Source organism: Arctopsyche grandis, chromosome 6 (genome assembly GCF_051622035.1).
Source record: "Arctopsyche grandis isolate Sample6627 chromosome 6, ASM5162203v2, whole genome shotgun sequence".
Taxonomy (NCBI): Eukaryota; Metazoa; Arthropoda; class Insecta; order Trichoptera; family Hydropsychidae; genus Arctopsyche; species Arctopsyche grandis.
Genome location: NC_135360.1, coordinates 30956220 through 31171467, shown reverse-complemented (window position 1 = coordinate 31171467; position 215248 = coordinate 30956220). Strand labels below are relative to the sequence as shown.

The 215248-nt window shown below is 32.3% G+C and overlaps 2 protein-coding genes across 2 annotated transcripts; one reads left to right on the top strand and one right to left on the bottom strand.

Annotated features, from left to right (window-relative positions):
• Positions 1–46400: 46400 nt before the first annotated feature.
• Positions 46401–205404, bottom strand: eag (potassium voltage-gated channel protein ether a go-go). The gene is made up of 11 exons (XM_077431973.1): positions 205264–205404; positions 88865–88985; positions 76975–77087; positions 71163–71174; positions 63441–63572; positions 63250–63371; positions 60399–60794; positions 55714–56137; positions 52624–52823; positions 49661–49913; positions 46401–47647 (listed from the first exon to the last, which is right to left on the bottom strand). The coding sequence occupies exons 1-11, from the start codon at positions 205340–205342 to the stop codon at positions 46401–46403; spliced, it is 3099 nt and encodes a 1032-aa protein (XP_077288099.1). The 5' UTR covers positions 205343–205404.
• On the top strand, positions 189731–197791 carry LOC143913367 (uncharacterized). Its single transcript, XM_077433102.1, has 3 exons — positions 189731–190080; positions 195794–195917; positions 197053–197791. The coding sequence occupies exons 1-3, from the start codon at positions 189987–189989 to the stop codon at positions 197165–197167; spliced, it is 333 nt and encodes a 110-aa protein (XP_077289228.1). The 5' UTR covers positions 189731–189986; the 3' UTR covers positions 197168–197791.
• Positions 205405–215248: the final 9844 nt, after the last annotated feature.

The window sequence follows — 215248 nt, the reverse complement described above, 5'->3', positions numbered from 1 at the left end:
ATTTTCGCCGGGTTTCTTTCGCTGTAATTTGTTTTTGCGAACATAACACTCGCGAAATTTGTTCATTCAAAAATTCGAATTAAAACTTCTGCGCAGAAGACGCGAGTAAAATTGAAAGCTTTAAACGTCGAGTTGAAACTAAGTTTCAAACAATCAATTGTACGGTAAGTTGGAGTACTTGATTTTCATCGACTTTCGTAAAGCTATATACTAACAAAGCCAGTGATCTCATTTCACTGACCCAATATCACTATCAATGATATAGCATAAAAATTGAGTATATGAAATCAAATACAGCTTTGTTTGCGAACACATTAATCGATATTATGTACCTAGTATCCACATTCCCTTGCCAGCGAATCTATGTACATCAAAAATTCCAATGTTGACATTTGATGCACAATTGCATTCCACTGCAACGTTCGATTTGTCCCCAAAATTGAACAGTTTATATACATCTGTTTGTGTCAATGTTTCAATACTGAAAATTTAAAAAAAGATCACATATTAGAACTTTAAAGCATACACGTTAAATAAACATGTTTTAATGTATGTATATAAAATCAGATCAATGTTTCGATATGTATATTTCAATCGCATAAAGGTAGGCATTATATAAGAGATTTGTTTGGCCCGTCTCTATTAGGGTATATTGCTACGATATTTGATGGTTCTCGCAACTTTATATTTGATAATTATTTGTTCCTGATTTTTGATCCAGATCTGCCATGATTTTTTGTCTTTGAAAGACAACGGTGACACTCATTGAATCACCTGAAAAATTGTATTATGTTATGGACAAAAAGCTGTGTCTATTGGAAAATCAACTTTTATTCTGTGAGCAACTTTATGATTTACTTAAATTGCCTATTTATCTACAGACAAAACTTTACATCAATCAATACCTTTCAGCATTCATACGTCATTCAACAAATTTTAGTTGGTTGAATTTTATCCAGCGTTCCAAACGGTTTATTTCTATGAAAGACGTATTGACGGAAAAGTTGATAGTCTCTGAGAGGGTATCCACCTCGACTTAAGGGCGAGAGACAAAACTACCCCGACATAATCGCGCGCCGACAAAACCGCCCCACCAAAAATCTCGATAGCACCGCGCCAGATTATATGAAAAAATTTCAATGAAGATTTATTTTAAAATTAATAATATACTAGCTGAACCCGGCATGCGTTGCAATCCTAGAATAAGGCATGCAATTCCCTTTCCAGTTTCAAGTGATGGTTTGAACTCAACAACGTCCCTTCAACGCCGTGTCGTCATAAACCAACTGGTAACGTGGTTACCAACGAACACATTTCCTTAACTACACAATGGCGCTTCAAAATTTCGCGTCGGTGAAATCATAATTACGAATATTATTATTAAGAGGTTTTTTCCCATTTTTTTTCACATTCATCTTCCCAGACATGCATACAACAAATCCTGAAACTTTCATCGTAATCGGTTAAGCGGTTTAGGAGCCTATACGAGTCATACAGACAGACAGACGAACAGACAAACAGACAAACAGACATTCAATTTTATATATGTATATATACATACATATAGATTTTATTTTTCCTAATAAAATTTTATGACTAATGAATTATTAGTAATGACTAAACTTTCCGCTGTCACTGTTAAAAGTTGGTTTATGTAAGCAAATTTATACCTAGAAAGATCGCATGGTCTTTTATCGCAAAAAATAACATATTTCACAAACCTTTATTATTTTTGCCGAGATTCGTGGAAGTGTTCAAAATCTTTATCGGAAGGGATAGTATTTAATAGTCTTTCTTCGAAGGAATATAATATAATAGAATAGAAAATATGTATTTAGATATTTTATTTTATTTTATTTCATAGAACATGAACACTCATTTACAGGACATGAACTCGCCTTTACAGTTCGCTCCACAGCGACGAGTGCACTTACACAGATACAATAAAACCGATATACATAAGCATTTTATTCAATGTGAATTCATACAAACATCTACAGTAACATATGAAGAAATTTTTGCAGCATTATATAATCAAATTGGCGAACCTCAAAACGCTGAATAACTTGAGATTAGCAAGAAAGATAGGAAAGGAAAATGAAAATCAGAGAAATTGGCGAACTCTGATAAAAAACGTTCGACCTGGAGTCAAAACCCAAGGTCTGGCCAGCAGTGGAACTCTAGCGGGACTCGAACCCGTGACCACTCAGCTCGAAGGCATAATATGCTAACCACTACTCCACGCCACTGGTATGAATGTATGTATGAGTGTACAAGACGACGCGATGCGTTGCTAAATTTTGAAAACAGGAAATCCCACATCATTAATGGATTATTCTTCAGTTGTGTTTATTATAACGTTTTCATTATTTTCATACCTAAACGTTTAAATACTACAAATAAAGTCGAAATTGATATTTTAATTTTTATTATTTATTCCGGTGTGGTTTTGACACCTCGCGGTAATGTCGGGGCGGTTACGTCGGGGCGCTTTTGAACCGAGCGCTTTTGACTTAATACTCTTTGAGAGATCATTAAAAAGGACATATTAGTAGAGGTTAATTTGCGAAAATTGTTACATATGTGAATGATCATCTTAAGATCAACAATTTCATCTAAGCAATGTATCGTATAATACATATTTTAAGGGTCTACCTCACGGGCCGGAATGTGAAATGCCGGAAAACGCAAATATCGGAAGGCAAAGATCGAAAATCGAAAGATCTTAACTCGAAAGATCAAAAAAAAAGAGTGCATGTTAAACGGTTCATACTCACGTACATACTCACTTAATTTACGCGAGCAGGATACAACAGGAACAAGAGGAACAGGTTTTTCCTCCCGTATTAATGTGCGCGCGCAGAATACGGGAGGAAAAGCCTGTTCCTCTTGTTCCTGTTGTATCCTGCTCGCGCAAATTAAGTGAGTATGTACCGTTTACCATGCACCCTTATTTTTTAATCTTTCGACTTAAGATCTTTCGATTTTCGATCTTTGCCTTCCAATATTTGCGTTTTCCGGCATTTCACATTCCGGCCCGTCACGGAGACCGATATTTTAAGTGCATTGAGTTTCATTCGGGTAAGAAACGTTTTTTCACATGCAATTGGATTCAATTTTCAGATATTAAAATCGGTATACATATACGCATATGAATAGATAAAGTGATTCACACCGATACGTGGTACTAATACTCTTTTTGTGCGGCGATAAGTGGGTTCGGTAAATTAAAATCTATACGTCAGGAAATCACTCTTGAGGTGGTTCGTATTCAATCAATTTAAATCGGTGATGAGTCGCCAGGTGAGATTGATCGATTCGAAACCAATTAATGGGGTTTATTTCTGAGCAAATTTCGCATGTGTATATTATATTCCTACATGCTATGAGTAATTTTGTATTTTGTACGCGACGAATAGATTATGATCAAGTGAAATGTGTTTTAGAGTGTGTGCAATCTTTTCATCGTGGTTGTAATAAATTGTATAGTATTAATATGTAATTTGACGTAGTCATCATCAATACCGATTTAGAATGATGTTTCAATGTATTAACTTTTAGTATAATATTTCGAATATACGTAAGTATCAACAATAAATCGAACCTACATATTGTACACGGTGATACCAATTTTGTATGGAAAAATCTCAAGCAAGTCGAATATAACAAATTCTGGTCGATTTGATTTACATATTACGTAATATTCATATAATTTATTCTAAACCTAATTCATAGCTCATAGTTAGAAAAGTCTAAGGTCCCAAAATAGATATTACTATATACGATATTACTAACTAACCAGGAATTTATATGACAGAATCATTAATAGCCATACTAATACACCTGTGAAGAATCTAGGTAATTACTATAGATGTATATAGCCTAAATAACAAAATAGGTACAAACATAAATAACCAGAAATTATTTTTTCTTTAGATCATCCACTTATTATTTTAATTACAGCAATTTAATGACAACTCTTATACATATACACTTATACACACAAATACGATTTTATTTTTATACAATTCCATGGAGACATCTATGGATACATTTGTAATACATAAATTACATACATTTTTACAAATTTTGTAGGTGGGTTATATATTTAAAAAAAATCAACAAATCCGAGATTTGATTTACTTCGTACGAACGAAAGCTCTAAATTTAACTTAATAATTAACGTGCCAAATTTGAAGCCATCTCGGAAAATATTGAATTTTAATTCTTTGTGTTGTTTTCATTTTGTAATTTGTATGAACAAATGTGTATGTATGTTATATGTACATATACATATGTATGTACGTATGTGAATACAAATAAGAGTAAAGATATTGAAATGGCAATGGACGGGCCACGTGGCTAAAAGTATTGAGGAAAGGTGGACAAAAGAAGTGCTAGAATGATACCCGAGAGAAAGCGAAAGGGTAAAACGAAGACCACAGGAAAGAAAGCTAGATGACATTGGGAAAATGTGTGGGTGAGATGGATGAGAGTTGCGCAAAACAGAGACGAGTAGAATTGTGTTGGAGAGGACTTCATCCAGTAGTGGATGGTGAATGGCTGTAGATGATGATGATGATGATGATATCAAGAAGCTAAGCCATAATGCGCCTTTCTGGTCAATTACAAACATCGATAAACAATTATATTTATACAGTATCGTATGGACATCTGCATGAAAAACTGCAAATTTGCGAGAAATATATACATTTTACAGAGTGGGTAGCATATGTATATAATAATCAACAAATTCGAGAAGCTAGAAACTAAAAATTCGGATGTGAACGACTTGGAAACACATATATCCAAGGTCTGGCCAACAACATCGGACTAGGGATTGAACCCATGACCCCTCAGTTGAAGACATTACACGCTAACCACTGAGCAATGTTTCTGGTTAACTCATTATTAAAATAAGATAATGTTTAAAATAGATAATGATAACTGGATCGGTGGCTATTAGAATACACCTGAGGTATATTTTTAGCATAATGTATGAACAATAAAGAGGATTTAGAAATTAAAATCCAAAAATCCTAGTATATATTATATTTTTATTAATAATTTTCCACCGTTTCTTTAAAAAATAAATTTTTATTGCGGTACGACTACTGTTTATTGTGTACACACTTGATTCCGGTCAATTTTACAAATATTTACAGTAAGTTTTTCACGATTCGAGGAAGGGTTGCTTTTCCGGTATCGGATTCCGGTCTTTGTTGTATCCTGGCGGTCCTTTGTGTGAACAACACACCACTTTATTAGATAATACGAGGCGGCGCAGAAATAAATCAGACGAGACTGGTAGGTATCCCTTTTTCCTCTTACCCTTCTTTCCCCTTTTTTCCCCACACCCCCATCCTCAACCCCATCCCGGATGATTTGTTCATTTTCGTCATTACACGCTCAACGTCCGTTATCCGCAAAGCAAATGTATATTATATTATTATACACATATGTATGTATTACATGTACATGTGTATTATACATATAACGACACGTATAATATATTGTATGTACATATGTATATAATACTTGTGTACTATCGCTAGTGCAATACATCATCCCCGTGTGCCGGTTGCGCAACTATGGCGTATTAATTGCGATACTATTTTATATATACGTTCGTTGTATATAAACGTACATATATACATACATATATATATCATATATATCGTTAAGTAAATAATGACCGAATTAATGTTTAAAACTTTGCCGTTCTTTGTTTTCTTTCCATCTGAGGATCGCTCTGCAAAAAGTGTGTGCTATTCTGTTGATATACGATTGGACGTAACTCTTGAAGGTTTTTTTCTACGTTCATATTATACGTATAAAATTGATCTCTGAGGAAATTCAATTCAGTATGAGAATGATTTTTCCTTTGGAAAATTCTCTTTGTATTTTGTGAAGAATTCGATATAAAGGCATGGCGATTGGCGTAACATACGGTGTTGGTGTGTTAAATTATGTATGTGTTTTCAAAAGTTTTTTATTAGCTTCACTCTGTTAGTTCAATGACATATCTGCCCGTCAAAAAATTAGGATCTGATTTTGAACCACTTTCACTGTTTAGGTCGCTTTGATATGTTACTAACATTTAGGTAAACTAATGTCTCCGACATGAAGCTAAAGGGGTTTAATCATTAACGTACTCATTAAAAATTATATCAGATTGAAGAGATGACAGCTAGCCATCCATATACGTTTTTCTACCACCCCTTTACAACTCACAGGCTAAACAGCTAAGTAGCTAATTTGTTCACTCTCATATTTTGATTTAATCTCAGACTATTTCATTATATGAAACTACATAGTGTTGTGCCCGTTGATATTTCAACTGATGGTTTTAGAAAGGAATTGATCAAGGCTATTGTCGCAACAGTTTCAGCATGCCCAGCCCTTATGGTCAATTTATCTAGTATCGTTGTGTTCAAAATGAGTATTGGAATCAATAGTCATATGTTTTTCCTATTGATTGTGATATTTCATTGCATTAAAATACAATTAATTAATTATCTAACGAATTTTAAGTCAAAAATATATGTATATTTTTTCCACATTTTTTTTCATGCTATTATTTTCAAAGCCTTTCTAACGCAATTACCACTCGAGTTAGTACGTTTAGATAAAATAAAAAATATTGAGATAGAAAACATTGAGATAGATAAAAAATATTGAGATAGAAAAACAACTGGCCAAATAAACGCATAATATCATGAAAAAAATATATTTTTGACTTTTAAAATTCGCTAGATAATTAATTACAAGTATTTTAAAGTAATGAAATATCACAATCAATAGGAAAAACATCTTACTATTGATTACAATACTCATTTTGAACACAGCAATACTAGGTTTTTGAATTAGAGACCGCAAAAGCCAAAAAACTGTGAAAATTTAAATTTTTTTTAAACGCTCTTATCTCGTAAACGAGAGCGAACCAACAAAAATCATTATCATATTCGAATTTAGTGTTCAAAGTGGTCAAACTTAGTAAAGATTCTCTTAGTAAAAACTCAAATACGTGATTTTTTGTTGCTCAGTGTAATTAAGCAGAAATGTTAAGTAAAATTCGTTATTCAATGAAATTTTGAACATTTTTTCTTACCCTTCTTTTTATTGAAACTGTAACTCTACCCGTCGATATACCGACAAATAACCTTTTTCACTTTATTATTAATGTAACTTGTTGTCTTTCTTCTTCCTTTATACCTTTACACATCACTCATCTCTCTTTGATCTATACTTCTCATCTTTTCATTTTTGCTATGCCTTCTCCTTTTACCCCTATGTACATATGTATACATACATATTATATAATATAGGTATATATAAAACTATTCAGTAGAGAAAACGAAATCGCCACCTAGTTTATAAAGCTTCTTCTTTTAAAGTTGAAAAAACAATCATTTTATCGTTTTCACCTTTCATTGCAAATTTTTTTATTTCCACTGAACTCTCCTAGCTTTTATCTATTAAATTCTATTCGTTTTCTTGCCTGTTCTTTTACATAAATATCATCCGGTTAACTCCTTTGACGGATTAGTATCATTTTACACAAGTAATATGATTTTATTTGTAAACTTTACCTTTTTAACAAAACTTTTGAAATATTAATATAACAAAATAGCAAACAACTTCAACTCTGAATTTAATATAAAAAAACCATACATTTAACAGCCCTAAATGTATTATTATTTTCGATACTATCAAATCCGTTTATCTTTAACTAGGGTTACCGTGTCTTGATCGCAAAAAAGAGGGCATCCAATATGTACAATACTGGGGTAGGTTTTTTGGTACATTTTTTACAAACTTTATTTCAGGGACGACTGGCTAATGGCTGCCATCAATTATATATATTTATTTAACGACAGTTCGTTTTGTCCTTAAAAAATGTTCAATGAACAATTTTTCTTTTTTTCATACGCGTCATTTATATTACGAATAATAAAAATAATAATTGCATATGAGGTGTTCATACTAAAACTGGTGGTCATAAGTTTAAAACAAGTTGATTATTTTGATTTATTGCATGCATCACGAAAAACAATGTCAGAAATTTTTATCAGGAGATTCAGACAAATTGGCTATAATTATCAGATATGCTCTTATAGGAAACCATCGACTTGGATTCTGAAATATCCAAATCTGATCAGCAGCACTACATAAATACTCGGAATAAACTATTTTCAATCAAAGTTAACGCAGCGTATGAACGCGGAAACCTCTCGGTAGTTAGCATTGATGTAACGACCGAGAGGTTACATGTACGAGCAGGGTGCAAGATGAATTAAGCCCACATTATCATAAGAGCCATATCGAGCAAAGCTCGGTCTTTTCGATACTATAGTCGAACTGATCTAGCCGAGACTTGCGTAAACTGTACATGCTATCGCATTCACCCCCCACTCGACCCGCGATGACCAATCACATTTCGTTTCAGTTTCGCATTGAATTTTGGTCAAGAAATACAACATTATTCGTGCGTATAGCGGTCGGTGGAATTTTACTTTTATTTTTTTTGTTTTGATTGTTATATATAAAATAAGTATTTCATGTTTTGAAGTATTAACACAAATAAATTTGTGCATGCATTGCAATGCCAGAATAAGACATGCAATTCCCGTTTCTGATCCCGTTTCAAGTGACGGTTGGAGCTCTACTAATGTCTCTTCAACCCCGTGTCGTCATAAACCAATCGGTAACGTGGTTACCAACGAACACACTTCCTTGCCTACACATTAGCGTTTCAAACTTTCGCGTCGGTAAAATTGTAATTACGAATATTATTATTAAGAGGCTATTTCCCGTTTTTTATTCACATTAAGCTTCCCGGACATACAGCCAGCAGCGTGGTCTAGTGGTGAATGTTGAATTATTTCGTACTTGATGTTACGAGTTCGATTCCCCGCTAAGTCTCGCTGTTGGCCAGACCTTGATTTGTCTAGGTCGATCGTTTCTTATCAGAATTTGCCAATTTTTCTGATTTTCATTGAAACGATTCCTGTAAAATTGGCGTTTCCTTCCCAATTTTCTGTTGCGAACCTTTAGTTATTGTTATATCGTAGGTTTCGCCATATTGCTCACCATAGATGTCTCTGTGGTTGTTTATCGAATATAAAATTCGTATTGTTACATGAAAGTTATTTATCGTATTAATACGATGTTTGTAATATATGTATACTGACCATAGATGTCAGATATTATTTAGATTTACATGTATGTATCTATGTAATAATTATGTGGACCAGGAAGGCGCATTTGGGGTTTACCTGTTAAGCCTTCCTGGTATATTTGTAAAATAAAAATAAATTTGTCAATTCAACAAATCCTGATAGTTCCACCGTTGTATGTAGTTACTAGTGGTTTTACCCGGCTCGATTTTTGTAATATAAACCGACTAATCTAATAGGATACATTTTATTTAATTTATTTGAATAGTTTTATTTTATATAAATTTATTTGAATACTCAATTGTTTTTTTTTATTAAATTGACTGCCACGAACAAACAAACATATATACTGTCTCTTTCGAAATTATATGTATACCAGAATCCAGCGCCTGCGCCCCCAGATGCTTCGTCCTCGGCGGCTGTGCCCCCTAGGGTTTCGCCCCCGGAGACTTCGAATCCTTTGAATCGAAAAAATTCGAATCAGCGCCTATGAATCGAAAAAAATATAAATCGAACGTGTCGTCTATGACCCAATGAACGAAGGTTACATATTTGAAGCAAATTACTCTCTGATGATTGAGAAAGTGCAAAAAGCATTTCTTCGTTTCCTATATAGGAAAGAATATGGGTATTACCCATATCTCTACCCCACTCCTTTCCTTTTGGGCATGCTTGGGTATAATTCCCTTGAACTTCGGAGAAACTTCTCATTAATTCGTTTCGTTCTCCTGCTCTTACGTGGTAATACGTCATGCCCGTTGTTGCTGGAGCAGTTGGGACTTTATGTCCCTAATCACTATGTGCGTGGTAGACATCATCATTTGCTGGCTGTACCTCCTGCCCGCACAGTCCTTTTTCGAATGGCTCCTATTCCAAGAGCTATCCGACTTCTTAATGAAATCGTTGCTGCCGAGACTGAATGTGATATTTTCCACCTTAGTGAGCGTAAATTGTCGGAAATTACTCTAACCCATTTATCTGGTAGTCTGCGCTCATCATTGTTTTCATGATTGATTGGGATTTATGAGTGAAATTTCGATTAACTCTCTTCCATTTGGGCCTTACAGGGATGTTTTGTATTTGTAGTTGTTTCTTACATATTTATTGAAACTGGCTGTAGGTGCAAGGCATTCCTTATGCTATATTTTATTTGATATTTTTACTTTATCTGTTATTATTAAATGCTATTTTTTATGTTTATGTATGGATGTATTTATGTTTATGTTTAATTGTTATTTTGTTTTTTTTATTTTTTGTGTTATATTTTTTGACCATTGTGGCGCTTTAGGAATTCCTGTTATGCCACAATGGTCTGTTTAAAATAAATAAATATTTACATACATATATACAAAGTCTTTCGAAATTATATATTAGATAAGCAATAACTACATACATATGTACATAGGACACTTATTTATATTTAAAAAAACTCGTCTATACGGAAATTTAATGCTTCATAAATAGGACACGGAAAAGAGAACACGTGATAACTCCATCGGTAACCTTTTTCAAAGTCATTTTTAAATGTAATAAAAATACTACTAGTATCAACTTTTGAAATATTTAGATGCGCTCGGATTACGCGGAAGCGAGATCGATTGGCAGCACTGCGTTAAATTCGAATTTATCGAACAGAATAACCTCAATATGGTGTCTCTCTCTCCCTCTCGCTCACTCTCTCCCCTACGTCCGTGTGGTAGTTGTGAAATAAACGAGAACACATAAAGAGGAGCCGCCGTGGATCCCATAAATCAACCCCGTTTAGTGGGGAATGGGAGCGGGCTCGGCCCCCATGGTGGCTTTCCGGAGGGGCGGAGGCTCCGAAGGGGGCCCCAAAGGCTCCGAGAAGGGGGCTCCGGCCACCCCCCCCCCCCTCGCCTCTCTGCCTTGTCTTTTTGCCGTGAGTCCCTTTGTGCGAGAAATCTGAGTTTCTCCAGCACTCAAATGAGATTGATCGCTGCGAATCGCCATCGTCATTACAACAATAATGTATCATGTTAAATGGGATGCTGGATAACGCCCGTTAAACGCCGAATTTACCGTTATCCGGCCGCCCGGATAACGCCGACGATTGTTTTCAATATATAAAATAATAAAAAATATTAATGTCTCCCCGTAGATGCCGCTAATGTGCGTAGATAACGTTTGCATCGGAACGGCTTGTGAAAATGACCCATTTTCCTCCACATTCTTTCATTTTGTGTTGTTAAATATGATTTTAAGGGTCATAATCAGGACAAGCCAATAACAATATTTATATATGTATATATTATCTTAACCTAGTTTACTATCAAACTTGTATAACAATATCTAGCATTCATAGGTATTCCGAATTCAATTACATTAGGAATTTTTATATTCAAATTCTTTTTATTATTACTCAACTATATTCACAATACATCTTATATCTATTTTAATAGCTACTGATCTACTGATCATTTTCTATTTTACAATTTTAATTTAATTTTGTTAGTAATCATAGTATTATATTATGCTACTGTGCATACAGCATAATAGGATAAAGAGCTCAAAAATTTATTTACAATTCTTATAAATGCTCATAATACATCTAATACACAATATTAATTAAAGACTCTCTAAAGTCGACGATCTAATATTCTGAATTTGATTTGTTAAGATTGTACTGAAACACTTCAATTTCTAATTCTAATTTAATTATTTAATAATAGGTTTCAATAAAAAAATACGTCTTAACCCTTAATGGACGCGATCATCTGTATTTATTTTTATTTTAATTAAATTTATAAATTTATTTTTACCTACCTCGGTGTTATAAAAGACACCTATTGCCAATTGTGTACATATTTTATTCAATCAATCAGAAACATTTGTTTAAGAGATTGCTCCAATGCGACGAGTTGCTATACAGATTAAAAAATATTTATTTATTAAACATGACATCTATGGTCCAACGATTAACAGCCACAGAGGCATACATACATATGTGCCCATGATTGTAAGACAGGTTAAGTCAGGAAAAAAATCGATTTTATTGTTTAATATCGACTTTATTGTATATAACCAGTAGCGTGGTCTAGTAGTGAATGTTGAATTATCTCGTACTTGATGTTACGAGTTCGATTCCCGCTAAGTCTCGCTATTGGCCAGACCTTGATTTGTCAAGGGCGATCGTTTTTTATCAGAATTTGCCAATTTTTCTGATTTTCATTGAAACGATTCCTGTAAAATTGGCGTTTCCTTCCCAGTTTTCTGTTGCGAACTTTTAGTTATTGTTATATCTTAGGTTTCGCCATATTGCTCACCATGGATGTCTCTGTGATTGTTTATCGAATATAAAATTCGTATTGTTACATGAAAGTTATTCATCGTTATTTATCGTATTAATACGATATTTGTAATATCTGATGATAGATGTCAGATATTGTTTAGATTTACATGTATGTATGTAATAATTATGTGGACCAGGAAGGCGCATTTGGGGTTTACCTTTTAAGCCTTCCTGGTATATTTGTATATACATATGTATGAAAATAAATAAATAAATAATATTTTAATTGACTAAAAAAATTTTTTCTTGACTTAGATCACTTAGGCACACATATGAACAAATCTTTGCAAGATTTTCTAATCGCTGAAAATCTAGATGCTGAATAACCAGATAAATTGGCAAACTTTGATAGGAAACGATCGGCCTTGGAGTCACATATCCAAGGTCTGGCCAGCAGCATACGGGATAGAATCCGTGACCACACAATTGAAAGCATTACATGATAACCATTGATATATGCACTCTATATTAATTTATAATATATGTACTATATATGTATATTTATTTATAATATTTTTTTTAATTTTAAATTAAACTCAAATAATGGTGACAAATATAGGTATGTGGCCAATTTATTAGGAACCATTTCAAAAGTTAAATTAGATAAATCGGCAAACTACCCGACCGACCTGGATATATCCAACAGTCTGGCCAGCAGCACTATGTAGACCAGACATTTGTTGACATTATACGCTAACCACTGATCTATGTAGCTGGATATAATATTTTCCGAAGTACTTTCAAACAAAATAACGACTTTCAAACATCTCCAGATCATTAAGTATCTCATTTTTATGGTATTAAAGATTATATAATGATTTTAATTAATTTGAAAAAACTTTTGTACATATTTTGACTTAAATACATCTGATTAATTGAATATTTAAATTCATTTAAATAAATGTTAAGCATTCAGTATAGTAGTAAAGCTTTTAAGTAAAGGAAAATAATAATATTTAAGGTAATATATAAAATACGTATGTTGTTGATATTATAATTTATTTATGGAATAAGTCTATATTTTATATTAATGGAAATTTATATGTTATAGACCAGTGCTTCTCAATTACTTTCATGTCACGGCCCCCTAAATCTGAAAGAATTAATTCCCGGCCCCTAAAAAATTTTTTTTAGAGTTAAAAGGTGTATTTGGCATTCCCTAAATATGTTATGTGGAAAAATATTCATAAATTAATATTTGTACTTTCTACTGAATATTTTCGCGGCCCTGGGAGAGATCCTACGTTAAAAGTAATTGTCATCGTCATGTTATGGACAGCAATGCTCACAGTAATATTATTTAAGACTTCACATTGAATTATCTTGTAATAATATTATATAGTTAAATAAGAAATAATTAAAAAAAAAATACAGTTTTTTTGGTATGTGTAAAACTATATAAAAAATGGTAATTGGATTATTAGTCACGTTGCGATCGCCCAAAAGACAATTTTTGCCATGAAAATCGCGAATACGGTATATTTAGCATTCGAATTCGCGTTAGTATGATAGTTATCGTTAATATGATGAACTTTTTGGCTGCCAGATGTTCCGTTATAGAGATTTTAGTGACTTTTGGGCGAGCGCTTTGTGAACAATAATCACCGAACCATAAAAAAATACACTTGCTACATATCACACTGTGTGTCTGCACCTTAATTGTCATAGCTCATGAAAATTGAACCAATTTAATTTAAATTACAAAAGATTACAAATTTATTTAAATTAGATTAAATTAAATTACAAACAAAGACAATTATTTTTTTTTTATATAAATATCATATATATTATATAAAGACGGTGATATGTGTGTGTGTGTGTGTGTGTGTCCTAACTCTCGCCGAACATAATGAACGAATCGATAAAAATCGATTTATTCATTTTTCGACGAGACGACTTTGTCGCGACTCGAACCGATCACCCCAAATAGTCTGAATATGGGTCTAAATTGAGCTAATGGTCTCGGACATCACGCTAAATCCAATTTTTCATTTAGCCTTTTTTTTTAAACATTAATTGAAATATTCTTTCTCGCCATATAAAAATACGTAATTTTAATAATTTCATTTAGCGAGGTTTTGAACCATTTTTTATGTATTTATTTTCAATTAAATTATAATTATAATTTAAATTATTTATATTTTGACGATATTCGAGAAAAAAATTGATTTCATTCACCGCGGGCGCCGGGAATCGAACCTCGGACCCTCCGATCCAAACGCAATGTCCCTCGCGTCGCACGCCATATTCTCGCCCAGAATACGTGTTGTAAATACACATCATATGTACATATATGCACGTAATTTGAGGTCAATGACCGTTTGTGTGTATTCGGAAAATATTACATTTTGTTAACGTTAACTTTAAGAATTTAAAATTATAACAAATAAAGAATTGAAAACTATCTATGAGAGTCTACGAAAATAACGGTTCCGGTTCCGGATTTTTTTTTTTAGTTTTATACGGGTATATAATAATTTTATACCCATGCGATGATATTTCATCGGGCTATTCACTAGTGTATATATAAATCTCTACAGAATAACGCCTCAAATACTAACCCTTCCAAGCTCCACATAATACAAAATAAATCTAAAATAAAAATAAAAATAATTTATAATACACCCATATATGTATGTACATATGTATACTAACTTGAAAAAAATGCATGCCATAAATAATATTCTGTTTGTTACAACAAACTAACCAGTAGATTCTATGATAGAATCACTAATAACCATACTAACACACTTGTGAAGAGTCTCGGTGATTACAACAAAATGTGTATACCCTTCAGGTATATACACAGATTACCTAAATACAATCTGCTTTAGGTCATCGACTTTAGAGAGTCTTTAATTAATATTATGTATTAGATAGATTTTTTATCTCTTTTTCCTATTATGCTGTGGATTAACATTAGAATAATATAATACTAAGATTACTAACAAAATTAAATTAAAATTGTAAAATAGAAAATGATCAGTAGATCAGTAACTATTAAAATATATATAAGATGTGATGTGAACATAATTTAGTAATAATAAAAAGCATTTAAAAATAATAAAAAAATCTCTACAAAACTACAAAGTGTTCAATATACATATGTGTGTATGTAGTATCATAATAATTTGTTGAATTCAAACATATATAAAGACCCAACTGTGACTTGCGGGACTAACCGGCCTAGATGTGCAACATCTAAATACCATTGTTAGGCAAAATAGAGTGAGGGGGATACACGTGGCGCGTTTACACTTATCGCAATTAATTTATCATACCTAATTGTTGTAAGGTCCATTCCGCCGAAGGGGTGAGTCGTTTCTGAACCCGAAAACTTTGTTACACACACACACACACACACATACATACATAATTTAATACGAGTATATACCTACACGTGTGGTTAGAGCATTAGATCCTGGGCGAATGTGTATTTCGTATAACTGTTAAGTGCCTGGACTAATTGAATAAAAGCTACAGATACTCGGACGCCGTGTGTGGCATTGCACAGCTTCTGGTCGAGGACCCTCGAGGGACTCCAGATCTGCATCCCTTCCTCCCTATTGAGAAACTATCCCGGGCCGTGACTAATTCGGGTGGAAACTTTTAATTTTAAACCTGCCACATTCCAACCATATTTGTAAGATTCAAAGCGAGATGCATGATTGATGATTGACGAGTAATGTAGAGTATTATTTATTTATTTATATATAATTTTAACTATTAGCTAATTTACAAAAAAAAAAAAATACATTTCAATAACTTATATCTAAAATTCTATATTTAACTTATATGTACTGTCCCTCGCAGAGGTGTCTCTTTGCTCCTCGCAAGAATGCATCCATGGTCTTAGAAGACCTGATGCACTCAGGGAGGGCGTTATACATTAGTACACCCCTGTGAAAGACACCCCCAGCTGTCTTTCTTTTTCTTACTCTACCTACAACTAAATTATTCTTATTTCTAGTGTAATGATTATGAATATCTCTATTTATTATTCTATAATCATGATCTAACTTATAAACAAACGATAATGTGCTTAGCTTCAAACTATTATTAATACACAACCATCCCATTTGAAAAAAAAAATTAAAAAAAAAATCAAAAAAAAAAATCAAAAAAAAAATAATAAAAAAATAAAAAAAATAATCAAAAAAAAATCAAAAAAATCAATTTTTTTTCCTTCTAGGGCTTCACCCTCAGCGCCCTCCTAAGCCTTTGCCTTCTAGGGCTTCGCCCCTCCACGCCCCCATGAGCAATTGCCGTTTAGGGCTTCGCCCCCCTTAGCTGATGCCTTTTAGGGCTTCGCCCCTCCGCGCCCCCGTGATTAAATGCCATCTAGGGCTTCGCCCCCATGATCAGTTGCCTTTTAGGGCTTCGCCCCTCCGCGTCCCTATGATTAATTGCCGTCTAGGGCTACGCCCCCCTTAGTTAATGCCTTTTAGGGCTTCGCCCCTCCACGCTCCCATGATAAATTGCCGTCTAGGGCTTCGCCCCCCTTAGTTAATGCCTTTTACGGCTTCACCCCTCCGCGCCCCCATGATTAAATGCCGTCTAGGGCTTCGCCCCCATGATCAGTTGCCGTTTAGGGCTTCGCCCCATAAGGCTGTGCCTCATGGGGCTGCGCCCCCCTGCGCCCCCTTCGGGGCCCCATGCGGCTGAGCTCCATGAGGCGGCGCCCCATAAGGCTGCGCCCCATAAGGCTGCGCCCCATAAGGCTGCGCCCCATAAGACTGCGCCCCATAAGGCTGCGCCCGATAAGGCTGCGCCCCATAAAGCTGCGCCCCCCTGCGCCCCCTTCGGGGCCCCATAAGGCTGCGGCCCCTTCGGGGCCCCACGGGGCTGCGCCCCTTATGGTGCCCCTGGCGGGGCCCCATGAAACTACTCGCCTTGCGCCCCCGCGGGGGTGAATCCATTGAATCGAAAAAAACAAATCGGCGCCTATGGATCGAAAAAAAAAAATCGAATCGCGTGTTCGATGATGTCACCGATCTACGGACGACGACGAAGGAAACATACATACATACAAAGTCTCTTTCCAAATTATAGATTAGATTCAGCATGTACCATAAAATTCAGTCTTGAATCTATGTAAATACCCAAATATTTAATATTATCGACAATCTCTATTACTTTGTCATCCATTTTTACTTCACTTACGCTAGTTTTATTATTTATCCATATCATTCTTGTTTTATTAATATTAATTTTTAATTTATTATTATTATTATTTAATTTATTATGATATATTCAACTTAGAGTTAGACTATAGAAATACTCCGGTCTACATAGGGTAAGGTTGACCTCATAGAAAATTTTGTGAATAAGCTAATTTTTTTCAACATTCACCCACCCAAGCAACGACATGCCCTTTTAGTATTCAACTTATATTAATTAACTAGTGCTGTGCCCGTTGATTTCAGCTGGTGGTTTCGGAAAGGAATTGATACACGAGTTATAAATAAAGTTATATCTATATACATATACATATATAAAATGAAATGTCTGTCTGTTTGTCTGCTGCCTGTCTCGTATAGGCTCCTATACCACTCAACCAATTACGATGGAACTTTCAGAGTTTGTTGTATGCATGTCCGGGAAGCTTACTGTGAAAAAAAAACTGGAAAAAACCACCTAATAATAATATTCGTAATTACGATTTTACCGACGTGAAAGTTTGAAGCGCCATTGTGTAGTCAAGGAAATGTGTTCGTTGGTAACCACGTAACCAATTGGTTTATGACGACACAGCTTTGAAGAGACGTTAGTTGATCTCCAACCATCACTTGAAACGGGAACGGGAACGGGAAAGAGAATTTCATGCGTTATTGTGGCATTGCAACGCATGCCGGGTTCAGCTAGTCGTATATATAATATCGCTATTCTGTGTGTCTGTTTGAGTTATCGCTCGGCATACTATAATAGTCGTTTCGATTCGACATAAATATGCATATACGTCACAGCTAAATCACTGTTAAAACGTATGTATACATATATAATATACAACAATAGAAAAATATGTAATAATAACAAAAGAAAAACCTATATGTATACTGTTCGATGCCAATGTTTTCTCTAGGCAAATAGGCGGCGATAAATATCTGAGAATTTACCGCTATCTATTGAAGATTTATTTATTTTTCTATCGGTGTTTTATATTGTTTATAGTAGGTAGTTTTGCCATTTTTTTCATATTAAACAATTAAATAGAAATGTCAAATTAAATATATTTAAATGGTATTTGAAAGAAAACTCTTTACCGACTACACATTTCTTTTATTTTTTTTTATTTAATAACTTAATATGCCAACACCCGAGCGATGACATGTCATCGGGTACAACACTAGTCATATATGTATATAAATGCATATAATGCCTTAGAGGTTAACCCCAATGCGTCTTCCTGGCCAATTACAAACAATGCAGCATTTTTATTACATTAGTCGCTGAATTACGAGACAGTGAAAAAATCGAAATTAACGAGACGATTTATGTGCGATTATTGTACATAAATCATAATATAGTGATTTTGAATAGATTTTTAGCCAATTTAATAGAGCAACCGTTTCAAAAATAAAATCAGAAAAATTGGCAAACTCTGATAGAAAACGATTGACTTGCAATCATACATATCCAAGTCTGACCAGCAGCATTACAGATGGAATAAATTCTTTTCAATCGAGGTCAACCCGGCGACCTCTCGGCGCTAGGAAAAAGCCCAACCACCGAACCATGTTGCTGGCTGTACGAATATAATTAAAGGTAATTTATAGGCACGCGCACGTATTAATAATAAAATTTTGGCATTACATGTTCGCCGATCCAATCCGTTAACGCATTCGAAATGATGAATGAGTGTTTGTGTGTGTCTTCGTGGATGTGTGTATGTGTGTACGCTCCCGCGTAGCGCATCTGACGCTGACGTCTGATGCGCTACGCGGTTCAATATCAGGAGCACATTTAAGAGACTCCACACCTCCCCCCACTTCCCCACGTCTCCTCGACACATCCACATCCCTAAAGCGGATGCTTTAAGTGCACCCATTGGTCGGAATGTATCATCGTTGCTCTAATTGGTCAAACCACTTCACGTTGATTGGTTGTGCGCCTCGTTCGCGTGTATTTTTTTATTAAATATCTCTAGGTACAACATACATACATATGTATGTATACTTCTGGCATTCTAAATTTTGTTTTATTTAATCTCTATACTTGTTGACGTATCCGCCACATACATACATACATACATACCCACATACATACATATATACATCGCATCCGTTTTTATATCTAATATATTTATTATTATATATATATATATATATATATATATATATATATATATATATATATATATATATATATATATATATATATATATATATATATATATATATATATATTATAAATTCTCATGTTTCGTGGTGGCGTTGCACAAACAGGCGCAGGTGCATTATCGCTAGCTTATTCACAAGCGGTGCACGTGCACTGCCACATAATATATACTACCACGACCAACCATCCCACCCCATCCCGTCCCACCCCTACGTATTCAACCCTTATCTTCGTCCCACTTCCTCTCACACCTCCCACTCTATCTGTGTCCCTTTCCAACGATCATATATTCCGTTTGGTGTACGTAGAACGCGTTTCCCCGTGTCGGACGCAGCTATCACCAACCACTTAATTAAAATGCCGCGTTAATTTCGTGATAAATACGATATGGTTGGGTTTTTTCACGCAAAATATACGATCGAAAGCTTTTGCGTTTTGAGGTGTATGAAAAACAAAATAGGTTGATTTTTAAGCGTTGATTGGTATGTGTGAATTTGACTCAGGTGCGCGGTACGGCAAAGTAATGGATGATTGTTAATATTAAAACAAGATTTTTATTAGTGTTAAATAAAAATAAAATAATCATAGTACAAAAATTTAAAATTAATTAAGAATTTCTTTATATGACCAAATGTAAAAGCTTGGGTTGTACATATTATACAATTACCTTTAAATCATGTCCGTGCAACCCGAACTTGAGTGTAGCTAATAAAAAGCTTCATACAACTCTTATTATATTTCTTTTAACCAGCAGAATAGACTAGTGCTTTACATATAATGCTTTGCTCAAAGTGGTCACGGGTTCAATTCCCACTGGTTTCGGCTGGCCAGACCTTGGATTTGTGACTCCAAGTCGATCGTTTCCAATAAATTGGCAACCTCGCAAAATTCTCGCAAAGTCTCGAGTTTTCATCAACCTCGAACTTCGCTGAATTGTATAAAATGCTGTGGATGTTACATATGCAAAATGTATGTAAGTGTTTTTCTTTACTGTGTTACATGTGTGTGTGTGTTTTGCGCTGAATTTAAACATACGTATACTCTGTTTAAAGAAATTTAAAAAACTAGTTTTTCCACCAAATACTTATATTTCACAGTTTAATTGTGCCATTATAAAAATTAGTGATTTAATTAATCAGTGGGACTCGATCCCGTGACCACTTAGTTCGAAAGTATTATATTCTAAGCACTAGTACATGCTGCTGCTTTTAATATATGTAAATAGTATTATAAACTAACGTCAAAATTTTAATATCACTCTTATTATTGCCGCACTCAACATTCTTCGACTCAAAATGAAATATTTCAATTAAAATTTATTTAATTTATTATCAACATTATATTTGACATTAAAATCACTATTTTAATTACTTTTCAATTTGTATTCAAACTATAATTATTTTAATACGAAAATAGCTGATTATAATTAAAGCTGAATTTCCATACGTCATACTGTTATGACGCCTTCATCGCATTAAATAACTACAAAAAGTGTATTTTTAAACATTATGCACGTATAAATATTAATCACAGTCATATAAGAAATAAAAAATAATTATTTCTATTCAAATAAACGTAGTTTTAATTAAAAAAAAAAACAAATTAAATACAATTTCAATACGTCAAAAAACGCCCACTTATACGCCGCGCCCTCGCAAATGAAACATCATGAATTACCAAATCAATTATACCATTCCACAACCAAACATCATCATAAAATTAGATGTGACAAAAACTAAAACGCACCGCTTCGACCATTCGGGGTCAAAATTAGGTTACAGGAAGGGGTTGCTAAACGCCCATCATCCCTCTTCCGACATACGCCATACATTTTATAGGCACGGTACGTGTACGCATCGGGTTTATATTTTTATTAGGCGAACGATCGATAAGCCCGTGTATATTATATTACCTAATGTCCACACAATCACGATATTAGGGGTCGAACCCGCATCCTCGGCACAACCCCATCGAAAACCCACCCCCCGGGCACCTACCGTATGTCTGCTCTTCTGACCGTGTTATTGAATATGTGCTTTGACCGCGAAACACACTGTATTTTACACATTCGATCGATAATTTATTTACGTGCCTCGGTGTGGTGATTACGAAAGCGTTTTTATGACGCAAAAATATCGAGTGGGGCACTTTTGTGATGACGAGGAAATCGGAAAAAGTTTTTCCGAACCACCCCCCCCCCCTCAATTCCCACCCCCCTCGCTCCCAACCTTCACGGAAGAAAATATTCGGAAAGTTTGTGCAAAAATAATAATAGTAATTCGTTGACACCCATATTAGCGTGCGGGTACGTTTCGAAAACAAAGGAAAATTTTATTCGTAGTACGATATTTATGTGCTAATGCGATTGTCCATTTGAAACTACATACATATGAGTGTATGATATTTTTTCTGGTGCTTTTTTTCTTTCGTTTATTGAATAGAAATTTATTTTTAGTACCACTTATATGGATATATAAAATGTATGAATATTTCATATGAAAATGTGTGTTTTATTATAGATTTTTCAATTAATTTATCAATTTGGAAGGTATAAAGCTTTGTTTATCGTGTAAGTAATACAGTATTTTGTACAACGATTGACCATAGATGTCGAATAAAATATAATAAATGGGTATCTACAGCCACTCACCATCCACTGCTGGATTTAGGCCTCTCCAACACGCTTCCACTCGTCTCTGTTTTGCGCAACTCTCATCCATCTCACCCAGCACATTTTCATAATTTTGTCTACCTATCTTTCCTGCGGTCTTCCTTTTCCCCTTTTGTATTCTCTCGGGTAACATTCTAGCTCTTCTTTTGTCCACCTTTCGTCCATTCTTCTAGCTACGTGACTCACCCATTGCCAATTCAATATCTTTATTCTTTCCACTATGTTTGTTCACTACCCTTGTCATAATCGGACTTTGTGAAGCATCTTGGCGTTCAATGTCCAAGTTTCACATCCATACGTCATCGCTGGCAAAACGCATTGATCGAAGATCTTTTTCTTCAGGCAGAGTGACATTTTTAATTTAAAACAAGATTCATTGGTCCAAATGCCTCCATCCTAATTTCATACGTCTCTTTATTTCTTCTCAAATGGGTGTATACCTGTATAATAAATAGTGGTGAGTGCACGCGTACCAATGAAAGTGCGCATGCGCATATGAATATTTTCGGAAACGTCTAATTGTGACAATATTGACTCGTCGATTCGCCGCAAGCAATATTGAGCCGTATCCTCGCGCTCTGCAATATATATGTAAGCCGATTTTGCTTTGCACTCGGCCAAAACAAGTCTGAATGTGCCGAAACGTGTGCTGCCGTATAGTTTGAATAGAAGTAGTTTTTCCGTGTACTGCTGTTGTCTTGCAGTGCTGGAAAGTATAAATAGATCTTTAATGGATTTTGTAAAAGGTGTGTCCGTTATTTTTATAATATATAGCCCAAGTGAAAAAAGTCTGTCTGTAAAAAGTCTTCTAAGCTACAGCTTGCTTTTTGTCTGACCCACAAACTAATCTCAAATCACAAGAATGTCTCTATAAAAATCATAAATGCTAAACATAAACTCCAGTAAATTAAAGTATTATTATTTGGCCTTCGTAATAAAATTTTTACATTCATACTAGTAAATTTCATATTTTGTTTCGTTCAAGAAAATGAATAAAGAAAGTTCTATTTCTCCTTTCAATCAATAACTGATATAATTATGTATAATAATATAAAAAAAATCTGCTTTAAAGCAAAAAATATATATAATAAAATAATCTGTGTATATAATTAAAAAAAAAATGCTTGGTCCATGAACGGTGCAAAACCTATTGCCTTTTTTTGGAAAGAAACAAAGAATTAATTCAAATTTTGATAGAATATAACTATAGTATCGTCATCGTATGTACATACATATGTATGCAAAATTTCAAGTTAGTTAGACTCATCACGAATCGAAAATTGGTTACAATATTCGAACGACATTAACAGAAATTTCAAGTAAAAAAAGTGCTTAGTACAGATAGTGTGTAATGCTTTCGATTGTGTGGTCACGGGTTCTATCCCTGGTTTTGTTGTTGGCCAGACCTCGTATATGTGACTCCAAGGTCGATCGTTTCCTTTCAGAGTTTGCCTGAATTTATCTGATTTCATTGGAAACTGTTCCAACAAACTGGCAACCCTGTCCTCTTTCTCGTAAAATTTAAGCATCTCATAATTCGTTGACATTTAAAAATGCTGCAAAAATTTGTCCATAGCTATCTGTATGATAATTTTAATGTTTATATTGTCCTCGAATAATGTTTACATATGTATAATGTTGACAATAGATGTCGTGTTAGTAAAAATGGGAAAAATAAATAAATAAATATTTGTGGACATATATTGTAGATAGGATTTAACTATATAACTATTAAAAAATAATCAATTATATGTATTACGCTGTATATATACTGCTATATGCTATGTACCTCACTTATCAATGTAGTTGACTAACCAGTAGGGATAAAACACGCCATTGATTTGTGGCACACCTAATTTAATAAGTAGCACCATTGATTTAATAATAATAATAATAATAATAATAATAATAATAGCTTTTATTCCAGACGATGAGGAGAATAGTGCAATCCCCAACGCCCATATAAATAATATATAGATAATAAAAAAAAAGTATTGAAAAATAGTAAACAAAAAATAAATACATAAGTAAATATATAAATATAACTGATAATAAATAATAATAATAATAAATAATAATAATAATTATAATAAATAAATAATAATAAATAAGTCTAATAATAATAAATAATAATAATTTTATGTCTATTCAAGGCGGTCGGTGTAGCAGTTCCATCCATCGAACATACAATGAAGAATGCAAATGAGAAGATGCAGCAGCAAGAAGACAATTAGGCGATAAAAATATACGAAGACGTAGAGAGGCCGCTCTCATCCTGAGAATGGCTTCAAAATGAGGCACATGCCCTTCTACAAACATTTGCGACGCGCTACAGCTCCTAGGTAACCCGAAAAGAGCACGGTAACAGTTGTTGTATTGTACCTTTATCTTCCTCATCGTCTCCCGCTTGTATCTGGTCCATAATTCACCAGTATAGAGGCTAGTACAAAAGGACATAAATAATTGTCTCTTAACCTCTACACTGGAGTGGAAAAATCGTCTTGCTAGCATATTTGCCCTTACACAAATGGCTCTTCTTTGTCTTTCGATGTCACGGTCATCAGATAGATCCTCCGTCAGCAAGTGTCCCAGATACTTGACTTCTCTAACAGTTTCAAGATTACGCCCATCTAAAATAATGTTGGGGACGAAATGAGGACTTGTGGCACACCTAATTTAATTAGTAACACCATTGATTAATAGCACACCTTAAACACCGACTAACCGAAATTGTACGACACGTGTCTTCAACACTTCTTTGTTTTAAAGAAGAGTATATAAACTCATTACTGCTAGAATTTAAGTTTGCCATCGCCATCGACTCCGAGAGTGACAGTCGTCACCATCAAGACTCCGAGAGTGGTAGTCGATACCATCGAGACTCCGAGAGTAGCAGTCAACACATCAGCAGCAGAACAAAGTTACAAAATAGTGAAGCAAAGTTAAAGTGAAACAGTTCTACGTATCTCATTTAAATTCTCCGTTCCACAATTAAACTCTACCAATAAGATAAAAGTAACGCTTTAATAATAATAAAGAAATCTTGGTTAGTTAACCAAGTAGTTTTAAAAAAGAAAAATAATTTAATCTTTCATTGGAACATGACATAGTATATTACAGTTCATGGACTCACAGTTTGGTACAAATCGACTCAATTAGTCAGTCGAAAGTATATATGTACATTTAAACTCAAAGGTCAAATTATGAAAAATTCGAATACAGGCTATAATATAACACTTTTAAATGAGTGTTATGAACAAGGTGAGTCAATTGACATTCATTTGAAAGATGCACCCCACATGCAGCGTTCATTTTTGTTAATAATAATAAATATAACTTGATTAGTTAACCAAGGAAAATTATTTAATCTTTCATTGGAATGTGACAGTAGGTATAAATTCACATTGCACAAAGTACCGATGTAAGTCGATGACCGTTCCAATAACGCAACCGCCACACTTCTGAGATAATTTCGCCTGGATAATGTGCATACGGTCGATTGTTCTCCAACAAAGAACATCTCAAAACGATGACTAATATACATATTGTAATTGATGTTGATAACCGTGTCAAGGAACAGCCGGCTCTCACATAGCACGGTGTTGCAATTGCAGCTTATCCACCCATCGGGAAGTTGTGAATCATCGACGAACATTATTATTCGAGTTTGAGTTTTTGCAGGAAGACGAATCGAAGCTTCCGATTAAAATGTAAAACTATCCATCCGATGGGGGATAAAAAGATGAGGACTTGGGAACGAATGAGGGGAGGAAGGAAGGAGGCAGTCGTGATAGAGGCAATCAATCGACCGATGAAGAATGGAAACCGCACAACAATGGAACGAAGGAAATCCTGTTTGCAAACGAATAAAACATTAGAAAAAGATTATTCGAAAGATTAATCGCGGTTATTGCTTTACTTTGTCGATAATGTTCGAACGGAACATTTATCATGTGAAACTTCAGCGAGTAAACATTCGGTTATATGCATTATCATGTTATATTCAGATTGTGTCGTTCTGTGTGGTCTTTGGATGAATGTGAAAAAATATTCAAAAGCGTATATAATATGAGTTGAATTTTTTTTTTTAGATATTACATATATTAACATATATGTATATAATCAGCAGCATGACTCGGTGGTTGGGCTTTTGCCTAGCACCTACATTCTGACCAATGGGTGAAATTTAAGCATACGCTTTGGGGATGTGGCGTGACGACCGATAGTGTCAAGGAGATGTGGGAAAGTGGGGGGAGATGTGGAGTCTCTGAAATGTGCTCCTGATATTGAGCCTGACTTGGAACGGGTGGCGTCAGTGTCAGATGCGCTGCGCGGGAGCGAACACACATACACACATCCTCGAAAACATACATAGACACTCGGGCGAGCGTGTAATGCGCGCCCTCAATATTTTACTATTAAACGTGTGCGTGCCTATAAATTACCATAAATTATATCCATACAGCCAGCAGCATGGCTCGGTGGTTGGGCTTTTGCCTAGCACCGAGAGGTGCTGGGTTCGATCCCGTGAGTTAACTTCGATTGAAAAGAATTTATTCTGACTTTATATCTGTAAGGCTGCTGGTCAGAATTGGATATTTGTGTCTCCAGGTCGATGGCTTCCTATCAGAGCTTGCCAATTTTTCTGATTTCATTTTTGAAGTGGTTCCTCGATTTAATTGCCTAAAAACTTTCCCACCTACTATGTCCCCACTATTTGAGTATGATTAATGTTCAATCAAATTTATGTACAAGTTAAAATTCATAGATTCGAGATTTCAGTGTCTTGTAATTCAGTGACTTGTGTAATAAAAATGCTGCATTGTTTGTAATTTGCCAGGAAGGTGCATTGGGGTTTACCTGCTAGGGCTTCCTGGTTTATATGTATAAAATAAAAATTGTAGGTGCGTTGCAGTGGCACTCACTTTGACATTCAATTAAAAGTTTAACTCTTATCTCATACTTTTGAGTGATCAGACTTCCTTTATTTAATTGGGCTTTTCTTAACCTTAGTCTAATCAGGGTTGAAAATGGACGAGAGCGCATGGGAACGCCGCTCCCTTACGTGAAATCCAGAATCGTAGTGGTCCCTCTCGTGAAAAATCTAATATTTTCGTACCCTTTCGTAAATTTAGCCAGCAGCGTGGCTTGGTAGTTGCTTTGATATTAAGCACCGATAGGGCGCTGGGTTCAATCCTGTGAGCTGACTTCGGTTGAAATGAATTTATTCTGAGTATAATCTTGAATGCTGCTAGTCAGATTTGGATATTTTTATAAGTCAATCGTTTCCTATCAAAGTTTGCCAGTTTATCTGATTTAATTGTTGAAGCTATTCCTCCATCAAATATATGTAGATGACCGGGGTTGGCCCAAAGAGTCTTTTACGCAGCCAATTAAAAGATAACTTCTGTATATGGTCATTCGGATATTTTTTTCTATATTTCGACTGACTGTCTACACTCTACGGTAATTGGACTATTAGTCACATTGGGGTGGTCACAAAGAAAATTTTTGTCATGAAAATCGCGAATACACAATATTTGGCACTCAAGTTCTCGTTACTATGATAGTTATCGTTAGTATGATGGACTTTTCGGCTGCCAGATGTTCCGTTATAGAGATTTTAGTGACTTTGTGACGAGTAATTTGTGACCAGTAATCACCGAACCACACTCTACACAGTGTAGTTTACTCGCAAGCAAACTGAAGCTGGCGTCCACGGGACCACGGCTGTTAAGTGACTAACCCGAAATGAATTACGAACCGGTTCTGCTCACCGCGCTGTAAGCGGGATAAACAAACACTTGTTGAGTCTTGACGAGACTACCAACAATATACTAAATTTTTTTGTTTTTTTGCCGCCACTGTATCTATAGTCTGTAACGAGCCGCCACTGTATCTATAATACATATGTAGGTACACCAGCTATTTCTTCATTGTGCAATTTTTACCGATGCTTGCCCATCTTGCGAATAATATAAACAAACAGAGAAGTTTTTATCGGACATACGTCGAGCGCCAATCATCAAATACGACCGATGCTAAAATTATTTAAGATTATCTGTGGACAATCGTCACTTGACAATAATAATATTATTGTCAAGTGACGATTGTCCACAGATAATTATGATAACAGATAATAGATTGTCCACTGATATTATGACGCCTAAAGCCACTTCTATTAATATAATAACATTTCTCTGGGTAACAGTGTCTATTCAAGTCAAGATTTGTAATGTTTTTATTTGCACGTGTGTTATATTATATGTACCTTTAATTATTTACATATATTATTTTGATTTTTAAATGCTTTTTATTATTACGAAATTATGTTCACAATAAATCTTATATCTATTTTAATAGCTACTGATCTACTGATAATTTTCTATTTTAAAATTTAATTTAATTTTGTTAGTAATCATAGTATTATATTATTCTAATGTTAATGTACAGCATAATAGGAAAAAGAGCTCAAAAACCTATTCACAATTCTTATAAATGCTCATGATACATCTCATACATTCATACATACATAATACATCTAATACATAATATTAATTAAAGACTCTCTAAAGTTGATGACCTAAAGCAGATTGTATTTAGGTAATCTGTGTATATACCTGAAGGGTATACACATTTTGTTGTAATCACCGAGACTCTTCACAAGTGTGTTAGTATGGTTATTAGTGATTCTATCATAGAATCTACTGGTTAGTTAGTTAGTAATGTCTGTAACAAACGGAATATTATATAAGGTATGCAGTTTTTTCAAGTGAGTATATATGGGTGTATTATAAATTATTTTTAGGGATTTATTTTATATTACTTGGAGCTTGGAAAGGTTAGTATTCGAGGCGTTATTCCATACAGATGAAGCATAGGTTAATAATGGTATTTACATATATCAGTTGGAAAGTAAGGATACAAACCTAATTTAAATTTAATTCAACAACATGCAAGTTCAATAACGTTGATATAATGCATTGTCGACCTCTCAATGATTCAATTTGAATATGGTCGCATTCTATTCTCAATTATTGCCGAAAATTTAACGGCGAATCTTGCCCACGATCGCTTACAAGCCATCATGCTGTCTCGCTCGCGTGACAATGAAGGGAACTCAGTCGCGCGTTAGTGCGAGTGAGACGACAATATACAGTTATGTGCGTCGCTAGCTTTCGAAACTTGTCAAAGAAGTGCTTTTTACGGGCAGCGACGCGACGCGTTCGCGGCGCCACGAGACTAAATTAAATTACCCAGTATTTTATATTTTCATTTGACATACATATTATGCGGTTTAGAATTGCTGCTTTGGACTTTGCGATTACAGATTAAAATAATTGCTAGCTTGTAAGGTAATTCGTATAAAGAGTAAATACAATGAAACTCAAATGGCACTCGTGTTCGCGAACGCACGCGTCATTCTCAGTTGAAACCCAATATTAATTAAGTTACTTACAATTAACGCGATGCTCGGCGTGGCCCGGGAGGACAAAACTTGAAGTAAAAATCGAATGCGAGTTTTAAACCACATACCTTATTTATGCAATAGTATATATTGAAATAAAATATACTATTGCATAATCTACATACATATAATATTATATTTTTGTGATTCGATAACATCAAAACAATACTATGTATACCTGGATATAAATATCAAATAGCATTAAATAAAAATGTTGCAAGGTTTTTTAAATGTGACATTGGCTTTTATAAAAATCATTAAATTTTGTTCGTATTCTAGTTGCACCTTTAGACTGCAAATTTATAGTAAGAGTTAAAACCCCCGACTCGCTTAAGTATTATTAATAAAATAGATTAAAAATGAGAGTGAAAAAGGTAGCATTACCACTTTTTTAATGAGTTGCAAAGGGGTGGAAGAAAGAGGCGTATGAATAGCTAGCTGTCATCACTCCAATCTTACTTAATATTTTGATTTTATTTTTAATAAGTTCATTAATGCCGAAGACATTAACTTACTTCAATGGTAGCTAGCCTCTGTATGTCGGTAAAATATCTATGCAATCTAAAGAGTGGTTCAAAATCAGATCACAAATTGTTGACGGGCAAGATTTCATGGAATTAAAGGATTAACGGAAAAAACATCTCAATATTCCTTAAAATTTTTTTATGAATTTGTAACGTGTGGTACAAATATTTAACGCAAAAAATACATACCAATTTTAAGTAACGCTAAGAAAATTTACACTATACCGTCCGTAAAGAAGTTTTACTGAAAAAATGAAACATTTATTGTTCTATATCATTAAAAAACTTTGATTATTAAAAAGTTTTAAAGACGAACCAATAATAATAATAATTTTTATTCCAGACCATTGAGAAAATAGTGAAATTTATATGGTCCATATTAACAATATATACATATATAGATAGCTAATGGCGCTACCCGGCTTCGCTCGGTTTCACTTTTGACGATCTTTTCCGGATTATAAAAGTAATATTATAAATATAGCACAGATTATATTATAAAAGTAATTTGAAATGGAAATGCAGTCTACATAGTAGTGAAAATACCGTTGAACCATTAAAAAAATCTTTGATTTTTAACTAAATTTATTTCAATCGAAAAAAAATTATATTATTTAACAACCGACCAATCACAAGCATCTTTGACCAATTCAACCAATCAGAAACGACTTTGACGATGGCCAATCAAAAACGAATTACATATGCTGTTTCTGTTTTTTATATTAGATATATGTAGGTACAAATGATAAAATAAAATAAATATAAAAATAATAATAATATAAAATAATGTAAATAATTAATCAATAAATAGACAACAATTAAAGGTGGTAGGTGCAGCAGTTTCATCCATTGAATATATAATATTATACATACAGTGATGAATGGAAATGAATATTCGCTGTAGCGAGAATATGATTTGACGAAACCTAGGCACAATAGCGTAGAGAGGCCGCTCTCATCCTGAGAATGGCCCCAAAGTGCAACTGCAACCCATATTTAGCCAGCAGCGTGGCTCGGTGGTTGCGTTGATACTAAGCACCAAGAGGTTGCCGGGTTCGATCCCGTGAGCTGACCTCGATTGAAAAGTATGTATTCTGATTATCATCTTAAATGCTGCTGGTCAAACTTGGATATTTGCTACTCCAAGTCAATCGTTTCCTATCAAAGTTTGCCAATGTATCTAATATTATTGTTGAAGCGGCTCCTCCATCAAATTGGCAAAAACCATCCTACCACTATGTCACCACTGTGTATTTGTATATGATTTCAAGAATTTATTATCTATAACATAGACGTCTCGCTAATTTTCTTATATATAGTATTTGTATTAACCTTATATGTCTGGTCACAGTGACGCGTTAGAGTATTCTGTAATGTAACTCTGGCTGTAACTCTCTGTAATGTAAATATGTACCTTTTTACTATCCTCTTCTTACTTCACTTTCGATTTTGTCCTCTGACGAAATTTGGGTTCTTTTCCACACTCTTCCGATCTTTTTCAAACTTTGCCATTTTGCTCGGCTTGGTCATCAATATATACATATATGGTTTCGTTCGTTAATTCGTTTCGTTATCCTGCTCTTACGTGGTAATACGTCATGCCCGTTGTTGCTGGAGCAGTTTGGACTTTATGTCCCTAATCACTATGTGCGTGGTAGACATCATCATTTGCTGGCTGTACCTCCTGCCCGCACAGTCCTTTTTCGAATGGCTCCTATTCCAAGAGCTATTCGACTTCTTAATGAAATCGTTGCTGCCGAGACTGAATGCGATATTTTCCACCTTATTGAGTGTAAATTGTCGGAAATTACTCTAACCCATTTATCTGGTAGTCTGCGCTCATCATTGTTTTCATGATTGATTGTGATTTATGAGTGAAATTTTGATTTTGAAATCTTCCATTTGGGCCTTACAGGGATGTTTTGTATTTGTAGTTGTTTCTTACATATTTATTGAAACTGGCTGTAGGTGCAAAGCATTCCTTATGCTATATTTTTACTTTATCTGTTATTATTAAATGCTACTTTTTATGTTTATGTATGGATGTATTTATGTTTATGTTCAAATGTATTTTTTTTTTATGCATAATTGATGAGTATATTATTTTCGTTATGTATTAATTTATGTTTAATTGTTATTTTGTTTTTTTTGTGTTATATTTTTTGACCATTATGGCGCTTTAGGAATTCCTGTTATGCCACAATGGTCTGTTTAGAATAAAATTAAATAAAATAAATATGGAAATCTTTTCCGCCATTACGATGGTGAAAAATAATCGTAATAGACACGTTTGAAAATACTCCACAATCTTTCTCGGTGACGTCTATTGTCCACATTGCCGCATTTGTCCACACCGTTCGATCGTTTTGTTCCCTTTTCGCCACCCTCTCGCTATGTCAGATTTTAATTGTTTAAACGCTTTACTTGTTTCACTCTATATTTTATAATTCTATACTACATTTTGCAACCCCAAAATTTATCATAGAGTTTAAATCCTACAGCTGGTGCTAAAACTTTGATATCACACAATTAATCCAAAGCAACGGCATTATCAAAAATTGATGATAAATGTACTAAAATAGCCAACGTCTCTTAATTACGACTGTAAAATAGTCTCAATAGTTTCAAACGAAGCGTTAATTAAGCCAACTGCGTACAACGTGCGATTACGAACAGCTTCGTTCTGAGAAACGTTATTTCGGTGCGAATTCGGCGAATTACTTTTCAGCACTCCGAAATGGGTCAGAACATTCGTCAAAATTGTACGTTTGTTTCCTCGCATATTTCGATCCATTATTCGAGACACAGAGGGAACGGGGGTAGGGTGAGGGGAGGGGGATACTTTTGTGACGTCTTCGTAATGGGGTGAAACCTCTTCGTTGAAAACGTTTTCAGGTGAGGTTTCGGGGAGCGCCTTTTACGCCTCGTCTCGATGAATTTTCGTCGTTTTGTCACGACGGAATGAAGTTGGCGACAGTGATTTATGCAGTCGAACGCTTTTTGCTGAAAATTAATTCCGTTGGCACTCGTGCTGACACCTATCGCCAAACCGAAAAATCACATCGAGCGTCGAGTCAAATTAATCCATCGTAACAAGTGTATTAATGAGCATACCTGATTACCTTGAGTGTGTTGTATTTATTATTTTAAATAGTGTCAAATTTATCAAAATTTTTGTTTTATTTGACATTAGACGATAACATTAAGAGGGCTGGACAGCAGCGCCTTGTCCATACAAACGTACTATACTTCTCCCTTCCTCAATTATGGCACTAGAGAAATTATTTTTTAATATGCTATGGATATCCACCATTGGGGTGCATCTATCGTTTTATTTTTTTGATTAATTATTTTTTATAGGAGCTAGGAGCCGCCAAACATCTATAAAATCGCCTCTTTTTTACACCCACGAAACGAGTCCAGCGTGCTTATTTAACGGTCGATTTTAAAAAAAATACGCCGATAGATGCACAGAAAGTATTTTTCTCATACCGATGATGAAATTTTTTTAAAAATTGGTCCAGTTTTGGAGGAGAAAATAGGAGAATACAAAACCTCGATTTTGTCAATTTTAAATACGTTTTATCTGGTCGAAGCGCAACTGTTGCATTCACTCAATATATATATTGTCGCATTCACTCAATATATACATACACTCAATATATATATCGAAGAAAGGAACGGCAACAAAATTAAGGTTTCGGAGGTACAGCCCTCTTAACTGCGAGATTTTGGTGTTTTTACTAAAATTCTTAATTAAAAAAAAAACCGTAAGACTTTGGACTGAGGTATGTGTAACTCAAAATGTTTTAAATTATGTAACCTATCAACCTTTCAAGGCTATGCATCGAGCTACTAAATACCCTGTATATGTAATCATAATACAAATACTATATGTAAGACTTAGCGAGACAAATATTATATGTTATAGATAATAAATTTTTGAAATCATTTAATCATTCAAATAGTGGTGAAGAATATTGGGTAGGATGATTTTTGTCAATTTGATGAAGGAACCGCTTCAACAATTAAATCAGATAAATTGGCAAACTCTAATAGGAAACCATCGATTATAAGATAATACTCGGAATAAATTATTGTCAATCGAGGTCAGCTCACGGGATCGAACCCGGTACCCTCTTGGTGCTTAGTATCAAGGCAACCAATGAGCCACGCTGCTAGTTAAATGTATAATATATTCTCAGTACTACAATGAATAATAACACTGAGCAAAATAAAAAGGAGCAGAACTTGTTAATCTTTACTTAATTTGACCCACTGAATTTGAATATGATAATAATTTAATAAGCTTATTGTAAAAAACTAAATGTATGTAAGCTTATTGTAAATCATATTAACAATTAGATACAACATAACTTCTTATTGAATACTTATCTCGCAGATAAAACTCACTGAAGAGATATACAGTGAAATGTCAGATCTAACATATTTGGCCAAAAATCAATATATATTGTGTATTACATTACATAAAGCTAGACGCCAAATTTGAAATTCATATATACATATGAGAGTTAAAACTATAAATATTTAAATATTAGAGATAACGAGAACCTATAGAGCAAATTTTATAAAATATAGAGTGAATCATAGGCGTTTAAACAATTAAAATCTGATATGGCCATATCACGGCGAAAAGGTTGAAGATAGATTATAGTAGCTTGCCGTCACCGTCATAGACGTCACCGTACCCGAAATTGTGGATATTTGATACGCATTGTATACGATATTTTATCTCCAACGTAATGGCAGACGATACATTAACGTATATTGATGACCAAAATGAGCAATATGGCAAAGTATGAAAACGATCGGATAAGAGATAAGAGATATAAAAATTACCACTAACACGAAAACCATGTGATATGCAAACGAGGTATGTAAAAACACAAAGTTTTTTGTTCTATATTGGTTTAATTTCCATATTTTTCCTTGTGTTTCACATGCTTTGTTGCTCTCTTGCTTAACTAATGGAGATTCCTATTATTATTCAAAGAGCACGAAGCCAACGCTGAAGTCTAGTAATGACAATTGTTAACCATTATTTTTACCGCAGACTGTGGTTCACAGTCCTCGATTTTACACCACAGTCCAAGTTCGTTGCCAATAGGTACAATTTGTCATATTCTCGTCGACGTAAATCGGCTTTATAATAAAATGAAATGCATTCTCAGATGGCCCATTCATTACAATTTTCGCAATTGAAGTACATACAGTTGAAGGGGGGGGGGGGGGAGTAGAAAGAATCGTTTTCTTTTAAGATGTGAACGACTTTTGGAAGGGGGCGAAAAAGTTTGCCGACCTCTGACGTTAGTTGTAATTTGCCGTCGCACTTGAATTTACGAATCACCATTTTATTATTCAGACTTTATATATGTTTATTAAATTGCCTATTTAATGTACCTATATAAAATCAAAACAGTAATGATAATCGTCTGCATGCAACGTTTCGTGTGGTATACTTCGTATTTCTCCACCCCCACCCCCCACCCCCACTGCCCAGTGACTAAACAACAGATGATCGTCGGGCAAATAAAAATAAACTGTTCCTTCAGTGTTCAGATCAAGAGTAAAAAATCTTGTAAAAAGTGGTTATTCTACGAAACTAACAATAGCAAAACACTTTTTTCCTATCTCTATCCGATGTTAGTTAGAGTAATGACCAGCTAGTTATTTTGCACTCCAACTTTGTAGTTTGCTCTATTTCCTTGAAAATAGACCCAAAACGCCCTGTTTCCTGGAAAAAGCACGCTTCCGGTCCTACCTCTAGTTATGACTAGACTTACGGTGAAAAAACACACTGAGTGGTGCGGGACGTCTTTCATCTTTCGTTTCGTTTCGACTTTCGTTTTCACTTGTATTTATCCTTGCTTGACAATGATCGATAACGGTGTATCCCTTATTTGAAGAAATGTAGGAGACCACCCACGGCGAGGAGCCATGCACACAATGTGCCGTTCATCGCAATGTGTTTTCGCCTTTACAGATGGTTAGGGTGAAATAAGTCAGCGGTGAATGTGGCACGTGGTTTTTTGTAGATAGTTTTTAGCATATAGAAAAAATGTGACGTTCATGGCACGCGTGCATGGGATAGTCCTCTCTAATCGACACATTCGTCCTATGTCGTTGAATTGTACGGTAGTATTTATCCTTGCTTGACAGTTATCTATACCAAAACGACTCTTTGGACCATTTTCGGTAAAATTGTATCCTTGCTTGACAGTGATCGATAACGAATATGCGATACACCGCATGGCAATGATCGATAACGGTGTATCCCTTATTTGAAGAAATGTAGGAGACCACCCACGGCGAGGAGCCATGCACACAATGTGCCGTTCATCGCAGTGTGTTTTCGCCTTTACAGATGGTTACGGTTAAATCAGTCAGCGGTGAATGTGGCACGTGGTTTTTTGTAGATTGTTTTTAGCATATAGAAAAAATGTGACGTTCATGGCACGACTCTTTGGACCATTTTCGGTAAAATTGTATCCTTGCTTGATAGTGATCGATAACGGTGTATCGCATATTCGTTATCGATCACTGTCAAGCAAGGATACAATTTTACCGAAAATGGTCCAAAGGGTCGTTTTGGTACTGACCACTGTCAAGCAGTGGTGTAGCGTGAATTCCAGGCGCCCCCCCCCCCCCCCCCCATATATTTGGGTAACCGTGAAAAAGTCGAAAATATTCGTTTATCATGCATACATATGAAAAACGGTTAGTATATACATATATATATATATATATATATATATATATATATATATATATATATATATATAAGGGTGCACCGTTTACCATGCACCCTTTTCTTATTTTTCGACTTCGAAGATCTTTCGATTTTCGAACTTTGCCTTCCGATATTTGCTTTTTTGACCTTTTCACTTTCGGTCCCGTAAAATAAATTTCCAAATTAATAATTCAAACCTTTTTACGTACATATACCTATATATCGAAGTGCACAATATGTTTAAAGCAGGGGAATTTTCGCATGATCACAAAACTTCATCTATTGTTACTACGTAAATCGATAAAGTAAATATACAAGAATAAGAGAGAATTCTCAGAAAATAGTTTGAAAAATGGCACTGACGTTCAAAAAATGGAAAAAGACGGCAGTCTTCTAGCCCTATTGGCATAGATCAATTGCACAATGAGGATGAATTCAAAATATAATAATGTACGTACATATAGTACATACAATAAAACGAGATGCAAATAGGTAGAAAAATAAGAGGTTTTTACAAAAATATTACAAAGGAATTACAGAACAAATTAAAAAATCCGTAAAAAAGGCGCACCGCTTTGTGGCCCCCCCCCCGCATTGCGGGGTCTGCGCGGTAGGTATGCCACTGCTGTCAAGCAAGGATAAATACTACCATACAATGTCAACGGCATAGGTCGAATGTATCGTTTTGAAAGGACTAATCCTATTCACGCTTGCCATAAACGTCACATTTTTTCTATACGTTTAATACTATCTTATCAGCGCATGGCGTTCGCGAAAATTTCAGTTTTCATACCACCATACAGTCGCATATTCAAATTTCATTTAAAAATAAACATTGAATACATTTCAATTCATCCAAGAACATACTCCCAGATAATAGTATATGCACACAATCATAGCGGCACAGTGTACGGTCGAGGAGTACGAGCCGCAGTTTTACGTCCTCTGGCGCCGACGAATAGCGCCAATAGCTCTGTGCTATAGCACGAAACAGCCCGTCTAGCTCGTCTAGTTCTGACTGTGTTGCCGTCTCTTTCTGTCACATGGTAACAAGCGAGTGCGAGCGAGACGTGTGACGAGCAGGCAACGAACGTCCTTCGAGCCGGAGTCGTTGTCCGGGAGAGCTCAATGCGCGGCAAAATCGAGTCCGTTTACCGTTACAATTCGAACACGTGCCAAAATGTGTGTAACCCATTTGCGAAATGTCGCCAAATGTAGCGAAGTGCGTATTCAAATTGATTAGCATAAATTAAAATCGAATGTTGGACAGCAAGTCACATCCAAGTGCTTCGGGTTGCGGATTGAAGATTGTACTGCCTATTGGGGCTATTCGACTGTTCACTCTGCAATTTTTTTATTTTATTACATTTTATACCAGGAAGGCCTTACAGGTAAATCCCAATGCGCCTTCCTGTTCAATTACAAACAATGCACCATTTTTCTTACACAAGTCGCTGCATTACGAGACACTGAAAACTCGATCGACCTTGACAAATCAAGGTCTGGCCAACAACGAGACTTAGCGGGGAATCGAACTCGTAACATCAAGTACGAAATAATTCAACATTCACCACTAGACCACGCTGCTGGTTAATTATACAAGTCGCTGAATTACGAGACACTGAAAAACTTGCAAATTAACGAGACATCTATGAATGGTACATGCATTTTATTGTACTTTAATCACACTCAAATAGTGGTGACTTAGTAGGTAGGAAGGTTTCTAGCCAATTTAATCGGGAACCGTTTCAACAATGAAATCAGAGAAATTGGCAAACTCTGATTGGAAACAATCGACCTGGTGTTATAAATTTCCAGGTCTGACCAGCAGCACTACAGATATACTCGGAGAATTCTTTTCAATCGAGGTCAGCTCATGGGATCGAACCCGGCACCTCTCCGTGTTCGGCAGAAGCTTAACGATCGAGCTATACTGCTGGCATATACATTTCGATATTATTCGTTTCGAGTGTGTTAATGAACATAGTCAGATAAATGTATTCTTGTTTGAATTGAGTGTGTTGTAATCAGGGCTGAGTTGAAGATACGGGATGCCCTTATTTTTTATTTTATTTTATGTTATTTTACATAGATACATATATACAAGGAAGGCCTGACAGGTAGTCCCCAATTAGACAATTAATTACAAACATTGCAGCACATAAATCACTGTATTTCGAGAGGCTGAAGAACACGAAATTAACAACACTGAGCAACAGAAAAAATTACCAGAGCGGAGACTAACCAATCTTTACTAAGTTTGACCGACTAAATACGAATATGATAATGATTTTTGTTGGTTAGTGATCGCTTACGAGATATGAGCGTTTAAAAAAATGCGCGATTTTTACAGTTTTTTTGATTTTGGGGTCTTTAACTCAAAATCTAGTATTGCTGTGCTCAATCAAGTGTTGGAATCGATAGTCAGATGTTTTTCCTATTGATTGTGATATTTCATTGCTTTAAAGTCCTAGCTACGCCACTGATTATACAAAAATTAAATTCAGATATTTGTTACAGCAGGTAGGATGATTTTTTTTACCAATTTGAGGGACTGTTTCAAAAATGAAAATCAGATAAATTGGCAAACTCTGATAAGAAACGATTGACTTGGAGACACAAATATCCAAGTCTAACCAGCAGTATTAAAGATTAGCACAGGATCGAACCCGGTAGCCTCTCGGTGCTAAACATAAACGCAACCACCGTGCCATATTGCTGGCTAGATGGCTTATATGAAATATTATACAGTGTTGACACAATAAGTGTGCATTCATATTAATTTGTTCACTCGGACGTTACTCGTAATGTGGCAACGTCTAAGCAACGTACGAGTAGCGTCCGAGTGATTAAATAAGCGGAATTAGCCTGAGTGCACTCTTTTAGTATTAATTTTCAGCGCCTCATAAGACAAAAGCCAGCAGCATGGCTAGGTGGTTGTGTTGATAGGTTGCCGGGTTCGATCCCGTGAAGCTGACCACAGTTAAAAAAAAATATTCCGAGTATAATCTTTAATGCTGCTGGTCAGACTTGGATGTTTGTGACTCCATGTCGATCGTTTCCTATCAAAGTTTGCTAATTTATATGATATTATTGTTATAGCGGTTCTTCCACCAAATTGGCAAAAACCATCCTACGCACTATGTCACCACTATTTGAATATGATTATAAAAATGTATTATCTATAATAATAATAATAAATAAATAATTAATTAATCAATGTATGGTAGCTGTGTAGCAGTTCTGTCCATCGAATATACATACAGTGATGAACATTTGATGCAACAATAATATAATTTGACGATATAGAGACACGATAATGTAGGGAGGCCGCTATCATCCTGAGAATGCCCATCAATTCCATTTATATGTACTGTACTATACCTTCCAAAATGGTTCACTATTGTCAATTTCTATTGTTCACGATTTTTTTTGCTCTCCTGCTTTCTCAGACAATTGAGAAGTCTATTGTTATTTTATGACGGCAACTCGACCGCCGATCTCTAGTTATTAGTTTGTAATGTATGAGTTGCCCAAACTTTATTCTAATATAGGTATGAATGTGAATGTGACAAACGGTAGACGAGTATATGGCAATTTGTTTGTTGTAACTGTTGTGGGGAAACAGCCATTGCAATCGGTCCCTATCTTTCAAGATTGACACCGACTATAATAAGATTTTTTTTCGATATTGAATTCAACTTCAAGTCCAAGTTTATTTTTTCTAACTTTAATGAATTTCGTAGTAGAATTCTTATCGGAAATTTATTCGCCGAGAAATATTTGTGTGAATGCTCACAAGTTGGTAAGATTTTGTAGCATTTAATGGAATGGGAAGTCATATAGTCCCTGGCAAATTTTTTTCAATAAATGATTCATGTAATTTGATTTGTTCTTTCTAGAAAAGTCTTTGAAACAAAATGGCATATAATATGATATTTAAATGAATTTTCTCTTAGAAATGGTTATATTATATTTGTATAATATTTTCAACATTAAATAAATATTGGCAGGTGTTTGTAAAATACAAGCAGCACATCTGTGTATATTGTTTTGAACTACTTTGAATGCTAATATTTTATAGGAAATTGTAAAAAAAAATTTTGCATGTATTTTAATATTTTAAAATGTAAAATGTCAATTTTTTTCTCACCGTATTGTGTAAATTTCATTGTAAAATAATTTAAATGACATGATAAATACAGATATTCTATTGTTTTTTACAAGCCTCTTCTATGTTTCATTAATCTTCTCAACTAATATCAATTAAATTTATTTCTTAAATAACTAGATATAAATTAAACGAATAACTTTTCATTTTCAATTAATTATTACATTTTAATAATTAGTGACATCTTTTGACATATTTTAAAACTTTTAAAAAAGTTTGCATGTTTAATGAAAAATGCTTGTTCTATTCATCCATAGATGGCAATATAATAAAATTTTTAATCGACTCAAACCGCTTGTCTAAAAATTAATCAAGACAATTAATTAATTAAATATAATTTTTGTTTGCATTTGGATTCAGGATTAAAATAAAAATAATATTTCAAACATGTTTCCAGTTTCATTTATTATAAATAATATATATATATTATATGTGTGTGTATATTCAAAGAGATTTGTCATTCATTAGTTTAAAATTGAAAACAAATGGAAACTCAATAAACCATAAGATAAGTCAGCGAAGGTTAAGACATTGAAACCATTTAAACAATGTTGGAAGATATACTCATCACTTATCATTTAAGAAACGGAACTCAAAACAGACTAAAAAATCTATATAAATTTATTGCATATTCATTCATGGTCTCAACATCTTATATATTTACTTGTATATTAAAAAACGTCTCGTTTTCTTTGGTTTTTTTTTGTACACGTGTATGTATATAAAATTCAACAACGATTGTATATAAATAATAATCGAGTACAAATTAAAGTTTTAATACAATGCTTGTGAGAGGCAATAATAATATATTTACAATTCAATAATTACACAATATATAAAATCATTTTTATAATATTATTCATATTGCAATAATATAACTCGTACAAACCTCATATTGTGTGGATAGATACTCTCAAAGTGTATATTTGATAACACAACATGTTTGTTTTCGGCTGTTATGACTTACTTTAGATATGATTAATATAAAGAGATGGTGCATATGAAACTTGCTCGTATATTTAATAATAATTGTGTGGTTCTATGACAGAAAATAAACCAAAATTTAAATATATACATATATATATATATATATATATATATATATATATATATATATATATATATATATATATATATATATGTATATATATACATATTTATATATAATATAAAACAAAACAGAGTATCTCAATAAGCATTTTTTTATTTTTAATGTCGTCAACCCTGTTTTTATATTAACTTTCAAACATTTTTCACAATGTACAAAATATTTTTACAGTTTGAATATATGAGCAATAAGCAAATTCCCCAATTCATTTTATAAAGTATGCATTCAGAATCAAAAGACAGGACTTGACTTCAATTTTCATTCTACAATAAGATTCGAGTCTCATATCAAAATGGTGTTTATTAGTGATTTCTAATTGTATTTTTAATGAAATAAAACATGATAGCCGAATAAAATTGCAATATATACCTAATCCTGCCTTTTGACTTTAAATACATATATTGATTATGTATACATTTCCATGTGTTTTTTTTTTATAGTAAAAAATTGGGAAGCGCTTGTAACAAACATAAACACATTCGCACACAAACAATATTTGCATGTGGCCTGTACACGGGTATTATATACACATTATTAGCTTTTTTATAATAATAATAATAATAATTACAATATACAAAATGGTAATACTATTGTATTGCTATAAATTGAGAAACACAGCTTTTATTTTGATGTCTAATAGCGCTTCGTATAATAATAATAATTATAATTTTTTTTTTATTATTTTTGTTTAAGAGAATATAAGTTTTGGACGTTTAGATCACATAATATTATCTATTATACATATTATAATTGAATTAAAATCACGTCGAAAAGTTTTTTTTTAATTAATTTAATTAATTATTGAAACCACTACGAATGTTTAAACTAAAAGTGCACGTTGAAGGTTTTTACTTTACATATGAAAGTATTGTTTATTTTTTATAATAATATAAAAGAGCACTATGTAGATAGGTATAGTGAATGAAATTAATAATTTAAAACAAACTGTGATTGCTAGGAACAAATTTTTGGATATAAAATTAATATTTTTGATATATAAACACACAAACACACTCACACACTTGCAAGCATGCACTCAAACGCTTTGATATTTATTCCCCCTCTTTTGATAGACCTTCTGTAATTATTATCTGATATTTTTCCCCATGAATTAATCCAAAAACAATCTAATTTAAATACTGCTATTTAAAAAGTGGCAGTGAGATCAGAACTATATGTATTATAAATTGCAAAATCACACGCGCGTCGATTTGCTCAGGACGGGAAGAAGTTCGAGAGGCTTTAAATTTATTCAAAACAAATAAAAGTCACTATTTTTTATTTAAAAAAAAAAAGAAAACTGTATCCTGTTATAATAAAAATTTGATAAAATGAATAATCATATAAAATTAGTAAAGTTTTACAGCATTTTGTTTGCTCTGTTCCTTGAAATTCGGTCTAATTAAAAGGAATTAAAAAAAACTTATTTTGAAGCACTTTTGTTTGTTGGTCAAACCTTTTGAAGGTTCCTTCAATTTTAATTTAATTTAAAAAAAAAACTGTATGATAAATTAAATAACAGCACAGTGTATATAAATGTATCTAGTAGAAGGTACGATAGTATACATATATATGTATGTATTTTTTTAATATTTTATACATATATACATATATTATAAGGCGCATCTAACTTTATTAATAATTAATTAATAGATTTTTATTTTTCATCAACCCGATAAAGCTTGAAAAGTTTTTTTTACAAAATAATGTTCAACAAGCTTACAATTGTAATTGTTTTAACTAACAATATAGTCTCCTCTACTTATCTATCACCATAAAATTGCTGATGTAGGCTTCGGTTGTTATTCTACTTATGTATATATATATATATATATATATATATAACTAAAACACCATGGCAGGTAGATGGTAAATATTAGTCAACCCATTAGTCATACATATCAACAATGCAAGCTCAATTTGAATTTTTAAAGATTTTTATTTTTTTTATCATTATTAAGTTTATTTAGAACATCATAGATATTACAGAATTTTTAAGCTATACTTTTAATGAAAATCATAATAGCCATGAAAAAAGAAAACTATAGTTTTTTTTTTTTTTTTTAGAGGATTCAAATCAATAGCATTATTCCTTATTATACACAATTTATTGATTAAAACAAAAAAAAAGAAAGGTTTCAAATTTAATTTACGGATTGATATATAAAATCGGTTTCGTCGTCCTCTCGTTAACAATTTATACAACTTATATTATTAACAATAAAATATATTGTAAATTCAATTCTTCGTATCGATTTGATTTACAAAATCAATTCCTCGTTATTTTTTTCATTTATTTTAAAAATAAATTTGCAAAACTTAATATTATATCACAACATTGAAAAATGAAAATAAAAGCTTATACAAAAAATTATAATAATTAGTTAAAACTCAACGATTTGATTTCCATATATTTTTCAGTCGTTTTGGAAATATTCTTTTATATATATATATATATATTTATATATAATGCAATGATAATTTAAAAAAAAAATTAAAAAGTATTATTTTTTTACTAAATTTTGTTATTGATCAAAAATGCTTTGCGATTTTACATTTAATTCATTCATTACACATATACTTATTCTTTATCGAATTGCAAATACACAACTATTTGAAAATGGTTCCCTGATTATATCTCACTTATTATTGGGAATTCCCGCATTGTATATTATATATAATTTTATATCCGAACACTTGACCCTTTGCCCACGGCCACCTTCGCAGTCCTTTTTTTTAGCGAATTTGTAAATCGAGCTTTCAAAAACAAATACATATTTTAATATTTATTCAAGTGACCAAAAATATCAATTGATACCTGAAGCATATTTTAAAATGTAAATCGCGCCTGAAATATTTTGTTTACACACGCCGTTCGTGCTATTTGCATTGTACGCATGACGTCAATACCGGTCATTTGTGGAAAAAGGGTTTACAAATACTACGAATCAAATAAACAACCATTTTTTTGGAAGTTCTTGTAATTTGTTTTATCTGACTAAATATTTAACACGTAAATTCGGATGTGATAAGTCATCGCGTCGATCTGACAGCTAAATTCCACATGTCGGTTAAGTTTGGATGTGGTTTAAAATTAGCTCACAGTTTAAATCCGCGAACTGACATGTAGTGGAAGTAGTAAAAATCTTATAATAAAATGTGATCAATTTTCAGTGGGGACCAATTTTCATGTGACCGATCGCCTTGTGAGATATAACCCGTTCACCTATGAAAATACATTAAAATAAACAAAACTAGCTGTTTAAAATTGGGGACTAAATTGCAATCAGCAGCGAATGCTTTAGCACATTAAAATTGCTTTATTGTTTTAAAGTCGTGTCATAATTTAAAATACGCCCTTTCTTTCCCCATATATCTATGTATAATATATAAAATTATCGCTCGATGGTAAAATGCGTGTGCGCTTGTTGGTCAAACGGGGATCAGAACACAACAAAACCTTTCCCGTAGTGAGACTACTAAAGCTCCACTATTCCAGCATCTATCAAACACTTAACATACATATGTATGTAACTATAGAAAGTGTGCTACGTCCTTTGTGAATTAAACGCACCATCGCAAAGCATTTGTTGAAAAAAATTTAATGAATCATTAAATCTACACATTTTAAAGGCGGTCGTAAATTTTAATAAATTGCTCAAGAATTTTCTATGACTAAACTTTTTTCGAAATCTTAACAACAAAGTGCACCTAGCTCACCGAGCTGTAAATATATATATTTATATATGTATGTATGTAATGCATTATTACGCTGCAATTCGTTAAGATTAATTATACTTAATGTGGACCCCAGTGATGCATAAAATGTCCATACAATATCAATTACGAATTCAAGTGTGTGTGGGGCGAAAAACTGTCGCTAAAGGAATTCCCTTGGATGTGGTGGTGAAGATGGTCCTGGTGGAGTAGGAGCAGCTCCTTTCGGTCGACTTTTCGAACGACGTTTCCGAAGCATCAGAGGACCCAATCCGTTGCCTCCAGACACTGAAGGACCCACAGAACCAGCAGGACCTTCAGTGGCAGGCTGTTCGCCAGGAGAAGCTTGAGAACCGGACGAGCTTCCACCTGCCAATCTAGCTACCAACTCCCCCAACAAGTCTTCCATACGACCCATCTTCTGATTCAACCGCTGTATCTCCAACTTAACATCCACTTTAAAGTCCATCATGTTTGCCATCAGGTCTCTACAATCTGGAGGGTCGGGAGGAGCAGCGTACAGCAAAGCAGCTGTAGGATCCCTCAAACCACAATCGTACGAATCTACTTTCCTCAAACTTAACGATCTATCTATCCTGGCCCTCTCTCTGACCATGTCTTCAACTTCTACTATCTCCTCGATGGTATCCTGCCGTTTGACTTGTGGGGCTGTAGTCGTAGATAGCTTTTGAAGCTTCGGGAATACTTTGTTTCCGGAGCCATGGGGTGGTGGTGCTGTGGATGCTGAACCTGATGATGATGATGAGTGAGGTCTTTCTTTGGCCGCATCTCTTGCACTTAGACTTCTGGTGAATGATGGTGGTGGAGCAGCTGCTGGCTCAGATCCACCTGAGTCCAAACTCGAACTACCGAGAAGTCGGCCCCATTTGCTGGGTCTTTTGGCAATTGTGACAGGTGGCCCTGCTGTGGTTGAGGTTGAAACTGTTCCGTCTTCTTTTTCGGCTACTGCTGAAAGCTTGGTCGTTGACATGGGTCGAACTGTGCTCTTCTCGTCGCTCGTATCTCCTTTTTCAGCGTCGGTTCCGCTCGGTGGTGGAAGATTCGGAGGTGTGTGGATAGTTCTGTCTCTTCTGAACTTAGAAAATATCTTTCTCACTAAGTGGTCTTGAGATTGGTCCAGCTGGGGTTCGTTTTTTCTCCGCTCGGCCAGCTCTTTCTCTCTTCTCACGTCGGCTACCTTTCTAAATATTAGTCTATGCCTCAAATTATACGTTAGAATTAGATTTCTAGCGAAACTATTGGCGAAAGCTTGATAAAAGTCCAACACTTCCAACAACTTATCCCTTTTAATTGTGTGCAAATCGCAATAAGTGAGAGCTCGCACGTTGGCTGCTGATTGTCCTACCGCACTATCTTTCCAAAATGAATCGCCAAATACATCTCCTTTTCCTAGAATTTTAACAAGACATAAATTAATTAATTATTAATAGAGGTTACTGAATAAACATAAATTTAAGTCATCTTATTAAATATTAAACATTAGACTATGTAGTGCTGATAGTTTTTGATTTTCCAATAAGTATAAGGTTATTCGTCAATTTGGTCCCAAAATTGTATTAGTCTAAATATTTACTTTTTCTACGTACGTAGTAGGGATCCCAATCGAATATTCGAATATTCGAGTATTCGAATTATTCGTCTGATTTTTCGGCCATTCGTTATTCGAATATTTCATCAACTATTCGAATATTATTCGTGTATATATTTTTTTTATAAACTAAATACACAAAATCAACATGAAAAGAGTAATGAAAGAGAAGCCGACGATTATGAAGTAAATGAAATATGTAATTGGGATAATTGTGATAAAAATGAAAATAATGAAGAAGATGAAATGTCTACATGTGAAGAAACGGATTTTTATTCATTAAATACGGAAATGTTTGAACAAAATCACTTTTCGACCGATAATAATCTCTACGAAATTTTAGAAAACATCAGAAAAATAATACGAATATTTAAGAAGTCACCGGCGAAATATACATTTTTACAAGAAATCATAAAATCATCAAAAAATAAAAATAAAGATAAATAAAATAATGAATTATTATTGGCTGTAAAAAACGAGATGGAATTCAATGGCAACTATGATAAGACGATTCATTCAAATGTATACTTGGTACATATGTAATTACCTTTGTTTTAATTTTCGAATATATTCGAATATTCAAATAGCTCTTGATTTACTATTCGATATTCGAATAGTTGAAGTCAACGAATATTTGGGATCCCTAGTACGTAGTAACAATAGATGAAGTTTTGTGATCATACGAAAATTCGAACTCGATATTTTGACTGATTCGAACTCAGAATCGATCACTGATCACGTTTTCAATCTAGAAAAAAAGTGTCTGTGAATTTTTCGAACACCCTTTTTTCTATCGAACTGAAATTTACATAGTATCGGTTGCTGAAATTCTTATCGATATGATGTAATTTTTTTTCAATTTTTTAGTTGACCGGAAATGGTATTTTTTTTGTAAGTTTTTTAATTCAATTATCTTCCAAACTGCAAACCGAATCAGATATATATTTTATTACATGTAATACAAATTATAAATTGAATACCCTTATATTTTTTAAATACTTTTCCCTCAACCAGAAGTACATAGTACTTTCACTAGAGAATCGAGGGTTTTTTTTCTTTTTTTTTTTGACCCCTCAAGCATGTGTGCTCTTCACGAGAAAATTCAATTGTAATTATTGTATTAATGTGATGAAAATAAAGTGGGAATTTTTCCTCTTAGAAAAATCAAAAATGTTGTGGCCACACGATTTTTTCCACACCCCAGAACATATCAAGCCGAAAATTTATATTTGTATTCTTTATGTACTAACTTAGAGTTGATAAGGTTTTGGTCAGAATTCGTAAGCCGGAAGTAGTAATTTTTTTTAAAACAATGTTTAATTATTTTATTTTGATCTTTTAAATTATGTTTATTTTCTTGATATTTAATGTGTATAATAATTATAGTAATTTTAAGTAATAAAAAAAATTCCAACAAAATCTGACAACCGGAAGTAGAACTTTTGTCTTGTGTAAGTTTCCTTACATTTGTGCTCAATTTGTATCGAAAATCCTCTCATAGCCAGCATGTGTGAGCGTGTATTTATGTTTAATTATTGAATTTTGTTCTGTAACCTTCTTATATTACTCAAATACATTGACAAAGTAGTGGGTTGGTCACGTCCGAATTTTTTTTTATTCAACTTAAATTTTTCATGGCAAAGTACCTAAGGTCAAAATACTATCGAGTATTCGGCTAAAATATTTGGCGAGTAAACCATTAGTACTAGTTTATTCGTCGAGCATGTAGATGGCTATGACGAGCCGCGGGCATCCATCTACACATTCGCTCATCTACATAAGTGAGAACTAGGATGTGGAAATTTATACTATACCTAATATAGCGACGACTTCGTCGTCTTGTATGACTTCTAAGCTTCCTGTCACAATGAAGCACAACGAATCTATGGATTCTCCAGTATGATAGAGAAGATCTCCGGGTGCAGAGTGCGACATGGTGAAGTGCATCGCCAATGCTCGAAGACAACCATCGGATGCCAGTCGAAACGCTGGATGTTCGTTGAAAACTTTGCGATTCAAATGAACGCATATGTCGGCCTTCATGTCCTTAGGACAGTAGTTTAAAACCTATGAAATCAGTTGACATAAAAAAGTCAAAACATTTAGATACTACTTTCAAAAAAGTAGTGGGGGACGCGTGTGCATTTTCCTTGAGGTTTTTTTTTGTTTCGATCAGTTTGTTTAAAAGGATTATTAATGTTATATAATTTTTTTTAGTTTTTTTTATCATAAAAGTAGTGCAAAAAGCATTACTAACTTTAAAGTCTAAGAAATTTTTTAGAAAAAAATTATTGCCTCATGCATAAAGTAACATGCTTTTATTAGTAAAAAAATATATTATAATTTATTTGAAATTAAATAAAAATTTATATGCTTTAAAAGTTGCGATTAAATACTTTTAGAAGACATTCAATATCATGGGAGTAAAATTTTTTCGAAAAAGAATCATCTATTTCACACAAAAAACATATTTTTGATATACATATAATTGTAATATTAAATCGTAAATATTATAATAAATAATTTAGCCTCTAAAATACATATTTTGTAATTATAATATAATGTATGTATACAGGGCCGGCTCAAAGGGGCAACAGACTAGGCACGTGCTTAGGGGCACCGTAGCCAAGGGGTGCTGTGAGGCGTACTCGTTTTTTCTGTTTTTAATTATAAAATTGGGTTGCTTTGAACATATAAAACATTTTATATTAAAACTTCTTTACTAATTCTACTCGAATTAACAATACTGACTATAAAATATTATATTTTACAGAACGCAGGAGGTTGACTGTCAAATATCAACGACTCACGAATTAAAATGATCAAACAATTAACTGTCGTCGGTACAAATGGTTACTTGGTATTGTATTTTAATAAAAGTTAAACGAAATATTCAGTATGAATTCAACGAAAATATTAAAAGGAACTCAGAGTGCTGTTCTCATACCCTCATTGCTAGTTTATTATAATACACATTATACACACATACATATATTTAGGACTATGTGTAGATGTGAAAAAACACGGAAATGAACAAAGATGAAAAAATGCAGAATGAAGAATATTATTATAAAATAACTTTCTTTTTTAATATATTTTTTCAACATATAAAATTTATTCTTTAACCTTTCCTCCCCTGTGATATGTATTTACTACAACTCGACTCTAATAATGGGAATATCGATATGAAATATAATAGATACGAGGTTCAGAATTTTTGTATTCCTCAGTAATATACATAATTACGAATTACGTCAATTTATGTGTACAAAATACATATGATCGGAGCGCGCGGATGTTTTTGGCACCGTAAGGGAAAGGTTAAAAAAAATTAAGGATGGGGGCGCTGTAAACCAATCTGCCTAGGGACGCCATATACCCTCGGGCCGGACCTGTATGTATGTATGTATTTTTTTTAAATTGTATTAAACATTTTAAAATATTATAGCGTATTTTAAATTTTAATGTAAAATGGTTAAGAAATATATCGAAATAATTAAAGTATAAATTCATAAATGTATACTAATAAATTTAAAATTAACAATAAGAAATATAAGGTAATATAATATAATATTAAATTTAGTTAATGGAAAAATATTTTGGAATTATAATTCTTATATAAAATAAAAAATATATTTAAATTTATTTATTATTTTATATAAGTATAAAATAATAAATAAATTTAAATTTATAATAATTGTATAAAAATTTAATTGAGTTATAAATATTATATTATATGTATCCATAAATTCATAATAGTTAATTAATTTAAAATAACAGCTAAAACAAAATGAGCCAGAGAGTGCTAAATAATTTCGAACTGTAATAAAATTATTGTAATTTATTTTAACGTTAATAATTTCTCCATTTAGCAAGTCAAATTTAACATATAATATACCGATGAGAAATTTGATACAAAGAACGAAAACTTAACAATGGAATTGATGGAAAAAACAAAAGAAATTGACTGACAATGATATTTGTATATTTTTTTCTCACATAAATATTAAAATTTTAGCGCCAAAAAACAAATATTATTAATTTTAAAACTCTGAATTTTTTTTATCTATTATTACTCTTTAAGGCTCTAAATTTCTAAATGTATATGTACAGAAAAGAGAAAGCAAAACCTATTTATTTTATTATATTATAAGCAACTAGGATAGTCATTGTGAATATATCAGAAATATAAAATGTGAGTAAGTTTCCAAAATCTACGATCAATATTATAATTATATAATTTCAACTGAAAGCAATTTTCAATTAGTACTAATGTACATATCATATGTACATATGTATAATATATATTAATAATAAAAGGTGATGAATTTAGTAATCGCAGAATGTGAAATCAAAAATGGAATAATGTTAGTGAAAAAAAAGCTCTTTATAATATCTAAGTAAGCGATTGTGAAATAACAGTATGTAAATTCATAACTTGCTAAAAAGTGAAAAAATTCTGGTCTAAAAATACAAGAAGAAAGATCGATCTTTGCATCGAATCTAATGTTGACTAAAATTGATAGAATTTAGTTCATTAAAAATAAGTGAGAATTTAAGTATATGTAAAAAGTGCAAGAAGAGTTTAGAATGTTAGTTAGAAGACCAGAAAAAAGTTTTGAATACAATTTCAAAAAAAGGTAATACACAAATAAATAAAGACATTCTCACTTCGAGTCTTTGGAAGATCGTTTTGTTAGTTTAAAATTGAATAATAATAATAAAAAGAAAAGCACTCATCCAAAATATATCATTTTGTTTTGCTGACCTGATTTACCTTATCCGTGTCCAGGCCCTTGGTCATTGCCCACGTGGAGACCACATAGTCCATAACCCTTTCGCTGAGGGCTTTCGGTACTTCGTGCAACTTCATGAACTCTCTAACGTTATTCAGCATATCGTGGTACTTCGCAGTTGCGCTGGTCATTTGCTGAATGATTGTGGTCACGTGACCAAAGATGGTGGCGTACAGGAGAGCTAAGAAATCACTCATAAAATTTAGACAATAGCACACATCAGATGATTAAATGCTTCAATACATACATATATGCCTGTTCGTTCTGAGAACCATTTCAACAGCTAGATCCCAATCTTAAGAATTCTTCCATAATAAAAATACGAAATATTTCTATCATACAAGAAAACTTTGACGGATCTTTCTAGTCTTTCGACAGTTATTGACATTTAAAAAAAATACACATTTACAACTGTTATGATAAGACGACCCGTACAGGCGTAGAATATACATAGTGACAGAACTCCAACACTATAGTGACATACTTGTGATTGTAAAAACCACTAGACGTACACAGGTGAGACAATCAACAAAATGGCGTTGAAATAAATACTAAATAAAAATACTCGAAAGCTTTATATAATATACTAAAAAATAATAATATACGACATATTATTAAAGACGGTACAAAAAATAAACATTCAAATATATTCAATTAGTGCTACAGAAATATTATAAAACGTGGCGATAATACAGAAATGATAGTGTGAATTACTTTCTCCATATATAATATAAATGTTTATTTATAACTATTTATACGTTTTTAAACTTTAAATTCGTCATTTTACAAATCAAATTTGTCGTTTTACAAATCGAATTCGTCGTTTTACAAATCAAATTCGTCGTTTTACAAATCAAATGCGTCATTTTACAAATCAAATTTGTCGTTTTACAAATCAAATTCTTCGATTTACAAATCAAATTCGTCATTTTACAAATCAAATTCGTCATTTTGCAAATCAAATTAAGCAATTCATTTTATTATACATAGAGAACTTTATAGAAAATATTATAGAGGAACCGCCAGCAAATTCCTCGCAAAAAATAAATTTTTTCATTCATCGTATGTGAATATGGCGTTCTCTAACATTCTCTATGTATATATAATATATCCTCTATACATATGTACATATTGTATTAAATATTTTCTTTTTTTCTCTATACATACATAATATTCTCTATAAAGTTCTGTATGTATAATAAAATTAATATTAAAAAAATACATCCAATTGTTTAATTTGATTTGCAACATGACGAATTTGATTTGTAAAACGGCGAGTTTGATTTGTAGAACGACGAATTCGATTTGTAAAACGACAAATTTGATTTGTAACATGACGAATTTGATTTTTAAAATGACGAATTTGAAGTTTAAAAACTGTATAATGAAAACATTAATATATATTGAATAGAATATTTTATTAGAGACAAATTCAAATATGACCTTATTATATATGTACGTATGTACATACAATGTACTACGTATGTAAAAAAAATGATATCTAAACTATGTACATATTCTTTCATCAAATGTATAGATTTTATTCCAAATTTTCCTGCGGTTGACCGCTATAGACGTCATGCTTAAAATGACAGTAACAAAAATGGACTCAATAATGACTCACTGTGTAAAAAAATACTTCAGACGTGATTAAATATAAAAAAAAATTCTTCATGTGTCAATTGACATATTCGGTCACTTGAATGAATCCTAAAATATAAGTGACTTTTCAAAAAAAAAGCTGGTTTAAGTGCTAAAATAATAGCATTTCATATATGCTATTATTTTAGCACTTAAACTAGATTTTTTTAAATATGTCACTTGCACCAGTCTGGTTTTCAGCCCCTCATATTATACATGTATTTATAGTCAAAAACCCAATTTACAAATTTGCTAAAAAAGTACTGTGAAAGTTACCATGGGCAAAGGGGCTAAGAGTTTTTTTTTTAAATATTCTTAGCCCCATGTTTTGACTGTTCTTGTTGATCGATGAATCAATGCGAGAGAAAGAGACAGCTATATTTTCATAAGCTATTTTTTCGTCGCTTTTGGCGCGTGGCTATTGAGTCATGCAGTCACCTGTATATAGCCTTACCTATATACATATGTGCATTTGCGTGTTAATACTTGTCGCTATTTTTTAATACAAAAATAGTCAAAAACATGCTTTAGGACTAAACCTTTTTCATGTTGATGTATAAAATGATTAAGAGGGCTGGACAGCAGCGCCTTGTCCATACAAACGTACTATACTTCTCCCTACCTCAATTTAGGCACTAGAGAAATTATTTTTTAATATGCTATGGATATCCACCATTGGGGTGCATCTATCGTTTTATTTTTTTGATTAATTATTTTTTATAGGAGCTAGGAGCCGCCAAACATCTATAAAATCGCCTCTTTTTTACACCCACGAAAATAGTCTAGCGTGCTTATTTAACGGTCGATTTAAAAAAAAATACGCCGATAGATGCACAGAAAATATCTTTCTCATACCGATGATGAAATTTTTTTAAAAATTGGTCCAGTTTTGGAGAATAAAATAGTAGAATACGAAATCTAGATTTTGTCAATTTAAAACACGTTTTATCTGGTCGAAGCGCAACTGTCGCATTCACTCAATATATATATTGATATATATTGTCGCATTCACTCAATATATACATACACTCAATATATATATCGAAGAAAGGAACGGTAACAAAATTAAGGTTTCGGGTGTACAGCCCTCTTAATAAGATATATATATATTGAACCCATTTGTATTGAGAAAAGCTGTATTTTGACTGAAATATACTGGGGTCTTACTCGACCCCGGTTAGGGACACTCGTTCGATCTCGACGCTCCGTCCTTCAAAAAAGGTCAACACTCCCTCAATACGATGCAAGTTTTTCACTAGGCTTTTCTACGGCTTAATATAGGTATGTATATACATACATAGATAATAAGATATTAAATATGGAGAAAGTATACTAGAAAAAATAAAAAATAAACCAAAATATTTGTAATGCACTCTGTGACTGGCACACCTGTCACGTCTCTGACAAATAACAGAAGCACCGATCCCCACCTGCTATGATCATCATGCAGATAGTAAAGATCTTCTCGTTATCCGTCTCGGCAGCAACATTGCCGAAGCCGACTGACGTCATACATGTCATCGTGAAGTAGAGTGCTGTCACATACATAGTCTTCCTGTTAGGGCCGTTCATCAGCTCTGGAATGTTCGATTCGTTCGTCCACACGTAGGTGTACGGGTTTTGGGTAATGTTTGCCAACTTCCACAGCCAGCTGTACTGCAGGCCGTTGTCAGCATCGCTCCTGCCGATCGAGTACCAAATGCAGGCGAGCCAATGCGCCACCAGCATGTAGAAACATAATAGCAATATGAGCATGGCCGCTCCGTATTCCAGGTATCTATCGAGCTTTCTCACTACCCGACCTAATCGCAACAGTCTCACTACTTTAAGTGCACTAAATAGGCTGCCGATACCCTGAAATCAGGAACACAATCATAAGTACATTTCGGTTGATCGGTACAAATATGTATGTCTACTAGCATTCCAGGGACAATAGCCATACTACAGAACATAATATAACACGCAGGGTAATCCCCATGGATATTCCCCACGTATTACATATATAGTTCTTCATATCGTTGGCATAAAATGAAAATCCATTCCCTGAGTACTCTAGATTGCATTGTCATTATCATTATCAAAAGAAAATATATATTATATAATTAAAAGATTATATGTTATGTCATTTGTCAAGTATGTACGTACATATATACCTATATATTTGCAAAAGTTAACAGTTCGATACATTAGAAGAATTTAATAGGGGAGTTACTACCTCCAGTCGACAGCTAAGCATTTCATTGGCCGATACTGAGTTTTAGTTTGATAGGATTAACGGTATTTCCAAAATGTACAGAAACACAGATAGACAGACAGACAGATAGACAGACAGACAAACAGACAGATAGGCAGACAGACAGACATATAGAAAGACAGACAGATAGACAGACAGACAGACAGACATATAGAAAGACAGACAGATAGACAGACAGACAGACAGACAGATAGGCAGACAGACAGACAGACAGACAGACATATATACAGAAAGGCAGACATTAGTTAGATGGAGAGTCAGATAGACAGACAGATATACAGTCAGAAACACAGTCAGACCCACAGATAGACAAGCAGGCAGACATAAAATTAGGCAGACACATAGACAGACACACAGAAAGACACACAAACATAAACACAGACAGACACACACATAAAGACAGACAGACACAAAGACAGACAGACACAAAGATGGACATACAGAAAGACAGACAGACAGACATACAGAAATACAGATAGACAGATCTGCAGATATTAGTTAGACGGAGAGTCAGATAGACAGACAGACACGTAGGCAGACATACAGACACAGACAATCAGACAGACACACAGACAGACAGACCAACAGACAGACAGACCAACCAACACATCGACAGACATACATAAAACAAGTATGTACGTACATATATACCTATATATATTTGCAAAAGTTAACAGTTCGATACATTAGAAGAATTTAATAGGGGAGTTACTACCTCCAGTCGACAGCTAAGCATTTCATTGGCCGATACTGAGTTTTAGTTTGATAGGATTAACGGTATTTCCAAAATGTACAGAAACACAGATAGACAGACAGACAGATAGACAGACAGACAAACAGACAGATAGGCAGACAGACAGACATATAGAAAGACAGACAGAAAGACAGACAGACAAACAGACATACAGATAGACAGACAGATAGACAGACGGACAGAAAGACAGAGAAACTAAAAAACAGAAAGAAATACTTAAAGGCAGTTAGACAAAAATACAGACATACAGACAGTCAGACAGAGAGACAGAGAGTCGGACACACAGGCAAATAGACAGACACAAAGATAGATAAACATACAGACAGTTAATGTGTACAGATTATGTATACCTCTGTCAAAGCATTGGGGTCAAACTCGTGATCACAAAACTTCATCTATTGATAGACGTACCTAGACAAAGTAATGATATTCTGAAAGTTGAATTTATTTTTTTGATAATTAATTAAATAATTAAGGCGTGGCCCGAGCATAAGGATTGAAGTACTGCAGAACTCCAACCATACCGGTTTTTGTTTGAAATAGTTATAGTACATGCAGTTCCTGCAATGATACTTTTCACGAGCTGCCACTGTGTGTATATACAAAAAAATGCATATTGAAAAATTGTTGATATTATATATTGTATATCTGAATCAGAAATCTGTTTTTTATTATCAAAATCATTGAATATAATTCAAATAATGGATTTTCGTTGTATGCCACCAATATTAAAGTTGCCCAAAATAGCTATGGTGTATTAAAAAGATGTGGTGAAAATTGTTTTATAAGAAAATTTAGAAAAAATTTTGTACATTAAATTTAAGAATGTTTAAGTGCGTTTAATTATATGTACATATGTATATTTGATCAGTATGATATTGGAATGAATTATTTTTAAATTAAAATTTTGTCAGTGAGCGTTCATACGATAAGTGATTATGCTATTAACACATTCATATGCATTTTATTAATAATGACCATATAATACTGACCCAATTAATACATACACAAGTGCATTGAAAGCATATTATAAGAAATACTTTAATGTGACAAAATAATGTAAAATTAAGCATGAAAAATATTTATTTTGTTACATTTTGTAAATATAGCAGTAGTGGTGAACCTTTAGTACGAGAAAAGCACTTGAAAATATATTTTATTATTATTTTTAAAAAATAATAACAAAAAAAATTTTTGTAAAGCTTTTAGCAACTTTTTATTTCAATAATTGATTTTTGACCACAAAAATTGTTCACCGCTGAGGTAATGATTTTTTTATATATTATGACTCGAGGCACCTTATCAGTAAAGCCCGGATAACCAGCGTGCCGTTCATTGTTCAAATGTTGTAAATGCATTGTTAAAGGTTTGCCGAACCTTTTTTACAAAGCATTTACAACAATTGAACAATGAGCGGCGCGTTTTGGGTCCGTACTCTACTTATCAGTCATAGATGGATGCTTTTCACACAAAAAAAAAGTTCACTATTTTAAATTTCTTAGAAAAACCATGCTTTTTAGCTCCCTTGCATTGAACACTAATGAAGTGGTTGTTATTTGAAAAGCATCCACCTAATCTCTCCTTATAAGCACGTGGACCCAAATACATATATAGGTTCACCACCACTGATTATATGTATATATAGCTTATCTAACTTTTCCAAATTTCATATTTTCAGTGAATTGAAAACTATTTTCTTATTCATAATATCCTTTATCCGGTAAACATTGTGAAATCCATTGATATTAGGAATACTTAATATAATAATAAGCTAGATATTGCTAAATATTTGTATTTTCTTATATATTTATGTATTTTCAAAGACAGATAAAAAATTGTTGCAAAATTTTAACTAGGTAAATAAATGCTTCGTACAACTTAAGGATGCGGCAAGTTTCACGCTACCATTTAGTTTCGGGGCCATTTTGTTATTTTCACATCCATTTTATTTGCTAACAATACAACTAATAAAATAAAAATGAGCTTAATTGCCAATCGCCAGTTTTTGATGGAAATCTTTATTTCGAACCAGTGGCGGATTAAATAAATGGGGGGCTTCAAAGGCATTTGAAGTTTGAGGCTCCCACTCTTAGAAAGCATAAGCCAAGTTCAGATCTGAAAATGCCCACTGGAGAAAATGGCAGTCAGTAATAAAATATATAAGAGCAACGTTCAATAAAAGAATGAGATGGGCACCTCACATTGAGGTAGCAAAATGCAAGGGGATGCGGGGTATATCCTCAATAAATACCCAATATTTAATCGCCATAGTTCTTTATCAACTGAAAATAAATTAAAATTATATCACGCGCTAATATTACCATTATTAACCTATGCTCCACTTGTATGGAATAACGCCTCGAATACTAACCTTTCCGAGCTCCAAATAATACAAAACAAATAGCTAAAAAAAAATTATAACCACCCATATATACTAACTTGAAAAACTGCATGCCATAAATAATATTCCGTTAGTTACAGACATTACTAACAAATTAACCAGTATATTCTATGACATAATTACTAATAACCATACTAACACACTTGTGAAGAGTCTCGATGATTACAACAAAATGTCTATACACTTCAGGTATATACACAGATTACCTAAACACAATCTACTTTAGGTCATCGACTTTAGAGAGTCTTTAATTAATATTATGTATTAGATGTATAATGAGCATTTATAAGAATTTTAAATAGGTTTTTGAGCTCTTTTTGCTATTATGCTGTACATTAATATTAGAATAATATAATACTATGATTACTAACAAAATTAAATTAAAATTGTAAAATAGAAAATGATCAGTAGATCAGTAGCTATTAAAATAGATATAAGATGTATTGTGAACATAATTTAGTAATAAAAAAAACCATGTATATTTATCAACACCAAAATTGAAAATCAAACTGACTAAACGTCAAAATAACATCAAAAGAAACCGGTAGCGTAACTCTTGCTGCACCCTGATATTATATTTGTAATCAAAACAAATGTCGATGATTTCAACAGAAACACGACATAAAAAGTAACCATTTTCCACATCGGTCTATTGGCCCTGGAACTGGCTCACACAAACATCCACCATTAGAGCGAATATACTTACATCTTCGTCGTGATCGAAAGCGTTGAAAACGTCGTACGGCAAACACGACAGCAGGTCGATGATGAACCAGGACTTGAGGTAGTTCATTCTGATGACTTTGGGATCGCTGACGACTTCCCCTCCGGGCCCCACGAACGTCGTGTGAAAGTTTAATACGATGTCGATAAAAAAAATAACATCTACGATAGAGTCGACTACCAGAAGGGAAACGTCTTCGCTCGTTTTGTTCTTAAAAGCTACATTGTACGGTACCATTATGGCTGTGTAGAATGTCAGACACAGTATTATCCAATCCCAGATCGCCTTGAAGGCGCAATAGTGTAACAATATGTGAGGTGGGGTTTTCGGTGCCTCCTGACGATATTGGGGCATTACGTCTGAGTTCAAACTCATCATCTATCGTTTTTGTTAATAAATATTATGTCATAATTACCATATGTTAAATACGATCCAATTTTGGGGTAGGCATGTAGGAATAAAAATATGTTTAGTCCACTGATTATCTTTTTCGTTTTGAATAACATCCATTTTTAATTGCATTGTCATATAACTTTTCATTTAAATCTGGTAAAAAAATCAAACCAAGGATTTTAGTCAAAATTAAGTCAGATTAAAAAAAATAAAAGTCCTGTTTAACCACTTCATCTCCATAAGCGCGCCGGTGCGCGCTCCTTCATATTTAAGGCTATGACTCGTAATTAATTTTGGTTCCTTCACAGTGACATCTAAAAATATCTTGTGATACTAATGAAATTAAAAAAAGTCAATATTTTTTGTTACTTTGTGATATATTCAAGAGGTAGTGTCAAGGGTTGGCACTAAACACATATAATAGAATAATCGAATCGGTTTCTACAAACGCGTGGTTATTAAGTGGTTAAGCATAAAAAAAAATCATAACAATATAAATTTTATATATTTACAGTGTGATTTGTTTTTAAATAAAAGTTATATTCCATCGCTGATACATTTACACATTTACCACAACATTTATCGAGCTAACAAACATTCCCACGTATGATATTACCATTCAATTTGGTTCCAAATTAAATCATGTGCAATATCAAACGTCTAGCTGTGTATATACAACTCTCAATGACAGTAAATATCATTATAAAATAATTTAACAACACCACATCAAAGTGCACGTGTAATAGTTGTAAGCTGTGTGTCAGTATTTTCATATATCGGGTCACAACATCGATAATAATAAAATAAATATAACATTGAAAACAATATCGAGCTTAAAAGTGCAAGTTGCTCAAAATATATACATAAAATAATAATATATAATAGGAGTAGAATAAAATTAAATATAAAAAAAATGGTTCAAGTAAAATGATAAAAGGTTTCAATGTCTACAAAATTGGTTCAATACTGTGCTATAAAACGGTAAATTTGGTTCGTTTTCATTGTATTTATTTTAAGCGTCATAAGCAAATTGCACAGTTTGATTTTTTTTGCCAGAATTATATATAATAAAGGCGGTTTAAATTTGATTTCAATTTTACGAATAGTCAAATTGCAAACTAAAAACTTTTGTAATTACATGTTAGTTACATAAAAAGTCAACGATTTGCTTTTGCTTACAACGCTTTTTACATGGTTTTATTTAGTTTGACACTTTTTTTTATGTGGTGAAATTTTTGCAATCAATTTTCAACCCACTTTTTTATAATTTTTCACAAAATATGATAAAATTCTATTTACTGCACTCATATTTGTACATAGACTTTGAATTTAATTGAAGTTATGTTGAATGGAATCAGTTTTCTTTATTGTCATATTAACACTTTCCGCACTGTCATGTATAGCAAATGACCAGGACTTATATTTTATTTTATTTCTCCAAATATACTGAATGCAAGGTCTTTATATTTTATGTATTCCTCATCAAAACTTCTATGATTCGAATTATATCATTACGAAACAAACACATTGACTAATATCTACAGAAATAATTATTTTCGCGGGAAGACCCTAGTATATGTACGCGTCTCACAGATACAAGAAAGAGGGGAAATTCAGTACGCGCCGCGCTCAACGGTCAGTGTGAGAACGATATCTGCCTTGGAATGAATTTTAATGAATATTATTCGACGTTTAATACACAATTAAATGATTTTTATAGCTAATTAAAATATTGACTTCACAGATTTTGAATTATTTTAACATAAACAACACATTATTAACTGGATGCTTGGCGTCCAGCACAGTGGCTTGCGATTTGTTTTTAGAACAATAAGGAAAGTGTTCAATATTCACAGGTACGTGACAAATGGGTGATCCAAGTTGCAAGTTAGCGACTGTCATCATAGCAACAGGCCTATGAAAACTTTTTTACTGTTTCTTAGTTAAACAGAAATGAATGATGATTTTTATATAAAAAAAACGCTACAAAAATTGTATTAGACATTTGACGGGCTGAAAACCAGACTGGTGCAAGTGAAATTAAAAAAAAAAGCTGGTTTAAGTGCTAAAATAATAGCATATATGAAATCCTATTTTTTTAGCACTTAAACCAGCTTTTTTTCTAAATGTCACTTGTACCAGTCTGGTTTTCAGCCCGTCATTTCATCTATTATTTTGTCACCCAGTTGACTGTGTTCAATATTAGCGTAGTAAAAGTTGAAATAAATATGTATTGCTTTCAATAGTCGAAGTACGAAAAAGGAAACTTTATAAAACCATGTAATTTAGAAAGTGATATTTTTTTTAGAAAATTGTGCACTAGAAATGAACGAAACACACACATAAAGGAAATGTTTTGATACGTACGACACATTGTACATATATTACAATAAAAATAAATATAATAGAAAGCAGGTGCACTGACATGATTAAAACTAACATGAGCCAAGTGGCTCTGCTTGGCTGGATCTTTTAGGTTTGGAAGATGTGATGAAAACTGCGACACTAATACTGATCTACTTCTCGTGACCGATCTTGCTAATTTGGCAAATTTGGATAGTCCTGGAATTAGAATTATATTTTTATATAGTATTCCTACAGTATGCAGGTGTTTCGATTGAATTCTAATACCTCCTTTGGTGTCATCTGTCTCGATGGGTTGCTTTAAGGCCGTGATGTCCCTGAAGGTAAGTAGGAACAAAACGACCAGATCTCGTTCGTTCTTGATGGGAGCTATCTGCAGCAGCAGCCATAATGGGGTTTCTGTGCCAGCCATAACCAGTATTGTAATATTATAATAATTAAAAATAATAAAAAAAATTCGTCCATTCATCGTTACATTTATGTATACACACACACACACACATTGAATTAAATTAATATTTAACTTTTGCTCAACGAAAATATTGTTTTTTTGATATGTAATATATATGTATACTATAGGGAAGTATGTGAGTTAATTTTGTGATATTTTGGTGTTGGTACAAAACGGGTGTGTTCATATAGAATATTCAAAAAACGTAAACACGATATTTTAGAACTGTGATTGGAGTGCTTTTACAATTTGAATTGTTAATTGTGAAAATGAGTGACATTGCGTGACATTGTGACTGTGATAATGACTAGCAGTATTCAACCGTCGTTTAATATGTTACTAAAAATATAATATATAATTTAGTCCAGATATGTATGTATGTTTGAAATGTAATTTTCTAGTCAATTAAAAGTTCGCAATTTAGACTGTCGGAATGAAATATGTAAAAATGAGATATGTAAAAATATACATATAAGTGATGACAAATTGTAGTTTTATAATAAATTTAACTCAAATTTAATTTAATATTCTGCTATATTTTATGATTATTCTTCGAAATGTGTTTAGTATTTTTACTGTTTCATTAATAAATAAATGGGTTTGCACTTTTTATCAATAATTTTTTTGCCTATTTCACGTAATAATCAATTTTGCGAATTTGGTGTAACATTTTAAAATTATTTTATTTTAATTTTAAAACAATTAATAATAATAATAAACAAATAAGTCGAGATACATATATTATAAAGTATAATATATGATCATTTTAAAGATCTGAAATAATAATAATAATAAAAATAATAACTTTAATTTCAGGCGATAGGAAGAATAGCGCAATCCCCAACGCCCATATAAATAATATATAGATAATAAATACAATATTATTGAAAAATAATAAAAAAAATACATAAATAAATATATAAATAATAATAATAATAAAAATAAAAATAATTAATTCATTAATCGATTTAACGTATTAATAAAAATATCATTTATTTAATGAGACTCACCAACACATTTATAATTATTTAGATACAAAAAAACTACAACTTTTTAAAAACCGCTCAAATACATTTTTTATCTTTTTATGATTTATCTTATCAAATCAAATTCAATATAAAATTAATTTAAAATTATTTTTTTTAAACTATTGACGATTCCATAATAAAGTCAATAATAAAGGAAAAAGCTTAATGAGTCGAAAAATATCGCATTAGAAGCGTTAACCCAGATTTTTATCAAATCAGTGCACTGTCATCTTTCTCCTGTCCCATTTTATTTATATCACAAGTAATATAATAAAGTATAATAATAGGATAGTTAACGACATGGACTAATTCTATCTATAGCTTTATGTAATATACCGTTGAGGCGGCACTACTAAATCTTCTTCATCAAGCCTGCCTTTAGAATCGATAAACCTCCATAATAGCAATAATAAATGCTGTTAATAGTGCAAATATTGATAGCAAAATATTAGACATTATATACATATATAGGTCACACATACATATCTGGCTTTAAGCTGAAACTTTAGGTTGAATATAGCTAGTTTGATACCAAGATATATGTATAGTACAAACACGTAAAAGCAATTGTGTGAGTGAAATATTAAACATATAGTTTTGAGTGGTGTCGAAAATATCGAGTATAATCTATGATGATTACTCAGCAAGCTTAATATGTATTATATGTAAGCTTAAAAAGCATCGCTTTGAATTAAAATCAATATTTCTTTTACGTATTTATGAAACAGATGATTATTCACATACCTACATACGTGTTACATAGAAGTTTCAAGCGATTTAAAATTTACATTTCAATATTTTATGCATGTATTGTATTTGAAACTTCTATTGTATTTTCAAAGCAATAGAAAGCTTCTTCGCATATATAATTTATTTTTTAATATGGTTTTATTTTCTATTGATTAAAACTACATTATGACAACATTGATCTACATAACATCGAACATCGATTCCACACATTATTTTATTTAAATTTTTAATTTCACTAGAGTTTTAATTCTATTAATTCTAACATTGAATCTATTACCATTGACTATTAATATATCATATTATAGATTTTTTTTATTATCCACGGTTGGCAAAAAATGTCTTTTATTTTAAAACTTAAACGAAGAATAGGCCAGTAATGAAATTTATCAAAATATTACTATATATGTATGTATAATAAATTTAGATTTTTCATGTAACGATCGAACAGTGTTATGAATGTTTTTGTTACACATTTAGCTTTGAATTACGTTCAAGAAAATTCAATACTTCAATATTCAAAATTATATAAATCCTTACATACATATATAATTATAATATAATTGAATGAACTTTATTAAAGTTTCAATTCCGTTGCCGGATCGTTCTAAAGGTGGGCATTCACTTAAAGATTTATCTGCAAATAAGTCTCTAATAATTTATCCGACGTTAGCTGTTGTTATTTCACCTGACGATACAATCAGTGAGGTGATCCTATTTGTAATAGTTACCGACTTGAAATACAGTCTAATTTTAAATACATATGTATGTAGGTAAAATATGCATTTTTTTTATCAAAATGTTTCCAAAATTGTAACTAACCAAAGGATTTTCGTACGAGATGAAATCGAAAGATTTTCTTGCTAACTAGCTAAAATTGAATAAATAAATAAATAATATGTCTGGAATACATAACTACGACAAATTTCTTATTTGATAACTTATCTTCTTAAAAATTTATATGTGAATGTCCACTTTTATGATGTCCCGTCATAAATCGTGCCGACAAAAGCGCTCCGAAATAAGCTCGCCGACATAAGGGCGCAATATTGAATGAAGTAAACGAAGATTTATTTCCATGTATTTAATTTTATAGAGTATTTTGAAAGTAAAACATACTCATTATGTGAAAAAAAATCAGAAACAAAAGGTCGGTCGGAAAGAAAAAGCCAGCTATTTTTAATGAAAATTAAAATCGGTTTGTAAGTATTTTATTTTATTCTTTATTAATTTCACGATATATACGTACAATGGTACCTCCTCACACGAGTTTAATATACATAGGTTTTTGAGCTCTTTTTCCTATTATGCTGTACATTAACATTAGAATAATATAATACTATGATTACTAACCAAATTAAATTAAATTGTAAAATAGAAAATTATCAGTAGATCAGTAGCTATTAAAATATATATAAGATGTATTGTGAACATAATTTAGTAATAATAAAAAGCATTTGATTTACTCTAGAAGCAACGGTGCAAATTATATCCTTTGAAGGAATTTTGGCGTAAATCAGTGTCTCTGAACCTCCACTTTTCTCGTTGACGAAACGATGGTTTGATGGTTTGACATTGCGAGTGAGTGGTAATTTTAATTATTCTATACTATGTATGTATATTCAGCCTGTAGCAGGCTGTGACCCGCGGGTCATCAAGTGAATATTTTGACAATTTCAAGTGACCCACTGGAGTTATATATTAAATACCAAAAATATACAGATATTTTTTAATATTGTATTTGAGAATATACGTCAGGTCAAAATAATTTGCTATCTAAACGCAATAACTCGAGATTGTAATGAAAAAGGTTATTAAGATCCTAAACAAAATAACAACGTGGTCTGCATTACACATCTAAATATGGAGATTTGCTGTTACATGCCGAAATACGATGATTTAAATAGATTTAAAAAGTGCTTTGATGAGATACAAATATTTACTAAAGAAATCAAAAATCATGATCTCGAACTCGACGATAAATAATGGTTTTTAAGACTTTTGTTCTTAACAAAATAATAATGATTTAAACGAAATAACTACACAATTTTTAAATTGTACGGAAAATGGAAGAGTTTTTGTTTTTTTTTCTCTTATTATTCTTATATCGTATTATTCACTAAAATACATAATACCCACTGATCCGAAACATCTTCTAACTATTCATACTTTGGTTGATTTTAACCCGCATATTACGGCTTTGTTTTGCGCGCTTATTTCAGCGCACTTAAGTCGGCGCTCTTTTGTCGGGGTACCTTACTGCTTACTCTAGTCTTGCGCGCTTATATCGACGTGCTTATATCATGGTGCCCTTTTCAGAGAAATGAGCTTTCAAAGTCCATGTACATTTTTTCGCTGCGCGTGTACTTTTTCAAAAACACGTTGCACTTTCATCGAAGGCAATTTTCCGCCAGTGTCGATTCGGAAAATGAAAGAATCCAGTCCAAAAAATTTTAATACCGCAATTTTGCTTTCTGAAAACACCGCTGTGGCTCGTTTTAAGCTTTGGACACGTCCTGGGATGAATGAGTCCCCGGAGACTTATTTTTGCCCGTACGGACGCCCATTATGAGAGGAAACTGCTGCCCGGTCGACAAGGTTCCAAAATTCACCACAGTACGTTCTAATTTGTTAGAATTTATACGACAACAAAAGATAAAACTCGCAAATGAAACTGGAACTTGGACAGTTTGACTGACAACAACCGGACGATGAAAATACGTATTATTTACACGGCCGTGTATACCGCAGCGCGTGCATAATGGATATAACGAGCTGCTCTCGTAAGCCGGGCGTGCTCAAATTCAGTTCCGAGTTTGTACACATATGTATATGTTGACGATTGGATTGCGAATTGCGTTTAATTGATTAAAATGCACCCTTTTTGATGTTTATTCAATATTCCACGTGTCGCGAACGAATCGAATGCGGGTTTAAACACGTATCAATGCGGTCGTTTATATTGTTCAAGGTTGTTTCAAATTGAATGTTTTATGAAAAGGATTCGAGGAGATCCGTTTTGTATTGAATGAGCTTATAATGGAACGTGTACTGTGAACTTTAAACTGGATTAATTATCCATATTTGATTTAACTCTGTTCTAAATATACTATTTCATCTAACTAAATAAAAAATTTCTATATAATATTTATTTGTAAGCAATTTTATTGAATTGAATCCTAACCTCGCCTAATAAAAAATCTCGATCAGAGCATACATACACGAATGTATATTTATTTATTATTACATGTTCTTTAAATCAGGCCTTTTTCTACTCCAGTTTCAATACCTTTAGGGATGCTTAATGTTCGAGGAATGGCCTACGCATTAAAATTGCAAAATCTTCGGGATGTACGTTTATGTGAATTTTTCTATTGAAAGGGTCGAAATCTCAAGAGGATTTTTGGCCTATAAAAAAAGATCAAAAGCTACTACTCTCAACGTATTTCTTTGCTGAAGATCAAAAGCTACGTTATCCAATTATTTTTTTACTTTATTTAGTAATCGAGTCTACGTACATAAACTCTATGCTAAGGCATTTGTAATTTACATTCCGCATTCCGTTCGCACGCGATTTTCGAACATCACGCAACTAACCACTTAGGAATTTAATATGATTATGGACTTATCAAATCCTGTGTCTATAATTATCGTGATTTTTGTCTAGTGAATTCCAGGCATTCATTTAAATCGGGGATTCTTAACCTGTTACGTATTACGGACCCCTTCGCAAGTCTTACGATTTGAAAAAAATATTAAAAAATTGTATATAATATATATGTATATGATGTAGTAATATGTCATATCAATTTGAAGACTTATTGTTTATCTTAGATAATAATCGAGTTTTTCTTTCCATCGTAACAAATACTGAAAATATACATATATCGTTGAATACTGAACTAAAGCTTTTATAAGACTAGGATAGGGTATATCGAAATTCTCAAAGGCTTTTTCAGTTAGTTTTTCGTTCTCAGATCAGTAATTTCACTCTAGAGTAGATCAGCATAAACAGTTTATATCAGAAAATAAAGGATTTCAGAATTACGACTCAACTCATATGTGATCAAGTACATAAATCTTCTTATTCTGTTCTGTATTAGGAACTGCATTTTAGTGAAGCATTTCTTCGGGTATCAGGAAGTTATCGACCTTTGCTCTATTATTTTATTCAAGATAGGTTTTTATATCCCGAAGTATTCCTGAATGTGACTAATGATTAAGAACCCCAGATTTAATTACGTGGACACTTTGAAAATCTGAAGGTGTGAAAGTGTGCTTTAAAAATTTTAATGGGTAGCCGTTAGTTATCGCGCAACGAATCGTCAACGTTAAGCGGGACTCGCCAGCGTTGATAAATGAAGATAAAGCTCTTGTAATTTCTTGCGGCTTACGCGGAAAATCCTGAGACTTTTTCGGCAATAAGCTCCCATGTTTTCCAAGCGAACACGGACGAGCTGCAAACACAGAATCCCCCCGAGGGACTTCCAGCCAGTTTCTGGCCCCAAAATTCATTAAAGTATTTCGCCGGGGTGTGTTGTATTCGGCCTGGACCAAAAACGAGGTCTGGGATGATTTTTTCCAACCCCCTTTCCAGCTTCCTCCCCTTTTCCACCCGCGCGAGTAAATTGTTTCTGGCTAGTGTGGTCGCATCGTCGACTAAACTAGCTTTTGCTATTTAAAAGCCCTCCAGGCTGGGTTCGAAAGCTTTAACGTTTTGCTGGAATTTGTTAAAAGATTGTCTGAAATATATTATACGGTACTTTACGTTATATTTTGAGGAAGATTTATAAGTGCAAATAATTAAAATTAGCTGCAGCTAAGATGCCCGTTTAACTTTTGTAAAAGCTTCTTGTGAATAACTTCCTTCATCAATGAGAAGCAGATTGTACTTTTTAATTTAATTTTTAATATAGTATAATATATAATAATATAATATTGCATATAGTTATTTATATAATTTTTAATATTACTATATTAAAATTATATTTAATATTACTATAATTAGTAGGGTGAAATTAAAAAAACAATTACATGATTAAAAATGAACACTTTAATTGAATAAACATAAAAAATTCTAACCTAGAAAAAAAAATTGTTTGATTTCCAAAAACTATATATATCATCTGAGTGACATTGTCTATTACTTTTACTGTTCATTTTCAAACTAATAATCATGTTATCATTTTCGCCTAACCTGTATTTATTTATTTATTTTATTCTGCTTTTATTGAACCGTAATTCGTAGACATTTTGGTACTTAATGCAACCAACTGAAGAAGATATTTTTAGACATTTTGGACAATTTGTTTGTTGTAGGTATTTATCAGCGATGAGCAATATGTCTGCTAAATGATAAAGTTTTTGTTCACAAAATAATGTAAAAGATTCTAAGTAAGGAGAGATGAGTCTTTGGCTACTTAAAGAATATTTACTGGCAGATTTCAGTCAGTTGGTTTCATTAACATCAATATGTTAGTCAAAACTTTCAAAGCTTTTTTATACATTAATTTGTTTAATATATTATTTTATGTTATTGTGCATTGTTAAATTATTCTGGCGAAACTTTTAATCATGAATATATTACAATGGTAAGTAAGCGATGTATAGAAGAAAATTTTGGATGAATTACGAGTATGTTGTTTTTTTTTTTATATTGTATTTGTTGTCGATTGTATGTCGAAGTGGACCAGATGGAATTCAAAGGGTTGGTAGATTGGGATTAAAATAAAAAATAAATGGAAATCAATAGTGTACACGTACCTCTCGGTGTGCCTGCACAGTCCAAAAACAAACAATACTATTAGTCAGGTAGTTCTCAGATGAAATCCGAAAGTTCGACAACAATTGGACAGGTGACAAAACAATAATAAAACAAAATAAAATAAAAAAAACACACAAAACTGTGTATATTTTGAATACATTTAAAATAATTTCGGACCGTATATTATGTAATGTACAAAACAATTTCATTTAAAGCGAGCAAGATGCGAGTCATAAATTTTCATTCACATTTGTTCACATGTATTGGAACGCATGCAATTTTTTTATTTTATTTTTTATTTTTTGTAATCGTATATTGAGTGCTTTAGCTCGGCAAACATTAAAAATGTAAATAATAATAAAAATCTGGAAAAGGGCAGTTTTTAAAGGACAAATGCGCAATTCTTTATTCCCTTATCACGTAACGTATTGCCGGCTATGGGGGCGCGTAATCCCACTAAAAAGGCTCGGGAAACAATCCCCCATATGATCTTCCAGATAAAAAAGGGGATTTTAAGGATCGTTTCGTGTCCACGAGCGTATTCTGATACTGCGTTTCGGAGAACTTACACCTCTCTAATCCGCTTTAAAAAACCAACAAAAAAAAAAACGGCCAGAAATTGACCAATTCTAAACAACAATACCGTTTTTTTGGCACTTTCATTTTAATTTTTATGAATTATTATAACACAATCAAACTCAAAGTACAATTTGTTACAATCAATGGAATATTGTTACTTGATTATAGAATGTTTTGCCATTTTGAGAACACATGCCACAATTCCGCAAAACGCTCTATAATATACAATACAATCTATTTACTAACAGGAAGATAGTTTAAATATAATCATAATTGATTTTGGGCTTTATAATTCAATTGAAGTTATTTTATATACCGTTCATTACATTTTCATACATTGATTTTATTTGGAAATGGGTCAGATTGATTTAAAAAATGTACAAAAGAAAGCCGTTATTAATTTGGTCAGTAACTTTGCTCAATTCTTAAATAAGCTATACATATTTACAAATAATATGAATAATACAACCAGCGGTAAGCGTGTAATACTTTCAACTGCCGGGTCATAGGTTCATTCCTTATATGTGACTCCAACTCATTTATTTTCTATCAGAATTTGCCAATCTATCTGATTTCATTGTTGAAACGATTACCCCAAAATGGCAAAGTTCAAGATAATAGATAGCATCTCGAATTTATTGATCATTGTATAAATATTTGCTGTATTTCATATTTTTCCATAGATATTTCTATGATTTTGTATAAATATAGTTTTTTATTAATGTTTGTAATTGGCAAGAAAGGCGCAAATAAAATACACTATCAATCACTGATTCCTTGTTAAACAATAATAATAAGAAGATCAATTTGAGTGCCGTTGATTATTTAAACAACTAAAACTTATTAGTTACTGACCATTAATTAAATCAAATGAATAATTTTTCCATATGAAATTGTGGAGTATAGAAGATTATCGCATTATAAAAGTTTTGATTTTATTCCAAAAATAAATGATAATTATATCCAACCAAGCTTCCATCTACGAATCATCAAATATTGTACGAAAAGTTTGACGGATTTAATTGAAGCATGCAACCAATTCGACACAATAATAACAATCATGCAAAATCGAACATTGATTTATTGACACTTCATTGTGTAATTTTATTTATAGTTGTTTTTTAAATCGGACGAATTTCACACAAACACACACTCAAAAATGTGATCTGTTCAAAAACGGTGATTACATTTATATTAATTGAAAAAAATATGTTTAAACGGTACTTTGCAAACACACGTCGGCTACCGGCTGACCTGTAAATTATTTATATTATTAACAATTAAAAAACACGTCGGATTATTTATTACATATATATGTATATATATTTTGTATAATTTATGAAGACTAGGAATACAACTACTTTCAAAAATACACTACAATCTACGGAATTTTTAAGCTGGCCACATACACACACACACACTTGTTATATTACACAGCGATGCACATACGTACCTTTATGCTCTTTTACAATATTTATTTATTGTCAACAGGTAACATTGAAGAGTAAGGAGGGACGGGCGAGACAGAAAAATAGACAGAATAGACAGCAATCAATCGCCATGCGTGTTTAGCGATAGTTACATAGATAGATAGATAACAAACAAAAAATAGTGTAAAAAAAAACACAACGAAAACCAACAGTGATTACAAAATGTAATTTTTTCAAATGAAAAAATTACATCCTCACGCACACACACACACACACACAAACGATACTTTTCAAAGATATAAATATGTAAAAGTACACATCTGAAATACATATGTAAGACAAATTAGCGTGAAAATCTACTCAATACGAAAACAAAACCATTCGTGTCGGGTGTATTCGAACGATCGTAACAATTCAATGCAACGTTAAATATTCATTTAAAATTATAACATTTTCGAATGTGTTGTTATGCTCACACTGAAGGCAGGCGTTCACTTTTTTTCCGCACTTGTACGCTTCGCAAAAATGCAAATATGCGAATTATATCACAATGCCGCGTCTCTACAAGTGGCGAAATACTCGTATGTGTAGAGGGATGCAAAGAGACATTCGCGAACGTTCGCCGAATGTGTAGACGCAACGTGATGATTGCGTCGCGTACAATTGCTGCAAATTGGGCGCGTGCCTCAAAAGCGTCAAATACTATCGATATATTATAATATAATAAAATAAGCCTCATTACATATATTTTAAAAGGGTTCAAATTTTAATTTATGTACAGTTTGGATTTAATTTTTGTTTTATTTAGTAGCAAATATACTGATTCAATCGAAGCAAAGCTTTATGGTGTTGAGCTGATCAGTAATCAGTCGTACTGATAAGCTTGATTGATATGATTGCAAAATTGGAAATGAATGTGATTGTAAAATGTTTTTTTTTTTTAGAATTAATAATATATTAAAAAATTCAGTGTTTTAAATACCAAAAAATATATTAGGTGAAATATAGAAGAAAGATAAAAAGAGATTTATACATTAGTAATACATTTTTTATACATTTTTTTTATTATAGTTGAAAAGTGAGATGTGAATTTATAATTGACACAGTTTCAGCTACATTTTAAATTTCAGAACTTATTGAAATGTTTAGTGAACCTCACTCGACTTTTTTTGGAACGATTCCAATTGGCCATTTAAAGTCGGAAATGTGCTATGATTTTGATCATTTTTTTATATAATACAACATATTATAGTAGTAGTATAAATTAAAGTAAAACATAACATACTCGTTCTAGTTTTTTTAATTTATTTTTTATGGGTTGAGTCGAATTTCCTATTATTATATTACATGTATAATATCTAGTATTCTGAAAATTCTCCTCTAGCGATCTGTTGATAGAAACGTCTGAAGAAAATGTCTGTATATTATATATGTAATACAAGTGTGATTTATTTTTGTCAAAATGTGTAGAAATGTCCGTATTCCGTGTTCAAAGGCCAGAATTATTGTCACGTCCCAGTCTCTGTCAGGATGAGGATAAATTCCTCGGAGAATGTAAAATATTTTTAATACGGAAAACAATACATACACATGTTGTGTATAGCAATATGGAAATATTTGAAAACATCAAATATATGTATGTAGGTACATCATATTATATTATTTTTTTTTCGAAACTAAATTTAAAATATTTTATATATTTTATTGTTATCATTATTATAAATAATAAATAAATATCTATATGTGTGTATATACGTGCTATTTGAATTTTAGTGAAAAAAACATGAGTATTATATTCCGTTGAATTTTGAATGGCGAATTTTTAATCGACCCGGTTGTGTTAGAAGGCCACGGTAAACGCTCGAACCTTTTAGCGATCGCTTTTCCGAGGAAAATCTCTCTCGTTCCTCGTTAGTATTGATAGGGTATGTTTTTCAGTCGATTCTGTCGAAAGGTCCGTGTGTGTTGGGTCAGATAACGGTGACAGTGTTTCTTCCGAAGTGTTTCCGGTCACCATTTGCATAATTCAGTGGCGGCTCGTGACCTTTTTCCGCGATGACTGAACCTCCCTCGCCCCCTTTCAGTAGTTACGAGCCCCAGTTTGGCAACACCAGTTGTCCCCGTCGTCGTCGAATGTTTTTGTATGCGATAACAAATTCCTATCCGATATACGAGCCGTATTTTTTTCCCAACCATTACGTGTTTTTACTTTGATCGTGTAATAACAAAACGATCAGTGGAGTTCACTTAATGGACGAGCTTATCAAAAAGTACTTCGTTCTATGGAATTCAAGAGGATGGTATATAATTTATCAAAACATTTCAAATTTACATGTTAAATATTTAAATTTTATACCAATATTTGTATATAAATTTAATCAAATTGTATTTTTGTTTATAAAAAACATGTAAAGAAATGTTTCCTGTAAATATTATCATAATAAATCCGTTTCAAATGAATCATAACAAATATCTTACAACAGTAAGACTACATATGTATACCGTCGCGGTTTCGGAAACCGGAACACTTGTGATTTTACGATTTTTGGGCAATAAAAATATTGTCCCTTTAGGTGTGTGGTTTTTAATGATCGGGTCTTTTAAATATGGTTGTTTTCTACGATTTGAGTTCAGTTTAGTGTGAGTTTTCGAGGTGTACGGATCGAAATCGTCGAAAATAAAAATACCATGCGACAATACACTCAACTATCATTGGAGGAGAATATAAAAATCGCGGCTTTGGCAGACTCTGGACATTCATTGCGATCAATTTCTCAACAAATGGGACGTTTTGTATTTACTGTGTCAAGAATAATGAAAAAGAAAAAGGATTCTGGAACTTTTGCTCGTAAGAAAGGGACAGAAAAGATGCACATCCGAGAGACAAGATCGCCTGATAACTCTATTATCTTTACAGCAACGGTTCAAAACTGCTGTAGAGATAAGAAAAGAGATCTCGGATAAATTTTCAATTGAAATTAGTGATGTAACCTTAAGAAAACGACTCAGAGAAGCTGGACTGCACAATCGGAAACCTGCGAAAAAACCATTACTTACGAATTACCTTTACCTTTTTTTGTTGTTGTTTCTTTTCTTAACGATTGTCATAAAAATAAAGCACTATAATATAATCTACCATTTTAATGACTATGGGTGTTTATTTTATTTAAGATCACTGAAATTTCACGCAAAATCACATTTTTATATGGTGTTCCGGTTTCCGAAACCGCGACTGTATGTATGTAGATTTAGAAATGAAAAATGAAAATAATTTTTCACGTGTATTATTGAATTTTCCGATTTTTTTCTGTGTGTTTCTCTTTGTTTTGATGACGTATATATGTTTTTATAATATATTGCACATATCCGTGTACAAGGATAGTAGTTGTACGCGAAAAACCCAGAGATAAGATTGAAAATCAATAAGCACACATTTTCCTTTGTGATACGACCCGGAAAATCTAATAAGAACGTAACACTTTCTCGCCACGACACTACTACTGTGGCGAAAACTTAAGACTTTAGGAACGTTATTGTTTCGCACTGCCAAATCGAAAATATATATGAGCGTATAAATTCACATCTTCACTTTTCGCAAGATAGAAACCAACTGTGATTCATATCATAAATATTTATTAAGTATATTATATATAGAAAAATATAACAAACGGCATACCGTATTCGATATATGTATATAATATAATATATTGGAAGGAGAAATCGTGCTTTAGTAGTAATAGAATAAGTAAGTAGATAAAATAATAATAAAAATAGTGTGGCGAAAGTTTCGTTTAATACTTACTGTTCTTTTTGTATAGGAGGATCTCGAATTGGTCGTGGAGCTGAGCTTCCAAAACCTGGTCTATCCTTTCTATCGTCTCCTTGTCTGTCAATTCTCCGAACATGAAGGCACACCTGAAAATCAGCCATATTATTTGAAGTAGAATTCAATTAACAAATATTAACCCTTTTAATTCGTATGTCGAGCTGGGCTCGACATGACTATGCAAACTCTGTACTCGTATATCTAGCTCAACTCGACATGAACTTCAAAACCATTTTTAAAAGAAAGCATGAATGAAAAATATATTTTTTAGTATCACGAATCAACTGGTAAATCCTTGCGAATAGTTTCATCTATGTTTAAGATTTTTAAAGATCCAGTGTTTATCAAACTTGCATTTTGGTTTTCAAAAAAACAACTTCTTTTAAGTTGTCAAAAAAAAATAGATTTTCCTAGAATTGTTCTCAAACTGTCTCCTTAATGTAACTACATACACAATTTTAAGTCGGTGATTCTCAAACTTTTTTATTAAAAAATTACTGTTCTATCATAAATAATTACAAGATGGCAATTTTTTTTTACTATTAATAATACATAAATAATTACAAAATGTCAAAATGGTGATGTAGAATTTTTTTTAATTCAGTGTTTCTCAACTTTTCTTTATGTGGGTTAGTAAAGCTGATTTATCTTGCATTTTTAAAAAAGAAAACATTTTAAGAGTATTTTAAAGTAACGTAAGTAATACTTTTCATTGTAATAATTACAAAACCAAATATTTATTTTTCATTTTTGGAAAACGTAATTGTTTTTATACTATAATATGAACACACTGTTTTGACCAAATACGTTTTTCATTTGATCAAATCGAATAGTTATACAAAAAAATATATTTTTTGTTAAAATTTCAGTTAAAACTGGACTTTTTTTTTTAACAATATGTTTTCAGAGTTTTGTTATTTGATTTAAAAAATAGGAACCATATCTTATCTTCTATGATTAAAAGCATTCACTTCTTACTACTCTCCTTAAAAAGGTTCCTGATTTCAAAATAACATCGTTTTTGCAAATATTTGTGGATTTAAATTTTAGCAACTCAGTTGCATTATGAAAATCATATAGGGTTTCTCTAATTACTGATTAATAAGTGAATTTTTAATGCTTTTAAATAATTATGATGACGATATATGTATAATATATAGCCACAGCGTAGTGCACTGGTAGAGCTATTGTATATCAGTAGAGAGGTTTGGGTTGGTTCAAGTCCCGACCAAATACGCTGCTAGATCTTGTGGTTATTAAAAAAAAGATCGATCGAATTTCTGAATTTTCTAGATTAATTGTTGTGACGGATCCAACAATTCGGTATTCTGCCCTTTAGTTTCTCGCAAATTTGAGTTATTGGCATCTTGAATTTGTGGAATCTTATAAATGCTACCTACATAATGTATTTTTTGCAAATTTTCTGTGCATCAAAAATTTGTTGATAGTCCATAGATGTCTCAATTTAATATTATGTTTGAAAAATTATTTGTGCTTATGTATAAAAATAATCTAGCCATGTGTCGCCTTGGGGTAATTCTTGCCGTGACACATACATATGTATGTATAAATAAAATAAAATAAAGTAATATCTCGCAATAGCATAAATTCCTCATATATCCATTTACAAGTGCAATCACCATTATTATGCATTTTGCATATTTCTTCATAAAATCTATAGTGCTATACATTCAAGACGAGCTTCAAATATTGGAATTTACGTGTATTGACATAAAATTATCGGGGGAACTAATTTGGGTCATGCCGCTCGTATAAACTTCGGTGCAGTAAAATATTAACGTCATAACTGCCGGTGTGCATATAAGATTTTTATATTTTTTTATTATTGCACCCGCAGGAGGAGTGTGACGTTAAAATATTGAACCTGCACGGGAAATATTCAGATTTATAACGAGCCAGCGCCGGTGGAGTTAGCGGTCTTCGTTACGAACCTGGCCATAAAACGCTGAGACACGAACCAGTTTACTGTTCCAAATATGAGTCGTTAAAATCCTCCGATTCAATGATACGTACTGTGACACGGAATTTATGTATGATATAAAAACAAAAAAAAATTGTCCTGAGTGGGTCTCGAACTCATGACCCTGCTACTGATTCGAAACTCGAACGCGTTACTGTTGCGCTTATCACGGATTTGAAACTTGGATTTAAATAATTCATAAATTTTGTCGTATTAATATTATATATGTCGTGCATTTGTGACCAAAATGAGACCAAAGTGACTTAACATGTAGCCCCAAAGCACCAGAGGCCGGAAACATAAATACCAAATTAAATTGAAAATATTACAAAAATAAGTACAAAGATACAAATAATATACATAATCATAAAACAATAGCATTATATTAATAGCAGATAAAGTAAAAATATCAAATAATAAAATATAAAGTAGGGAATATCTTGCACCTATAGCCAGCACCAATATATAAAAATCAGCTGCAAATACAAAATATCCCTGCGAGGCCCAAATGGAAGAGAGAAGATTATTTATTTATTTATTTACTAGCTGAACCCGGCATGCGTTACAATGCCAGAATAACGCATACAATTCCCGTTCCCGTTCCCATTCCCGTTCCCGTTCATATTCCCGTTGCGTTCTCATTCCCGTTTCAAGTGATGGCTGGAGCTCAACTAACGTCTCTTCAACCCCGTGTCGACATAAACCAAATGGTAACGTGGTTACCGAAGGACACATTTTCTTGACTACACAATGGCGCTTCACACTTTTGCGTCGGTAAAATCGTAATTAAAAATATTATTACTAAGAGGTTTTTTCCCGTTTTTTTTTCACAGTGAGCTTCTTGGACATGCATACAACAAATCTTGAAAGTTCCATCGTAATCGGTTGAGTGGTTTAGTAGCCTATTTTTTCCTCTTAAAAAAGTCAAAAATGTTGTGACAACGATTATTTCCACGCCCTGAAAATATTTGGCTGAAAATTTATATTTATATTATTTTAGTACAAAACATAGAGTTGATAAGGTTTTGGTCGGAATTCGTAAGTCGGAAGTATAACTTTTGTCTTGTGTAAGTTTTCCTACATTTGTGTTCAATTTGTATTGAAAATGCTCATAGCCGGTATGAGTGAACTTGTATTGTACAAACATATGTTCGATTATCGAATTTTATTTTTTATCCTTCTAATATTCCTCAAATACATAGATAAAGTCGTAGGTTGGTCACATCCGAATTTTTTACATAAAGTAAATGTAATTGAAGTTTTTTTTATATTAGGTGGATTTTTTCGATGAATAATTACTAGACGGTACAAACTATTTATAAAGAACGAATCAATGAATCAAATCGATGTGTTTTACTTTATTTAATTACATTTTCGGATGTGTTTAATTTAATCTTAGACATTTATGCCAACCGAAAATTTAAATAATGTAGCCAAACTCTCACAATAAGAATGCCAATATGAGAGTATTTTTTGCGTGAAACATCGGGAGAGTTTGCAAAATGCAATTGAACGTTTTTGAAATATGAAAACATGCAATTGAACTTTTTTTATTATACATTTGATTTCCCGGTGCTAGCACCGGGATCCCGGGATCGGAAATTCCCAGGACCGCAATCCCGGTGCTGAAGTAACCTTCCGGGATTGGAAGCATTAGTTATCACAAACAAATAACATGGTATTAGACTATTATATATATATGTATACCAATTGAAAAAAAATCCAATGGGTACGTAAATCAAATAGATTAGCATAAAAATCGATTCGGCTCGAAAGCATTCCTCCAGTTCACATCCTAAGCACGTAACTCGTAATTTATACATGACGCGACCTGTGCCGTAATAAATTTAATTGTATACGAAAACGTTTGAGAAGCTCTGAAGGCGACGAAACGAGTCTCGACGAAAGTCTTCTGTAGTAACGTATGCGAAAGATGCGAGCGCCATGAATAACAATGAGCACATACTTTATGTTCAATTTTTTAGCGGTTCACCTCGAATCTCCAAGAGAGATAAATTGGTAACGCGAGCGAACACCAATTTCTTTTTTTTTGTATTTGTATTTTGGAGTTTTCTCGCTCGGAAAATATAATACGAGAAACGTTTCCGCGGATTATCGCAGCATCTCGGAGGCGATCTTTCAACTGTAATATTCCAGCGTTCGCTATTTCCGGTAGGGAAATAGTCATGCGAGAATTGGAAATGCGGTCTATGATATGGAAAATGTAAAGATACGATTTCCACGAATGCCACTTTTGTTAGGCAAACATTTTTTCTATATGTATGTACATATGTATATACAGACGAACTTGTATGCGAAAATTAAAAAAAAAACTTGTTTAAAAAACGTTTTTTTTGCATTTGCCGTTTTGACAGTGGTGTCGTAAGTGAGACAGAACCAATTCAAGTGTTATATTGAGTTAAAATAAATGTCAATTATTTATATTTCCATGTGATGTTGCCATGAGAAAGAATATACATACATTGTAGATATACATATGTATGTATAACCAGCAACATAGCTCAGTGGTTAGCGTGTAATACTATGAATTGAGGAGTCATGGGTTCAATCCCTGACCAGGTAGTGCTGACCAGAAATTGGATAAATGTATATAAGTGCGTGGTGTTGTATTATTTCGATGTCACGAGTTCAATTCCCACTATAGTCTCGTAGTTGGCCAGACTTTGGTTTATCGAGATCGATCGTTTCATTACGAAATATGTGGATGCATTTTCTATTTCACTATTTTAACAACGAAGTTTTGACAGTTCTAATCTTCGACATGTGGGATGACAAAAACGAAGTGGGACGACCTTAAAATGGCTCATAGTATGATAAAAGGGTCGTAAGATATCGCAGTTCGGAAGATACGCTTTCAGTCCAAAATCAATCCAAAAAGTTGAAATCAGAGAGTTGAAAACAAAGATAAAAGAGAAATATTAAACAAGCGGCGAAAATGCCTTGGCCAAAGAACAAATATTTTTATCTTTTATTATATAGCACATTAGTGAAGTAAAAATATTATATATACATATTAGAGATAATGAGAGCCTATAATGCAGATTTTATAAGATAAAGTCTGAAAAAGATAAAGATATAGGCGTTCAAACAATTAAAATCTGACAAAACGAGCATGGGGTGGAAAGTCAAACATATAAGCGTGGTCTAGTGGTGAATGTTGAATTATTTCGTACTTGATGTTACGAGTTCGATTCCCCGCTAAGTCTCGCTGTTGGTCAGACCTTGATTTGTCTAGGTCGATCGTTTCTTATAAGAATTTGCCAATTTTTCTAATTTTCATTGAAACGATTCCTGTAAAATTGGCGTTTCCTTCCCAACTTTCTGTTGCGAACCTTTAGTTATTGTTATATCTTAGGTTTCGCCATATTGCTCACCATAGATGTCTCTGTGGTTGTTTATCGAATATCAAATTCGTATTGTTACATGAAAGTTATTCATCGTTATTTATCGTCTTAATACGATGTTTGTAATATATGTATACTGACCATAGATGTCAGATATTGTATCTATGTAATAATTATGTGGACCAGGAAGGCGCATTTGGGGTTTACCTGTTAAGCCTTCCTGGTATATTTGTATATACATATGTATGTGAAAATATGTATGTAAAATAAAAAATAAAATAAAAATAAATAAAAATGCTGCATAGTTTGTAATAGGCCTTCCTGGTATATGAATATGTAAAAATAAAAAAAATAAAATTTTTTGTCAAGAAATACAGCATTGCTCGTGCGTATTATTTGACTTTTATTTTATTATATATTAGCGTTTCGTATTTTGAAATATAAACATTAATAAAATTTCAATATATAATGCGTAAGTTGTTGATATTATTAATTTATTTTTGGTATACGTATATATTTTATATTAAAAGAAATTTATATATTTTAGACTACATAAGTAATTGTCAACGTAATGTTATGGACAACAAAACTTACATTGAATTATATTGTAATAATATTATATAGTTAAATAAGATATAATTTTAAAAATATATATATTTTACATCCTTTTAATGTTCTCACGCTACATCGGATCGTCTATAGTTACAATTTCATCATAAAAATTACCTTGTATGATCAAATAAATAAGGTTACAGGCTATTTAACAAAGGGTTAGTTGTCGCCGTTTCCAAATTTTTTGGATTCTAAAAAGTGTTTATTATGATTATTATTCACCATCGAATTAGCGGGTGCAATTGAATTCTCTACCAAAGGCCAAACTTTGCAAAATGGCAAAGTTTTAAAGCGTTCAGAAAAATGTAAGAAGTACGTCAGACCGATAGGCGTCGTGAAACTAAGTAAAATGTTGTAAAAATATACATATGTAAAAAAGAAAAGCTCGTTTAATATGGTAATACAAATTGTTTTATATGTAAAAGCATATTATCTAATGTATCATTTCGAAAGAGACTTTGTATATATAATATGTATATATATATATATGTATGTATGTAACTGTCGTTGGGTACTTTGTAAACAGGCATGTTTCTATGACGATATATTTTCTTTTCGATTAAAATAAATTCGCCTGTTTAAGCGGTTTATATTACAAAAACCGAGTGAAGCCGGGTAAAGCCACTAGCTATTGATAATGATGACGTCATAACACTGTATTGGCGTGCGGTCCACACATGCGGTAAATGCGGCGAATGCTTCAACATTTAAAACAGACACGAGTGTTTTCCACTTTTGATCAGTATTTATCCACCCTGTATAAGCGTACGGGGTGTCCTTTCCGACCGAAATTGATACGAGCCGAGATCACAATGGCTGTGTAATTAAACGCGATGAATAATTACATCGCTCAGATAACTCGACTCGGTTGTATATTGTGTATGTACATATACTACATATGTATTTGTATAGTATTCCTGCAGAATTTTGTACGCTATATTATATATTTATGTATAGGTCGACTCGAAATTAACCCATACGCGTATTTACATGAAAATAATTAATTAATTTAAGTTTCCAGCGAGAGCGGTTTGCCGCTCAAAGCGACATCGTCTCCGACCGCCTTTCGTTTTGATTAAACCACAAATTTTTGTTTAGTATCCAAAGTGAACTAAGTACCTTTTAAAGAACCCGCTAAATGACTGTGTTCAGTGATTGAAATATTTCTGAGATTATTTGATATTGTCGAACCGATCTAGCATAGCCAATTACATTTCGTTTCAGTTTCGCATTGCATTTTTCTATTTAGCCAGTAGCATAGCTCGGTCGTTAAACTTCTGCTTAACACCGAGAGGCGCCGGGTTCGATCCCATGAGCTGACCTCGATTGAAAATAATTTTTCTGTAGTATATCTGTAGTGCTGCTGGTAATACTTGGATATTTTTTACTCCAGGTAGTACGTTTCCTATCAGAGTTTGCCAATTTTCTCTGATTTCATTGTTGAAACGTTTCCCGATTAAAATTGACTAAAATCCTTCCTACCTACTATGTCACCACTATTTTAGTATGATTCAATTCATAGATGTCTCGTTAATTTTCGAGTTTTTCAGTGTCTCGTAATTCAGCGACTTGTATAATTAACCAGCAGCGTGGTCTAGTGGTGAATATTGAATTATCTCGTACTTGATGTTACGAGTTCGATTCCCGCTAAGTCTCGCTATTGGCCAGACCTTGATTTGTCAAGATCAATCGTTTCATATCAGAATTTGCACAATTTTTCTGATTTTCATTGAAACGATTCCTGTAAAATTGGCGTTTCCTTCCCAATTTTCTGTTGCGAACCATTAGTTATTGTTATATCTTAGGTTTCGCCATATTGCTCACCATAGATGTCTCTGTGGTTGTTTATCGAATATAAAATTCGTATTGTTACATGAAAGTTATTCATCGTTATTTATCGTATTAATACGATGTTTGTAATATATGTATATACTGACCATAGATGTCAGATATTTAGATTTACATGTATCTATGTAATAATTATGTGGACCAGGAAGGCGCATTTGGGGTTTACCTGTTAAGCCTTCCTGGTATATTTGTATATACATATGTATGTGAAAATATGTATGTAAAATAAAAAATAAAATAAAAATAAATAAAAATGCTGCATAGTTTGTAATAGGCCTTCCTGGTATATGAATATGTAAAAATAAAAAAAATAAAAAATTTTGTCAAGAAATACAGCATTGTTCGTGCGTATTATTTGACTTTTATTTTATTATTTATTAGCGTTTCGTATTTTGAAATATAAACATTAATAAAATTTTAATATATAATGCGTAAGTTGTTGATATTATTAATTTATTTTTGGTATACGTATATATTTTATGTTAATAGAAATTTATATATTTTAGACTACATAAGTAATTGTCAACGTCATGTTATGGACAACAAAACTTACATTGAATTATATTGTAATAATATTATATAGTTAAATAAGATATAATTTTAAAAATATATATATATTTTACATCCTTTTAATGTCCTCACGCTACATCAGATCGTCTATAGTTACAATTTCATCATAAAAATTACCTTGTATGATCTAATTACTGAGCCATATTATTTTCTGTTTGATTACTATTTACATAAATACCTATACTGGTATACACAATGAATACAATAATATATTTAATTTATTTTAATTATTTATTAAAATAAGCATGGCTGAATTTTACACAAAATATAATACACGTATACTATAATACATATGTATATATATTTATATATAACACTTTGACAAATTATACTGCAAAGCTTTCGAGTATCATTACGGTCCCTTTATATTATAAATAAGCTTAAAATTTCATACGCCTATAATGCGGCTAATAGAAACACGCGTAATATACATATTATATTATAATTACATTAATTACTTAGAAATCCAATTAAACGCGCATCATAATATGTATTACATACAACTGTAACTCAATCACGTCAAATCTACGCATTATACGTGTGTTAATAAATATAATGAAAACATTTACATATAACTTACGTTCTATCGCAATATATGTACATATGTACGTGTGGATTGTATAACATTGTATACGATCATTAACATTTTGCACTCGAAACACTGTAAAACCCACTGAATACAAAACTGTAATTTGACAACAAAGTGTACTGGATTTAACTGGATTTAAACAGCACAGCGAATTTGTATGTAGAATTCAACACTGCAATTGAAGCGTATTAAATTTCTAATTTGCAAATTTGCGTTGTATGGTAACTTTGTCTTTGACTTTGAATGAGGAATTTATTTTAATTAAATTTTATTTTATTTTACAGGTAAGCCCATTTTTACATTATTTATTTATTTCATCGAACATGTACACTCACCTTTACAGATCGCTGTAAGTGAAGAGTGTACTTTACAGATACAATACAATCAATATATGTATGTGCATAAGCATTTATACAAATGTGAATTCATACTAACATCCACAGTGACATCTATGGAGAAATTTTTGCAGCATTTTTATAATCAAATTGGCGATTTTCAAGACGCTGAATAGCTTGAGATTAGCAAGAGGGATAGAGGATGCCTGTTTTACACGAACCGTTTCTGTAAAAATCATTAAAATTGGCAAAATTACATATGAAAAGATCGACCTGGAGTCACAAACTAAGGTTTGGCCAGCAGTGGGACTCTACTGAGACTTGAACCCGTGACCACTGTGCTCGAAACTACTATTCCACGCTGCTGGAATTACAGAATGACAGAGTTTTTAAATTATTAAATGAGTTTTTTTTTTTAATATGGTCTTTAATTCTTTGGTCACCGAATCATTTTGAAAGCTCTATGAAGAGAGATTGTTGATTTGTTCTTCTTTGAAATCTGCAGTATTTTTTACTTTATGTAGGTCTTTAGTATTTATTTTTGAAATAATTGGCATCTCATGTTTTTTTGTTGTGTAGCTGAGTGTTCTCCCTTATCCTTGTATATATTTTCTTTGAATTTGAACAAAAAAAACTAAATTAACAATAATACATGTATTTATAAGATATTTTAGACTTGAGAAAGGCGGCATAGCCGATGGACCCAATTTTATATTTTCCCATGATGCCGTTTTCAGGTTTCCTCTGAGAGGCATTTATGGTATTAAACTTGTACATATATTAATTTATACATACTAAATTTTAAAACCACGACAAAACATCCCCGAATGAAACGCCGAACGATACAACGTCCCCGACATAATGAAAACGCGTCATAATGTCTACGGACAAAATGATAACGCAACATAATATGACATTCACATGTTCAAAAATGAATATTTTTCGAAAACAAAGTAGAAGAATTCAATAAAATGTGACTTTTTCACTTTCTTTATTATTAACCTTTAGTGGGCGTGATTTTCTTCTTTTGAGTAAGTGTACACTAAATTAAAAGTGTTGGTCGTTATGATTATTTTTTACAGTGTCAATTGTAAATGCTTTTCCCAATCAACAGAATTACATAATATGTTATGTTCAATAAGTTATTAAAAGTATCATAATGATCGTAAAGATTTTGAAATATATAATCAAAGTTATTGATATGTTAATAAGAAGACGAGTAAACTACCCTTAAATTTTATTATATTATTATTTTATTAAGACTCTCAGGTACATGTGCTATTTGAATTATTAAAAAAAAACTAATATTCTATAGTTTCATGTGACGATTTGCGGTTTCAAGTAAAGGGTCGACTAAGAAATTCATTTCTAAACATGTGAATGGCATATTATGTCGCGTTATCATTTTGTCCGTAGATATTGTTTTGCGTTATCATTTTGTTCGTTGACATTATGTCGCGTTAACGTTTTGTTCGTAGATATTATGTCGCGTTATCATTTTGTCGGGGACGTTGTATCGTTCGGTGTTTCATCCGGGGACTTTTCGTCGTGACACCATTCCAATAGTAGTGACATAGTTTGATGACATAGTTTGACGATTTGATGAAGAACCGTTTCAATAATGAAATCAGATAAATCGGCAAACTCTGATAGCAAACGATTGACTTGGAGTCACAAATATCCAAGTGTGATCAGCAGAACTACAGATAATACCCGGAATACATTCTTTTCAATCGAGGTCAACCCACAGAATCGAACCCGGCAACCTCTCGGTGGTTAACATTAACGCAGCCGCCAAGTTTTGCTGCTGGGATATGTTTTATTTACAAATTTAACTCGTGATATGATTTTTAAATAAACTATACTTAATTTCAATAGCCTTTGCAATAGTCAAATTTAAATTTATATTCTTATCAGTCGAAAAATTTTGTAGTGAATTTTATTACACAAGCGAATTTTATTGGTCAAATCATTTATCTGACCGATAGGTATCGCTTATTTTTCTCTCAATTGAAATGTATAAGCTGTGAAATGAAATATACATGTATGTAGATGTAAATATATAGTCAATAATTGATTGGGTATTGAATTACACAAGCGAATCTCAAAACAAGCGAATTTTATTGGTCAAAACATTTATCTGACCGATAGGAATCGCTTATTTTTCTCTCAATTGAAATGTATAAGCTGTGAAATGAAATATACATGTATGTAGATATAAATATATAGTCAATAATTGATTGGGTATTGATTCAAGTTTAAAAATAATAATTGAAAGTTTCATTCAGCATTCAGCATTTCAGCATTTGTATAGATAAATATACCAAATCTTAATTTTTCCAAAAAATGTTTCTAACCCCCGAAAGAAAGCCTCCTACTGTGCGATTATACAAGCTTTCACAATTTTCGTACATATGACGTCATCGATGACACATTTGATAGCCTTGGACTAACAACAATATGTTATCGGTTGGTAGCTGAGAATTAAAATTGTGTATTTTTACACGCCACGTTTGTGTATTTTTACAAATGATTGAATCATTATTGAATGAATTGCATCAATTACCTGCATGACTTCTGCATGACTTCGGCTCTGTTGTAGCCGCTGATCTTGCAGAAGGCTTCGTTGCAATAAACTATGGGGAAGTCGACGATTTGGGCGTTCGCTAAGAGGAAACTGCTGTCCGCTGTAAAACAAAGAAAAATAAATTATTATTGAGCAATTGAAACAAATAAAATTTGAGATACATACATAGTTGTCATATATACGCCCACGTGTACGAGTATATTGACATAATAAAGATAGCAAGTTTTTACATTTGATCGTAATATATTTAGCGGGAAGCGTGTAAGCAAAAAAATTCAGGTCAAATGACTATGTATAATATGTGGACGAAAAAAGGGTTCTCCTCGACAAGGTTTTCACATTAAGCGACAGATGTCTTTAATATCGGCCTAGACTAGTAGAAAACTTTGCTTGAATATAAAATAGCTTGAACTATGTACTTACATCAAATTTTATTTCAATTATTAATAACCTATTACATACATATACTATGGAAATTATATAGCCACAGTTACATTACAGAGAGCTCCAAAACATCACTGTCGCCATTCAATTAATTACAAAAATAAAATAATAATACAATACAACACAACATAACATCATCACAATAACAAAATAATAACAACAGCATATCATCACATCTACAATTGTTACAAACAACTATTGGCATTCCTCAACAGCCATTCAACCAGATTAGCATAGTATATATTGAAGAGGTTAATTTCACCATAAATCCGGTTGAGCAGATATATCGCCCTAGATATAGGAGCCGTTGCCAATATATTTGTGCGAGCCACAGGAGGAACAAATAAATTCCTCAGGTCCCTGAATTTACTAGGTGCATAAAATCTAAATTCATTTAGAACCTGAGGATTGTGTATTATCCCATTCAACAGCTTAAAAAAATACCTTCCTAGAAACATAACCCTCCAATGAGTTGAAACCCAACGCCCCTAATAGGATTGCACTAAGATATAGCCAAAGATAATAACCATACAGTTATGATTATGATTATGTATAACTGTAATATATACTTATGTATGTCCACTTTTCATTATTTCTATAAATTTCACGCTAAGCATTAAAATATAATGTTTTGCCTTTAACAAAACTTAAAAATATACTGGTGGCCCGTAATACGTTTATTCTGCTTTTCTAAGATTCTAGATATATCGAACTAAAATAATTGATAACATTTTGTGGATAAAGTCAAACAGAAGTAGTGTTTTTGGAAGTGAAACTTCCGCCACTTTCAAATATAATGACTATAAATATGTATATAAACCAGCAGAAATAAAACAAAAATTATAAGTACCTATGAACGTACATATTGAATTTTTGCACTCTAACCATGAACTGAGTTGAGAAGTTGTTTTTATAAATATAATATAATACTAGCCGGCATTCCAACCCTTTCTAAAACCTATCTTAATTCTAAATTAAGATACTTTGACACAGCACAACAAATTTGGTAAATATTTATAACTGTGGAGATTGCATAGCGGACAAACATTTACCCAGCGTTTCTCGGGAATTTTTATACGGAAACCCATCAATTCCGATCAATTCCGATCAATTCCGGTCAATTTCGAGCTCAGGGCCTGTCTACAACCTGTCTAGGAGTAAATATGTGTATATAATGTATTAAGTACTTGTTCTTAATTGCCAATTGAGCGTTTAATGTCAAGAAATGACAATTAAGAACAAACTTAAGCTGCTAGAATGTCACGTTGCTCGAAATACGAATTCCTCAAATATTAATTGATAGAAATTGTTCGAAACAATTAAACAATTTGTTCAAAAAAATAAAAGTAAAAGTTATCAAAAAGCCTTTGTCGTTTCAGCAAATTATATTTTAAACAATATGTCTTTCTAGTGATTGATTCTCAGCCAATGGCATTCGTACAATGGACCAGAAACCTAATAAATAGATTATGAATTGACTTCGGCTACTCGTCAGGGCGTTTTTGTTTGTAACAATAGAACCAAGAGAGCAAAAAACCTTGTAAAAATAGTTCACATAGTATGATAATAGCCGAAGCCTAACTATGACTAGCTTTTTTTGATGAAAGACAATTGAAAGTCGCAGTTTTGTATTACAACTTCATGAAACGTATTTACGTATTCGGATGACGCCAGGTATTATATATGTATGTATAATATAATATAAAAAAATAAAAACTACAAGCACGTTAAATAAAGTCGAACATTTTTTTCCTATAAAGTAAACCAGAGATTCCGTGCTACGAATGACTCAATAAATTTGCCGGTAAGCAAGCAAGAAAATGTATACATATAATAAATAAAGCACATAATAGTCATAATCGACACCAATCCAAGCCAACTTTCTCCGTATTTAAAAACTCGGAATGCATGCGACACATAATGGCGTGTTTAAGAACCGTTCCGACTTTACACCGCGAATATCACGATAATTCATTCCATAATTTCGACACCCCTAAATAAAATAAAATAATTTTACGATCGCACGCTGTGCATTTTTATACGTTTGCCTGGAAAAAAGTTAATATTTCAGGCGTAAAACTCGGTTCGACAAAAGCCTCGCCCGGCGACAAAAGAGAGCTTTGACATTTTCCGGCACACAAAGCGTTCAGATTTAAGATACACGTCGTGTATGTATGTATAATAAAGCTGCGGTTCTTTTTGACGAATCAGAATCAGAGCACTTTTTGACTGGATTTGCATTAAAATAGCCGAGCCGGAATGTATACGACCATTCATCATATCGGACAGGCCGGAATCCGTATTCAAACCGGCGGTATGCGAATCTGCCGGTTTTTTCGCGAAGCACAATGGCTCCCTAATACACCCCCATTATAATGTATAGACGCGGATGTCCCATAAAATCTGATAAACTATCTATATAAAAAAAATCCACACCATTTTGGAAAAGCTTTAAACTCTTTGTAATATTTTTATTTAAAAATATACATATATCGATAGGTGTTAGTGGCGTGGCGTCATTGGACTAGAAGGATAGTCTCCTAAAATATGTTACTCAAAATTTTAAAATATTGTAGCACATACTAAAAGGAACCGCCATTATAATTGGTTTTCAAGGATTATCTCCAGGCTTAGGTGCTGTCGGCTAACAATAAATACCCCAGAATGGACTTAGCGGTCGGTAACGGCACCCAGCCACTTCCCGCTAAAATTCTCAAAACTGAAAGCGCGAGACCGTGGGACTGCATATCTGGTACTTGATTATAACAATAGGTAAACAAACGTGTCGAGGAACATGCACTGAGCGACTTTCCCTTTATAAGCAGGTACTTAGACCATAACAAGAGATTCTGGACGGAGCACTGGCAGTGTGTGGATCTCCTTAATCACCCAATAAATGCTGTGAAGCGACTTTGGCCTTTTATTTGGATCCAAAATATGCAAAATTTTATATTAAAATACATATAATTTGACATTTAGTGTAGCAGTGAGCATTAAGACTGTAAAGGGTTATCTACATACCTGTTTAAAAAGTTACACGCTCCCCCCCGAGGGGCGTTGAATAATTTGTCAGTTTTTTTACGAGCCGGTAGGTTTATTTCCAGAGCTTTCATGTGACGCGTTGAAATTGTGCGAGTTTCAGCGATTCGGATTTAAAAAAATCAGAATATGTCGTGGGATTTCGACCTATTTATCTACGCCCGGAAACAGTGTGTACGGCAATAATTTTACGCGCAAGGTGTGTCCTAAAAGCTCATTTGTTTTGTTGCGTGCGCGAAAGTCAAAAAAACACAACATGAAAATGGCATTCTTCATTGTTGTGCGCGCCCCTGAACTCTCTGAAAAACAATAGGGAAATGCGAAGTAAATTGAAGAATTTTCCGGAGGCGCGCGAAACGGAAACTGCCTTTGAAGGCGTATAGAAATAGATTTTTTTTAACGCAAACGGGAAAAAAACGTTCAAAATATAGCCTAATGTGACTTTTATGGTGTTGCAAATCCCTATTTTCGAAGCCATATAAAAAATTGGATAAATTCGAATACAAACACTTTCTATTTAAATGTAGATCCCTTCACGTTATATCCCAAGTACTTAAACGGGTCAAACATTTATGTATACGTAAAAATTCGGCTATTACTGTTAAATAAGTATCGATTAATATGATTAACTATTATTTTTAATTTTGGACCAAATCTAGCCTAGCCTGACTTAATATACCCTCTACGTATATATATATATATATATATATATATATATATATATATATATATGTATTTTCATATTTTAATATGCATATAACAGTGCATCTATAACTGTTGAGTATTACTCATGAAAGCTTTAATGAGTATTACTCATGAAAGCGATAATTCATCAACTGTGATGTCAATTACGTCATAATTGACATCTCAACAATAAATCTCACCTAGTCTGACCTAATTTACCCTCTAAATATGTATGTTCATATTTTAATATGCATATAAAAGTGCATCTATAACTGTTCATTACGTAGAGAATCAAAAATAGACTATTCATTAAGAATTACTCATGAAAGCGACTATTCGTGAACTGTGATGTCATTACGTCATAATTGACATCTCAACACTAAACATTTTATATTTATTTATTAACTACAGTTAAGCTATGTTAAAAGTTAAAATATATATACATACATACATATATGTATATGAAGAAAACAATTAAAAGATGCCAAAATAAAAATTAGATATCAAAATTTAAAACAATATAAAGCATGAAAATAATGTAAAGTATAGAATAAAAGAACATAGAAAAAATCAATTAAATGTGTAAAAACATTTACGATCTCAAACTGAATAATCCCTCAACCAGATCAGCATATTTTAAATTGAAAAAATTCAAATTAACAGAAATCTGGTTGAGGAAATTGATACCCCGAGCAACAGGCGACGAAACCATCAAATTGGTAAGTGATGGTAAAAAGTATATGATATAATTAGTGATGGTAAAATAAATAAAATGCATACATAACAGTCAACATTATAAAATGCATATTCATAGTCTTCAATTTCGACAGAAATAAACCGTTAAATAATTATTCTATTAAAATTTTAAATCATTATACGTAACACTAAGAAAGTTTCATTCCAAAAAGCTTGTATTAACATTTAAATTTATTTGTAATATTATAAATTTTCATGTCGAAAGATGATATTATTTAAAGATATAAATATGAAAATCCAACTTGTATTCTAATGTTTTTTATTTATTACATCAATCGCCTTTACATTTCGCTTTAAAGCGACGAGTGTACTAATACAGATACATTACAATAATACAATAAATACAATTGAATTCATACAAAAATCATCCAGTGATATCTATGTAGACATTTTTGCAGCATTTTATATGTATTACAGAAATTAGCGAACCTCAAGACGCTGAATAACTTGAAATTTGCAAGAGAGATTGGAAAGGAAATGCCAATTTACATGAGCCGTTTCAATGAAAATCATAAAAATTTGAAAACTCTGGTAAGAAACGATCGAGCTGGAGTCACAAACCAAGGTCTGGCCAACAGTTACTAGTGGGAATCGAACCGTGACAACTCTGCTCGAAAGCATAATATGCTTATCCCACTAGTCCACGCTGTTTGTAATCAAAAAATATTTACATTTACATGTACATACAAATTTATGATGGAAAAATTAAATATTTATAATAAAATTCTTTATCTTTTTAAAAGGCTTTTCTATGTTTCACTTCGCTTATTGGTCTGACAACATATTATATTACTAGCTGTATTACCCAGCTTCGCTCGGTATTTGTAATATAAACCGCTTAAACATGACTAATCTAATAGTAAATATTTTATTAAATTTATTTGAATAGTTTTATTTTATATAAATTTATTTGAATACTCATTTGTTTTTTTTTTAATAAAATGACTGTCACGAATAAACAAACATATACAGTAAGTCTCTTTCGAAATTATATGTATACCAGAATCCGGTGCCTGCGCCCCCTAAGGCTTCGCCCTCGGTACCTTTGCCCCCAGGGACTTCGAATCCTTTGAATCGAAAAAAATCGAATTATTTGTTCGATGACGTCACGGATTTACGACCCAACGAACGAAGGTTACATACATACATACATACAAAGTCTCTTTCCAAATTATATATTAGATATCCTACATTCTTCGGATCGTTTTGAAACTTTGCCATTTTGCGTGGTTTGGTCAACAATTGATATTCAAATCAATTCCGTCAATATTTTAGTGGTCAGTAGTTTTATATGTTTGACGTTCCGCCACCCTCTCGTTTTGTCAGATTTTAATTGTTAAAATTAAATTAAATTGCCTATAACTTTCTTTTTCACACTATATCTTATAAAATTTGCATTATAGGCTCTCATTATCTCTCATATATACATTTTTAATTCAATTCAAACATTTTTTATCAACGCTGGCATAAATGATAATAATAAATTGCTTAACAAAAATATAAATAATAAATGATTCGGTTAAAAGTTCACATTATAAATTTTATAAGTATTCCATGAAATTTTCCCGTTTCGTATTTGAATTCAGTTTTCAGTCGGAAAACTAAATTCCTTTGACGGGATAAGTTAATTATAAATATGTTGTTTCACTTTGAATTTATAATAATATTACAGAAAGTTCGAATGAAGTGTATGCTAACTGTAATGTTGCCTCAACTTATTAATTTGTATTTTGTTTGGGAAAACTCCACCAAGCCCGGATATCCAAACATTTGCTCGAACATAATTAATTGATTCAATTTAAAACATTTTCGCGCATTATAAAATGCAAATTTTATTTATTTTTAATCCGGCAATCGGTCAGTTGAGAGCGCAGCGTGAAAAATTCGCAAGGTTTCGACTTTGTTCACCTTTAATTAAATTTATGTAAATAACTGTAACATATTATAAATATTTTTTAAGCAAAATACAGTAAACTTTTGATGGTGAAAAACACGACACGACGGTCTCTATAAATAAAGAAAAATAAGTATCGCTCGAGGGTTTGGCGTGGAGATTATGCAAAATGTAAACATTTTACTTTTTTTCCCGAGTGCCGGGTTAATAACGGAGAGTAAGCGATTTCAGGATATTATTATTTATAGGCTTAATGAGCTACGGGAGTGAATAATAATTATTAAAAAATAATAAGCAACACAGGCCGATATCGGTTTTTTTAAATAAATTTTTAATGTATTCATTTTTTTATTGAAATCTGACCGTATTAAAAATTGCATACAATATTAAGAGGGCTGGATACCTGAAACCTTAATTTTGTTGCCGTTTCTTTCTTTGATATATATATATTGAGTGAATGCGACAATATATATCAATATATATGTACATATATTGAGTGAATGATACAGTTGCGCCTCAACCAGATAATACCTATTTTAAATCGACAAAATCGAGGTTTCGTATTCACCAGTTTTCTCCTCCGAAACTGAACCAATTTAAAAAAAAAATTTCATCATCGATATGAGAAATATATTATCTATGTTTGTGTCTTCGAATTTTTTTAAAAATCAACCGTTAAATTAGCACGCTGGACTCTTTTCGTGGGTGTAAAAACGAGGCGATTTTTTAGATGTTTGCTAACTCCTATAAAAAATAACTAATCAAAAAAATAAATATGCCTATGGTGGTTATTCATAGCATATTAAAAAATAATTTCTCTAGTGACATAATTGAGGAAGGGAGAAGTCTAATACGTTTGTATGGACAAGGCGCTGGGGTCCAGCCCTCTTAAGAGAGTGTAATTTTAAATGCAAAATACATATTCAATAAAAATACTCCAACTCGAAATAAAATCAAATGAACTAAGCAAATCTTAACAAACCAAAACCAAACACAGAAAAATCCATATTACGACATACATATTTTCACTTTATCTCTCCCCACCAAATGACCAAACACACGCCAAAAAGTGACCGTTGACGTCACGCCATTTCACATGTCGGAAGAGTTGCGTGTCGTAAAAGGAGCTATCGTAAAAACGCGCCACGCTTTCCCACGGGATTTTCCGCACAAGGAGATTTCACCTTATCGGCGGATCGGACGAATTTTCCGAGACTTCGGGTGATCGGTGAATTTTTCCCGTCGCGTTAAATCGCCTTGTCACAACTTTCCGACCGAGACGTTTTGACAGTTGCCTCGTAAGTGAGACAGGACCAATTCAAGTGTTATATTGGGTTAAAATAAATGTCAATTATTTATATTTCCATGTGATGTTGCTATGAGAAAGAATATACATACATAGATATTTATTTATTTATTTTATTCTAAACAGACCATTGTGGCATAACAGGAATTCCTAAAGCGCCACAATGGTCAAAAAATATAACACAAAAAAAAACAAAATAACAATTAAACATAAATTAATACATAACGAAAATAATAAACTCATCAATAATATACATAAAAAAAATACATTTGAACATAAACATAAATACATCCATACATAAACATAAAAAATAACATTTAATAATAACAGATAAAGTAAAAATATCAAATAAAATATAGCATAAGGAATGCCTTGCACCTACAGCCAGTTTCAATAAATATATAAGAAACAACTACAAATACAAAACATCCCTGTAAGGCCCAAATGGAAGAGAATTAGTCAAAATTTCACTCATAAATCACAATCAATCATGAAAACAATGATGAGCGCAGACTACCAGATAAATGGGTTAGAGTAATTTCCGACAATTTACGCTCACTAAGGTGGAAAATATCACATTCAGTCTCGGCAGCAACGATTTCATTAAGAAGTCGAATAGCTCTTGGAATCGGAGCCATTCGAAAAAGGACTGCTCCAGCAACAACGGGCATGACGTATTACCACGTAAGAGCAGGAGAACGAAACGAACTAAAGAGAAGTTTCTCCGAAGTTCAAGGGAATTATACTCAAGCATGCCCAAAAGGAAAGGAGTGGGGTAGAGATATGGGTAATACCCATATTCTTTCCTATATAGGAAACGAAGAAATGCTTTTTGCACTTTCTCAATCATCAGAGAGTAATTTGCTTCATGCGGATTCATAATTTGCTTCATGCGGATATATAACCAGCAACAAATCTTAGTGGTTAGCGTGTAATAGTATGAATTGAGGGGTCATGGGCTCAATCCCTGACCAGGTAGTGCTGGCCAGAATGCTGGATATATGCATGTAAGCGCGAGGTCTAGTGGTGAGTGTTGTATTCTTTCGTACAAGGTGTCACGGGTTCTATTCCCACTAGAGTCTCGTTGTTGTCCAGACCTTGGTTTGTCGAGGTCGATCGTTTCATATCAGAATTTGCCAATTTTTCTGATTTTCATTGAAACGGCTCCTGTAAAATTGTGTTTTCCTATCCAATTTTATATTGCAAACTTTGAGTTATTGTTATATCTCAGGTTTCGCCAGATTTCTCTCCATAGATGTCTCTGTGGATGATTATTGAATGTAAAAATTCGTATTGCTACATGAAAAATTTTATTGATCGTATTGTTTACGAAGTTTGTACTGTCTGACCATATATGTCAGGTGTTGTTTCGACTTACATGTGTATGTATGTTATAATTAAGTATTTAATATACATATGTAATATATAATTTCTCGAGTCTTAATCTATTAATAGGTAGTGCTGGCCAGAAATTGCATAAATGTATGTAAGTGCGTGGTCTAGTGGTGAGTGTTGTATTCTTTCGATGTCACGAGTTCGATTCCCACTAGAGTCTAGTTGTTGTCCAGACCTTGGTTTGTCGAGGTCGATCGTTTCTTATCAGAATTTGTCAAATTTTCTGATTTTCATTGAAACTGTTCCTGTAAAATTGGCTTTTCCTATCCAATTTTCCATTGCAAACCTTGAGTTATCGTTATATCTCAGGTTTCACCAGGATTTCTCTCCATAGATGTGTCTTTGGATGTTTATTGAATGTAATAATCGTATTGTTACATGAAAAATGTTATTGATCGTATTGTATACGATATTTCTAATGTCTGACCATAGATGTCAGGCAAAGTTTCAAAACGATCGGAAGACTAGGAATTTTAGCTCAATCGTTTGCGATTGTGCTCAATCGTTTTATTTTGCTTTTCTGAGATTCTGGACATGTCGAATTAAAATAACAGCAATAGTGTTTTTGTAATCGAAAATTGCACTTCCGCCACTTTCAAATATAACGGCTCATTTGTAAATATAATTGTATTTGTAAAATATTAAGAATTGTTAAAAAAAAAACTGTTTTTATTTGTAATAAATAAAACATTCTTTGACCTTTAAAGTGTCAATTTGACGTAGATAAACAAAATGTCAAATTCTGTACTTGAAATGTGTGTGTGTGTTTTATGCTATTATTGTCGAGAAGGGTTTTTATTAGGTGACGGAACGGGAAAATGCTCGATGAGTTTCCGCACATTTTCCGGAAAAACCTTTCGATGCTTGCCGTTTGCTATATTTAGAAACATTCCACGTAAGAACTCCACAGCTTACATTTTATTATGATAGTAAACGATTTTCTTTAGTGAGTGGTCTGAAAATTATTTTTTATACATTTGAGTTGACATCAAAGAAATATTCCTTATATTAAAAAAATAGATAAAAGGTCATACACATATAAGATAATCTTATAATTGTACATATGTTACGGTTGAAGTGTATCTTCCTGTTGTAATATATTTTGACTATTTGGAATATATTCCATCTAACCTGGCACCAACTTCCGTTATAGTTGAAGCGTATTCTCAGTTGTAATATATTTTGACTACTTGGAATATATTCCGTCAAACCCACTTCAGTTAATACATATATATGGTGAAATATATTCCAACTGATCAAAATATATGACAACTGAAAATACAGTTCAATTATAAGTTGGTACCAGGTTTTATGGAGAGGTTAGGCTTTCGTGAAAACGTCACTCGACTAGTAAATTAAGTTGGAAAGTCACATTTTTGTATTGAACGCATTCTTAGAGCTATCGTAAATAGGTACTCATTACCTTTATTCGTAATACCTAGCAAATATTAACGCATTGTTGAGTTCTAAAGCATTCTTAAAAACATCAGAGCTGTCAAAACTCAACTGTTATATTACAACTGGTGCACACTGTCTAAAGTGTATTTGCGCTTGTAGAGATACATATAATATACTAGTTGAATTGTATTCGAATACGAATGACCTAAAACGCCAGTTGGAATATATTTCAACTGAAAATACTCTTTGAATGTAACACATACATATATGTAGGTACATTGTAAACGTCAATCGCTTCAATAATATGTAATTTAATTTTATATTGTCATTAAATAAAATGTCAACAAATCGAACGTCATAATATTGTACATTAATTTTCACATCAAGGTTGATTCTTTACCTTTGATATATATATATGTATAACAGTGTATGAACATACATCTATTGAATGTAAAATTTATATAATATAATTGAATTCTTGCCTTGAATTCGACATGTTCTCACATGTCGTCATTTTACTTTGTTGTAATTCGATATATACATATATCACAGTGAAATTATAACAGCAGGGAAATTATAATTTCACTGACGTTTTTGTAAAAGCATAACTAAAATATCATAGTATCTTAGCAACTAACATTTTTTTAAGGTTAGGTTAAGTTAAGGTTGGTGTTATTTATTTAAGGTTAGGTTGGGTTATGTAAGGGTTGGTTTTATTTATTTAAGATTAGGTTGTTAGGGTTGGTAGTACGTTGTAATTCCATTGTTATATTCGTACTCATTGCTTGAGTCAGTGAAATTATAATTTCGCTGACAATAACAGTTTCACTGTAACATATAGATACACGGATTCAAATGACTTTCAAGCACTTCCTATTATATAAATATACGTATTGATTTAAACACACTTGCTCTGACGCAAACGTACAATGTAGATAAATTCAAGGGATGTCCGCTTCAAGGGATGTCCCTCGAATTTATTTCGAAGTTTAAACGAGAAAACTTTCACGTTATTGAACTTAAAATATATAACATGGAATCGGCAATTTAATAAAATTCGCATCAAACACAGGTATCAGCATCGTTCACGCTTTACATACATAAAAATATATAACACATTTTTTTTAACGTTCGGAATTTTTCCGGCGCGCTTCATTGAAACTTTTTCGTGTAAAATTTTACGTCATGATATTATGGTTGTCGGGTCGTATAATACAATACCGAAGAAATTTCTCAAATGAAAATTTCGCTCACGTACACGCTAAACGACACGCCGTTTTCAAAATGGGCCGATTTAAAAATGTGTGTTTTATTAAAATTTATACAAATTAGCTGAAAGCAGGTTATCGAATGGTGATACGATATGCATGTGTATGTACATATGTATGTATGTATATTCGTCACGGATGATTCGCGTTTGTAAGAAATGCGATACGGTCCCTGGAGGATTTCCACGTGTGCCAAGTTTGTTCGGCGCAAAAAGGAAAACTCGACGGTTAAGCGAACGAAAGGCAAAAAAGGGTGAAAAAAATAACAAAACAAAAAAAGGAAACAAAGCGACCGCTTTGTATATTCCTAGTTTCGTATCCGGAACAATAAAAGAGAACAACCACTTGTGCAATAAAATACTGAAGGGAGCTTTATCGAATTTGTCTTAAATATACATTTTTTTTATTCGTACTTACAAATGGAAATATACTTATGACCTAAAGAAGAAAATGTTTTTATTTATACCTCAATTTATTTAGTGTATTTATTTGGCTTTGATATTTTTCAACTTTATTTTATTTAGAACATAAAATTTGTAAAAAGTATTTTTATATCACGTAAAAAATGACAACTTAATATTTCATCGGTTATATCTGTGTACATGTATATCAAAATATGAATTTTCCAAAATGTATCCAATTACTGTTTGGATTGGATTCATCTAAATATATATTCTTTGAAAATAATATATCACTCACGTGTTTATCCTAATCTAATATATAATTTCGAAAGAGACTTGACAACAAGTCGTAGTTTCTATGACGATTCGATATATATGTATATATATATTTTTTTCGATTCAAATAAATTTAATAAAAAAACAAATGAATATTTACTATTAGATTCGCCATGTTTAAGCTATTTATATTACAAATACTGAGCGAAGCCGGGTAAAAAAACTAGTGGTTAATTAATACATATGTATGTAACAAATACAATAAAAAAATATGTAAATAGAATTTGATATTGCAATTTTTATTTTAACTAACAATTATTTTTAATATTGTTTATATAATTTAACATATCATTATATTAATAAACCCGAACGTCGAACTTTAAGAAAAATATAAAAGCTTTACTAAACATCTTATATGGAAATAAGTCAACTAAACGTCCACACTTAAATCTTGACATTTCCAAGTGCGTTTACGAATGCAAAATAAATTTTAGCAACCGTGAAAATTTTCAACAGACTTTATATACTTTTATCTCTCAAACTCGTACTATAAAATTCCACACAATTTAGCAATTCCTGTAACACAATAACTCGCATAACGTTTGCGATCTTCGCACACCCATTAAAATCAGTGCGTTTGTTTGCTCGCTATATTAGAACTGTTTCAACACAACGAGAAGATAAGACAACACACAACTTCAAAGGGTTGACCATTTCGCCATTGCGCCAACTCCAACCCTCTAAACTCCTTTAAACAAACATACTTTAAATGGAAAAATAACATTAGGAGAAACACGTTTACGAATTCGACAAGAGGCGAACGATACGATAAATACGATACGATGCGTGTGAATTGTATTAAATATGCAAACGTATTATACATATATTACAATGTAGTCTCCCATTATCAAGGCTAATGATGGGAAAAGAAGGCACGGATAATTGAAAAACAAGGATAACCCGAACTATCAATTTTAATGTACGATTACATGTTTCTAAAACAGACAACGGACTTAAAAGTATTTCATGTGAATTATTAATTAAACTAAGAATGTCACGTTTGATTTTATGATGCATTTGAAATTTGATCTTTATATATCGAAACGATTTTCTTAAAAGCTGTTATACTGTTATATTCGAATCTCCATTAGTTGATTTATTCCAATAAATCATTAAAAGATTTTTGATATCATCGGGTAAATTGTTCGAAAGTCAATTGCTTGAATTTTTTATTATTTATTTAATGTAAATTGACATGACAATTTATTTATTTATTTATAAATATACATGCGGCCGCAAGGACCATTAAACCATCGTATAATAGAACAGTAATAAAAAACAATATTAATATAGGAATAGAAAATAGGAGTTTTAAACAATGAAGATACCCTAAGTGAATAAATAAATGAAATAAAAACAATAAAATAAAATGCATTCAGCCTTTGTACATACTATTAGAGAAATGATAATAAAACAATTTTTGAAAATTTTGTTTACTAATATAAAATAGATCAAATTGGTTAAAGTTATGTAAGTATATAGTTTGTGTCATTTAAAGAACGTGTATATTGAGCAACATTATACAAGCGATTGTTTTTTGATAAATTGATTTCGAAAAATAAGCTTTCCAGCATTTTACTGACAACCTATTTTAACTAATATTTATTTATCTGAGTTTAAGTTTGTATCATTGTGGCATTGCAAGAGTCTCTAATGCGCCACAATGGTCGAAAAATAATAATATAATAAGGGTATTTCCAGACAAATTAGGTATTTATCACGATATAATATGTAAATGACCATCTCTAAAACATTTCGCCTTCCAAATAAAAAGAGTGCTCTTCTCTAAAATAGCTTGCAAGATATAATCAGGGTCCTCCTGGAAAATCAAAAGTTAAATGAGCTACCAGTAACAAAAATAAAATTTGATAGTGAATTTAAAATGTATCAAACAATGAATTTAAAACGTACAACCAACCCTAAAAATCTATTCTTAAATTAAAAGGGCCAACCCTAACTTAACCTAACCAAACCTAACCTTTAAATAATACCAACCCTAATAATTTAATATTAAATGAATAAAACCAACCCTGAAAATGTAACTTGTTATTATTTCACTGAAGCGTCAGTGAATATCTCATTTTATTTGTCGATATGTACAAATTTAAATATTTCATACATTAGATCTAGGGCTTCCAAGCCGGTTTAAACCGAAACCGAAAAGGCGACTTTTTGAGCATTTTTCAAAAAACCGAAAACCGGCTGTTTTACTCGATCACCCGGTATTTTAAAGTTTTCTTTAATTAATGTTGTTTTCCTCGAAACTAACAATTATGAATTTCTAATTTCTATGAAAGATCAAAATAAATGTGTATATCCAAACTTTCTTACGGAATAGGCGAATATTTCTTTAAACAACAAAAAAAGGTACAGCACTTAGCGGTGGCTTTGAGATTTAGTAATGGACGAAGACCAGTTCATAAACAAATAAAATATTATTAAAGGTACTTTCAATACCCTACATAAGGCCTTTCAGAATTTCGACAAATTGGGTTTTCCATAATTTCTAGCTTATTTAAATCATTTAATTATTTGTGCGATTTCAGGATCTGCCATTTTACGGCTGTAATATATAATACATTTTATTATTTGTAATAATATAATATATTAACAGTTTTTTCGATATAAAATTTAACTTAAATTTAAATTTAAAATCTATTGTCACGGATATTCCATTAGATCCGTCTTGTTGAAGTGTGTGGAATCTATGGTCGATTTGGGTATCACTTTTGATCCTCAGCTCACCTTTCACAACCATATCAAGAAAGTCGCTGACGTTTCCTTTCGTCGACTTGGATTTGTTTTGAGATATGCAAGATTATTCTCCAATCCTTTGTCTTCTCGCTTGCTTTTCAATTCGCTTGTGAGAAGTAAGCTAGAGTATAATGCGATTGTGTGGAATCCGCATGAAGCAAATTACTCTCTGATGATTGAGAAAGTGCAAAAAGCATTTCTTCGTTTCCTATATAGGAAAGAATATGGGTATTACCCATATCTCTACCCCACTCCTTTCCTTTTGGGCATGCTTGGGTATAATTCCCTTGAACTTCGGAGAAACTTCTCTTTAATTCGTTTCGATCTCCTGCTCTTACGTGGTAATACGTCATGCCCGTTGTTGCTGGAGCAGTTGGGACTTTATGTCCCTAATCACTATGTGCGTGGTAGACATCATCATTTGCTGGCTGTACCTCCTGCCCGCACAGTCCTTTTTCGAATGGCTCCTATTCCAAGAGCTATTCGATTTCTTAATGAAATCGTTGCTGCCGAGACTGAATGTGATATTTTCCACCTTAGTGAGCGTAAATTGTCGGAAATTACTCTAACCCATTTATCTGGTAGTCTGCGCTCATCATTGTTTTCATGATTGATTGTGATTTATGAGTGAAATTTTGATTAACTCTCTTCCATTTGGGCCTTACAGGGATGTTTTGTATTTGTAGTTGTTTCTTACATATTTATTGAAACTGGCTGTAGGTGCAAGGCATTCCTTATGCTATATTTTATTTGATATTTTTACTTTATCTGTTATTATTAAATGCTATTTTTTATGTTTATGTATGGATGTATTTATGTTTATGTTTAATTGTTATTTTGTTTTTTTTTTTGTGTTATATTTTTTGACCATTGTGGCGCTTTAGGAATTCCTGTTATGCCACAATGGTCTGTTTAGAATAAATAAATAAATAAATAAATAAATAAATAAATAAATAAATAAATAAATAAATAAATAAATAAATAAATAAATAAATAAATAAAACATAAAAAGTCTTAACTTTCTGAAACCGGTGAAATCCGGTCAACCGGCTTTTTATTTGTAAATAAAACGAAAACGGCTTTTTCTTTCGGGCGGTTTTTTGAACCCATACATTAGATCCAAGTTTCTTAGAATCCAATAAATCTTTTTTTTTTACACCTTTGAAAATTTTTGTGACTTTTATTGGATCGAGTCGATTTATTTCACATATAGCAGCTGGAAACGTTATTTTTGTCCGAAATTTTTTTAACAAAGCAGTATGATAATCGAGAGTATACTACACCCGGATGATCGAGAGTTTAATATATAATAATATGTACGTTTATCCCGAATACGTACGTGTACGTATTCCAAATTATGTTTTGATTGCTTTTTCACGTGCCGGGTCACCTCACTCAATATCAAAACGTAAATATTTAATGTCTCACTCAATTTGTCGTACGCATAAGTACTCTATGTGTATTTTTTTCATTTGTGAAAAAAACGTTGTTGTGTGTCGAATTGATTGCTCAATTGAAAGAAACTTTTTTTGGCGAGTCGCAGCTGGGGATTTTTTTCAGATCTTTTTTCAAGTCTGTGTTGGGATAGGGAAAAAAGCCGTGAGAATGTCTTTTCGAGTGGTTTTAACGGCGGATTTTACAATCTGAAAGGATCCAAGTGGGGAAAATGCGGGGAAAAGTCTAATTAGCGAGCGCGTCGTTTTTATCGCGTCGCCGACAACAAAGCTTGAAAAATTATCATTTTTAATTAACACGATTATTCGTAAAGAGGCACACAAGCGTATTCGGAACGCTTCTGGTTACGAGTTGAAATGTGTAAAGAAATGTTGATGAACAAATTTTAATTTAGGTATTGTTCTATATTATAATTAATTTTAATAATATTAATTAATTTATAATTAATATTAATAATATAATTAATATAACTAATATTAATTAAGGCATTGTTGAACTTGTATGTACGTGCGTGGTAGACATCATCATTTGATGGCTGTTTCTCCAAGAGCTATTCGACTTAACAAGAGTTTTTAATTTTCAACCAAACCTTACATAATCAATCTCTAAATAACCTGGCGTAATATGTATATTAATCCCAATGATCGACCCAACAGGTCGAATTTTTCAACAGGTCTTTTCAAGAAACATTTCTTATTTTTTACATACCTCCTTTACGTTTCACATGGCTTTCGTGTCAGTGGTCATTTTTATCTCTTATCCGATCGTTTTCATACTTTGCCATATTGCTCATTTTGGTCATCAATACACGTTAATGTATCGTCTGCCATTACGTTGGAGATAAAATATCGTATACAACGCGTTTTAAAAACGGGGTCCGTAGACCTTCCTGACGTTTAACAAGCGTTCGTCCCGTATCTTCCAACCTGTTCGCCTTGATATAGCCATATCAGATTTTAATTGTTTAAATGCCTACAATTCACTCTATATTTTATAAAATTTGCTCTATAGGTTCTCGTTATCTCTAATATTTAAATATTTATAGTTTTAACTCTGTATCTTAATATCTAAATTATACAATTAAGCAAAATTCGAGTTTGCTGAAAACTCGAGATTTGCAAGAAAATGGATAAGGTTGCCAATTTGTTGGAACCGTTTCAATGAAAATCAGATAGATTGGCAAACTCTGATGAAAAACGTTCGACTTGGAGTCACAAATCCAAGGTCTGGCCAGCAGAAATCAGTGGGATTTGAACCCGTGACCACTTTGTTAAAAGTATTATATGCTAACCATTAGTCAATTCAGCTGGTTGTAATAATTAAATAAGCATTTACGATTTTTTATAGTTAAATAAGCATTTATGATAACTGTCTCATAGTTTCATAAGCGGTCGAATTGCGTAGTTATTGGATTATGGAAAATCAACGAGCGCATTGTTTAAATATATATTAAGAATATTATAACTATAAGGATACTATATATATATCAGGTTTCACTATTTTGTAAAAAAAAAACGCTTCTCAGTAGATGACATTTTTCTATTTGAAAAAGGGAAAGTGAATGCATCAGAAATGAGATTTCAAGATTTGATAACAAAATATTCTAAAAGGCGCCGAGTACATTATTATTTTCTGAACATTAAATTAAGGTCAAATTAATTTTGTATTTTTTATTAATAAAATTAAATGATTGTCCTTTTTTTGACTTCATATATACTTAATTATATATGACTTAATATATCAGCTGTTATATTTGAAAGTGGCGGAAGACCAAATTTCAATTCGAAAAACACTATTTCTGTTTGAATTCACAAATTCTAATCATTTTAATTTGATATGTCCAGAATCTCAGAATACATACATTTATACCGTAATTATTTCATTAAACTTTATATGGTTATCTGAAATATTGGTCAAATAATATATTTTAATCTAATTAACGTAAATAGAAATCAGTATTAAAAACATATATGTACTATAGATATGAAATACTGTTTTTGGCTAAAAATGGTTTATATGTATGTACACATGTACATATGTAGATAAATATGTATATCGTATGATAAAATCGATGAACCTCTTTAGTTGTAAAAGACGTATGTATATATTTAATATTTCAAATGTACATATATTTTATAGGCACAAACATTTATTATATTATATAATATGTATGTATGTATATACGCATCATTTGATAAATTTAATCAGAATAAACTCGTATATTCCCTTCTGAAATTCGTACGTAAATATTTACATATAGTTTACTTATACAACGTGATGTCAAAATAGGGAGAATATATGGCACTACAATATATATATATATATGATAATAATATAATATTACCTATATGAAAAGCTTACCTAAATAAATAAAATAATATTGTAGATTTGAATACCTCTATTCGTTGTGATATATCTATGTATGTAAACCTACTTCTTGTCTATTGCTTTTCTCGTATTATGTAATTTTATAAAATAATGAAATAAGTGGAATATTATTTATAGCATTATATCACTTACCTTTTAAATTTAATAATCATTCGACGATATTAAGTAAAAATCTGTCAAAAATTACGCAGTCTAATTTTGTTAATATCTCAAAACGTCATTTTATTTTTACATAGATATATGTATATATACCAGGAAGGCTTAACAGGAAGACCCCAATGCGCCTTTCTGGACAATCAATTACAAACAATGCAGCATTTTATTATTACGCAAATCATTGTACTTTCAGAAGCTGAAGAACATGAAATAACAATTAATTAATTAATTGATTACAGAACTAATCCATTGAGACACCTATGGATTTAGATTTTGTATATACTTTTTACAAATTATACACACAATAAATACAGAAGATTTGTGACAACAGGAAAGATGATTTATTGCCAATTTTGAGGAACCGTTTCAACAATGATCAGATATAAAATTGGCAAACTCTGATAAGAAACGATCGATTTGGTGTCACAAATACCCCCAAATCTAACCAGCAGTATGGCGGATCGAACCCACGAACCACAATCACTTGGTGCTAAACATACACGCTACCATTAAGCCATACTGCTGGCTTTCATGTATTGATACTTCGTAATTATATTATTGTATTTATTATATAACAGGTTAACCCGAATGCGCCTTCCTAGACAATTAATTACAAAAATTGTAGCATTTTTTATTAAATAAATCTCTGTATTTCGAGAGGCTGAAGAAAACGAAATTATTAATTAATTAATCCATAAAGACATCTATAGATTTACACCTGTACATAAATTTTTACATATTGTAAATAAATCAAATTTAAATATTTGTGACATAGCCGGATGGATGGTTTTTGCCAATTCGATGGAGGAACCGTTTCAACAATGAAATCAGATAAATTGGCAAAATCTGATAAGAAACGATCGACTTGGAGCCGCAAATATCCAAGTCTGACCAGCAGTATTAAATCGCTGTATTTCGATAGGCTGAATAAATCGAAATTAGCAATAAATTAATGAATTAATTAATACATGGAGACATCTATGGATTTACACCTGTACATAAATTTTTACATATTTTAAATAAATCAAATTCAGTTATTTATGACATAGTGGATAGGATGATTTTAGCCAATTTGATGGAGGAACCGTTTCAACAATAATATTAGATAAATTTGCAAACCCTGATAGGAAAAAATCGACTTGGAGTCGCAAATATCCAAGTCTGACCAGCAGCATTAAAGATTAGAACGGGATCGAACCTGCTAATCTCTCGGTGCTAAAGATAAACGCAAATACCGAGCCACAATGCTGACATATATGTATGTATGTATGTATCTATATAACATAACACGTATGTAGATAAAATAAAAACACGGATTTCACTGATTTACAAAATATAATACATCATGTTTACTCACCTTCATATACGCAAGCTACATACATATGTACATACACATGGTAAGCAAAATTAAATTTTAATAATAATGCGGCAAGCTGGCGTATAATTCACAAACTGCATTGTTAATTCGTTAATCTGCAATGTAAATACACTAGCATGGGCAAAATACAAAGTAGAGAATGGACCAAAATTGAACACAATTTTACATTATTATATATATTCTTTTTTACATGCTTCGTTGTCTTCCACGTTTGCCAAAAAGTGTATGAAAGTTCACGCTCGCAAAAATATCGACCGTGCAAAGAGCAAAGGGCCGTTGGGCACAAAAGAAATGCCCATTTGGAGACCGAGCGAGCATTTTTCCGAGAAGAAAAATAGCCGGGAAAGCGTCTCCGAGAAAAATATGCTCGGTGTTTGAAATGAAATGATTATTTTTATTTTTTTAAATGGGAATTCGTGCTCTTTTGTAGGGTGCATCGAACGGTGTTTAGGGGTGTCGGCACTTAAGGGACACTTGTGCGCATATCTCCCTTGGGATTAATACGAACGAAGACTTCACAGCTTCCGGTTTGTGGATTTCGAGTATATACATAGGTAGTATAATTATAATAGTTTTCATATATGAATTTACATGAAGCTTTAGAATTTGGATTTTTTTTGTCTTATAGATTGACGAGCGTTGGAGTCTCAAATTTGTATACATATATTAAAGGTTAGTTTTTAATGTCCTTTATTCTTATTATATACATACTTAAAATTCACGATTAAGGTAATAGGTTCATGTACTGTATAATTTTTTTCAAAATCAGTCATCTATATATATATATATATATATGTATATATATATATATATATATATATATATATATATATATATATATATATATATATATATATATATATATATATATATATATATATATATTTATATATATATATATATATATTTTTTTTTTTTTATTTAAATTTATTCATATACATATATTTACAGGATATAATGTTTATTTCAAAATTTCAAATATATATATAAAATTGAATGTCTGTTTGTCTGTTTGTATGTCTGTCTGTCTCGCATAGGCTTCTAAACCACTCAATCGACTACAATTGTTGTATGCATGTCCGGGAAGGTAACTGTGAAAAAAAAACGGGAAAAAACCTCTTAATAATAATATTCGTAATTACGATTTTACCGGCGTGAAAGTTTGAAGCGCCATTGCGTAGTCAAGGAAATGTATTCATTGGTAACCACGTTATCAGTTGGTGTATGTTTGGCTTTGAAGAGACGTTAGTTGAGCTCCAACCATCACTTGAAACGGGAACGGGAATTGCATACATTATTGTGTATGCAATTCCCGTATCAATAAAATTCGATCTTTCGACGTTAGTAAAATTTTTAACCCTTCCTCACCGAAGTGGGCTATGCAAGTGCCTCAATTTTTACGTTTTTCGTAATAACTATGTGGTTTTCAAAGCTATAAAATCCGAGAATGACTACAAGAAATTTATTTTATAAATTTTGTATGATTTAGAAAAGGGGTACATCGTAAAAAAAATACAGTTATACATTTGTACGTTCCAAAGTATGATTTAAAGGCGGTAGCGATAAGTCATGTTTTTGACTGTTAGCTTGCATATTCTTGGTGATCGATGAATCAATGCAAGATAAAGAGAAAGCTTTATTTTCGTAGGCTATTGTTTTCGTCACATTTGTCGCGTTGCTATTGAGTCACGCAGTCGCCTGTTGATCTCACCTATGTGCGTTTGCGTGTCAATGCTGGTCGTTATTAATACAAAAATAGTCAAAAACATGCTATAGGACTAAAACTTTTTTATGTTGATGTATAAAATGATTAATAAGGTATGTATTGAACCCATTTGTATTGAGAAAAGCTGTATTTTGATTAAAAATACTGGGGTCTTACTCGACCCCGGTCTGGGACACTCGTTCGATCTCGTAGCTCCATCCTTCAATGGTTAATAACATGATTTTTTTTTTACAATTATTGTATAAGATTATTGATCCAGATTATATTTTCACGATAGTATTGAGTTTTCATATTTAGTATGTAAGTGTCTGATATTGAAACTTAATAAACTTAGTAAACCTTGAAACCAAGTATCAAAATTTATATTTTGTTTACAAAATTTATATACCTCCTTTACGTTTCACATGGCTTTTGTGTCAGTGGTCATTTTTATCTCTTATCCGATCGTTTTCATACTTTGCCATATTGCTCATTTTGGTCATCAATATATGTACGTTAATGTATCGTCTGCCATTACGTTGGAGATAAAATATCGTATACAATGCGTAACAAATATCCAGAATCTCGGATACGGTGACGTTTATGACGGTACGTAAGGCTACCATCTATCTTCAACCCTTTCGCCTTGATATGCTATTTCAGATTTTAATTGTTTAAACGCCTATAATTCACTCTATATTTTATAAAATTTGCTCTATAGGTTCTCGTTATCTCTAATATTTAAATATTTATAGTTTTAACTCTCATATGTATATATAAATTTCAAATTTGGCGTCTAGCTTCATGTAATGTAATACTCGATATATATTGATTTTTGGCCAAATATGTCAAATCTGACATTTTTTGGAATTTATTTAAAAAATATTAACTGTTATAGGTTATTTTGTGGTGGTGACATGTGATGCTAATAAATATCTAAAATAATACTGATAATGATCAAAGATATCATCACAAACACGTATTTATATTATAGGAATGTATTGAAACCGTGGAAATTCGAAACAATCAACGGCTAATATAGCCTGGGGGAAAACCCTTATTTGAAATTGAACATACGCCATTACAACCACCGTTAGTTATATTTTCAATTTCATCTAAGCGTGCGCGGTATAAAGAACAATTTCGTTTTAAAAAAATTAAAATTTTAAAAATGCAAAAGCCTCAGCAGTGCGCTGAAGTCGCCGTTAATGCTATACGGATCGTTCTTCGCGAAAGCTCTCTCGTTTATTATTTATCCGTCATTTTCATAAATTACAAAACGTGAACACTGCTCTGTGCTAAAAAAAAAAACAAAAACGCTATCCGGCAGACGTACATTTTTTAAACAGTGTCGCTTTTCTTTTATTACTACGAATTTTTCCGGTTTCCCTCGAAGCGATATATCCCCGATCCGATACGTCATGTGCGCTCGTTACCGGAAAATTGTGCGTCGCGTTCGATGTAATCCACTCTGGGAGAGCGATGACAGAATGGTCCATTAATCATCGCGGAAAATGAATTACCTATGAATGTAATTATGTCGGTTCTCTGTAGTAACAAGTTGGAGTATATTATATGTACATTTTTCACACAAGTGCGGCATCAGAACGGCAGATTGAAAAAAAGTCAATTAATTTTGTCAAAATGAAAATTTCACCGGAAAATTTCCATACGTATACATACATACATACATGTACATATAGCCAGCAGTATGGCTTAATGGTAGCGTGTATGTTTAGCACCAAGTGATCAGTGGGTTGGATCCGCCATACCACTATGTCATCACTATTTGATTTATGTACAAAATGCATGGACGTCTCGTTAATTTCGAGTTTTTAAGTGTCTGAAAATGGTTAGGTTGTCAATTTGTTGGACCTTTTCAATGAAAATCAGATAAAATGACAAACTCTGATGAAAAACGACCGACTTGGAGTCACAAATCCAAGGTCTGGCCAGCAGAAACCAGTGGAATTTGAAGCCGTGACCATTCTGTTCAAAGCAGTATATGCTCACCACTAGTTTATTCAGCTGGTAATATGTATGTATATGTATGTCGATGAGATGAACTATATTTTATATTAGCCAGCAACATGGCTCGGTGGTTGGGCTTTTGCCCAGTGTCGAGAGGTCGCCAGGTTCGATCCAGTGAGTTGACCTCGGTTGAAAAGAATTTATTCTGTAATGCTGCTGGTCATACTTGGACATTTGTCTCCAAGTCTATCGTTTCCTATCAGAGTTTGCCAATTGTTCTGATTTCATTGTGAAACGGTTCCTCCATTAATAATTGGCTAAAAACCAATCCTACCCACTGTGTTATCACTATTTGATTTATGTACAATAAAATTTATGTACAAAATTCATAGATTTCTCTCGTTCATTTCGAGTTTTTGAGTTTGAATGATATAAAAATTACTTCTTAAACGAAGACCATGTGAAACGTAAAGGAGGTTTATAAAAATGCTGCATTGTTTGTAATTGGCCAGGAAGGCGCATTTGGGGTTTTCCTGTTAGACCTTTCTGGTATATATGTATATTTTATTTTTTACATATGTAGATACATACATATATACCAGGAAGGCTTGACAGGAAGACCCCAATGCGCCTTCCTGGACAATTAATTACAAACAATGCAGCATTTATATTACATAAATCACTGTATTTCGAGAAGCTGAAGAACAATTAATTAATTCATTCATTCATTCATTGAGACATCTATGGATTTTTCGACTTTATACATTTTTACAAATTATATATACATTACATTAACAGATTTGTGACAGCCGGTAGGATAATTTTTTTTCCAATTTTAAGGAACCGTTTCAACAATGATCAGATAAAGTTGACAAACTCTGATAAGAAACGATCGATTTGGACTCACAAACATCCAAGTCTAACCAGCAGTATATTAAAGATTAGCCCGGGATCGAACCCAATAATCTCTTGAGCTATACTGCTGGCTATATACATATATATGTAAAAAATTATTACCACGCTACCATTAAGCCAGCAGAATGTTTTAATGGTAGGGTGTGTGTATGTTAAGCACCAAGTGATCAGTGGGTTCGATCCGCAATACTTTTGGTTAGATTTTGGGGTATTTATGCCTCCAAATCGATCGTTTCCTATCAGAGTTTACCAATTTTATCTAATCATTGTTGAAACGGTTCCTTAAAATTGGCAAAAAATCATCTTTCCTGTTGTCACAAATCTTTTGTATTTATTGTGTGTATAATTTGTAAAAATTATATACAAAATCTAAATACAAAGATGTCTCAATGGATTAATTATGTAATTAATTAATTAATTAATTGTAATATCGTGTTCTTCAACTTCTGGGAATACAGTGATTTATGTTATAATAAAATACTGCATTGTTTGTAATTAATTGTCCGGGAAGGCGCATTGGGGTCTTCTTGTCGAGCCTTCCTGGTATATATCTATGTAAAAATAAATAAATAAATATACAATACATAACGGTGTTTGATAAAAATCGATACGTTGTATTATATAAACATTTTGTTCTTAAAATGTGTATCGCACAATTTAATTGACGCTTTCGTATAGTAGGTCTTTTTCAAAGGCTCTTTCAAAGGCTATCAAAGGCAAATCAAACTTGAAATTTAATAACGTAGCTGATTTTAATTTTTAGTATGGATTCTGCTCACATTTGGTTTACGTTTAAAACTTAATGGCTCTTAATTTGTACGAATTCATTTTAGAATCATAAAAATCTATCAATATTGTAAAATAAAATTCTTTTCATACATTTTATAAAAAAATTAAATATGATATGTATTTTAAATATAATATACTATACAGAAATTTTATTTATTACGACTGGATGAAGTTATGAATAATATTGAAATTTTGTAAGTGTATTTAAATAATTGTTGCGTCAGTTGAATTACAATACATCATTTAAAAGTTAAATTTTTATCCGTAAAAGTTGTTAAAATGTAAACTCATCCATATTTTCGGTAATAAAATTACACGCAAATCTAACTTTTGTCAGCACAGAATTTCCGGTTCAGTCGATTAAAAGCAAATTTTTTTATTATCATATTCGTTGAAAAATTCCCGAATTGGATTTCCTACAATTTTTCACGTTCGCAAATAAGTTTTTCCACGTTTTTCATCCCCGTAAGCATTCAATTCCCTAAGTATAGGTCATTACCGACATTCTGCCTTTTTTCATTTTTATTTTTAGATATATATTAGATTTTTTCCCATGGAAAATTTTCTCGATTTTCCCACGCCCGTTTTTCAACTTTTCGCACGATTCGAACGATAATCGAATTTTTCAAAACTTGAATATGTTCCAGGCGCGCATGATAAACATTAAAAAATTGTAAAATTATTCAAATGAAAATTGTGAACGTCCTTTTTACATTTTTGAATAAATTTACATTTGCGTTTTTTTATCTTCGCCCCAATAACAATTAGCATTTATATGCCGTTTTAACCTCAGCGGAAACCTCTGTTAAACAATTATTTAATTCAAAATAAAAACGTTATTTTCAACGTCGAAAACCACTTCAATTGGATATGAATTTAATTGAAGTGGAGTGTTTTCAGCTCATTATTATTCCGGGGGTGTACTTCTAGTACCATCGATATCAATAATGGAACTGTCAGTTCAACTCTTCAGCTGGCGAGAGATGAGCGTGAAAAGACCCAAGTTTCGCCCAAACACTATTTTCATTATTAAATATTTTATACACGACTGAACAAGAATCGAAATATATTCTCAGGAGAATTTCCTACGAGAGATTAATTCCCTGAGAATTTTCATATTCAAAGCTTTAAAACATCTTCAGATCATTACATTGCATATTGGACCATACTTTTATACATATAGATATGACCAAGGCGATGCGGGGAATATCCTCAATATACCCAATATTTAATCGCCATAATTCTTTATCAACTCAAAATAAAATAAAATTATATCGCGCGCTCATATTACCATTATTAACCTATGCTTTACCTGTATGGAATAACGCCTCGAATACTAACCTTACCAAGCTCCAAATAATACAAAATAAATCCCTAAAAATAATTTATAATACACCCATATATACTAAATTAAAAAAAACTGCATGCCATAAATAATATTCCGTTTGTTACAGACATTACTAACAAACTAACCAGTAGATTCTATGACAGAATCACTAATAACCATACTAACACACTCGTGAAGAGTCTCGATGATAGCAACAAAATCTCTATACCCTTCAGGTATAAACACAGATTACCTAAACACAATCTTCTTTAGAGAGTCTTCAATTAATATTATGTATTAGATGTATTATGAGCATTTGTAAGAATTGTAAATTGGTTTTTGAGCTCTTTTACCTATTATGCTGTACATTGACATTAGAATAATATAATACTATGATTACTAACTAAATTAAATCAAAATCGTAAAATAGAAAATGATCAGTAGATCAGTAACTATTTAAATACATATAAGATGTATTGTGAACATAATTTATTAATAATAAAAAGCATTTAACATTTAATGGAACTATTTAAAATATTTGAAAGAAATGTCTTGACACAAAATTGTTTATTAAAAAAACTACCAAAATAAATCTTTACACTATGTATGTAGGTAAATTGTAAATCTCAATTCTGATTGATTGAAAATGTACATACGCTAATCCTATTGATCACAGTATGGACTAATGGGAATTGCTTAGTAAGACTACATTTCAAATAACTGGGCAATGAAATAATCATGGTTTCCATCCGATGACTTTAAGCGGATGATTTTAGAAAATATTTATATCTTTGACAAAATTATTTAGGACGAATTTCAAATCATAAAAACGACCATAAATGGTAAACAGTAAATGTTAAACATAAAAAAAATTTCCTTGTACTTTAAAATATTCCTATTTGGCCTTCATGATAAAAATTTAGGTGATCTCTTCGATTAGTTCCGTTATGTTTGAATATGACAAGTCCAATTTTCAGTTGTAAAAACACTATTTCCGTTTGAGTTAATTGACAAATTGTTAACACTTATTTTAATTTGATATGACCAGAATCTCGGAATAAAAAATAAACGTATTACAGACCGCCAATATTTTAAATAGTGTAAAACGCAAAACAATATATGAAATTATTTTTGAGATATTTCTCGACATGAAAAAATTGGACTAACGCTAATTTATTTAAATATAACGGCTCATATATATTTTTTTTTTACAATTTCACCATAATGACATTACAGATTAACTCCAGGTCGTCACTATTGCTAATTTATTAAATTGAAAACTCATAATTAAAGAGCCATCTAAATACATAATTATTACATACATACACATGCAAATCGAACCAATACCTGACACCTATGGTCAGATATTACAAACTTCATATAAATACGATTAATAAATTTTTTCATGTAACAAAACGAATTTTTACATTCGATAAACAACCACAGAGACATCTATGTTGGGTGAAACCTGAGATATAACAATAGCTCAAGGTTAGCAACAGAAAATTGGGAAGAAAAAGCCAATTTTACAGGAACCATTTCAATGAAAATCAGAAAAATTGGCAAATTCTGATAAGAAATGATCGACCTCGACAAACCAAGGTCAACGAGACTCTTAGTGGGAATCGAACCCGTGACATCAAGCACGAAAGAATTCAATACTCACCACTAAACCACGCTGCTGGTTATATATAAGTAGGTATAATTATCTTTATTGATTTTATATCCCAAATGTGATGTACATATCTTTTTAAAATCGACTTTATTCCGAGAATATCATTAATATATAATTGTATTCCGAAAATTTACTATTTATCATGAAAATATGGTTTTATTCCAAAAAATGAAATAAAATAACACCAATATTCGGACGTACTGACCGTTTAACTTAAGTATTACTAAATACGTCCTTCGCAGAAATAAAAACTTGATTGCATCGAAACGGTATAAAAACCCCTTAAATATTCTAAGAAAGAAATTATGATCGAAAAACCAATAATTGTTGAGAATTTTCCAACACGAACAGTTTAAAAACAGTATATATATATGTATGTACATACTAGTTTCATGTATTTTTCAACGTGTTAAGCACCAGGTGAAGCCCTTCAGGTGAACGAGTCGAGTTCATTGTCGTCGTCACACTAATTGGACAAATAGAGAAGCTATTACTTAAGCGTTTACATTCTCCAACATAATGCCGATGAACCTCTTCTGCGATAAATTATTTCGACTGTCTCTATTTAATTATATTTAATTACATACAAAGCGTTCTGACGCCGACAATTGAACGTGTTATTTCATTTGCATAATTTCACGATGATAGTGTAATTTCGCGTCGTAAGGGTTGATAAGGGAAATCATCGCTGATAGACTCACATAAACATTCACATCACTTTAACGACCATTACACAATGAAAACATTCAAATTTGTTTCAATACAATATGTATAAATGTTTACCATTATTTAAATTAAAATAAATTGAATTACTACTACTAGGAGATTTTTCAATAATTCATGAAACGCATTTTCATTTTATATTCTATTATATAACTTCGAAAGAGACTTTGTTTATATTTATTTATTATTTATTTATTTACATATGTACCAGGAAGGCCTTACAAGTAAATCCCAATGCGCCTTCCTGGCCAATTACAAATACAAATGCAGCATTTTTAGCAAGTCGTTGAATTGCGAGACACTGAAAAACTCGCAAATTAACGAGACATCTATGAATTGTACATAAATTTTATTGTACATCAATCAAACTTCAAATAGTGGTGACATAGTAGGTAGGAAGGATTTTTAGCCAATTTTTTTTCCGGGAACCGTTTCAACAATGAAATCAGAGAAATTTGGCAAACTCTGATAGGAAACGATCAACCTGGAGTCACAAATCCAGATCTGACCAACAGCATACTCTGAAAAATTCATTTTCATTCAGGGATTGAACCCGGCACCTTCTTGACGCTAAGCAGAAGCTTAACGATCGAGCTATGCTGCTGGATGTAAATATATGTATATGTAACCTTCGTTGGTTGGTTCGTAAACAACATATTCATAGGCGAAGTCCCCGGGGGCGAAGGCCCAGGCGACGAATGTCTAGGGGGCGAATGCCTAGGGGGGCGAATGTCAAGGGAGCGAATGCCTAGGGGGCGAAGTCCCCAGAGGTGAAGTCCACGGGGGTGAAGACCCTGGAGGGTGCCGGGGGGTCGCCATATTCTGGTATACATATAATTTCGAAAGAGACTTAGTATATATATTTGTTTGTTCGTGACAGTCAATTTAATAAAAAATCAAAATTTAATAAAATGTTTACTATAAGATTATTCATGTTTGAGCGGTTTATATTACAAACACCGAGCGAAGCCGGGTAAAACCACTAGTACAATATGTATATATTAACGGACGTAATGTAAGTATGTATGTGTGGACAAGTATGTAGATTTAAAAAAAAACAAATTTTAGAATAGCAGGAGTATACGTTATTCATATGGATGTGGCGTAACGACCGATCGTGTCGAGGGGAAGTGGGAAATCGGGGTAGCGGGGGGTGGAGCGTCTGACATGTGCTCCTGATATTGAGCACTTGTGTTGAAACGGGTGACATCAGCGTCAGATGCGCTGGGAGCGTACACACATGCACACATCTACGAAGACACACACACACATTCATTCATCATTTCGACTTGGGTGAACGATGCATTGATACGCGCGCGTGCCTATAAATTACCTTACATTATATTTATATATAACATATAACTTAATTTTAATTCGTGTATCAATTCTTTTCCGAAGTCACTCGTTGAAATCAACGGGCATAACACTTGTACTTTATAAAAAAAAACGGAATAGAGATGTTTGTATATTTCTTTTAATGGACAAGTATGGAGATTAAAAAATATATATGAGAATTATCAGAAGGTCATAATAATACAGAAGATCAATCACGACGTGACGAAAGAGTGGCGAGTGAACGTGTACTAACAAAAGTGCGCATGCGCAAATGAATATTTTCGGAAACGTCATATTATAACAATATTTACTCGACGATATGATACAAGCAATATTGCGCCGTATCGTTGCGCTTTGTAATGTATATGTAAGCCAATTTTGCCTTGCACTCGGCCGAAACTTATCTGAACGTGTCGGAACCGTAAGGTGCTGGATAGTATGAATAGAAACTGTCATTTACGTAAGCTGCTATGCAGTACTGTAGCCGTGAACTGCTGGATAGTATGAATAGAACTTTTTTGATAGTATGAAAAGATTTTGGAGTATACTTTGTATTCGAAATATTTTGATTTTTGGGTTATCTATGTAGTTCTGATTCTGATGAAAATGGAAACTCAAAAATTAGAGTTCCCTGTTAGAGGCTCAATCCTCGTCGGTTTGTACACAAAAGCTCCTGCAGATAAATATTTTCCTAAATAGGAATTTGCTGTAGAAATATATACTATGGTAGAATAAATGGGGGAAAAAGACGATTTTCAGACCAAACAAGTATTTATAAAAATAACTTTCCATCAACCATCATTAAGCTAGTGAAATTCCATTATTTAATAATATTTTTATTCCTAATAAGATATTAATAATAATAATAGCTTTTATTCCAGACGATGCGGAGAATAGTGCAATCCCCAACGCCCATATAAATAATATATAGATAATAAAAAAGTATTCAAAAATAGTAAACAAAAAAATAAATAAATAAATACATAAGTAAATATATAAATATTACTGATAATAAATAAAAATAATAATAAATAATAATAATAATTATAATAATAATAATAAATAAATAATAATAAACAATAATAATAATAAATAATAATAATAATAATTTAATGTCTATTCAAGGCGGTCGGTGTAGCATGAAGAATGCAAATGAGATTATAATCTTTTATTTTTAAATTATATTTCAACCTAATCATTCAAATTCTATTCCACTTACGTTATGACAAAGAAATTGCTAGAAAAAGCCTTTCGTAGCCAGACTTGTTGCATCGTTATGAAAAGTATGAAAACAGTGAAAGCATCTCAAATTAATTATATACTCCGATAAATATATCAGAACTTGCCACAATTTGCTCAATTTTAATATAGACTATCTCTATAAAATTTGAACCCCAATTAAATCAGAACAACGCAAAGTTTCCTAAAATATAATATAACGAGGATATTTCCATATACGACTAGCAAAATTATAACGAACGTACGACGATAACACTTGCCTCGAAATTATTACATCACAGATAGATACCCAGTCGAGATTACAACCCCACACTAATTACACCATTCACCCTTATTTAAGGGTAGGAGAGGGGGGGGGGGGTCGTTGCACAAAATAGACCTCAGAAGATAAGCTGCATCGCCTTGAGAGCTGAGCCGACCCGATTAGGCGAGGCTAAGTCGGAAAATGGCAGACGAAAAGGAGACGATTTTATTCCGGAATTGAGAGAGACTTTCGGGCGTTGCCGGTTAACGACCGGATTTATCGGCCGGACCCGTACCGGACGCTAATGCTCAAACCGAGGGTAGTTTCCCGACGAAATTTTTACTCCCCCCGTATAATATTGAGTGCGCTGTATACGAAAATTACGCGTTATTTAAGAGACCACTCCTTATATAACGAGGCTTCAGATGGTTCAAAGTCCAGTGCTAGGCGTTTTCTGTCACTATGAAAAAAAACCCAGATGATTTTATACTGATTTGTATTTTAAGTTTTGAATAAACTATTCGAATTAAACATAATATATATTTCGAACGAGACTTTGTATGTATGTAAGTATTGTTGGTTGGAAAAATAAGGTAAGATGGTAGACCAAATTTAGCGGTTTTACATATGTAAATTGAAATCTGTAATATTTAATAGAAGACAAACACAACCTGGCATTACTCGAGAGCTTTTGTATGGAAGTCCTTCGATGCCCAATTCCGTACCCTTCCAAATACCGTATATGGTCTAAGTTAGGAGAGTATGGAATGTGGAGTATACCAAATATGCTAAGCCTTTGAATTTTGCATATACCGTTCAATTAATCAGGATTATATAGTACTTAATTTTGCGTCTCAACATTTTTATAAGCCTCTTAGATATTTCAATGGGAATTTTTTATAACGCGATTTCTTTACATTAGACTTTTATTTTACATGTATTTTTTAATCAAATCTACTACGAAATAAAATTGATTATTTCTAACTACGTAATTTGTTGTGTGATTTAAAAGTACATATTATTTAAATTTACATCACATTCTAATATCATACAAAAACCTGGCCAGAGCCAAATACTTAGGGCGAGTGTATTATATGCAAATGGGGGAGGTAGCAGATGTATAATTATTTTTTAAAACTCGCCCTACCCCCCCCCCCTTCCCCTTCATTCACCCCTACCCCGACTCCGGTGCAAATTACGGTGTCGTTCCGCAAAAATTACACCACGGCTACTAAATATTAACACACAAGTGAAAATATACGGTCGTAGACTTTTTTCTCGCGAAAAACCGAAATAATAACAACGAACGGAGGGGATGAAAAAAAAAGCTGACGGGGAAAATTGTAAGGTAGAGAGGAGAGAGAAAGAGGAAGCCTTTCAGGTGAATTTCGCAGTGGAGCTTTACAACGAGCGGCCTTTGTTCGTTTTTCAAACGTAGACGATGTATAAAAGACAACTTTTGCGAATATTCCCCCACCGTGTTATTGTTGTCGGAGACCAGTAAATACAATTTTATGATGGTAGAAAGCTTTAAAATGTGACTAAATGAATGATTTTATTTTGCAATTTTTTTATTTATTTTTTGTTGACAGTCAAACAGTTGAGTGTTCCCTCACCGAACTTATACACCTGGCAATTTTTAAATATTATACTTTTTAAATAATTTTTTTTTTACTAAATGCTCTTATTAAATAGTAAAAGCTTAATCTGCCTAGGTGCATTTATCTTATCATGTTATTTTTTTATTATTACATATATGTATGTATATATAAAAGCCCTATTTCACGTGTTTGTTTACGGTAACGTCATATGAATATATGTATAAATTATAAAAAAAATATCATAATAATGCACCCGATGATATTTTATCGGGTCTGTAGTCTATAAATATACGTATATTATATACTAGCAGAACCCGGCATGCATTGCAATGCCACAATAACGCATGCAATTCCCGTTCACGTTTCTCAATGTGTTTCGATACGTGAATGCTTCAGTTTCAAATTAATACTTAATAATCAAATTAAATTACAGTAATGATAATTTGTCGGAAAAACGCAGGCAGCGAACACAAATTATTCAATTGTTTGCTTATTTTACCCTAACAACCCAGGTGGTGAAGCGAACACATTTGAAATTATTGCGTTGCAATGCCACTCATTCCCGTTTTTCCCGTTTCCGTTCCCGTTTTTGGACGATTTTTTTTACAGAAACTATCGCGGACATACACACAATAACTCCTATAAGTCTCATTGCAATCGGTTGAATGGTATAGGAACGCATAAGTGACAGACAAACAGACAAACATTGAAGTTGTTGTTCACATGAATTTGAACATTGTAATCTCTCGATGATATTTCATCGAGCCTATTAAAAGTATATAATAATAAATAACAATCGACAGCGAAAATAAAGTCATTTGAATAAAAACTCACCATTACAATAAGAAGCAGACTAAAAACAATTAAAACTCGCGGAATTATATTGTAAAGATAATTGTAAAATGTGAGACACTCACCTTTTCAACTAATTATTTTTATTAACTTAAGCTCACTTTTATTATTTCATAGCTTAAAAGCTAACCTGTTACATGTAATTACACCGTAAAATGTGATCTCTATTTTTATACAGCAAAATGATTTTTTTAAGTTAACATAATAATTATGAACCGTATATATAATTGCATTTAAACAGCTGAACCTGTCACAAACATTTGCAACGTTAAAACTACATAGAGTGAGACACTTTTAAGAAATTATAACATTTTATAATAATGTATTAAACATTTAATTGTGTAATCATAATATACTAAATGAAAATTTTAAGCTTTAAATAAAAGATTCTCGTTTCGCGGAAATCAATTGTCAAATTTCGAGGTTTGAAAATCGAACAAATCGAGTCGAGAAATATAAATCAAAACGAAAGCTTCATCTTTTGATAAGTACAAATATATATTTCAAATCATTATTACATGTGTTGATTTACTTAAAAAGAAACAACCTTGATCCATTTGTATCATACTATTAAAGTAACTTTCAATCCAAAATGTTTTTGTGTTATCTTTTAGAACCATTCCGAATCCACTTAGATATAACTAACACTTTAAAAATAAAGTAGAAATAGTGTGGTTAGATTGTTCAATAAAGCAGTTTCCATTATATTGACTAGTGTTAAGCATATTATGCTTTATGCTTTCCAGCAGAGTAGTCACGGGTTCGAGTCATCAGAGTAGTCACGGGCTCGAGTCATCAGAATAGTCAAGGGCCAGACCTTGGTTTGTGACTCCAGGTCGATCGTTTCTTATCTGAGTTTGCCAATTTTTCTGAAAATGGTACCTGCAAAAAATTGGCATCTCCTTCCTATCTCAAGTTATTCAGCGTCTTGAAGTTCACAAATTTGATTATAAAATACTGCAAAAATGTCTCCATAGATGTCACTGTGGATGTTCTTATAAATTCGCATTGTATAAAATGTTTATGTATAATATATTGATTGTACCGTATCTGTATAAGTGAACTCGTCGCTTTGGAACGATCTGTAAAGGCAAGTGTTCATATTCTATGAAATAAATAAAATTTTTGAATAGACTATAATTTAATATCGCATATTTTACAAGTCAGGATCACGATATATGTATGTGTGTGTCCATTTAGCAAGAGCACTATTAAATTTATTCCTAATCTAATATATTTCGAAAGCGTTTCCACAATTTTCTCTATATTAAAATAATTGGTTAGCACAAGTTGAACGTAGCAGCGCATCTCGGACAAGAAAATGCACGTAAATTGGCTCTGGTACACTTTGGTACACAGTTTATCGAAAACAAACCAAATTACACTACCACGAGCGAAACGGACAAATTCAGGTAAACTAATTAATCTCTCCGGAGGGGATAGACGGAAAACTGCAAGCGAAAGGTAAAACGGAAAGGGTATTATAAATTAAATTTAAGCCACATTAAATATACATACGCGGGTTTTTCCCCCGTCGAAGGGTGGGTGGGGGGGGGGGGTTCGTTTTGATTATGCGTTTCTTGGCGTTAAAATATGATTTAGATTTAATCGAAGTCAGGCTTGCGAATAATTAAAGGGCCACTCGGTTCGAGACGGATCGTTCGAAAGCTTTTAAATTATGAAAGCTCGCGCGAAAGCTCGCTGCACACGTGTCGCACGCATTAATACGGGAAAACTCACAATCGGGTCAACGGATCGAACCGAGGTGGATTATATAATACAATTTTTAAGTGTTTTCCAGCTTTATGAAATAATTTTATGTCTAAAATTAGGTAAAATTAAGTCTGTGTCGTTGGTTTGCTGAACTTCTTTTAAGGTGCCACTGTGTTGTTATTAACATGAATACTTAATAGAAAAGGTCTTATCTTTTTAGTACTTGTCAGTCAAAAGGTAATCGTAGCATGTTTGTGTTGAAAAATGACTTATAAAAAATAGTATTTCATGAAGTTCGTAAAATATCGCAGTTCCAAATAGACGATCTCAGTCCAAAATCAAGCTAAAAAGTAAAAATCAGAGAGTCGATAACAAAAACCGACTAGTTCGAATAGATAGATCATAGCGCGTATATCGAATTATCATTATAATATAAAAAATTTTAACATTCATTATATAACCTACTAGAAGTTTTACCCGGCTTTGCTTGGTATTTGTAAAATAAACCGCTTGAAAATGGTCAATCTCATAGTAAACAATTTATTTGAATAGTTTTGTTTTAGTCAAATTTATTTGAATACTCATTTGTTTTTTTTGAACAAATAAACATATTTATATAGTAAGTCTCTTATAAAAAATTATATGTATACGAAATTATATGTATACCAGAATCCGGCACCTGCGCCCCCGGAAACTTCGAATTCTTTGAATCGAAAAAAATCGAATTATTTGTTCGATGACGCCACGGATTTACGACCCAACGAACGAAGGTTACTTACTTACAAAGTCTCTTTCCAAATTATATATTAGATTATATCAAAATCCGCCCCTCCAGGCCTTCGCCCCCGCACCTCCTGGGCATTCGCCCCTGGCGCCCCCCAGGACTTCGCCCCTGCCACTCCGGGACCGAAGGCCCGTCCCCCGTCCCCATATCGTTATGGAAACTTTGACTTGTTTACAGCCAGCAGTTTGACTTAGTGGTAGCGTATATATTTAGCACCACTGAGGTCAAAGGTTCGAGTCCTCACCATCTGCTGGTTAGATTTGGGGGTTTTGTGGCTCCAAATCGATCGTTTTTCTATCAGAGTTTGCCAATTTTATCTGATCATTGCTGAAACGGTTCCTGAAAATTGGTATTAGATCTATTCCCGTTGTCACAAAATCTGGCTGTGTATAATTTGTAATAATTATGCACAGTAATCTGAAATATATACATAGATATCTCTATAGACATCTCTATAATTTCGTATTTATCTATATGTATAAAAATTGTACACAAAAAAAAATCTAAAAAATAATCCATAGATGTCTCTTGATTATTATTTCTGATTAATTGTTATATGCTATATATTCTGATTGTATATGTATTACTGTATTTCTGATTTCTGATTGTTTATGTATTCTGTATTTCGTTAACGTACACCCGTCGCATTGGAGCAAATCTGTAATGACGAGTGTATATTGATTTGTAACAATAAAAATAAAAAAAATAAAAAATATCTCTTTTAAAATTATATATTAGATAATTAAGTAAAAATATATGTGAGAGATAATGAGAGCATATAATAAAAAATTAATAAGATACATATAGTGTAAAAAAGATAAAGTTATAGGCGTATAAACAATTAAAATCTGACAAAGTAAATGGGGGGCGGAAAGTCAAAATAAAGGCTACTGCTGTCATCGTCTGCAAAATTTTTGGATTCTTACTATTTATTTATTACAATTATATTTAACTAGTGTTTTTACCCGGCTTCGCTCGGTATTTGTAATATAACCCGTTTAAACATATAATAGTAAACATTTGATTAAATTTATTTGAATAGTTTTATTTAATTTAAGTTTATTTGAATATTCATTTGTTTTTTTATTAAATTGAACGTCACGGATTCTAATAACCAAACAAAAAAATATACATATATACATACAAAGTCTCTTTCGAAATTATATATTAGATTATATTTCACGATCAACCTAGCGGACCCAATTAATCTCTATTGGCGGCCAAAACCTTGCAAAATGGAAAAAGTTTCAAAGCCATCGGAAGAGTGTAGACAGTTTGTCAGCGTAGAAGTGAAACTAATAAAATCCTTGTGTAATAAAAAGGTTGAGAGGCGCTGGTGTATCGGGAACCAAAATTAAATCAAGTGTACTTGATTCGGTGAACATTTCAGTGAAACAACATTTCTTTTGAACGTCTCCTAGTCTAAAAAGATTTATCGTCGACGATACTTTTCTCAAAGAGGAAAATGCGGAAAGCTTTTGCCGCATTTGATTTTGAAAATTTACAATTCTTGTTCGTTTTTATTTCAAATGATTAGACTATTGCTTCAAAAATACTATAATCGTTTTATACGTATTTAATACGTACTTCAAATCTTAATTAATACAATTTATTCGGCAAAATCATAAAATATACAATTTTTATTTATAAATTGAAAATTTGAACCAAAATAAAATAGAACAAAATCAAATAAATAAACAAATGCAAACAATCTAAATGGAAGTTATTTCGTTATTTGAGTTTAATTTTGGACCATTGTGACGTTACAGGAGTCCCTAATTCGTTACATACAGATAAGCTCCAGGTCGACACTATGGCTAATTTTTTACAATACATTGAGAACTAATAATTAACGAGACATCTAAATACATAATTATTACATACATACACATGGAAATGGAAACAATACCTGACATCTATGGTCAAATATTACAAACATCGTATAAATATGATTAATAACATTTTTCTTGTAACAACACGAATTTTTTCATTCGATAAACAACCACAGAGACATCTATGGTGAGAAATCTGGTGAAACCTGAGATATAACAATAGCTCAAGATATGCAACAGAAAATTGGGAAGGAAAAACCAATTTTACAGGAACCGTTTCAATGAAAATCAGAAAAATTGACAAATTCTGATAAAAAAACGACCGACCTCGACAAACCAAGATCTGGCCAACAACGAGACTCTTAGAGGGAATCGAACCCGTGACATCAAGCATGAACTAATTCAATACTCACCACTAGACCACACTGCTGGTTAATATATGTAGAGGTACATGAGAATGCAAGAGATCGTACACATCCTCATTAAAATTAGTAAGACATGCTTATTAGTACGTGGACGGCCAGGTGAGCGAGCGTGTATGGAATGAGGGGGCGATACAAATTTGACCGCAATTAGTTATGAAATTTTTATTAATATAAAACTTGAAAATTTTGAGTTCAACGCTTGTATGTACATATACACACAATTTGAATTTCAAATGAATTGATTTTATTCAAAAACGAAAGTCACGTTCAAATTCAAATTTAAAACAGCAGTCAAAGCAAATATTGTAAAATACATAGCGATAAAATACATACATATTTCACGTAATATTCGATATTTTTTACCATTCTAAATAAACCCAACGAGACGTTCAAAGTCAGCAAACCTGAGATTGAGGTTTTTGAACTCGCCGATAAAATCGAATGCGAAACGTCGCCAGCGGGCGATACCAAGTCGATAGTCAAAACGAAATAAAAATAAATAAACAAAAATAAAAGTATACGAAAAACAGGGTCAACTTGCACGTACATTACATACATACATACATTAAAAATCGATATTACTACGTGCTGATATGTAAACACAAATTGTAAACGATTTGTTTGTATCGCGTGTAAAATACATATACAGAGAACTAATTGCGTGTTATTACGACCGATCGACCAGTACGTATAATCAAGCCTATTACGTATATTCATTATTTTATTTCATTGAATAAAATGATAGGAATATACCTAATTGTTCCGTTTTAAATTGTAGAACATTTAAAACCAGTTGATTGGGTTGTCTTTTAAGTGCGCATTTTCATTTATGTACATACATACAGTAGCGTGGTCTAGTGGTGAATGTTGAATTATCTCGTACTTGATGTTACGAGTTCGATTCCCGCTAAGTCTCGCTATTGGCCAGACCTTGATTTGTCAAGGTCGGTCGTTTCATATCAGAATTTGCACAATTTTTCTGATTTTCATTGAAACGATTCCTGTAAAATTGGCGTTTCCTTCCCAATTTTCTGTTGCGAACCTTTAATTATTGTTATATCTTAGGTTTCGCCATATTGCTCACCATAGATGTCTCTGTGGTTGTTTATCGAATATAAAATTCGTATTGTCACATTAAAGTTATTCATCGTTATTTATCGTATTAATACGATGTTTGTAATATATGTATACTGACCATAGATGTCAGATATTTAGATTTACATGTATCTATGTAATAATTATGTGGACCAGGAAGGTGCATTTGGGGTTTACCTGTTAAGCCTTCCTGGTATATTTGTATATATGTATGTAAAAATATGTATGTAAATAAAAATAAAATAAAATAAAATATATAGCTGAAAACTCTATATTCGCAAGAAAATGGGTAAGGTTGCCATTTTATTGGAACCGTTTCATTGAAAATCAGATAAACAAAAGATAAAAAAACAAACAAATTGCAAACTCTGATAGGAAATGATCGACTAGGAGTCACATATCCAAGGTCTGACCAGCAGAAATCAGTGGGATTTGAGCCCGTGATCATTTTGTTCAAAGATGAAATAAAAATGTATTTAATTAAATTCGTAATAATAAATAAGCTATTTTTAACCAATCTTATTTATTTGAACTTATAATTGGAACAACCATCTGATTGCATTTATTACGATATGGTTAGTTTGTGTTGCCAGTGATTTTAACAATTTAAAATTGCCACATTTAACACTGAAAATAAACAATTTCCAAACGATCCAATCTACAATACGCCATTTGCAACGATTTTTAATGTAATATTATGCAATAATATGCCTCTATGTGTACTTAATTCATGATAAAATAGTTTAAGGTAAATTTTAAAATTTTGCTGATTTATATCATCGGTATTGCATTCCCAAGATTAATTTATTTTATTTTTATTTTTAAATAAAAGTTATTTCCTATAAAAAAAAACTATGTACATGCTACAAAAAGATAAATCTTTGTTTCAAAATTTACATTTCAAACAAGAAATATTAAATTTCATATTCAATCTCAAAAATTACAAGTTTCTTGTATTGTTTACTCAACTTTTACCCGTCCAGGCAACGCTGGGTAATTCCATGAGTGTAAAATTCCAACTATAAAATCAATAGTTTTCAAACCGTGCCGTGTGTGACTCATTATAAAAAATTCTGTATTTTGCGCGTTGAAAAGTTGGAGAGCTTTTAAGTACTGTTGAATTATACATATGGTACAGTGAAGTATTGAAATTTTAACAACTCTTAAACTTGAAACTTTAAAGATGAAAACGAGAAAGTTGTAAATCTTGTATGAGAAAAGGTCCAAACAAAATTAGATTTTTATTTATATGTTAATTTTATTCGGACCAAAAAATTTAAGCGTCAACTTTTTAGCGTCGTATAAAATACTTTCATTTTTTTTCTTCATATTCTTAATCGAATACGCATACAAATAATATATGTAAGAGACCTTTTTAACTTCGCCTTTCAAATGATTTAAGTATTCGGCACGTATAAAATGATAACATGTACACACATACAATATGAAAATAAAATTTTAAGTAAATTGTTGTAGAAATATTTAAAAAAGAAGAACTCGTTTATATGTACATACAGTGGCGGACTGGCCATACAAGCGAACATGCCCGATGGCATGTGGGCCCCACTATCTGTTAGAAAATATGGGCCCTCAGTAAAATTAAATAACTTTTTAACTATTTCACGTGTGTAAAAATGTATAGGATATTGCAACTTTAGGACCTAAAGTTTGGGTATTTCAACAAAACAAATTTCTTACGATATACACAAATAACTAATACCTGCTTTAACAGCCCAAGGATCGGTTAACTTTTTTTATTAGGCTTGAAATGTAAGTTTCAACATTTGCGTGGGACCTTTTGCCGGGCCTATTCCAACCTCAAGATTATGTATATACCAATACCTATGTAACAACTAACTACTGAAATAAAAATGGGAATAAACAAATTTTCGTGAATAATATAAACTGAATTGCTTAAAACAATTTTGATAGGATGATTCATCATCAACCAGCGATTTAAATTTACTTCATACTTTCAAAATAACATTTGATTATACTTCGATGATATAGTAAGATTTAAATACACAATTTTAAACAGTTTCCGAATATAAAATCTTTTCCTAATCTAGACACATCCATGTAAATAGAAATATAGGATAGGGGCCCCCTCCCCAAAATCCCGATTTTCGATTAACATTAATTGAAAATATTATGCATTTTTTTCAGGGACGTAATTCCTCGCCTAAATTAAGGAATAGTGTGAATTTAGAAAATATTATGAATTTAATGATTAAAGAGATACTATGGATCTATGAATGCTACGTGTATTTCTTATGTATGTTACTTTTGGGTAACTAATAAAATAATCGCTGCTATGTGCTTTGAAAAAATAACAAAACAAAACTTTATCTAATGTTATTACGTACATATGTACATAGATAAAGTGACAAGACAGTCGGTAGAAATTAAGTTAATTGATAGTTTTTTGGAGAATCAGTTTGATGGTCGATTAATGTTGACTATGTAAAGATTTGTGGAAAAAAATTTTCGCCTGCGGCGCTTTTTTCTCTTTTTACATAATATTTTTTTATAATTACTTTTTCAAAAATAAACTTATTTTTTCATATTTTATAACTCAATAAGGTAAAGAATATTTTCCATTTTTATTCCGATATAAAAAAGATTTTTTGAAAAAAAATTCAATGTGACCAATCTTTGCCTGCCCTGCCCCCCAAAGAAAAAGCTGAAATGACATCCCTGATTGTTTTCTACCGAAAGTAAAAGCCGCTTTTATGCCGCATTCTTTTATGATGCATTATATTTACCTAGGACAAGGGTTAAAACGAAATATACAATATAATTTATGGATCTATTTTGCTTTTGCCATTTTTCTTGTACCTAAATTTGTTTATTCCCAATTTTGAAAAAAAAAAAAAAATTTCCCTTGATTTTTAGCGTGATGGAAAGCAGAAAATTTTGTTATATGGGGGGAGGGGGAAAAATTATTTTAACCCTGGGTGGGGCCCCCTTTGACTCCTGGCATGCACTGATTTCAGTCCCAGTCCGCCACTGTGTACATACATACGTATTATATAAATTAAAATTGTATTCACATAATTTCAAGAAATTAATTGATAAAAAAACTAAAATACAAAATTTAAGCACGAAATCCTAAAATTATAACAAAAATATTTTGTTTGAAATTAATGTATTAATATTAATTTTATGAAAGGAATTGTTTATCGCTCAGGAACGCCTAATCGCATCGAGTTTGTGCCGCATTGTACTGGCCGTGGCCTGAGTTTGTACAAAACAAGGCCGGTTGGGCTTACCTTCCACCTTCCTCAGCACCGAAACGGACACACGATAATGTCGCAATGTGAAAATACGCGGAAAATACCGAATTTCGCACGTAGTGTATGTTAAGAACTAAAACAACGATTCAACGTTCTGGTAATAAAGTTTGAAATTAACCTTTCTTTTTTCAGAATTTGCATTAAATATAAACCGCATAAAAAAGATGCGCATAAAAAGAGACCTCAGTGTACACTTATTATCAGAAATTCATAAGATTGCAGGAGATCGTGTCGTGAACATTAAATATAAATTGAAAAATGTTATACCATTTACATATATGTACATACATATACCAAGAGTACATAAAAACGTAGGATATTGCGTCTTAGATACATAAATATGGTGTTTTGTATGTACATATATATACGGCCAGGTATAGGTATATTTTGAATTGGTGGTTTTATTTTATCATATCTATCAAAACTGTATTATTATTCATTATTAATAAATATAATACGCATATATATACGCAAATATATATTTATTTATTTATACATATATATGTACACAGACAAATATAATATTTGTTATCAAATTATTAAACATATGTATGTATATTTGTATATATTCTAGAATTAAACTTTTACTAGTGATTACGATTTAACGCATATGTCAATTCCTTTCCAAAACCACCCGTTGAATTATCAACGGGCACATACTAGTATTATACATATATTGAAAACTGTAGATTTGCATAACGGAAAATCAAACAAACAACAATTCATCTTTATAAAGTAAATATCCATACATTTTTTATTTTAAATTATACAAAAAGCCGGTAGCCGGACTTGTACCCCCTGGACACATACATACACATACCTTGAAAGTCTTTTAAACTGATATTTATTCTATTTACAACAATAAATTGAAATTAAATATGCTCTACCATACTTAATTTATTCTTATTTATTACTTTTAAATTATTAATTATTTATTGCTATTTTTAAATATTTTTTATCCTTGTCGGGGGTTATTTGCACGGAGGGTTAAGAGGGCTGGACACCAGCGCCTTGTCCATGCAAACGTACTATACTTCTCCCTTCCTCAATTATGGCACCAGATAAATTATTTTTTAATATGCTATGGATATCCACCATTGGGGTGCATCTATCGTTTTATTTTTTTTGATTAATTATTTTTTATAGGAGCTAGGAGCCGCCAAACATCTAAAAAAATCGCCTCTTTTTTACACCCATGAAAAGAGTCTAGCGTGCTTATTTAACGGTCGATTTAAAAAAAATACGCCTATAAATGCACAGAAAATATCTTTCTCATACCGATGATGAAATTTTTTTAAAAATTGGTCCAGTTTTGGAGGAGAAAATATGAGAATACGAAACTTCGATTTTGTCGATTTAAATTAAGTATTATCTGGTGGAAGCGCAACTGTCGCATTCACTCAATATATACATTCATTTAATATATATATATCGAAGAAAGGAACGGCAACAAAATTAATATTTCAGGTGTACAGCCCTCTTAATGACCAGGGGGTTTTTAACCGGGAGTATGTGTCCAGGGATTAAGTGTTTTAGAACCCAAAAAGCCAGATCGGTGGTTACATAAATGCTAACCACCGAGAGGTTCACAAGTTCGAACCCTAAGTTGACCTCGATTGAAGAGAATTTATTTGGAGTATATCTGCAGTGCTGCTGGTCACACTTGGATATTTATGACTCCAAGTTGATCGTTTCCTAATAGAGTTTGCCAATTTTTCTGTTTTAATTGTTGAAACGGTTCTTCATCAGATTGGCAAAACCAGCCTATCCACTATTTGAATATGATTTCAAATTTATGATATATAAATTTATATATTTATGTACGAGTTTAATACTGTTGCGTAGGGGTGGGTGGAGGATCCAAGTAAAAGGCCAACAGTCGTATCACAGCATTTATTGATGATTAAGGAGATACACGCACTGTCAGTGCTCAGTCCAGAATGACATGATATCCCCTACGTACCGCCTTATAATGGGTCGGTCTCTCAGGACGCCTAATCTGTTTACCTGTTGTATAGTCACGTATTCGGATATGTATTTCCACGACATTGGGTCTCCCCGTACCGATTCTGAGAAATAACTAATAATGGTCATTGTTTAGCCTAAATGCACTTAGAGTCCAGATATAATCTTTGGAAGTAAGTGCATGCACCTAGTTAATCCGATAACAGATATCCGTTGGTCTAAGTGCATTTAGCTCAATCCACGGCGTACGTAACAATACCATAGCTGTCGCTCAGGAGAAAATACGTAATGTCATCATGGTAAAATATGTACTTATAAATAAAGAAAAAGACGTCTTGATAACAAATATTGTTAACTAGGATTAGATCCTTTTTACTTATCCCATCAAACTAACCTACATATTTACCTGCGACCATCCAACTAATCCAACATATTCCGTGTGCGTATTTAAATTAAATTCTGTCAACGTCAAAACTTCCACACGGTAGAGCCTGTCTAAAAATGGTAATTAGGACTCGCAGCCGTCATTTGCATGTCGACTAGACCTTGAGAACCAGGGGTGGCAAGTGGGAGGTTGGAATCGTTCGCGGTGGTTTTACGATGTAACAAGGTTAGACGTGTACTCGGTACCTACACGTGCATACAGTATGTGTATATATTCGTATGTATATACCCCATAAACACCCCCATGTGATCCATAATGCTAATGGTGCGCATTCCCACTACACAATTCAGGTCATCAGATTTAACCTCACAACAAAAAGTAGCAGCTGTGAAGGTTAACCGAATGCAACCCCGCTAACCTTTTCCACTCGGAATTATTTTTGATGCAGTCGTGACTCACAAGACGCTATAACCTTTTACAAAACTCTATCAATCATTACTGGGTACTACGTGTAATTTTTTCCACAAATCGTAACCGTTTAAATTCACAATTAAAATGTAAATAATCTATAAGTGAATTAAATCGTATATGAGAAAGTATAAAAGCTTGTTATGTATATTAAGTTTATATGAAAATAGTGTTGTACCCGATGACATATCATCGCATAGATGTTGGCATATTAAGTTATTACATAAAAAAAAATTAAAAGAAATGTGTCGTCGGTCATGTGTTCGATCCACAAGAGGCCGAATTTTTTTCAAATATATTTTATTTAATATCAATTTAATATGAATTTTTTTAATATATTTTTTTAAATATATTTTATTTAATATCTACATATATTTAATTGTTTAATATTAAAACAATAGTAAAAACTAACTACCTACATACATATCTATGTATGTATGTACATATAAAAAATACAAAACCACGAAAGAAATTAATTAATTACTTAAATAAATTTTCAATAGATGGCGCTAATTGCTCAGAGACTTATATTTGCGCTGTAAAAATACGTACGCGATAGTGCGTACGTACGTAAAAATACGTACGTAAAATACGTACATATCTAATATATAATTTCGAAAGAGACTGCTTATATATATGTATATATGTAACCTTGGTGGGTTGGTTCGTAGACAACACATTCGATTTATTTATCTTTCGATTCATAGGCGCCGATTTGATTTTTTTCGATTCAAATGATTCGAAGTCCCCGGGGGCGAAGGCGCAGGGGGCGTGGGCACCGGATTCTGGTGTACATATAATTTCGAAAGAGACTTAATATATATGTTTGTTTGTTCGTGACAGTCAATTTAATAAAAATAAAGTAAAAAACAAATGAGTATTCAAATAAATTTATATAAAATAAAAGTATTCAAATAAATTAAATAAAATGTTTACTATTAGATTAGAAATGTTTAAGCGGTTTATATTACAAATACCAAGCGAAGCCGGGTAAAACCACTAGTAATATATAAAAATTCGTACGCGATGTAAAAATACGTACTTTTCATACTATCCGATTTCAATTCCAATTTTGACTTCTATGTTAACTTTTTATTGTATTTTATTGCATAATTTAATTGGCATAACCGATTCCCGATTTCTGTTTCTGTTCCGATTCTGATTAATTATTACTATTCATATTGTAACATTATTTTAAATCATGTATCAATCCGAAAGCACCCGTTGAAATTTCAACGGGCATAAAACTATTCTGTTTGTCTGTCTGTCTATCTATCTGTCTGTCTCGTATAGGCTCTTAAACCATTCAACCGATTGCGATGGAACTTTCAGGATTTGTTGTATGCATGTCCGGGAAGCTTACTGTGAAAAAAAAACGGGAAAAAACCTCTTAGTAGTAATATTCGTAATTACGATTTTACCGATGCAAAAGTTTGAAGCGCCATTGTGTAGTCAAGGAAATGTGTTCTTGGTAACCACGTTACCAGTTGGTTTATGACGACACGACTTTGAAGAGACAGGAGTTTTAGCTCCAACCATCAGTTGAAACGGGAACGAGAATTGCATGCGTTATTGTGGCATTATTATGGCATAAAAAAATAATTCCCAAAAGTTAAAACCAAATTCTTAGCCAAACGATAGGAGACCCAAAATTAAACGTTCAAGTTTAAATTTTAAGTGTCGGTAATAATTTTCAGAGTGGAAAAATTGGTCGTGTCTCACGTGAGCCACGAATTTCGTCGCTAATCTCCAACTTAAGTTTAACCGTAGGGGTTGGTTGCTCTGCTTATCTCCAAGTCCGGTATTCAGTTTCAGCCGCTCGGCAAAAGACAAAGGGTTGAAATTCGCTTTGAACTCGACGTAAAATGTAGCAAGTTTCTGGCGCTACAATGTTCTATGGACAAGGGTCGATTATACGCCTCTGTTCAAAGGACTTTAACATTTACCTTGTAATTTTACGGCCAACGTATAATATTATCAGTACTTGCAATAAAACATCCAAATACTCGACGCGATTAACGATACATCATTTCCAGCGACATGATGGGTGATAAAATTTTCATTCGGAAAACGTTCGAGTTGACTGACATTTTTTGTATTATAAGCCAATTCAATCTTAATTCATGAGGTTTAGAGTTTTTTTAAGTGCTGTTTTATAGTTCGCATATGAATACAATCTATCACAAAAAACAATACTAAAAATACCGAAAAAATTCACTTCCTGTGTTTATATGAAGGTTAAACAAGAAAAGAAAATTCATATAGAAAATAGAGCTGCCATTTTACAAATATTCGTTGATTTTATAGATTTCATAATTACTTTATCTATGTACGTAGTAACAATAGATGAAGTTTTGTGATCATGCGAAAATTCGAACTCGAGATTTTGACTGATTGGAACTCAGAATCGATTACTGATCACGTTTTCATGATCTAGAAAAAATGTGTGTGTGTGTGTGTGTCTGTGTATTTTGAGGATTTTTTGAACACCGTTAGTCCTATCGAACCAAAACTTAGTATCGGTTACTGAAATTCTTATAGACACGACGTAAATTTTTTTCAAATTTTTAAGTTGACCGGAAATGGTACCTCCCCTTATAGGTGTCCTCTTTTTTTTTAAGTTTTTGAATTCAATTATCTCCCAAACCGCTAACTGAATCGGATTAAATTTTTTTTACATGTAATAGAAATAATAATATCTATAACTTTATTATATAATATCTATAGCCTATAATTTTTTGATGATTATGTACATAAATACTAGTGTTGTACCCGATGACATATCATCGCATGAGTGTTGGCATATTAAGTTATTACATAAAAATAAATTAAAATAAATGTGTCATCGGTCATATGTTCTATCCCCAGCCGGTCGATTTTTTTTCAAATACCTTTTAAATATATTTAATTTAAAATTTATATTTAATTGTTTAATATGGAAAAAAATGGTAAAAACTACCTACCTACCTACATTGTATAAACAAAATAAAACACCGATAGAAAAATTAATTAATTAATTAAATAAATATATATAATTTTCAATAGATTTTGTGACAAGCGGAAACATTAGTAGCGATCAGTATATATAGAAGTTTTTTCTTTTGTGATTGTATTCGTATATACGTTTTGGCAGTGGCTTAGCTGTTACGTACAAATGTATGTCGAATTGAAACGACTATTATATTACAGCGAGCGTTATCTCAGACAGACAGACAGACAGAATAGCGATATTATATATAATGCTACCCAATAAATTTCATGTATTTGTCCATAGATGTTTATGATATTGCATAAAAATAATTGTGTATTGATTTTTGTAACTGGCCAGAAAGTCACATTGGGTCTATGTGTTAGGCCTTCCTGTTATATATGTACATATGTACATATATACCTATTATTATATACCTATATATTATATATATATATATATATATATATATATATATATATATATATATATATATACCTATATATTATATATATACCTATATATTATATATATACCTATACATAATATATATACGCGATTCCTATTGGTCACTTAAAATTTTATAACTAATGAGAATTGCTTATTTTGAGGTTAGCTTCATAAAGCATTTCAACCAATGGGAATCGAGTTTTCCTACCAAAATTGCAAAGTCCACTGAAATGAAATATAAGCAATATAGCGAAGCCAGAGATAATCTCGGATTTATAGCTTTTTTAAAGTACCATTTTTATTTACTCGCAGTGTGTGTAAATTTTTTTATATCCGATATGGATCCGATTTCACAAAATCGTAAACAAGTTTTGAACGATTTTACTTTTTTTTTATTTTGGCTGCTATCGATCGTTATACGGTACTGAATTTCGGTTCAGATGTTCTCCATTTTCGAAATTGAACTCGGTTATCCAATTAAACTTGAACGACTTTCGTTTCGCGTAAATTAACGACGGAGCAAAAAAAGATCTAAAAAGTGTCCCTGGCGGAAAATTCCGTGAAAAACCTTTTTACGATGGCGGGAGAAGAGATCGAATCGCATTGTATGCGATCACCACAAGGCAATAAATAAAGCCTGTCTTCCGAAGACAAAAAAAAATAAACTGAAACTTGGATGAAGTTTGCAAAGAGTTTCCGTTAATTAGTGTATAAATTGTTCACGTATAGGGAAAAATTTCAATGTGGTTGTTTTCGTTTGAAATTTATAACACTTGGGAAAGTTCTATATATGTACATATGTTCGAATCATAATATGATGAGCACGTGTAATATAACTATAATGAATCTATTTTAGAAAAAAATTTGGTATTCGATTTTATACTAGATTCCCAAACTATGTTCCGTGGAACACCAGTGTTCCGCTGAACCTGAATAGGTGTTTCTCGACAATTTGGAAAAGTTTTATACACTGCAACACATTTAAAGATCGTCTACTTCATATTAAATAATTCAACAAAATAAAATAATTAAGGACAACATTTTGCTGAAGTTTAAATAGATTAAGTCAATCATTTGTTGAAGTTTTAATAGATCAAGTCAATCATTTGTTGAAATTAATTCATAATTACAAGGAAAAAGTCTTACAATTTTTCATACAACAGATAAAATTGCATCTTTTGATAACAAAATACAATTTTGGATTTCATCTAGTTGAATCTAATAATTTTTATGCCTTAAACGATGCCTTTTCTTGCCTTACACGAATGTTTGAAAGAATGAAATTTTAAAGTAGACGAAGAAGTTCCCAAACTATTTTTAGAACACCTACATATATAACTTGAAAACAACTCTTGCAATATTTTCCGAAGACTAGTAAGGATGATTCCTGGGTTCGGAATCCATTTTTCATGACAGCTAAGCCAGTAGGCTTAAGCGCCTTAAAAATATAATTAATTTAATTAGTGACCGATCCAAATAATACAAAGATCAGCCTTTAAATGATTTCTGGGTGACTTTGTCTGCAACAAAGTCAAAGTGCAGGGACAGGCTCGACGCTGCACCAGATATTATGGAAAATGAAACTTACCAATATTTTACCTGATATCAAGAAGATATATAATTCAAGGACTTAAATCATCAGTCATTAAGTGCTTTATTTATTCATATTTTTATGTTTATAGTTATTTTTCTAATAGTTCTGATATATTTTCCGCATATTAAAAATAACTGTATCTCTTTTAAGTTTGTCATATGCCCGAAATTATTTTTCCAGGGCCTGGATTCTTATCGGCGGCCCTGGAAATTACCCTACCTAAAAAATAAGCCAAGTGTTCCGTTAATATTTCCGGGTTTGCCAAGTGTTCCATTGCAGAAAAAGTTTGGGAAAGCCTGGTCTTATCCAATAATTGTGAACGTATTGACAATGAGCAATCAGAAACTGTAGATCGATTTCAAATTTGCGGCTATGTATGTATGCGCCGATGACTGTCAAACGAAATCGATGACTAGACTATGCTATTTCGGTTCAACTATAATATTTTATATAAAATTTTTAAGCACCTATAAATCAGCGTCTTTCGTTAAATTAAGATAAGCTCCCACCCCCCTACCCCCATCCCTAAGAAAAAAATATTTTGCGAACCCCGATATGAGAAAACAAGAAAACAAAATGAGTTCCGCTTAATTTAGTAGTAAGTAACGACATTTATATGGCGCGTGACACCTTTTCGAGTTTGATTTCACGTATTTGGCATGTACATACATATGTTCGAAAAGGTTCACCATCCCTAATACAGCGTGTTTGTTTTCGTGGAAGCCCTGAAAGAGATACATAGTTGAAAGCGTACGCCTAGATTATATCGTACGCAGATTGAAAGCTTCGCAAATCTCTCGAACAAACAAGCGGTTTAAAAGCAAGGAAAATAAAAGCAGAGTGAATTCTTCCGATACGTATAAGACTTGTCGTATGAAAATTATCGACTGTCGATGCTCTCCATTATATATTTATGTATGTAAGTCTCTCTCTGGCTGTATTACAGAATCAAAAGCGCATCGCTTTCGACATCAAACCTGCTCTTATTTATTCAACAGATTATTTACACTCAGCCCTTGTTTGTTTGTTTACATTGTAAGCCTCAAATGCAGCTACTCAATTGAATCTGGAACACAGAGGCGAATATAAATTGGGACTTTTGTACTCTGAAGTATGAATTTATTTCATATTTCATGACGAATTCAACGTAGGTTTTATTTCCTTTTTTTTACTAGACTGAGTAACATCAGGTGATACTTATAAATTCCTGGGAAACATCGGCTACTGTAATAATAATTTTTTATATACATATAGCCAGCAGTATAGCTGATTTTACATACATATGACAACAGTATAGAGATTATTGGGTTCGATCCCGGGCTAATCTTTAATATACTGCTGGGTTAGACTTGGATGTTTGTGAGTCCATATCGATCGTTTCCTATCAGAGTTTTCCAATTTTATCTCATCATTTTTGAAACGGTTCCTCCATTAAAAATTGGCTAAAAACCCATCCTACCCACTATGTCCAATCCCGTGAATAACCGAGGTAAACTCACGGGATCGAACCTGGCGACCTCTCGGCACTGGGCAAAAGCCCAACCACCGAGCTATGTTTCTGGCTAATATAAAATATAATTCATCTCATCGACATACATATATGTACATATAACCAGCAGAATAGACTGGTTAGCATATAATGCTTTGAACAGAGTGGTCACGGGTTAAAATCCCACTGGTTTCTGTTGGCCAGACCTTCGATTTGTGACTCCAAGTCGATCGTTTCTATCAGAGTTTGTCAATTTATCTGATTTTCATTGAAAAGGTTCCAACAAATTGACAACCTTACCCATTTTCTCGCAAAATCTGCAATTTTTAGCAAGCTCGAATTTTGCTGGATTGTATAAAATGCTGCAAATTTACAAATTTGACCATAGATGTCTCTGAATGCTAATTGATATTTTATTTTTATACAGATATATGCCAGGAAGACTTGACAGGAAAACCCCAATGCGCCTTCCTGGAAAATTAATTACAAACAATGCAGCATTTTATTATTACATAAATCATGTATTCCCTGAAGCCGAAGAACAAGAAATAGCAAGTAATTAATTTTTAATTACAGAATTAATCCATTGAGACATCTATGAATTTAGATTTTTTTAACTAATTTTTACAAATTGTACACACAATAAATACAGAAGATTTGTGACAACAGACAGATAAATGTCTCTGTTGATGTTAATTCTTATGTATTTACTGAATTTTGCTGAATTGTTTAAAATGATGCAAATTCACAAATTTGACCATATGTAGATGTCTCTGTAAATATTGTTGCGTAGGGGTGGTTGGAGGATCCAAGTAAAAGGCCAACAGTCGTCTCACAGCATTTATTGATGATTAAGGAGATACACGCACTGGCAGTTCTTAGTCCAGAATGACATGATATCGCCTACGTACCGCCTTATAAAGGGTAGATCTCTCAGGACGTCTAATCTGTTTACCTGTTGTATAGTCACGTATTCGGATATGTATTTCCACGACATTGGGTCTCCCCGTACCGATTCTGAGAAAGGACTAATAACGGTCATTGTTTAGCCTAAATGCACTTAGAGTCCAGATATAATCCTGGAAGTAAGTGCAAGCACTTAGTTAATCCGATAACCGATATCCGTTGGTCTAAGTGCAAGCACTTAGTTAATCTGTTACCAGATAACCCTTGAACTAACAGATAACCCTTGAACGGTCACATAGTCTTTGGGATTCTATTCGTTTAATCCGCGGCGTACGTAACAATATTAATTCATATGTATTTATGTACTTTGTATAATACTAATAATATTTGTATCATATGTATCATTTTTCTGGCCAGGAAGGCGTATTGGGATTACCTGTTAAAAAACTCAAGATAAAAAAAATTAAAATAAAAAATATCATATGTACATGTGTACGTTCAACTTGTTTAATAGCTCTTCTTCGAAAATGCACCAAGCATTTTAAGAACCAAAATTCTCAAACAAAACCAAGCGATTCATTCAAAGCATACAGAATTTTCCCACAACTTTGACTGGGAAAAAAAGCCACACGATCGCGATTTTTCCGGCGAGAAAATTTACGAGGAATCCTTTATCACCGTTAACCGAAGTCCACCACCTCGAAAGCCTTGAACTCTCAGGTCAAACCCCCAATCGGAACGTAAGTCTTAGACAGCCAACATCTGTACCGCTATTTGGAACGGTTCCACGCATTGTAAATTATCACCTATCCACCCCTTATTAGAGACAGAGGGGAGGGTGTCGCCGTCGTGATTTACAACATTCATATTTAACGACGACTACGCCCCGCGACCCTTCGGAAAACAGGGTCAACGGCAAAAACGGACCTATATAAGTACTCAACATGCAGGATCGGATAGGGCTGGCAGAAGCTCATTTAAAATTCGGCAATTTGTAAGCCCGTTTTAAAACTAATATTGTAGACGCTAGTCGTTGGGAAAATTAATACGATGAAACTTATCAAAGTTGGAACTTCGTTTCTGCCTTTAATAATAGTGAGAGCTAAAAAACGAAACAATTGTACAGAAAAATGCGAAAAAAACGTTGAAAAACATTCTGATGAGAATTTAACATAGTTTGATTTTCTAATTAAAGTTAACCAATTATTTTGGAAAAAAAAATAGATGAGACGCATTTCTAAAAGTCAAACTTCTTTACGAACGATATTGACAATCGCTTTCATACGTTTTTGAAAATATGCTACACTGAAACATTGCACGTAATTAAAGTTCGGATGTAACGCATTTTTACAAGGTTTTTATTACATACCTCTTATACAGTTCACATGGTTTTCGTGTAAGTAGTAATTTTTTATATCTCTTATCCGATCGTTTTCATAATTTGCCATATTGCTCATTTTGGTCATCAATATACGTTAATGTATCGTCTGCCATTACGTTGGAGATAAAATATCGTATACAACGCGTTTTAAAAACGGAGCCCGTAGACTTGCCTGACATCAACAAGCATTGTCACTTGTCTTGTAACCTGTTCGCCGTAATATGGCCATATCAGATTTTAATTGTTTAAACGCCTATAATTCACTCTATATTTTATAAAATTTGCTCTATAGGTTTTCGTTATCTCTAATATATAAATATTTATAGTTTTAACTCTCATATGTATATATAAATTTCAAATTTGGCGTGTAGCTTCTTGTAAGGTAATACACGATATATATTGATTTTTGGCAAAATATGTCATTATAAGTTTTACTTCATCAGTTGGTATAATAAAACTAGACTCTTCTGATCGCTTTGTCAACTTTGCAACTTTGCCATTTTGCAAAGTTTGGCCGCCGATAGAGATTTAAATTGGGTACGCTGTCGATGGTGAAATATAATCGTAATAAACACGTTTATTATGATTACACGTAATCGCAATAAACATGTTTATTATGAAAAATTACAAGAAACGAGAGTGGGATTTTAAGGTGCATAGTTTCCTCGTCCTCCTCTTTCTATCACGTATCCGCTGAAACAATGCACAAAACTTTGAAGGACCCCAAAACTCCCTCCTCTCCCTCCTCCGTTAAAATATGTATGAAATTTTGTATGTATAATTAATATTTTTGTATATCCCAAACTAGCTTTCGTATATGTATGTAGATACATACATACATATATAAATACATATAAGCCAGCAGTTTGGCTTAATGGTAGCGTGTATGTTTAGCACAGTGTGATCAGTGGGTTCGATCCGCCATACTGCTGGTTAGATTTGGGGGTATTTGTGACTCCAAATCGATCGTTTCTTATCAGAGTTTGCCAATTTTATCTGATCATTGTTGAAACGGTTCCTCAAAATTGGCAAAAAATCATCTTTCCTGATATCACAAATCTTCTGTATTTATTGTGTGTATAATTTGTAATAATTATGTACAAAATCTAAATCCATAGATGTCTCAATGGATTAATTCTGTAATTAATTATTATTTCGTGTTCTTCAGCTTCTGGAAATACATTAATTTATGTAATAATAAATTGCTACATTGTTTGTAATTAATTGTCAAAAAATCATCTTTCCTGTTGTCACAAATCTTCTGTATTTATTGTGTGTATAATTTGTAATAATTATGTACAAAATCTAAATCCATAGATGTTTCAATGGATTAATTCCGTAATTAGTTGTTATTTCGTGTTCTTCAGCTTCTGGAAATACACCGATTTATGTAATAATAAATTGCTACATTGTTTGTAATTAATTGTCCAGGAAGGCGCATTAGGGTCTTCCTGTCAAGCCTTCCTGGTATATATTTATGTAAAAATAAATAAAATAAATATGTACATTCGTATATCTTTGAGCAAAAGAATTATTAACACTTTGAAATGACAAATAGTTGATATCGTGACTCGGTGACGTCATAGTTATTTAAAAAATGTATGTATATTAAATTTTGCGTGAAGTCCTATAAATGAATGTAATTAACTAAACCATTATTGATTGCGATGTTGTTCACAAAGCAAACGAAGAAATAAATGAATTTGTGTAAAACAGCAACTGTAGCACTTTCATTTCCGCAAGAAATACCAAGCTTAGACTTACGCAATTCTAGTTTCTACGCTCAGGCAATATAATATTGATTTGTAGTGATAATACATAAGCTAGTATTTCACCCCTGTCTCCCCGTGTATGTGTAATACCCAGTAATGGTGATATAGGTGTCACTTGTGCCATGCCGAAGGGCTGAAAGTGAGACCTCAGACAATCGTGTATCGCGATAATGCGATTTTCCCTTTCGGAAACGGCTCGTTGCCGGGGAATAATTTATCTTCGCATCCGACAACACTCGTGTATCCAATATCTGTCACGTACACGTTTGATGCTCGGTGTTCTGAGCAGGACCCTTAGTCCTACCTACAAAAGGACCATTGTGAGAGACGCGAACTGCGCGTAAATCCGCGGGGGTGGATGCAAAAGGGACAAAAGGATCCTTCTTATACATACAGAAGGGAAGAAATGAAAAAATAACACGTACAATAAATGTACGAAGGAAAAATTCACTCAGTTATTACGTTAGCACGAAAATATCTATACATTTTCCTCGTGTGCCATTTAAGGAAATCATATTGCAGAAATGAAACTTTGTTGCTTTGATTATATTAACACGTCCTTGGGCTATTTTATATTTATCGCGGCATTAAAATACTACTATAAATAAGGTAGTTGGATAAAAGTATGATAAAATCAATTTATATTAAAAAAAAACACTCCCATCTATACTAGCTTAGGGCTTCGAAGCCGGCTTTTTGACCATTTTTCAAAAAACTGAAAACCGAATTTTTAAGATTTTCTTTAATTAATGTTTTTTTCCTCAAAATTAACATCCATGAATTTCAAATTTCTATGAAAGATCAAAAGAAATGTGTATATCTAAACTCTCTTAGGTAATAGGCGTATATTTATTTTAACAACAAAAAAAGGTACAGCACTTACCGGTTTCTTTGAGATTTTGTAATGGACGAAGAATAGGTCATATACCAATAAAATATTATGGAAAGTAGTTTCAATGACCTACCTTAGTTCAGGTATAAAAGTAAAGACAACATTGTTATCGCAAAACCTTTTGTAGAAAACTGACTTTTTCTTTCGGGCGGTTTTTTGGAACCCCTAATACTAGCTAAAAAAATGGCACATTCCCAGAATAGAATTTTGCTAGTAACCTATATATTATGTCACTAGGAAATTAACCAAAAGACTATATGGCAGAATCACCAATAGCCAAGCTTACAAATCAATGAAAAGTCTCGATGATTAAAATATGTCTTTTAGGTAAAAATATACCTAGCACTTATTTATTTGCCATCTTTTAGGCAAAAATATAAAATCACTTATTTATTTGCCATAGATCGTAAAAAGGTCTGAAATTATTCACATGTATTTGAAATCGAGGTTGACAGACATTTGGCCGAATGGAAATTAAGTCAAACAGACACTTGGCCGAACAGATACCAAATGAACTTTTTAATTGCTTAAATTAATCAAAAATATCAAATTTTAATAATATTTTTGACGTGATTTATGAATTGTGTTTATGTTTTTAGTGAGTTGAGAGTAATTTCGATACAAAATTGGCAAAATTTCTGTTCGGTCAAACGTACTTCAGCTTGATGTCCGTTCGGTAAAATGTCGATCAATTGACCATTCGGTCAAAAGTTCGTGCAGTAAAATGGTTTGTGCATGTACATTAAAGTTTTAATTAATTTTAATATGCGAATGTACATTAAAATTTTTATATGATTTTTCACTAACTATGTATATTATTATTGAGAGAAACGTCATAAATAACTATACAACAGAAATGCGTACAATACCTAATTATGTGGAAATCAAATATATGTATTATATTACATATATAAATTCTTTCGCTTTCATTTTCAATAAGTTTTTCATTCTCGTCAACATATCAACGGGTGGTTTTGGAAAGGTATAGAAAAATTAAAACTTAGAACTTTGGGATGTTATTTTGAAATGTTAATAATAACTAAATCCAACAAACTATTGAATTATCATATTTGTGTTCTAAAGACTCGATATATGTACATATGTATGTACAACGTGCATTTTCTGCATTCTAAGAAATATGACATAATATAGAAAATAAACACAGCACTTTGTTCGGCGTTGAACCACTGGGACTTTTGCCAAAATACGATAAACGAACGTACCTAATGGTGTGTTTACATCGAGGAATACAATTCCAAAATATCGGAAATTCATTACAACTGCACAAAGTGCAATAAAAATTCATATTTATAAATAAGTATTTAAAATAGGGTAAAATTTTGGTCTACTTTCTATAGTGAAAAAGCGCTTTGTTAATATGCGATATATTATATTACATATGTGTATAATATTTATTTGAACATTTTTATACATCATAAATTTGGTTTGAATAAAACAATCGTTGAATAATAAATAAAATAGGTCAAACTCTTTCATTCTGTTTCTAAAATACATATAATATGTTATTCTATTTATTGGTTGTGTATAAATTTATATATTTTATTTATAATCCGCAAATGTAAGATATTGAAATTAATGCAAATTCATTTGAATATTTTAAATTTTCGGTCCATATTAATAATAATTTATTTGTAAAGAATATGAAATATATACATACATACAATGCGATTTATTTATTATACTTATTAATTTTGCATTCATACTATATATAAAAGTGTATCAACTAAAGATAGAAAGAAACGATCTAAAAATATATTTATTACAAATCCACAGCTTTCAGCGTAACCAACAAAAAACGATATAGTATCTATTATAAATACCAGCTATTGAGCGGAGTGGTCACGGTTCGATTCCCACTAGTAGCTGTTGGCCAAACCTTGGTTTGTGACTCCAGGTCGATCGTCTCCTTTCAGAGTTTGCCATTTATTTATTTTTTTATGGAAACGGTTCCTAAAATTGGCATCATCTTTCCAATCTCTCTTGCAAATCTCAAGTAATTCAGCTTCTTGAGGTATGCTAATTTCTAAAATAAAATGCCGCAAAAATTTCTCCATAGATGTCACTGTGGATGATATTGTATGAATTCGCATTGTGTATATGCTTGTATTGATTGTATTGTATCTGTATTAGTACACTTGCATGTGTCTTTTACCACTTAAACGTCACGAGTTTGTAGAAACCGATTCGATTATTTTATTATATGTGTTTAGTGCCAACCCTTGACACTACCTCTTGAATATATAACAAATTAACGAAAAATATTAACTTTTTACATACCTCCTTTACGTTTCACATGGCTTTCGTGTTAGTGGTCATTTTTATCTCTTATCCGATCGTTTTCATACTTTGCCATATTGCTCATTTTGGTCATCAATATAAGTAAATGGAGCCTCCGCCATTACGATGGTGCAAATATATCGTGTAAGACGCGTTTGTAATTTTCCCGCCGACATTCTATTTGACGTTTACGGTTGACGTTTGTTTGTTTGTTTTAAACATAGATGGCGATAGTAAAAAAAAATTATTGGTGTTTTTATTCAAAATAATAATTTTATATACAAATTATTTCAATTTCATTAGTATAACAGGATATTTTTTGATTTATTATTTTTTTATTGGAAGAAACCAAAATTAATTTCGAGCCGATTAAGGATTATTTTAACAAATAGACACCTAATTATTTATATCGTATTCTTATTAATAATTTGCTAGGTAATTGTATTTTATATATAATAAAAATAATCAATATATTTACTACGCAAATAATGAAACACTATATGTGTGTACATATATTATGGCTAGTTTTAAAAAATAAATTTCATAGTAAAAAAAATTCAAATTTTCATGATTTTTATAAATTCATATGAGCCCATAGATTTGATGAGTGTAATTTTGTAATTATTTTACAATTCCGTTTTATGATAACATTAAAATTTTCGCTGCCAATTAATGGTATTTAATTAAAGCAAACACGCATATTTCCGTTACATTTTTGGACAACTTCAATTAAAATTGGCCCCAATTAAACGACAAACGTTCTGATACGCTTTGATTGGGCGTAGAACAGGATGGGGAAACGTGGAATGGCGTGACAGGAGAAAATCGGCATTTTTCCGACGTTTCCTTTACCAATTAGAGCTACGAAGACCAACATCGTGTACCAGGAGGTTTTATTTAATTAAACCATTAGGCTCAGTTTTCGACAACAAGGAGTAGCGATAATGTCCTCGACTGCGAGACAAATTTAGCCCGAGAAAATTTGAATAAAATATGTCAAGACTGCCCGACTGATGGGTTTGACATCGCTGAAAAATTGCCGTGCGAAAATCCCGCGTTCGCGCATTATGACATTAAATTATGCCGCAAAAATCTTTCGGTAATTATAATATGAAAATGAAATACTTCCCGTCGACTTTCGATGCATATCATATTATGTATGTATGTATATACAAGTACAGGGTGCGGTGAAAACAATTAAACGATTAGTATCTTCAAAATGAACACTTGAGTTGAAAATCGGCAATTATTTTGATCGAAAATCGGTAAATTTTTATTTTTATGTTTTATTTGATTTCATAGAAAATGAACACTCGCCTTTACAGATCGCTCCAAAATGCCGAGTGCACTTATACAGATACAATACAATCAATATATGTATAGATACGCATTTTATACAAATGCGAATTCTTACAAACATCCTCAGTGACATATATGGAGAAATTTTCAGAGCATTTTTATGATCAAATTGGCGAACCTCAAAACGGTGAATAACTTAAGATTAGCAAGAGAGATAGTAAAGGAGATGCTAATTTTACAGGAAGCGTTTCAATGAAAATCAGAAAAATTGAAAAACTCTGGTAAGAAACAATCGACCTGGAATCACAAACCATAGTCTAACCAGCAGCGGAACTCTAGTGGGACTCGAATAAAAATAAAATTAAACTGAATAGGTTTACTTAATAAAAGTAAACTGAATAGGATAGCATTGTTCTCCTTTTCTCAAAACAGCTTCTGGCTTAGAATCCTTGAGGGACTTCAGATATACATCTTTACCTTCCTATAGAAAACTATCCTATAGAAAAATATAGATAAAGTAAAAAGTCCCACTAGAGAGTGGGATTCGAACCCGTTTTCACTCTGCTCAAAAGCATAATATGCTAACCACTAGTTCACGCCGTTGGTTATTAAAATAAAATTAATCTGAATAGGTTTACTAAATAAAAGTAAACTGAATGGGATAGCATTGGTTTAGAATCTTTGAGTAACTTCAAATCTACATACATCTTTACCTTCCTATATAAAAACTATTCGGATGAAAAAAAATGATTCTGACCCTTCAATAATACCTACATGCTAATAAATAAAATACATTATTTATAAAATTTAATGGAAGATGAATTATCTTAGTGGTCCAAATTATTAGTCATGGTCCAAAATAGCTTTCGCATAAAAAGGTAGGAATGCAGGTCTGGAGTCCCTCAAGGGTTCTACAAACGATGATTATAATTTATGAGTTTTTACTTTTTCAAAATTTCTGAAAATAACGGATAATATCTTGATATTTGATTGAACTCATCTAAATGACATTATCATTATTGTAGTACAATGCTACCCTGATTAGTTTGATTTAATTTAACAATCAATTAAAGTGTTTTTGTTCAAGTTACATATTATCTTATTGTTTCCGCCTCACTCTGTATATAACAGTATTTTTTAAATATAAACTAATTTACCTAATCCAAAGTGAATGTTTCCATCCGGAAACAATTATCAAACTGGCCCCATTAAAAGTTACTGGGATGCACGTTGGCCAAAATAGTTTAAGCAAGTTAACCAAACGAGCAAAAAATTCTACCGGTTCGTTTTGTAATCCGTCTCTTGGTCTGTGCGGTATAGGTATGCATAAATACAATTCAGGGTCATGAATAAAATATTTGCCTTACCGGTGGCTGAGGAAATTCGCAATCTCACTTCCTCGCCACGATAATTTTCCATTGAATATTTAATCCTTTAATTAGTTCCAAGATGGCAATGCTCGCTGAGAAATAAAATACGACTAGAACATTAATTTTCTCGAGCAACACACTAATTGCTTTTTCAAAGCATTAAATACTGAGACTCGCAGCTTAAAGTTTGACTCAAAATTATAATCCTGACCTCACTAAAAATCAATCATCAATAGTCACAACTTGCCAATTCTATATACATATGTATGTATGTATTATTTATTAATTTATGTATTTATTTACATATTTTACCACAGTGACATTACAGAATACTCTAACGCGTTACAATGTGACCAGACATATAAGCATAATACAAATACTATATGTATATAGGAATTAGCGAGACATCTATATTATAGATAATTAATTTTTAAAATCATATTCAAATAGTGGTGACATAGTGGATATGATGGTTTTTTGCCAATTTGATGGAGGAACCGCTTCAACAATGAAATTAGATAAATTGGCAAACTCTGATAAGAAACGATCGACTTGGAGTCACAAATATCCAAGTCTGACGAGCAGAATTTAAGATCATACTGAGGATAAATTTTTGTCAATCGAGGTCAGCTCACAGGACCGAACCTTTCGGTGCTTAGTATCAACGCAACCACCAAGCCACGCTGCTGGCTATGTATACATGCCAGCAGTATGGCTTAGTGGTAGCGTGTATGTTTAGCACCAAGTGATCAGTGGGTTCGATCCGCCATACTGCTGGTTAGATTTGGGTGTATTTTTGACGCGAAATAGATCGTTTCTTATCAGAGTTTGCCAATTTTATCTGATCATTGTTGAAACGGCTCCTCAAAATTGGCAAAAATCATCTTTCCTGTTGTCACAAATCTTCTGTATTTATTGTGTGTACAATTTATAAAAATTATGTACCAAATCTAAATCCATAGATGTCTCAATGGATTAATTATGTAATTAATTAATTCATTCATTGTTATTTCGTGTTCTTCAGCTTCTGGAAATACGGTGATTTATGTAGTAATAAAATGCTGCATTGTTTGTAATTAATTGTCCAGGAAGGCACATTGGGGTCTTCCTGTCATAAAATGTATGCATGACTTTATTGAGATCTTGAAGTTATTCCAAAAACTATATATAATACAAGCAGTAGAATTTAAAAATATCGTGATAAATTATACCAAGTATTATATGAATGTATGCATGTATTTATTTCCCGCCCTTTCAAAACCAAATAAAAAGATAATAACAATTGATAGTATCATTTTCAAAATGCACTCTTGATTGCGACCGTATAATTTCGCAATTTGTTCAGAATCGTCATCATCACGCTACATTTCGTGCCGCATCGGGACAATGCAATGGCGCAATGCACAAATGAAAATTCTCCTTGTATATATGTATGTACATATGTATGTGTGTGCCTGGGTTCATTGTGAAAAATGTGCATCCGCTGCAAAACACTTAGAATAATGGCGAGATATAAAATCGGATCGAATACTTCTCGAATATCGAATCGACACAAATCTCGGTAAATTATGATGATTCTATTCGTGTGCTACATAGAAAGTACGAGCTTCTGTAGGTTTGGCTAGTTGTGGTAGACGAGAATGGATTTTGGAGTTCGTCAACCGGTCACATTATCGATTATTTTAAGTAGCTTCGTAGATTTTGAATGCAAAAGCTATGAATGGTTGTTTGAAAAGGTTTTTATTATTACTAAATTATGTACACAATACATCATATATCTATTTTAATAGCTACTGATCTACTGATCATTTTCTATTTTACAATTTTAATTTAATTTTGTCAGTAATCATATTATTAAATTATTCTAATTTTAATGTACAGCATAAAAGGAAAAAGAGTTCAAAAACCTATTTACAATTCTTATAAATCCTCACAATACATCTAATACATAATATTAATTAAAGACTCTCCAAATTCGATAACCTAAAGCAGATTGTGTTTATGTAATATGTGTGTTTGAAATGCGAATCATAACAAATGATATAGAAAGCTAGAAATACTTCGAATTATTAAATCTATCTAAGATAAATGTTTGTTATTTTAAATTGTATTTCAACTTTTACCATTCCGAGCAACGCCGAGCGATTTGACTATTTATATTTAAAGTTTTTGTTTTGATTCATTAATTTACAAGATATGTATGAACATAATACGGAAATTGTTTTCTTGCGACAATGAGCTAATTATTGTATAATATGTACATATTCATTAACGATAATTATGGAACCTATTAAAATGTATTAAATTGGCACATTTCTTTTAACCTAATTTGAAATTGGATATTTTCTTCAAGTAAAGTGATTTTGATTAAAATGTTTTAAATACCTAATTCAGTACAAGTTTTATTTTATTTTATTTATTTAAAAAAAACAGCATTAAAACGTTTATAATATTGACACCAAAAAATTTTTTGAACATTAGTTATAACATTAGAAAAAATTAAAAAAGAAAACATCGTTAAATATTGGTAGATATGGGATATATTTACAAACGTATTGCTAAAAAAATGATCAAACAATCGAAATTTAAAGCAATAAAAGGATCAACAAAATGAATAATAAGGGGGGGAATATTGTTTAAAGAAGATCAAGATCTATATAAAAAATAATTACAGGAATATTTGTTAGAATAGGAATTAATGGCAAATAATGAAGAATTGTGGAGGGATATAATTGAACATTGGAATAGGATCTTAATAAATAAAGACTATCAATTATATAATTCAAAAGCTTAAGCAAAAAACATATGTAAATCAAAAATTTTCCTCCCGGATTGAAAAAAAATAAAACAATCATTCTGAATAAATCTGGAATTGCAGTAGGAATGGAGTTTTTTTTATCTATGCGTTCTAAATTATTAATATATACTCGATAGAAAGGATTCCAAACAGTATTAACAAATTCTAGATGACTTCTTATAAGTGAATTTAAGCGCTAAGCAACATTACTATTGGATATTAAGGGCTTCGATAGTTTAAAAATTAAACCCACATTGCTATGTATATGCCTTGCTTATTATTAAATCAATATGAAAACAGAAAGATAATTTACTATCAAGTAAAACCCCAAAATCGCTCACACGATCAACCCTAAGTAATTAATTAGTATTGATGAGAAAATTACGCAATATAGGGGATGTAAGTCTAGAGTATGTAATGTGGAAACACTTGGTAGCATTGGGAAACAAGTGGTTAAGTTTCATTATTTATTTACGAAAACTGACCAATTATTCTGACCCCGTTTGCACTACACCACTTAAGATTAAATTCCTTAAAAGGAAACCCTTTCTATTCGTGTCTTATATTTCTACCGTTTCCATTTTACATTTTTAATATTTGAAGTTAAACTTCAAGTAGAAGCTTTTTATATTGCTCATTTTTATTTACAAATAAATTTTATTAAAATTAAAACAATTTATTTTAGATTTTCAACGTTCGAATTGTAACGCATTCATTAAAAATTAAAATTAAATATTCTTTTTCTGCTACTTCGTAGTACTCTAACTTTGACCGTAGACCATAAAATTTTAAATACGAAAACTTTTTTAAGGTTTTTTATACATTTATGTTGAACTTTCACCCGACCGAGGATTCTAGTACATAGTGATACAGTTTTTAAACTTCAAATTCGTCATTTTAGAAATCAAATTCGTCGTTTTACAAATCAAATTCGTTATTTTACAAATCAAATTCGTCATTTTACAATTCAAAATGTCATGTTGCAAATCAAATTAAACAATTGGATGTATTTTTTTAATATTAATTTTATTATACATAGAGAACTTTATATAGAATATTATGTATAGAGAAAAAGTGAATATTTAATACAATACGTATGTATAGAGAATATATTATACATAGGGAATGTTAAAGAACGCCATGAACGAACTATTATAAATCCAATTGAATAGGTTTTGTCAGAATTTAAATTTTTTGCTAGGTATTTGATGGCGGATACTCTATAATATTCTCTATAAAGTTCTCTATGTATAATAAAATGAAATGTTTGATTTGATTTGCAACATGACGAATTTGATTTGTAAAACGACGATTTTGATTTCTTAAACGACGAAATTGATTTGTAAAACGACGAATTTGATTTGTAAAACGATGAATTTGATTTGTAAAACGACGAATTTGATTTGTAAAACGACAAATTCGATTTTTTAAATGACGAATTTGATTTGTAAAATGACGAATTTGAAGTTTAAAAATTGTAATTGTGCGTAAGGCCAGAGTAAACAATGCACAGACATTCGATTGCATAAGTTTCTCATAAAAAATAAAACAATAAATCATTTTGACTTTATCCGCACGTTGTACATAAAAGCTCATCAAAATTTCTAATATTATAATAATATTCCACGGTAAATGGAGCGCGAAATTTGTCTTGTCATCGCGTTTAGATACGTTTCGAATTTTCCGCCGGTAAATGGGTCAAAAATATACATCTCGTGAGTTGGCGTGAAAATTTTCGCCAGGTAACGTTGGCGTATCGCTTTAATTTGGATCGCGAGGTGCAAAAATAGATGCCGATAATCAGGCGCGCCCAACCCAATCGTCGTCGATCGATGGCCGAAACTCGCCCCCAAAAGGTTGTCGACGACTATTTACGTAAATAGCGATTCCCAAACAAGGAATTTTTTAAAAGTGAAAAAAAATTGAAAGATTCCGTGAACGTGGACCAGTGGTTTAGCATATTATGCTTCCGGGCAGAGTGGTCACGGGTTAAAATTCCACTCTCTATTGTGACTTTTTACTTTATCTACATTTATCTATAGGGTAGTTTTTCTATAGGAAGGTAAATATATAGATCTGAAGTTCCTCAAGGGTTCTAAGCCCTTGAGGGACTCCAGACCTGCATTCCTACCTTTTTATGGGAAAGCTATTTTGGACCACGACTAATAATTTGGACCACTAAGATAATTCATCTTCCATTAAATTTTATTAATAAGGTATTTTATTTGTCCAAATTAGACACGGTCTAGGTTAGTTTTTCTATAGGAAGGTAAATATGTAGATCTGAAGTCCCTCAAGGATTCTAAACCAGAAGCTGTGTTGAGAAAAGGAAAACAATGCTAACCTATTAAGTTTATTTTATTTTTATTAACCAGCGGCGTAGACTAGTGGTTGGTATATTATGCTTTCGAACAGAGTGGTCACGGGTTCGATTGCCACTAGATTCCTACTGCTTGGTTCGTAACTCCAGGTCGATTTTTAGATTTTTTCCAGGTCGTTTCTCATCAGAGCTTTTCAATTTTTCTGATTTTCATTGAAACGGTTTCTGTAAAATTTGGCATTCCCTTTCCTATCTCTCTTACTAATCTCAAGTTATTCAGCGTTTTGAGGTTCGCCAATTTGATTATAAAAATGCTGGGAAAATTTCTCCATAGATGTCACTGTGGATGCTTGTATGAATTTTCATTTATATAAATGCTTATATTGATTGATTGTATTGTATCTGTATAATTTGTTACATAGATATATACCAGGAAGGCTTGACAAGAAGACCCCAATGCGCCTTCCTGGGCAATAAATTACAAACAATGCAGCATTTTTATTACATAAATCACTGTGTTTCGAGAAGCTAAAGAACACGAAATTAACAATTAATTAATTAATTAAAGAATGAATCCATTGAGACATCAATGGATTTTAGACTTGTACATAATTTTTTACAAACTGCACATAATACAGAAGATTTGTGACAGCACGTATAATAGAATGATTTATTTTTGCCAATTTTAAGGAACCGTTTCAACAATGATGAGATAAAATTGGCCATACTGCTGGCTACATACATACACTCGTCACTTTGAAGCCATTTCAATGTTCGATGAAATAAATAAGAGATGAATCAAAACTTTTCTACCATCATTATGATCATTTTTATATTTGGCTCGTTTTCCAAACGTCCCTATATTCATTTCATGACTTTTTGTAATATTTTCATTAATGCACACCAGGTAAGAAATAGGCTAGGTTTGTAATTAATGCTCAACAAGGTACAGGATAGATCGTCTACTAAAGGTAGGGTTGTCAGGCGTCCCGATTAATCGGGATTGTCACCAGTTTTAAGTCTCGTGTCTCGGTGTCCCGAACAAACCTCTCGGGATGCCCAAATGTCCCGGTTAACTACTTTTTTTTTCAGATATTTATTTATTTATTTATTTATTTAATAGTTTTGGACCATTGTGGCATTACAGGAAGAACCTAATGCGCCACAATGGCCTACATTTGAAAAATATATAAAAACATGATATAAAAACAAGTAAACTGTAAATAAATTTTTAAATCACTACAGAAGTTTTTAACTCATAATTAACATATTCTATATACAAAAATGCTGGACCACACAGTCTGGTAAACACTGCAGCAATATTCAACAATGAACTATTTGTCTCTGTATTATACTTTCTGGGGAACTATGTGTAGAAGGGAGACAAAAAATGTGTATCAGGCATCAATCAATTTATGTATCTTGAATCGATAATTATCTCACACTCAGAATGATTCATCATACGCAGATGCGAATTAGACACTGTCAGAACAGAACGACTAAAAGATTTCTGTGATTTTGCTAATATTGATTATAAAAATCTACTCTCACATTCAAAAACTAGGTGGCTATCACTATTACCTGCAATATAACGCACTCTTAAGCTTTAAAAGTTTTTTCTTAGCTTTAGTGAAGTCTATCTTTGGTTTCTTCATTGTAATTGTAGCACTTTTCATTTACATATATTAAAAATAGAAGGGAAAAAAAAATCAATTATAGACATTCTAAATATTATCACTTCGATTGAAAATATATCTATAAAGATCTGTTTTTTTTATTGGCGGGGGGGGGGGTTTCCCGGTTTGACTTGCATGAAATCTGACAGCCCTAACTAAAGGGTATGCGAATTAAAAATAGTTGGGAATCACCGATCGAAGAGGGTGGCAAGTGTCGGGGTTTGAGAGTAGACAGTTTCCTTCCTCGCTGTGGCAACCGAATTATCTTAATCTTGATTGCTTCGCTTTTAACCTGATGAATTGGCGTTGTTCGGAGGGCGTTGCCTTTGCAATCATCGCGATCGGTTTTTGCGAAGAAATGTTCCGCAAAAACAAAGAAAGTCAGCGGTTATGACGACAATATCGAGGACATTAGTCGCGAGCGCAATAAAATCTGTCTGAAACTTAATATCGTAAATTTTGGTCGGAACCGCTTTTGTTTCGCTTGATTGTGTTCGCCGCCTTTGGCAATTTTCGCCACACTTTATTGTGTTTGCTTATGATTCGTTTAGATCGGACGACTCCTTCTGAATGTACATAATTCAATTGACCTTTTTATTATTTTCAACAATTTTGAGGAATAATAAAATGCGTCTACGGCCAAATGGCCCAAGTTGAGTTATCCAATTTGAAGAAAATCAGATTTGAAAAATTTATTCGAGTATTTCATATGTATGTGTGTAGGCTTTTGAGCTTCTTCTATTATGCCCCAGAGGCGCTAAAGTTGAGTTAAATTTAGGACACACGAAAACAACGTGTCAGCGTGTAATACTTTCAACTGAATGGTCATGGATTCATTCCCTGGCCCAGAGGTTTTAACATATGTACAGACACGCACACAAACACACATACATTTTTACATACCTCCTTTGCATTTCACATGGCTTTCGTGTTAGTGGTCATTTTTTATATCTCTTATCTCTTATCCGATCGTTTTCATACTTTGCCATATTGCTCATTTTGGTTATCAATATACGTTAATGTATCGTCTGCCATTACGTTGGAGAAAAAATATCGTATACATCGTTAAAACGGGGCCTGTAGACCTTCCTGACGTTTAACAAGCGTTCGTCCCGTGTCTTCAACCTGTTCGCCTTGATATGGCCATATCAGATTTTAATTGTTTAAACGCCTATAATTCACTCTATATTTTATGAAATTTGCTCTATAGGTTCTCATTATCTCTAATATATAAATATTTATAGTTTTAACTCTCATATGTATATATAAATTTCAATTTTGGCGTGAAGCTTCTTGTAAGATAATACACGATATATATTGATTTTTAGCCAAATATGTCAGATCTGACATTTCACGACTAAAAGTATATCTCTTCACTGGGTTTTATCTGCGAGATAAGTATTCAATAAGAAATTATGTTGTATCTAATTGTTAATATGATTAACAATAAGCTTACATACATTTAGTTTTTTACAATAAGCTGACATCATACATCACATACAATTATTTCTAGATCATGAAAACGTGATCAGTGATCGATTCTGAGTTCGAATCAATCAAAATCTCGAGTTCGAATTGTCACATGATCACAAAACTTCATCTATTGTTACTACGTACGTACATACATATGTACATATAGATAGATTAAAAATTAAACTAATTTATTATTACAAATTTACTTGATATCATTATTTATATGACACAATTCACCTGAGATTTATTATAAATTATTTACGATACAATCTATGTTAACGTTTTTAGGAAAAGTAACTACATATAGTTATCTAAATCCACGAAAAAAAGTTTCCATTTACCGGTAAATACCGGTATACTGGTCACAGGAAAAATAATTTACCATTTACCGGTTTATGAAATTTTACAGTAAATTGCAATCCATATAAACATACATACATCTTGATTAAAATTTTCTTTTTTTTTTTAAGCGAATTTATATAATATGTTGCATGATATTATTTTTTGATAGCTTTCTATTATATTTCGACCTGTCAAAAAATGATGGAGAACTTATATTAATCACAATGTGTACTTATATTCCTTCACATTTTTTCTTCGTTTATATTACAGTCAAGTCGTATTCTATTACAGTCGAATACACATGTGCACATATATCAGTTTAAGTACACTTAAGAACGTACCCAACATAAATCCGCTTAATTTTCAAACCAAAATATGTACACAGTCTTCACGTGAAGCCAATAAAGCTTAATATGCAATACGTGCATCCGATAATGTAGAATTCGTGCAAAGTTTACATGAAAATTCGCATCATACATACCTACTAAATACTAATCATCAAACGCTCATTAACAACACGGCTATTAATAAATATTTTAATATATTATATTACGTATAAATTCGAAAACATTCATCACACTTATATATTATAATAAAATACGACGCGGTACATTTTCTTTAATCACGCGACAGTTTAATTACACCTAATTGCCACCATATATATACATATAGGTATATACTATAATATATATGATATAATAATAAATTCGACAAAATTACACCTGGTTTTGCACAAACGAGCGAACCTTTCAATCAATCTTCCTTCACGAGAAGATGAACTGTCAAATTTGCAAATTGACGTTAAACTTTGAGATTCGATTGTCGAACGGTTTGATTCACGACGAAACTTGCCACAGGAGTCGAAATCAAATGAAGTTCGTTCGTGAGTTATTGGCATGGACCCCTTTATAACGATCAAACGATCTGTCAGTCTGTCGACTTGCGGAAGATTTGCGACGAGTTTGGGAAACGCTGACAAATATGCATATTGCGTATATAAATATGTACATGCATATAAATATATATATATATATATATATATATATATATATATATATATATATATATATATATATATATATATATATATATATATATATATATATATATATATATATATATATATATATATATATATATATATATAATATCACATGACTTGTAGTATATGTTGATATCGTTTTGGCACACGCTATGTCATAATATCATATTGCTTCGCATGTTTATTTAAATTTGCTGCCGGTTCTGTATAATTGCTCCGAAATGTATGTATATATTAATATTATATGTGGCTACGAGTGTACATACATATTTGGAGTTGTTTTATTGAAATTTTCTGAATGGTGGTTCTCTCGAATGAAGACAATAAAACGGAGAAATAAACATAAATTTCGGTTCGAGCGAAAAATTCACCTGGAAAATTGGAAATGCTCGAGAGTAGGTGGCAGTCAAATTATGCGAAAAGTTTCGTTTTCAAAGTGAACGCGGAAAAATTGCGGAAATGCCATAAATTGTTTCGCGAAAACTTCCCTCGGATGCGATGTACGCGCTCGTTATTTTCCCAATGACGTAACATTGATATATTGTATGAAATACTGAACCAAGTCTATGTAATTACTAAAGAAATATTATATTATATGTATGTGGAATCCATATAAATACATAAAAATGTACATTTTTATTTATTTATATTGATATTAAAGATTAGCTCAACCAGTTTATAACATGACGACCACTTGAATGACAACCACAATGGCACTTGAATGACACTAGACACTTGAAACACTTGAATGACAACCACAATGATATCTTGCCACAAGTGATGAAGCCATGAAATTGGTATGTGCACAAGATTAGAGAGCAAACTGAGGTATGAGAAATATTAAAGCTTAATTCTGCAAGAATTTGCAAATTGTCCACCAAACTAACCAGTATGTTTATAAATGAATTTCCAGATATACTCTATCTAATAGATACTCTAATAGAAAAACACTCAAGAATACTTTATATTAATGAATCATATATTTATAAGTTATAAGGGCGCAGACACACAGAGAGGCAAGCCGCACGATAGTTAGATAGTTTTGCACTTGTAAAAAAAACCCTAGGACGCATAATCTATGCTATAGCAGTATAGTTTGAGAATGATTCTTATATTTATTTTATTATATACTACATATGTATATACCAGGAAGACCTAACAGGTAAGCCCAAATGCGCCTTCCAGGCCAATTACAAACAATGCAGCATTTTTATTACATAAGTCGCTGAATTACGAGACAATGAGAACTCTATATTAACGAGACATCTATGAACTTTAAATTGTACATTAAGCATACTCAAATAGTGGCGATATAGTAGGTAGGAAGGTTTTTAGCCAATTTAATCGAGGAACCGTTTCAACAATGAAATCAGAGAAATTGGCACGCTCCGATGGGAAGCGATCGACCTGGAGTGACAAATGTCCAGGTCTGATCAGCAGCACTACAGATATACTCAGAAAAATTATTTTCAATCGAGGTCTAAACAGCAACATTATAGATAAACTCGGAATAAACTATATTCAATCGAGGTCAAATCACGGGATCGAACCCGACGTTTCTCGGTGCTAGGCAAAAGCCCAACCACCGAGCTTATTTGAAGAAATGTAGGAGAAACTTCTCGAAAAATGAACCCGTGCGGATTTTTCACAACACAAGGCCAAGAACGTGCCCGTGCTGTTCAATTCAATGTGGTTTTAACCTTAAGATTCAGACATTCAGTATGCGGCACATGTTTTTAAAAGATATTTTTGCTTACGCAAAAAAAGTGTTTTCGGTGATATTTTATGTACTTGACATAGGTTTGATAGTGGTTGATAACAGTGATTCCCATATTTGAAGAAATGTAGGAGAGACTTATTGAAATAATAATATCGTACGAATTAACAATCACCTGAAGAAACGCCCTTTCTGTCTGGAAACCACGAGCACATACATGCCGTACGATTCAGTGGGTTTGTGCCTTAAAGTACTCTGAAAATGGTTGCTGACTCATAGTATGAATTTGGCTCTTAAGTAGATATACGTATTATATTATATATAATTTTGATTTAAAATATCGTAAATGTATATCATTATCTTTTGTAATCATACTTGCTACATACTTTATCAAAGTCAAAAGCAGATAAAATTAAAACTATATTTTGATTGATGACCTGTGGTTTCAAGTTGTTTAGAAAAGTATACAACAAACAAAACACTAAAAATTCAAAGAGGAAATATCAAATTTCATAAGAAAATCATAATATGAGACTCGATGAATACTATTCCTTCCTTTTGCTTGATATAATTTTGTATGAATTTTTCCATACTATTTGCTAGCCTTGAAAAATTTCTTCAAAATGAATTGAATTGTGTTCTTAATATATTAATTTGTGGGAAGTTATCTACATTGTATATATGTATAATATTTATTTTACACTGTATTTGATGTCAAGTCTACAACGACCACAACAGTAGGAAAATTTGCCTATAAATTAATACAGGAAAAACCAAAGCCATTATATTTTTAGAAATAAGTATAATAAACAGTATTCAATTGTTATATGTATGTATGTACACACGTGTATATTAATGTAATTTCTTGGAATGCAAATAAAAACGTAAATAGTAACTAGGTAATATTTAACTATAAACAAATTCACATAATCAAAATTTAAATATTAATATTAAATAACTATAAAACAAAAGAAATATAAAATAGGAATTCAAGCTTGTGTTTTCAAAAATATCATAAATTAATAAAATACTAAAGATGCAAATAAATTGCAAAAAATTAAACGCAATAAACCGCTCATAAGTCGACGCTAATCGGATTACTTAAAAGCAGCATCTCCGGATCGCAAACGTGACAATAAATATTTATTAATACCAAGAAATAAATCCAAGGTGACTGCAAAATCATCACACCATTCTGGCTAATCTATATTACGTTGCTACTTTATCTAAAAATACATTTTGAATACATAAACAAAGCCCTATCAAAACACATACATAATGTGGAATCCAAACAGTCATATATTATATCTTAGGGATATTAAAAACTGATATTGCATAAACAACAAACACAATTTCCCGGGCGTTATTGTATGGGATCATTTTGATCTCCGATCCCTTTCAAACCTCGTATGGACAACCTTTAACTTTTATAATCATTTAGACTATATATTTATTTATTTATAATATTTAAGCTTAAGTTTGGATCATTGTGGCATTACATGAGTCCCTAATACGCAACAATGGTAAAAAAAAATACAGGGAGATAAGAAAAATAAAAATATATACGTACATATGTACATACATATATACACAGACAAAAAATACATTTATACATAATCATAAAAAACAAAAGCATAATAATAATAGCAGATAAATTAAAAATATCAAATAATAAGATACAAAGAAGGGAATGTCTTGCACCTATAGCCAACACCAATATATAAGAACCAGCCGCAAATATAAAATATCCCTGCGAGGCTCAAATTGAAGATAGAAGATCAAACATCACATTAAATGATGAAAACAATGATGAGCGCAGGCTAGCAGAGAAATAGCTCAAAATAATCTCCAATAATGTGAAAAATATCATATTAAGGCTTAGCAGCAACGAGAAGTCGGATAGCTCTTGGTATAGGAGCCATTCGATAAATAACTATGCGAGCAGGAGGTACAATCATCAAATGATGATGTCTATCACGCACATAATTATTAGAGACCTAAAGTTTCTACAGGCATGACGTATTACCACATAGAAGCTGGAGAACACAACGAATCAATGGGAAGTTTATCCCAGGTTCAAGGGAATTATACCCAAGCATGCCCAAAAGGAAAGGAGGAATGTAGTTGCTCAGGTTGATTAAAATCAAGAAAAAATTGTTTAGGGACAATATATGTATGTATGCATGTACTATCATCACATATACACATTCCTCATCTAGTAATCATATCACGCTCAAATCAAATCTTTGCATCTAATCACTTAGGCGTCGGATAGGCCGAGTTGTGGAGCTTTTACGGTATATTATCTAATCTAGGATAATGTGCACGCAAGGGCCGATATTTTTACGACCGACTCTACGTTAGCATCTTCGTTTTAATGGTGAAATTGAATGAATCGACGTAGTCTAGCGTTAACGACACAATTTTGAATTATGCATAATGTCGAATTGGGTTAATGCGTTCTCGGTAGTGATTAGTTCGAGCAGCACTATCGCCCGACTTAATCGACATTATCGGATTTGGCTTGAGTTCGCCGACAACGTGACGACTCAAAATTGCACAGACCGACTCTCTCATTCGTTAATGAATGTGCATTTAAACCAAGGGTGTGCAAGCTTTTAAGTGAGACTAGATGAGGTTATGGCTTTTTTCAGAGCTCGGGATGAAGTCTGCGTGTTGTGAAACCTAATTTTATTGTATTTTTTCTACTGCTTGCTATAAAAGTGGGAAATAAAATAGGTAGAAGTGTTTAATGATTGACAAGATACTTGTGAGTGAAGTGAAATACATACATATATACGAGCATAAATCTACCTATACATATGTACATACATATGTGCATATTGACATATATATATATATATATATATATATATATATATATATATATATATATATATATATATATATATATATATATATATATATATATATATATATATATATATATATATATATATATATATATATATATATATATATATATATATATATATGTGGGAGTTTATGTTTGTGAGTGAATTATGTAATGAGTTATGTTGAGGAGTGATGTACAAACAGTGGTACACATGAGTGTACACGGTTTGGGAGTTGGCAGAAGTGTGACGCCAACTGACAGTTGGTAGTAGAGCCGCTGGCCGGACGGCCACCGGTAGGTGCGTACGCGCACGTGTGTATACTTAATGTACAATAAATGTACATTGATGGACCAACATCGCCTTTGATTATCTCTCCCGCAATCCTCCCTATATCTTCGAACTCTACATATATGCAGCTCATGAAATCTCATCAAAATAGTCATGACACAATTTTGATATTTTTGATAATACGCATGAGCAAGCAAGGCGAGCAATAGTTAAGTCATTTTTTGAATAATCTTTTAATTTAATTTCTCTGTTTTTTCTTATGCTTATTTGAAATTTAATGTATGATTACGTGTATGTTTTGGTTTATTACTACCAGCGGAAACCTATAATTGGTGTTTTGTTATGTATTTTATTATTTGTTCTGTTTTGAAATTAAGGCTGTTGGTTTCCCTTAAATAAAATAAAATAGCTTAACCTTTGAAGGATTGAGCGTCTAGATCGAACGAGTGTCCCGAACTGGGGTCGAGTAAGACCCCAGTATTTTTAACCAAAATACAGCTTTTCTCAATACAAATGGGTTCAATATATATCTTATTAATCATATTATACAACAACATAAAAAAGTTTTAGTCCTATAGCATATTTTTGACTATTTTTGTATTAAAAAATAACGACAAGCATCGACAAGCAAACGAACATAGGAAAGGCCAACGGGCGACTGCATGACTCAATAGCTAAGCACCAAAAGCGACGAAAACAATAGCTTACGAAGATATAGCTGTCTCTTTCTCTCGCATTGATTCATCGATTAACAAGAATATGCAAGCGAACAGTCAAAAACATGACTTATCGCTACCACCTTTAAATCATACTTTGGAACGTAAAAATGTATAAATGTAATTTTTTACGATGTACCCCTTTTCTAAATAATACAAAATCTATTAAAATAAATTTCTTATAGTTCATTCTAGGAAAACAAGAAATATAGGGTGTATAGCTTTGAAAACCACATAGTTATTACGAAAAACGTAATAAGAGTAAAGTCACAAGAGCCCCTGCAAAGTATTGAGATAATGAATATCGAGAAAAAGTCATTTAAAATACAATAATATACATTTTGAATATTTCTAATGCTTTAAGCTACATATGTAGGTAGCCGTGTTCGGATAGCTATGTAGCAGTTATCACTTCGATGTGACACAAAATTTCGATGTAATTTTTAATGATATCGTTAATGATTTAACTCCGTTTTAAGTATAAATGCTTGTATATATTATATATTCACCCCTATGGCACTCTTGGACAATTTTTTTCTAAGCGCCGATTTTTCAGAGTTTGCCAATTTACCCGATTTTCATTGAAAAATTTCCAACAAATTGGCAACCTTACCCATTTTCTCGCAAAATCTTGAGTTTTCAGCAATCTTGAATTTTGCTGGATTATATAAATAAATTTGACCATAAATGTATCCGTGGATGTTAATTAATATGTATTTACTGAATTGTTAAAAATGCTTAAAAATTTACAAATTTGACCATAGATGTATCTGTGGATATTAATTGATATGTATTTATGTACTTTATATACATAATACTAATAATATTTGTATCAAATGTACAATGTATGCAAGGAAGACGCATTGGAGCTACCTGTTAAGCCTTTCTGGTATAAATTAAAGAAAGTTAGCTAACTCCCATATATCGGTAAAATATTGAAGCTATTTTGTACCTGTGTGACGCTTTCATTTTCGAAATGAAAATGTTAAAATTTTTTCATTGCACACCCCTGTATTAAATGCTATTTGTTTCGATTTTGCACGCATTCTCATATAAATTAAACGGCCATTAACCGTTTTTGGGAAATTCAGAATCGAACGCATTAACGAACGAACAAATAAATGGCTGACACCGGGATGCAATTATGTAAGTCGAATCTACGCACGTGCTTCGTAATGAGCGACAATTTAAGAAATCACACGATTGACATTTGAACTGCATATTTTGAGATTTTATCGAATCAAATGTTTGACGTTTGACTGGCGTGTGTAACAATGGGCACATTTTCCTTAAATCGGATTGGAAATACCCGTTTCAGATATTTCGAGCACGTTTCTACGGTAAATAAGATATTCGAAACAAACATGGCGCTGAATCTGAATAAAAAAGTTATGTACGATGATTGCACAAGACGAGATGATTTTTTCCCCGATAGTGTTAATGCACATACAAAATGCAAATGAGAGTTTTTCCCGTGTTGGGGAATACCAGTTCGCGATAAGATTATCGCATGCCATGCGTGGAATATTCGTATAATATATATGTATATACATATGTACATAAGTTGTTACCAATATTTTGATATATAAAATAATATTATTATAATATTTTGCGGAAATATTTACTACAAATTGTCTGTAACTGATGATATTTTATAACGAAAGACTAAATTAAATAAAACCACACATTTCAAAAGATGATTTATGCTGACAATTTTTTTTTATTGAATATAACGATGCAACAAGGGGTTAAAATAAATGACCCGGGACAGATTTTTATAATCTCAAGAATTCTCATATTGAATCCCGGCAACAATATTTCAATCAAAACGTTCTTTAAATACTATATTATGGGCAAATGTATATCCTATTAGGAAACTACCATAAAGCGAGTGTATCATTCATGTATTGACAATGGAAAAAAGCATTTTAAATAGATTCTGGCGAATATTAGACAATTGTGTATTTGAAAATGAATGAAGAATTCAATAAGGAGTTATCAAAAACCAATTGAAAAATAACTCGACTTTAAAAAAGAAATGAAAATATAAACGCTGACAGGAGAAAATTAAAAATAAATTGAAGGTAATTTAAAAAAAACAACGTTGTCGGTGTTTTTATTAAAAAAAAGCAACTTCGACCGAAACTGAAAGAGTTTTTTCCATTGCTAAAAATATTTGTACCAAACCTAGGAATGGGCTTTCAGGTTCCCGTTTAAATATTTAAATATTCTTAAGAAGCAATTTCAAATTGATACAATTTTATAATTACATATTTCCAGTTATAAGATATACTGTTTAATTTTTTTTTACATTTTGTAAATAAATAAATACATTTTATATTAAAAATAATAATTAAAGTTAAAAAAAAATTACACCATATGAGCCGTTATATTTTAAAGTGGCGGGGGTCCAATTTTCAGTTCCAAAAACACAATTTCTGATTGAGTTAATAAACAAATTATCATCACTTTTATTTTATTTAGTTTTTATCTAACAGGTAAACCCCAATGCAACTTCCTGGACAATTACAAACATTGCAGCATTTTTTTTTATTACATAAATCACCGAATTTCGAGGTATTGAAAGACTAATAATAATCAAATAAAATAAAAATATTAGGGTATAAAATTTATAATTTCTATTACATGTAAAAAAAACTTCAGTTCGATTCAGCGAGCGGTTTGGAAGATAATTGAGTTCAAAAAACCATTTCCGGTCAACTTAAAAATTTGAAAAAAATAACGTCATGTCGATAAGAACTTCAGTAACCAATACTAAGTTTTAGTTTGATGGGACTAACGGTGTTCAAAAAATCCCCAAAATACACAAACACACACACATTTTTTCTAGATCATGAAAACGTGACCAGTAATCGATTCCGAGTTCGAATCAGTCAAAATCTCGAGTTCGAATTTTCCCATGATCACAAAACTTCATCTATTGTTACTACGTATATAGATAAAGTAATAAAAATACATCAAAGCAATCAAACATTTTTTGATACCGATGAAAACATATCAGCTAGCAGCATAGCATAGCTTGGCCAGCAGCATAGCTCGGTCGTTAAGCTTCTGCCTAGCACCGAGAGGCGCCGGGTTCGATCCCATGAGCTGACCTCGATTGAAAAATAATTTTTCTGAGTATATCTGTAGTGCTGCTGATCAGACCTGGATATTAGTGCTCCAGGTCGATCGTTTCCTATCATAGTTTGCCAATTTTATCTGATTTCATTGTTGAAACGGTTCCCGATTAAAAATTGGCTAAAAACCTACTATATCGCCACTATTTGATTATGCTTAATGTACAATTTAAAATTCATAGTTGTCTCGTTAGTATAGAGTTCTCATTGTCTCGTAATTCAGCGACTTGTGTAATAAAAATGCTGCATTGTTTGTAATTGGCCTGGAAGGCGCATTCTGGCGTACCTGTTAGGTCTTCCTGTTATATATGTAGTATATAATAAAATAAATATAAGAATCATTCACAAACTATGTATATACTGCTATAGCATAGATTATGCGTCCTAGGGTTTTTTCTGATTTTATCTGATTTCATTGTTGAAACGGTTCCCGATTAAAAATTGGCTAAAAACCTTCCTACCTACTATTTGTCACCACTATTTGAGTATGATTAATATACAATCAAATTTATGTACAATTCATAGATGTCTCGTAAATTTGCCAGTTTTCAATGTCTCGTAATTCAGCGACTTGTATAATAAAAATGCTGTATTGTTTGTAATTGGCCAGGAAGAAGCATTCGGGTTTACCTGTACGGCCGTTCTGGTATAAAATGTAATAAAAAGAAAAATAAAATAATATAAAATTCAATTAATATAAAAATAAATGCAACATTGCGCAAATTTAACAACGCATATATACGTACATATATATGTAGATATGTACATCAATCAAACCCATCACCACACGATCCTCACAGAGTCAATCGTCTTGACATTTGAGCGAGTCATATGTCAAACGCGACACGTTTAGAAATACGCATCGGTGACATTTGGAGCGGTCGCACGTGACCAGACGCTTTTCGCACTCGACTTCCGGTCTCGGAAACCCACATTTCCGGTCCACTCGCGCAGCGGCCTCGTGACTTCGCATTGAATTCGACGGGTTACCAGATGACCTTTGACACGATGGACGAAAATAGAGGCCGACACGGTAATCCGACGCCGCTTGCGAATATCGATTCCGGCACAAAAAGCTCTTTACAAAGACGTTAAGATAGCAGTAGCTGATGGCTTCCCCTGCACAAAACCGCCTTTCAAACCGTTACAATGTAATTAGTTTTCCCGTTGGCGGAAAAGCGGGGAGGTGAGTTTTCCCCGCGACGTGTTTTGTCATCGATATACTATTCGACATCACGTTGAGCTCAACGTGTGTGGATAATCAATTCCAAACAACGTACATACATACATACGTACATGTGTTTTGTTGTGCATTTTTTGGTTTTAAATTGTGTTATCTATATACATATTTATAAATTTTGTATGATTTAGAAAAGGGGTACATCGAAAAAAAATACATTTATACATTTCTACGTTCCAAAGTATGATTTAAAGGCGGTAGCGATAAGTCATGTTTTTAACTGTTCGCTTGCATATTCTTGTTGATCGATGAATCAACGCGAGAGAAAGAGACAACTATATTTTCGTAAGTTATTGTTTTCGTCTATTTTGGCGCGTGGCTATTTAGTCATGCAGTCGCCTGTTGGCCTTACCTATGTGCGTTTGCATGTCGTTGGTTGTCGTTATTTTTTAATACAAAAATAGTCAAAAACATGCTATAGGACTAAAACTTTTTTATGTTGTTGAATAAAATGATTAATAAGATATACATATATTGAACCCATTTGTATTGAGAAAAGCTGTATTTTGATTAAAAAATACTGGGGTCTTACTCGACCCCGGTTCGGGACACTCGTTCGATCTCGACGCTCAATCCTTCAAAGGTTAAGTTTATATGAGATATGAGTATTAGAGGGAAAAAGTTTTGACCTGTGAGTCATCATCACTTTGATATGACATAAGATTCCGATGTCATTTTTAGTAAAGTTCGTTGAAGATTGAACTCCTCCAGCTCCATATCAGAGACATTGGCTTACTTCAATGTTAGCTAAACCCCGGATGTTGGTACAATATCAAAGCCATCTAAAGAGTGGAAGTGGTTTTAAATCACATCAAAGTTTTGACGTGCAGAAATGTCACTGAACTAACTGAGAGAAGCTAAAAAAAGCTTCTAATACAAAATTGAAGTCCAGTTTTGCTTTGATCTATCTATTGATGCTTCGTATATGTCCAAAGTGGAAATGGGACGTTATTTTACATGATATCAGAATAGAAAATGTAAGCAGGAACAAAATTGCATAAATAACTCAATTTGGCCAAATTTTGGAGCTAAGGTGATTCATAATTGAAGCCGGTCATTAAGGTTTGTAGTTTTGAGATAAAAATGCTGTCAAAATGATTTACGGACATGTTTAACTGCACGTGCATAGTAAACGTCTATCATGTTTAATGATCGATGTTTTTCTAATATTAAATTAACGACCATATTTTGATGTTTTATACAAAAAGCTAATTAGCCTATAGTGACAATAATAAACTCTAATCAGAGTTTAAAAATTCGATACGGAAATCTTATCGTTTTGGTTGAAATATTTTCTACATAAAGTGAAAAGCAGTTTTCAATAATTATTTTTTATTTATGTATTGTTTACAGGTAAACCCATTTTTACATTATTTATTTATTTGTTTCATCGAACATGTACACTCGCCTTTTACAGATCGCTCCAAAACGAAGAGCGTATTTATACAATATAATAAATATCATACATAAGCATTTTATATACAAATGCGAATTCATACAAACATCCACAGTGAGATCTATGGAGAAACTTTTGCAGCATTTTTATAATCAAATTAGCGAACCTCAAGACGCTGAATAACTTGAAGTTAGCAAGAGATATAGGAAAGGGAATGCAAATTTTACAGGAATCTGTCACAATTAGCCAAGACAACATTTAGAGGTTATATACGCCCACGGTTATCTACGCCAATCATCAATATATATGAGAGATAAAACTATATATATATATATATATATATATATATATATATATATATATATATATATATATATATATATATATATATATATATATATATATATGGAGATAATGAGATAATGAGAACCTATAAAGCAAATTTTATAATATATAGAGTGAAAAATAAAAAAATCAGCTGATAACTAAAAATAAAACTATCACTGTTTGATCTGTGTACATGTGTAGCTTGTATTGGTTAGAAAGTTTGTTATGAAGGAATAAACAATGAAATTTGAGGTTATGAGTTGCTGCCGGCAATATGTATACTCATTTATGCCGGGAACCTTACAGTTTAGAATAGTTTAAGAATATTTTAAGAATATTTTATCAATGTATGATTGTCCATAAATGAGTTTATGTATTTACAGAAATCAACTTTTCAATCATCAGATTAAATCAGCTGATAACTAAAAATAATTGTATGTGATATATGTATGTAAGCTTATTGTAAAAAAACTAAATGTATGTAAGCTTATTGTAAATCATATTAACAATTAGATACAACATAACTTATTATTGAATACTTATCTCGCAGATAAAACCCAGTGAAGAGATATACTTTTAGCCGTGAAATGTCAAATCTGACATATTTGGCCAAAAATCAATATATATCGTGTATTACCCTACAAGAAGCTACACGCCAAATTTGAAATTTACGAGAGTTAAAAATATAAATATTTATATATTAGAGATAACGAGAACCAATAGAGCAAATTTCATAAAATATAGAGTGAACTATAGGCGTTTAAACAATTAAAATCTTATATCGCCATATCAAGGCTAACAGGTTGGAAGATACGGGACGAACGCTTATTAAACGTCAGGAAGATTTACTTTCCGCGTGTTTAAAACGCGTTGTATACGATATTTTATCTCCAACGTAATGGCAGACGATACATTAACGTGTATTGATGACCAAAATGAGCAATATGGCAAAGTATGAAAACGATCGAATAAGAGATAAAAAATGACCACTGACACGAAAGCCATGTGAAACGTAAAGGCGGTATGTAAAAAGTTATAGGCGTTTAAACAATTAAAATCTCACATAGCGAGACGGTCGCGAAATGGGAAAAACGATCGGAATAGTGTGGATAAATCCGACAATGTGGACAATAGATGTCACCGAGAAAGATATTGGAGTATTTTAAAACGTGTCTATTACGATTATTTTTCACCATCGTAATGACGGACTTGATTTCCACATATATTGATGACCGAACCGAGCAAAATGGCAAAGTTTGAAAACGACGGATAAGAACCCAAATTTTGTGAGACGAAATCAGACGTAAAAATCGAAAGCAAAGTAAGATGAGGCTAGTAAAAAGAACAAAATTATATTCAAGGTTTGTTTATAACTTTTAAAATTACCATTTAATTTCGATTTTAAAAATTTAAAACTGTACTTTACATTGCAAATACACACATAGTACTTCGAGCAATCAACCAGAGCTCAATCATCACCATTTAAATAATATCTCACAACACATTTATGTAAATAATTCTCAGACGATCATTTAACTATTATTAAATTAATTGTAATGCCGTCATCTCGCAAGTGATTAATCGACACTCGCGCAAATTTAAATTTCAAGAATGCGTCACGACGAAACGCCAACTGTTCATATATATTATAAATCATTATAAACAAACATCATTTAGTGTATATACACACAGTTGAATGAAAACAAGATCGATAGACGACATTGCCCGAAACGGAACCACTATTCAACGTCTTCCAGGTATCGGCTTTCGAGACTAAAAAAATACATACTACATATGTATATTATTCATGCGATTTTGTGCGACAAAGTAAAGCGTGACCAAAAGTCGTACTCCGAATTTGGGCCAACACGATATAAATGAAACAAAGGAGTCTTCGACTGAATCGCGTTTCTGTTCTAATCATTATAACTTTTTTATGTACATACATTCGTACACAATATTATATTCATAGAACGTGACTTAGAGCTTCGTGTAGCTGTCAACTAATGTAAAGTTGAATTTTATTTTCGGACAACTGAATTTTTTACTAATTCTTAAAGACGACATACTAATTTGATTAACGGCGCAAATTTTTCATCGGAATTGAATTTTTTCGAACAAAACGCATGACTAATATAAAAGTATGCGACATCATTGATTTGATTTTTAAATGCTTTTTATTATTAGCAAATTATGTTCACAATACATCTTATGTATATTTTGATAGCTACTGATCTACTGATCATTTTCTATTTAACAATTTTAATTCAATTTTGTTAGTAATCACAGTATTATATTATTCTAATGTTAATGTACAGCATAATAAGAAAAAGAGTTCAAAAACCTATTTACAATTCTTATAAATCCTCACAATACATCTAATACATAATATTAATTAAAGACTCTCCAAATTCGATGACCTAAAGCAGATTGTGTTTATGTAATCTGTGTGTTTGAAATGCGAATCATAACGAATGATATGTTTATGTACAGGACAATAGGAAAAATAGCTCAAAAACCTACATAGTTACAATACATATGTATGTACATACATATATCTATTTTAATAGCTACTGATCTACTGATCATTTTCTATTTTACAATTTTAATTTAATTTTGTTAGTAATCATACATAGTTTTATATTATTATAATGTTAATGTACAGCATAATAGGAAAAAGAGCTAAAAAACCTACATATATGCGACATCGTTGAGTTAATTTCGATTTCATATAAATATAAAGAAGTATTACACGGGATAAATTTTAAGCTGGAGGCGGGCCTCGATCGAAATTTAATTTGCATAAACGTCAAAACGGCTCGGAAAAAATTCAATTTAATTTCCGAAACAGGACGGAAGTATTCGGGGCATATTTATCAATATTATACGCGTCGGGCAAAAATTGGAAATGAAAATCAGAAATGATTTATGGCAGCCAACTCGGATCACTCAGTTTTTTCGGCACTCTTACACTTTCCTCAGGCTAAAACGGAAAAATTCAAAACAGCACAAGTCTACATTGAAAGGATACGTTTCAAAATTGCGAGTACACTTTTAAATAAATGATGATTAATCATGCAGATACGACACTTTTCGTAATCGAATTTTCCGAACAATTAACTCGACTCGCCTTCAACGTTGAATTTTATTCAGAAAACGTCGAAACTTTTCGCAAAATGTCTATACAGATTGAAAAATGATAAAGCGATGTAATAATATTGTCGAGATGAAAATGTTTTTAATTGAGTCAATTTAAGCAATAACTTAAATTGGGTCCAAATACTTACCCGAGAAGAGCACGCAAATACAAAACGCACACCAAAGGGAACACAAAGCGTTCCATCAAGTTCGTCGGTGCGCGTATAAAGTATAAAGAACGTTATATATTTATTTCAAGTTTCTAATTAATATTCAATAAATTGAATCAAACACTTGATTTTTCATATTCTATTCAATTTCAAAAATATTTCAAAACGATTTTCCTACCCATCTAAGCCCTTTGTTCATCAATGTTATTGTATTCTAAACAAAGCACTTTTTAAAAGCTCTTAATATCTATCTTTTATATTCAAAATATATCTTTAGTTCATTTTAATAGCTTCCACCAGCGTGGACTAGTGTTTATCATATTATGGTTTTGATCAGAGTGGTTCGATTCCCACTAATAGCTATTGGCCAGACCTTGGTTTGTGACTCCATGTCGATCGTTTCCTTTCAGAGTTTGCCAATTTTTCTTATTTTCAATGAAACGGTTCCTGTAAATTGGCACCTCCTTGAAAATCTCAAGTTATTCAGCGCCTTGACATTCGCCAATTTCTATAATAAATGCTGCAAAATATTCTACATAGATGTCACTGTGCATGATTTTTGTATGAATTCGCATTGCTTTTATTAATTGTATTATATCTGTATTGGTAAACTCATCGCTTTGGAGCGTACATGTAAAGGTTAGTGTACATGTTCGATTGAAATAAAATGAAATAAAAATATTACTACTCATTACTACTTATATACCAGGAAGGTTTAAATTTTTAACCCCAATACGCCTTCCTGGCCAATTGCAGACACAAATAAACAATTTACAGAACATCATAGAGACATCTATGGACAAATTTGATAAATTTTTCAGCAGTATTTAATATATCAGCAAATTCGTAATGTTATAGATTCGACATTTGCGACAGATAGGGCAAGTTGGCCAGCTGCTAATTATCCAGTCATTTTGTAGTAATTATATTTTATTTAATATATACATATGTATCTAATTAAATATAAGAATTTAAAGATTGAAATGGCAACGAGTGGGTCACGTTATTAGAACGGATAATAAATTGACGAAAGTATGCTCGAATAGTAGCCAAGAGAATGAATGAATGTAGTACCACTGGAATGAATGAATTTAGTACAATTGAATTTGGTAATGTACAATGGATGAATGGAAAATGGCTGTAAATGAAAATGATGAAACATGATACAATAGGAAAAAAGATTAAACACTTATTGTTTATTTTAATAAACAAAAATTATAATTAGTACACACATACATATGTACATATGTATTTACGTTGCAGAATTGTAGCATATGCTAAATGATTTTAGCATATGCTAAAAGGAGCCGCCATTATAATTGGTTTTCTAGGATTATTTCCAGGCTTAAGTGCTGTTGGCTAACAATGGAGACCCCCCCGAATGAACTTAGTGGTCGGTAACGGCATTCAGTCGCTTCCCGCTAGAAATTCTCAGAACTGACAGCGCGAGACCGTGGGACTGCATATCTGGTACGTGACTATAACAATAGGTAAACAAACGAGTCGAGGAAGATGCAGTGAGTGACCTGCCCTTTATAAGCAGGTACTTATGCCATATGAAGGCATTCTGGACGGAGCACTGGCAGTGCGTGGATCTCTTTAATCACCCAATAAATGCTGTGAAGCGACTTTGGCCTTTTATTTGGATCCTCCACCCACCCCTACGCAACAGTAGAATCAATTCCTACTCTTACACTTTTCGTGAATTGGTGGCTACAGGACAATGATATAGCACTTAAATCACTACTCTTTATAATATAAAGCTTTTTGTACTCAATTCAATTACTAATTTAATGCTCCCACTTACTTAAAATTCAGCCGAAACCACATCCATAGATGTAGAGATAATATGTATGTTTGTATAACATAAAAAAAACTATCCGTGCATCACTGTCGCAAATATAGCATTGTTTTAAAAAAGAAACCCATATCCCGGGGAACTTTTTGAACGTCCTATGTATGTATGTATGTATGTATAATACATATACACTTTGATAAAATGAGGTTATATGTACATATATTATTCATGTGCGTATCTAAAGGTACATGCCAGCATTCAATAGATTATGCAAATGACGACACATGTTACCCTAAATTGGATTATGATGCGCGTAGAAACTATCGAAGGCTAAGGTGCTTTTCATTCCGACGTTTTGTGTATAACGATAAAATATTACGCGGAGGTTCTTAAACCGTTTTACTTTGAACAGGTTTGAATATATAGGTATGTATGACCTGCATATTGTATGATGTTGGCCCTTTCATGTCTGGCGACATTCTTTATTCAACGCCAATTTACTAATATGTTGATTTATTTTGAAATTTCCTACTAATAAAATATTGTGATTTATTAATTTTATATTATATTCCAGTTTTTATATATGTAATATATATATTCGGTTTACCGAAACGCACGGATGAGCTATAAGCCGGATTAGTCACTCACGGATTAGCGAGAATATACACATGCCAAAAACATTCCGAATTCAAAACGTGTTCAAAATCGTCAACGAAGCTTTTTTCAATAATAAATTTACACTTCAAAATTGATTTCATACTCAATTTATACTTGCTTGTCGGAATATTGTTTAAAACTAACCGAATCGCCCGGCACTGCTCGGGTAAATCAAGTTTGAAATTTAAACTTTTCTATACCCTTCCAAAAACCGTCTCCAGTATAAAGTAATAATGATACTATATTGCAAAACATTCAACTTTACATCATCATCATCATCATTTCCAGTCATTCACCATCCAATACTGTATAGGTATAAAAGCCTTTCCAACACTCGTCTCTATCTCATCCCACACATTTTTCTAATCTGTCTAGCCATCTTCCTTTTACCCTTTAACATTCTCTCGGGTACCATTCTAGCACTTCTTTTGTCCACATTTCGTCCATTCTTCTAACTATGTGACCCGCCCAATTACCGTGTCAATATCTTCACCCTATTTAAAAAATTGCAAACATACCCCAAAACATTCAACTTTACATCATCAACATCATTTCCAGCCATTCACCATCCACTACTACATATATGAAAGCCTTTCCAACAATCGTCTTTGTTTTGCGCAACTTTCATCCATCTCATCCCACACATTTTCCTAATCTATCTACCCATCATCCTTGCAGTCTTTTTTTTACCCGTTTACATTCTCTCGGGTACCATTCTAGCACTTCTTTTGTCCACCTTTCGTCCATTCTTCTAGCTACGTGACCCGCCTATTGCTATTTCAATATGTTCACTCTATTCAATACATCCATTACCCTTGTTGTAAATCCAACCACGCATCATGTCTAGCACATATTATATTGAGATTTAACTACACATATGAATTACGCGTCACGTGTCTCCATGCGCACTTTCTGTATTAGGATTTGATCTTTGACAACTTTACAGCTTCATATTAAAATTAATTCAAAATAATTCGCTTACAAAAATAATAACTAGACGAGGTTACGCTATAAATATTACCTAGATGGGAAATATACGGTTAAAATCCGTTGAAAATTACCGGAACTGAATGCTTTGACTAGATGGGTGATACAAGAAAATGGTGTGAAAAGCCAACAGGTAATGAAGCGTCAATTATTGGTAAAGTTTTTCCTTTGTTAAGTCGATGATACTTCCGTAGCAAGAAAAAGGCACTCGCCATCGAGAGTTTTCACAAAACCAATCACCAGGTCAAGTGGTTATCTTTCGATAAAAGAAGAGCTCTCGTTGGAAGTAGAGACCTTTGACCTCTTTTTTGTTATCATAACACCGACGCGAAAATAGATCTTTTTTGCTATCAACCATCGGCTCCGAGAAGACGAAGAAAAAAACAATTTCTTTCGGTCAAGAAAAATTGCGTATATTTCGCAAAGCGAGAATCTGACGTGAAAGATTTGTATCATTTTTTTATCCCGCCTTCATCTCCTTACACGTCTCTTTCACATTGGAATTGCAAAACGGCACATTCCCAATTTTAATTGTAAAATACAATCGAACGGCGCCATTACGCGGGATAATTCCTGCAGGGATTATCGACGCTAAATTTAAACTAAAATATTCTTAGACGAGTCGTCGGAATTAATCCAATTAAATTATGCAAATCCACATTTCACTGATTCTAAAGACCGGTTTTAAGTTCCTTCGAGAACAATTTTTTGTGAGCTGCGTATGCGAACATTTCGTCGAAGTATTGATTTCTTTCGACGTCGAAAAATATTATTAGTACACACTCGAGATAATAAATTTCAATTTTGATCCTAAAGGAAATTAACGAGCGAGGAAAACTACGATTTTCGGAAATGATTATAGTAAATGGACTAAGGAAAAAAACCGGAAAGCGTACCTTTAAGTTACATAGATAAGCGAAAGCGAAAACAAGTTATGCATTTTCCAATTGTGGTAATACGTCCTAATGGGACCACTAACGAATTTTCTTCACATGCCATTAGCGACACACATGCTCGAAGAATCGTACGCGATAACGATTCAAGATCATCAATTCTAACACGCTATAAAAACCACATATTTACATTGATAAAATGTCATTATAAAAAGCATTAACCTGTTGATAATATTCAAATGAAAACGGAACGTCTTTTTATTAGCTATGTATATGACGTCTGATAGCAGGGCTTACAAACGTTCATTAAATGCGAATATCCACATGTTCATAATAGAATTCCTAAATGCTATTCATTCATTAGAAAATATTGAGTATAAAGTGAGAAAAATATACATATATTTCTAAAGATTGCAAATAACTAATTTTATGATAAATAATGTATGTACCTACATATATAGGTTTTATTTGCTTGTTAATTAGAATGATATTTAATTTGTTAAAAAAAAATAAAGTCAAGTCAGTTGTTGAAAGTTTCATATTATTTTATAATATTTTTGGCTTAAGATGAGCATAGAAGATTAAAAAGTAATGTCTCAACTCTAAAAAGCTATATATTTAACGATTTTTGCAGAAAAAAAATTGCGCTTGTTTAAATTCTACATTAAATTTATTATATTTTTCATTTTTATAGTGAAAATTCCTAAAAGTAAAAAAACAAAATTAGAAATGATTTATATTTATAATATGTGAAACATCAACATTTCTCAGCTATACTAATGTTATATTTTTACAAGGTTTTTATTATTAGCTTCACTTCACTGACAATATTCCTAAATTCTTCCAATCACTTTAAAACTTTGCCATTTTACGAGGTTTGGCCGCTTACGCTAACTCGATGGTGAAATATAATCGTAATAAACACGTTTAAGAAACCAAAATTTTGGAGAAAATGACAGCTTACCCTTTTCCACTAGCCTGTAGCCTTATATTTATTTATTTATTTATTTACATATATACCAGGAAGGCCTTACGGGTAAATCCCAATGCGCCTTCCTGGCCAATTACAAATTACAATTACAAATACAAATGCAACATTTTTATTACAAGTCGTTGAATTGCGAGACACTGAAAAACTCGCAAATTAACGAGACATCTATGAATTGTACATAAATTTTATTGTACATCAATCAAACTTCAAATAGTGGTGACATAGTAGGTAGGAAGGATTTATAGCCAATTTTTTTTTCCGGGAACCGTTTCAACAATGAAATCAGAGAAAATTGGCAAACTCTGATAGGAAACGATCAACCTGGAGTCACAAATCCAGATCTGACCAACAGCATACTCTGAAAAATTCATTTTCATTCAGGGATTGAACCCGGCACCTTCTTGACGCTAAGCAGAAGCTTAACGACCGAGCTATGCTGCTGGCTAATGTTTGACTTTCCGCCCCCCACTCGTTTTTTACGATTTTAATTGATTAAATTGTCATTTTTTTGGTTTTAAAAATGTATATATAAGATGCATAAAGATTAAAAAATACACCTCTATAAACATTTTTTGTGATATATTGTATATAAAATATTTTATTATGTTTTTAAATAATCATACTCACCTTGGGTCGAGATACTATTTCATTTTTGTTATATAATACTTTTGTTACATAGATTAAATTTTCAACAAAGTGAGAACCACTCTAACTTTCTACATACATATGTAAGTATATTGCAATTATTAATCACACGAAACTAATTACGAGCATAACATAAATATAAATCGGCGATTTATAAACCAGACTCGAATCGCAACGCATCATAATAGACACAATTAATAAATTGCACACAGCACAACTAGTTTACAAACAGACGTATACGTATAAGTATATTTATTTGGAACCCTTCACTTTTCACAAAGCCGGAATTTTCCGACTACATTTCGCTATGCAATATTAACACACTAGCAGCGAGAAATCCTTCTCCGTTTTGCGGATAAGAATTGTAATGCGGCTGAAGATGTCTCGACCCAGAAAAGTCTACACATGCTTTTCTTTAACGCCGAACGGGGAAAAACAGGGAAGGCGGGGGAGAGCACAGTTCCTTTGTCTTCTTCCCGGGATTCCTTCCTCTCTAGTAATCTTCATCATTGTTCGTTTTCATACTCGCATTTTTCATGAGCAAACATGAATTGTGCACGCAGGTCTCGGAATTATTAATGCGACTCGTGATATTTCTGACTGAGGCCACTCTTACGCCGATTTTTCACCTTCTGATAAAAAAATTACAACACTTACACACATACATATATGTATGTATGTAACCACAGCGTAGCTTATAGGTTAAGCGATTATTTACTTATAGAAAGGTCGTGGGATCAAATCACGAATTGAATCGAAAATGTATTCAAGTCAATTACTGCTAGCAATATCTACATACATACATATCTAGATAATGTGTAACTAGACTATCAATACATGTAAAATATTAAAGTGATGATTGACTTTACTTTACTTCATTTACAACGAATCTATTTACTTCTAAATCACGGCTTCCCAATCTATGGCTTTCGAGTAGGGTTTCCGACTTCACTGAATTATTGATGTCCGTGTCTCGGGAATTCTCAACTCGAATCCCGGGAAAAACACTTCAATCAAAACGTTCTTCATGTGTTATATTAAAGGCGAATGTATATCGAACTATGAAACTATTATGAAGCAATTATATCTTTCTTGTATTGTTTAGATTCTGATGAAGGCGAGGCAATTGTGTGTTTAACGATGAACGGAGAATTAAATTAAAGGAGTTATCAAAGAAAAATCTACAAAATAGCGTAAATTAAAAAAAACCTCGACTTTGAAAAATAAATTAAAATATATTTACATTCTGACAGGATAAAAAATAAATAATTTAAAAAGATTTTTTTCGTCTCTTTTATCTTTTAAACCTTCGAACGAAATTGGAGTTTTTACCATTGCTAGAAATAATTGTACCAAATCTAGAAATATGCTTCCGGATTCTCATATAAATATTTTAGAAGCAATTCCCTTTTGTGTTTACATTTTTTCCAGTCTATAAATACATGTATTGTTTACTATTTTTTATATTTTTTTTATTAAATAAATTTCATATTGATCTAATATATAATTTCAAAAGAGACTTTGTACGTATGGTTTGGTTTGTAGAATCCATGACGTCATCTAAAAATGTAATTTTCTATGGTGACAATATCGATATCGAATTCGATGCTGTTTTCGATTCCGATCTCAATTACGATTTCCGATTGCGATTTCAGTTCCGATTTCCTGGTTCCAATTTCAGTTCCGTTTCCATATTCCGATTTCAGTTCTGGGTCCGGATTCCTATTTCAGTTCCGGTTCTGGTTTTCAATTTTCAATTGCTTATTCAGTTCCGATTTCAGTTCCGATTCCTGATTCTTATTTCTGATTGACTAACGTTAAATTTTTATTTCGATTCAAATAAATTTTGTTTTACATTAAATAAGCCATTTTTAAGCATTTAAACAAATACGGAGCGAAGCCGGGTAAAACCACTAGTAAGAAATAATTTAAATTCAAAAATGTAAGAATAAATTAAATGGGATCGCGCAAGATTTTCTGTGGGGTCACCAAATGAGTTAGTACGCTAAAATAAATATTGAATACTTATTTTTGATATGATCTAGATGTTTGAATAATCTTTTATATATTTTTATATGTATGTACATTAAAAATGTCTCAATCAAATGTATTGAGATTGCGAGGTCACATAGCTTTTATAAAATGGGGTCGCCACTAGGGATCCCAAATATTCGTCGACTTCAACTATTCGAATATCGAATAGTAAATCAAGAGCTATTCGAATATTCGAATATATTCGAAAATGAAAAAAAAGGTAATTCCTTATGTACCAAGCAAAAATTTGAATTAATCGTCTTATCATTGAATTCCACCTCGTTTTTACAGCCAATAATAATTTACCAATTTTTTATTTTCTTTATTCATTATGATTTCTTGTAATAATGAATATTTCGCCGGTGACTTCTTAAATATTCGTCTTATTTTTCTGATGTTTTCTAAAATTTTGTAGAGATTATTATCGATCGGAAAGTGATTTTCTTCAAACATTTCCGTATTTAATGAATACAAATCTGTTTCTTCACATGTAGACACAATTTTCTTTATTTTCTTCATTTTAATCACAATTATCCCCATTATATATTTAATTTTCTTCATAATCGTCAGCTTCTTCGTTATCACTCTTTTCATGTTGATTTTGTGTATTTAGTTTATAAAAAAATATGTACACGAATAATATTCGAACAGTTGATGAAATATTCGAATAACGAATGGCTGAAAAATCAGACGAATAATTCGAATACTCGAATATTCGAATATTCGATTGGGATCCCTAGTCGCCACCCGAAAATGATTGGGGATATGTGTTCTAAATAGATTTTTATTTAATGACAAAACCTAAAATTTAAATCTACTGGTACCTATGTATATAATTTTTAATCGGCTTTATAAAACTTTAAAAAGGAAATTTTGCGGCAAGACTTTTGAACCTGTTGTTTTTGATAATTAAAATTATTAAATATATTTCGAACAAGAAGAAAATTTTATTTTCGAAATTCTGATATATGTACATATAAACATAAGTCCCCTCCATGAATAGTAAACAAAAATAGCTTCAATTATAAATAAACAGATACATTTCTATAGGACCACTATGCAGCCATAATAAATGTTCACATGAGAAACACTGACTTCATGATTATACATATAATCAAATTGAATTCTGGTAATTCATTATAAAAATTATGATGTGTGCTTATAATTTGTTTAATATGTACTCGTTTATGTGGCCATATAGTGGTGTATTGATCGGACTGTTAAAACCACTGACTGTGGTATAGTAGTAAAATAAAAATATATTCCTGTATAAATGAATAGTCATCGACAGTGATTGCATTTTAATTGCGTGCTCGTAGATATTGGATCTGGCAAGTTGGAATTGCGGTCTGATTGAGACCTATCGGTCGTTTATTGAATTTTAAACGAATATTCGATTAACGTCATTTCGAATTTCGAGAGCGGATTTGCGTTATAACGAAGCGTCGAAATTTGACATTGTTTGCGTCACATCGATAATTCACCCACACACCGGTTTCTATTTAAAAATGCAAGACGGTTCCGTATAACGTAAACAAATCCATTTTGTTAAGATCTTTTCTGAATGCTATTAAAAACATATTGATTTTTTTTTCCATTTTCATTTTTACAGGAAACAATTTTTGAATAATACTCACACGACTACTGAGAAGAATGAAAAAGAAGAAGAGAAGAAGAATATTATTGCAGCTAATAAAAAGCTATATATGTATGTATGTATATACATATATAACCAGCAGCGTGGACTAGTGGTTAGCATATTATGCTTTCGAACAGAGTGGTCACGGTTTGATTCCCACTAGTAGCTGTTAGCCAGATTTTGGTTTGTGCTTCCTTTCAAAGTTTGCCAATTTTTCTTATTTTCATTGAAACGGTTCCTGTATATTAGCATCTCCTTTACAATCCCTCTTGCAAATCTCAAGTTATTCAACGTCTTGAGTTTCGCCATTTTTTATAATAAAATGCTGCAAAAATGTATCTATAGATATCACAGTGGATGATGTTTGTTTGAATTGGCATTGTATAAAAATGCTTGTATTATTTGTATTGTATATGTATTAGTACACTCATCGCTTTGGAGCGATCTGTAAAGGCGAGTGTACATGTTCAATAAAATATATAATATAAACATTTCGGAAAAAACCTGATAAATATTATATAATAAAAATAAAAAGAAATTAAAACATCCAAAATAACAAAGAATTTGATTTGTATACATGTACATATGTATATCGAATTTTGATAGCGATTTTATTTATTTATAAACGCAGATAAACAGCATAATTGGGTTAATATTTATATAATACATGAACCGTAATATCGCACTGCGATAGTAAATATTATAAGTAAATACGATATAATAGAATTTTCTCGTTGGAAACACTCGCTTAACGATCAATCAAATTAACGTGTCCGTCATTAAAATTTATAATATGCACATACATATATATATACACGTGTAAATACTACATTTTACAAATCAAAGCGACCGAACGTCAACGTAGGAAAGTAGAAAAAAGACAAACGAAACGCTCCGAGGAAGTTTTCGCTAATTGAGGTCGTCAAAGATAAACCGTACCTTTCTAAGAGTCCATTGTAAATTTGTAAAATAAATAAGCGGCCAAAAGAGATGTGCCTTTTATAAAAATAAAATTGAGTTGTGTGACATAACATTACACCAAGAATGATACTTAAGACGCTTTTTATACAGACACCCTCCTATAACGCTAATATGTACATTTGTATTTACATATAAAGACACTTGCTAAATTGCTAAGCATTGCTCGGATATGTAAGAATGTAAGTGGATTTGAATTTTGAATGTTATATCTATTCATATATGTATGTATAGGTAAATACGTCAAATCTCGAATCAGTATACACTGACTAGTATGTGTGTACACTAGCTTTGGTTTTTAGCTAAAGCTTACAATGTTAGATTCCGCAGATACTCTTACCAGACAAATGATGCACTACTAAATCTGCTAAGGAATGAAATTTGAATGGTATGACAGCTGACCAAAGTTTGACGTTACTCTTCCAATTAATTTCATGCTCAAGAATATAACTAGTTGTGTTCAAATAACGAATTTATACGAAACAGACAATAATTAAATAAAAAAGGTTAAATCCACGTAGAAGCTACGTACATCCGTATTACCTACAATTTTATGTAGGTTAGTTTACATTTTATTTTGTTCATTAATAACAATATGTCCTTCGATATAATGTCGCATTCTTTCAGTTATTAGTTTAATCCGTCATAGGCCGACTATATATTTTCTTGTTAAGAATCTCAACTTATTATTACTTTTGTAAACATTTAGTACAAACGGACAGCTAGTGCATGAGTTTACTAGTAAACGTGTTCATTCATTCTCCCGTATACATATACTGATACTGAGTGATTTTGACGACGTATAAACTTACTAGTCAGTGTATACTGATTCGAGCTTTACACTCTTACAATAACATTTAATCTATATTTATAAAATTGAATATACGTTTGTCTGTCTGTCTCGTATAGGCTCCTAAATCACTCAACCGATTACGATGGAACTTTCAGGATTTGTTGTATGCATGTCCAGGAAGCTTAATTTTATAAAATATAGAGTGAAAAAACTATTAAAATCAGACATGGCCAGACGACGGCGAAAAAATTAGAAGAGGCTAAAAAACGCTCAGGAAGAAATACTAGGAAGTATTTTCAAACGTGTCTAATACGGTATTTTTTCACCATCGTAATGGCGGATGACACTTTCACTTATATTGATGACCAAACCGAGCAAAACGGCAAAGTATGAAAACGATCGGATAAGAGCTAAAATTTTTCCTTAATAGTGATCGTAAGTGAAAGTAAGAAGAGGTTAGCAAAAAAAACGGGATAAAACCTCTTTATAATAATATTCGCAATTACGATTTTACCGACGCGAAAGTTTGAAGTGCCATTGTTTAGTCAAGGAAATGTATTCGTTGTTAGTTGGTTTATGACGACACGGCGTTGAAGAGACGTTGTTGAGTTCCAACCATCACTTGAAACGGGAACGGGAACGGAAATTGCATGCCTTATTCTGGCATTGCAACCCATGTCGGGTTCAACTAGTGTGTATATAAAAAAAAATATATTGATGCATTTCAATCTAAAGATCCGTTCAAGTAACTGAAAATGTATACGTAATATTGACAAAAACTAATCATATTTTCTCCAAAACAATTCATCATTCATGTACGTATACGTACATAGCCGACATGTGCAAATACTGGGGTACAAAAACCAGTGCTAACACTATCAGATCTGTACTCGTGGGAAACCGGGAACCCTTCGACCTCACTTTGCGGACTTTGAGTCTGACCTCAATCTCCCATTTCAGAGTCGGAGAGACGTAAAGGCCAACATCATCGTCACGGCGACAGACAAACCACATCGTCAACAACCCGGGACCGGTGTCGTCACTGAAGTGACTCACATCTGGTTTTCGAATTCGACTTTTATCACCTACGTCAGCAGAATCGCCGAGATAAAAGTATGGACGAGCGTCGACGATCAGTTCAGTCTCAGAACGGACATCACCACTGACGGACATCGTCATCACGAGTCTCGGTGTTTGTTATTGTTGTTTGTGACCGTACTATTTTTGCCGATAAAGATGAAGGTGTCGATCGTCCTTTTGACCGTTCTCGTCGTGGCCGTTTTCGAAGCGAATGCAGCTCAATTCCTGGAGCCGAATGCCAAATCACCCAGTAAGTTATCACCCCCTTATATTTGTATATATATAGTTGGATTTACATAAATAGAACATATTAGTAACTTCTCAAAATAGAATGTGCAAAAGTGTAACTTTAATTTAAACATTTCTTAATATAACTAATATGAAATATAATATAAGGCAGTTGAATGACATTTAACTGGAGTATCCTTGATTTATTGTATGTATGTAATGTATGATTGAACAATTGTGTAGATCACCATTGCATTGTACTTTTAACAATTTATAAAGTAAAATACCAAAATATGTGTACAAACATCTTAAAAACTGAGGAATTAGATCTTGTGGAGGGTTAGAAGTTTTGCAAAGGCACACATACGGTATTTTAATCTGTATATTTAGGTACAAAAGCTGTATATCTTGCCAAATGTATGAACAAAGCAACAGGCTTACACCGTTCATGGACTTTTATAAATCACATCATTTATACAAATGTATATGTATATATATATACAATGTAATGAGCATCTGATAATAATATAAGGTGACTTACAGTCTAGGAGTTTTTAGTACAAATTTTCATTCAAATGTTTGATGTGAAAAAAAGCATATTGTACATAAAAAGTGTCACTGAACTTTTTCTTCTATTATTATTATAATGTACATATGTACATAGCGAAATATATGAAAGTAAAATATTTAATAATCAAGTCGAATGCTTTGCACAGATGTTTGAAACATATTTGATTATAGATAAAGTATTTATAAATTGATATTCGGATCAAAATGTGCATAATTACACATATGTACATTCAAATGCTACAAAGAGTGTAAATATTAAAACGATATTACATAATATTTTAATTTGAAGTAAGAACAAATGAACGATACTTTGACTATTTACATACATATTTAATTATATATGGAAAATATTTTAAGCCGACAAAAAATAAGCAATGTCATCCAATAGGTTTTCCGCTCGTGAGACAAAAGTTCAATAACAATCATTAAAACATCGGAATGTTCGTTGCAAAAAAAAAACGACGAACCTCAAATCCCACATTGCAAAGTCCGCATATTTTATTATTATGCATTTCATTGATAAAACAAACACATTCAATCGGATCGCTCGCTTGTGGAAAAACCCAACCGAAAAATTCCAACGAGCAACGAGTCGTAAAAAGGAATATGGTCATTGTACCCGACCAAAAACGGAGAAAAAAAACAAAATACAACCAATAAAAAACATAAAACCTCAACTTCGACGAGAATATCCCTAGATGAAAACTAAACATCAATCGTTATCGTCAACATGCACCAACCCCTGCAAGACGAGAGCCTCTATTTCTATTGCATCTTTATACTAATTTTACTGTAGCTTCTTTCTATAATATAATACATACATTCTCCTTCGCTAAAAATACCAGTAATATATACTATAATCTAATAATAAGAATAATCATTAAATATTATACAGCTTTCTAACCTTCACAGTCACATAAATCCAAATTAGCATTATATAAGACATGTCATTAAATTCTTTCTTTCAAATGAAGACAATATAATAACCATCAATTTCGTATGTATAGGAAATATAATTTCATAAAATTTAGACGTATGCAAAAGGGATAGTTAATAACTACTTCCGGTTGACTAAAATTCACTAAGTTTCCGTCCATATAATTGATGATTTTAATTCCACACACATTTTTTACCACGATACAAATCAATCAAAATCTCGAGGTAAAATTTTTTCACAATGACAATCGTCATCTATTGATTAGGGCTTGCAATTTACCGTCAAATTTCATAAACCGGTAAACGGTATATGATTTTTCCTACTACCTTTATACCAGTATTGACCGGTAAATGAAAAATAGGTTTTTTTTCAATGATTAGATAACTTCATGTGGTTTATTTTACTAAAAAGGCTAACATATATTGAATCGTAAATAAATAAAAATAAATTTCAGATGAATATATAACTGAATTAAAGTAAATATTTATTTATTTAAATTTTGGACCATTTGAAAGTTTCGATCATAATTGAAACAACCAACGATTTATTACGATTTGCTTGGTATGTGTTGCCAGTGAATTTATCATTTTAAAATTGTTACATTTAATACTGGAAATAAACGAATCCCAGACAACCTAATCCACTACAATACGCCATATGCATCGATTTTTAATTTAATATATTCCAATTAAATGCATGTATATATACTTCATTTGTGATCAAATAGTTTCCGGTAAATACTGGCAAATTTTAAAATTCACCGTATTTGCAATCCCTACTATTGATACTACTAGACTGTTTTCATATAAAGTACTTATATTTGAACCGAAGCGTCTATAAATATGCCCGCTGATGGGAAAACGATGGAAAGCGATTTCTCTTCCTTACTCTCTCGATGCAAAAAAGTACATTTGCTCGTTTTACCCTTTAGCCACGGCTTGTAATTAGCATATCCGGTTGTCGGGAAAATGTGTCGTAAACAATGCGTTGTTGTGTATCGGCGCCGAGACGCCGGTGAATCCGCGTCGCCATGTTAATTCGCGCTAATTCCCTACAAAAACACACACACACACCAACACGTCTCCACTCGAATGTAATAAAAAATTGAATAATAATAATAAAAATAAAAAGTGTGAGCGAGTAGTGAAGGTGTTGAGTGTTGTTTTGGTACGTTTTTGCATACGAAATGCGGCGCCGACGAGGAATTCGCGCGATGATTCTCTCCGTGATGATAATCTGGTGGTAATTCTTGGCTTCTTCGGTTCTTGGAATGACGAAGGTCGCCGCACTACACAGGCTGATCGATAAGTTACGCCAAATGTCAAATGGTTAAATGCTGCACGCACGCCACTGCTTGACCCCCTGCGCACCCGCATATCTATTGTACATATGTATGTACATTCCACAATATATTATTATACTGCATACATACATCACGTTATTAATGTCAATTTTCGAAAGTGGGAAAACCCAAGCTACATTTCGAAATTACGTACATATGTATGTCCATACATATGAAAAGTTGATGATACATATATCTACATAGGTGACAAATTTCCCATTTATATAAAAATATCCCATTCTGGATAAAATCATAATAAAAGAAACTGATTCAAAACCGATCGCAAATAAAAAATACTCACTAGGTATCCGACATTAAAATTTATTAAGACTTTTTCTTTCTTTAGAAAATTTAGCCTGCAGCGTAACTTTAACATTTGAATAATATGTACATTAAAGGTAGGAAAGGTTTTATTTTTTAAATTTTAAAATGAGTCTCCCCCCCCCATTATTTTTCCAGGAAACAGGTTTGCTTCCGACGTTCTAATGCTAAATGAATTTTTAAAACTGTTTTGTATTCGTGTATATTTTGATTTGAATTAGACCAAGTAAAAAAAAATTAACTTTTTCTTATCATTTTGAATTGTCAATCCCAGTCTACGATCTGAGTCGGATTAGCATATGATTCCATACCATATTCGGTAGTACAAATATTGGAATATTGGAAATATTCGAAACAATAGATTTGCATATCGGAAGAACAAACGTTCATGTTGAAATAGAAGATTTGTTTGATTAGTGTTTTAATAACTTTTTAATCTTTAAAAAAATATAATTTATTTTTCTAAATATCATATACATATATATATCAAACCTAAAACGAGCAAATTTCAAGGCACCCCGACATATGCGCGCAAGATTAGAGCGCGCAGTAAGTATTTTTCAAAAATACTTAATGGTTTTAAATTAAAATACGTTAAAAATATTTATGATATTTTCACTACCTCTTATACATTATTAAATTTTTCGACTAGTATGTATTATATTTCACTTTATGTTTTCGTTTTAATAATAAGTAGAGATCTGATTTTTTAATTAAATTTGCTAAATCCAAATGCATGCAAAAAAGCACAATTAATGTGATAACATCGATTTTAATGTTGGCTAAAAAAAAGCCGTTTGACTTTCAACAAACTTTTTAAAATAAAATATATGGAAATAAATCCTCGTTTACTTTATTAATACGTCGGATATGTCGGAACACCAAAAGCTCATGTCGGAACACCAAATTTCAATTTATGTACATATGTATGTATGAAATAAACATATTATTTCATCCTTTATCTTGTATCACTTTGTTTTCGTTAGTTTAATTTTAAGTTTTGAATGATAATAATATTTTTTACTAAAAATAGACTTACAATGTTTACAAGTTAACAAGATAACAAGATAATGATACAAAAAATTACCGAGTGATAAATTCATAAGCAAAAGTTCGGCTTGTAATAAACGTATTTAACAAAAATAAAAGCCTAAAGGCAAATTTACATAAAAATATATGACGTAAAAGTCTATTTGAATTTTCGATTAATTAAAAAGCTGTCCATCCTCAAATTTAATATGAAATATACACAATGAAACCGTGTATTGCTTCCGGCCAACGGAAATACCTTTGAAATCATTATATATGTAAATATCAAAACATATGTATATTTATTTAAATTATAAACATCAAAATTATTCTCTCGTTTAAAAAAACTCTATATGCTTCAGAATATTATAAAAAAAATTGCTTATAAACAATTATAATGAAAAATTACAAAGCCATTTAAAGACCTTCATAACTCACATACAACTTTGTATTCACAATGAAATCATCATCGTCCTTACTAAACCTACATACTTAAAAACACACAATTAAGGTCAATGCCGAGCAGTTATACAATAGTAAACAGTTCGAAAAATCGACACAAACGCAACGGCCCTAAATATAACATAAACACAACGCACGAAACTTTATTAGCACAGGTACGATAAAATTTTAGCACACACCAATGTATTATATTATAACGAAAACATCGAAGGGAAATGAAACGGCAATTACGCCGAACAAAAGAGGACGCGATCTTTCGCAACAAAAGCCTCAAATCAACACAATCGAGTGCGATAACTGACCGGCGGATGCGAATCGCAAAGGGATGATCGATAGCCCAGATAAACCGGAAATGGTTGAAGGTCGACCGAGCAGGACCTCCGCATTCCTTTCTCGAAAAAAAAACCGTAAAAATGTCAAACATCAATCCAAATACTCAACACGATAAAAATAATTCAAATCATCGCTTTACAATCTCAATAAAAACGGTATGTTAATGTGAGCTCGCTCGTTTCTCTCTCTCTCTCTCTCTCTCGAGCGGTATTTTTTTTTTCATTTTAATAATCGAATAGAATTTTTTATCTCGTTCTAACGGAGTTAAAATGCTGTAGAACCGGCGATAAAACATTCTATAATTTACAACTTAATCAAATGCGAATTTCCCACCGAGCAAAAAATAAATAAAATGAGCGACCGGTGACGAACGCACAAAAATGCGAAGAGCGCACACACTTTTTTCTCTTTCCTTTTATATACATATATGTATACATATATAAATATACTTTTTTTTTTCTTATTTCAATTCCACAAATATTTAGCGTATAATCTCCAACCTTGACTGAGTGGTTAAGGTCGTTCGTAAGGTTCAAAGTTTTGACCCGGGGTTCAAATCGCTACGGGCCCCACGAATCGTCAATGCTAAAAGATGAACGCCCAAAAATCAAGGACCTTCTTTATTTAACGAATTCATAAACACACATATAAATAACTGGTTTCATCCATCATTATCGACTTGCAGAATGTGTTGTATTTTTATTTTATTTTAATCTTTATCTTTTTCTCTTTTACTTTCAGCCCAACCGAACAAGTGTTTGTCATCCGGGTACAATCTTCATTTGAAAATTAACAAATTCTACAAAATGCCGTCTACTTGCGGTCGAATGTATTGCGACAAAACCTACACAATAACCTATCACACGTAAGTTATAAATTACATAGCTTAATATGTATTAAATTTAATAAGATCTTGCATTGTAAATATTTAACTACATATTTTCACTTGAATAAACAAAATATCATACGCAAACTTTTTGCACGTACGTACGTACATAATATACTGTGAGCTTTGGTCTTTAATAAGTTCAATTTGAATTTACAAAAAGCTATCCAATTAATGTGATTAAACTTTTGTGATCATACCCATAATGTGATCCACGTGCGGCTCTTAGTAAGCATTACCTGTTCTTTACGTGCCATTAGAATTATAAAACAATCCTGAAACGTATTTTTAATTCGGCTTAAACACATTTTAAAAAGCACGTATTGTTTTAATGGATGCAACTTTTATTAGTATTAAAACTATTGTTAGTCATATTTCAAAGGCATTGTATTTTAAAAATCAGGTCAAATTTCAACTGTATAACTGAAAAATACACTGCAGTTTTTGTACAGAAATAATCGCTTACATACATTCAAAAATCAGATATTCAATTATATAAAAAAAATATTTCAAAATTAATATTAAATCAAAATAAAATGTTGCGGTTCTCAAAACTTATAAATTTTATGATCGTTTCTGTACTTGATTTTTTGCACGAAAAATAATACAGAATCGCATAAATGCGATAGAATCACATAAAATGATTCAATGACTTTCCAATTATTTTAAATAAGACATCAACTTTAAAAAATTAGTTCTTAAATGTCAATGCTAGTAGTAATATTACATACATACATACATATATGTATGTAAATCAAGTATTTTCAAAATTTTAGTGTGAAAATAAATTCTTTCACTTCAAAAGCTTATTAAAAATGGAAATGTATATTTTTTTTAAGGTTTTTCAATACGTCTTTTAATGAAGGTCCCATAATCTTATTTTTTGTGAAATAAAAAAATGTTTTCTTTAAAAATAGAACAAAAACATCCCTAGGTGAAAATTTGCTTTAAAACACGTGCAATTTTTGGAATGCCGAAGAAATTTAAAAAAAAATCGGCATAATTAGTACATTTTTACCCTTTATAATGCTATATACATATATAATAAAAAAAGCCTTGTCAAAACGAACCATTTGAAGATTTTATCTAAAAGTGAAATTTATTTTTTTTACAGATGCGCCTCATTCTCAACAGATGAAAATGTGAAAATCGTCGAAGATTTGAGCCTTCCATATCCTGACTGCTGTCCAAGACCCGTATTCGAAGAGGAGAGTTCAACAGAAGAATGACGAATAAATCCAAGATGACATACATAGTCAATAAGAAACGAGACGCTTTGCACGAAAGTCAACTTAAAATGCAATCAAAAATAAAAAGAAACTAAAAAAAAAAGTGCAAAGCGATCTCATTTGCGTACCAAATATTTTACTACTAAAAAAAACAAACACGACGATAAATGTGATAATAATACTTGTATATACATATTATTTTAACGTTTAAGTAAAAATTTTCGATTATTTATTGAATCGGTGCTATAGTATATAAATTAAATTAAACTATAAGTGTACAACACACCAATTAAATACACGCACACACATCCTATTAACCGTTTCGGTGCATTCTTTAGTGCAACACACTTGGGAAACTGTATCCGATTAAGGGTGAACCGGAAGTAAATAATATATTATCTCACGGTGGCTAATGAGCCCTAATGTGAGTGTTTTGTCAGCTCTTTCATAATGTACGAAGCTCTTTCCTTCATATACTACATACATATATACATTGGGTTGGGTCGTTATGCAAGATTAACCCGTTTTTGGCTAGCTCATACAAATTCCGCAGCCAAGAACGGGTCAAGAACTGTGTGTGGTTAGCGAATTAACCCATTCAATATACATATGTATGTACATATATATTCCAATAAAAAAATCCACTCTCTTGATATCCGCATGAAATGTACAATTTCCTAATACTTAAGATGTCATTAAATTATAATATTATTATTGTGTATATGAATTATGCCTAATTATTGTATAAAAAAATAGTATAGTTTTTATTTATTTGGAAAAAGAAAATGAAAAAAATCGACGCATAAAAAAATAAAGCGATATTGAAAAGCATTAATACGTTTCATTTCAGACGCACAAAACGATTCCTCATTTATTTAAGTGTAAACTCGCTTGGTGTATTAAATACACAATGATATAAAGTGGAAAATTTATAACCGCTTGCAAAATCCTTGACTGATTTTTTGACGTCATAAGTTTTTATAGCTAATGATTTTAACGCGATAAATTATTTTTATTATATTTGAAGCAAGTCGACTTAAACGACAGATGAGACGGAAAAAAAACATAATGAATACATTCAAAAGTCATTTAAATAATATATTAACACATAAATTAATAACTGCCTAACGATGTATGTATGTATTTAAACGCACATACATTAAATCAAATGCATCATCTTTCAACCAATGAAAATCATGATAAAAAAATAACGTGGCTGAATTAGATTCGCTCATTTTGTTTTAACTTAAAACCAAAAAAAATTGCTATTTTACAAGAATTCATTTAAAAAATAAAGTCATTAATGGTGACCATTACAATCTCATAAGACACAAAACACGCACGACAATGCCGCGCGTGTCGTGGACAATGCCGACAAACCCGCGCCAACAATGCCACGCAAAACAACTTCAAAATTTAATTTATTTTAATGAATTTTTAGTAGATAAAGATTTAGTAGATAATGAAACGAAAAAAGGTCTATTTGAAAAAAAATATGAGAAGTTCTGGTACGGAATATTTGTTATCTTTAGCTTTATGCAACCGAATGCAACTATTTTAAGAACTCAATATGTATATTAAACGAAGCCACGGACGTCTAGGATAAAAGTATAAAGCTTCATGAAGGTCTCGCGAATGTTTAATTTTTCCCTTTTGTCGATATTTACTTTATATTCCATTGTAGTTTGGTATTTTGATACACTTGAAAAAAGTTTTGAATTATTTTCTTAGGCCGAAAGAACATTTGCCTGCAGCGTGGACTAGTGGTAAGCATATTATGCTTTCGAACGGAGTGGTCACGGTTCAATCCCCACTAGTAGCTGTTGGCCAGACCTTTGTTTGTGACTCCAGGTCGATCGTTTTCTTTCAGAGTTTTGCCAATTTTTCTGATTTTCATTTAAACAGTTCCTGTAAATTGGTATCTCCTTTCCAATCTCTCTAGCAAATCTTAAGTTATTCAGCGTCTTATCCTATTCCCCAATTTCTATAATAAAATGCTGCAAAAATTTCTCCATAGATGACACTATGGATGATGTTAGTATGAATTCGCATTGTATAAAAATGCTGGTATTAATTGTATTATTGTATTGTATCTGTATTAATACAATGGCTTTAGATCGAACTGTAAAGGCAAACTGTATACTTGTTCGATTAAAATAAAATAAAATTTGGGTGAATTGACAATGGGCTGACGGACATTTGACTGGTTATGTATCGAAATTACCCAAAACTTACTGAAACAACATACATTATTCAGAAATCACCTCGGCCTCGTAGATATATTTGATAAATTTAAACAATTAAAAATTTCATTAGTAGGGCTATTGTTAGTCCTAAATCATTTTTATTTAATCCTTGAATAAATGTCTGTCAGCCTAGTGTTTGTCAGCCAATAGTGCATTCAGCTAAACTTTAATTGAAACTTTAGTCCCGCGCGGCTATTTCGGCGCGGCATTGTCATCGCGAAATTTTTCGTGCGTAGTTTTGTCGAGGTGTCGACTGTACATAAGTCCAATACAACTAATTATTATTGTTTTCTTGTTAGATTAAATATTATTGGAATTTAGAGCTACTTTAAAAGCGAAATACTATCAAATTACGATTAACTTAAGAACAGACATACAAAAATTTCTTCACAAATAGACATAAATCTACGCCAAACTGATCGAACAGTGCGCAAAGATATTAAATGCACATTCGTTAATAAATCACATTACACTTTTCCGTATTGATTTAAAAGAAAACACATCGCCATAATAACGAACACATTTATCATTCAGCAAAAGTCATGCGTGTCATAATGATAAACTATTGCGTTGACCCTCCCCACTTATTATCGTGGCACGAAAAAAATCCAAAATTTTTATGGAAATTAATCAAACGGCTCGTGCATTATATTATAATATATATTTAATATGCGCGAATCGGTGATCCGAAATACACGGATCCGTATTATTTTTATAAACACACACACATGCATATGTATGTGGTTTGCGTCACCGAATTCCATTCGACGATAATTCGCCACGAAGTTACGAATGCAATTAGCATAAATATACAAGGCGGATTCTCTCAGATCTGTCGTTTAATTTCCTGGCCCATTATTCTCGTTTTGCTCCACTTAGCGGTATATCTATTTTTTTATTTGTTTCGCTCGGAAAGTATTGGAACTTTGTGAAAACAGGACATGTGATATTGTAGGTCATCGCGACGAACTCTGGTCTTTGTACATAGTTTGAAGACACTCCCGTCTAATTGTCGTGTGAGTCAATATGTTTATGTGTGTGTGTGTGCTGAAAGTCAACACAATCTAGCCGGGAAGTTGGTTTGGATTTTGGATTGGATTGCCAATGTAATTAAGAGATTGTCTCTCAAACTAGTTTGTGGAAATTTCAATGATTTATTACACCAGAATGTATCATTAAAAATCGATTTAAAATTTTTCCCGTCAATTGATTTTAAATTTGAACGTGTAAATCAGATCTAGGATTGTTTTTTAAGTGTTTACATTTTGATTCAGTTCAATTTGAAGAGTAATTTTTCCTCGAGGAAAAGTTTGTCGTCACTAATTTTCGGTGCAATTATTTCACAGTGGGAAAATTTGAACGGATTTCTTTTTTTTTTAGAAAATTTCCCCCATTACGAGGAAAGTTTGACTGTTGCCATAAAAAATTTGATAGGATCAAATTTAATACGGATTTTATTTAGCTTGAAAATTAACAATTTCCTAATTATTTATTGTATATTGTATATATATATATATTTAGTGTGACCTTTTTCTATAAATATTTTATTTATATTTTTACAATATAGCAATTGATGCGGCAATCAAAAATGGAATAAAATTTCAATTAAAATTCTACTAGGTTTTGATATAAAAAATCGTATGTAATTTCGAGGATTAAATTTAAATTACAAAATCAAATCAAAATTTTGGGACATACATTTACCTGTGTAAATAAATAATAATACTAACAATTGAGGGGTCACAAAATCGATCTCTGAACCAGTGTAGCTGGCCAGAATTTTAATAAACATGACTCCAGGTCGATCGTTTCCTATCAGAGTTTAAAGATTTATCTGATATGTATTAACTTTATCTATATTTTTGGTGTTAAATCACACTTTCGTGATAAAAGGCTTATTTTTAGTATTTTCGAGATCAAAATCGATCTTTCGTTCAGGACTAATCGATTTTTTATTATTTATTTTTACCATGGCGTCATTACGGGATTACCCTCAAGGTTAATTCATTTTATCTATTATAAATTTGTTAATATTATTATAAATTTGATATCAAAATCAAATAATTATGAAAAATGAACCATTTCAACAAATCAGATAAATCTTTAAGCTCTGATAGGAAACGATCGACCTGGAGTCATATTTATTAAAATTCTGGCCAGCTACACTGGATCAGAGATCGATCTCGTGACCCCTCAATTGTTAGTATTATTATTTATTTACACAGGCAAATATCCATTGTTATTTTTACACGACATCTATAGTCAAACATTTTACATTCATACTATCCAACAGTTCACGGCAATAGTACGGCACATCAGCTCACGTAAACGACAGTTTCTATTCATACGTTTCGGCATCTTCAGTACTGTGAATATTTCCACAATGGCCCAAGAAAACCGGTTTGCTTGATACCTTACGGTTACATCTTCTGATGTATAGTATAAATAGATTGTGTGAGCTACTGCTATTACATCAACGCCACATACATATTACGGAACATATACATATATTTATGTAGAATGCATGTACTAAAGAATACTTTTCGTACTGCTGTTCACGTGCAGCTACCAGCCTGTGCTGTACCAGTATGAACAGACCTTTATGGTTTTGCTTGATAGGTTACGGTTACATGTTCTGATGTATAATATGAATAGATTGTGTGGTCTACTGCTGTTACATCAACGCCACATATATATTACGAAACATATACATGTGTCCATATATTTATGTAAATATAAAATGCATTTACCACAGAATACTTTTCGTACTACTGTTTACTTGCAGCTACCGGTATATGCTGTACCAGTCTGAACAACACTCTATCGTTTTGCTTGATACGTTCCAGTGACATGTTTTGCTATATATGTAGTATGAATACATTTTGTCGGTTATTGCTGTTACTTGCTGTTACGTCTACGTTACGTTAGATATGAATGTGTCCGTGTGAATTAATTATAAGTAATAAACACATTCTTCACATTTATGTAGGTATAAATATTTTAAACATTAACAAATTTAACAAAACTGAAAGGTGGGGGAGAGTACAGACTTTTATTGGATCCGTCACAACAATTAAGCTAGATAAAAATTGTAAACTCTGTAAAAAGGAGACCCCAGTTGCGTACCGGCTGGGATTTGAACCCACGACCTCTCTCCTGTCATAAAATGTCTTAACCAGTGTTAATCACTTCCATTTCAAAGAAATCCATTGAATTTAAACGAGCAAAACCCTAATTTTAGTACATTATATATCTACGATTGAAACAACATAATATAATAGATTTAGAATAAACAGATCCCTAATGAATCCTCCACACGACATAACAAGTACGAGAGAGAATACAAAGGAAACAAATTACACAAGTTTTGATTATGCAACGTTCGTGCTCGTATTTTAACTGACTCCAAGTCAACTTTAAATAGCTAACGAAATACTTTATAAATTCAAACAAAACTGAACATAAAACACACCATGTATGTACAATATACAGTAACAAAATAAACCGTATCGTACATAAAAATGGTTACATCGTACGACGTATACGAGACAATGTAATGGAAAAGAGTGCAGCGTAAAATTAAAATGCGCAAGATGCATTTTCATTTTAGTTGCGACATCACAGCGGCCACTCCATTAGCAAAATTGGTCATTGCAAATGTTATTACATAAAATAAAACATCTTAACGGATCTAGAGCATTTCCATTTCCACACTTAATGTAGCAATTCGATAATATTATGAATCTTGCATTTACCACATACTACATATATTATACGTATGTATAAGGTATAATATATTATATATGTATAGTGAAATCATAACCAGCTACATTTTCATTGGGTATAGTTCAGTGAAATCATATCTGATTACAATTTCACTGGCTCCTATCAGTGGAATTATAATTATTGACAGTTGAATGATACTGCGTCGCCGATATAAATCGCACCACCCCACGTCACAACCCCGCTCCTGTCCATTCCCACTCTTCTCATGGTCCACTATCCGTTTCGATTTGGCTTTTTTTAATTTGATAAACAAACACATCATAATATTGTAACGTTGGAACATGAGATATAGCGTATGCGCTGTTTAAGTGCATTCGGGGGTGAACAATGGAGACCCCCGAATTGGCCTAACGGGACTCGGTAAGTGTCCGCTAGAATTATCAGAACCCGAGAGTGTGAGACTCACTAAAAACTGTACGTGTCTAGACAATAGATACATACATAGTATGGGGATGCTGTGGTGAGCAACTTTTTCTTTATAAGGAGGTATATACGTCTAGATTTATTCTGGAGCGAGCGCTGGCTAAGTGTAGACCTTTTGAATCATTCAATAAATACTGTGAAGCGACTTTCATTTGGATCTGAACTCACCCCTACACAACAATATCTTAGCAACCAACATTAATTTATTTAAGGTTAAGTTAGGGTTGATTTTATTTATTTGAAATTAGATTGTTAGGGTTGGTAGTACATTGTACTATCATATAGGGGAAAATTGAAGGCAAACGGTAGCTTGAGAGAAAGAAGCTCTCTTAGCTCCGGAAAATTAGGTCATGGATGGGACTCGGACTCAAAAAATTATTTCTGCTTGCCCATAATAGGGGAGGAATTCGCACGGGCTATAAATAAGGTTGCCATAGTTGTCAAGCATTGATACGGGATATTTAAGTGCTACATAAATAACACATGAAAAAGTAGGTAGGTTAATTTTAAAAAATTTAGTCTTTTTTAGCCCAATCGTATTTTAACGATGATTTAACTTTTTTAATTAAATCGTTTTCCTCTTTTACAAGTTGGGCGCAAGTCATTTTAAAATTATAATGGCAAACCAAAATCGCCTCAACTGTCTCAACTGCCAGTTTATTTCTTTCATCCGACCATTGTGTTGACATCAGGGAAATTATTCTCTCCACATTGGCATTGTGGGCTGGAATGGCAAATATATGTATACTCACATAGTTTTATTAAACATGCCTTCTGTTCAATATGCTTGGTATCTCTAAAAAAACTTCAGCAATTTCTCTTCCATACTCAATTTCAGCGTTGTCTCCCAGTTTTCGTTTTAAATATGCAAACTGGTTGAAAAGAAGCTCATTGTTTCCAACATCGATGGACCACTTATCAATGTATTCCACATCAGTGTTAAAGAAATTGACAGTCTGTTTTTCGAAAGTTTCCACTTTGGCACTGTTTCCAGAATCAAGCTTTAAGAGATTCAAGATTTTTTTGTCGTCATTCCAATAAAATTGGATTTTTTTCTCTCGATCATATGTCGTTTTGTCTCTTCTAATAAAGACATTACTTCCAGGACTGTGATGTTTGATTTTTCTATTTTTTAAATTTGAGATTCAAATGTTGTGAATGCAAGAAGCAAAAATAAGCTTCATTGGATCATCAAAAAAATCTTTAAGGGCTTTTGGTGGTACAGATCCTTGCCGCGCCGATTCTCTCACGCAGAGTTTAGGGAGAAAACGGGACAAATTGTAATAAAGGACCGAGTAGTGAAATACGGGACATGTCCCGTACATAGGGGACGTATGACAACCCTAGCTATAAACGATGTCTGTGCATGGTAGTCGCCTACGTCCGAATACATATTCGGCATTACAAGAAGGAGAAGAATATGTTATTCAAAGGCTTTCCGGCCTCGTGTTATCAAATACAATCATATGGTGGCAGCGACAAAATCATTCCGATATAGCTTCATGTTATGAACTAAAATCTCTAGTATGTATCGCACCTATGTAAATGAAAATTGAGAAGTGTGACATCTGACCTGAGTTTTTCCGAGGAAAATGAGACTTTTCCGGGATATTTTCTATGAAGATATTTTCAAGGACTTACGTTGTGACGATGATCTGCGTATGATGTTCTCTAGGAAGGTGTTCTGCGGGGCGACCAGCCCCCGCCGCCCGCCCGGCATGGCGGCCGCCTACTGCCGCCGCCTTACGCAGCGCCACACCATGCACTGCACCGCCTCTACACCTAAAATGACAAATATATAAATTTTTCAACTTTATAAATACACATTTGTACACAATACGACCATAAATGCTTGCGCTTTAATAAGAAAAACAAGAACTTAAAAAAAATGGACACCTATAAGGGGAAGTACCATTTCCGGTAATCTTAAAAATTTGAAAAAAATTTACGTCGTATCGATAAGAATTTCAGTAACCGATACTAAGTTTCAGTTCGATAGGAATAACGGTAAAAAATCTCCAAAATACACAGACAGACACACACACACACACACATATTTTTTTCTAGATCATGAAAACGTGATCGGTGATCAATTCTGAGTTCGAATTTTTGCATGATCATAAAACTTCATCTATTGTTACTACATACATATATAGATAAAGTAAAAATTATAGCATGGTTATTTATTCATTCATTTTTTACAAGCTTTTTATGACCTTCACCCCGTTAATTCAGTGATATTCCTGGCAGTCAAAAATTTGTGATCCGATTTTGAACCACTTGCACTGTTATTTATTAATTTTATTTTATTTAAGTTTAAGTTTCCAAACTTAAGCTTAAATAAAATACTTGTGTACATCTAAGGTCTGACCAACACCGGATTAGAGCTCGAGCCGTGACTCCTCGGTAGTTAACCACTATGTAATGTTAATTAGCCACAAAAATCAATACGTTTGCTTTAGTATTTATCTATTTTTTATTTAATTTTTTTAATGCACTAATTATAGTGTTTTACATCAAGCGTGTACACTTTCTCATATTCTTTTAATAATTCACATATATATATATATATATATATATATATATATATATATATATATATATATATATATATATATATATATATATATATATATATATATATATATATATATATACATATATATATATATATATGTATATTAAAATATCAACGAGCATAAAATTATTACCAGGGTCATGGAGTCGAAGTCGCAGTTAGTAAGTACATTAATAATATTTCAAACGGAGCTGAAGCCGGAGTCGAAGTCGTAAAAATTCAACCGACTCGGATTCCTTTTATTGTTTTCAATAAATTAATATTAATAATTATATATATTTTTATTTCCTTTAATTAATTTTAATTAATTTACTATATGTGTCAATAACAGTCTCCAATTTCATCGAATTGAATCCAGTAATAAATTTAAATTTAATCATTTATCTACATATGTATATATGTACATATGTACAGTCGCGGTTTCGGAAACCGGAACACCATAGAAAAATGTGATTTTGCGTGAAATATCAGTGATCTTGAATAAAATAAACATCCAAAGTCATTAAAATGGTAGATTATATCATAGTGCTTTATTTTAACGACAATTGTTTAGAAAAGAAACAACAAAAAAAAGGTAGGGAGAATTTTAGTCCGATCCGGTTTTTCACCATTTTCTTCGTAAGTATTCGTTTTTTCGCAGGTTTCCGAGCTTGCAATCCAGCTTCTCTGAGTCGTCTTCTTAAGGTTACATCACTAATTTCAATTGAAAATTGATCTGAGATCTCTTTTCTTATCTCTACAGCAGTTTTGAACCGTTTCCGTAAAGATAATTGAGTTATCAGGCGATCTTGTCTTTCGGATGTGCATCTTTTCGGTCCTGTCCCCTTCTTACGATCAAAAGTTCCAAAATCCTTTTTCTTTTTCATTATTCTTGACACAGTAGATACAGAACGTACCATTTGTTGAGAAATTGATTGCAATGAATGTCCATAGTCTGCCAAAGCCGCGATTTTTATATTCTCCTCCAATGATAGTTCAGTGTATTTTTGCATGATATTTTTATTTTCAACGATTTCGATCCGTAAACCTCGAAAGCTCACACTAAACTGAAATCCATCGAGAAAACCATCATATGTAAAAGACCCGATCGTTAAAAACCACACACCTAAAGGGACAATATTTTTATTGCCCCAAAATTGTAAAATCACAAGTGTTCCGGTTTCCGAAACCGCGACGGTATATGTATGTACATACAAATAAAACCGTTAAATTGGCAATAATTTTGATGTGTTGTGGTCATATTTGATTGACTCATTTTTGTTTTAATAATTGTATTTGTTTGTGTAAAAAATTAATACACACACACTATAAATGTACTTACTTTTTATTTCTACCTATTTCAATACCAATAATTTAATAAATTAGGGTACATGTCAATTTTTAGTCATGTTTTTATTTGTAACGTGGGAACACAAGAGAGAGTATCCGCTGTCTAAGTGCATTCGGGGGTGAACAATGGAGACCCCCGAATTGGCCTAACGGGACTCAGTAAATACCCGCTAGAAGTCTCAGAACCCGGGCGAGAGCGTGAGACTCACTTAAAACTGTACGTGCCTAGACAATAGATACATAAATGGATCGGGAAAGCTGTAGTGAGCAACTTGTCATTTATAAGGAATTACATACGCTATATCAAGATTATTCTGGAGCGGGCGCTGGCTACGTGTGGACCTCCTAAAGCATTCAACAAATGCTGTGAAGCGACATTGGCTTTTCACTTGGATCCTCAACCCACCCCTACGCAACACCTTTATATTGAAAATCGATAACAATTTTATACGTTGGCAATAAAAGTCGATGTTACAAGTCGTTCAAATCGGAGTTGCAGTTGGAGTCAGAGTCGAAGCATAAGTAAAAGTCAGAGTCGGAGTCGATACATTTTGAAGCGACTTCACAGCCCCGATTATTATACATATTTTCACACACACACATATATGTATAATACATACATACATACATATGAATAAAAAAATCACTCAACTATCCCTTCTGTCGAATTTGATTTAAGCGAAGAATAAATTTTGACGCTTAATAAAATATTCATATTAACACGAGGGTGAATCAATAACAAGTTTTCCTCAATAAAGGACAGAATATTTTATACTAGTTTCCATATTATCCTTGTATATTATATGTACGTATATATGTATAATGTAAATGTTGGAAGGGCTATTAAGATTTATCATGTTTATCTTTATATTTCGGTTAGTATGTTTATGGGTGACGTATGTGATGTACATATATGACGGATGCGTCAGCCAGCATGGAGATTTTAAAAACACAAATTTTAGAGTGCCAGAAGTATATTTTGTGCCTGTAGATATTTAATAAAATAAATACCCGCGAACGAGGCGCACAACCAATCAACGTTAAGTGGTCCACATAGGCTAAAACGCTTGACCAATTAGAGCAACGACGATACATTCTAACCAATGGCTGCATTTTATGCATCCGCTCTGAGGATGTGGCGTGACTACCGATCGTATCGAGGAGACGCGGGTAAGTGGAGGGGGGTGTGGAGCGTCTGACATGTGCTCCTGATGCTGAGCAACTGACTTGGAACGGGTGTTGTCAGCGTCAGATGCTCTGCAGGAGCGTACACACATACACACATCATTTCGAGCGAGTGAACGGGTTGGATCGGTGAGCGTGTAGTGCGCGTACTCGCCATTTTACTATAATATGTACATACGTGCACGTGCCTATAAGTTATATAACATATAACTTATTCGTGTATCAATTCCTTTCCGAAACCACCCGTTTAAATCAAAGGACACAGCATTTACACATAATATGCATCAGGCCTGACGAGAGGAGGGGAAGGGTGTGCAAATAACCCGGGACTCGGCTTTCGAAGGGGGCCCGGCCCCCTCGCAAATAATATGTACATTTTTAGCAAAAGTATAAAACCATTATTTGGCCCTATACTCTTGGGGTTTTTTGGACACTAAGCAAAATGGCATAACTGTTTTCGAGTGACGGATTTTACCTACTTTTTATGGCATAGTAAAATTTAGGGAATGATCCGTTCTGGTGTTCAGAATGGTCAGTTCCCTCGTCACAATATCCAAAACAAATTAGTAAAATAACCGAATACATTGGCCGATTCAAGCAGGTAACAGACGGACAGTTAAAAGTACGAGATTAGTGCATTTTTACATGAGATTCTTAAGATAAAATCTTTCACATTTACCTATTTGCAAATTTGCTATGAACTTAAAATTGCAAATGTGATGCACGTGCAATTCCTAGAATAATTCAACAGAAATATATTTTAATAAATGATTGATTTTAATCGTTTAAAGGATCAGTTTGTCATTCGACTTTAGGAAAATACGTTATTCAAACACATTAAAATTATGCTGTATAATTGCGAATGAAATTTATCTTGCAAATAATTCAGAAATTTGTTAGTAAAAATTCACACACAGTCACCAGTAGCGTGGTCTAGTGGTGAATGTTGAATTATCTCGTACTTGATGTTACGAGTTCGATTCGATTTTGACTGCAGTCGAAGTCGCTAAAAATTCAAACTCCGATTTATTTTTACTTTATCTATGTACATATGTATGTATAGTCAAATCAGTGAATCAGTCAAACTCTCGAGTTCGAATTTTCGCACGATCACAAAACTTCGTCTATTGTTACTCCATACATAGATAAAGTAAAAAAATATATTAAAAGCTAATGATTTACATCTGCTGACTACAACCAGCAGCCTGGTCTAGTTGTGAGTATTGAATTATTTCGTGCTTGATGTCACGGGTTCGATTTCCACTAAGAGTCTCGCTATTGGCCAGACCTTGATTTGTCAAGGTCGATCGTTTCTTATCAGAATTTGCCAATTTTTCTGATTTTCATTGAAACGATTCCTGTAGAATTGGCGTTTCCTTCCCAATTTTCGGTTGCGAACCTTTAGTTATTGTTATATCTTAGGTTTCGCCATATTGCTCACCATAGATGTCTCTGTGGTTGTTTATCGAATATAAAATTCGTATTGTTACATGAAAGTTATTCATCGTTATTTATCGTATTAATACGATATTTGTAATATCTGACGATTGCGTGGTAATACGTCATGCCCGTTGTTGTTGTTGCTGGAACAGTTGGGACTTTATGTCCCTAATAATTATGTGCGTGGTAGACATCATCATTTGATGGTTGTACCTGCTGCTCGCACAGTTCTTTTTCGAATGGCTCCTATTCCAAGAGCTATTCGACTTCTCAATGAAATCGTTGCTGCTGTCCCTGAATGTGATATTTTCCACCTTGGGGAGCGTAGATTATCGGATATTATTTTAACATATTTATCTGGTAACCTGCGCTCATCATTACTTTCTTAATTTGAATGTGATGTATGAGTGGAATCTTAATCTACTCTCTTCCATTTGGGCCTCGCTGTGATTTTATTTTTTATTCATATTTTGTTTTATTTTATTTTACTTTTTCTTTCTCCTTTGTACATTTTTATATACTATTTTAATTTTGTTCAGTGTAAACAAAGAATGGGATTTATGGATTTTATTTTTGAGTTTTACACTTTTGTTATTTTTCTCTCTGAATGATGTATTATTTTCCTTTTGTTACTTTTTTTTTATTATTTTATTTTACCATGTTTACTGCTTTTGATTTTTTCCTTTATTTACAGTTTACTTGTTTTTATATCTTTTTCAAATGTGGGCCATTGTGGCGCATTAGGTTCTTCCTGTAATGCCACAATGGTCCAAAACTATTAAATAAATAAATAAATAAGTATCTATGTAATAATTATGTGGACCAGGAAGGCGCATTTGGGGTTTACCTGTTAAGCCTTCTTGGTATATTTGTATATACATATGTATGTAAAAAATAAAATAATAAATAATAATAAAATAATAGCATACATAAGTCATCAAATATAGTCAACTAATTTCTAGACAAATATAACATATTAATATTTCCACATCGAGATAAAATCGAACGGCATTGACTCCGGTCTATTATCGTGTATTATTAATAGTGGCAGGAAAATAAGATTTCCTTAGAATAGTCTCATACGAGAAACGTCCAGACAAAAGCGTGGGCGAAAATCAGGAAATCACTGAAAGGGGCCGATAGACGGGCCGCTGATGTACAGCGTAAGACGAAAGACAGGTCGATGATTAATGGAAGCCGAAAGCGAACAGGAAAGGGGAAAGGTTTTGTTCGAGTGCGAACGGCCATTCGATAATGCCGGGCAAACACCATAAGCATTCGATGCCTGAAAACCTGAAAATCGATACAGTAATTGCTTTTTGAAAGCTCGCCGCGATGATAGTATTGAATTATACACACACACATACATACATACATACACGCGAACAAAACAAAGCCGAGTTGAATCGATACGAAAATAAAAATCGTAAAGCGACCCACTGGGAATACGAAATTAAGTGTCACATGTACATATAATATAATCGATCGGCAGTATATGTACATATCTATATGGATAGTAGCCGGCGTCGCCCGGCGCATTTCCGGCGTTTCCCGAGCGGATGACGGTAGGAAAGTTCGAAAAGCTGCAGCCTAGCTAAGTTGAAATACAGTGAGATAGTAGAATATGTACATATGTATATCGCATTTCATCGTTCCATTTTGAAAACTGTGTAAATTCACTGCAGAAAAGCACAGGAAAAAGACAGGGATGAAACCTTACTATAGTAGAATCGATACCTGCTATCACAAATCTTCTGTAATTTAATCTACATATGTACAATTTGTAAAAATTGTGTACAAATCTAAAATCCATAGATGTCTCAATGGATTAATTAATTAATTAATTATTTCAGCTTCTCGAAATACAGTGATTTATTTTATTTTATTTTATTAATTGAAAAATCAACAGACAGGATGTACATAGATATGTATAAAAAAAACAAATAGTAAATAAATAATATATGTAACATCCGAGTTCAATAATAGATTTTTACAAAAATGAAAAAGATAAATATAAGGAAAACAAATTAAAAAGTAAAGAATAAAGGCATGACAAAATATGTAGATATTGCATAATTAAACTATAGTATTAAAATATTTGGAAAAGGTTATAAAATAGAATATAAGAAGAAATTGAAATTTACAAATATAAAACAAATGAAAAAGGTAAATACAAAATAAACAAATGAAAAGGAAAAAAATAAAAGCTATAATATGATTAAATAGCACATTACATAACTAAACTAAAGTATAAAAATATTGGAAATATTGGAAAAATAGAATAGGAGAAGAAATGAATCAATCGGTCAAGATTCTGTTGATGTTAGACCTGAATTGATGTAGGGAAATACCAAATAGATCAACCTCATTCAGCTCTCCGTTAAACATACGATAAACGCGCTGCAGATAAAAATATTTTTGGGAATTAGTATTGAAAGGATCAAGTGAAAAGAGTGCAACGCGTCTAGAGTACCGAACTGGGATTCTGAAATTAACCTTATTCAGTAAATCAGAACAATCAAGGAAACCATTTGTGAGCTTAAAGAAGAATATAGCATCAGTATGTCGTCGCCTGACAGAAAGATTGTTAAAAGAAAGGATTTTTAAAATGTCATTTTTATGTAATAAAAATGCTGCATTATTTGTAATTAATTGACTAGGAAGGCGCATTAGGGTCTTCCTGTCAAGCCTTCCTGGTATATATCTAAATATGTTAAAATTGAAATAAAATATAGTATGAGACGATAGCACCCCCCACTCGACCCTCGATGGCCAATTACATTTCGTTTCAGTTTTACATTGCTTTTTGGTCAAGAAATACAACATTGTTCGTGCGTATAGCGGTCGGTAAAATTTTGACTTTTACTTTTTGTTAGTTTTGAGTTCGTGTTTCGTATTTTGAAATATTTACATTAATAAAATTTTAATATAAAAAGTAAGTTGTTTATATTTTCATTTATTTGTGGAATACGTATATATTTTATATTAATGGAAATGTATATTTTTTAGTAGATAAAATTAATTGTCAACTTCATGTTAAGCTTACAGTAATATTATTAAAGACCTTGCATTGAATTATATTTTAATAATATTATATACTTAAATAATAAATGATTTTAAAAGAGTCTCATGGTACACCGGATAAACTATATTCACGGATTATATTGCTAGTTGAATAATACGAGGCGGAAGGGATGTTAAAAAGGGTAAGATTTAAAACGAATACAAAAAAAGGCAAGCATAACTAGTGTTAGGAATCGCTTTGTTACAATTTGTACTACATACATATCGTTGGTTATATGTAATAATGTTCAAGTAAATGCCGTCAAACAAATGCAAATCCACTATAGACGTATCGCAGTTTGAAACTAAGCGACTCATATTTTAATTTATGGATACGGTTGACGATCCCCGAGGGATGAAGGTGGTAATCTCAAATGGCGAGGAGGATTTCTCGTTGAAGTTTTGCTCGTATAATGAATATTAATGCATTGTTTGACGCCATGTACCTATACATAAGTATGTATATATGTGCATGCACATATGGAATATCGAAGAAATCAAATTAATAGTCGTAATTACGCGAGTGAACCGCGAAAACAACTTGTGCTCGATTGCGTGCGCGTAACTTTATTTGTGCGTGAGCGTGTATAATCTCGTGTGAAGACTTTTCCGGGAATTTTCCGGGAAGGCGAACGTCGAAGCACTCGTTCGATCAATCCAAAAATAAAGCACTTTCCACCGAGTGGAGTGCTCTGTAAAATATTCTGAGCAGAGTTGTTTTGGCGGTGGATAGATGTGTACTGTTTTGTAAATGATTCTTAGTGAATTGGTGCTCATTTTTTATTTAAAAAATCGATAATCAATTTTTGCATGTTTTTTTTTGGAATCAATCGAACGCTATTTTTGGAATAAAGTTTATTTTTTTAATATCACATATGTACATAAATATATGTATACTGTCCAGTGCTACTTGAGAGAGTTAAAGTTTTATAAAATTGAACTTACAATACAAGCCTACGTCCCTAGTTAGAATATTATGAAATAGTATACCAAACACAATGGTTTTAGTTCGAAAAATGTTGATTTATATATCAAACAACCAGCGACGTCGACTAGTAGTTAGCATATTATGCTTTCAAACAGACTGTTCACGGGTTCGATTCCCACTAGAGTCCCGCTGCTGGCCAGATCTTGGTTTGTGACTCCAGGTCGATCGTTTCTTATCAGAGTTTGCTAATTTTTCTGATTTTCATTGAAACGATTCCTGTGAAATTGGCATCTCCTTTCCTATCTCTCTTACTAATCTCAAGTTCGCCAATTTGATTATAAAATGCTGATAGCCAGCAGCATAGCTCGGTCGTTAAGCTTCTGCCTAACACCGAGAGGCGCTGGGTTCGATCCCATGAGCTGAACTCGATTGAAAAGAATTTTTGTGAGTATATCTGTAGTGCTGCTGGTCAGACTTGGATAGTTGTGACTCCAGGTCAATCGTTTCCTATCAGAATTTGCCAATTTTTCTGATTTCATTGTTGAAACGGTTTCCGATTAAATTGGCTCAAAACCTTCCCACCTACTATGTCACCACTATTTGAGTATGATTAAGGAGTTTTTAGTTGTCTCGTAATTCAGCGACTTGTGTAATAAAAATACTGCATTGTTTGTAATTGGCCAGGAAGGCGCATTGGGGTTTACCTGTTAGTAAATTAAATTAATAAAATTTCTCCATGGATGTCACTGTGGATGTTTGTATGAATTCACATTGTATAAAATGCTTATGTACATATATTGATTGTATTGTATCTGTATAAATGCACTCTTCGTTTTGGAGCGATCTGTAAAGGAGAGTGTTCATGTTCTATGAAATAAAAATAAAATATTTATTTATTATTAATGTTATTTATATATAATTATTATTGTACATAGATAGCAGACCATCCGAATCACCCGGCGTAAATCAGGTAGGTGAAAGTAAGAAAAATGAGAGTAAAAAATGAACTTTTTAGCCTAAGAGTTGTGTAAGGGGTGGTAGGAAGACGTGTTTGGATAGCTAGCTGTCATCGCTCCAATCTGACATAAGATTCCGATATAATT

Bases quoted from the DNA above. Each gene is read 5' to 3' on its own strand.
- eag (XM_077431973.1), bottom strand. From the start codon at position 205,342: ATGCCGGGCGGGCGGCGGGGGCTGGTCGCCCCGCAGAACACCTTCCTA. The intron at 49,914-52,623 runs GTAAATCAGGTC...CTGATTTCATAG, and splicing joins AGGGCCTGGACACGGATAAG to GTTTTAAACTACTGTCCTAA. The intron at 47,648-49,660 runs GTATAGTATAAA...TTAAAATTCTAG, and splicing joins CGAAGTCGTCGCTATATTAG to GAAAAGGAGATGTATTTGGC.
- LOC143913367 (XM_077433102.1), top strand. From the start codon at position 189,987: ATGAAGGTGTCGATCGTCCTTTTGACCGTTCTCGTCGTGGCCGTTTTC. The intron at 190,081-195,793 runs GTAAGTTATCAC...TTTTACTTTCAG, and splicing joins GCCGAATGCCAAATCACCCA to CCCAACCGAACAAGTGTTTG. The intron at 195,918-197,052 runs GTAAGTTATAAA...TTTTTTTTACAG, and splicing joins TACACAATAACCTATCACAC to ATGCGCCTCATTCTCAACAG.